The sequence below is a fragment of the Panicum virgatum genome, chromosome 4N, assembly GCF_016808335.1.
Source record: "Panicum virgatum strain AP13 chromosome 4N, P.virgatum_v5, whole genome shotgun sequence".
Taxonomy (NCBI): Eukaryota; Viridiplantae; Streptophyta; class Magnoliopsida; order Poales; family Poaceae; genus Panicum; species Panicum virgatum.
The window spans coordinates 48,580,362-48,833,025 of NC_053148.1; the positions used below are offsets into that span (position 1 = coordinate 48,580,362).

Consider the following 252,664-nt stretch of genomic DNA (forward strand, 5'->3'; position numbering starts at 1 on the left):
CATAGACTGAAAGGGTACCAGTCGAACGGAAGGACCTTTCGACCCTCCAGCTCCACTACTTCCAGCACCACCAGCATTGGAAGCTCCTTCAGTAGCTTCAGGAGTATGGTCAGGTGTTTTAGGGTCTGGCTCGCTTGATTTTACAGCTGTGTCTACATTGGGCAAACTGGCAGCTGGGGTCTCGATTAACCCAATTATGGGTGATTCGGGGGCTGATCGACTAGTTCCCTCCGAACCACTCGACATCCAGTTTCGGAAGTCTTGAACTTGATCTTTTTCATGTGCCGGAAGATATTGGATCCTAGCTAAGCAAGATTCTGAATAAGAAAGCTGAGGTAAACATGATAAAATCAATAGAATATTATATACTTACTGGCCGGTATCAAGACGATGAACTTTTCTCTGCAACAAAGATCCGGGAGTTACCTTCCGTTTCTTGCTGTCATCAGAGTCAGCATCTACAGAGGTCGGAGGCATACAGTACCAGGACTTATAGTTTTTCTGCAGAAAGAAACCAGAAATTTGTCAGATGATCAGGAATGGTTAACTGCAAGTACTCGACATGGTTTTCAAAATACATACCCATGCATTCTCGGGAGGATTTTGTGCCCAGAAGAGCGTTGGAAGCGTCAAAGACTTGTCAAAATTATTGAGTAGTTTGCAGCACCTCTTGACTACTTCAGACAGAGCTAGAGACATCCTAGTAGGGTCCTGTATGCCTTCATATCTAAAGGCAGGATGTTTTCGGAGCTGGAGAGGTTGAACTCGACGACTAACAAATGAGTAGACCACATGATCTCCAGTGACTCCTTTGTCTTTAATAATGGCAATGACACGAATAATGATTTCGACTTGCTTGCCACCAGGTCCTTTACTCGACCAGTTTTCTTGGACTTGGGGGGCGCCAGCAATCCTTTCTGAAAGCGGGGACTCAAAGTTCCCAACATGGAACCAGAACTTCTTCCATTCAGCTCCTTTACCCGCTGGATCATAAGCCAAGTACTCGCCTCGGGTTTCAGGACAGAGTACTAATTCACATCCCCCGACGATGGCAGGATTGGTGGCATTGGGGACAGGAACAAGAAAGAAGAAATGTTGGAAAAGATGGAAATGGGGAAGAATCCCAAGGAAGGCTTCACAGAAATGGGTAAAAATGGAAAGATGCAAGATGGATTGGGGAGTAAGATGATGTAATTGGATTCCCCAAAACTGAAGCAGTCTATAGAAAAACGGGAAGAGCAAGACCACGTTCCACAAAATTGTGGAACATAACGGTCTCAAGGGTACCTTCCATTGGGTAAGCTTCTCCTTCACCGGTGCACCATTGGATCACGCCCTGTGCTTGGAGGAGGCCCATATTCTCCAATTTTTGTACCAATGATTCAGACATCTTGCTTTTACGCCAGCCCGTGGACATATTGGCGACGGTTTCCTCCTCAACCCTGGATTTGTTCTTCTTGGGAGCCATCTCAATGTCACGAGTTTTGGCTCGGGGGCTATGAGAGGGGCTTTTGGAATCTGACTGAAAGGGGGTAAAGGTGAATCTGAAGATGACGGCGGCCAGGAGTTCAAGGGGTAAAACCCTCGGAAGGTTTTTCAACTGGCTTTATATGGTCTTCGGGGGCAATTTCGTGAATATTTGGGATGTCAACGGATTCTTTCCTTTTCAGGGAAGTTTTCATTTTTTGCCATGAGTTTACATTGATTCTTAAATCTAAATGAAGAGATTTAAATTCAAGACTCGGGGGCTGCGGAATATATGTGTCAGAGATTTATTTTTCAATTTTTTTGGAAAATAAAGAAGAAAAAAAGACTGAAGTGACCCTCAGCCTGATTCTGCGATTCAACCTAAGGCTCGGGGGCTACTCCATATGGAGCGTGAGTACGTCGTGCACCATATATGATCAAGATTTTGGGCTTGAGCACCTCACAGCTTTGAAGCAAACGGAAGTAATTAGAGGACTACTCGATGAAGCTGAAGGAGAAATCCAGAAACAACCAGAAGGATGTTTTGACTACTTGAAGTACTCGATGACGCCCTGCCAAGTAATCAACGCCTGCAGGACTCGACTACGAAGAGCTCGGGGGTTTGTCAGACCCGGGGCAGCGGGACTGCTCACAGGCGTAGAATGTTCTAGAGTAAGGGATAGTTCATGGATGTACCTTACCTCTTTTATAACTACCCGAATAGGCGTAGAACTAGCTGCAATACAAGGAAACTACCCGATCATGTTGTAGTAGGACTCCAACTGTACTCATATAGGATTTTTCATGTAACCCTGTCCCTCCCGGATATATAAGGGCGGACAGGGACCCCCTCGAAACACATCAATACCTAAGGCAATACAAACCACCACACATGACGTAGGGTATTACGCAACTCGCGGCCCGAACCCGTCTAAATCTTTGTGTTCCTTGTACCATCGAGTTCCAGAGCAGCCGATCCCTATCCACAAATCTTACTGCTAAGGGTATTCCTGAGCAGGCATGGCGGTAAACACCGACACTTCTCCCTCTTGGTGAGCTACTAAAATTGAAGTCTTTGATCATAAAAATCTTACCAAATGTCAAGGATGTTGGGGAAGATTTTGTTGGGGGGGTAGCAAACCATTTCTGAAGTTAAGGTATCTCAACGTCACCAACATGCCAAACTGATAAAACTTGAGGCGCGATCTTCACGACGTGAGAGAAAATCACCAAGGATAACTAGCTGAAAACACAGCCATGATAACTAACTGCAAGCAGCCGGATAACTAGTGCAATCTGACGACACGCTCAAAGAGCCAAGCACCGTCTCTATACGGCAGCCTGAACCAAGGATTCGTCCAATCACACTCTCAAGGAACCAGCCCATGCAATCTGGAATCAAATGGACTAGGAGCACAAACTGAGTGCCAATGAAGCGGCGGTGCATATAGCCTCACGAAGAAGATGCGACACAAGGGTTGGGTAAGGATCCCTCCATAAACTCACACGCTATGGTGGAGAAGATGCCATGTGGCTGTTCTAAAAATTCTCAAATCAACATTGCATCATATAGAGGAGTACATGGGGTATATATACTAGGAACATCCCTCCTAGTTGGGTGCGAAAGGTCATCTTGGTGGAGAATTCCAAAAGTCTTGTGCAGTTTTTGCGCAGCCACAAAACAGCATGTGCAGCTTCCACTAAATTGACCATAACTCCTTGCTCGGAAGTCGAAAAGGTGCTCTGTTTGTTGCTTAGACTTCCAAAAGCTTCCGACCATGTATACGATGCGCACATATCTATCACAGGTTGGGCCACATAAAAGAGAAGTTACAGCATGTAAATCATCACCTTTTGCACATAAAAGAGAAGTTACTTCTCTGTTGGAGTAGCAACTAATGAATATGTAATTTAATTACGCCCATATATTCTTATCACAAACCTAGAAAGGCGGTTGACAATGTATCATCGAGTGATGAAGTGGAGTGCATGTGTGCATTCCCTAGCCTTCACTACCTGAAGGTGTCACAATGCCAAAGTTGAGATTTGAACCATCTCCTTCGGAGTGCTTCTTGTTGGAAATTTTTACTTGTAATGGGATCTTGCTGGGAAAATTGTACTTCTTGCACCAGCCAACAAGCTTGGTCGGCTTATGTTGCTGCCATCGGGCCAACAATTCTTTTATATACAAAAAAAAAAGAGAGAGAAAGAGGAAGAAACAGGACCTCGCATGTTGATTGAGATCATTGCTTATGACAGATGACATGTAGCAGTAGTCTCTAAATTAGATTACCGGCCTGACCTGATCGGGCTAGATGATGACCGATCATCATCTAGCCCGATCTGATATCCTACGTGGCTACGTGAATCAAATGATCAACTAACTATTTATATCTATCTCACTTTGAGCTCTACCAATCCTAGATTGTACCGTGTACCATTTCTCCCAATCTCTCACGAAGCTTCTCAAGAGATCTCATCCTCCATCCAACATACTCTCTAGCTCCAACTAAACCTCTTTCCGTGTAGTACATGCATGCATTCGTCGTTGCTTATGTCAGGGTCAGTCCAAGTGGTGTGAAAAGAGAAGACATGGACAGATCCTTTTCCCTGTGTTCCCCTTTCCTTGGAGAAGACGCAGCACGCCATCTCTGACCACGCACACCCACTCTAGCTAGTCCAGCTTCCTCAACCACACTTCCCCTATAAATACACCATCAGCAGCTAGCTACCTCGCTCACTCATCAGTTCCGCTCTCGCCAAGCCAACACAAAAAACTCAACGGCGAGTGATCGAGGCAGGAAATCCAGCCGTTCATCAGGATGTCGTCGTCGTCGTCGTCGCAGCAGCAACAGCCAGCAGCAGAGGCGGCGGCGGCGCCGGTGAAGCTCATCACGGCGTTCGGTAGCCCGTTCGCGCACCGCGTGGAGGTGGCGCTCGCGCTCAAGGGGGTGCCGTACGAGCTGGTCGTGGAGGACCTGGCCAGCAAGAGCGAGCTGCTGCTCGCGCACAACCCCGTCCACCGCTCCGTCCCCGTCCTCCTCCACGGCGGCCGCGCCGTCTGCGAGTCCCTCGTCATCGTCGAGTACGTCGACGAGGCGTTCCACCGCGGGGCGGCGCCGCGGATCCTCCCCACCGACCCCTACGACCGCGCCACCGCCCGCTTCTGGGCCCAGTTCATCGCCGACAAGGTACGGCAACAATCATCCCGAATCCTCCTGTCCTCCTGACCAGAACATTTGGGAATCTCTCTCCGCATCGTCGTTGGATTCAGTGCCTGAAGCCGCTGTGGCTGTCGATGTGGACGGACGGCGAGACGCAAGCGCGGTTCGCGAGGGAGACCAAGGAGAGCCTGGCGGTCCTGGACGCGCAGCTCGAGGGCAGGAGGTTCTTCGGCGGCGACGCCCTCGGCTTCGTCGACCTCGCCGCCTGCACGCTAGCGCACTGGCTCGACGTGCTGGAGGAGGTGGCCGGCGTGCGCCTGGCGGGGGACGGCGAGTACCCGGCCCTGCGCCGGTGGGCCAAGGAGTACACCGCCGACGAGACCGTCAGGAGGTTCCTGCCCGACAGGGGCGAGCTCGCCGCCTTCTTCGCCGCCAACAAGGAGAGGTACTCGTCGATGGTCAGGGCAGCGGTGGTGCAGCGGCAGTAGCTCCGACCGTTCCTTCCATCGCAAATTCGCAATGCGCACGGTTATGTATCTTCATGCGTTTTCCTTCTCAGTTTAATAATATTGTTTTACTGATGATCCTATACGAATACGTGTGATGGATCATTTGAAGCTGGAGTACTTTTTCGAAGATGTGAAGTGTATGAGCGTGTAAACATTTGAATTTTACTGTGTTTCAAGCAAGGAAAATATTTATTTTCAAACAAGGCAAATAAATTCGTAATTTGTACATGGAGAATAAATACCTGCTCCGCAGAATTGCAATGGATGTCTGCCGTAATTCCAAGGCATGCTTTCTCTTGTAATTTGCTGGACGACCTATTGGATGACTAGAAATTCAGCATGCTCTCTGTTGGAACTTGGAAGGGAGCAACAGTCGCCGATATGATCGAGTAGGCAGCACATAGCAGTGCATTTAGAGGAGAGTAAACCTGTAACGGATCCCCCAAACTTTCAAAATATGCTTATCGTAGGATGCGTGATCTAAATCACAGTTGTTTATGTTAAATCAAAAGTTATATAATTTGTTCAAATTAAAAGTTATATATGCACACAAATAATTGAAGTATACCAATTAACTTGTGCAAATATTTTTGTCTGTGGAAAAAAATATAAAACAAGAAACTCATATTATCAAATTTGCAAAAAGATAGAAAAAGGACAAATTTTGGAGGAAATATTGGGAAAAAATATTTGGCATATAGTTTTGAAACAACTTTTTGAAAAAAAAATATAAGAGTTGAGCAGAAAATTACAAATAAAAAATTGGACCCACATGTAAGCTGCTTATAAGTTGAACGTTTCCACTCTACTCCCTCCATCCCACAAAGAGTGTAGTTTTAGCATTCAAATTTTGTCCCACAAGAGTGTAGTTTTGGTTTGTAATGAGATCCATTTAATTAAAGTAATACCAAGTACCAAGAAAGCATTGCATAGGAAAACACATAGAATCAATCAAATATTTAGTAGATATTGTTTTTCTAGTTCCAATACATATGCATTCATTGAGGATCCGGAAAACTAAATAAATAACACGGTTTTCAATCATAATTGGTCGAAGTAATTAGGCGCAACAAAGTCATTTCTTTGAATGAGTAATGTGTCTGAAATTTTATAATACTACAATCTTTGTGGGACGGAGGGAGTATGTATTAAAAATGATAATTTGGAGTTCAGGTGACATGATCACCATTTTGGAAGTTTAGTGAACGGAATGACACGCCGAGCTAAGTTTGAGGATCAATGGTGCATTCTACTCTAGAAAATATATCTCACACCCAAAGGGGACTAGGGAGAGCGTGGGCAACTGGGTATATAAATTTAACAACCAGAAAGTGGCAGAAACATTAGTAACAAGTCATAGAAAGTGGCAGAAACATTAGTAAACAAGTCATAGAAACTGGTTATATGAATTTAACACCTATATGAATTTATAGGAGAAAATGTTTTTTTTTTGTAAAAAAGCACTCATAGAAGACTAATTTGGACCAAGTCATAGAAAAAATAGCTTATTAAATAGAAGTTCAAAACAATGGTCATATTTAGGATGCTAAGAGTGATGCTAAACCACGGTATCTTATACCTTGTGGTCACTACACATTGCAGCGTCGACGCCTAGAGATGGTCACATGGGTGCCATTAGACCAACATGAGGCCTATATTTTTGGCCTAGCCCAAACATAACGTGCTTGGGCCAGCATAGCCTATAGGTCATGCTGCTGTGGGTACGATGCGATTAAATGGCACGCCTAGTAGTAAGAGCCCACAACTCTAGTCGTTGGGCGCGTTTAGTTCCGTTTGCAAAAAATTTTGGCTGTCAAATCGATTCTTTGATCAGATGTTGGGAGGATTTTTCGGACACTAATTAAAAAACTAATTTCAGAACTCACTTGGAAACCGCGAGACGAATCTTTTGAGGCCTTTGACCGCATCATTAGCACATGTGGGTTACTGTAGCACTTATGGCTAATCATGCACTAATTAGGCTCAAAAGATTCGTCTCGACGTGTACATCCAAACTGTGTAATTAGTTTTGTTATTCAATTATAGTTAGTGCTTCATACGTGTGTTTAAAGGGGAGGTGAAAATTTTTGGGTGAAAATTTTTGGGAACTAAACGCGCCCTAAGCTTTCTTACACATTCTATCAATACCTACCACCAAACCCTAGTTTATTTCTCCTCACCCGCCGCCTCTCGCTCTTGCTTCTCTCTGTGACACCCCGGCTCAGGACTTAATAGGATTAATATGATACTCATACCAACAAGTTGCAACTTTTTTTCCGGAAGCCGGTCTCCAAAGAACTCCGAGGTTAAGCGTGTTTGGCCCGGAGAAATTTGGGGATGGGTGACCGACCGGGAAGTTCTTCTCCAAAGAACTCTGAGGTTAAACGTGCTTGGCCCGGAGAAATTTGGGGATGGGTGACCGACCTGGAAGTTCTTTCCGGGTGCGCACGAGTGAGGACAAAGTGTGCAGAAAAGACTGGTGTTAGTCTGTGAGGACAGTCTATGTCCTAGAAAGCAGACTGTCCTAGAAAACAGCCAGATGTAAGCGGGCCCGCCCTCGGGGAGGTGGGACGCTACACTCTCTCACCCTCTTCATCTCCATCTCTATCTCTAGTCCATTCTCCCACACAACCGCACACACCACAAGTCGCCTCTGTGCTCTAGCCTCTCGCAGTCTCAGCATCGGATCATGGTAGGGAAAATTTCTCGGTGAAAAAAAAAAGAAAACCGATAAACACGTGGTATCATGGTAGGGAAAATTTCTCGGTGAAAAAAAAAGAAAACCGATAAACACGTGGTGACTGGTTTGTCAAAAATTCTCGGTAATTTTGAATCCATACCCACCCCTTTCCTTCTCGTTCATATATCTTCTCATTTCCGTGCATCACGATATCTTATTTTTCATATTAGATTGTCTGGAGATAATCTAGAACCTTTTGTGTACAGTTTGAGGGATTTTTTCGGACAAATTTTCAAGCAATCTGATAAACATATATATACTATAGCTTGGTAAAATTTAGTGAATGCATACCTCCACTTATGACAAACCATAACTACTTGGCATTGAACTGAATTTATACTATATAAATTCCGTTAAATACTATAGTAATTATGGTTTGTCATTATTACATTCACTAAATTTTACCATAGTTATGGTAAGACCTAAGTGGTAAGCATGCATTTGGTCGGTGGGTTAGGACAGATTCAACCCACTTGGATATAAATTCAGTTCAATGCTATACACACTCTATTCACTTGGCTTGTTTGCCAACCAGCCAGTAGTGTTTTCTCTTAAACCAAATCAGTATCAGTCATCAGTATTTTTTATAACAAATTAGCACCAGCCACCAGCCACAACCAAATGAGTAGTTATGTTTTTTCAAGTTTTCTTAGCCATCTGCATTATGTGTCACACACTTACTTTCTTGAAAAACTATCTCGCAAGCGTGGAGTCCATTTGGAGAAAATAATTACTGAGTTTCTGAATTTGGGGAATTTCTACGGGAAAGTCGTAGATAGGCAGATTTATTACGAATGATCTCATTGCCTTCCAAACAAAAACACTAGTTTAATGTGCCAAAACACACTTGCATCACACCACTGACACATCACGCATACACAACCACACACACACATACACCCGTACTGGCACGGAGCACACTGCAGAAACAGCAAAGCGGGGCAGAGAGCAGCACACACAAGCGCAACCACAGGCGGCACCACCGAGCCCTCGTCGCCTCCACTTCCCCGCTCCGTCGGAGTCTCCGGAGGCCGCACATCCTCGGCGAAATCGCCGTCGCACCGGTCGCCTCTCTCGCCCCCACCATCCCTCCCTCCTCTGCTTTAGTTCTCAGTTTTTTTTCCAAGTTTGATTTCCTCCGTCCGCGACGATCGCGGCGGCTTATTGCGGGAGGGACGGTGTTCTTCCTAGGACGAAGCGGCGGCCCGGCGGGCGATCCCAGCTTCCCTCGCGGCGCTCGAACGATCCCTGTGTTCTGTTGCGCGTGCGCGTTACTTTTTTCCTGCAGATTCGCTTGCCTCCCTTTTGTTTTGCAGAGTGAGGGGTTCTTGCAATGTGGGGTTTGGCCGTTTGGGGGTCGTTGCTTCTCCTCCTCTTGCAGCAAGATCGATTAGTGCCATGAGCTTTTGGCCGTGGTGCTCTCACTTTTTTCCGATACCCCAGCAGCCTTGTCCCAGCTACACCTGCAACATTTTGGTGGAAGTTTGTTAGAGTCCCTACTAGTTGGAGTGTTAGAAGCTTCTGTTTACCTTGGTCCTCTGGTGTTTATTCGAGCTCTGCTGTGATCTGATAGTCTTTATATATGCAGCAATGAGGGGGGCCAGCATGGGTGAGTCTGGTGTCTTGATGTTGGAATCATTTTGTTTTGTTGTCTGGTGGGTTACATGTGGGGCTAGCTGGTGCTCAGGTGCTGCACTAGTTTATTCAGTCTTTGTGGATCAAGAAACCTAACTGGTCCCAAATGTTGTGCTTAACTTTTCTTCAATTGTTGACATTAGAGTTTTGGCACGAATCACCACTCCGGGACCTTAGATTTGGTGCTGGCCTTTTAGTGGTACTGAACACCTTGTTTGGGAAGTTGCATTGGTTCTGTGTTTTTGGCATTGTGCATAGTACACAACTGTGTGCTTAGTTATGTGTATGACGCATTGTTAGTAGAACTGCAATGTGTTGTGTGTTTGTGTTCGTTTGCAGTGTCAATACTTCTGCATTTTAATGTTCGGATTCTTCAAAATGTACTGGTTTCAGACCATTTGTTGAATTTCTAGCAGCCCCCAAATTTCTTATGAGGAATAATAGGGTACAATCCTACTGAATTAATTCTAGTGTTTACCTTGTGTAATCTATGATGCAGGTAAAGACTATTCTGCCATGAGGACTTTTCAAGGTCCAAACCCTGAGAATAGGAGAGTCCATACTTCCAAGTCCTGGCCTTCCAAAAAGAAGCCTTGCAAGGTACCTGAATCCGTTGAAGTGCATATTATTGATGATGACGATGATGACAGCACCAAGGATTACTCTGTGGGAGACGCATCAAAGCAGCTTGTCCTTTACAATCCTGAGATCACACATGACAAGCAATGTGACATAGATCATCATACCTCACTGCGCCAAAGTTCCAAGAAGCCAAGATATGGATATGGCACAGTTCTACCGTCTATTGGTGCTTATACTGTGCAATGTGCTAACTGTTACAAATGGAGGATCGTTCCGACAAAAGAAAAATATGAAGAGCTGCGCGAGAGTATTTCTCAGGAGCTTTTTGTATGCATAAGGGCTAGTGAGTGGAACCGTGAATTATCATGTGATGAACCAGAAGATATATCACAAGATGGAAATAGGGTGTGGGCGCTTGATAAGCCAAACATTGCCCAACCCCCTCCTGGCTGGGACAGGGAGGTCAGAATCAGAGGGGCTTCCACCAAATTTGCAGATGTGTATGTCACACTTAACTACTTTCTTTAACTTGAGTGGCAGTAACACTTGCGGTTTGTCATCTTCAGCTTCTTAGCTTAGCAAACTTGCTAAAGGACTAAACAATATTTATTGTTCATTGCACTTAGCTTATCTATGAAACTTTTAACAGTTTCTACTTAGCACTTAAGCCATAAGTAATAGTAGTCTCTTATAATATGTGAGTTTGAACAACACTAACAGCCATTTGATATTATCAATTGGCACTGATATCCATTGAAATCTAGTTTTATCAAACTTAGTCTCTGGAAGTTTTCATTTCGATATTGCAAACATCAGCAATTAACAAATGCTTGTAGGATGCATGGGATACCTTTCAGAGCATATCACATGCACGATACTTGATGTTAACATATATGTGCATCATTCTTATTGTCAGGTACTACACTTCTCCATCTGGGAAAAGGTTGAGGTCGTTGGTTGAAATTGGGAGGTGTGTTCATCCATTGATACTTTGTTCTAACTACTGTGTATTACTTGTATAATCAACTCACCTAGTTGGTCTAGTACTACAAACAAGAACTATGGCATGATTTTGAAATTTTCCCCTGAAGTGATGCATCATTATTTTGATACTCAGGTACTTGGCAGAGAACCCACACTACATCAGGGAAGGGGTTAACTTATCTCAGTTTTCGTTTGCTATTCCTAAACCCCTGCAAGAAGACTATGTTCGAAAGCGTACACTTACAGATGCTCATGAATTACCAGAGCTTCCTGAGATAGCTCAAGGTGCGTTAATAATTGTCTATATCTGTAATTTTATTGTTTAGTTTCTTGTCATTCCCCACATTTATTTGATAGAGCATGACACTACTCAGGATACTGGTAAGGAGTTTTAAAACTTGATCAAATACTGCAGTCACCATACAGCCGATAGTGTTTGCTAAAACCTTGGCATGATAAAATTGTAGTGCTTCATATGTAATTCATGTAAGACATTGGTATTCAATACCATGGGGGAGCCAGAAATCATCCATTCCCCAGGCTGGGTCCATCCATAATCTCTTCGATGTAGTATGTTCTTAATAGGAGATTAGTGGTCTTTTGGTTCTAGGCTGAGGCCTGAATTTCTGTCTGCACTGGTTTTTATCCACGATTGTAAGTGCGGTACATAAATGCTGAATTCAGCACTGGCAACATGCCTTGATTCATACCCTTCATTGTAAATATCTCTCTCTGCATATTAGAGGTAGCCCTTTGCACTTTAACCTGCCAATAGGCCCCACTAAAACTTGATAAGTTCTTCGGACTAATGTTTAGCTGGGGACAACGGACCTTACAAGCTGCCTTGTTCAATGGACTACAAATATCATCAAGAAATGCAGTCAAATGAGTGGTCAAAAGTCAGCTAGCTGGATTATGCTATAGATTGTGGTTTCAATTTGCTATTTTGGCTTCATAATATCTAATACTTTGTTTACTATTGTTTATTTGCTGTGTATCTTTTCCTTTTTCTAGTTAACAACATTGCTATTCCCCGCTGAACCTAGCTATTTTTGGGGCATACTGTATGATGTTTTCTGATAACTTTCTCGAACACGTAGGAGAGCTGTGTATCAATATATTAAGAAGAGAATGTTTTCTGATAACTGTTTGTTGCTTGTGCAGTTGATCCACTGTTCTGGGCAGCACCCCCTATTCACAGAGAACTGCTCGCTGGACCTGGCTCTTCAACTTCATATCCTGCTTACATCAAGCAGCCTGAGATGCCAGACCATGTCGACCTTCACCAGTCTGAGGTGTCTGAACCACCACCTCAGTCCCGCAAGAAGAGAATCGGGAAGCAGGTGTCGTCAAGGAAGTGCCAAAGCAATTTGCCGGCAACGAGTTGGCCATTCGAAGAGCAATCTGGTGGGCACTTCATCGACATTGACTATGTGCCGCTGTGAACGCCAGATGCAGTAGCCACCTTGTTGTGGGTCTGCTCTTCTTTTGGTATCATTTTTCTGCACCTGTTCCGAAAGAGGGCACTAGTGTAAGCAGTCTAGGATGCTGTTGACACAGATGTGGTAAGCATCGAGTTTTGGTAATGTAGATATGTAGCCATGGCCGTACTGTCCACCAAAGTAGGTAGTAAGCTGGTATCAGAGACCTTTGCAGAATGTTTGGTGTATGGATTTACGTGCTAAATCGGTCTTGTATGGCTACTGGTACCAGTGTAACTTGGAGGCTCGGAGCAGACCAATAGACCATGATAGAGCTCCCAAAGCATATGGCTGATATGATTCTTGTTCTGAATGTATCATGTATAAGTTGCGAATGCTTCTAACATTTCTGGTTGCTGTTCTACAGTGCTCCTACTGGTGCCAAAAGAAACTGTGACAAAGACTTGCATTACTACACACTGATGATATTTTCGCTTACTGATAAGAGAAAACATAATACGAATGTCTAGATTGAGGGAAAAAAAAGCCACTCTTCAGTCTTCAAGATAATACTAAATCTGATAATTATATTCAGTAATCAGTACACTACAGGATCATGTGGTAGGGGTACACATGGGCGGAGCTACCTTGATGCCTGGGTATTCCCAGGAATACCCAACTTTTTTCTTCAAAAATCACTTGTACATTAAGTATACATATATGCATATATTATGTTAAATCTATTTCTTCATTTTCTCAGCCAAAACTCAGCCTAGCGACACCTCTAATACGAGTATGACCCAGGCCAACAGTCCAATCCCCACTCCCACCTCCTGTTGTTGTAAGGCTAGTTCCCTCGCGCGCATTTTGTAGCTCCTGGTTGCTGCGAGGTTGCGAGCAGGCGGCCATGGAAATTAGCAAGCCGGCTAGGTGGCCAACGGCAGCGCACATAAGTACCCAGCAGTTTAGTCCTACTATCCAATACTACCCAGCAGGGGTGCCGCTGTGCTGGCGATGAGCTGAAGGTGCACGGTTCTGCTAATCTGCTTCTCTCTGAATACTAGTAATTATAGGGGCATGTGATGTTTTTACAAAGTGTGTTGCAAAGGAGGTTCGGTTGGCAACATGGTGTGCTTACGAGCGTGGAAATGTGGAATGGATTGCTCGTCCCCCGTGCAAGAATTTGAATTTGTAACTACAAGTGTTTTGTTGCTGATTAAAGAAATTTGAGATTTCATGGCATTACAAATGGAACCATAACCTACCCCATATTATGATGGCATGGCTCAGGGTCCGCATTCTCCGACGAGGGTAGCGGGTGTTGTGCGATTACAGTATAGCTGTACAGCAAAGCTTCTATAGCGGTTATGGGAGAATGATGACCGTGGACTCGTTTAGAAAATAGGAATACCCTACTTCTAAATTCTGGCTCCGCCACTGGGGGTACACTGGGCCGAACCCATCGACGCGCTGTACACCGATACACATGTAACGGACCCAAAAACAGCCCACAAACCACACGCTTATTTTTGCTTGTATCCGCAAACAGAGATACTAGTCATGATGTCGGATAACAGTAGGAGCAGATGAGCCCTACGCAACCAGCCAGCCACTGTCGTGGCTAATACAGATGGACTATGAACCTATAGTCACGTACTCACGTCACGTGCGAATGGCATAAATTTTTTCATTATTTTATCTGGCTCACGTTTCATGTTTAGATGTTGATATTCAACATTATTATATCGTAGGTTCAACATTTCATTTATTTCTTGAAATCATGTTCAACATGTTGAATAAACTATTTCAATATTCTATACGATAATGTTGAAATAATATTTCTAAAATGTTGAAGTAGTACATCTAATACGTTGAACTAGAATATTTGAAACGTTCATACTACTATTAGAAAAAAAATAAAAATATAGACATATTACATCTTATTTTATTAACACAATTCTAAGAAATGTATGTCTGTTTACACAGGATTGAAATCGATCATAATTCCTTAGGCTGTTCAAAGCTGTTTATAAACTATATACGCATAATACATCATGTCATAAAATGAAAGATCCCCCAAAAAGCCCAGACTTTCATGAACAGATATCAATAACAAGAAAAAGGGAAAGTAAAACAAGCCTTCTCCAAGATAATAGTATGTTCCGTACATTGGATTATTTGGCTGGGGTTGCAAATATACTAGGTTGGACCCAATGACGCGCTTCTGTATCGAGTGATGCTGGGAGGACCATCTCAACAGTCCCATCATCTAAGTCATAAGCATAAACATTTGTGATGGACTGTCCTGATGTTCCAGTGAAACAGGTAGTGCTGGTTAGCTCCGTTCCATTTGAGCTCTGTTTGCAGGAATCCATCGAGTCGCTACACTGTTTTGGACCACTGAATGTATAGACTCTCCTCTTACCTGCCTCCTTCACACGGAAGGACTGGCCCTTGCTAAGAAACCAACTGGTGTCGTCCAACTCCCTATCATTCAGACGTGACCACTCCAGTGTTTCAGCATCCAGTCTAAAGAATCTGAAGGCATTCTCCATCGTTCCAGGGCATGATATGAGCACAGCTTCCCCGTGGGACGTGACAAGGAAATGGTGATCTTCTTCACTCCACTCTGGACAAGGCACCATTCTCCCCCAGGTCATTTCAGTGATACTGAAGATCAGGATCTGCCCATTAAGCTCAATGCAGATGACCTGTGTCCCGAGCAAAGCTACATCAGCGATGCAAAGTACACTCAAGTAATTTGCGCATTTTTTTTTGACATGTGGGGAGGCTCAACACCATGCTTGTAGACACTCCAGTTCATGTCTCCAGGGCAGGCGATGTGCACAGTTGGAACAACGCTCCAGATCTCGACACGAGCAACAACTAGAGGTGTTTCTTGAGTACCAACATAGAAAACAAAGAATCCATCGTACCCTTCTTCGGAGCAAGGGAATTCTGGCAGGTCAAGACGTCTGCCAGAGCTTGAGTGAACAAGGAACACAGTCTGTCCTTGGAAGTACCCTTCTTTGTGTTGGATCATGAGGAGCCACCCGCCATTCTCAAATGCGCAAGTAGCATGTGGAAATACGGAGCTAGTAACTCCACGAATCTTTCCACTTGAAACATCGAACAGGAGCCGCTTCTTGCTATTGCATTCGATAGCAAACAAGGCCAAGGGCAGCTTCACCACTTCAGGACAATTGCACTTGTTCCCAGCGTAGGCTTCCATCTCCCTAGTTCAACTTGACTCAAGGATATCTGGGAGAAGCAAAGGGAACTCATTAGCACATCAGTACAGTACATGGTTTCTGATATGAAATTAGGAAGGCAACCTCATATGTAATAGGGAACTCTTATAGTCTTATCATGACAAATTCGATAGGAGATTAAGAGCGAAGGTTGCTAGGAGATGTGGAACCAGGTATACGCTGCCTGGTGTATGGAAGCAATCACCACTCATAACAGTTGATGATGAACTGAATTACCAGGACCAATACCTCCAACAATCTACTAGTAGAAAACAACATTGACTGCATATAAGTAAACAAAAATGACATTTTGGAGTTGAGAGAAGTCTGTGATCGAATTTCGATGTTCTAATTAATTATTATGCAATTTCCGCCAGAGTTAATTTAATGTATGGCTACACTTGCTGCAATAGAAGAGGGTTAAGGGATGTACAAAAAGAATTGGTTTAGGTTACTCGCTTACTTAACCTTGCAAATTGATGGGTAAATAAAGGAAACTGCTAGTGAGTGTGAGAGGCTGGAGAAATAAAAGGTTTTGGATTTGACTGCGCACAACAATTATACAATCTGACAGGAGAAGGAAAAGGGAATCCGTTATTTGCAAGAAATTAGAAAAAAAATAACCATTTAATCAAGTTATTAGGGTTCCCTACCAGTACCAGAGAAGGAATCAATCCAATTCCCTCCACCTCCACGTCGATCCCGTTACGGGAGCAGGGGAGCGGCAGGATGGCAAGTACGAGGTGGCGAGCGAGCAAGCGATGGTGGAAGGAGGAGGGTTCTCGTGTACGTGTAGCGCGTACCGGAAGGAGAAGGCGACGACGATGGACGGAACCAACCTTTGGTTTGGTTGGACTTCAATAAATTATTAGGAGTGGGGTGGGTCACATAGTCTCTGATGGAGTCGGAGTCGGAGTCAGGCCGCGGGCGGGCGGGCGGAGCGTTGCGCGCGGCCGCGAGAGGGAGGAGCAGAGGCGGATCCACGTGCGGAGGCCGGCATCCCGTGCCTCGCGTCCCTGCGACGCCGACGAGGTCCGCCGCCTCCACGAGGCCGGCGAGCTCCGCTGCGTCGTGGCCGGCGCCGTCGCCGCCTCCCTCGCCACCTGCGGCCGGTGCAGCTCGGGAACGGCGGAGGCGGGCCGGGACCTCCCGGCGCAGATCCACAACGATGGCGAGGCGGAGGAGGAGAGGTGGGGCCGGCGCGAGCGTAGCGGATGCCCGCTACTCCGCTCGATTTGAAGGATGCGCGAGCATAGCATACAGGATAGAGGACCCCCTCCTTTCTCTCGCTGGCCGGTGGGCCCGCCGGAACTGGTGGAATATGGCGGTGCGGTGGTCGAGGGCCCACCGTCCAGCGGCTCGTGCCAGCTGCTGCTGCTCCGCGCTGGAATTCTGCTATTTTCTCGCCGGTAGCCCTTGGCCCTGTTTGGATGATTCAGGGTAAATTTACCTCAAAGTAAATGTTTTATGCCTACCATTTACCTCTAATAGTTTTACCCTATAAAGGTGTTTGGATTAGGGGTAAATATGGTTGGGTAAAAGTGTTTGGATGATAGTTTTACCTCTATTTGACACCCAAAGAGGGGTAAAGGAAATTTGGGGGTAAAACATTTGCCTCAACTCTTTTTACCCTCATGTTTGGATGTTAAAAGTAAAAAGTACCTCCTTTTACCCTTTTTACTCTATTTACCCCTCCATCCAAACAGGGCCCTTTTCTCGTTAAATTCTGCTCCTCCCCCTCCAAAGCTGTCTCCATTTCCCTTTTCCTTTTTTTTCACCACTGTCAAAAGGATCCAATTTGAAAGGCAGGTAGAATTTCCAACATTTCATTTTGTATTAATAGTAAATTTTCCAATATTTTATATTGTACTAACACCCTAATAATTTTATTTGTACCACTGGGCAGTGATCACGCTCGATCCCGCTCCCCATCTCTTACTCTTGTTTGGCAGGCGATTGTATGCTTTTCTAAGTGGTTCGATTTGGGAGATTTGTGTTTATTTTGTTATGGAATTCAGGTTCTTCGATCTATTGGTCTTAGGCCTTTGATGCTTTTTGGGAGATTAGGTAGTGGTAAATTGCAGATAGAAAATATATGGTTTCTATTCCATACTAATAATGTTGTGCTTACACGTAATGAATTCAAGTATACTAGATCTATTTTCTTTCGCCCTTGGATAGGAAATATGTGGTTGCTAAGTATAAATAAAAATCTTAAGCAATTTGTACTAGAATTACAATTGGTGTAGCTGTATTTTGTTTGTTATTTCATCTCTTTTTAAAAAAAATACTATACATGACTTGACCAAATCATTCTTCATTTGTTTCTTGTTTGTGTGTGATTAGTGATTACTTTTTCCGTGCACTTACCAATGTAAATATGCAAGCTGCTGTTCTTTTTTTTCACGAGTTATTGTGTTAGGTAACTGTAACTACTGTGCGTGGTAAATGGGAAGATGTTTATAGATGCTTGATTAGAGTAGCTGTAAGCTTATGCCTTTTGTTCTTGTGGGTTTGTTTTGTCTTGCCCGGAAGCCATAGCCACCATCCTTAGCCTCAGTTAATAGCTTGTATCGATTCCATTCTGATGCGTGCTCGCATGCTAGCTGCATGCAGCATGCGGATGATTAACTGATGCATGTCCATGCTCTTCTTATATCTAGCTTTAGTCTATGGTTGTGATGTAGTACCTATTTGTTTCACCCTTTCATAGCATTATGTCATAATCTAGATCACCGTTTGAGATTTCATTGTTCTGAACTTTGATACTCTGAAAATAAGCAATTCTAAATGTTTGCTGCTCAGTAGCATCATTCAATTATATTTTGTAGCACCATATTAAAGTATGAGGTTGCCAACTTAAAACTGTGTATGGCTTTACCAACTCATTTCTTTATTTATTCCTTATACTAGTGTGCTGTATTCTAGATATCGTCTCCATGTTTTGGGGTGCATTGACAGGTTTAGGCCTTGTGCCTTGTGTATCATCTTGTTCCATAATTACTGGGCAACCATGTGAGTCCATGTAAAATTTCATTTTGGCCGTGAGGCTGGATCACCATTTAGCTAATAACATTTTAGTTTTTTTATCCAATTTTTGTTCAATTTCTCTGCCTCTTCCCCCCTTCTAAGTTGGAAGGGCTAAGGGGGCAAGACAGAAGAGAGGAGAGGCCTCTACAATTAGTTTCTTGTTTTTCTCTGTTCATTTAAGTTCATTGTTGGCACCTTGGTGTAGTTGTAGCTAGACATTTTTTGGAGATCAAAATTTAGTTGTAGTAGTACCCACTTGAGGGAGAGGGAACCTGCATACTGTTTTACAATAATAGTGACCTCAGCCCTCTGCAAACAAGTGTTGCTCCTGGATATTGTTTTCTTATCTCAAAAATAAGAACAAGATTGATCATTTGCAAATATGCACTAGTAGGTTCAGTAAAAGAGAGTCAATAGCTTAAGTGGTTTTATTCTATAGCTATGACCTACAATTCATATTATTGCCATGCCAGCATGAAATGCAGTGAGATTCAGTGCAATTTATTTATATATTCTGGATTTTGCTGTCTCTCATGGGAGCCAAATAACAAAGAAGTCAAGGAGAACTATGACCTAAAAGTGTTATGTTATTTTTAACAACTATTTTGTTTGTCAAACTAAAAACCACAAATTATTTTTATTTTAAGTATGCCAAGTCATAGCAGTGTATTTTTTGTTTGGTTACACCTTGTAACATGCATGACCTGGCTAAATGACTGTTTTCAAACTCTAGACAGCCAAACCTCTTGTTGTAACTTTCCATGCTTGCTTCAAGGCCCAAATATCTGACATAGTGTTGTCGGTCGAAACCCACCGGCGAGTAGCGACAGGCAACACGAAGAGCCGGGAGGTCGCCAGGGCGCTGGCAGGCACTGCTCCCTCGTCAACGGCCCGTAATTCCAGCACACGCCGCGGCTTATGAAGGCGCAGGGTGTGCCACCTGACCTATACCCGATCAGGAAGGTGCGAACGTGCTTACAACAATTTGCCTGCATACACAAACACGTGGAAACATAAGTCCGAGTCGTGGTCGGCTCCCTGTGACGACTCTTGCATCGGCTTTAAAGAGCCGATCGAGTCCCAGTGTCAGATTGGATCTGCATCTATCCGGATATTGATAAATAAAGCAAATAAGTGTAAAGCTACTTCAATTAAATCTAACTAATCTAATCCACGACGGTAAAAGCTTCACTGCTAGATCGGAACATCCTACACGTGATTGGGCCTAATGAACATATTAAATAACTAAACTTTAACCAGAATAGAGGCCTAAGAACAAGCCAAAGCCAATTCCCGGATCAATTCCCTGTTAAGACTAAGGCAGAGCATCTAATACATCACCGGATCATCCAATCCGTTTGCAAGGCCTAACCTAGCAGATATCACGCTAACTCTTATGTACAAGAGCAAACCGTAACAGATTGAATCTACTAGATGGAAAAGAAGTAGGGTATTATTTCCGTGCAACTAATTCTACACAACCAGAACTAGCATAGGATTGAAACGTGACTGCACGAAAAACAACATGATATTCGTAGATGATAAGCAACAAAGCACAATAGATCTACTAAAAGCCATACTACGAACATCAGGATAACTAGCATTACTCGCCATCAAAAACGCTTCAGTACGAGTAATACCAAGGTAAAAGCAAGAACAACGCTGCCCTGATCGCAAGAAGCGATCAGGGCAGCATGGCGCTTACTTGGATGAAACCCTAGAATTAGGGGTGGCGGTGCGCCGAGAGTTGTTTGCGAGACGTGATGACGTTCTTTCTTTTACGAATAACATAGGGTACATATTTATAGTCCGGAGACTTGGGAAACAATCTAAACTAATGTGTCCATATCGGACTTTATCTCTAACTAAACCTGAACTAAATCTAAGGATACATGGCCCACATGGCACAAATGCTCACGCAAGAGCCGATTCGTAAGCCTTCTTCAATCTCTTCATTAAGGCCAACTTACTCGCGGCCCATTAATTAGACTAGAGGTAATTGTTTCATCATGTTGCCAATTCAAATTTCTATGCGTTAAATTGCTAGTTAGTGCATGCGTATACGTGTGTTTTTCCATTGAACTCACATGGGATGGTTCATTTCCTTTTCAGATGCTGTAAATGTTGCGGTGATGGTGTTGGGATTCATAATTCAAAAGTTATAAATTGGTGTGTGCAGATAAGAGGGGCACACCAAAACAGACGTGCATCATAGCCTTTTTTTTGTTATCGATCAGCTAATTGTGCTGTCTGGCAAAAAAAATACATATAACTTTTTTTATCTGTTGTTATTTTTTGACTTTTCTATGTATTTTAGTTGGAAAAAGGCTACAAAAAATCACCTATCACTGCTTAAAACAACATTAACTGTGACCTATAAAAAAAACCCTCAGAGGCGGGTACTATTTTGAAGCGCCTCGATTAATACTTGTGATTAACCGACACAATCATTTTTCATCACCCGAGGCGGTTATAAAAAAACAGCCTCGCAAAATCGTTTTTTGGAGGCGGGCAGTATAAGAGGTCCGCCTCAAAAAATGCCTCCATTTTTTAGACGGTTATTTATAAGAAGTCTGCCTCAGTTAAAAGACCAAGCCCGCTTTGATTTAGAAAAGCCCAGCTCGGCCTGATAGATGGCTCCAAGTATATATACTGCACTTAGGCTTGATAGATGGCTCCAAGTATATATACTGCACTTAGGGTCTTCATCCTCACTCACTCCTCAGCCGCATTCTCTCCCATGGTGTCGGCGCTTGACCCTCCCCCTCTCCTTCCCTCCCGTTCTCTCCCATGGCGCGGCGGCCTGGGAGCAGCAGCAGCGTGGGAGTAGTCGCGGCGGCCTCGCCTGTAGGGGCTTGCGAGGAGCGGCGGCGGCGTGGACTCGCAGGGAGCGACAGCTGCGTGGGAGCAGCCGCGGTGGCCTCGCAAGGAGCGGCGGCAGCATGGGAACAGCCACGGAAACCTCGCGTGTAGGGGCTCGCGAGGAGCGGCGGCGGCGCGGGAGCAGCCGCGGCAGCCTCGCGTGCAGGGGCTCGCGAGGAGCGGCACCGGTGGCGCGTGCTAGCAGGGAACGGCGGAGGCGTCGGAGCAGCCATGGCAGACTCACCTGCAGGGACTCGCGAGGAGCGGCGGCGGCGTGGGAGCAGCCATGGCTAATGGCGGCAACGCAGATCCGACGTCCTCTTCGCGGCCAATCCAGCGTGGCGGCGCCCTAGCCGACCCCCAGAGTGTGGCTGCCTCCCCGATGGTGAATCCGCGATGGATCGGGCCCGCCTCGGTGGTCTGGCTGCACGTGCATGGCGGCGGGTGAGCGGTGGCGGATCCGGCCAGGTGGGCCCCCCACAGCCGCAAATCCGGCTAGGAGGGCTCCTGCGGCGGCGGCCAGGATGGCGACGCGAGCGGGACGCGGTGGCGGCAATCGATGGGCTCGACGGGCCCATGATGTGCTCAGCGAGCTTTTCCTCTTTTTTTTGTTTTTCTATTCAATTAACTGAGACGGGCAGGCAACAACCTCAAAAAATACTTGTGAAGTTTTCTCAGAGAGGTTGGGGTTGACCGCCTCTGTTAATGGTTTTTATCGCCTCTGTTAATGTTTATTGTAGTAGTGTATTAAGGGGAACTGAGCTTTTCTTTTATCAATCGAACAGAGCCCTCCTTAACAATACCGCCAACAGAGCAAACGCCAAGCATACACACATGGTCGACACGCACAAACCACAAAATGACAACGCGCTACAACGTAAAAACAGGCCAGATAATGCTGAATTTGATTATTCACGTAGTTGATTGACAGATAACATGATTTTTTTTAACATAATGGCAGGAGTTATGCCGTTCAATTAAGACGAAAGAAATTATGTACAAAAAAGGTTAACCCAACAAGATGCCGAGATGCGTCCGAAGCGCTAACCAACCCACACAACACGGTTGAGTACAAACACGACGCACCGCCATGGGTCATTGTTGCCGAGCATAGAGCAAGCTATGCAGCTCCGACTTCCCATGGTAAGCCACCCACCGACGGGTCCGAAGCAAGCGGCCACAATCGGTTATCGTTGCCAAGCTCGACATCGCGAAGAGCAGCTCCGACTTCCGATCATGAATCCTTGCCTCGCCCCCAGCGAATGTAGACCCCTAGCTCCAGGGAGGATCGCCGCGTGTCATCGTTGCCAAGCCACGCTCCTCATGCAGCACCTCCGACTTCACGTTGCAAGACCCACACCGAAGCACCGGGAAGCAAAACATCTATCCAGAGAGACATCGAAGCCACGATACAATCCAAATGCGATGCCTTCAGGAAGGGAGCAACACCAATGGCGCCACCATCGCACGTCCCCAATGGACTGGGATTTCTCCCTTGGATGCCAACGCCAGGGGAAACACGACGCCCCCAACAGGGAAAGCGGCGCCCTGTGGCGTCGCGTTCGCCGAAGCTTTCGCCCAAGAACCCACAAGCGCAGATACCGGGCCAAGAAGCCGACCCCCACACCATCCAACACCTTCAACGCTGTGTCCCGCGGCCCCACGGAAGCCGCATCAGACGGGCGTCGACGCGACGACTGCAAGCGGCAGTAGCAAAGCTACGTCGGCCGCCACCCCATCCGACAAGGCAACACGCGGAGACGGGCCAGACTCCACCTGTCGCATAACACCGCCGCAGGCCGTCGCCGTCCCCGACGCCCTGCAGCCAGGGCTCCACCGCCGGGAGAGGGGGATGGATCCGGTCCCTAGGACGCCAGATCCGCTGCCCCGGGCCGCCACCAAGCCCGGCACCGCCACGAGCCCGGGGGGGCGCAACGCGTAGACCAGCTCCCGGGGGTGCCGGATCCGGTCCCCAGGACGCCGGATCCGCAGCCCCGGGCCGCCGCCGCCGCCACGCACGGCACCCGGCGCCGCCTGTCGCTCGTCGTGCACGGCCGCGCATGCTCGCTGCACAGGAGAGGCCCCGCCGCCGCCTTCCGTGCAGGTGCACGGGCTTCCGGCGCCCTGCTCTGGCGCCGCCGAGGTGGAGTGGGAGGTCAGGAGGGGGGTACACAGCGGCGGGGGTGGGTGCCGCACGAGTCGCCTCCGAGGGAGACGACTCGGGGGTGGGGGTGGGTGGAGTAAGAGTTAAAGCGCGCTACAGATAACATGATTTCAAACGATTAATGCTCAAGACAAATATTGTCAGTGTTTCGTATCACCGACAAGTAAATTTGTACTGCATGTCACAGGCTCGGATGGTATAATGCAAGGATACGACACAAGATTTATACTGGTTCGGGTCGAATGTCCCTACGTCTAGTTTGAGCTCTCGTATTCTTGCACTCAGTTTGCAGTAAGGGTTACAATCAGACGAGAGAGGGAACAGGCTCCCAGCTCTCTGTGATGAGTCCGTATGTGTGTGCGTGTGAGGGTGAAAAGATGATCGATCGGTCCCTTTCCCAGGGGCACGCCTCCTCCCTTCTATAGTTCAAGGGAGAGAGGGTTGGATACACAAAGGATAAAGGGTGAAAAAGGGAGAAAGCGAGTGGTCGGATGTTACACAACCCCTTTCCCCCGTCTGCTGGTTGTGGTGGGTTCCACAGTCCTCGCTGATGGCGACGGCGGCCGTCTGCCCCCATTCCTGGCCTTGTGCTGATCGTGATGGACGGGGATGGGAGTGACGCACTGTATCAGACGCTCCGTTGGTGACGTCGCTGTTTGCAGGATGGCCGTCCGATCGTGTCTCTGTCCGGACGGTTCGCACGTCCTCGGAGCTGACTTCCGAGTGGTTGAGCGGTGCTCTCCCCCGGAACAGACTTCTCACGTCGTCGCCCATCCCGATCCGTATTGGGGTATGAGGCGCGTAGGCCTCCACTTGACCAGTGCAACCACGCATGTGGGCCCCTGATTGACCAGGTACACTCCCCCTATCCCGGAGTTGGTGGACCGCCACGTGACGGCGTGGGTCCTCTCCCGCGAGGGTCGGGCCAGGCAGAGCCCCCCGCGGGGGTCGGGCGGCTTTAAGTGGGCCGTTTGCCGTTTCGTAAGCTGGGCCATACCTGGGCCGTCCGGTTGGTGTCTTGTACTTGCCGGCCCGGGACATGCAATCCTCTAAGCTCGAATTTTGCTTTCCACGATGATTAGGGGTCACCCATTACTTTTGCCCCCAACAAATATTATTAAGCACCTTGTGAGAACCGCCCAATTTGATACTATTTTAAATGAACAGCCGGTCATTATCATCCAGATGAGAGTTAACACGTGCTGGCCGAAGAGCATGCCACGTGTTATCCCACATCTAGAGACACGAATAACCGACACGTCATCCGTCCAAAATAACATCAAATCCGGTAGTCCCGGTACGTGTTTGCCACATGCCCAGAATTAAGCACACGTACCGTTATACAATCACATACACAGTGCCGATGAACCACAAGAGCAATTTTACACTCTTAAAACTTGCAAGTTCGATATAGGTGGGTTTCAAGCTTCCCTTACAAGCCTTGGGCTCACGAAGGTCATATTAAACATAAACGTAAAGTTTATTGAAGTTACATGCTCTCACGGAATTCAGCTATGATAAAACATACTTAAGATGATGATGCCTTGCTCAAGGACATCACCACAGCCGCAACAACCTACTCCTCCCCCGCATTAGGATCAGCGGGGTAGAAGTGGCCGAACTCCACTTCTGGCTCACCTGCAACAAGGTTTAGAAAGCAACCTGAGTACAAAAGGTACTCGCAAGACTTACGCGATTACATAAACAAGGATCATGCAATGGCTCAAGTAAAAGCTTTAAGGTTAAGTAATTATTGCAAAAGCATTAGCTCTCTACACTATCACCTATCAGAATTAATTAACATTGCCCAAACCCCCAAATAATTTTAGTACATTAAGAGTATACAATATAATGAGTCACAGAGGTGCCATGAACCATTTCCAACATAACCGGAACTTTCTACGAAGAGTTCAACGGACAAAGAGCTTGCTCATAACCGAGAGCGCGGCAATTCGAATTGATTATAACCTTGCAAGGGTGTACTACTTTACCCACACGACGCAAGGACCATGCGACTCACCCAACCGGCCAAAGTTGGATAAGGGGGTACTCACGTCAACCGTTCCCAACATGGCTCGATCATTGAAATCTTCACACCTAGCTTACGCGTAGAGACTTAGTTTCCACCGGGGACATCTCTAAATTTTCCTACACGTAGGTCCACCCGGGGACACCTCTAAGCCTCTCTGCATAGCCCGTAGCCACGTATCTAGGACTGCACATCAATGATCAAGTCAAAGAAGGTAATTGGCTTATCCGTACCATTATATTGGATATGTGGTAGCACGAAAAGGTGCTCAAAGCCGACGTCATCCACGGACTGTCCTTAAACGATCCAAGCGGACTATGCCCATGTGACTCCATTCACTAGGCCCTACCATACTGCTCGAATCTCGATACCACCAAACTCTTAACAACCCAACCGAACCAGTGCGATCAAGGGTAACCGGTAAAAGTGTTCCTCCAAACCATTCCTGTCTAGCGAGCAAAATAAGTATTCTAAGCAGGGCTAAGCATCTAGTCAAGTTAAGTAATTAACTAACTAACTAGTGCCAAGAACAAGGATAATAAATCAAAGGACTATGCATAAAGATAGGTACAAAAGTGCAATACATACATACTATACATATATAGCCCAACAATACCCAAGTGGAATAACTAAATTAAAATAGATTAGACAGGTGCAAGGAATATGCTTAGCTACTTGCCTTGGTTAACTTCGGGCTCGACCACGAACGGGACTCCGGGTTCAGGATCAACGGACTCGGTGGACTCCACGGGTTCGACCTCCGACGGTTCGGTCACTATAATACATGAATGTGATGCAGGAATTAAGAAATGAACTAAACAACAAGCATAAATCATGAAATAATTTGAGCATGCCGAGAACATTGTAAGGAACTCATGAAAATTGGTTTTGCAGCAAAATAATTTTCCTATAATTAATCATAAATATATTATTTTTCAGCCACTCTAAACAAGGTAAATCAGAAAAGGAATGCAAACTTAACTAAACAAATCCAAGAAAATTATCTTAGATACTAGGCATGAAAAAAACTAGTTTTATTATTTTCTCACTTTCCAACAAAAATTTCTATATTAAACCATTTTCAAATAAAGCATAAGAAAACAAGCTAAAAATTTGATAAACATCAATGAAGCATGTGAACAAGTTGCACCACTGAAAACTACACCTCACAAGGAGTCTAATTAAATTTAGTTTCAATTTTTTAGAGCAATACACAAATAAATAAGCATTAAACTCACTTTTACAAGATAAAACTATAGATAAATCTACAGCAAAGTAACATGCAAAAAAATATTTTTCCTAAGTAGATCTAAGCTAGAGAAATCCAACAAATCAAGTTTCATAATTTTTGGAGTTATACACGAATTTCTACACATTTTGCAAGATTGCAGACAAAAACACCTAAGAAAACCATAGCAAAATTGCTAGGTGCAAACGGATCCGCCCACACCCGCCAGACCAGAGGCCGACAGGTGGGCCCCATGGGCAGGCGCCCCACCCAGGCCGGGTCAAGGCAAGGCCAGAGTCCTTGACAGTGGCGTGGGCCCGGCCATGGCACGCGTGGCGCGTCGCGCGCGCGCACGCCGTGCGCGACGACGGCGGCGGCGGCGCAAGGCGGCGCCGGCGAAGCGGAGCCGGAGCGGGGCAAGGGGTAGGGGCATGGCGTGTTCTAGGGCGAGGCATAGCTCACCCCGCAAGCGGACAGCGAGGAAAAGCGACGGGGAGAAGGCGCGATGGCAGCGGGCGGCGGCGGACGGCGAGGTCCGCCGGGGAGGCCCTGCGGAAGGGGAGGGAGCCGGATGAGGAGGGGAATGGGTCGAGGACGACGAGGGGGTTCTCCCCATGCGAGGAATCGATGAAAAGCTCACCAGAACGGGCGAATCAAAGGCGGCCGACGGAGCTCCTCGCGGCGGCGTCAATGGCGGCCGGGCGGCGCGGGCTCGATTTCGGCCGGGAGAACGCGGGAGCGAGCTCGAGGAGGCTGGAGGAGGTGGAGGGTGAGGTGAGGGGGCTGTGGGCGCGTGGAATCGAGGAACGGCGGCCGAGGTTGGTCGGGGCGCCGGCGACGGGGCGGCTCTGGTCGGCTCATGCGCGAGGAAGAAGAGGAGGGAAAGGGGAACACGGCATCGGGGGAGGATAAGGCCGGCGACGGCGGCTGCAGATAAGGACGCGCGCACGCGGAACGAGGATCGCCGACGCGTGTTTCAAGTATGGACGCCGGCGAAGTCGACACGCGGCACGCCGCGATGCGTGCGTTGGCACTCCGCGCGCTCCACGTTCTCGTGCTGTGACAACTCTCTCCCCCTTAAGAAAATCTCGTCCCGAGATTTGGGGTAAGCAAGAGGGGAAGGATAAAATTCAGACTAGGTTGAGGTCATATTCATCTAGACAAGATAAACATCTAAGAGATGATGCACAAAGGCAGGGATGATGTGGTGTGAGACATTTCTAGGGTTTTCTTGATGGTGACTGTGTACACATATAACAGTATCCAGAAAAATAAACTTCATTAAGAAAGTGGGGGTGATAGAGAGAAAACTTACTCATTGGAAAAGAATTCAGGGTATTCTTGACGTAATTGATCTTTACGCTCCCAAGTGGCTTCATCTTCGGTATGATTACTCCATTGAACCTTTACAAACTTTACCATACTACGCTTCACTCTTCTTTCATCACGATCAAGAATGGCAATTGGGTGTTCCTCATAGGTAAGGCCCGGTTGAAGATCAAGTGACTCAAGGTCGACGGCGTCTGCTGGAACACGATGGCATTTCTTCAACTGAGAGATATGTAAGACATTGTGCACGGTGGAGAGTGATTGAGGAAGTTCCAATTGATAAGCCACTGCTCCAACTTTCTTAATAATCCAAAAAGGTCCGACATAGCGTGGCGCTAACTTTCCTCTAACTTGAAAACGGCGAGTGCCCTTAAATGGAGAAACCTTGAGATAAACATAATCACCAATTTTGAGGTGGAGTTCTCGGCGACGACGATCAGCATAAATCTTTTGACGAGATTGAGCAATGCGAAGATTCTCACGGATAATTCTGACTTGATCCTCAGCATCTTTTACCAAATCCAGACCAAAGAAAGGCCTTTCTCCAGATTCGGACCAATTGATCGGAGTTTTGCACCGTCTTCCATAGAGAGCTTCAAAAGGTGACATTTTGATACTTGCTTGATAACTATTGTTATAGGAGAACTCTGCGAACGGCAAGCAAGTAACCCATTTCTTCTCATATATGAGAGCACAAGCTCATAACATATCTTCTAGGATTTGATTGACTCTCTCGGCTTGACCGTCGGTTTGAGGATGATAAGCAGTACTATAGGTGAGATCAGTTCCCATGGCTTCATAAAGACTTCTCCAAAAGTGAGCGACAAACTGAGGACCACGATCAGAGACAATTTTCTTAGGAACACCATAAAGACATACAATCCGAGTGAGATACAACTCCGCATATTGCTTAATTTGATAAGTGGTCTTAACTGGATGGAAATGAGCCGACTTTGTCAAACAATCCACGATTACCCAGATAGAATCATATCCTTGAGAAGACCTGGGTAACCCAGTGATGAAATCCATTCCAATTTCCTCCCATTTCCATGAGGGTATAGGTAGCGGTTGAAGAGTACCAGCCGGCTTGAGATGCTCAGCTTTAACTCTTTGGCAAACATCGCACTCGGTGACATATCGAGCGATTTCTCGCTTCATACGAGTCCACCAAAATCTATGCTTGAGATCTTGATACATTTTGGTACTACCCGGATAAATAGAGAATTGAGAACTATGGGCTTCATCAAGGATAATTCGCCTGAGGTTATGATCCTTAGGCACCACAATATGCTTCCCAAAGAATAGAACTCCTTGATTATCGGTAGAGAAGCATCGAGCTTTGCCCTCCTTCATTAATTCCCGAATTCGAGCCATACCCTTATTTTTCTTTTGAGCTTCCTTAATTTGATCATAAAGGTCAGATTTGGCTGTGAGAGTAGCAAGATAGCCTTCTTTGACTATGGAAATTCCAAGTTTCTGGAGATCATCACACAGAGTATGCACAGGAGGAGTTATGGTCAAGCAATTGCATTGAGCCTTCTGGCTTAGTGCATCAGCGACGACATTGGCCTTACCGGGATGATAGTGCACTTCAAGGTCATAATTCTTAATTAATTCAAGCCATCGACGTTGCCTCATGTTGAGATCAGATTGAGTAAAAATGTACTTGAGGCTCTTGTGGTCAGTATAGATATTGCAATGATTGCCAAGCAGATAATGACGCCATATCTTTAGAGCATGGACAACAGCCGCAATCTCTAAATCATGGGTAGGATAATTTTCTTCATGTCGCTTTAGTTGACGAGAAGCATAGGCCACTACTCAGCCTCCTTGCATAAGAATATAGCCAAGACCGATGCGAGAAGCATCGCAATAAACATCGAAACTCTCGGAAATATCTGGCTGAGCAAGAACTGGAGCCGTAGTGAGACGATCCTTAAGGGTTTGAAAGGCTTCTTCACAGGCTGGGGGCCACTCAAACTTGACCCCATTCTTCAGTAACTCTGTCATAGGCTTCACAATTTTAGAAAAGTTCTCTATGAACCGGCCGTAATATCCCGCAAGTCTGAGAAAACTCCGGATCTCATGGACATTCTGAGGTTGCTTCCAATCAAGAACATCTTGCACCTTGCTAGGATCCACAGCAATACCATCCTTGGAGAGGATATGACCAAGAAAAGATACTTCTTGAAGCCAAAACTCACATTTGCTAAACTTGGCATAAAGACGATGCTCCCTAAATTTTTGGAGGACAACATGGATGTGACGAGCATGATCTTCTTGGGTCTTGGAATAAATGAGAATATCATTGATAAAGATGATAACAAAGACATCAAGTTCCTCCATGAAGATGCTATTCATCAGATACATGAAATAAGTCGGCGCATTGGTGAGACCGAAGGATATGACAGTGAATTCATAGAGACCATATCTAGTAGAGAAAGCCGTTTTAGGAATATCTTCTTTCCGGATCTTGATTTGATGATAACCTAACCTTAGATCAATCTTGGAGAAATAACGAGCTCCCAAGAGTTGATCAAATAAGATATCAATCCGAGGAAGAGGATATTTGTTCTTGACAGTGACTTCGTTTAACGGACGGAAATCAACACACATCCGTAAACTATCATCTTTCTTCTTCACAAAAAGAGCCGGGCATCCCCAAGGAGAGGAGCTCGGATGAATGAAACCCTTATCCAACAGAATCTTGAGTTGCTCCTTCAATTCCCTCAGTTCATTAGGAGGCATTCGATAAGGCCGTTTAGAGATAGGAGCTATTCCGGGCTTGAGCTCTATGACAAATTTAACCTCACGATCAGGAGGCATACCCGATAATTCTTCTGGAAGGACATCCGGATACTCACAAACCACGTGAATATCTTCCAACGCCGTGGCTTTGGTACTCGCCAAGGCATATAAACAAGATTCCACCTTGGCAAGAGACAGAAAAACTCTACTCCCAGAAGGGTGCAAAAGATCAATGGTGCGGGGCCCACATTTGATAACTCCGTCATGCTTACCCAACCAATTCATCCCAAGAATCACATCTAAGCCCATCTTGTCTAGGATAAGAAGATTAGCACGAAAAGTAGCTCCCTCAATGAGAATTGGAACCTCATTAACAAAGTGCCTAGTAACGACTTCCCCACCTGGTGAATCTATATGGTATGGCACTTGTAGATTTTGCATCTCAAGTTTACTATGCAGCATAAACTTCTTGTTGATGAATGAAAGAGTTGCTCTAGAATCGAAAAGAACAATTGCAGGGTGAGAGTTGATTAGGAGCGTACCCATGAGTACTTCAGCATCCTCCAGAACTTCTTCAGCGGTGGTGTAGTTGAGACGACCACGCTTAGGAGCCTATTGTGGCTTGACTTCCTGACGCGATGCTTGAGGCAGAGGATTATTGGGTCTAGGTGCATTGAAGGCACCGCCACGCCTCGGAGTGGGGCAGTCCCTGGAGATGTGGCCTAGGCCACCACAATTGAAGCACAGACCCTTTGCGGCAACACCTGGATTGTTCCAATAGGCATTGACCGGCCTAGGAGCTTGTCCTTGAGGAGGTTGAGGGTGACACACAATCCACATAGGACGTGGAGATTGAGTACCCGGTGCCCGAGGTGGAGGAGAAAGAGGTCCCAGACGTGGACGTGAGGAGCTACCGCCTGCCGAGGTAGGAGCGGGACACTTGTGCTTTGCTTCCAGATTTTTCATCTTATGCTCAGCTCTAATGGCGATATTCACTAAGTCATTGAAGTCTTCAAACTTGGTGGTGGAGAGCTTGTCTTGCAACTCTTCGGAAAGCCCATCATACAGGCGTTCTTGCTTCTTGGCATCAGTGGCCACTTCTTCAGGTGCATATTGGGAGAGAGTGTTGAAGGCATTGACATAGGCCATTACGTCACGACTTCCTTGAGTGAGATTCGGAAATTCTTTCTTCTTGATGTCCATGATACCCTTGGGAATATGAAAGGAGCGAAAAGCTGTGCGAAACTCCTCCCATGTGAAGCGGCGATCAACAGGGTGAGATGCCTTGAAATTCCGCCACCAAGCCCCAGGGGCATCATGAAGTTGATGAGCAGCAAAGAGGACCTTCTCATGTGGCTCACATTCAATAAGACCAAGTTTCTCTTCAATGATATTGAGCCAGAAATCCGCATCCAGAGGATCCTTAGAACCACGAAAGATGGGTGGGTTGGTACGGAAGAATTCTCCGAACCTGTTCACTTGAGGCTCAGCTCTTGGACCATGGTTGCCGGCATTGCCCATCTGATTGACTAGGTGCGCCATGAGTTCAGTTTGTCGGGCCAGGACGTCCATGAGGGTTGGGTGAATGGGAGGGTTAGGAAGGGGGACCTCATTGTTGCGGTTGGTATTGCCACCCGAACCATTAGCACCATCCCTTTCAGTTCCCGAACGCAACACCATCCTGTTAATAAACAAAACGGTTAGCGGTCAGGAATAAAAGTTAGAGGATGATACTCAAAGGCAGGGTGGAAATACAATGTGTAGATAAAGATCTAACACATAACCAACACTAGAATAACATATCTAAGAGAAAGGGTAGATTTGGCCCACTAAGATTAACAAGAACGAGATCAGCGAAAACTAGACCACGGCACATTAGATTAGTTAGGTGCAGATTTGGAAACCAAAAGAAAGTATGCATGCATGCGAGGTATGAATGCAACATGATGTCTCCTCACATCGTGAGCACGCCTTAACGTTCTAGCACTCACGTACGACCCGAAACAACCGCATTGGCCAGCAGCGCTACAACCCTCCTACTAGCACATAGGACAATGGGTGATTTCCCGCCTTCTCAACCTCGGTAAACGGCTCAAAAGGTTTCCAGCAGGTAAAGGGGTTTTCCTACGCTCCTGCTACTCATGAAAGCAAGAGTAGTTAAGCATATCTTAATCAAACAAGTGAAGCAATAAGAATGAATTAGTTCTAAGACCAAGAAAGAAAGGTAGCATTTCACCTTAAGTTTAAATTTTTAATAAAAGTAAATCTTAGTGGAAGTAATCAAATTTTATTTTACTCTCAACCCACTAAGCAAATTTTAGGTTCACTTTATGGAACCTCGGCTCTGATACCCATTGTGAGAACCGCCCAATTTGATACTATTTTAAACGAACTGCCGGTCATTATCATCCAGATGAGAGTTAACACGTGCTGGCCGGAGAGCATGCCACGTGTTATCCCACATCTAGAGACACGAATAACCGACACGTCATCCGTCCAAAATAACATCAAATCCGGTAGTCCCGGTACGTGTTTGCCACATGCCCAGAATTAAGCACACGTACCGTTATACAATCACATACACAGTGCCGATGAACCACAAGAGCAATTTTACACTCTTAAAACTTGCAAGTTCGATATAGGTGGGTTTCAAGCTTCCCTTACAAGCCTTGGGCTCACGAAGGTCATATTAAACATAAACGTAAAGTTTATTGAAGTTACATGCTCTCACGGAGTTCAACTACGATAAAACATACTTAAGATGATGATGCCTTGCTCAAGGACATCACCACAGCCGCAACGATCTACTTCTCTCCCGCATTAGGATCAGTGGGGTAGAAGTGGCCGAACACCACTTCTGGCTCACCTGCAACTAGGTTTAGAAAGCAACCTGAGTACAAAAGGTACTCGCATGACTTACGCGATTACATAAACAAGGATCATGCAATGGCTCAAGTAAAAGCTTTAAGGTTAAGTAATTATTGCAGAAGCATTAGCTCTCTACACTATCACCTATCAGAATTAATTAACATTGTCCAAACCCCCAAATAATTTTAGTACATTAAGAGTATACAATATAATGAGTCACAGAGGTGCCATGAACCATTTCCAACATAACCGGAACTTTCTACGAAGAGTTCAACGGACAAAGAGCTTGCTCATAACCGAGAGCGCGGCAATTCGAATTGATTATAACCTTGCAAGGGTGTACTACTTTACCCACATGACGCAAGGACCATGCGACTCACCCAACCGGCCAAAGTTGGATAAGGGGGTACTCGCGTCAACCGTTCCCAACATGGCTCGATCATTGAAATCTTCACACCTAGCTTACGCGTAGAGACTTAGTTTCCACCGGGGACATCTCTAAATTTTCCTACACGTAGGTCCACCTGGGGACACCTCTAAGCCTCTCTGCATAGCCCGTAGCCACGTATCTAGGACTGCACATCAATGATCAAGTCAAAGAAGGTAATTGGCTTATCCGTACCATTATATTGGATATGTGGTAGCACGGAAAGGTGCTCAAAGCCGACGTCATCCACGGACTATCCTTAAACGATCCAAGCGGACTATGCCCATGTGACTCCATTCACTAGGCCCTACCATACCGCTCGAATCTCGATACCACCAAACTCTTAACAACCCAACCGAACCAGTGCGATCAAGGGTAACAGGTAAAAGTGTTCCTCCAAACCATTCCTGTCTAGCGAGCAAAATAAGTATTCTAAGCAGGGCTAAGCATCTAGTCAAATTAAGTAATTAACTAACTAACTAACTAGTGCCAAGAACAAGGATAACAAATCAAGGAATGACTATGCATAAAGATAGGTACAAAAGTGCAATACATACATACTATACATATATAGCCCAACAATACCCAAGTGGAATAGCTAAATTAAAATAGATTAGACAGGTGCAAGGAATATGCTTAGCTGCTTGCCTTGGTTAACTTCGGGCTCGACCACGAACGGGACTCCGGGTTCAGGATCAACGGACTCGGTGGACTCCACGGGTTCGACCTCCGACGGTTCGGTCACTATAATACATGAATGTGATGCAGGAATTAAGAAATGAACTAAACAACAAGCATAAATCATGAAATAATTTGAGCATGCCGAGAACATTGTAAGGAACCCATGAAAATTGGTTTTGCAGCAAAAGCATTTTCCTATAATTAATCATAAATATATTATTTTTTAGCCACTCTAAACATGGTAAATCAGAAAAGGAATGCAAACTTAACTAAAAAAATCCAAGAAAATTATCTTAGATACTAGGCATGAAAACAAAGCTAACAAAACTAGTTTTACTATTTTCTCACTTTACAGCAAAGAGTTCTATATTAAACCATTTTCTGATAAAGCATAAGAAAACAAGCTAAAACTTTGACAAACAGCAAGGAAGCATGTTAAAAAGTTGCACCACTGAAAACTACACCCCACAAGGAGTCTATCAAAATTTAGTTTGAAATTTTTAGAGCAATACACAAATAAATAAGCATTAAACTCACTTTTGCAAGATAAAACTATAGATAAATCTACACAAAGTAACATTCAAAAAAAATATTTTATTGAGTAGATCTAAGCTAGAGGAATCTAACAAAACAAGTTTCATAATTTTTGGAGTTATACACGAATTTCTACACATTTTGCAAAATTGCAGACAAAAACACAAAAGAAAACCCTAGCAAAATTGCTAGGTGCACCCGGATCCGGCCACACCCGCTAGGCCAGAGGCCGACAGGTGGGCCCCACGGGCAGACGTCCCACCCAGGCCGGGTCAAGGCAAGGCCAGAGGCCTTGACTGCGGTGTGGGCGCGGCCACAGCACGCGTGGCGCGTCACGCGCGCACGCCGTGCGCGACGACTACGGCGCAAGGCGGTGCCGGCGAAGCGGAGCCGGAGTGGGGCAAGGGGCAGGAGCATGGCGTGTTCTAGGGCGAGGCATAGCTCACCCCGCAAGCGGACGTCGAGGAAAAGCGACGGGGATTCGGCGCAACGGCAGCGGGCGGCGGCGGACGGCGAGGTCCTCCGGGGAGGCCCTGCGGAAGGGGAGGGAGCCGGGTGAGGAGGGGAATGGGTCGAGGATGACAAGGGGGTGCTCCCCATGCGAGGAATCGAGGAAAAGCTCACCGGAACGGGCGAATCAATGGCGGCCGATGGAGCTCCTCGCGGCGGCGTCAATGGCGGCCGGGCGGCGCGGGCTCGATTCCGGCCGGGAGAACGCGGGAACGAGCTCGAGGAGGTTGGAGGAGGTGGAGGGCGAGGTGAGGGGGCCGTGGGCGCGCGGAATCGAGGAACGGCGGCCGAGGTTGGTCGGGGCGCCGGCGACGGGGCGGCTCTGCTCGGCTCGTGCACGAGGAAGAAGAGGAGGGAAAGGGGAACACGGCATCTGGGGAGGATAATGCCGGCGACGGCGGCCGTAGATAAGGACGCACGCACGCGGAACGAGGATCGCCGACGCGTGTTTCAAGGATAGACGTCGGCGAAGCCGACACGCGGCACGCCGCGATGCGTGCGTCGGCGCTCCGCGCGCTCCACGTTCTCGGGCTGTGACACACCTAAGGTCTCGTTTGCTTTTTTTCAGTTTAAGTCAAGTCCTGTCTCATCCATGTTTAAACACCAATTAGAAGTACTAAATATAAATTTATTACAAAACTAATTTAATACGTCGTGACTTAATCACAAAATAAATCTATTAATTCTAATTATTCTATAATTTGATCAATAATTGCTACAGTAGCCATTCTCTAATTGTGTATTAATTATACTTAAAAATTCGTTTAGAGCTCTAATTACAACTTATGTAATTAGTTTTATATTAAGTTGGCATCATAATATTTGAATTGATATCCAAACATTCAATGTAACAGTCAATTTATTAACCAAACGAGACCTAATTATTCTACAACTCCGGTTAGCCAACCACTGTTGCCTCCGTCAAAAAAGAAAAAACAACAGACTGACTGAGATGACGATGGGCCTGCAGGAGCAGGACTTCTCCCACCCGTTGTTTCTCTCTGACTAGTGGGGCCGAATGCCCACCTCTACGGCAGCAAAACCCCCTCCCCCTCCCCTTTCCTCTACAGACAGGAAGAGTCGAAGAGACAGTACACGGGTGTGGCGACGCCGGCGGCCGCGGCGGGCAATGCATCCAGACGCGACCACCATGTAACCTCGGTAAGTTTGCCCCTCCTTCTCCTTGGAATCCATGGGTACGGGATACCTCGCTCTCTTCTTGAGGACTGAAAAAAAGACGAAGGTGGATGCAGCAAGCGCCCCTTACCGTTGTTCCATGCAGCAAGCGCCGTCCAGTTGGATCTCGCCGATCGCTCCCAGCTGCGACCCGGGCACCCTTCACACCGTCGGAGTAGGCAAGAAGCGGCGAGGTGAGTCCTATCGCTAGAAACCAGCCACTATTTAGCAAGTATGTTGTTTCGGTGGAAGCTCAAATTGGTGATCGGTATCTTGTCCTCTGATTTGTATGTCCGCATTTCTCCCCTTCTTTATCGCGTCCTGTCCAATTATATTTCTTGCTGAAGATCATGTACCAAAGGCCTATGAATGAAATTCAGGTGGGAATTCTCTCCCCCGGTGACCCTCAGGAAAAAAAAAAACTATTTGATTTGACTCCAAAAATGAGACATTTGAGCACTGATCCACACCATGAATTTGTCCGTGCAGTGGGAAGGAAGCACCGGCCACTCATCTCGCCGCTCGCCGGCCACCACGACCCCGCCGACTTTTACACCACCGGAGCAAGGTGAGTCATATCCGGCGAACTGATCACTACTTTGATTTGGCTTAAAAAATGGAGTCTTTCAGCATTGATGGGTCTGCAGTGTGCGCCGACCACATCTCGCTGCGCCGCCGCAACTGAGCAGACATCTCTTCCTCTAGCTGTCGCCGGCCGACCATCCCCTCTCCTATCCCATGGTACATGCGCATTATTTCTAACCTCCAAAAGACGTATTGTTGAGGGGAAATCTTTTTTTTTCCCCTGCAATTCTTATCAGGCTGGTGTGGATGAATACTTGGTAGGGCTGAAAGAGTTATTTGCTGAGGATCCTTACGATACTTTGTTGCGCAATTTATACCAACCTAGGCAACTCGGCCTCAGTGTAAGTGTTTTTATGTTAACCCACAATCTGTTGAGCTGACTTACATATTATTGCTGTCACATTTATCTTGTTTGCATTATTTACAAATTGCAGGAAGTTCCAGTATATTTGTACGATTTGGCGAAATGTCCTGAGATCGAATTTCCGGCAATGACAAAGGCCCGGCTTGGTCGCTTCCGTTGTTTGGCACTGCTTCTGCTTGGAGACCATCTAGTGCCGGTTCTGCCGCTCCGCAACCCCGATACCGGAATCAGTCATCATATCCTTCGGCTGATTGACTCCAGCAATCCCAGTTTCAAGGTTGATCTTCTCTTTCGGGACAGCGACCTCTACTTCGCCGGCTTCCGCCGTGCCATAGTGTCGCCCGAGGGAGAGGAGCAATGGGGAGAGTGGTTCATCTACGGTGACCTGATCGCGGACGGATCAGCCCCGGAGTTCCTCAATGCTGTGAACATGGGCCTTGGGTCTGCCCATCGCTCTAGGTAAGTTTCTAGTACTTGACTTGTTTAGTTCCTTGCTTGATTGTTTGTACAATTGTACTGCACTCGTTCACTCAGCTTAACTGGACTGGACTCATCTCCCTCTTGTGCAGAGATGTGACAAGGGCCGGTGGCGAAAATGCAATGCAAGATATGTTTTTCACACTCGCTCGCTTTGAGGACCGTGTTCGGATCATCAAAAATGGGGAGCACCCTGCTGAGCCTCAAGCCGACGAAGCCGAAAATGAGCCGACCGGAGAGAACAAGGATGCCAAGAACTACAGAGAGGCGAGGATGACCACAAAACTGAAGAGTGACCTAGAAAGGGCTGTTGCACGGGTGATCGTTGTATTCAGCGAAGCACTGCGGTTCAGGTCTTTGTACAATGAGATTCTCAAGCGGCTGACGGAGCTACGGTGGGATGATGCCCAGACGCTTCACCCCAGGTTGTGGAAGCTAATCAATGGCTGGGGAACACTGTCCAACTTCATGCAGAAGATGCTACATGATGAGGGAACGCTGGACCTGGCAACTGTTCTGCCATCCAAGTTGTCCATGCCGTTTGGATTCGCCACAATGACAATTGGAGATCTCATCGGTCCACAAGGCGAGCTCATGGTAGCTAAGCGTGATCTAGATCACATCAGTCAGGAGGCGTTGCAGAGGCGCAGTGAGGTGGATGGAGCTGCTAATGTTCAAGATCCAGGCTTCCCGTCACCCACGGCCACGGAGGAGGAGCATGAGTTTTGAAGCTCGTTGAGGACTCCTAACCTGATCACCTGAAGCTGCTGTAGAACCCAACTTCTTGTGGATCTCCTCTTGATATCAATTGCTCTGTTTTCCGAGCTCGTCGGTCGCTTAAAATCAACTGTTGTAGCCTCAACTTGTTGCGGTCCTCCTGAAACCAACTTGCTATATGTATGCTTTCCTTTTACCACTGGTGTGCAACTTAGCTCGGCCACGTCTGTCTACGCTTTGGCGTTTAAACCGCTGCTGCTGCTGCTGCTGCTACAATCACTATTTCATCTCACGAGTAAAGCACCTCATTTTGAAGAACGGGGAAAGCGCAAATGCTTGCATGTCCTCCAAAAAAATGCAGGCTGCTGCCTTCCTGCTGGTGCCTCTCTATCTTCGTGGTATATTATTATTTAAGGCCTCGTTTGGTTGCGCGTTCTAAAATTTTTTGAAAAGGCATCTTTCTACATTTGAAGTACTAAACATAGACTAATCATAAAAATAATTACAAAACTCGTCTGTAAAGGTTATTTAATGTAGCATTACTGTAGTAATTTAGTATCTAATTACAACCTAATTAGGTTCATTAGATTCGTCTCGCTATTTACAGACAGCAGTCGCAATACGTTTTTTATTTCGTCTAGATTTAAGTCTCCATACAGATGCCAGATTTTTTTTTTGGAATTTTGGTTTTTGCAACCAAACACGGCGTAAGTTTGATTCGCGTGCGCATATACATGTATGCACGTTATGTCTAGATAGATATTAGAAACTATGTACCTGAAAAAAGATAAAACACAAGCTATAATTTGAAACGAAGGAAGTACTTAGAAACAACAACAAAATGATTAAGCAATGCACAACTTGGGCATTGTACAGGGATATTGCCCCCATTTGCCTTTGGATCCAAGTTTCCCTCATTCCCTGATCATGAAAAATACCCCTTTTACTTGGGATACTATTTTTTTTCAACATAAACGACCATCCGAAATACAGCAAGCATATCCCAATGTAAATGTGATCATTACATGGTAGAGAATCGAAGCACCAACCATAGCTACCAACTCCTACAAGTCTAATTTAATTTAGCACACTAATATTCAGCGGAAAGAAGCGACCAGGCAACAGAAACATCCATTTGGCAGAAGCCGACATCAAGAGTGCCACAACTCCTACCGGCCTTTTTTGGCTTGAAACCACTCTCTCTATGCACAATGACTTCACCACCTTGCAATGCCTTCACAGAAACATTCAGCTCTCCACTCACTTCAACAGATGCTACTCGACGTCCAAGTGTGATAGTGCCGTCACCTGTAACAGGTAGTTTATCATCCCCAGAATCAAGTAAGATGATTTCCTCACAACCTATACTGGCCGTGTGGGCAGCAAACTGGGCACGGAAACCATCTGGCCAAGACCCACCACTAACTCGCACACTAATTGTGGCCTCCAGTGAGTAAATAACAATGCCAAGAGTAAACTTCAGTGTGCTAATCTTGCTGGTGTAAGCTCTTATACGCAGGCATGAATCATGCGGGATCATGTTCAAGAATTGTACAGCTAGAAAGCTCAGGTGTCTATCCTCAGATTCAGTACAGCCCTTAACTTTCAGATCAACCTCGAAGGTCACAGGATCCAACAGCAGAACAGCACGGCTAGGACCTGTCAATTTCAAATTCGGAACCTGCATGTAGCACCATCAAACAAAAACTCAGTACTGACACTGAAGTCAGACTTTAGAGGAAAACATTAGCAGCATATGCAAAAGCAGTACACTAAACACGCTGAACATGTAGCGGACAGCAGAAAACATGCAAGGAAAATATTGGATCGATGCATTCCTGACAAAGCAAAAACAAAAACTCAGTACTGACACTGAAGTCAGACTTTAGAGGAAAACATTAGCAGCATATGCAAAAGCAGTACACTAAACACGCTGAACATGTAGCGGAGCAGAAAACATGTAAGGAAAATATTGGATCGATGCATTCCTGACAAAGCAAAAACAAATTTCATCAGAACACATTCAAGCATGACTTATATGGAATATTTGTTTTTCAGGGCCTAGTAAACAAGGTTGAAATAGTTTGAAGACAGGCCAAAAACTATCTTGCACAGGGGGGAAATCAACACATCTTGCTAGTATACAGCAGAATGAAAGGCAAAATAGACTCAAAGAGGCCTATGCAGTGTGTGTGCGGCGCAGGGGGGGTGCAATTAACTGGCTTGGAGTCTGTTAATGCAGTGTCGAAGTCATGATCAAATTTGCAGGAAAACCTTCCTAGTTGACATTGAGAACTACCTAAATTATGGAAGTGGCAACTAAAATCAAATGTACCAAATCAGTAATTCGTTGAGTCAAGTAAGAGCATCATATCTGAATCAGTCAGAGTGACTTCCATTGAGGTCATTTCCTTGTGCACATGTATGTCTCATAAGATTATACCCGCAGACATGACTGAATGTTAAACCTATCAATTTCTCATGCCACACTTGTGTATGCTGAGCTGTCTGCAAGGCAATATGTATGGTGGTTCGACATATGGGAGCCAAAGGCAATATGTATGGTGGTTCGACGTATGGGAGCCATGGCGATTTCTAAAAGAGTTAAAAGAATAAACCACCATATAATAACATGCTTCCTCTGCAACCTTGTAAAAGCTAGTCACCGATTGAAATTATATTGATTAAACAAAAAGAGTTTGATGCAGAGAACTAAGGATGCTTTATAATGAAAGCATGCCATCATAGCATCGACATGTAGGGCAAACAGTGAAAATTATAATTGCTTCTTAGGCAGCACAGCAGTACACAAACAATTATGTGAATGAAAAGTAAGAAATAACACAAACCTCTTGGGTAAGAATTTGACAGTTGTCTCTTGTGCGGTCAAAGACCATATTGCGATTGTGATCAACTGAGTCGCGCAGGGCAATCTTCCCAAACACATGGAGTGGCCACTGTAAACCCCCGCTTATCGCTGCAACTTTGACTGAAAAGACCTGCAGTGTATCAGTCGGGTGCGCAGAGTGGCACTGCTCAGGCAGCTTCTCTGTAAAACGCATAGGCGGGATCTTTGCTGCAAAGAGTCATGGGATATTGAAACTGAGTTAACATCGAGTCCAGCCGTGGCAGGAATAACACCAACAACGACAACGAAAATGAAATGCGCAAAGATGGGGACTGTAGGTATAATTGTAGTTGATAGTTTATATGTATCTATCTACAGTAGGATGATCTAACAAACATACTGCATCAGAGGGCAAGGGCAGCATTAAAAATATTTTCAAGATAACAGTGCCTAGGCTGCAGGTGCAAGGAAATACCAAATCGAACAAGTACAACAACGGAGAAGCTGGCTTCTCAGCGGAAATTCGTAAGAAGCAGTGGACTTGACTCACTGGTGTCCTCGAAGCGACCGAAGTAGCCGAAATAGAGGCAGTTCCAGGTGTCGCGAAATCGTCCGGCCTCGTAGGCGTTGTAGTCCAACCACATCTCAGGATCTTCCTCGTCCTCCTCCTCCCCGTTTGCCTTCCTCTCCCACGACGCCCTCGCCTCCGCCACCAAACGCGCTTCCGCCTCATAGTCAAAATTGTCCCCGCTGCTCACCGCTGCAGCTTTGACTGGGAGATCACCCTCCGACGCCCTCTGCATCTCGACCTCCATCGCCGCCGACGCTCAGGTGCGAAACCCTAGATCCCGGTTCTGATGTTATCCGGGCCTCTGCCTGGGTCGGGGTCGGGCCGTCATGTAAATAAATAATTATTATTATTATATTTGTCTCGCGATTTATAATCTATCTGTGCAAAAAAAAATTATTAGATTCATCTCGTGATTTACAACCATATGTGCAAAAAATTTGTAAATAGACTTCATTTAGTACTTCAAATTAGTAAGATTTCATCGTAATTTTTTTTACAAAACATCTAAACAAAGCCTAAATACTAATGTAATTCGATACTGCTCACTTTTCCTGGTAAATTATTGGAAGCAAAGATTTCGCATTTGATTAATTAATGCGCGTGATGGGCCACTCGAACTTGAATATTCAGATTCAGTCAACGACTTCAAAAATTATGTTTCGCAAAAATGACTTAAAAATTATATTTTATATAGTGACGTAGCTTCACGAGGATAACAAATTGAAAAGTGGTAGTAGTGACAATCTTGTTGAAATATTCAGATAAGCCAAAGTGTAACTTTAGAGCGGTATTTTCTTTTAAGAACGCAGCTATAAATTTGACTCGCATTATTTGTATCTTATTATCCGCCGTCCTTAGCTAACTGCTTGCCGTTAAAATAAGAAAAAACACTTGTATAGCAGTGCAATTGAACAGAAAGGATTGTTAAAATTCACTAATTTACTCTTATACTCTTATTAGTTGATTGAAATAAGAAAGTCACATAGTTACTTTCATATAAAAACATTGCTTTCAGTTAAAAAAAATACACAATTTTGACCCAAATAAAATTGCAGTGGCCAGGGGGAGTGGTGTGGACCTGTCGTCCCATTTGGATCCCGAGCCAACCCCCCCCCCCCCCCCCCCCCCCCCCCCGTTTCGTCGTCGGCCATGGCATCCGCCGGTGGCGCCGACCCCTCCCCGCCGCCGCGTCCCCTGGTCTTCGCCTTCTACCTCACGGGCCACGGCTTCGGCCACGCCACCCGCGCCGTCGAGGTTAGTCCCGCTCGCCTCGCGCATTCCGGCAACGTCCGTCCCGCTGTTCCGAGCCTCAGGTCCGGCTTGCCCGCCTGCATTTGCGCGGCTCCGCGGATCGCAGGTGGTGCGGCACCTGGTCGCGGCGGGGCACGAGGTGCACGTGGCGACGGCCGTGCCGGAGTTCGTCTTCACCGCCGAGGTGCGGTCCCCGCGCCTCCGCATCCGCAGGGTCCTGCTCGACTGCGGCGCCGTCCAGGCCGACGCGCTCACCGTCGACCCCCTCGCTACCCTGGAGAAGGTCTACCCCGAACCCCCGTTCCGGCATTCCGCGTGCCACCAGCTTTGTCTCGTGCTGGTTGTTGTCTGATACTCTGAGTCTCTGATTGCGGAATGCAGTATCGTGAGGCGGCCGTGGTGCCCCGCGAGTCGATCCTGAGGGCCGAGTCCGAGTGGCTGAGCTCCATCAAGGCGGACCTAGTGGTACGTTCTGTGCTGCCGTGCTGTGATTCAGTCCATGTCGAATCGATGGAGCACTATTATTACAAGGGAATACTAGCTAGTCACCGTGGTTGCAATGCCTGGAGTGAACTGGGTCATGGTGTGCTTCTGGTGCAGGTCTCGGATGTTGTTCCTGTTGTGTGCAGGGTGGCTGCAGATATGGGCGTCCGCTCTGTATGCATTGGGAATTTTAGGTGAGCCTCATAATACTTCCCTCCCAGCAGTTGGTAAGTCTTAGGATTGGAGGATTCTTCTACGTTGCCTTGGCCAATTTGATGTCTTGCCGATTCAGAGGGATTTGAATAGATGATAATAGCACTGATATGTACTTTCATCCCGTCAGAATCACTTAATTTTTCTAGTCTCTTGGCATTGTGATGTCATCTGAATAAATATTAACTTATTTGAAGGAAATCTTACTTGCAGTTTCACTTATGAATAACATATATTTATCAACTAAAAGTTCACTTTTTGTTTGACTGTTTGCATTTTGCAGTTGGGACTTCATATATGCTGAATACATCATGGAGGCTGGATATCATCACCGTTCTATTGTTTGGCAAGTAATGCATTTACTACGTCAGGATAATAATTTATCCTTTTTATAAAAGTTTCCAAATACCTATCTATTGATTATTTGCAAATATGCTCCGATACACCAGAATTTTGTCTTATTTAATACTGAAAAATTATGTCCATATTATGAAATGGACACTTTTACCTGTTCAGTAATCAGTTAGCTCATCTATTTTACAGATAGCAGAGGATTATGCCCATTGTGACATCTTACTTCGATTACCTGGATACGGCCCAAGTATGTTGAACTATATTTATCTTCGCTTTTTTCTTAAAGTTTCTGTTCCCCTTTTCTCAGCTATCATGAAAATAGATTGTTGTTTCATTCCCTAGTGCCGGCTTTCCGCAATGTCATTGATGTGCCTCTCGTCGTAAGAGGATTGCGCAAATCTAGATCTGAGGTTTGTGTTCTGCTGGAGAACGACATTCTGTCTCATTTATTGTTTCCTTATTTACATGCTTCAATTCTGACCTATCAGGTGAGGAAGGAACTTGGACTTGAGGAGAATGCTAAGGTTCTCCTTTTTAATTTTGGGGGACAGGTGGGTCACTTAGGTAACTTGATAAGCTTAGGGCATATGTTCCATTTTTTTTCATGTAGCAATGTTTTATGCGGTTATTTTAAAGTGCTTATGTTCACTAATTCACCATCTGATTCCTCACAATTGAGCTTTCATACCTTCTGCACTGGTACCTGTTGATTATGATTCCTTCGGTAGTCATAGTTTTCTTTGCAGTCTAGGGGCACATTGCCTGTTATGCAAATCAAGAAGCAATACCTTTTCAGTTACCTCTAAACATTATGATTAACTATAACCCAGATACACTATTTTGTAATGAAGCCCCACACGATTGTTTACTCAGCATCACTTTACTTCTTTCTAACTTTTAGCAGAACACATCATAATTAAGTTTTGCATGTATCATGTTTCTTCAAAAGCTTCGATCCATTCTGCTATTCTGTATGCTCAAAGTTTTTATGTGAATTACACAATACTTGTCATGAACATTATGGAATAATTTGTGTGCCATTGCCCCCAGCCAGCAGGATGGAAACTGAAGCAAGAATGGCTCCCTGATGGTTGGATCTGTTTGGTATGTTCATTTCTGTTAGAGTACAGGGATATTATCTATTGAAAAGTGACTAACTGGTATGATTGGCTAAACTTAGCTCCCTCTTCATGAAAGGTATGTGGTGCCGCTGATTCTCAAGATGTTCCACCGAACTTCATTAAGCTTGCGAAAGATGCTTACACACCTGATGTTATAGCCGCATCTGACTGCATGCTTGGTACATCACAATCTTATATGTTGCACTGCTGATTGCCTAGTTACTAGTTTTCTACCTCTTGTGATTTCTTGCTAGCTGCGTATGTTTACTCTCATTGTTTATAGGAAAAATTGGATATGGAGCTGCAAGTGAGGTTTTGGCCTATAAGCTGCCGCTTGTGTTTGTTCGCAGAGATTACTTTAACGAAGAGCCATTTTTGCGAAAGTTGCTTGAGGTTGAACCATATCTTTTCATCAGATTATGGTAGGAGTAACTTATGCCTAGCTGTGTTAAAAATGCCTTCATTCTCTATTCCATCCTGTTCTTTTTCAGCACTACCAAAACAGCATTGAGATGATCAGAAGTGATTTTCTTGCTGGACACTGGAAACCTTACTTGCTTCGTGCTCTAACACTTCGACCATGCTACAATGGCCCGATAAACGGTGGCGAGGTATTTTTTCTACATATACCCAATATCTTATTGATATTTTTATGTCCACAGTAGCTTGCAATCAAACTATTTCTGTAGTCGCTTGTATTACAACATTTACATTATGCAAAATCAGCCACTTAAGCCGACATCAGGATAACATTGTAATACTGGGCTTCCATCGTAATAATGAGCTCTACAACCAAAATCATCTGTATCCTATGGAAGTTATATTATTTTGTGGATAGGCTAAGACTTTGCCCATTCAGGTGGTTGCCCAGATCCTCCAGGACACTGCTATTGGAAAGGAATGTATTTCTGATAAAGTGAGTGATTCTGCATGACCGTTGAGTGGTCAATTTATTTCCATACCTACCATTTCCATCTATGTAACTTTATTTTTGTTTTCATCCTGAAGTTAATAGCTTTTGTGACTTATGCGAAAAAAGAAATCCTAATGGAAGATCTATATTTTCTTTTGCAAATTACCTCTATAAAAATTTCTGATGCTTTGGGCCAAGTAAAATCACCATATATTTAACATGAATGCCCATAGAAAATTAGAGATGGAAGCAATATTTTAAAAATCCTGCTTTAAGGTTAGTAACATGAGCCAACATGGCTCTTTTTAATTACAGTTTAGTGGTGCAAGAAGACTGCAAGATGCCATAGTGTCAGGATATCAACTTCAAAGGGCTCCTGGGAGAGATGTACATGTTCCTGACTGGTACTCTCCATCTGAGACAGAAACTGGTGCTGGTCCGACCTCAAAAAATGTTGCAGTAAAGGGAACTGAAGCATTGTGAGTATCTCTCTTGCCCTTTATCGCACATCTCCAGGTTTCCAAAAAAAATGTTTTGTAACTGAGTTGCAAATTTGATTCAAGCAGATGTTTTGAAGACTTTGAGATACTCCACGGGGACCTGCAAGGATTAACAGATACAATGGACTTCTTGAAGAGCTTATCTGAACTTAATGGAAATAATTTGAAGAGCTCTGAGAAGCATCACCAAGAGAGAACTGCTGCGTCTGTTCTCTTTGACTGGGAGGTAATAATCTGGCAGTTCTTGTATTCATTTTAGTGAACTGTAGGATCCTGTGGAGCAGCATTAATGCTTCTGTTCATGCATCATATCTAGAATTTAGGATAGCAAGGTCTCATAAGTTACAATGATGTACAATGAGATGATACCTTCCTGAATATGTGCAAGTAGACCAACTTTCTTATGCTGTACAGTTTCGTTTTCAACTGCTAATTCCTTTTGAGCACAACCAAAATATAGTAGAACCCCCTTTTCTAGCTGGAGCACATCTTGGCGGGGTGAGCTTGCACGAGGCGGCAGACTATTGAGTTGCATGCACCAAACAGTTCAACCCAAAAGCTTAAGCTGATGGAGAGAGGTGGGCAATTCACTTATATTCCAACAATCCCCCTCACGTGGAGGCTCCCTTAGACCTCAGACGTGGATAGGAGCGAGCAGCAATTATTTTATTTAATTGCGCTAACCAGGATTCGAACTCGAGACCTCTGGCTTTAATACCATATCGAGTTGCATGCACCAACCAGTTCAACCCAAAAGCTTAAGCTGATGGGGAGAAGTGAGCAATTCACTTATATTCCAACACGGACGGCATACGAGCGTCGAGCGTAGGCCAAGGCAACGCGGCACGAGCCGAGGCGGGCCGGTTAGAGCTTGAGCTTGAGCTCTTAGCCTCACGCCATGGATTCCAAGATTCCGGCCATTCTTGGCACTGGTCCACGAAGACAGATGCTCAAATGGATTCGCATGGTAGCAGCTAGCCTTCGATTCCGAGGAATTGAGTAGAGACTCATCAAGAGCGACTAATTTCTCCAGCGAGCATGGAAGAAGTCTCGACCGTGGAGGTCATCTGTGCCCAGGAAGAACAAGACTTACATCAGTGACAAGTGGGCCCCATAGCTAACAGTGCTAACGGTGTTGGAAACATCGTCCGTTCCACTCCAACCCATCCTTCCTACCAAACAAAAAACAGGAATGAACCATCCTTCTTAATCAAACATTCAAACACGAGATAGGTCCACTCCAACCCAGAAATCAGGGACGGGTTCAACCCATCCCAACTACTACCTCCGGTCACGGTCATTTTTAAATGACGTTTCCGACAGCCAAATTGAACTACTCGCAAGCCAAATTTGATGTCCAAAACGACATGTAAAGTTGACCAAAGGGAGTAGTCTCCAAACCAAACACATTGTATGTTATGGGCGGAGTCCCACTAATGGGATCTGGTTGAATTGGGGGAAGCTGTAGGTGTTATTGCAGGTCAATCAATTGGAGAGCCAGGGACTGAACTTACATTAATAACTTTTCATACTGGTAAAGTATTCACACGGGGTACTTCTATTTATCCTCTGATACTTTTAGGGTACAACTAAAGTACTAGAGTTCATTTTCTTGTATTTCGTAGGCCATATGAATTTTCCAATTCACGAGACAATCAGCCATGTTAGGCTTAACATTTATCATAAAATACAGCGTCATGGTATTTTAATAAGATAAGATGCTGCTTAGCTGTTCATGCTACAACTTGTATTACAATTTCTATTACACAAACTTCAGAACCATTTTGTTTTCAAGGAACATGTTCATTTCATCAATCTCTCTTTTGCACGTTCATCTCTGTTTGTTAGTTTTCCATGGATATATGTAACTTCAGTTGTGGTACAGATTGATTTGTTTTGTTAACGTTTTTATGTACATGGATAACTGAAGTAAATCACTCGAAATTCTGAATAAATGGATGGTATGTTATACTGGTTTTCCACTTGGTTCCTTTGCAGAAGGAAATATATATAGCAAGGGCACCTGGACGTTTAGATGTCATGGGTGGCATTGCTGATTATTCAGGGAGTCTTGTTCTGCAGGTATGTTCAATAGCAGGTGAAACAGGTTTCTGTTTCATTGTATTAATATAAGTTCAGCTAATAGTTGGTATTATACTCACAAATATTTTATCATATTTCACATCTTTTGTGACATCAGTATGCCACTGTTAAATGTGTAAGGATGTAGCATGCAAGAACCTGGAATTTCATTGAATCTTTGTCTGTTGTATTTTCTGTAAATCTTTTCCATTTTTGGAATTCTCTTTGATGCCAAAGATAAATAAATAAACTGCTGGAAAGAACTATATATGCAGTGTGTGTATATATTTGTTTGGATCATGTATTGGGCAGTTGTGGTTGAAATTTTGGATGTAATTACTAGATGCCCCTTCGGGAAGCCTGCCATGTTGCTGTTCAGAGAAACCACCCCAGCAAGCAGAAGCTTTGGAAACACACACAAGCAAGACAGCTGGAGAATGCAGACCTGGCACCTGTGATACAAATTGTATGTTCAGTTAAATTACGATATATCGTCTATTTCTCAAAAAAAAATTGCACCTCTGTTTCCCAAGTTATTAGATGCATACGTAGGTACTGCATATTAGATGCATGATAATAGTGCTTATGTTGGCTGATTTGAACTTCGGTATAATTGCATTTTACCAACTGGTTGTTCTTTTGATATCTATGTTTTGCATTAGCATTTGTATTAACTCCCATGATTTGTCAATGCTTAACCTATTATAAACATGATTATGTCACAGGTATCATTTGGTTCTGAGTTAAGTAACCGTGCACCAATTTTCGATATGGACCTGTCAGATTTTATGGATGGTAAAAAACCAATATCCTATGAGAAAGCCAGAGAGTTTTTCTGTCAGAATCCATCCCAAAAGTAAGTCAATAACTTTTATTTCACTACAGAGTTTCAACTACTCAATTATTGCAAGCTCAACTATCCTATCTCAGATGGGCTGCCTATGTTGCTGGAACAATTCTAGTTTTGATGACTGAGCTTGGTGTCCAGTTCACTGACAGCATGAGCATTCTGGTAATCACCTAAGTTTCCATTAGCACGCAATTGCTCATGTCAAATCCTGTAATCATTTAATCAGTCCCTATCTTCTTTCTGCTCAAAAATTCCAGGTTTCGTCCGCAGTACCTGAAGGCAAAGGTGTTTCTTCTTCTGCATCAGTGGAGGTTGCAACAATGTCTGCTATCGCCTCTGCCTATGGTTTGTAGATTGACGATGGCTATTTAGGCTATCATGAACTCTGAGTAACAAGTCGTCTCTAAGTAGCATCTTTAATGTTTTCCTTTTTACTTGTCCATAGGTTTAAACATCACCCCCAGGGATCTTGCTTTGCTTTGCCAGAAGGTATGAAGTTTAACTGAAATCTGGTGGTAGAATGTAATCTACAAGTCTTTTATGGGTCTAATGTTTTTTTTTTCAGGTTGAGAATCATGTTGTTGGAGCTCCTTGTGGGGTAATGGATCAAATGGCATCTGCATGTGGAGAAGCTAACAAACTCCTTGCCATGGTTTGCCAGGTTAGTGTTTTTTATTAGTTCCAGTGTACAGAAACTGATACATCCTAGAATCCTACTTTCCTCCAATCAAAAATAATGCTGATTTTGTATTTGTTTGATCACGCAGCCTGCAGAAGTGAAGGAATTGGTTAGCATACCAAATCATATGCGGTTCTGGGGCCTAGATTCAGGGATACGGCATAGGTAGGAAGCCTTTACTCACTGGCTTGTGTCGTGGAAACATTACTTGGATTACTGGACGAATTGGTTATTTGGATCTAATTGCAGAATTAATCTGTTGAACTATTAGTGTTGGTGGGGGAGATTACGGATCTGTAAGGGTTGGCACTTACATGGGAAGGAAGATGATCAAATGTGCAGCATCAGATTTAGTTTCAGAATCCTTAACTTCAGAGGCCCCTGTTGAGTCTGATTGTCATAAAAAAAATGGTTCGGGTCTACAGAAATCTGAAGCTGCACTGGAGTATTTGTGCAACCTACCGCCTCACAGGTACACTTAGTAAATTCACGAATTATATTTTAGGTTCTGGTATTCCATGGATAGTAATAAAATCCACATTTCAGATATGAAGCTGCTTATGCAAAAGACATTCCAGAGGTGATCAGTGGAGATGCATTTTTAGAGAAATATGGAGATCACAATGACACAGTTACAGTCATTGATCCTAAAAGATTTTACAGTGTGAAGGCTCCTACTAGACATCCCATATATGAAAACTTCCGCGTTGAGGTGAAATCTCCCCACCATATTATTTATTTCTACACTGCCAAATCCATTTTCCAAATCAGAAAAGCGTTTTATGAATGGTACCATTTTAAAGTTTGTGTTCTTTTCCTGAAAAACATGCTATAATGACAGCACTGATATGGTTATCAAAAGTTACAGAACATTCTAAATTACCCCCCAAAACTAGATTCTTGTGACTAATGTCCGTTCATTTAATTCCCCTCTGCTGAAGAATTTACGCTTTACAATATCTTCATTGCTTTTACTCTTGACATTCCTATTATTCTGCTGTGTAGACCTTCAAAACATTGTTAGCAGCAGGTAGTACTGATGAGCAGTTGTCAGCCCTTGGAGAACTTATGTACCAGGTGAATTTGACTTTCTCTTCACATGATGTACCTTTCTCTACTCCTATTGCACAATGAGGTTCACTGTGTAAATATGAAGTTGAGGAAATTGTACGGCAGATTGTTGACATATTTTTTTTCACGTGATTTTGGCAGTGCCACAACAGCTACAGCGCGTGTGGCCTTGGTTCCGATGGGACTGACAGACTGGTTGATCTGGTACAAGAAATGCAACACAGGACGACATCAGAAGGTGGAAGTCCTAGTCTATTTGGCGCAAAGATCACCGGCGGAGGCTCTGGTGGCACAGTTTGTGTTATTGGGAAGAACTGCGCAAGGAGCAGCGAAGAGATCGTAGAGGTACCTCACATACTAATAATAGCCTTTCCACAAGGCTCCTGTGGTTTACCGTTGGAGACTGATGATGGTTCGTTTATTCAGATTCAGCAGAGGTACAAGGCTGCCACAGGGTACCTGCCCATCCTTTTCAACGGATCGTCTCCAGGAGCTGCGAAGTTCGGCTACCTGAAAATCCGGCGGCGGCGTTCCTAGTCGCTGATTTTGACAAACAAAGAATTTTGCTCTGTTGTTGTGTTACTGTCTTATATAGATGGCCTATTGGCTCAATTGTTAAGAACCTCAATCCAGTTGCGGGCTGGTGGCATTCATTGATGTAGAGGTCGGGGTTTTTGTTTTTCTCAGGATACATTTGTCAGTTGCTATGACAATTCAGTGCGAGGGCCCAAAGGAAGGAGTGTCAGTTACAGTTGACATATTGGAAAGTAGGGGTGCAAAAGTGTGACCCTTAGGTGCACCTCCAACCCTCTCTAGTTCAAAATTTTGTATTAGTTTTCCAAATTGAGATATGATTTTGGAGAAATAGTATAAAATTTTGAATTAGAGAGGGTTGGAGGGGCACCTAATGATTATAACTTGACACCCCTATTGGAAAGATACTTGAGCAATAAGTTCTTATATATGGAGGACATTCTGATGAAATTCCAGAGAGTTTCATGACAGGCATGGGTGTCAATCAAACTGTAACTACTAGCGTGCACTATTGCTGCCTCATATTTGTCGGAAGTATATGTGCTACTTCTACTTAAATTTAGTTGCTCGACTGGCATATATTTGGGTTTGAGAGAATTGCATAGCAAGACTTGTTGGAATTGATCTCCACCCGTTGGCCCAACAGCCAACTGGGCCTTTTGACTCGTGCTCTGATCGGGAGCGCCCAGCCCAAGATGAGGCTGGTGGGCCCCCGTCACGCAGCCCTATAAAGATGGGGTGGGAACAGGTGGCTCTAAATACGAGGTTCACCGCGGCGGGAAGCACCACCGGCGCTACAACTTCACTGCGCGTCACCACCGTGTCTCCACTGCACCGGCCGTCGCCGCCCCTGAGTGGATCTTCAGCGAGGAACGCGAGATGGCAGGCGGCTCGAGCACCACTGGAGAAGGTCTTCATCCCTCTTAGTTTCTGTTACTGTCGTAGATCTAGGATTCTCATGTACTCTGAACAGAGAAAGATGAAGGAAATCCACTCGATCTATTATCTCTGCGGTCCTAAAGATTTAACAATAGTATCAGAGCCGATCTAGTGTGTAGATCGAGATGGGGAAAGTGGAAAGTGGATTTGTTCATGACTCAAAGAAACAAAGACAAAGAAAGGAACCGAATCGATCTCGGATCGAAAAGTCGCACACCCTAACCCTAGCAAAGAAAAGGGGCCGCCGGACTTACCTGGTCTGGGCGCCGCCACCGGCGCCGTTGTGCGGCTCAGACCCGCACCGCCACTTGACGTCGCGTGGCACAGACAGGAGCCGCGCTCACCGCCGGGACGCCGGGGTGCGCGCGCTGGCTCGAGCACCGCAACAAAACTGCTCGACGGCGGCACCCTCGCGCAAGGGCGAAGGCGCTCGCCGGCGAGGGGGTCCGCGGCGGCGCTGCCATTCTCTCTGGCCGCCATGGCCGCCATCGCCTCTGCTCTATGGCCGCTGCCGCACTGTGGAGAGAGAAAGGGAAGGGGAAAGAAAGCAGAGAGGAAAAGGGTAGGACCCCGGCCATGTGCCGGCCGTGGCGCTCCTCACCGTCGCCGGCGAGCCGCCGGCGCGGGCAAGGCCGCCCAGTGGCCGCCGCCGCTCAGCGTGCTGAGAGAAGGGAGGAGGAGAAATGAACCTAGGGTTTTGGGGGGCGCCGGCGTCGCCGGGTTTTGTTCCTGCGGAACGCACGGACAGCCGTCCGATCAAAATCGGCGGCCAGGATCGCGCCCCGTTCTTGGGCCGGCATGCGGCCCACGCGGGCGTGGGAGGGAGACGCCGTGGCGGGCCAGTTTTTTCGATATGGGCCGCCTGCATAGTTATGATTTTTATTGTTTTTCTATTTCTCAGAACCTTTTTCAATACAGTTTTGAATGGATTCGGTTATAATTTGATCTCTATTCATATTTGCACCAACGTGTATATTATTTAGAGATAAAATTTCACAGTATTGCTTCTGAAAATAGAAATTCCAATATGTTTCTGCTGCAAAGTTTTAAAGTTGTTTCTCTTAATTTTAATTCAAACCAACGGGAGAATTATTTTTAAGAGCATGATTAAAGAGCTTATTTTGAGTAAGTTTTGTACAGTTTTATCTCTATTCAATTTTGAACCAACGAGATAAATTGTTTAGAGAGAAAATGAGTACAAAATACAATTAAAGAGTACAAAGTACTGTATCTATAAAGAAAAGGTTTTCCGCTGCTACAATGATGTTATCTTTCAATTAAGTCGGAACCAACGAGAAGATTTAATTGGAAGAATAGTTTAAAGGTTTTAAATGAGTTTTCCCTGTGGGTCAAAGACATATTTAAAGATTAAAGTCTCAGAAAAGCTCCTGCTGTCTTAAGTTAAAGTTAAGTTTTGGCATCATTTCGCCAATTGAAGTCTCAAGGTTGAGCATTGGTTTGTCTTTACAACAGGTATCATAAAGAAAATTCTCAAAGAAGAGAAATTTAAAGTTAATTATAGTATTGTTATTTTCTGACCAATGTTGATGATAACAATATTATAATTTTATGAGTCATAGCTTAAAGTTTAAAGTCTTTTGTAAATGTTGCATCAAAGTGATCTTTTTGAGAGAATACATAAAGAACTGCTGTTAAAGTAAAGAAATGTATTTTCTGGTTTCCGCTGCAATAAAGTTAATCATCCTCTAATTAAATTCGAACCATCGGAAGAATTTAATTTTGAGGAACAGATATATGGTTTCAAAGTTAATTGTGTTTTCCATACATTAATTCTGTTTCTGCCCAACAGTGATGCGATTTTAATGTAGAGGAAAGATGTTTTATTCTATTTCTGCCCAACGGTGATATAGAGTAGAACTTAAAGTTTTGATTATTGTCTTTTCAGACAAAGTTTTGCTTGTAGTCCTTCTTGAATGGACAAAAGAAAATGAACTGTGTACTTGTGACTCAGAAAGAAAGAAAGTCATTGCATCGGAAAATATATTCTATGTAAAAGAATGGCTTAAAAGAAAAGGTACTCATGGATATTGATCCAAGAAAAGAAGATAGAGTAATAAGAGTTCAGTTTGAGAAATGTCTCTTATGTACTTTCTATCAAAAAGAATTTATTTTGAGTTCAGTCAGAGATGTAATAAGGCATGCACGGCTAATTTGACCAACGTCAGACTAAGCATGTGTGTCATGAAATATTCGGATGAATTTCTGAGTTAATGATTGAACACGATCTAATCTTGGCATTTATGTCCAGGAAGTGTATGGAATAATACCCGCATTGCGGTTAAAATTGGCATAGTTTTATCCTGCATGGCGGGAGAAAGTTGTGATGACTCATGTGCTTTTGGTGCATCCCATACTGGGAGAGAACTTTTGGAGTAGCTCTTATGCTATTCTAAAATTGATCGGACACTTCTATTGTGTCACAGTGATTAAGCACTTAATGAGTTTAAGAAGAATAGAAAGTTACATACGAACCTCAAGATAAAGATGATACGCGAGCGTGACTCGCTAAATTACTGGTCATAAAGGACTCTGTTGAGTTCTCAAAGTGAAATGTGGAAAAAATACTCCCATACGAATTAAGAAATTACTTTGTCCTGCATGACGTAATCATGTGGATGAAGTAATAAAAGTTCCCTCATTCACAAGAGTTATGAATAGATTTCAAAATTGTGGCAGAAAAGTTCATGCCACATTTCGAGGGGGAGAAATATGAAACAGTTAAGAAAGATACTTCCCTGCACTTTAGATAATGGACAATATGATGCATACTATGCATTGAAAGCAAAAGATGATCTATCAAAGATAAATGTGACCGCCAGGGGGAGTACAACGGTCACTATATTGATACACCTATGTAAAGAAATAGCTAAATTCTAGGACCTTTTTACAGTTCCAAAAGGAAGATAGTGAGTTAGCCAGTATTCATACTGGACAACCCTCAAAGATAGTAAGATAGTGCTTCAGAGCATATATAAAGTCTTTAACAGATGGAACCCAAACAAGAGATTTACTGATATGCCATCTTTACAGAAGATGGAAATAATCTGGGGGAGCATGGTATGTAGAGACCTAAGCCTTGAAGAGAAGTACCAATGCGTGTCCACTTCGATGATTCAGGAGCAATAAGTTTCTCATACTTGTTGATGTTGTATACAACACCTATTGTTAGCTTTTCAAAGAAGATGAATAATGTAAAGAAGGGTCTTGTTATGCAAGAGCCTATAGAGTCCATTGCCTTTTGGCAAAGAGTGACAACAGCCCCATATAGAAAACAATGTGCCAAGAAAAGAAATGGAGGTTGATTCCACCTCATTTGAAGAAGTCACGAGAATTCTATGGGCTAAGTCCATGGAAAAGGAAAATGATTCCTAAAAGAGTCATCACAGTAGGTTGTAATGGACCTACAAAGAGAAATGTGACTCTAGTGGGAATGGTGAAAGATATAACTGATTCCTAAAAGAGTCATCACAGTAGGTTGTAATGGACCTACAAAGAGAAATGTGACTGTAGAGGGAATGGTGAAAGATATAACGCAAGGCTTGTGACAAAAGTTTTACACAAAGAGAAGAAATATTTACATGACACTACTTGACGTTTTGTCATGGAAAAAAAGAATATATGAGATACCACAAGAAGAAACCCATTTAAAGCCTTGAGATGGTGGTATCTAAAGTTCATAGAAATAGTAAGAAAATTTGAGTTTAAAGAGATTGAGGAGGACAATAGTTTTAAGAAAAATTAAAGAATGGGAAATTTTATTTCCACAACTTAAAGATAACACCCTACCCACTAGTGGTGGTGTTAATATGCTATTTCAGATAAAGAATTCTTGTCCTCAAGTTTTTGATCTCGGTGGTGGGTTTTCGTTCTAAGAATTGAAACTCATCGAGATAAAAAGAAAGGGGTATTATGGTTACAACAAAGGCATACTTAGAAAAGATTCTAAAGAGATGAAGTATGCATATGAGTAAACCTACGCCTGTTCCTATCGTCAAGGGTAATAGTTTTGGGAACTTTAGTGTTCCAGGAACCAATGTGAGATGGAAATTGTTCCATAAGCTTCAGCTGTTGGAAGCTTTATGAGCGCGCAAGTAAAGAATTTACCCTGACATATTTCGTGTATCCGGGTCATTTTGATAAAAGTTCATTCCAGATATAGATCACTGGAATGAAATTGAGAATATCGACCTCATGCTAAGAAAGAAATAACTAGTGCTCTCAAAGGGTTGTGAGTACAAAAGTAGAGCTTGTGAAATATGTAGCAAAATCCACAATTGTCGCTAACCTTCACATTTGGAGTTTTTGTGTGGAAAATCTCCAAAATAAAACAATTAACATCAATGTGATGCAAAAACATGGTATAGCATGATAAGAGGCCGAGGGACAGGCAAAATGGTTAAGGGAACTTGTACCCGGAGTTTGAAAATGGTTGACAACAGCGATAACCATTTAAGTATGTTGCTCCTATGACAACGAGTCAAGTGTGGTGCCAAACAAATTGACACAAAGTTATACGTTGTGAAGGAGAAAGTCCGGAATTATGTTGAAATGCATTGAGTAAAAAGAATGACAAACATGTGTTTGTGGATCCACTTATTAAAGGCTTGCCGCCCAGTGTGTACAGAGAACACACAGTCGACATGGGTTTATGGTATAGGCTATATTTTTCGGACAATAAAGGGCCCCAAAGTTAAAGTATCTATTTCAGAACAGAGACATGTATTGTAGCTGTTGAATCTATCGGCAACCGACCGTGATGATGAAACTGCTCTATGCATTAACCTGTGATGAAATATGAAAAGAAGTAAAAGATATAAAAGGTGAAAATATAAGAGGAGATCAAGGGGGAGAATGTTGGAATTGATCTCCACCCGTTGGCCCAACGGCAAACTGGGCCTTTGACTCGCGCTCTGGTCGGGAGCGCCCAGCCCAAGATGAGGCTGGTGGGCCCCTGTCGCGCAGCCCTATAAAGATAGGGTGGGGACTGGTGGCTCTAAATACGAGGTTCACTGCCGTCACTTCCCCACCTCAAAACCCTAATCCGATCAGAGTGGGTGGGCTGCAGCGGCGGGAAGCACCACCGGCGCTGCCACTTCACTGTGCGTCACCACCGCGTCTCCACTGCACCGGCCGTCGCCGCCCCTGAGCGGATCTTCAGCGAGGAACGCGAGATGGCAGGCGGCTCGAGCACCACTGGAGAAGGTCTTCATCCCTCTTAGTTTCTGTTACTGTTGTAGATCTAGGATTCCCATGTACTCTGAACAGAGAAAGATGAAGGAAATCCACTCGATCTATTATCTCTGCGGTCCTAAAGATTTAACAAGACTCTCAACTTGAGCAATTATAGCACTTCGACCCCAAAACTTGCATTTTGCTTCTGCAGGTCTTTGCACTTGGCACCGGTTAGCACTTCGACCCCAAAGTTCACTGATCATCATCTTCTTGGTCTCCGGCCTTTTGCACTTCATCGTGCGGTTAAGGCCAGGCAACGCCACCGTTTTTCAGGGGCAGCTCCAGCAGCTTATCCTCCTCCACGACCACGATTGCCGCTTCGACTAGTACACCATTGACGTGCTTCCGGTGTTCCTCTACGGCACCGCCGTCCCTGCCGCCGAAGGACCCTTCAGGCAATGTACCTCTGCGAGTTCGCAGACGACGACCCTTTTGCCTCCTCCTCACCAACTTTTTCTTCCCCTGTGACTGACGACGGCTGCAGGCCAGCTGTGCAGGTTCTGGTGTGTGTAACGGGTCCACGTTGATCGCTCGCCGTCGCGCGTGAGCGCACGCGGTGGCGGTGCGCGTGTCTGCAGCTGGCGCCGGCGGGGGTAAAAAGAGGCACGCGCCGCTGGAAGCGCACGACGCCAGTGCAAGGGTGCGGCGGCAAGGTATCCAGGCGCAAGTACATGGGAGCCGGCGGCCTCCGGGACTCGCCGGCGCAAGTACATGAGATACCGACCGGGTGGACGGTATTTCAAATACCGTCCAACACCGGGGTGCTTAGAAGTCGTCCGATCGAGAATGTGCGGCCCGGATCGGCGCTTGGCGTGAGAGTCTTTCCTCGCGGGACTCGGAGTTCGATCAGGCTGCGCGCTCCACCGCCGGTCCCCCGGCCGGCCCGGCTCAAGGGGCTCCTCGTTGCTGCACGGCGCCATGTCCTCCGCACACGCGCGCTTCACACCTAAGCACAGAAACGACCACGAACGCCTTATCGTCCTCGGCGCCGGCGGGGAGCGCCTCGCCGTGATGCCGGGCGGCCACGGCACCGTAGAGCCTCCTGGTCTGGAGACGAGGACGTTGAGCGCGTAGGAACCCACTGGACTCTCGCCGCGGCGCTGAGGCTGCACAGCGTGGAGTAGTAGCACCTGAGCCCGAAGCAATGCAACATGCCGACGAGCCGACCTCTTCGCGCCGGCAGCTTGCGGCGGGCCGGCGGCATCGGCATGGCCGGTGGTGAGTGGTGACGGGACATGTCCGAGGAGCGCCGGCCGAAAGGTGCGTGTGCCCATCTAGCCTTCTTCCTGGCGTGGCGTCCACACGGCGACGGGCGCAGACGGGCCGGCGTCGTACGTTGGGAAGCGAGGCAACGCGTGCGCGCGGAGGCCTCCTGCTCCTGTGAGAGCGGAAGCTTAGCGACGAAGGTCAGACGGCAACGGCTGAACGGCATGGCCGGCGGTGACGATGGACGCCGGATCGAGGCTAAGCATGTCTCTTCTCGGCGTCGTCGACCGTCTTGCCGTCCACGGCGGCTCAGCCGGGCCGGCGTCGTTGGGCAGCAAGCTGACGAGCGAGCCCCAGTGCGCTTACAGCGGGACGTCCGACGATTGCTTTGGGACTCATGGCTTCTCCGACGATGTCAGCCGGGTGCCCCGGTGGGCGGTGGCGACTGGCATCCCGACACGGGGGGTGGACGGTAAATGAAATACCGTCCACCCCCGGATTGTCTCTGAGGCGTCGGATGGCACATGTGCGGTCAAGATTGCGTCGAGTATAATAAGAACCGGGACGCTTTTCTTCTTCCTCGAGCTCTCCTCCGCTCGCCGTTCCCCTCGGGCCTCGGCAACTCAGGCGACAGGCGGTCCAGTGACCTGTAAGATCGAGCTCGCAGCGGAGGGGAGGCCGCGGCCCCGGACGCCAAGGTCAGCCACCTCCGCAGTGTCCTGGCCGGTGATTTGGTGAATGGGCAGGATTGGCTGACCAGACCGGCGTGGAGGTGGACGCGCGCGCGACAGACGCCAAGGTGTCGTTGGCCAGTTCAAGTACCTGTGCCCGGTCACCGTCGGCAATGGCGAGTGCCATCGCTGCAGGAGTCGTACGGCAGCTGCGCTGCTGATGCAGAGAGTGCAAAGAGCTGCCGTTCAGTTCCTCTGGTCCTCCAGTCTTACAAGGACTACCTCCGTCTCAAAATATAAATATTTGTTCACTTCTATTGATTATGTCTGACCATTCATGGTATTCAAAAAATTTGTGAAATTATTATTTATTTTATTATGACATGTTTTATCATCGTATATATTTGAAGTATATCTTAATTACTTTATTTTTTCTCAAATTTTTTAAATAAGACGAATGACCAAGCATGATCAGTAGAAGTCAACAAATACTACTTATATTTTAAGACGGAGGTAGTACCTGAACTTGACTGGAATGCCCATGCCAGCTCGATTTTTCAGGTCAGCAGATCAGTCATCAATTCTTGACGCGCGTTGCGTTCAGGAACAAATCTACATGTTTCTGCTCATCTTCCGAAAGCCTGAAACAGCTAGTGCAACGCACTCGAAAGTGTTGAATTTTAGTTCGTGAAAATTTTTGGGTTTTTGTACTGTAGTATATTTTGTTGTTATTTGACAAATAATATCTAATTATGGACTAATTAGACTTAAAAGATTCATCTCGTGCTAATCAGTTAGACTGTAATTAGTTATTTTTTTCAACTATATTTAATGCTCCATGCATGTGTCTAAAAATTCGATGTGACGGATACTGTAAGAAATTTTTTGGGAACTAAACAGGGCATGAATGCGTTCATTTTCCAGCGTTTCAGTCGTGATCCATTCTTTTGTCAGGAAGGTGAAGTCGCTGTTGGACTGAAGTTTCTTCACCTCTTGTGCTTCTGGCAATCTGGCCTTCTTGGCGACCGCGCCGACGGGAGCGACTGGCCGGGCCGGCGGCGTCCTCGCATCGGCCAGCAAACCGGCGAGCGCACGTGACCGTTCGTGCAGCAGCACGTTGGCTGATGGCTTGGGGAGCTCGAGACGGAGGCCAGGATTGCCGACGGGTGGGCGGTGGCGACTGGCAGCCCGACGCCAGGCGCGAACGGCATTTCAAGGACCGTCCGGGGTGGACGGTAAATGAAATACAGCCCACCCCGAGTTGCCTCCGAGGCGTCGGATGGAACATGTGCGGCCAAGATTTTCAACGCATATCGTTTCTTTTCTTTTCGTTTCTTCGTCCTCGCGCCCTTGATCGGTCGCTGTTCCGGTGTCTGTAGCACTCGGCAAACAAGAGAAATCCAGTAGTGCTATGAGGCCCCGCAAGGTCGCCTTCGCGCCGTGCAGACGCAGTCGGCAGTCGCGGTCGCGCGTGACTGAAGGGCCGGTGGGCCATCGATGTCCTGGCGCCTCTCGTCTCCGGCGTCGTCGTCCACCGAGTCAGAACAGGACATGCTGTTTGAGCTCCCAGCATGTCTGTCAATGGCGGACGCAGTGCACGCAGCGTCTAGCATTTCTGCAAGAATTCTCGCACGCACTCGTGCCGAAGAATTTGCACGATATATAAGAACAGCCTGAACATGTCATATCGCCACGCCATGTCCATGATTTTTTTTTAGCTTAATTAGTTTTCCTCCGTATTGTGTGTTCCCCTGTCAGACTTGTTTCTTCTCATTTGTGTGTGTAGAGCTCAGTCTCTGGCAGCCTGCGTGCTGTGCTTTTACCTGTTTGGCTGTAGTCACTTGCTTGTAAGTGATCAAGGCCAGAACTCATCCATATTCTAAATAAAATCTCGCCACCTTCCTCCCTGAATCCAGAGACGGTCCGCGAATGCATGCAACACCAGAACACGACGAATCGGCGAACCCGATCTGTCAGAGCGAGCGTTTATGGGCGGATGATGAGTCATCGGCAACATTGGGCGGCCACCGGCCACCGATAACCACACCTGCAAACACTTGTAGCCATCAAGATCCGGTTCCCGTAGAGCAAATCTCTATCTAGCCAAAACCGTGCGTGCTGTTGCTTTGCTTTGCCAGTGGAACAATGGACACGGCACGCTGGTGCGTGCGAGCGTCGTCAACTCCTACGCAGGCCCGTATCTGGGCACGTGCAGGCCGTGCGACCGCACAGGGCCCCCGAATTCGAAGGGCCCCCAAAATATTAGGTATATATTAGATATAGTCATGCAAATACTTTAATTTAGTTGATTGTTTGACCCAATTTGTGACAAAACATGGCCCAAATTGCTCTTAAAAGATAAATCATCGTAGGCGTATCACTTGCCACTTTTTTTATATGGGTGTTATTTGGGGTCACGTGTGTGATCTCAAGTGTACCTGTCACAGCACCCCAAGCTCTTCAAGATTTCGTGTTTTGGAGATAAAATCGGCCTAATAAACCAAATCCCTCAATGCTTTGTTGCTAGAACAAACTTTTTTCGGAAAAAAAATTTTGTTGCCTAAACAATAACAATTGTTCCAGCAACAAAAAAAATTCCGGAACAAAAAATAGTTATTGGGCCTTATGTGATGATTTAACTATCAATCACACGTGTGACTTCTAACATTTGTGCTTTCACACAGCACATCGCGCTCGTGTGACTTCTAACATTTGTGCTTTCACACAGCATATCGCGCTTGCCGACTGGTATCGCTTGGTATTCATGATCCTTCACTAGGTCACCAGAACCCCAGTCCATTGTTTCGCACAGAGCCCCCGAATTTGCCGGTACGGCCCTGCTCCTACGCTTGGGGCGTGCAGCCCGGCCGTTCCTCGAAAGGTTAGGCCCAAATCGACCACCTCGAGCTTACAAACTCACGAGCTAGCTACCTGGATGCCCACCAGCTGAGTTCGAGTGGATGGACGAGACGAGACCTTGTTCTTATTCTCGCTCGGCAACTCTTGGGACGGATCACAAGCCTCGGCACTCGCGGTCGGTGCACAACGGTGAGATGACATTGCTCATTGCACACATGAGACATTGCCCGTAGTACTCATGTCAATTTACTCGTCTCTCTCTATCTATTTGGACAACGACCGTTCAGTCCTCCGACCCCTTTTTACACCACAGGAGGAATGGGGGATCAGGAACTTTTTTTTTTTTTTTTGCAGAGGGGCAAGGAGGTTGGCGATCATTTTTTGCAGCACAAAATCAATGACACACCTTGCAGTTGCAGGCATGTACTTTGGAGTGATAAGCTCATGTGATGTCTATCAACCAATAGGCCGGCTGGGCCTTCCTATAACAGCCGCAAGGCCCACCCACACATGTGAGCACTGCAAATGAATGCAAGGATTCTTTTCCAAACGAAAAGGGATCAGAGCTGATGGATATGTGGATTGAATAAAGGTAAAGCTCAAGATAAACCCACCACTAATTGAAGTGACTACTAATTGCAGCGGCCACCAGCATGCATGATGAGTCGAGGCCACTCCGGAAAATCAAAGTTAGAATATTCCTTCCGTTTTTTTATTTGCACGCCCCGTTAGGTTTATTCTAAGCCAGATTTGATCAACTTTGATCGAATTTGTATAAAAATAATGACACTTACAATATCAACTTTGTTTCGTTAAATTCACCATGAAATATATTTAGTGCGTACGGTATAGATTTGACCAAAGTTAGCTATGTTTGACTTAGAACAAAGCTAATATATAGATAAAAATGAATGAAGGGGTATATATTCACCATGTCATTACAACCATGCATATTATTGCTGACCTCATAGAAAAATGCTTTACTTTGCGTATTAGTGTGTGTATTAGTGCTCATCATTACTCTATCTCTTACAATAGTAGTTACTCTTTCCGTCCTGTCCTATGAAGAGTATAATTCTAGATTTGAAAAAAAAAATCCATAAAAAGTGCAAAGTTAGAAAATGGATCTAAACTACATGTATAATTAAGTGGTCAGATTTAATTGGCATGTCAAATCTAATTGTATTTTTCAATAAATGAGTGTATATGAGTCTTTTCATGCTACCACTAATCTATCCTAAAGAATTAGGACTGCACTTCTCGTGCGTGGGATGCAGGGAGTAGCTCCGTAAATTAAAAGTGAGGTCGATCAGTAATCGGCAAGCAAGCAACGCAGCATCGTCGAATGCTAAACCTCTCGGTGTCGGCAAGCACCGGAAGAGCAGATAGGTTGGGATAGGAGTCCTTGTGGAGTGCATGCGTAAATGGTGGCAGCGGCTTCCTCTCCCTCTGGGCTCTGGGTCGCTATCGGCTCGTGCGGTTCTACAGCAACGTCGCTGGTGCTCGGGACAGCCATGTCCTATTTTTCGTTCTTTAATTTATTTGCCCGTAGCACGAGCTAGCACAAACATGTTGTTGTCTAATATACATATACTACTACTAGATTACTAGTAACAAAAATTAATTATTGCCGCTCCTAGCTGCTAGCTGCTAGATAGATTGATAGGTAGATTCTTTTTCGCGGTCCCTTTTAAATTCAAATTAATTATTTGTATCGTTCAACTGCTTTAACTTTATAAATCTGACCGCTCGTCATCTATTCTCATCACGTACGTACGTCTTGTCCGGCTCCCTCCGGCTGCACGGCAAGGAGCCACTGCTGCGGCTCCTCTCTCTCGAGTTTGCTTTGCCAAACCTTCCTGGGTGTGTTTAGTTAATCCAAACTTTCTGTCACATCGAAATTACATCGAAATATTAAATATAGCAAATGACACATGCATGGAACATTAAATGTGGGTAAACAAAACAACTTATTGCACAGTTTGGATGGATGAATCTTTTGAGTCTATTTAGCCCATGGTAGGACAATATTTACCACATGCAAACAAAAAGTGCTACAATGATTTTCAACTTCACTTAACTTCACTTTTCGCAAACTTTTGACATAAACACACTCACCATCATCTAATCCCAAACACGTGCTGAGTTGGCAGATCGGGATTCCCACAGCGAGGATGTCCGGAATTATGCCTTTTCCGCAGTTTAGGCTACCCGCACCGGGGGCCTGTAAAACTTACTTCAGTACCCGCTGCAGCGGCAAACGGAAAAGCTTCCGCTATCCGCGCTGGCACTTCCGTTTACGCCACTGCGAGCGAAAGCAGAGGAGCCCGCTATCCGCGCGGGCCCGCGCGCTCCACTCGGTCCGCGCGCCATCCCAACCACCGGGACGGCGGGGAGGTCGACGCCGTGGTGCTGGAGCCACCGTCCGCCATGGCTGCTGGAGGCGGCCCGCGGCCGGCTTGGGGAGGTGGAGGCCGCCGCGGGGAGGAGGCCCGGCGCAGAGGAAGGAGGGCCGCCGCCCGTCGCAGCCGGCGCAAGGAGCCGGATGCGGCCGGGAGCGGCGGTGGGGTCGGCGAGGCCTGCCACGCCGGGTGTGGCTCCTTGGCCCGGCCACCGCAGCTCCGCGCGAGAGGGAACGCCACCGCTTGGATGGCCGCCGCGCCACTGCTTGGACCACCGCTTGGAGGGGGATGGAGGATGCGCGTCGGCGAGGGAGGGGGAGGGAGGACGCGCGCGCCGCGCCACCGAGCTGGATTCGAGGAAGAAGGCCGCCCACGCTCCAGCACGCTCCCGGCATCCACCCACATCTCGGCGTGCGCCCGCGGCCGCGGGCGACGAGGTGGAGACGCGGAGCACGGGGACGGCGGCGGGACGGACCTGGGGAGGGAGGAGCCGCCCAGCTCGCCCCGGAGCCCCCGAGCCGGAGCTCTCCATGCGCCGTTCGTGCAGCCGCCGCTCGTGCTCGCCCTTGCCCGCGGCCGCGCGCGCGAAGGAGGAGGAGGGCCGGCCGCCGCGCGCTGCTCCGGGCCCCGGCGGAGGGCCGGCAAGGGAGGCGAGCCGCCGGCCGCGAGCGCCAGGACCCGGCGGAGATGAGGGAGGGATGAGGGAGAGGGGCGGTGGAGGGAGGGATGAGGGAGAGGGGCGGTGGAGGGGCCGCTCCGCCTAGCCGTTCCGCACGCGCGCGCCGGCCGCTCCCGCTCCGCCTCGCCGTTCCGCCCGCGCGCGCCGGTCGACGCCGCGGCCACGCGCCGTCGCCGCTGCCCGGCCCCGCCCGCGCGCGCGCCCGCCGCCGCTGCCGCCACGAGGACGGCACGGCCGAGCAGGGGAGGGGTGGGGAGCCGCGCGCAGGGTGCAGGGGCGGGGCGGCGGTCGCGCTGGGCGTGGGAGGCGGCGGTCGGGGTGGGGGGGGGGGGGGGGGGGTGGGAGAGGGAGGTGGGGAGGGGTAGATGTGTATGACGTGTGGGCTCCACTGCTGGGTGGTTGTGATAGAGGGTGATATAGAGTATGGACGGCTGCGGAAGAATTAAGTGTAGAGTAAAGAATCTCGATGATTATACGAGAATATTCATTATAAAGGATGATTTTAGAGTATAATGAGTACAGATAGTCTTATACTGCCCTTTCGATATTTCTAATTAAATTATTATTAATCGTTATAACTTTTCTAGTGCTATAAATCTACATACATACAGTATCTATTATATCTAGATGTATAATTAATTTTCTAAATCTAGAAAACTAAAAATAACTAATAATTTAGAACGGAAAGATACCTACTCAATTCTAATACGAGAAAGCTCCCTGCTTTTCGAAAGGCTGATCATGATGGGGGTGGGGGTGGGAAAGCGTGGTCATGCGTCATAAGTCATAACAACTCCACGCCGGAACCAAAAAAAAAAAAAAAATGAGGGCGTCAGAACACTACTGTATTATCGATTCGGCGCCGTAAAGCCTCATCCGCTGGGAGCTCCGCTGGAACCTTCTCCTCTTCTGCTTTATCTTGCCGGCCGCTTTTCTTAGCTTGCTAATCCGACGCCACAAATATATAGGCCTGTAAGGCTTGTTTAGATGCAATTAAAATTCTAAAATTTTACAAAATTTTCCATCACATCGAATCTTTGAACGCATGTATGAAATATTAAATATAGCTAAACAAAATAATTAATTACACAGTTTGACTATAATTTGCGAGACAAATCTTTTGAGTCTAGTTAACCCATAGCGGGACAATAATTACCAAATGCAAACGAAAATGCTACGGTATTTTAAATCCAAAAACTTTTCGCATCTAAACAAGGCCATAATTAAGAGTGATGCTATATATACTCCATCATATTTTTCCCGTTCCCTTTTAATCTCTACAATGAGTCGGTCAATGGTCCTTGCTCCAATGCTCTCTCGCTGTCTTATTGTCAACGTAATAAGGTAGGTCATGGAGCGTGCTCAAATATGGAGCTACCGCATAGTGGAATAATTAATGTCCCTGCCTGCAGCCTTCTCCGTCGTCGTCTACTCCAACGCGTACCGTACAAGTCGGTGCGCGACGGTTCAGCCGTCCCAAGCGGCCAGCCCGGACATGACCTTCAACTTGCAACTTTTGGAAGCACCAAGCAAGCAATCATCGGAAAAATACTATCAGGTGGTGGACCGGAGTAGTGGATCGATACCAGATGGAATGAATAATTAGTAGCGGTTTGGATCCGACGGAATCCCCATGGCTGGACATGGCTTGTTTGCACGGGCCGGGCCCGGCCGGAACAAAAGTCAGACGGCCACATGGCTGGCTCGGCGTATCTACTGGCCCGGCCGGCCTCATGCCATGCCATGCCATCCCATCCGGCTCATCATCTCGGCTGATCATTCTGTTGGGTGGTGGGCTGGTGGCAAGCACCGCATCCTCCACATGACAGCCTCACATGGAATTAAGGATGGATTCGGATGGTTATTCGAATGTCAGATTTTTAGTTATTTTTCTTTGATTATGGACAAATAAGATATAGAATTTACTATGTAAATTCATAGCCTTGTATTTAACATTGATCTTGTAAAGATTCATAAAAACTAAACCTCAAATTTATCATATATATTCTCAAATAATAGATATAAAAATTCGAATACGGATCGGATACGGATTCGAATCTTTTTTCACCTTTTTAATTGTAGGGAGCAAATAATACATAAAAAAATCTATACAAAATTTTATTCTTATGTGTAATAATATGATTGATAATATAAAAAAAGATTAGCATAAAATTTTAAGCATATCTATTTTAAAATATCAAATTTGTTCTACGAATTCGGATGTCTAGATCCATCCTTACATGGAATCACAATGCCCATGCATCTTCGCTATCGATCGCTAGGCAGCCAGCCGGCCACCGTTGGGTCGGCACATACGTACACTGCACCCTAGCTAGCTACATATGTGTGTGTCTATATATATATATATACACACACACACATACTATACTGTATGCTACAAGATGCATGCATGCACAAACAACTACAAGAGGGAAATACTATTTTTTTTCCCAACCACAAATGTATCTGATAGCCATCTGTTGTCGTTTGCAGCATTGGATATAATGGTGCTGGCATTATGCTTTGGCCAATTATGTATCTTGATCCTCATATATATTAATTCTAATTGGTGAAATGAAAGGTGATCGATCTGCATAACTCAATCTGCTAACTTTTTTCTTTTTAGAAAACTCGAGTTCCCTGCAATGACGACTGGAATTAGATAGAGGTAATGTTTTCTTGATGGAATTATTTTTTACGTATTTGGAACATTTTCTTTTTTTTTAGAAGCTGCAGTGTGCATACGGTAGGTGAATACTGTGTACTCCTGCAGCGTAGTGCAGCTGTATACTACAGTGCTTGTAGGTTCTAGGGCACCACGGCCAGTCGGCCACGGGCCCAGTCAGGGTGCTGGCACGAATCTCCACGTAGGAAACGGAAAAAATAAAGAAAAGAAAATTTCGCCGGAGTCCCGTCAGTCCCGACAGAAATCCTCGCGATCCGGGCTACCTGGTCAAACTGTGCGGGCCCACGACGCGCGTTTCCGGGGAGCACGAAAACCGTCACGCCGGGCCCACGACCTCGTGCAACCCCAAACACGCCAAGATTAAAAAATTGGTTTCTACTGTACTGTTCGTGCACAGTATACTAGTGCGTTGCACGGTACCGTTGGCGAGGCACGGACGGGCGTGATGTCGAGAGGGGAGGATCGGACGGCCCGGAATCCGTCCGCTAGCAGACGGCCTCTCGCGAACCGTAGAGGCCAGAAAGCCAGCACGTAGCAGTACTCCAAAAACTGCAGACTCTGCAGAGGCTGCTCGGGCCCTGTTTCGTTTGTACTGGTAGTACTAGTAGCATAAAAATTTTGATAAATAATTAGGGGTATTAAATAAAGTTAATTTACAAAATTAACTCCACAATTTTGCTCTACTTCGCGAGACGAACCTAATGAGCCTTTTGACCTCGAGCTCCTCTGCCTCAGCCTCCCTCGAGCTCCTCTGCCTCAGCCTCCCTCGAGCTCCTCCCAACCCTAACCCTAGGCGCCGCCTCCGCACTGGCGTCGTGCTTGCCGGCCAGATCCATTCCGGAGCCGCCTTCTTCGACCTCGGTATTGGGTGGATCTGCCCCGACGCCACCGCATCCTCCTCCCCAGCCTTGGGCCGGCGCTGCTCCTCCCCGGCCTCGGCGCTGGTGATGCTCCTCCCCGACCTCGGGCCGGTGTGCTCCTCCCCGAGCTCAGGCCGGCGCTGCAGCTCTCTCACCCAAGCCTTCCCCACACGAGCACGACTACACCAAGCCCCCCCCCCCCCCCCGCTTCCACGCTGAGGGCTGCATGGCCGACCTCTCTGGTGCAGGTTTTTGCTAGTTTCCTTTGCGTTATCTGCATTTGCCATTCTAGATTCATTCCTTGATTTAGTTGTATCTGATATTTATGCTAATAATTTAGTTGGATTCAATAAAGTGCAGGCATTCACAAGTTATTTATTTTGCACTGTGACCTTTCCTTACTTGTTCCTAGGCAAAGTTGATTATTGCCATAGATAATTTCATTAGCTGCTAGCTGGTGTGATGCCAATAAACAGACTTGGTTCACAGGTACTCAGCCCTGGCTTTGTTCATCCATACTTCAGTGTGCACACTGCTAATTGCTAAAGTGAATTACTGTTATTTTTCATGTTTTGATTGTATATCATTGGCTGTGTGGCTTGCAGAAAGATTTGAGAAAGTGGAAGCTAGAGCCAAGGAGCTTGAGAAGCTGCACCTAAAGGAAGGTTAGTTTTCATACCAAAACAATGACTTGACTTTTTTCATGCATTCTCATGTCATATGGCAGCAACTTCAGTAAAGTATATCTTCTAAAAATGAGGAAAGCAGAGATATCACAATTACTCACCTATACATGCTTGCAAGATGAACCAGAATGAACTCATGTCCTTTTTGCTGCCTATATGATACTGAATTTCAGTTTGTAACATGCATTATCTGCCTTAAGTTGAAATGTCTTTTTAGTTCAGAACTAGATATAGGCAGCAGGATGAATTGCTAGTCCTATCATTACTAGTCCTTTTCAGTTTTGACAACTTCAACATGGCTGCCATCTGATTGAGTTAATTTGGTTCTTGGTCAGGTACAAAAATACAACGAAACAGACTAACAGAGTTAGCATGAACTGCCATTCTATATATTACTCCAGTTCAACTTCGAGGTGAACTTCAGTTACCTTTTGGTTCACTTAGAGATATAGAATTTTAAACAATCTGTCATATTAAGTTCTCTTTAGATTTGAAAAGATGTATATTTAGTGCATTAGTCATTTTGTGCCAATAACTTGATGGATGATAATGTGATCTGCATGTACAAATTGTAAACGACATGTATACGCACTACCAACCTGTGTGCCACTAACGTGTGTGTCTACTGCTATTAATTTGCATCGCGTGAACCAACCTTTAAACAACTTAATAGCTATTTGTATGCCCGTGATTTGAACCTTGCTCCTGCTGATGTATAATCGAAATTTTGAATGGTTGACATTTACGGCCTTTTTTGTGCATTGGAAATATACCAGTGCTTCTTTACTTTGTTCTGAATCAAACTGGTAAATGTTCAGTTTGATTAGAAATATACCAGTTTCCTTGTGCATTAGAAATATACCAGTGCTTCTGCTCAGATTTTATTTCTTGTTGAGTTCAAGAATTTATAAAGGACAATTGACCTTGATGTTGGCAGCAGACTGAAGTGATACTTGCATCATTACTAATTTTTTTTCTATTTTTACAACTTGAACATTGGCTGCCATCTAATTTATTTAATTTGGTCACTTGGTCAGGTACAAAAATACAATGGGATGGAGCTAGCGGAAAGTGTAATCTTGCATTAGTATCAACTTCAAGGTGAACTTCAGTTGACCTTTAGTTTACTTGACCATAAGTTATATTGAGCTTGTCTACAAGTTCAGGTATCTAGCTGATGAGTCATGTACATAAGGAGTTATAGAATTTAAATCAATCTGTCATATGAAGTTCTCTCTAGATTTGAAAAGATGTATGTTTAGTGGAGTACTCATTTGTTTATTTTGTTGCCATAGCTCAATGGATGTCAATTTGATGTCAATATACAAATAATTTTTGTGGACATGTATATTGAACTATCAGTGGAGCTGAATTGTAATTATGGGTGCAGTGTTCATGTGTATATTATTTTTTTATCTTTATTAGTTGGTTTCCTAATGGTTTGACCATCAGGAATTGGTCACTGATTTATTCGGGTGGAACCCTCAGGCCGACCGTCAGGAATTGCCGTCAGGAATGGATTCAAGTCGGCCAACCGACAGAAGAAGGGTATCATTCCTGACAATGGACTCCTGTCGGCAAAATCCTGTCGGTTCGCCGTCAGGAAAAGTATTCCTGACGGTTTTTAGGTTTTTCCTGACGGTTTTTGGCCGTCAGGAACCTGCTGTTTTTTGGTAGTGCCACCACACCACAATCTGTTACTCTCTCACACACAAAACAAGTGCATTTCGAGCATTTCAAATTGGCTCAGCAAGAAATGGTTTTTAATATCTTTTAGATTAGCTAAAGTAGTGTTAAATTTTAGCACATATTAGCACTTATAGATATGCTAATGTTTTTTAGATTTCAGCTAAACTTTAGTCTTAGCACTCCCGTTTGAATGAGTTAGTATTAAAATTCAGCACTTGCACCCATTAGCATTTGAATTCAAATGAGATTTAAATGTAATTGTATGTGCTGTTAATTATCTTATTTTCCTTTCCAAGGTGTGCATGTGCACCGAATTGCTTGATATTTTTCTTTTTAATTATGTGCATGCGCATTTAATTGCTTGATTTTTTTTAAAAGTACTCAGAAGCATTGGGGAGTCATGTAAAATTTTTGGACACTCACACTGACCAGACTCAACGTAGACGAGACTGTCCAATTAATCTCGAAACGCGTCGTACGGAGAATGCACACCACCACACACACGCACACACACCCAGGCACACCCAGGCACCCAACACACTCGCACACAACCCCGGTACCCACAGGTGCGGACGGGCTCGAACCCCCGCCGGTACCTCCCATCAGCGGGAGTTACCGCTGGCCAGAGGCCCATCCGCTGATATTTTTTCCTATCCAAGGTTTGTAAGCATTTATTGCTGGATATTTGTTACCTGCCCAAGCTTCGATGAATTAATGTGCATGCGACATATTTCTCCATAAGGGCATGGGCAATATATCTTGCCTGACTCAGTAATAAGGTAGGACCAGATCTTAGTAGATAGTAGTCGTCTCACGTAATAAGATGCTTTAGTAGACTAGTGAAGCAAGGATAGTATAAGAGGGAGAGTGATATATTGCCTCTTGCCCGGTAGTAGTGCTACTGCTGGCAGCAACTACTATCTGCTATACTTATACCCTCCATAATGTATCTTGCCGGCAGTAAGCTAATACTACCCCCTGTTATTCTCCCATTGCTGGTGCCCCAACTCAGTACTTATCTTTAAAGGAAGCAATGTTTCCTTGACAGTCGAAATTCTAATTGAAACCAGAATAAATAATTAGAAACCTAACCAGAACCTGGACAAATTAATCAGAACTCTAATCAGATTATTCGTAGCAACGCATGATCACCGTACTAGTTAAAACTTAATTAGTGGCACATAGGTCAATTCTTATGACTACTGGTTTGTCTAAAAGTTTCTTTAAAATACACTTACTTAGATGAGATTGGAACATTGGACGGATAAAACCCGACAAATGAGGCTATTAGTTCCCTCCCCAAAAATTTTACACACGTTACACCAAAAGAAATCTTGCTATTTAGGAATATTAAATAAAATCTGTTTACAAATTTTTTTTACAATGATGCGTTGTAAATCTCGAGACGCATGATGAGTTGTAAATCTCGAAACGAATATAATGAGCCTATTTAATTCATGATTTGCAACAGTGATGTTACAGTAACCATCCACTAATTATGAATTAATTAGGCTCATTAGACTATCTCACGATTTTACAACCCATCCGTGCAAAAAGTTTTGTAAATAAATTTTATTTAATACTTCTAAATAGTAAGATTTCTTTTTAAAAAATGTTTGAAGAGGAACTAAACAAAAAAAAAAAGCTGTTTGTTTGGATTCCATATATAATCCGAGGAGGAACAAAGAGGGTCTTTGTCCAGTCGTTAGTTTTCTGTCAGGTAAGAATGAAAATGGCACAAGCAAAGCGACCTCCGAAAGCTAAGCCTGGGAAAAGTGCCGGCGTTGTTGGGCGCGTGAACGGCTCGAGCAAAACGAGTTCTCCGTGAGGCGGTGAGGGTGAGGCCGTGACTCCTCTCCGTCGACGCCGAGACGCCGAGGCCGTGGTGATGCACGTAGCGTCCACGCCATGGCACCCGCTCGCGCCCGTGCGCGTGCATAGGGCTGGGCACTTTTAAACCGTAAACTGAAAACCGAACCGAACCGAGCCGAACCGAACCGAAGTTTCGGTTTTTCGGTTGTTCGGTTCGGTTTTCGGTTTTTATTTCTGCACAGATCGGTGTTCGGTGGCGGTGTCGGTTTTCAGCATGCATAGAACCGAAATCCCGAACCACCGAAGTCTACGCCAGGCGCAGAGGCTGCTAGTTCCTTCCGTGACTTCTGTGACTCCGTCCCACTTCCAGACCTCAAGCACTAAGCCCACAGCCCACCCTCGGCCCATCAAACTCTAACCAAACCCTAATGTTATTGCCTTGTATCTAGCCACACATCGCAGCCGGCGGCTGCAATCGCTCTAATTCCCCAATCGCTCTTGCTCAGATTGACGCATCGCAGCACAAGCTAGTGGCCGGCGGCCGACGACAGCCTAAACCCAGCAGCACATCTGCAGTCCACGACGATGGACGACAAGGTGGCGAGCAGCTCCATGCCTCAGTCCACCCCAGCGGCTAGCGCCTCCTCCAAACCACGCCGGCGGCCAGCCCTTGGCCTGGCCTGGCCAGCATCTGAGCTTTGTGCCGGCGTAGGCACGAGCAAGACGCCGGCTTCTAGGGCTGCAATCCTGCGACTCCTGCAAGGACGAGAGGATTCCGTGGATCTTCGCCTTGGAGGCCGACGTTGATGCGCGAAGGAAGGTGTTGCTCGTGCGGCACCGCAACAAGCTAGCAGCGGCAAGGTGCCTTGTTTGATTAATTAATTTGTTGTGCCTGTGTTGATTGTATCACGACATTCAAAACAACAAAAACTACTTGTTTTCAAGGATCTTGGTGTGCTAAACTACCGTGTGCCTCCATTTTAATTTGACGCAAAGAAGTTCGGTGTTGTTCGGTAAAAACCGAACTCCGAACCGAAAAACCGATAACCAAAGTTGTCGGTTTTCAGTTTTGCTAAACACCGATCGGCTCTCAGTTTCTAAACACCGAAGTTTTCTAACACCGAACAAACCGAACCGAATACACCGAACAAACCGATTGCCCACCCCTACGCGTGCAGCCCGCAGCCGGTTGGGCCTCCGCCGCGTGCGGCGGGCGGGCGTTCACACGCACGGGGGTCAGCACGACAGAATGATCGCAGGGGATCCCGGCGAACCGGCGACGCGGCGGCCGCCCGTACGAGCTCGCCACGTGCCGTGTTCGCCGCGGGCACGCCGGCCCCGGGATGCTTTGCGGCCGATGATGATGTGGCCCGCGCCCGTGTCTCGCTGTCTCCGCGTGTTTTTGGTTGGTTTCTGCTCGCTGGTTTTTCGTATTTATGGGCCGGTAATTCGGTTAGGCTGAAAATCCTAGTACCTGTACGTGGCCGTACGCGCGCCACAAATATATCAGCCTGGCTTTGCTAAACTTAAAACATGTACCGGTTGTCCTAATAAGAGAGTGAGAACTTAGTTGATTTGATTCTAAAGTATGAAATAGCCTATCTATGTTCAACTGTTTTTCTTTTCCAAAACAATAACTATATTCACTCGTAGTTTCAAGTTTTCCTAGCTTATTTTGTTATGATCAATTACAATATCTAAGCTCTCTAGCTACAAACTGGACACTTATTTCTTTGGCTTGTCTCCTTTTGGCTAATTTCAGTTTGTTACAACTTATTCTCTCTCACAGAATACTACTGAAATAGCCGAAATCAGCCGGCTTTTTTTCTAGCTGAACCAAGTGGCAGATTACATGTAATGTAGCCATATACCACTACTAGTCAAACAATCTGATTAGGCAGTCCAGACACTTTTGCCCAGCAACCTGATGACACCATTAGCGAGCACCTACTACAGGCTAATGATGCTGATTTGCCCTAGGCACAGGTTAGCTTCCTAGGCGAAGGCAATCATGCTCCTAATAATCCTAATAATATTCCCCTCCCATGGCAGATGCAAGATGCCCTTTGTTTTCAAGAAAAGATAGAGATGAGAAAAGATAGAGATGGGCATGGGCCTGGGAGAGAGCTAGCAGGGAGAAGGTGAACTTGTTAATTCCAAGTGGGTGGTTAGTTTAGGGAGGAGCACATGGGGGAGGAGGGGTTGATCTGAGAGGATCAATGATGGAGCTGGTGAGGTGAGGCCACAGCAGATTAGTTGGCCGCTGCAGATGCATGCCCGGAAACCCGGCTTGCTTTGGTTGCCATCTCCAATTATCCAGACCCACGGCCTTTGTGTGTGCCCCACAAACCCATGCATGCATGAATATTCAGCTTAAACTTTGAGCCTAGCTACAAAATTGAGCATAGGTTTGGTGAAAGTGTACTAGTAGTGCTTGTATATTCTCCTCCTCCTCCTACAATTTAAATTGCACTAGTTTTTAAATTGTGGAGTGCTGGAGCCTAGAAAATTGAGTATTTTAAAGGGGTTACTGGAACAAGGCTGCAGATAATATGGAGTGTGTCTCGTGTTTGTTCACTGCAGAACAGGGGTCTGTGTCAGCTTGTGCTGGGGTTGAACTAGTGGCCCTTTTGGTTTTCTTTGGCAGGGCTTACTTTCTCAATTTTTTTTACTCCCTCCGTTCCAAATTATAAATCATTCCAAGATTCTTGGAGAGTCAAGTTTTTCAAGTTTAACCAAATTTATATAATAAGATAATAACATTTATGATACCAATTAAGTATCATTAGATTCTTTGTTAACTATATTTTCATAGTATACCTATTTGATGTCATTAATCTTTGTGTTTTTCTCTATAATTTTGGTCAAACTTTAAGATGGTTTGACACTCCAAAATTCTTGTAATGACTTATAATTTGAAACGGAGGGAGTACTATTTGGAGGAAGAGAAGTTTTACTTTGATCCTTTGGGTTTCCACTTTCCAGGTTGACTTCTCATGTATTATTACTTTCCAGGTATTGCGTATTACTTTCCAGGTATTGAGACTTCTCATATCATGTAAATCCACTTTTACTACATGGATTAAAGCAGTTTTACACTAACATGCTTGCTTGTATTGCGTTCAGGATGTGGTTTTGTTCTACTTTGTGTTAATGCCATCACGCCAGGCACCTCTCACCTAACCTAACCTGCCAACTCATCCAACCAGCAGTGAGGTAAACCTTTCCAGTGGTCAATATTAGCGGCTACGACTATACTCTTACTAGGAGGACGTCTGAGTTTGGAAGGGCTTGTTTGGCATCGCTGGAAGGTGAAACGGATAAGTAAAAGTTAAGTTCACTTTAAGGATCAAAAGGTACTCCTAGTAGCTAGCTACTTGAACAGGAAGGAACAAGTTACTCGATCAAGGTACAACGACAACAAAAGCATCTAGCGAAATCAAGAAAAAAGTCAAAGGACGGCCTGAGGTCAACTAGCCCGTGGAGGTTAAATTCGACCAGTAAAGATTGTTCCAATATTTCCACATTTTATTCAAACGTTTGCTTTACACCAAGCCACATATTTGACTCTATAAAACTTCCATATATTTTCCGGGACACAGAATATACAAGAAAGCTAGGAGTACATAGGATTTTTACAATTACTGTTTTTTAATCTCAAATTGACATACTCCTTCCGTTCAGAAATATAAGGTATTAGAGGGTTTAAAATTTGGACGCAAATGTAAACCATTCTAAAGTTTTTTGAATAAAAAGTCATAATAACCTCCTTGATTTTGGTGCTAATTTTGTAAAAGAATCAATTGCGGTGGGGTAAGAAAGTAAAAAAAAAGCATACTAGTCTCCTTGATTTTGGTGTGTGCACTAAAAACTAAGCAAATGATCAACTAAATAATGCACTAATAAGGGGTAAATGTTAACTCAGGATGTTCTACATTTTCGAATAAAGCATAGCACAAATCTAATTATCACACCATGGACAAGAACAAGAAGTGATCAAGAAAAAAACGAGGGGGGGGGGGGGGATGGAAGGTCCCGCACGCACAAAGAACAAAACGGAAGGATAGTAAAAACCGGGCAGAAAGAAAGGAACGCAGCTGACCTCCCTCCCTTCGTCCTCCCTCGGTCCCTCCTCCTCTCTCTCTCTCCTCAGGCACAAACAATTGGAAAAAGAAAAAAACTTTTACTTCCCCGAGGCCCGCAGAAGCACAACCGCGGAGCAGAGGAAGCAGAGGACAGAGGAGAGTGAAGCATACCGCACCGCAGCATCAGCACAGCGCCCTACGCGGATACCCACGCCTCCCCTCCATCCCTCTCTCTTTCTCTCTCTAGAGCCCTGGCCCTGGCCTAGACAAACAAGTCTTTTGGTCTTCGTGTTGGCCGGTGTTGGCCTTGTCTGCCTTCTTGTGCTCGCTTCCTCCCCCGCCCCGCCTGCTCCCCTGTCCCTCCCGTGTCGGAGGGGACACGCGCACGCGCGCGCGCGGCCGTGTGGGACGGGCCTGCTCCGGCGCCGGCCGCGCCGGCCATGCGTGGGGCCCGCCGAGCTCACTAGCACGCCGGCGAGACTTGCGCTTCGGTTGCGGGCGGGTGGTCGGGGACTAGAAGATGATCAAGCAGCACCAGCAGCAGCAGCCGGCGAGCTCCGTCGGGCCGCAGGCCGCCGCCGTGGCGGCGGCGGCGGCGAGCGGATGTGAAGGTAGGAGCTTTGCTAATGGCGGGGTGGGAACGGAATGGAATAGTGCCGTCTTGGTTTTGCTATTTGGTCCCTGCTTTATCGAGTTATCGCGTGATGGGATTGGAAAGTGCCTTTTGTTTTCCTCCTGGACGTTTGGGCGGCGTTGCTGCTGTAGCAGAGGCGCGATTTTCCAATGCATTTTAAACGTTTGGGTTTTTGTGATTTCTGGATAGTCAAGGGGTACATGTGCAAAAAAGACTTAGCCGGCCCGTCGCGTTCGTCGCCGGCGACCGGCGGAGAACAGTGCGAACGCGGACAAAAGTGCACGATTATCCTGCATTTATTTAAGCCCCTCGGCGTCTCCGAAATCTCAGAAGACCCATCTGGCGAGCTAGGAGTGTTCAAGTTTCTTTCTTTTTAATGCGTTGATCCTTGAGAGGGCAGCCATGGCGGTAGCCGGTTGGCGGCGGCGTCATGGAAGACGCCAAACGACGGTCGTTTGGATCGAATGCATTTGGGTCCGGGTCCCCGTGCTTTCGGCGGAGTTTAGGGGAAAAAGTTCCCCTTTTTTTCTTCGGTTACTGATTCTGCCGTTGGTTTCGTTGGCCGTGTGTGCAGGGGAGAAGAAGCCGCCGGCGATCAACTCGGAGCTGTGGCATGCCTGCGCGGGGCCGCTGGTGTCGCTGCCGCCGGCGGGCAGCCTCGTCGTCTACTTCCCCCAAGGCCACAGCGAGCAGGTGAAGCCCCCCGTGCTTGCTAGTGCTGTGATTCATGGCTCCCTGGTTGCCCACTTCTTTTGTGATTTTTTTTTAGTTTGTCCATGTGGTCGGATTGGTTATGTGGTGCAATGACTTTTTAGATGCTTTCTAGTTAGCAAATTTTGCTTTGATGTATGCGTGAAAACATTTTAGTCCTTGAGGGCCCTCTGAGGTCTTGACAGGTGATGATTTGTGTTTGTCAAATTTTAATTGCTAAAAGTATCAGGGATGTGACTTGGTTTGCTGTTCTCCATTTTGCTGAGTGGTGGTGCCAGTTAAATTGATGGAATCTTTCGCTGTTTATAGTGCTTAACACTATTAGAGTATATGTTTTATACCATAAATTTATTCCTCCGAATATTTCATTAATGATTTTTTAAAGCATATTTGTTCTGTATTTGAGACTCAGGTTCCATCATGTGATTATTTTCTGTTTGTTTGATAAGATTGGTACTACCTTGGTATATTTGTAATAGGAATTCATTGAAATATGGATCGGCTACCTCGCAGAGAGAGAGAGAGAGAGAGAGAGAGAGAGAGAGAGAGAGAGAGAGAGGATATGATTTGGGAATAAGCTGTGTCTGTAATAGCTGTTCAGTTGGTTGCTAGTATTTTTTCTTTGTTTCCTGCCATTTTTTTGGCTTATGGCCAAAGTAGTTGGGAGTAATGGGCCTACTGCCCCCACTCTTTTTATGGGTTTCTGGTGTGCTGCTCCATTCCCTTGCTTCTTCGTTTGGTGGATGAAGGAACCAAGTACGATGGAATTTTTAGCTGTTATAGGCGATGTGTTCAGTAACCTCTGTTGCAACTTTCGTGGATTGGCACCAAAAAAGCTTGTTTTGAGCAAGTTTAGAGGATGGGTCATCACATGTTTGGATGTGGAAAAGATTCTCTGTCTGAATGCAAGTACCGTGACTCTGAGGTGCCAATTTTGTTTTCCCCTTTCCTTTCTGCTCAATGAAAGAAAATAGAGCCTTTTCAGTTATGATTGGTAGATGACTTCATCGCACATGGTGGTTTTAATAGCTAACTGATGCAATGTATCTACTAGTGTTTTGTGCTGCCAAATCCCAACCACTTTCCATCACAACTTTCTCATTTGGCTTGTAGACTCTATCTGTTTTACATTGTACTGGTATTCAGATATTTTCAACCTGGTTAAATGTCTTCACTCAGCTTCTTCTTCTTCTTTTTGTTTTTTTTTCTTGCATACTTATTTCATTCTTGATTGCCCACAATACCTGGTATTCAGAAGGAGATTTTTCTATCTTTTTACCTCAGCAGACTATGCTTGAGTTGTTTTGAGTTTGATATTTATACTTGTTTCTTATTGCAGGTTGCTGCTTCTATGCAAAAGGATGTTGATGGGCATGTTCCGAGCTACCCAAATCTTCCATCAAAGTTGATTTGCCTCCTGCATAACGTCACTTTACATGTAATATGCAGCTATGCCCCATTTTATTGTCTTCTGCCTGATCATTTATGTTAAAAGGATATTTTTGGGTTTCATAGGCGGATCCAGAAACTGATGAAGTATATGCGCAAATGACTCTTCAGCCAGTTACTTCAGTAAGTATCTAGTGCCACGCCTGGTTTTGCCATACAATCCCCCCCCCCCCTCATTTCACTTTTTGTTCATGTATATTGACCAAGGTCTCTGTATTACAAATTGATTGCGAATGATGATCAGTATGGAAAGGAGGCATTGCAACTATCGGAGTTAGCTCTGAAACAGCCAAGGCCTCAAACAGAGTTCTTCTGTAAGACACTGACCGCAAGTGATACTAGCACTCATGGAGGCTTCTCCGTGCCTCGTCGAGCAGCTGAGAAGATATTCCCACCCCTTGTATGCAAAGATTTGAGTCTACATGATTTTGAGCATTTTGTTTATCATTGCAAGCAAAAGTACTCACATCCTTCTTTAGGACTTCTCAATGCAACCGCCCGCACAAGAGATACAAGCTAGGGATCTACATGATAGCACATGGACATTCCGTCACATATATCGAGGTAAAAGGGTGCAGCGTCAAGGAAATCTTTTGGACTGAAATTATATGATCAGTACCTTAATGGAGCTCTACATGTAATTTTTTGATGTCTTTGTTGAATACTTGTGGTTAGATATGTTCTCATTCATTTCTGAATGCATTTAGCAGTCGTCTTCTTGTGCATTGTAGCTCTTGTGCACAACATCAACATCAACAAAGCCTTTTAATCCCAAGCAAGTTGGGGTAGGCAGAAAGAGAGCTCTTGTGCACAAATTTGAAAAATAAATTTTAATACAAATATTTTTACATGATCATATCTTTTCATGCACATAGAAAATTCTCAGGATGTTTAACCATCGCCATCTTTTGGAATGAACAGGTCAGCCAAAAAGGCATCTGCTTACCACTGGCTGGAGTCTTTTTGTGAGTGGCAAGAGATTATTTGCTGGTGATTCTGTCATTTTTGTTAGGTACAGCACAGCTTCTGTATACATACCTTTGAAGTTTGCTCCAAAAAGGATCATCAGAGGTCAAACCTGGTTTTCCCATTCATGGTTTATTCAACACTGACTATTTCTCTTTGATTTTGTTGTTATATTTTTCTTAGGGATGAAAAGCAGCAACTTCTACTAGGAATCAGGCGTGCTAACAGACAGCCAACTAACATATCATCATCTGTCCTTTCAAGTGACAGCATGCATATAGGAATTCTTGCTGCTGCAGCCCATGCTGCCGCGAACAATAGCCCATTTACCATATTTTATAATCCTAGGTGAGCTCTGACTTGACTTAATGTCCAATATTTACTGTACATGAGCTCATTCCTAGTGAATGCTCTATCAAAATCTTAACTTCAAAGCTTGTATTTTTCAGGGCCAGTCCTACAGAGTTTGTTGTACCGTTTGCTAAGTATCAGAAGGCACTCTATCGTAATCAAATATCTTTAGGAATGCGCTTCCGCATGATGTTTGAAACTGAGGAATTAGGCACAAGAAGGTATATGTCATTCGCTTTACTTTTTACTGCTTCAAGTTTCTTGATTACCTTATTTTTCAATTTCCCTTTTTTAACAAATGAAAAATGGTTTTTGTGGTCCTTTATTACTAGGAACCAAATCTAGCTGTTTTTTCAATGATGGGTTCTGAATATTCTTTCATATCTCCAGTGTTTTTCACATTCCTTTATGTTGACATTTTGTAGGTACATGGGTACAATAACTGGCATAAGTGATCTTGATCCAGTAAGATGGAAAAACTCGCAATGGCGCAACCTACAAGTTGGTTTTCTAGCTAATTTGTTGCATCCTATAAATTACGCTTTCCCCTTCGCTGTAGAGATTCGTTTTTGACCTGAGGAGGTTGTGTTTTTTTCATTAGGTTGGCTGGGATGAGTCTGCAGCCGGAGAAAGGCGGAACAGGGTTTCAATCTGGGAAATTGAACCAGTTGCTGCTCCATTTTTCATATGCCCTCCACCATTTTTTGGTTCAAAACGTCCCAGACAGCTAGGTATGCTTTGGTGCTTACATCAGCACTAATTAGTAATTACATAGCAGGATTTCTTTTTTGTTTCTTAGAGAATTTGGTAGATCAGGGACACTATTCGTCAAGCTTCAGTTACTACACCCTTGGGATTATGGACCTTTAGGCTGTAGCCTAGTGATCATATGCCGTAAATTGGTGATACAAGTCTTATGTGCACATCCTTTTTTAATGTAGATCGTATCTAAGTAGCTCAAAGTTTTTAATTCCTCTTATAACAGATAACGTATGAAACTAGCTAGGAGGCATGTACCATATCACGTTCGGTACAGTAAACATTTATAAGTAAACTTAAAAAAGGGCGTACCCAGTGCCGTAGGCTTCCCGCACTGTGCGGGGTCTGGGGAAGGGTTGTCTTTAAGCCCCAAGTCTTACCCACACAAATGTGCAGTGGCTGGGGCTCGAACATTTATAAGTAAACTTATGAGGTTTTAATATAGCTAGACTAGCCAAGTAAATGGAACCAAAATTTGAGGCTGGGTAATCTTATTTCAGTTATAACTGAGCTATTCATGGAATTCTGTATTTATTTTTGTTTCAAGAGTAGTTTTGAGTCCTGACACATGGATGTATTGAAGTTAAAGTCTGCATGTGTAATGAATGATCCCTGCTGTGTACCTGGCAGATGATGAGTCTTCAGAAATGGAGAATCTCTTAAAGAGGGCGATGCCATGGCTTGGTGAGGAGATATGCATAAAGGATCCACAGACACAGAACACCATAATGCCTGGTCTGAGCTTGGTTCAGTGGATGAACATGAATATGCAGCAGAACTCCTCGTTTGCAAATACAGCAATGCAGTCTGAGTACCTACGATCACTAAGCAACCCGAGCATGCAAAATCTTGGTGCAGCCGATCTCTCGAGGCAGTTATGCCTGCAGAACCAGATTCTGCAGCAGAACAGCATTCAATTTAGTTCTCCCAAACTTCCTCAGCAAATGCAGCCGGTCAATGAGTTGTCCAAGGCAACACTCCCTCTAAATCAGCTTGGTGTGAGCACCAAACCGCAAGAACAGACTCAAGATCCCAGCAATCTGCAGAGGCAACAACAGTCCATGAACCAACTACTTCCATTGAGCCAATCTCAAACCAATCTTGTCCAGGCTCAGGTGCTTGTCCAGAATCAAATGCAGCAGCAGCAACCACCATCCACGACTCAAAATCAGCAGTCATCTACCAGCCAGCTGCAGCTCCTACCCCATCAGCAGCAGCATCAACAACAAAAGTTGCTACATCAACAGCAGCAGCTTTTACTTCAGCAGCAGCAATTCCAGCAACAGCAGCAAAATCAGCAACTAAATAAGATGGCTGCACAAGTGCCAAATCTGGCAGCTCAGCAGCTGCAACTGTCTGATCAACAGCTTCAGCTGCAACTGTTACAGAAATTGCAACAGCAGCAGCAGTCGTTGCTATCACAACCAGCTGTTACTCTTGCACAACTACCTCTAATCCAAGAGCAGCAAAAGTTGATTCTTGATATGCAGCAGCAGCTGTCAAACTCTCAATCACTTTCCCAGCAACAAACAATGCCTCAACAAAGTACCAAAGTTCCATCACAGACACCACCACCACCACCACCACCACCACCACCACCACACATGCAACAAGAGCCACAGCAGAAGGTTCCACAGAAGCATGTTGGGTTCCCTGATACATCACACGCTGCCATTCCTCCAGCTACATCAGTTAATGCCATTTCAGTAGCTGGAAGTCCCCTGATGGCAAATGGCGCCACACATTCTGTACTTACCGAGGAAATCCCTTCTTGCTCAACATCACCATCAACAGCTAATGGTAACCATCTTGTTCAACCAATCCTCGGTAGGAACCAACAATGCGGCATGATCAACAATGAGAAGGTGCCACAGTCTACTGCTCCTATGTCAATACCAAGCTCCCTTGATGCTGTTACGGCAGCACCGAGAGCGACTAAGGAATTGCCGAAGTTGAATTCTAATGTCAAGCAAAGTGTGACGGCTTCAAAGTTACCAAATCCAGGGCCTGTACCACAGAATTTTGTTAACAGTGCACCCCCCACGGATTATCTGGAAACAGCTTCATCAGCAACTTCAGTGTGGCTTTCCCAAACGGATGGACTTTTACATCAAGGTTTCCCCATGTCTAACTTCAATCAACAGCAGTTGTTCAAAGATGTGCCTCCTGAGACTGATATTCAGGGTGCAGATCCAAGTAATAATACACTTTTTGGAATAAACAGTGATGGTCACCTGGGTTTTCCCATGGGAGCAGATGGCTTCTTGTCAAATGGAATTGATGCTTCCAAGTATCAGAATCATATTTCAACAGACATTGATGGTAACTACAGGATCCCAAAGGATGGTCAGCAAGAAATATCGTCATCCATGGTTTCACAGTCATTTGGTGCGTCGGATATGGCATTCAATTCAATTGACTCTGCTATGAATGATGGTGGATTCTTGAACAGAACTTCATGGCCGCCTGCTCCTCTAAAGAGGATGAGAACATTTACCAAGGTTGGCACTTTTGTGTTTGTTTTACCTAAATCCAATCTCTTAAATTGAGTATTAAATTTTGAGCAAAACATGCTAGTATTTTCTGCTAGAACTGTTATAAACTGAAGCATATGCTGCTTTTGCATTTTCATGTTGCCTCTTCTGTCTAACTTAGAAATTCATGTTGCCTCTTCTGTCTAACCTAGAAATTCTTGTAGGTGTATAAACGTGGAGCTGTTGGCCGGTCCATCGACATTAGTCAGTATTCTGGATACGATGAGTTGAAGCATGCTCTGGCTCGTATGTTCAGTATTGAGGGGCAACTTGAGGAACGGCAGAGAATTGGCTGGAAACTTGTCTACAAGGATCATGAGGATGACATCCTACTCCTTGGTGATGACCCATGGGAGTAAGTTCAGCTCTGTCTTATTGTAGTTCAATATATTTAAAACAAAAAACCTCATTCCGAAGTATCTAGTTTAGAGTTCATACAAATATGGTACCTCATTCAGATGATCAATTTCTAAAACTGTTGTGTTTGTTCTGCAACTGGTACTGACGATATGGAATATGCTCAATAGAAATGATGAATTATAAATGAAATTGTGACAACCCTAAATGGATTCTTATTATTGACTTTGGCTTGCCAATGTTTTGTCCTAACAAATGCTATTGCCTATCATGCAGGGAATTTGTCAACTGTGTGAGGTGCATTAGGATCCTGTCGCCTCAGGAAGTGCAGCAGATGAGCTTGGATGGTGATCTAGGGAACAACATTCTACCTAATCAGGCCTGCAGCAGCTCAGATGGTGGGAACGTCTGGAGGGCTCGCTGCGATCAGAACTCTGGTAACCCTTCTAATGGTTCATATGACCAGTTTGAATGACCTAACCTGCCGGTCCATACATGTTGTGCTGTGCTGGTCCAAGTAGGCGTCATCTGAATGGTCGTAGGCGAAAGGCGTGCATTGGCAGAATGTTGTGTAGATGTGTTACCAGTTTACATCCTTGAGAGCAAATGGCTCCATGGATTAGTAGTGTTTTTGTTCATATGTGTAGGTTTTCTCACATGGAAGAGAAATAGGGATGGTAAATGAAGCTTACCTTAGGTGAAAGATGTACTATGAGAAAAGGCATATGCTTGTTGTAAACACTGCTGCTTCGGCTATTTAGATGCCACTGTCAAAGATCTCCACGTATCTGAGCGTAGTGGGAATTTCTTCGCTGGCCATGTGCTCCTTCCAAGTGTACATCTTTTTCAGGAATTGAATGAAAGAACTCTTGTATCAGATCAGACAAACACACATTTTCACTGAACTAGAGGGAATTGTGAGATTGTCTTTAAGATGACACAAACTTTACCAAGCCACAGATGGAGCTTCGAAAGTTGATCAATTACCGGTGAATAATCACCAGGTTATAAATTATGCATTCCTTGATTTCTGTCTGCAGAAGATCACTCATATCCAGGACTTTTGTGAAGTTGAGAAGCTTTTCATTTACCCGAATTGCAGTTATATTCCGAAGTCACAGATGGCTTAGCAATACTTGAGATCTCAGACAGTTGACAGTAGTAGGTCACAAACAACATAGTCATTGCAGGCTTAAGCCACAGATTAGCATGAAAACAAACAAATTAGGGAGCACCCAACCATTCCCAGAAGACAGCCAATAATTTGTACAATGCATTAGTACAAGACACATGATCTAAAGAAGAAGATATTTTATTTCATCTGTAACAATTATGATATTTTATATGGTGATCCTATAAAGATCTTATCCGCAAATCATTTAGGCAACTTATTACAGAGTACTGCCCAGTGCTAGCACAGTTCTTCCTGAGAACGACCAGCAGAACTGCAGGTCTCAACCCTCAACCTGGGTCTCCGATGCTGGCTGTTCCTGTTGTTGCATGAATGACTGGTAGGTCTCGACCCGGGTCTTCGCTTCAGGCTGTTCAAGTTCGTGCATGAAACCATTGGTCATCGCGAGAAAATCCTTCAGATGTAGCTTCTTCCACTCCTGCAGAGAAGTCACGGTCTTTGAAATTAGAAAACTGAAGCCTACATGTAATGGCACATTTTGGGCTGTGGGTGTAAATGCAAGTAGATGATAACATGGCAAATGTATTGATAAGTACATGATCCATACCTAGCCAGTTTCATCTTAAAATAGGGGCTAGTAATATTGTTGCTGGGGTTAGGTCTATGTTTTCAGGAGTTGAACATTTTGCTCCATGAAGCTAATCACATGGAGACAGAGTGAGGTTCCACCAGAATTTTAAGGAAAGTGATAGCTGTTCTATTCAGCATTTTGAATATGATGTCCTAGAGGTCCTAAGGATGCTGTAGTTCTCCTATTGCCATAACGTAAGCTACATCAACCTACATTCCTACTGATGAATGCTGCCTCTCGACTGTTGGAAACGGGAATAATATGAATGGAAACATCCTCACCTCAAAATCCCATTCGCCATATAGATTTGGATCCTCTGCATCGCTCCACACATATGTGTCAACCAGCATTTTCTCCGAAGAGTCCTGCAACGCAAAACCACCTTTCTTTTAGCAGAGCACAATCTATATGAGCACAGGTCTAAGGCCCGGCCCCGGTCGTGGTCGTCTCACATGGGCTACGGTGCCGCTGTGTAAGGATGGGGCAGGGGTTCGGGGGTTTTCTTGACCTGCGTGAGAAGGTCTTCTCTTAATGCAATACCCGGGGGCTGTCTTACCCCCCGCAGGTCAAGTTTTTTTTTTTTTTTTATATGAGCAGGCAAACAGTGCAACTATTCCTGGGCAAAACATGAATCGAAACAACGAGAAATGGTTTAGAATTTGGCACGGGGTTTTAGGATTAAGAAATGAGTTACTGCTCCAGGAATCAGGGAAGACTAAAGTAGTAACAACTACACTGGTAATACGGTTTCAGGTCAGCGATCAGGGTTACTGGAAACAGCCAAGTTAGTACTAGGCCAGTGTTTCACATATCAAGAAATTTATTACAAACATGCTATAGTATCTGCCTATATGGCTCGGACATACAACTAATGATATCTCGACTCTTGTCCTCGTGTACTCCACATCTTCAAATGCATCCAGAACTTGGAGCTCTTCGTCAGTAACACCCATGATAACCTGCAGATCAATCAGCATAACTGCATAAGCAAGCAAGAGTTTGGTGTAGGGTCGAAGCTGCGGGTTGAGTGGTGCAGACCAGTCCTGCAACTTTCTTGCTCTCGGCGGGCAGGATCGCCGGATAAATACGGCTCTTGATGCTGAACCGGTGGCTGCCAAAAGTAAAAAATAAAAAATGCCATAGCAATCGCATGTTGAAGACTGAACTTGCAGGGAAAAATTCAGTGTAGTCTAGGGATTTCGGTGTTGGCGTGCGTGGCGTGGCGCCCATATCCACTCCGTGTAGGGGATCGGCGAATCACCGCATGACTGCAGCTTGGAAATAAAATAATCGTAACACTCACTGATCTACTAGTCCTCCTTGGGTCAAGCGAACGCGATGACGGAAGCAGAGAGCATCTTGTGACGGCGGCGGGCACCACAAACAAAGAGAACATGATCGCCACGGCGGCAGCGCAGCAGCGCCGCAGGGAATCTCGGCAGGGAAACGAACAAAGCGATGGCGATGCCCGCGGGGAATCAGGAGCCCCCGTCCACCGAGACGGGGAAAAGCGGAAGGGAGGATGGGGGAGAGGCAGGGGGGGCAGGGGCGTACTAGTTGGGGAGGAGCGGGGGGGCGGCGGGCGGGACGCGCTTGAGGATGGCGCGGACGACCTCGTCCGCCATGAGGCTCCCGTACACGAAGACGCTGTGCGCCCCGGCCTTGGCGGCGGCGGCGGCCGGGGCAGCAGCAGGAGGCGGCGGCGGCGGCGGCGGCGGCGGCGGCGTCATCGCCATGCGGGGCTGGGGGCTCGGGCCTCTGCCTGCCCTGGGTGCCGCCGCTTGTCGAGCTCTTCGGTGGCGTGGGTGATGGCTTGGCCGCTTGGGACGCGTGCGCCGTTTTAATTAGGGGTTGTTTAGTTCGTGAAAAAATTTGTATTTTGATAATATAGTACATTTCGTTGTTATTTAATAATTAATATTTAATTATAGATTAATTAAAATTAAAAGACTCGTCTCGTAAGAATCAGATAAATTATATAATTAATTATTTTTTCAATTACGAAAAATTTGAAAACTAAACACTCCTTAAACGCGTGCCGGGCGGAGGAACCCGCCGTCGCGCATCGAGAGTGGTGCCGTGTGGACGGCGCCGCCCCGATCGGAGATCCGAGCGCGCTGCCCGTCGCCGACTCGTCTCGTCGTCACCCCCTGCTTCTTCCCTCCCAGTCTCATCAAGAGAACTGCTCAAAAAAAAAGTCTCATCAAGAGAAGCACAAGTCTGGTATCTGACGACGCGATTAGACGAATTCGAATGCAGGCCGCGAAAGCTGTTTCAGCATTATTTTCAACTGGAGGAGCAGCGTGAGCATGTACTGCACATGTGTTTCTCACTGATACAATGCACGTCAAAACTCGAGGACTCACCTGACCTCATGACCTGAAAAAGATAAGCTAGTGATCTAGTATAGTGTAGCAAATGAAATTCCGGTCAGGTTCAGGTACTTTTGGGCTACGCATTTCAACCTAGGAGAAGAGAAATGTACGCCACGAGATGCTGCGTTTCTAGTACATCGAATCTGTTGCTTTTCTCACATTGCCTGTGCTTTTTTTTAAGAGATAGAGGGATTTCCAAATTTCTTACTTAGTACTACGGAACTCCTACTGATTACTCAATTGTTTTTTAAAGGAATTAGGCCGTGTTTAGATGCTGTAAAGGCAAAACGCAAAATTTGTGTAAATCGCTTGCATGGTGTACTAAATGTAGTCGAAAAATAAAGCGTATTATAAAAATAGACTGTAAATCGCGAGACGAATCTAATGAGCATAATTAGGACGTGATTAGACACTAAATTGCTACAGTAATGCTGCAGTAACATGCTCTAATGATATATTAATTAGGCTAATTAAATTCGTCTCGTAGTTTACAGACGAGATCCCTTTTCAAAAAAAAAAAGCCCATACGATTCCTACTCGAAAAAAGTCTTTTTTGAATCCCTCAACTTTGAGCTGAATCTACTTTTTCTCCCTGAATCACAAAACCCTGCATTCAGCCTCCTCAGACTCACAAAACCGTTCACATAACCTCCCTGAGCAATTTTAGGGTGAGGTGGCAGCGGGTTTTTTATTTTTATTTTATTTTTTATTTTGACTAAATCTTTGAAAAATAACAGTAAATCACAAAAAAAATTATAAAAGGGAAAATCTAATTTTTTTTAACTCCACGTAAGTAGATATACGCATTGAATATATTATATGATATATTTTAGTACAATTTTTTACTGTAGTTTTAGATATATGATTTTTTGTAATTAATTTATAGTTATAGTCTCCATCATCAAATTACGATGAAAATTTTATGGTGGTATAATCATTATATGATTGATATGTAGTAAAATTTTTATGATTATCGAATCATGTATGACTGAGTTATTGATTTATATAGGTTTAACTATAGATTGATCTAGATTTATCTATGTTTATATAGATAAATCTATAGCTAAGTCAAACATGATCTAATAATTATAAAAATTTTACTATAGCTCAATCATATAATGATTATCCCACCATAAAACTTTCATCGTAATTTGATGATGGAGACTATAACTATAAATTAATTACAGAAACTCATATATCTAAAACTATAGAAAAAAATTTGTACTAAAGTATATCATATAATATATTCAATGTGTAGATCTACTTATGTGGAGTTCAACAAAATTATATTTTCCTTTTTATGATTTTTTTGTGATTTATTGTGATTTTTCAAAGATTTAATCAAAATAAAAACCGCTGCCACCTCACCCTAAAACCGCTCAGGGAGGTTATGTGAATGGTTTTGTGAGTCTGAGGAGGCTGAATAGATGGTTTTGTGATCCAGAAAGAAAAAGTAGATTCGGCTCAAAATTGAGGAGGTAAAAAAGACTTTTTCCTTCCTACTCCGATGACCCCACCTGTAATTAGTTTGGGCGGATATAGGCCCAGGGCCACGGTTTAGCAACCATTTCTGTGGACGGCCCATGTTACCAGCCGACCCAAACGGGCTCACAGCGCAAGCACTCGCGCTTGCGTCCGCCTGGGCCTGGGAGTCCGGGAAAGCTTGGCCGAGTGCTCGTCGCCCTTCCTCTGCCCGACGCGACGGACCCTGCTCTCTTCTCGCCTCGACTCGCCTGAACCCTAGGTGGCAATTAGCGAGCGGGCTAGCGGCGCGTCGGCGCCGGCGGGCCTGGCGCGAGAGCTGCATCCGGCGTCCCTCGTCCATCTCTCCTAGTCTCTCAGATTTTCAACCTCTCGGCTCCCTAGTCCCTAGACGGATTGGCGGGCGGCGGCACCTCCGTGCCTCGACTGTGTGCCCTGTTTCGAGGTGGAGTGGAGGTGGGAGGACCGAGTCATGGGGGCCTCCGCCCAGGAATTGGGTTTGTGGAAGCAAATTGACGACGCGGAGGAGTAAGATTCCTCCTACCTTCTCCTTATTATTGCTTCGGTTCTGTTTACTTTTCTTCAATCCATGTGGTTCCTGTTAATTAGGTTCCCTCTACTACCATATCTGCTTAAATTACTTTATTAACAATCATCGCCTGCCCTGTTACTTTGTTTTTGCCACCTTGTTCCTGTTGCTGTAAGACTACTGTGGGTACCAATCTATTGGTGATGAACTTGGCTGGTTAGGTTTGGAACTCTAGAAGGACGGCAAGTTTACTCTCACTAGCTAACATGGTTATCGGTTCATCACACCGGGGACTTTGTTGGAACTTATTTTCTTTGTATTCTTGATGATTGCATGAGCAGTTAACCGTAATGTGCTACTGTGTTTTCAACTATGCATGTTGGGTTACATTTTTGTTTTATCCAAAAACGAAGTAAGATGGTGGCTTGTTTGCTAACCTTGTTATCAATTGCCATGGCACAGCTATCTACTCAGCGGATTGTTTGAGCAGGCAGTATCGGCGGCTTTATCTGTGTCCGATCAAATACGCACAGTTTCTTTGGAGGCTGAATGTGACCGTGACGAACTCTTAGATATTCTTGAATCAGCTGGAATGGTCCTTGTCCAGGCACTTAAAGAACTCAGGAGGTAAATCCTGTTCATTTACTTTTATTATGGTAATACTTTTCGAAACAAACTTAGGTTGGTATATACATACTGTAATAAGATGAACTGCTGATAAGGAAATTAGTGCCGGCACGATGGTCTAAAAAATAACAAACTATCGGCTATCCCGATGGAATTCTAGATTTGCTGGAGCAAGCATTGTTTGTTTCCCTAAATATAGATTATGACATATTCTTCCTCCACAATGCTTGCAGAGCTGCTAGTTTGTTTTTTATTTCTAGCTTCTTCCATCTTTAACATGCTTTGCTAAATTTCGCAGGACGTCTGAGATGTTTGTTCAGCTTAATTCAATGTTTGGTTCGGTGGCATCGGTACCTGCCAAAGTTTTCCTTACTGGGTAATTTTTCACACAGAAGTCTTTTGCTTAATTCTTACTTGTACTGTATCCCTTTTTTTTTTGTGCGTGTGTCAATGGCTTCTATCTTTCTCTTCATAGAGCTACCATGCAAATGGCAGCACGATCTGGATCAGAGCTTAGAGCAATATTTGATGAGTACCTTGCTAAATGGAGATATACAGATGATGAAGTTTATGTTTTGAATGGAGGACAAGAAATCTCTTTAAATGGTTTTGTTGTTACACCTGTTATGTCAACCAAGCAGTATCTTGAAGTGGCAGAATTGTATACAGTAACATTCCTTTGCATTGTCTCCCAAGATAGTGAAACTGCTATCTCATGGGCGGAAAAAGCAGAGCTGTCTGAGCAAGGCCGTCAGGTACTTTTGTTTTTTGGTCACATATTTTTAATAATTGCTATTAGTGCAAGCCAACCATGGATGTTTAAGATCTCAGATCATTTTTTAGCGCGGAGTGGATTCTTTTTTTTTAAAAAAAAGTTTATGAATCATGTTTTCATGCTGGCTTGGGATTTTACAGCTTCCCAAATAATTTTTATGCTAACTTAATGCAAACTTTGATACTTCTTTCAGAAATCCCACGACATTATTCTGTGTTTTCCGGTAAGATTTGCTGTTGCACTCCTTTTCATCTAGTTGCTTCTTAATATTTCCTTACAGGACCTACTAAAAAAGCTTTATGCACTGCGATCAGCTGCAAATAAGAAGCCATCCACAGTTGAAGGGGTAAAACAAACAGCCGAAAGAAACATTTCCACTTCTACAAATGACTCGGCACCATTGCTACATGAGGATGCTCCAACCACAGCTCCTGTGCACAACAGCCTCAAAAAGGTCCAACTAAAGTCCACTCAATCTTCTACCCAACATTTCACAAATCAATTTGATCCCTTGTTTTGGTGGTTTCATTCGGTTCGCTTGAGGTTTGGTAAAATACATATTGTTCTACCAAGCGGAAAGTTAATGCTTCTATTCTCACTGCTGTTCTCGACAATCTATGTGCTCCGGAGGAAAACTGCTGGCTTGAAGAGGTAAGGAAAACTTTTTCATAAGATCCATTATACCCTGTTTGTTTTTATGATCAAGTGAATGCTTGCGTGTGAATTTCCTTGAACAGGACTGTGTTCCAGCATGCATCATCTCTGCGACGGGCATTCTTTGATGCATTGCAACTTGCATTCTCTGTCCAGATGAACCCTCTGGCTGCTGTTCAACAAGTACCACAAGCCCCTCGAGGAAGCTGGTGATAATGTAGTTATTTACGTCATGATGCATGCAATTCAATTGAAATTTGACTGATGTCATCCTGATTCAGTGTCAGTGACACAAATGTAAAGACAACTGTGCTTAAATGAGCATGGTAATGATCAACTTTTTGTTGGCATGCCCTGCTTTGAGGCTGAGGCTGTAATGGTTGGCTGATTTCTTGTGGCTCCATCAGTGCTGACTGCATCATCCGAAGTCCCAACCATTGTTGCAAAATTATTCTGTGCTGTTTGTTCTTGTGACTTGTGAGTTTAATTTGACCCAAGCTTACCCTAAGATCTCCGATTTTTGTCGATGGGGTTATTTTGCCACTAAAAACCTTTGAGAAATCACTTTGAGAGTGATAAGCAGTCCGCATTGAAATCTAATGTATCACCATAGCATATGATGAGTTCATATGCAATTGTCAATGGCTCCTGTTACCACATTGTATCTTCGGCAATGGCTCCAAGCCTCCAAGTGTTGGAATAACATGTGAATTTGAAAATGCCATCACTAGGGATTCAGTGAATGTGGGAACATTACAATTTTTAGTTATTTATTTCTGTGCAAATCAACACTGAATTTTGTTCCTCAAAAGGAACATATCAGAGTTAAACATCCACAGGCTTAAGCTGTTAAATTCCAGACAGTTTTATTGATTCTCCTTTTGTCATCCAATGGACAATGTGGAGATAATTTTTTGTTAAACAATGGACAATGTCAGAGTTAAACATCCAATGGACAATGTGGAGATTTTTTTTTGTCAGTGCCACAGAACTGAAACTCTGTATCCATAGGCTTTAGAAAGAATTCGGTTATTTGCATTGTTTGCTTACTGAAACTCTGTATTCAAAGTTTGATTTTCAGTTCCCGGTTAGCATCCACCACAGTGGTGATGAGTATTTCATTTACCGACCATGGAGTAAGTAGTATGCAACGTAGGTGCCAAGCTCTGATATGTGGTTTCAAGGTGTTGGACAGAACTGAAAGCGGAGACAATCACTCTATTTGCACGGTTGCACTCTGAACTCTGAAGTATCTTTGGAGCATCCAATTGTTCTGTCTTTAGCATCAGATGGTTGTCATGGGACCGAATGCCATCTCGCAGCGTTTTCCTTGCCTTGATCCGCACAAGATCGAAACAGAGTTACAGACTAGAACTGGAGGTTGGCCTTTCGAACTAAACTCTCTGCACCAGCAACATCTGACCGACGAATTCTGCAAGGACACAAGCTGACGAGCACACCACCCACCGTCCACCATTGACGAATGACGACAGGGACCAAGTACAGAGACTAGATCCTCGCCCATCCGACCTCGGCGGCCGGCGTTCATCCGCATCCCACCGCTCCACGCCGCCGGGCCGGGGAACCCGAAGGCGGTCGCCGGCCAGGGCACAAACAGAGGTGGTTGACCTTGGCATTTGCGGCGCTCTCTCCACCCCATCGCGATCTCTCGCCGGTCGCCGCTGCTACCTGCGCCAGCGCCACCGGAGGACGAAAAGAAAATGAACAACACGGTATGCGCTGAAAATCGTGACCGCACATGTTCCATCCGACGCCTCTCAGGCAATCCGGAGTGGACGGTAATTCATTTACCGTCCTCCCTGGACTCAAGTACCGTCCACCCCAGGATTCGGTCTGGCAGTCACCACGGCGCCACCGGCCGCGGGCGGACTCCGTCGGCGCCACCGCGCCCTCCTGCGGCGTGTGCTTCTGCATGACCGCTCCGCTCGCGTGCTCTCGTCGGTTTTGCTAGCCAATGCCGGCCTAGCTAGCTGCGCCCAGCGGCGCGGACGCAGGACGCTGACAAGTCTCGAAGCTATTGAAGCACCCATCAGCCGTCCCACGCGCACGCGCTTCGTGCTCCTGTTATGCCTACGGCCTCGCCATTGACAACACGGATCAATTTAGAGACTCCCCATCCCACCTTGTCGCTGCGGCGTGCCGGCGTTCATCCGCGCGCGTCAACCGCCACCACGCCCACGGGGGAACGCCAAAGCGCGGTCGATACTCCATTCACCAGCCATGCCACAAATGGAGGTTCCTATCGTTGGATTGTATTTGGGGACATGTCCACTGCTACCTAGCATTGATGATACCGTTCAGCGCGCGGCGTGTCGGTCGGACGGCAACCGCCGCATTCCGGCGCTCGACAGCTCGTCTACCTCTTCTCGCCGGGAACAAGAAGACTGCAGGAGAATGAGCACGAGGATGACGGCTTGGCGCACTCAAAAAAAAAAGAGGATGACGGCTTGGCACGGCCCCTAGTCACCGGACCGCCGGGGTTGCCATTGCCATTGCCATTGCTCGAGGATGAAGGAAGAAGAAAAGCGTCTCTGTTCCTATTCTACTCGGCGCAATCTTAGCCGCACATGTGCCATCCGACGCCTCTGAGACAATCCGGGGGTGGACGGTATTTCATTTACCGTCCACCCCAGACGGTAACTGGGGTACCGTCCGCCCCCGGGTCACTCGGGATGCCACTCGCCAGAATCGGCACCTCCCACCGGGGCACCCGGCTGATATCTTCGGCGCAAACCACGCTCCCCTGGGCGCCACCTGGACTCCCAAAGCCACCGGCGGACGTCCCGCTGTAGGCGTTGAACGACGCCGGCGGCCGGCCCGGCTGAGTCGCCGTGGACGGCAAGACAGTCGACGACGCCGAGAAGAGACATGATGCTTGGCCTCGATCCGTCGTCCATCGTCACCGCCGGCCATGCCCTTGACGTCTGACCTTCGTCGCTAAGCTGCCGCTCTCACAGAAGCAGGAGGCCTGCGCGTGCACTCGCCCGTCGCCGTGGACGCCACTCCAGGAAGGCTAGAAGCGCACCAATCGATCGGCCGGTGCTCCTCTCCTCGGACTTCTCTGGTCACCCCCGGCCATGCCGACGCCGCCGCGCGCGCATCACGCTCCGGTCCTCTCCACGGCCGCCACAGCCCCTCGCACGATCGCACCTCGGCGGCGTCCATACCATGGCCGTGGTCGCGTGGGCCTCCGCCAATCAGGCCCTGTCGCGCAACGCACATGCACTGGTGGGAGGGAGGTGAATGCTTGCTTGGCCTTGGCGTACGGATCTGCTTGACAGCTTTGAGCAGGACTGAATTTCAGGACGCTTCATCACCCTGCTAAGAGCTTCTGTGATGCACTGCAAGTGCAACTCGCGTTCTCTGCCGAGGATTTACATCGACTGACATAGTGACTTTGTGTTACGGGAGCAATGTAATAGCAGTGTTTACTGTAGAAATATGATTTATGCACTCCCAGTCTTGAGGCTGAGGCATGAGTTCTTGGCTGATCTCTTGCTCTCCTCGACTCGTAGTTGCAGAGTAGCAATGCAGCGAGAGCAGATTAGTAGGGTTTCAGTTACCGTCTGCCATCAAAGTGGCTGTAGTTTAGTGGTGAGAAGTCCACGTTGTGGCCGTGGAGACCTGGGCTCGAATCCCAGCAGCCACAGTTTGACTTTTTTTTTTTTTGCCCTTTTCCCATCCAGAATTAGGTTTGGGGTCACAGGACTACAGCAAAGCTAGATATATAGCTATTTCGTGCCACTGGATAGATTTCGGCAAAAGCAATTTTGGGAAAAGTTTCTTTCCATGCCACTGGATAAATACACCACATGATTCGTGTTCCTTTTTATTTTTATGTGTCACATAACCCATGGATCTCCTCTAAGCCTTGAAGGTTAAAAACTCAATCCTACCAGATTCAGACCCAGAAGTAGCTAATCCATCATTTAATTAAAACATATAAAACTTGTGGGAAAAAGTAGGTAAAAGTTTGAAACATATTGAACAATTAAGGTAAGTAGACTGAGTGGCTAGATTATTGAAGGCTAAATTAATGTCCCAAGGTCAAAATAACTTTGTATATTCAAAATCTGTGCCAAAAGTGTTAGGATGTTGGCCATGTGTTTTTGCAAATATGATAATTGATGAGCTTCTTCATCTGCTTGTGAAGGCAAAAACCGGCGACTATTGCAGCGTATAAACTGTAAAATGACAAACATGTATATGACACTAAGATTTTCTCCTAGAAAGAATGCTTGCCAAATAAAAAAGTAGAAGCCATGTGTCTTTATACTGGCAAAAGAAATAGATAGTGCAACTTGCAAGAAATGGAAATAACAAACAAGGTGTAGTAGCAACCATGAGAAGGAGTAATGTAGAACACTATCATGTTTGCAGAGGTCACTGTCAAAAAAGCTCTTTGATATTTTGATCCGAGGAAACAGTAATACATGATAGCATTTGGAAGGAAAATACAAACAACAGGTGACGGCTCACTGGTCAGATAACCGCATTTTGCACTGAAGTATTGTCCTTTTTATTTTTATGTGTCACATAACTCATGGATCTCCTCTAAGCCTTAAAGGTTACAAACTCAATCCTCCCCGGTTCAGACCCAGAAGTAGCTAATCCATCATTTAACCGAAACCTATAAAACTTGTAGGAAAAAGCAGGTAAAAGTTTGAAACATATTGAACAATTAAGGTAAGTAGACTGAGTGATGCTCATCTTATGGTGTCTCTGGAAAGAACGAAATGCTCGTCTCTTTGATAACCTCTCCAATGCTCTTGAGGTCCAGGACCGGATCAAGGTCGACATCAAACTTTGGATAGATGCTGGCGCTACACGCCTTGGTTGTTTGAGACACGAGTAGTTCGCTAATTACTTAGCCCCGATGGGCACTTGTAACTTCATGTCTCATTTGCACCGATGGTGCTTATGGTTGTAACGTGAGCTTCCTAGCTCTGTTGTTGCTGTAAACTCTTCTTCTACTTAATACAATAATGCGCAGGAGAAACTCTTCTTCTACTTAATACAATAATGCGCAGCTCTCCTGCGTACGTATTCGAGAAAAAAAAGTAGACTGAGTGGCTAGATTATTGAAGGCTAAATTAATGTCCCAAGGTCAAAATAAATTTGTATTCAAAATCTGTGCAGGTGTGAATTCTTGGACTATGGCGGATTCCATCATAAGATCAAAGTGCATGGATCTCGGTTTTATACAAACTTAATAATCTCAAATTTCCGCCTGTACTGCTTAATCTCGGTTTTACAATAAACTTCTTTTCTTTTACCCAAGTTAGGTTGCATTGGGGCGCATACACATAGCCCCAAGACTCATCACAATATCTTTAATTTTTTACTTTACAAACTTGGTTTCAGTTGGTCATGGAATATCGATCAAATGATCTTCTTCGGATTATACAGCTGCCATGAGATTAGGATTATGCCAAATATGCCCTTGCGATTATATTATACAGCTAAGAAGCGTACGTCGACCCTACTACCTAAGCCTCGGCGGCGGCGGCCGCGCCTTGTTCCTCTCCTTCGTCCTCGGCGCCGGCGGCGAGGACGGCCTCGAGCGCGATGACGACCCTGGACATGGAGGGCCGGACCTTGGGGTTCTGGCTGAGGCAGTCGTAGGCGAGGCGGGCCACGCGGCCCAGGCCCCGCAGCGGGCCGCCGCCCATCCGCCGGTCCAGGATGCGCTCCAGCTTCTTGGGCCGGATCAGGATGGGCCGCGCCCAGTCCACCAGGCTGCCCTCGCGGCCCCCCGCGCGGGTCGGCTCCACGGCGCGCCGCCCCACCAGCATCTCCAGCAGCACCACGCCGAAGCCGTACACGTCGCTCATCACCGTCAGGTGCCCTGCATCGCCGGCCAGTGAGCCGCAGTCAGTGAGCGGCGCCGGCGGACGGCGGGGGTACGATACCTACCGGTGGCGATGTACTCCGGCGCGGCGTAGCCGTAGGTGCCCATGACCCTGGTGGAGACGTGCGTCGCGCCGCCCATCGGCCCCGCCTTGGCGAGCCCGAAATCCGACAGCTTGGCGTTGAAATCCTGCAGCCAAGAGCAGCGATCAGGCCGGTCGAGCTCGATCTCTCTGCTGATCGATATGGATATGATACCTACCGCGTCGAGCAAGATGTTGGAGGTCTTGAAGTCCCGATAGATGATGGGGCGCTCGGCGCCGTGGAGGAAGGAGAGGCCCCTGGCCACGTCGAGCGCGATGGCCACCCGCATCGTCCATGACAGGCTGCAGGAGCGCCGGAACAGGTGGTGCTCCAGGCTGCCCTTGGCCATGAACTCGTACACCAGCAGCCGGTGGTCGTCCTCGCAGCAGTAGCCGATCAGCTCCACCAGGTTCGGGTGGCTGTACTGCCCGAGGTAGCTCACCTCCGTCTGCATGCCCAAGGTTGAAGAAGATACATGCAAAAAAGAAGAAGAGAAAGAAAAGAAGGAACACTGACGACGATCGACTGACCAGCCACTCCCTGTCTCCCTGGAGGCCCTCCGGGTTGAGCTCCTTGACGGCGACCTCCGTGGGCGCGACCCCCTTGCACACCGCGTCGTCGATAAACCCTCGGTAGACGACGCCGAAGCCGCCCTCGCCGACGATCTGGCCGGGGTCGAAGTCGCCGGTGGCCAGCCTGAGGTCCTCGTACGTGAAGAGCTTGAGGAACCCGTACGCCGACATCGTCCGGAACTCCTCCACGTCCTTGGGCACGGCCAGCGTCCCCTCCGACACCACCTTCCTCAGCTTCGGCGGGGACGGCGGCGGCGCCTCAGCAACTGCACGTGCGAGTGCGATGCGATGATAATAATTAATCCAAGCACATCAAAGTATATACATACATACAAGATCATCAATCCGATCATGGCGCGGCGGCGGCGGTCACCTCGGCGGCGGGACGACGACGGCCGGATGTCGCCGCAGCTGGGGAGGATCCACCGATGCATCTTCCGGATGAGCGGTGGCAGGCTGCTGATCATCCAGCACGCGGATGCGTTCTCTCCGGCCGGGTGGTGGCGGGGGCGGCCGACCGACGGCGGCCTCCGACCACGCGCCGGGGGGAGAGATGGTGGGGTCGACGGAGGAGGCGGGTCCAGAGCTCGATCGGGGAGAGATGAATACGGAGGGAGGCGACGGGAGGGAGGAATGGTCGGAGCAGGGAGCTTGCTTTTGGGTGGCCAGCGCCCCGGCTCACCTGCATGCCTTAATTTGGCGTGCAACGCGCCGCATCACGCAGAGCCACGCGTCACGACAGGCACGCCAAACTGGCTGTTCAAGCTGCAGCTTGTTGCAGGCACCGGGAGCAATGGCCGTGACCGTGAGCCTGTGGCAGGGGAAGCTGTCCTGGCTTCATTTTTTTCAAGTGAAAAGCGGCTAGCTAGGAGAAAGTTCCATTATTGTTTGGTCGCATTATACATGGCAGCTTGTTTCATCGTATTAACGCGAGCCTGATTGGTTGGATGCCAATTTTTTTGCCAAACCAAAATCAAGGCATCTCAATAAAATTTGGCTACCAATTGATTCATATCTAGAAGTTATTACTTCAGTATTTGTGATAAAAACAATGGCAAGTTACTATAAAATTCTTAAATAAATCTTGTAAAAAGGAAAAATATTGGTTGCCATATTTTGGTACTAAACCAAATGAATACCTAAATTTATTGCCAATATTTTGGCATGCTCTGAGCCTCTGGCTTTGGTAAATTAATATCTTGGCTGCCCATAATTTTAGCTTGGCAAAAGTTAGCATCCAAGCAGGCTTTTGTTTCCAAAAACAAACTGCTGCATTTTCCTGCTGGGTTGGGCTGCTCTGGACATTTGTTTGGCTGGGCCTAGGAATCTCTGATCAAGCCCAGAGTAAACTGGAGCAGAGTCCTAACCTGAAATTCTCGACAAAAAAAAAAAAGAAAAAAAAAAGAACCAGCACGTGGTAAGGAAGGTTCCCGAGACATCGGGACGGAAAACTTGAAAGCGTCAAAACAGGGGGAGAGTGGTCGCGGCGGACCGGACGCGAACTGCATTTTCGCCGACCAGACCAACCCAAACCAAACTGCCGGAAGGAGCAAAGGCGGCGAGAGATGGAGGAGACTGCGACGGCGGCGGCGGCGGCGGCGGAACCTGCGGCGGAGAAGGCGACGTCGTACAGGTACTGGGTGCGGGAGGCGACGGGCGACGCGGCGCCGCTGCCCGCGCCCCGCAAGCTCGACGCCGCCGACCTCGCAGCCAACCCTGCGCCGGCCACCCTCGGCTCCGTCTGGAACCAGGTCCGCCTCGTGCCTTCGTCTCGCTTCGACCCTTGTACCGTGGTGTAGCTGATGGAGAAACAGGGGAAAGAAATGTTTTTCTTTTCGTGACCTATAGTGACAGAGAAGCTTGACTTTGGACTTGCCCTGCTTATTAGAAAAGGGGCGGAATCGCTGTAGTAAAGTAATCGTTTCATTGGTAGCAGGGTTAACATTTTCGGTGGAATTTTGCCGAAATTTCGGTATTTTTTTCGTTTTCGCTATACACCGGGAAAAGAAATTTCGGTATTTTTCGGTATATTTCGTTTTAAAATTTAAAAATTCAAAAAAAATTGTAAAAAAATATGTAAAAAATATGATAAAAAACTAGGTGTTTTTCTGAGTGAGTAGCACTTGAAATAATTGAAAAATAAGTTGATTTGGTTGGTTAAAATCACTAAATGGGTTCGGACCCGTTAACGATTAATAATTCTAATGGACTTTGGATGTATTGCGTTGTATGTGTGGACTTTGGACATGAGTTATGTGTTAAATGGTGTATTTGTCATTGTTTTGTGGAGTTATATATATGTTATGCATTATAAACTGTCAATATACACATAATCAGGGGAAACTCTACCAAAATTTTCAAACCATTGTTCAAATGAAAAAGTTCCTAAAACAAAAGTTGTAGATCTCGAAAAACTGAACAAAGTTGGTATTCAAAAGTTTTTCATTTGACCTCGGGAACAGTAGGAAAATCACAAATGACATCATTTTCCGGTCGAAAATCACCGAATTTCGGTCGGAATTCATCGGATTTTCGTTTTTTGAATTTGAATTCTCTTTCCGTTCGGAATTAGCGAATTTCGGCGAAATTTCGTCCAAAATTTCGTTTCCGGCAGTTGGCGGGATTCGAAAAAAAAACGAAAAGGTAAACCCTGATTGGTAGGCAGTAGATCTTTTAGCACCGTGTTTCGTAAAATTTTACACAAAAAGACGAATGTATGTATGGAGTACTAAACGAAGTTTATTTGCAAAAAAATTTCATGGATGGGTGTAACTTTTCGAGATGAATCTAATGAGTCAAGTTCCACCATGATTAACTACAGTGATGTTACAGTAACCTCTCCTAAACATCACCTAATCATACGGTCAAAGACCTCATTAGCTACAGTAACTTCTACAATACCACAGTTGTGGAGTTGATTTTGTAATTAGTGGTCAAAGGGCCGAAAAGTTTTCCTGAAAAATTTTACACCTCCTTCCAAACACGCGCGTAGATAATGGAATTGTTCATATCCCGGCCTCTCCATCCAGTGTGACATATCTGACCAATAGATAGGTTGGTGTACATAATTTTATACCCTTGTGCTAGCTCTTAAATCTCGCAGTCCACCGGAGGGCATGAAAATTATAAATCAATCATCTTGCTGCTTCCTGCACTCTGACAACTCCCATCCCAGTAGTGTAACAAGAAGCTGACTCCCAAGACGATTGCATTGGAGATGTTCAGACGCACAGAACGCCTCGAGATGACACCATATGTAACTTCTCTTCCGTTAGTCCCATTTCGACTTGAGGCGAGAATTCATTTGATAAACGCCCTGTGGCACGATTGGTTTCAGAACATCGTTTCCTCTGTTCAAGTATGAATCAAATTCAATGTTGCATGCTCATCTCTCCTCTTCAGTTCTTATAGCTTTTATGGAATTGCTTGATTTTGGCATTGCCATCAATTTATCTCAAGTTCTCAGCTAAGTTTTGCTGTGCTGCTTGCAGGCTGGCACCTGGGAGGAAAAGAACCTGAATTCATGGGCCAATAGTAGGATAAAGGTGAGATACCTGCGCATATTATTACTTTCTTTTGCCATTTTCATCTGAGCAGTCTTTGATACTACTCAACTGCAGGATTTACTGGGGTCTTTAGATCCTTTGGAATTCTCTACTGGCAAGGCATCTGTTTATGAAGTATCCAGATGCTCAGGCGATGTGAGTATTTAGTACCATCTTTCACAGAATCATTTGATTTTTCATTAAAAAATGTTCAATGGTGGAGAATGATTTTTGTTATTTTGCCAGCTAAGTTTATGTGGTATGCTGATGTTGTTACCTCTTATAATCTTAGTACTCTAGGATTAATATAAGGTAGCACTTTTGTAGACTTTCATGGGATTCTTACAAATCTAAGGTGTCCTTTAATATAAATGAGTAATCTGTCAACTGATAATAAAGTTAATAACCTTCAAAGGATTTGGACAGGAAAAATAGTAATATTATTATATATGTGAGCCACAAGATATTTTTTTTATGATTTCCAAGCTTAATTTTTAGACATGCCTCATGTTCACCCTCTTCATGTTAATTTCCAGAAATCTTTTCCACCATATAACAGCTTTGTTTGTGGATCAACAAGTGTGTGATATTGTCACTAATTTTACTATTAGTTTTTTAGTTGTAAACTTGTAATTGACATATTGCCAATGTGGACGCTGAATATTGCAGATAGAAGTAAGAACTGATGATTACCAAAACATGCGCTAGCTTCCATCAATAGTAGGTCAGCCAAGTAAATAACAAAAAGGTTGACAAGCATTGGATTTTTTATAATTAACAATGTTATTCGTCATTAAGGTTCACAAGCTTTTGGCCCCTTTTCCTGTCCATGAATGGAGAGTTAGGTAGACATTCAACTTAGCTCTATTGGATCTTTTAATTTCTCCCTAGTCAAACAGCAAAAATCTATAGGCTTATGAAGGGCTATTTTCTTTTCTCTATTTTGATGATCGAGCGATGACTTCTATTGTTTTAACCTTTCTTTCATGGGGTTGCATCTTAGTCAGCGGTAAGGAAATTTTTCTCTACTGTCTCTAAATATTGGTAGATGGAGTCAGATGTATGCTGTGGGTCATTTTGTCCATTTAATTGTAGTGCATATGCTAAATAACCACAATCTTGGTTATTTGGCAGGCGTTCTTAGTTACAGTTCGCAATAAGAAGAGAGTGAGCTATACTTATGAACTGAGCTTGAAATTCAAAGGTGATTTTGTTTTTTTAAAAAAAATTCTGAGTTAACATCTTCATCAAGATTACCTTCCTTTACTGAAACATCACTTGTGGCTGTGTTTTTCAGGTGAATGGTTAATTGAGGAAGAAAACAAGAAGGTCAAAGGTCACCTGGAGATTCCTGAATTTTCGTTTGGCGAGCTTGAAGACTTGGAGGTAAAAACACGGTTTTGCATTGAGTTTCTGTCTATTGGCATTGAAGTGTACAACTTGATCCATCCCATGGAAATAACAATTTTAGAAGAAAAAAAAAGACACATTGTTATATATGCTGAACCAGGAAATGCCATCGCTCGGATGCATATTGATTGATTTATTTTATTTTGTTCTCTGCTGCCTCTATCATAGTGGTTCACAATATATCTTTTTTGTGTGTTTTTCTGTCAGGTAAATGTAAGGTTGAGCGATGACAAGGATCTCTCATCTGACATCAAAGCGCAGATTTGCAAGGATATGAAGTCCTTCCTTGCACCTATTCAAGACAAACTGTGCGAGTTCGAAAAGGAGCTGAAAGAAAGATAGCGAGCTGGGTAGAAGGGCAAGTGACGCTTGCGCCGTTTGCCCTTTCAAAATTACGATTCCATTCATGAAACTGTTTGGCCGCATTGGATCTGCAATGTATGGTTCGCATCGTTGATCTGTACACGGACGGTTGTTGTCTGTGCTTGTAATTCTTTTGAGTTTCAGGTCCATGTGGACGTAAAACTCTGTAACCTGTATGTCGGGTTTTGTTCTGAGAGGCAAAGTTTTGTGCGTGGAAGGAAGACTGGAAGTGCTGCTGGACTGAACAACTGCATGTGTCTGTAGGCGGTTTTTTTTATTTTTTATTTTTTATTTTCGTTTTTTCCAAAAATATATTTTCATTTTCGAAATTTACAGAAATATACCCCGGCTGTCCCGCTGCCGGGCGGCCCGGACCTGGTCGCCCCGCTGCGGGGCGGTAGGGGTTTTTTTGCAAAAATTTTCGCTGAGAATTTGGGCTGAGGACCCTAGAGGACCGGTCGCCCGGCAGCGGAGCGACCAGCCCCGGGGCGACCGCCTCCCAGAGGCCGCCGGCCCTCGTTTGCTTCACCAAAAATTCAGAAAAAAATTCTCGGTTTGTCGTAATACTATTCATATAACATATAATGGTCTAACAGTTCATTGGTATTGTAAAAGTGTGCTTGCATTGCAAGGTAGCATAAACGAAGTTTGAGTACAAAATATGAAAACCAAAACAACAGGTCTATAATAACAATAGAGAAACAAGTGGCAACAACTAACCATCCCTACCGTGCCGATCTCTCTTACGTTGTGCGTGTACGTGATCTGTAGGGTAGCTATGACGGTCCGGTGGCCTCACGTCTCTGACGGCGTAACTGAGCCAGAGGTGTATGCAAGCTGGGATCATCGTCCTGTGCAAGCGTAGCAAACAACCGTGTAAAGTCGTCGAAGGAGGCCTCGTCGTTGTCTTGAGACCACCTACGGATCACAAAAAACCTTTTTTTAAATAATGTTAAATAGGTGAATGCAATTCCGTACAAATAATTGTACGTACCGTGTGTTAGAGGTGGTGGTGGTGGATAGGAATAAACTCATTGATATCCTTCTAGTGGCGGCATAGGGTGATATGAAGAAGGCCCCACTCCGGTGAACTGTTGTGATCCTGAGTGTAAATAGTAATGTATGAGCATTCGACCATAAAATATAAGCAAATAAAATTATGCACCATATATTTGCTTAAAGTCCCTGCAGCTGGTGAACTGTTAGACCATTATATGTTATATGAATAGTATTACGATAAATCGAGAATTTTTTTATGAATTTTTGGTGAATCAAATGAGGGCCGGCGGCCTCTGGGAGGCGGTCGCCCCGCTGCCGGGCGGCTTGTGGGGCCGGCCGCCCCGCTGTCGGGCGACCGGTCCTCCAGGGGCTTCTGCGCAAATTCTCCGTAAAAATTTTTGCAGAAAAGCCCCTGCTGCCCTGCAGCGGGGCGACCAGGTCTCGGCCGCCCGGCAGCGGGGCGGCGGTGTATATTTATGTAAATTTTGAAAACGAAAATATATTTTTATAAAAAACGAAAATAAAAAATAAAAAAACGCGTGTCTGTAGTCAGTTATTAAGCCCATGGATCCCTGAATGCATTGGGCTCGGCCCAATCTACCAAGGAACTCAAATTCTTTAAGGTTATGTTTTTGGGGTTTTCAAGTAAACTCCAGCCCTCTAGTTATCGTCGTCAGGCATACAAACTGACAGAAAGAGTGTTTTTTTAAAGAAAAAAAATATAGTAGAGATAATAAGCAGCATTACAAAGATGCTTTGGGGGGGGGGGTGCTGTTCCAAATCCAAGGACATTGGGTGAGGGGGGACGCAGGATCGGATTATAAACATAAAGGCAAAACGGGGAAGCTGATCAGCGTCGTCATCGTCGCCAGCGATTTCCCCCCGTGTCGCCGTCAGCCGCCGAGGCGGGACGGGTGGCTGGCCGCCGCCGGCGCGTCGCCCTCGCCCGCGCGCGGGTCCTCGGCGAAATTGATTCTGCTTGTAGCTGTGACGTCCCGTTCCACGTGAACGGGTGGTGCCTCGATTGGTTGCAGCAAATCTCATTTTTCTTTTTTTAAAAAAAAGAGAGGTGGAGGCGGATTGGATCATCGTGTAACAAATTAGGGCTTCTTTTGGAGCTTTTAGTGAAGGGAAGCTGTGTCAAACGGGTTTTTTTTTTTGGTGAAGCTGAAATTGTAGTACTTGGTGAAGCTGAAATTGTGGTTTCGCCTAATTTCTTCTGCATACCCATGTTTCACTAAACGATTTTAAAAACAGTTTCAGTTTCATTAGACGGAGTTGCTTCACCAAAGAAATTGCTTCAGAAGTTGTTTTAGGAAAAACTGAAGCTATACCAAACGGAGAGGCAGGAGCTTGTTGGTGGTCGCTCTCGCTCTCGGGCTAGCTCCTCCTCCTCCTCCAGTCCACTATAATGAGTGAGCAAGTGGGCGGCGGACGCGACGAACCGGGACGGCGAGGGGCAACGTTTCAGCTCCGCGGGAGGCCGCCCCCAGGGAGGGAGGAGCTCGCCGCCGTCGAAGCCCTGTCTGGCTTCCAATCCAGGCCCGCGACGGGCAACACTGACCGCAACAGGGACGTGCACGTATGCGGCTGCAACGCATCGCGCGTCGTCGCGCCTGGGACCCATGCTGCCGCGCCCCGTCACGTGAGGCGCATAGGATCGTGTGGCTGCTCGGCCGGCTCCTGTGTGGCACCTGCTTTTGGGGGAAAGCGGCCCGACCTGCCTCAGCCAGGCCGAGCACGAGCAGCTCTTCCACGGGCAGGTCTGGTCTGGATCGTCCTCTGTCTCTCGCTTGCATTGCAGTGGCTCGCCTCGCCTTGGGGGCAGCTGAGCTGAGGGCGATCGCGACGTGCTCGCGCGATATGCCGCCGCATATTCCACCTCCCCTCCCGGCGTCCGGCGGACGGCGACACGCCTGAAAGACCCCTGACGTCGACAGGAGATGGCGGCCGGGGCGACGGACGAGATGCGTGTACTCTCACCTCACTGAAATGGCAACTTGCGATGCGCGACCGGGCCTGGTGAAGAAAGAGCAAGGAGCTAGGGTTCTAACGGATCAGGCGACCTTATTACTGCTATGTAATCATGCTGTTCGGATGCAGATCGACAAGAACAAAATAAGAGCGGCAGGTAGTAAACACAAGTAGGGTGCCGGCCGGTTATGCATGCGCACATAGAGTAGCCGCCTTTCTGAAATCTGAATAAAGGGCGCACTTAGTTGCAGATGATAATGGTGGAGCTTAAGCCAAACAATCAATCATTGGTAAGGGAGAGTGGAGGAAAAAAAAAAGAAAGAGGATTCAGGGAGGGAACCATGTCCCTGTCCAACAAAGGCGAGGCCAAAGTTTCACCTACAAGTTGCCAGCGTCACCTGAATCCTCAAGTGGAGCACTAGTCTCTGTTAATCTATGGTGACCTACAAGTTTCACCTGCAGATGATCGGCGACTATGCATGATGCACGGCTTCATTGTTGATATGGCATCTCCCCAGAGGCAGCCAAATCAACAAGACAAGTTGAGCACTAGTCTCTGTTAACCTATGGTGACCAGATTTGGCCTCGTCCCAGTTGCCAATGGGGGAAGGGCACTATTCTCTCTACTCCCCCCCCCCCCCCCCCCCCCCCCACTTTTCTTGTTCTTCAGAGAAAGGCGAGGGCAAAACCGTCACTTGTAGCATTATGCTGAGCTACTTTGTCCTTTTGTTGGATCTGTATCGGCCAATCCTAGGCCGAGGTTTCAGGGAATCTATCGCCAAATCAGTGGAGCCAGCCCTTGCTTGCTTTCTTTTCTGTGAGCAAGTGGATCAATGATGTGATGGGGACAAAAGGTCCAAATAAAATGGAGCAAGCTAACCCTCTTGTCAACCTCTATGGGTATGAAGGGGGTGTATGTGATCATTCACAAATCGCTACAAGTTCTAATCTTTACTAAAAAAAGTAGGCATGATTGTAGTTATCTTCTATACAAATATTGCTTGGAATCTTGGATCTTGATGAGTTCATGGTCGATGCTTCTTCTTTTTTTTTCTCTTTTTGCACTCGGCCTTTTCTTTTGCATGCACTCATCTCACCTTTTGTTTCATTCGTTCTGTACGGCTAGCTGTGTCTGATAGCTGGTGCTGATTTGTTGTTAGAGAAAAATACGGCTGGCTGGCTGCTGATACTGATTTGGTGTGAGAGAAAATCACTGTTAGCTGATTGGCTGACAAATCAGCTGAACAGTTTTCCTTGCGGAACTCACATTTTGTAATGGTGAGCCATCCTAGACTAACACGAACACAAACCTAGTACTTTTGATAGTGTTAGTCATATATGAACTGATTGCTCCACCTTATCCATTTCATTCTGCCTCCAAGTAGCAACTAACCATTGATTATTGAGGGCAAATTTCGTGTCTCATGCATACATACACTACTAGACTAGTCATTAAACAAATTTGCCACCATGCTTGCGAAAACCTGACGATTCCTCAATGTGTCCATGTCTTGGCACGCCTGTCCTCTCGACTGCATCAGAGGCTGGAGAGATTCCGTCCCCCATTTCTTTATCATTCCTTTCTCAATCCAATGCTTATGTCAGGCACACTACCAGGATTAGTTTATAATGTCACTTAACGTGCTTTAAAGTATGCCCTTCATTTTTCTAGAGGAAGATGTTGTCGACCTCTGCATTTGCCCCTCTTTTTTTTTTTGCGAAACATTTGCCCCTCTTAATGCAACAACAAACAGTTCTAATGTGTCAAGTATTTTTGGACACGGAAAACCATACTGATACATACACGGCAAAAAAAAATCTTTGTCATTCGGAAACTAAACAAATGACGAGATCTTTTTCTCTCTCTCCCCCCCCCCTCTTTTTGCCGCACCTGCCATGTATCAGTATGGTTTTCATGCAAGGGATTAACACAGCATGTGGCTTAAGGCAAATCCACCCAGCTTTGTGCTTACCACTCCTGGATTGCCGCACATGGTTTGCAATGTTAGCAGCAAGTTGGCAAACATCCACTCTGTTCGTTGGACTGGAGCTGGAGCTGGTGGCTGGAGTGATGTGAAAGAAAAATACTATTGGCTGGCTGGTGGTTGGAAGCTGGTGCTGGAACGGTGTGAGAGGAAAACACTATTTGGCTGGAGGCTGCTAGAGCTACCGAACATAGTGATCATTTCAAGATGACAACACAATGATTAAAAAAAAACAGAGCAAAACATGTCTGATGACAGCATTGTCACATACCAACACTGAAACAGAAATGGGCTGGTTAGACCACAAACAAATTTGCCGCAAATGGTTCGTGACCTTTTTGTCAACTTACCTTTCTTGCTTCCCATCAGGATTAAAAAAGAAACGAATTCCGGTGATGGAGAGAACAGATATGGACAAATTTCAGAAAATAATAAAAACAGATGAGAAAAAAAACTTGAGAAATGAAGAAGGGCTGCTGCACTGCGCATTATTAACCCCCTCAAAGACCAAAAACAAGACAGCCAACCAACCGGGCAGGCTGTGGAGTAGAGCACACCAAGGGAGTAGCATAGTTGCCGGGCGCCAATGATTTGCAAGAAGAGGGATAGGATTTAGGCAGCTGGTTGGTAGGTTTCTCAGAGAGAGAAAGAGAGAGAGAGAGAGGGGAGCCAGCCAGATTGGGTCTCGGTCTCGGATAGGTCATAGGACAGAGTCGAGAGAGTGGAGTGAGAGAGATTGGCCGCTGCCAGATTCTGAATCTCCTACAATCCGTGCTCCCACAATCCCGGTGTCTCAGGTAAGACTTAATGTTTCAAAGATCCTTTTCTATCTACACTTCATCGCCTCCTGGCATAAGTCTGGCTGTGTAGGAGTACGATTTTCGCTAGATTTAATAGTTTCTTTTGGGCTGGTCTTAATGCTTTTGGGGGCGCAAATAAACCCATTCTTGATTCCCCGTTCTGCCATCTTTGGTTGATGCACATCGTACGCCCTTTGTCAAATTCTCCGTTTTTTATCACCTTCGAGCTCACTTTTTTTATTTGGGTGAGGGAACAATTTAGGTCTTTCAGGGATCAGTTTCGGTGTCGTGCGTAATTTCTTGGGACTGTTCCGAATTCCAACACTGTCTGCCAGGTTTTTCCCCCTTCCTCAATTCCTCTGATGCTGCACCTCGACAGAGTATGGGCATCAGGGCATGCCATACTTTGCTGCCGGTCAGAAAGACGGTGGCATTCTCTCGCCTAGCAAGAAGGAAAATTTTGAACAAAGTGTGTGGAATGTCTTATCTGATCTTTTCAGTGCTAAATTTTGTTCCTTTCTTTGTTGGTTTTGAGAAAATTGAGAAACATTTGGTTACTTTATTTGAAGATGAGAATCTGACCATCGTCAGAGAATCAGGACAGTTATGCATAATTTTTGGAGTTTGTCCTTTTCAGAACGAAATAATTTCCATAAACTGTGTGGATCTCGTACCGAGCCTTTTCTAACGGATGTGCTTGTTTGCATTTATGTGTCAAAGAAATCTACTGTTACGTCCACCGTTTTCATACTGTTAGCACTTGGGAGTTAGCATTGGTTATCTAAATTGGGAGAAATACAGAATGAATTCTTTGTGTTCATAAACAGGCATGTTTGTAATTTTCTTAATATTATTTGTAATATGAACTATACGCTAAGTTTTGTTTTGTCGCACAACATTCTCTATACAATCAACAATTTTCATGTGCAGGCGTGTAGCCTATCTAGTCAGTAATAGAAGAAGCTGGTTTATGAACACATAAAATTACTGACTATGTGTTCATAAACAAGCTTCTTCTATTTTTTATTTTCTTAATATTATTGTTCGAATTATAAATTAGATGCTTATTTAAGTATTGAATTTCATCGCACAACAATCTCCTGACAATCAACAATTTTCTTATACAGGCCAGCCTATCAAGTCAGTAGTCAGCATAAGAAAAATGAGCTCCCAGAGTGTTGCTACTGGGGAGCAGATTATTGCTCCTGACCAAATAGTACACGCCTGCACATCCACACAAACTTCAGTTCATAAGCTGTTTGATGCTAAACTGGACCACGGGTTCTTGATAGATGACACTTTGTCATCCACAAGTCAATCATCAAACATCAAGACTGAATTGATCCGGACATCGAGCTTGTCAAGGAGCCTATCGGTTAACCTTCACAAAAGAAGCCCTGAATCTGATCCAGAAAGCCCGCTGTCTCACGTTTCACATCCCAAATTTTCTGACCCAATATTGTCTAACTCGTCAACGTTCTGCACAAGCTTGTTTTCTTCGTCTTCAAAAAACACAGATCCATGCCGGCAAATGGGCACTTTACCTTTCCTGCCTCACCCTCCTAAGTGTGAGCAGCAGGTTTCAGCTGGGCAGTCATCGAGCTCCTCTCTTCTCTTAAGTGGTGATACTGGCAATGCTTTAGAGGAAGCTGGACAGTCAGATGATCTGAAAGATTTTCTCAATCTTTCTGGAGATGCTTCTGATGGGAGCTTCCATGGAGAAAGCAATACCTTGTCTTTTGATGAACAGATGGAATTTCAGTTTCTGTCTGAGCAGCTGGGAATTGCCATCACTGACAACGAGGAGAGTCCTCATTTAGATGTAAGTGAAGTGAACTGTGTCCCTTACTGAAAGAACCTGCTGCAGCACTTGAGACTCCAGAACCTCCTTTTCAGTTTCTAGATCTTTTCATAGTACTATTTCTCTGACACAATGTTTTTAGGACATATACGGCACACCACCACAACTGTCATCGCTTCCAGAACCATCTTGCTCCAACCAGAGTAAACAGAATCTAGGGTCACCAGTTAAAGTCCAGCTTAGCTCATCTCGGTCATCTTCTGACTCTGCAACAACTAACAAGTCAAGATTGAGGTGGACACTTGAGCTTCATGAGCGTTTTGTGGAGGCTGTGAACAAGCTTGAAGGACCTGAAAGTAAGCTGGTCATTTTGCTTTATGTCCCACTCGTTCTCAAGTTGTCTGTGTTTACTCTCCCACATGTTTCAAGTTCTATATTTGACAGACCATCATTGATGAATGGTTTACTTTCATATCTCTACAGAAGCAACTCCTAAGGCTGTGCTGAAACTAATGAAGGTAGAAGGCCTAACAATTTATCATGTAAAGAGTCATCTGCAGGTAAAAGTATACTCTCTCTCCTCTAAAAATCAAATGTTGCAACTTACTTTTTCCCTACACTTGTCATGTAGAAGTATCGGCTTGCGAAATATCTTCCTGAGCCTAAGGAAGGTAAGCTAAAATTAACTGTAGTGGGTGCTCAATGCGTACTTCTATATAATAATAGTTTTTCTGGAAAAAAATGCCATCCTAAATGCTTATTGTGTGTAGACAAGAAGGCTTCCTCTGAGGATAAGAAAGCACAATTGGGTAGCAGCAGCAGTGATTCCAGCAAAACTAAGTGAGCCCTCTAATTGCTTAAGCACGGAACATGTGTATAAGCATCACAATCTTAGAATCTTACATTTATTTCCTTGTTTTTTCTTTTTAGGAATTTACAAGTGGCAGAAGCTCTAAGGATGCAAATGGAGGTTCAGAAACAGCTTCACGAACAATTAGAGGTGGGTCTCAGAAGATCCAGATTTTAGAGTGCAGGCTATGTTATGACGTCCATGTTGCACGAGTACTACTGTTGGATCATATGCTTGATTAAATAAATTTATCCAAATTCATACTAGGAATCAGTCTGGTTTTCAGTTCTAGATCAGCATGTACTTAGATATATTGGCCACTTGTATTCTGTTCGTCAGACATCACTATCCATTCTTGAACCGGCCAACTTATGTACATCAGTGGATACATACAGTTATACAAAGAACTAATTGTCACTGTGAACTTTGACCGTAATAATTTAAATTTAATAGTTGGAATCGAATATGTTGCAGGTACTCTGTACTTCTGGTTTAATATTATATATATCTCTATTGTCATGCAATATCTGAAACAGTTAGGAAGCATGTAGTGCACTGACAACTCGATGATGAGATATTTCCAGAACTGATAATTTGAATTTCTCACCATCAGGTGCAAAGGCAATTGCAGCTACGGATAGAGGAACATGCAAGGTACTTGCAGAAAATACTGGAAGAGCAACAGAAGGCTGGCAACTTGTCGCTGAAAGCACCAACCAAAGCACAAGCAGAGTCACCTGAGACGACTTCAAAGGAGAGAAGCGAAGCTGAGGGAGGTACCACTTCACCGCGGCCATCCAAGAACAGAAACCCGGACGTAGACGCAGAATGCAAGTCGCCTGTAGGGAGCAAGAGATCAAAGGTTCAGGTTGATCCTGAGAGAGAGACCCCGTGTTTGTAGCCGTGCGGCCGAAGCCAATGACTTTCTGAATGTTTGGCCCCCGGTTCTGTCTTCTTTCAGGAGCTACTTGCTACTGTCTGCAGCTTGCACAACTGTAGTATCTCTAGTTACCTGTTGATATCATGGCATGAATTGTGGAATGATGTTTGGTACGGACTTCAGATCTTAGCCATTGTATCATATATCTCGACTTTGGAATGGAAAATGGAAGTTAATGTAACTATAGGCAAGTGTGTGTAGCAGGACTGCCTTGGAGCAGGATGCGAGTACTAGGATGCAGGTTTAGGATTGTCATCGGAACATTTTCCTGCATTTTATGTTCCTTAGTCGGAAGGAAAAAAAAAGATACTCCATTGAGTTCCTCGGCGTTGAGAATACCTGATCGCTGGGGCATTCGTGATCATGATAGGTTCACCGGGTGGCAGCTTGCAATAGAAGCACGAGTAAGTAATGGCCCACTGGCCATGGAGTACTTGCCAGATGCCTAGGGGCACTTGAGACAACAAATGAAGGCCCTTGAGGTGATGACGACACGGACACGGTAACTTTCACTATTTCGATTACGTAACTCAACACTCACATCGCAAGCACCCTCGTCTCTATAAACGTATGTATGCAAACCCTATCTGTATGAGTATTCTAAACCAAAAAATCTTCAAAATTGATAAAGTCACCATAAACGTCTCGCTAAACCTATGACCTAAAGTGCTACTGAGGTTCTTGTAACCACCAGGCTACAAGCTCTTTTACCTTGACTCTGTGACTCCATGATATCCAAATACCGGAGGTGCGATCACACGACTACACGAGCAAGGGCAACATATGTCGGTCGCTAAAACTAGTGTGCAGGGTGATAGAATATATTAGGCAACTCTGGATATAATTAGTTTAGGATTGATTGTAATCCAGGGGTAACCTTTCTTATCTCTAGAAGAGGCTACTTGCCCTCCAAGCCATATACTCCTATATATACCGCCCAATGGGCTCAATGCAATACATCGACCATATTATACGCATCCTAACTGTCGGGTATCATGATTAGGGGCACCCTAATCAGGGGACTAAAATTGCCCTAAAAACGCAAACGCATGCTGGGCAACCGGGCCCACGAAGCCCTACAACCTCCTTCCAAGCTGGAAGAAAGGAAAGGACTCAAAGAAGGCCAACACGTGGCCCACGTACTCAGTGCGGCCCGTCCGCACCCCCTCGAACCCGCGGGGTGATCTCCGCCTCGCTCGAGGGCTCCCCGCCGAGGCCCTCGACCGCGCCCCGCGCCTCCGTCTCGCTCGAGGGTAGCGAGTCTGCCCTCGAGAAAGCGGATCGTCTACGCCCTAAGGAGCCGAGCAGCCGGACCCCTGGGGTCCGACTCCATCTCACCGGGCCAACGGTCCCGGACCCGCTTCCCGCTCGGGGACGGGTCCGGTGTCACCACGTGTCCCAGAGATGGAAATGCTTAGCACCTGTGGCCGCGGACCCGGACCACCGCAGATGGGTCCGGGACCACCACGTGCCTATCCGGACCCCCATGAGCTCTCGGCTCAGCTAGCTGCTCGGGAGGGGTCCGGAGCCGCCACGCGTCACGCGGACGCGGGCGCGGGCACAAGCCTTCGCTGGAAGCTCCCTCACCCACCCGTGTCAAGTGCGAGTGGATGAGACGTGCTCTTCTGACGCCGGGCAAAGCCACCCCTCGACAGAAAAGGACAAACGGTCCTTCCACTCACCCGCCCGCCGTACGGAGGCATTAATGCCAACCACTCCTCCACAACGCCTGGGTCTGACGGCGCCAGGCTGCCATCCCCCACAGTGGCTGTGACCGGAGTCTTGTCCGCCGACTCCGGTCACTGCTCTGCCATTCCGGACGCTGTGACGACACTGTGGGAACCTGTGACGCAGTGCAAGACGTGCTCGGCACTGCTCCAGCTACTGTGCTACCAACTCCTCATGCCTCTTTCGTACTTTCCCTTCCGCGGAACCCCCGAACGGCATGGGCACGACCCTCGAAAGCGGCTCCGGCCTTGACTAGGACGAGACCCTGGCCTGCAGGACCTTCGGAACGCCGCCACGCCACGCCTGGAGGACGGTACCACCCACAACAACGACCACGCCGCCCGCTGGAGCCGCCAGGACGCTGGCGCGATCCTCTCATGACCAAGGACGAAGCCCAGGATGACTGTCACGCCCGACGCCATACCCCACAGTGTACTTTCCATAGTGCTCGACCACTGCACCCCCGCGATTCGGGGAAAAGACGACGACTTTCATGACCCCTGTGCATGTACACCGTCCCTCCTTGTGTCTATAAAAGGAGAAGGCGGGCGTTCCCTTAGGGGGGGTCGGCCCATTCGGTAGGACACAACGCTTCGCACTACTAGCAGAGCACGTACGCTCTTCTGAACCCCGATATTGGCACTCGGCTCAATCAACTCCTCCTCTAGCAGAGACTTGGGAGCTTCCCTCCCTCTCTCGCCTCGCTTGTACCCCCTACTACAGGCACCCTCGGTGCAAGATAGTACAGTGCTCTCGCACATCTCTTTGCTGGACGTACGGCCCCACGGCCGGAATCAGGATAAATCCGTGTGTTACTGTATTGCTTCTTGCATCAACATCTGGGACGAGGAACACGCAGCATCATCACTGGTTGGGTCCGGACCGCCGGGTCAGGGCACCGACACTAGACCTGGGCATGGGTCACCCGACCCGAACAACCCGACCCAACCCGCCCGAGAAAAACCCGACCCGACCCGACCCGAGCTACGTGGCGGGTGGGCGCGGGCCGTATTTTTTGACCCGCAACAATCAACGGGCCGGGCACGGGCCGTGATTTTTGACCCAAAACCCGACCCAACCCGAAAAAAAACCCGACCCGACACGCCCGCGCAGGGTGCACGGGCCAACCCGACCCGACCCGGTGATAGGTACGGGTCGGGCGCGGGCCGTCCTATGCGACCCGTGACCCGGCCTTGACCCGACCCGAACCCGACCCGACCCGACATTTGCCCAGGTCTAACCGACACTACCTTTCCTACATGGCATCAGACGCCTAGGTTTTAGATCCTGACCTAGCCGCCGCCGCTTCCGCTACCGTCGCGCCGCCCCCGAGGAGATCGATCTCCGCGCGGGGGCAGTGCCCTCCTAGGATGCGCCGCGGATCCCTCTGATCCGCGCCGTCATCGTCGTCAACAAGCAGCAGGGGACTTACCTCTTCCCATCGCCCATTGGATCCATGGCTGCGCCGACGCCGTCCTCGTCGGGCACTGCGTCGCCATGGGCCCGCCGCACGAGCCTGCCCCGCCTCTGCGTCATCGCTCCCTCGGCACCGCATCCGGATCCGTCCGCCCCTCCCGCCCATCAGGCTAGGCGCCCCCGCCTCCTACCAGCGCCGCCGCACCGCTCCTCCAGAGTGCGCGTGCCCTGTGCGGCTACGGAGGACCACCGCGGGGACGCCAGGCCACTGCGCCATCGGGGCCAGCGGGCTGCCGCACCGCTAATTGATGTCAACGCCGGGCCGCAGCGCTGCTGCCGCCCTCCCTCACCGGCTCCATCCTCCGCGCTGTTGGGCGCCGCCCCCTTCACCCTCTGCGCCACTTCCGCCGCTGCCATACGCGCGAGGACGCGACTGTGGGGGCGGCTCATGGGGCCGCTACCGCCGCACAGCTGGAGGAGGACGTCGCTCGGGCTGCACGCCGATTCGCTCACGGGCGGGTCTCACCACTCTGCTTTGCCTCTCCACCATTTGATCGACGGGTGGATGAGGATAAGGTTGGGGGGTAAGGCTCCATGCACCCGAGATTGTACCCGCAGGTTCGTCTTGATGTTGCTGCTGTTTTTCTTTTCCGGTCTAAGATCGGTTTGCGTCGCCCTGCCGTTATTCGCCGTTCATCGTCGACACTCCCGAAGGACGAGATTGTTGCTGTGCCCTCCAGGCTGCAGCGATGACGTTCGTGATCAAGCCACCCTACCGGTATCGTCGCCTTTTCAGGCGGTGGCGCCACTCGACGCCGGTCTTCGTCAAGCAGGCGCTCGATCCGCCTTCGCGCCTCCAGCCGTTCTCGCGCGGACATCGCCGCCGATGTTCCTGAAGGAAGACGTCGTCGCCACCCCTGATCTGAGCGCAACACTTGCTGCAACCTGCGCCATCACCACCCCTGTCCTAAGCGTGACCTAAGTCACAAACCGCGCCGTCTACCATCGTCATCCGCCGCACCGTCCTACTGTTGTCTTCGGCAAGAAGCTGCTGAGTTTGTGAACTCGAGCACCTCGACGATGCTTCGACCCGCGCCTCCTCCACGGTTTCGACCACGTCCACCTCGACTTCGGCTACTACGGCACTAAAGGGCTATCATCTGCATGAGTCTCCAGTCAAAGCTTTCGCACCGGCGTTCTGACTGCAGGGGGATACGTCTCCATTGTTCTCCAGTCTGACCGTTCGTGTTGCTACCACTACGACTGCGGGGGGATGTTAGAGTATATTAGGCAACTCCAGATATGGTTAGTTTAGGATTGATTGTAATCCTGGGATAACCTTTCTTATCTCTAGGAGATGCTACTTGCCCTCCAAGTAATGTACTCCTATATATACCGCCCAATGGACTCAATGCAATACATCGACCATATTATACGCATCCTACCTTTTCCTACATAGGGGAAGTAGCATACACAACTACTCCCTCTATGCCAAATTGTAATTCTAACTTTCTCTCTCATGTACGGAAGAGAACCGCGTATCATTGTATTAAGAAGAAGTAATGATCCGATTATAAAATCCACCTCTCACCTTGGATCAGAACGAGGGTGGGGATAAAAAAGAAATAAACAAGAAAAAGCTGTTACAGAAACTGAACTAAGGTAGAACCTGGCCGGGAACACTTTCTAGTTCCTACAACAAACTCAACTAGTTTGCTTGCCCTAGGCCCAGGGCCTGCCCTTGGCACCCCCAACCATCCGCAAATGAACTTCATCGTTGAAAGCCTGGAGAGCGGTCTGAACACTTGGGGCCGTTCCATTGAACACACATGAATTCTATGTTTCCAGATGATCCAGCCCCAAGTATGACAAAACAATTGAATCTCTTTCTATGTTGTTTCGACACTTTCTTCTAGGAACTTTTCCACCAACACGAAGAAGATGGTTTTTTGGGCGGGTACCAAATGTGAAAGGTTCTAAGGGCCGGAAGATGTTGAATCAGAACTGCCGGGCAAACACACAAGAGGTGAGGATGTGTTGGGCTATTTTATCTTCCTGGTCACAAAGGGGACAGAGATCTAGGTGTGGCAACCCCCGTTTCAGCAAGAGATCTGCTATCCAACAGTAATTATGAATAGCAAGCTAGACGAAAATCTTGCATTTGTTAGAGACCCATGCTTCCCACAGCCACTCAATTTGGATGGCACCATGAAGAAGGCTCTGTAGGCCGTTCTAGAGGAGAAAATACTTGAGCTTTCATGCCTCCAACTGTGTTGGTCTTCAACAGTGTTGAAGCCCAAAGCTCTAAATACTCCATAAGACCATGCCAACTCAGAGCGCGCCTTATATCAGATACCCAAGCTTTATCAGCCACGGTTCTTGATTTTCACACCTGCAAAGGAACAGTTTTGAGAACATTTGGTGCAAGCTCCTCTAAGCTAGTCCAGAGCAGCCAAAGATCGGTCCAAAATAAGGTCTGGTATCTTTAGACCAGCTCATGAGCAATCAGAATTTGTTTTTTCGAACCAAAGCCAGCGCATTTGAAGCGCCCAGTCCATAACTTCGAGATTAAGAATACCTAGCCCTTCTTATATGGGTATCCAAATATGCCCCTAATTTAAGTGGACCAAATCATTCCAAGCGACAAATTAAGCAAGCTAAATTCGATTTTCGATTAATTTGGATGGTACAATTTTATAAACTACTCTTTCGTCCTCAATTATTAGTCGTTTTAATTTTCTAAGCGCATAAATTTAACTATGCGTCTAAATATATATTATGTTTAGATGTATAACAAAATTTATATATTTAGAAAAATGATTTGTAATGTATGATGGAAGGAGTATATTGGTTAATACCATCCTTTTACATCGACAGTGAGAACTGTCGCGCTGCAACCTGCGAGCAAGTGTAACGGTGTCACGGCGATGTTGGAACGAGGAGATCAGCCACGATGGGCCACGCAATGGCACCAACGACGTGTCGCCGGAGCTCTACTCGCCGTTGCTGGCCTCGCCGTCGCCGCCTCTCGTGGTTGTCCGTGGCCAGGGATGTGGCGATGTTGCTGGCCTCGCCGTCGCCGCCGGCCGGCGCTTCGTTTCCCCGGGCCTCGTCTGACAGGAGTCCGCGAGATCGCGACATGCCGGTGAACAGTCAACTGTGGTCAACGTTGACAATGCGGCGACTCACTCAGGCTGGGCCGTCCGATCTCGTTTGACGCGGCGGATTCGGCCCCCGAGGCCCCCGAAGGTATAAATGCCGTGGAAACCTAGGAGAGGAGGGGCCCCTCGGATCTCGCCGTCGCCGACCACGACGCTCCCGCCTCTGCCGCTCCCCTCTTCCTGTCGGCGTCAGATCCCCCCCACCTCACCGCTCTCTCGCTCCCCCGTTCCACCGCGTCCATCTCAGCGCCGCTCCTGATCGGTTCAGTGGAGCGGAGAGCCATCGGAGTGGAGGATCGGTTTCTTCGCTTGTTGGCAAGGTAGTTCCTTGCCTGCTGTGCTCGAGTGGATTCTGTTTCCTTCGTGTCGTCGCCTATCAAGTGCTCACCTTTCTTTCCTGTGTTCAGTGAACTGCGGATTTATCTCAGCGTGGTGGTGGATTGGTTATTTGGTTTCCTCGCTTGCTGGAAAGGTAGTTCCTGCTTGCTATGCTCGGGTCGGGTGGATGTGGATTCGATTTCCCTCGTGCTGTTGCCTATCAAGTGCTAATCTTTCTTTCTTCTGCTTAGTGAACTGCGGATTTGCCTCGCTGTGGTGGCCTCTTGACCGATCCGTGTACCCTGAGTCCATCAGGTTCTTCTTCAGGTAAGGAAACCCTGCTTGCTCCAACTGAATTTTCTAAGTGTATGCTTCAATTTTTTTTCTTAGTGTATCTTTTGTTTTTGGTGCATGTTTCATTATCTGTGAGAAATCGAGTCCATTTCTTTCATTCTCTGGGTACTGTTAGTCCACCAGCAACCAACCATGCATCCAATGGTCTAAGTTAGCTCTTCAAATCACGCTGAGAGCGTCCAGCCCATGGAATCTCAGTCAATCCCATAGTGATGCTGGCCTGGTAGTTTTCTGTATGCAAGGTTTAGGCATTGAAGGAATGGGCATGGTTGAATAATTACACAGCCATGGGAATAGAGACCGGCGAATGTGATAAGATAGGGAACATTGGATGCAGGAGATCCTTTGCTGCCTCCGACAACTTCAATAAGTTTTAGTTGTTCGTTCTCACCTCCACGTGGCAGGTATTAAAAGCCAAAATGTCATGTGCGCATCCCCACACTCCACCACTGGGAAACCATGAGGGACCACGCTGTATACAAAAGAAAGTTCTTTTTGTCCCTTATGTTTATGTACTTAAGGAGCTCAGAGCGTAATGGTAGCCTTTTAAAGTATTTTATGCAAATCAGAGCATGGCCACATAGCGCAGTTTCTTAATTTAAAAGCATAATGATGGCTTTTTAAAAGATGTCATGCCAATTAGAGCATGGTCGCATGGCTCGTTGCTTAGTTTTAAGAACATGCATACAAGGAAGTGTTTTCCCTAGATCCATGCATGTTTACAAAGAGCATGGACGTGTCAAGCACATGACTAGCTACACTGCTGCTATTTTATTGGATGTGTGCCCCTCAGGATTTGAATATGCTAAATGCAGATAGCAGCCGCATTGATCTACAGTATTCAGTCTTATGGACCTTTGAGGCCTTGTTCGGTTGCAAGGGAATTAACCTAGAGTTGACCTAGAGTTGTAGGTGAGAACAAATTCTATTACAGAATTGGTAAAGTATATTTTCCAATTAGAGCATGGACGAAATGCTGCATTTGTAGATTGTATTCCAAGGTGTAAAGGAATGCATGGACATGGGGTATAGCTACCATTATGGTCAGATGGCAATTTTCATTGCGACCAAATTTCTGGATATCACTTACTCTGTCAGCAATTTCATACTGGACTGTGATTGCAAATCCTTGTAGCTTCAAGGTTGTAGAATCAATGTATAGATAATTGTATCCATGATTATATTCTTTCTCATTACAGCGTGGTGAAATGATAAATGGTTGAACTCCCCTGCCACGATTATTGTAATTCATTGTATTGATGCCCAAAGCTTTGTAGCTCCGTAACTATAGGTTTTTTATTTGAAAATGGAATCATGCAACACAAATAGTTATTGTTTTTCTTTCTGAAAAAATCATTTGCTTTTATTGTGACAAGGAAGCACCTTAATTCTAGCAGTTTGTGTATATTACATTTCTGATGTGATGTGTAGAAATAAACACTGTTTTTCCACTAAGGGCTATGCCCGAATTTCATTACTTATCAAAGCAACGAAATTACACAGTACTAGGTTCAAAGTAACGGTGGCAGTGAGCAACGAAAGGTAAAACCAGTTACAACCCAGATTCAGTGCCAAAAGGGGGATGCAACCACCCTAGCTAAAACTGCTAAGTTCATAAAAAAGGAAAAACGTCACGATCTTGAGACTAGGAGCCAGCGCTTTGTTCTCTTCACGATGTAGTTGAACATGTAGGAAGACCATTACTGGAGTAGAACCAGCCCCGCATCAAGAAATAAACACTGTTAGATTAATTTTCCTTAACAGCCTGTCTTTAGTCCTTTTCAGGATTTTGCATCAAGGAGTTTATTTAGCGGACAATATCCTGGGCTTCCTCTGATGAGGAATCTGCCCCCCACCAGGTTAAGTGTGCCAACCACTTTCACAGCTGGCTAGTACATACTACAAAGGAGAAGGGACTTTGTCTTTGTGAAGCGCTTTTTATCAAGTTCACACATAATTTGAACACAATTCGGTACATCCCATGGCAACCACAAGGACAAATGCTGATGGTGTTTATTTGGGTGAAGGTTCTTTTAGGAAGGAATTCTGTGTTCCGAGTAGGCAAGCAGAACTATCAACACCATCATCAGGCCAGAAAACAAACTCATGCAACCTCTACGAGGACAAGTCTGTGTCACATAGGCAGGAATCTGAATCCTCCATGGGAGCAAGTGATAACATTGATTCTCTAGTGGCGAATTCAATAGGAAGGCTCATCTTTGAGGCTGGACTTGAGCCTGATTTTGTTCACTTACCATCTTATAATGGAGTGATTGATTTGCTCACCCGTGGGGTTCGAATTGCAATGCCTTCATATGAATATATTCTTCAGGTGCAACTAAGTGAAGTTCAGCAGCATGAAAGGGCTTTGAGGCAACAGTGGGAAAAAAGTGGCTGCAGTGTGATATTGGATAGATGGAAAAGCCGATGTGGGAAAAGGTTCGTTAGTGTTTTTGTGCATTGTAGAGAAGGCATGATGTTCCTCAGATCTATTGACATATCTGCAATATTTGATGATGTTGATGAGCTTGCAGCAATGGTTTGTCATGTGATTGAAGATATTGGTGTCCGCAGCATCGTTCAGATTATCATAAATGATGTATCGCCACATATGCAAGCTGCAGAACATGCTGTCTTAAAGAAATATGAGCAGTCATTCATATTCACAGTATGTGCCGATCATTGCATCAATCTTCTGCTTGAGAATATAGGAGCACTTGATAATGTGAAGGATGTCCTAATGAAGGCAAGGGATATCACTAGGTTTTTGTATGGTCATGCACTGACAATGGAACTGAAAAGGCTGTATATTGGGAATGCTGATATCATAAGTAACTCTAACCTGAAATTTGTGGCTGTGTTTGATACACTAGAAAATCTAGTGTCTCACAGGGATAATCTGGTGGAGATGTTTAGCTCTGAGGAGTGGGTTTCCTCTGATCTGGCTTCTACAAGCCTGTCCATGCATATCTGTGAGGTAGTACAGACGGAAGATGCATTCTGGAGTGCTGCTGCCAACATTTTGAAGGTGACAGACCCACTTATCAGCGTTTTATATAAACTGGAAGGTGATAAGTGTCCAGTCAGTGTCCTGTATGATGCCATGGATAGCGCAAAAGAAGACATAAAACGGAATCTTGGTGATGAGCATGGCAGTTACTGGCTGATGATTGATCACATCTGGGATGATTACTTGCATTCCCCAGTCCATGCTGCTGCTTATTTTCTGAATCCAACTATTTTTTACAGTGATCGATTCCGCAATGATGCTGAGATCAGCAGTGGCATCACGACCTGCATTCTACGAGCATCCAAGAGTCATTACGATGCATTGCTCACTGCTGAACAGATGGATGTCTATCTGAGAAAGTCAGGGACGTTTGATTCTGATTCAGCCGTTGAGGAAGCCGTGGGAACACCTCAAGGTAAAGGCTAGTCTTCATTGGTAGGATGTATCTCACACGGGCACTCACACACACTGCACACTTCTTTTTTTGCTGGCATAATGCATCGCACAGGCGCACGCACTAGTTGTTGGAACAATCACTCTATCTCCACCAGTTGAATCCTTACCTTGGTTTATTTGGAATTGCAGATCTCTGGTGGGTGAAGCATGGGTCTGGCACGCCGGCGCTCCAATCCTTTGCGAGCTTGATCCTAGGGCAGACGTGTTTCGGCGCTTCCAGGTACAACCTGGACAAGAGCTTGTCCGAGAGGCTGCACACCGAGCGGAGGGCCTACACCGAGCAGGAGAGGTTCCGCAGCATGGAGTACATCTACTACAACCTCCGCCTTGCGAGCTCGGTGCCGCGCGTGGCCGGCCCTCCCGCGGACCAGCACAGTAAGCTCACTACTCATCTGGGCGATTGGCTCTCAGCGTAGCACACCCCAACCCTACTGATGGCGCTCACCGGTGTGGTGGTGACTGGTGAGTGGTGATCGACTGACTTCTGTAGCATTCTTGTCTGTCTGTACATACCGGTGGGCCGGGCCGGACCGGGCCCTTGAAAGAAACCTGTGCCTGCTCCACCCATCCTTATTTGGGCCGGATGAAGTAATTTCCCTTTTTTTTTATACCTGATTCGATGATTTTTCCATCTGTGAAATGGTATGGCTGGCTGACAAATTCGACTCTTTGCTCGTTGACCCCCATGACGAAGACAAGCTTTGCTGTGTGCGTGCTGACCCGTGGCGCTGCAATGCTCATTGCTGACCGACCATTGGCCGTAGTTTTGGTGCCAGTAGGCTCTGCTTTTGGGCGGCCTGCGGCGCGGCCTTCTGCTTCAGCTCCCTGCTCCCCCATTACTCTCGCCGGAACGAATTGAATCGGGGCTGCGCCGGCGCCGGCATGGCAGAGCGGGCACAGCGGCATTGTGCCGGAGCCTGCGCCCGTGCAGAGAGAGTGGAGCGGTTGCATTTGGTGTTCCCCAACCACCCAGGGCTGCTTGTGCTGCTTCCACTGTCTCATGCTTTGTCCATGGCTCCTGGACCCTGATGGTGTTTAGTTTTCTTTAATCAGGTGGGTTCAAGTTTGAACTCGGCTATGGATCCGTGACGGACAGGCAGCACAGGCTCCCTGAACCTGATCCGATCCTTGGGCGCCGGGCGGCGTGCAGGGGGCGGTAGAAGGCTGGCGAGCACTAGCGGCGGTTCGCAGTAAACAACAGGGAAAGCCGCGGCGGTGGTGGGAGTAAAAAGAAGAAAGCGTAGCAAGGCACCAAGCGGGCGCGACAAGGGAGGCGTCTCGGGTCCGGCGGCGTCCCAGCCTTTTGCAGCTCCGGCGAGCTCGGGCTGGCTGGGCTCTTCTGCTTGCGGTCAAGCATGCACGGATCGCGCCGCCATGCCGCTCGCACCCGCGTCAAAACAAACGCCGTCCTAGGCGGCCGGCTCCTGGGAGGGACTGGTGCAGCCCGGTCCGGTCCGTGAAAACCCACGACGAGACCGTGCCCAAACTGGAAGATCACGCTAGCCGAACCGTGTCCTCCTCTTGGTTCGGGTCCTGGTCGTGTCGTGCCGGACGCGAGACCAGGAGCGGCAGCAGGTGGTTCGGTTGGTTGGTTGCGTGTGTTCGCTGCCTCGCATGCGCACTCCGTCTTGTCGCGCTCGCACCGCACCACCACCGCCTCGAGTGGCGAGTTCGGCCACCCACTCCTCCTCAACGCCACCGCCGCCGCCGCCGCCGCCACGCGGCCCTAGCCACCACGTAGCGGCCCCGGCCAATAAGCGGCCGTGCATTTCAAATTTTGAAGACCAGGCGGTCAAATCTCTCCGCCGTTAAGTCCCCTGCTGCCGCCGCTCTCGCCTCGCCTTCTCCTCTCTCTCCACGCCGAGAGCGCGGACCCGGCAGCTGCCCTCGCACCTCTCGCCGTTCCTATCCCGGAGGAGCGAACCGCCGAGGCGGCGGGGAGGAGGGGGAGCTGGGAAACCCGTCAGTCCGGGGGCATGCCGCTGCCGCTGGCCAGGGCGAGGAGGGGGTTCTCCCCGCAGCCGCCGGCCCGCCCTTCCTCGTGCAGGCTGCAGCTCGAGCAGGATGTGAGTCGCCGAGTCCTCTCCGTCTTCTCCTCTCTCTCGGCAGGTGCCCCCCGCGGCCATGCCTTTGTCTCGCCCGACCTGAACTCCCGCCCCCGTCTCTCGTGCGCGCGCGCAGGTGCAGGAGCTGCAGAAGGCGCTGCGGGAGGAGACGGCGCTGCACTCCGTCCTCGAGGGCGCGCTCGAGCGCGCCGCCGTCACCCTCGCCGACATGGCCTACCTCCCCACCACCGTACGCACGCGCCGGGTTGCTGATTCTCCCCCGCCACGGTGTGCGGGTGCTGACGCTAGATGTCTGCTCACCTCCACTCCCACTGTCCGTCTCTGCAGGCGCAGGAGCTGCTCTCCAATATCTGCATCCTGGAGACCGCGGTCACCAAGCTGGAGGAGGAGATGGTCTCCCTGCATTTCCAGCTCATCCAGGAGAGGAACGAGAGGAGGCTCGTCGAGTACCGCCTCAAGCAGCTGCCGCCGCCGGCTTGCTCCTGCCACTCTGGGAAGCTCGAACCGGAGGTACGGATTCCTGTGCTCGTTATGATTCTTGCTTAGCAGAATCACAATCGAGTCTGATTTCACTGAATCGATTTGATTAATGCGCGTTGCCACCACTGAAGTCATTTCTTCTAAATCCGGTGTTGCAATCCAAAGCGTGCAATGTGTTCTATGATAGTCCTGCCAAATAGCTTCACCTCCCATTCTGACCTCAATGCACCATTTCCTTACTATATTAAGGAACTCTGTGTTGGGTATTCACGAAGTCGAGATAGAGCTCTCACTGTTTTGTTTTTGTTGGCTTGGCACTCAACCGTGTAATTCATGTTGCTGACAGGATACCACAAGAACAAAATGTAATCAAGGGGAGAAGGTTTATCCTCATGCTGTCCTGCATGAACAAGTTATGAAGTTACAGAGACAGATCTCTGTTAAAAGCTTAGTGAATCCTAATCAGCTTTCGGAGGACATCGTCCGCTGCATGAGGAACATTTTTATTTCCTTATCAGATTCCTTCAGAGACTCCTCAAGGAATTCCTCCATGGAGAATCAGCAGTCTATTCCATCTCCCAGCGGAAATTATTCAATTTCTGCATTCTGGTCCCTGTCAGAACCATCTTCCATATCTTCTTGGGTACAGAGCCCTCAAGTAGATTTGAACTACAACAATAGTTTATTAGCTTCGGAGACTGTTTTTGACCCTTACAAAGCTCGTGAGAAGCTTAGCTGGGCTGACATAGGAAGCTACAGTGCGGCAGCTGAAGTTTCATGGATGTCAGTTGGGAAAAAGCAACTTGAATATGCTGCGGAGTCACTTCACAAATTCAGGTAATGTGTCAAACAATCTTTGTAATACCCTCAGCTTACTATTTGTTATTAACTTGACAACTGTTGCACCTAATCATAATACTACAATTCACTGGCTTTAACTCTACGATTCAGTACATTTTCTCTTTAGTACTACAAGACCTTTTATTTCAATGCCATTAAAGATGAGCGCCTGTTTCTTCATTCATGATATTTTGGTTAATCCAACAGTTCTAATGATTGCCTATTAGAGTGCAGGTTATTCATTGAACAGTTGGCAGAAATAAACCCTATTCACCTCAATGATGATGCAAGGCTGGCATTTTGGATCAACCTATACAACGCGTTAATGATGCACGTAAGTGATTTTGCAAACTCTAATTCTAATGCTAGTTAAATTTGGGAGAGTATTTCTTTTTTTCTCAATGGACGGGAGAATATTTCATTCTGAACATTAGTGACTTCTTATCACAATTTACAGGCTTATCTTGCTTATGGTGTTCCACGGAGTGACATGAAACTGTTTTCACTGATGCAAAAGGTTTGCTAAAAAAACTTATTATTGTACATTACTTTGTTCATATGTTAGCTGATACTTCAAGTAAATAGGATGTCAGCAATTTAAAATTTCGATTTTCTGATGCATGTTGTCTAACATGCTTTTCTTTCTGGATAATCATCATTTTATATTTGTTGTCCCTGTAGGCTGCATATACAATTGGGGGGCACTCATTCAGTGCTGCGTTTATTGAATATGTAATTCTGAAGATGAAACCACCAAGTCATAGGCCACAGATGGTATGCCACTTACTCAAACCTTGCAGGACAAATAGCTCCAGTGCTACTTATTTTCATTACCTTCTGTTAATCAACGCAAACTGTTGATAATTATTTCTTTCTTTTGTCAAGGCCCTGCTTCTTGCCCTTCAGAAGATGAAGGTACCTGAGGAGCAGAAAAAAATCTGCATTGAGGCACCCGAGCCACTTTTGACGTTTGCTCTCAGCTGTGGAATGCATTCTTCTCCTGCAGTAAGTTCAGATTCCTTCTTTGGCTTCATCTAACACTGAGAACCTTTTTTTTTTGACAATAGGCCTTCATGATTATTTCGAGTGCAGAGATTTTATGGCTTACTAAGGACTAATTGTCACTGTAGGTGAAGATATACACAGCAGATAATGTGAGGGACGAACTTCAAGATGCACAGCGTGATTTCATTAGAGCATCAGTAGGAGTAAGTCGAAAAGGGAAGCTTCTGGTCCCTAAGATGCTACACTGTTTTGCCCGTGGTTTTGTTGATGACAACAGCTTCCCCATTTGGATATCACATTTTCTTCCTCAGCAGCAAGCTACATTTGTTGATCACTGTGTGTCTCAAAGGCGGCAAAGTCTCCTGGGCACCCGTACTTTTGGCATCATCCCATTTGATTCTCGGTTCCGGTACCTCTTCCTGCCAGATACAGGATTGTTAAATTAACTGCCATCAATATTCGGATGCTTCTTTGCCCAGATAACCTAATTGGTAATAAGCTATAATAATAGCCTCTAGTGCTTATTTTTTTCTATCATGGATTTAGGTCCACCATAAAACCATATGTTGTTGCTTCTGCTGATGTGTTTGCATGTTTTCTAACAGCCTAACAGCCAACAGAACATAAACAGCACACATCTCCTGTCCAAGCCTTGGTAGACAGTTGAAACAAGAGAGTATCTGTCTTTGGAGTTGAGTATATCTTGGAAAGTAATTTTATATCCATGGATCATGGGAGTATCAACTTCGAGAAGAAAAAAAATAGGATGCGATCTGTATCATTGGAAGTCAGATGTATATCTTTGTAATGGCTGAATAGTTTCCCTTGCTTCGACACCCTGTCGAGTTTCCTGAAAAATCTGTACATATCTCCTACTTCAAAACAAAAATGAATTCCTCATGGTGCTGTTTACCAAGTATATCTGTTTATCATTGATCTGACAACATTTATATCCACATGCTGCATGAAGAACCCACTGCCAAGAATGTAAAATTAGACTTGGAGAATTTAATCTCTATATATACCTTCTATCGCACTGGGACCAACCAAAATTACTACTATGCTGCAACCCTGCGGTAGTTTCATTGGACTGCAGCTTCTGGGAGCAATCCGCTAGGATTGCTCAGGTTGTTGCATACACAATTCCAGCTACCAAGTCTCCTGAATCCCATGTGTAGGTACCTTTAACGCCTCTGAAATGCAGCCATTGCAGTTGCTTCAGTAACCCCGTACAAATTTACAAATTGCTCAGTTATTCTGTCACGGACGGCTCAGGGTCCATCCTTGCCATCGTTGATGCGATTACAGATATCCGAGCACTCTATCAGGCTAATGAAACACAGCAAAATGATCAGAGTTCAACTCTGGTCAGAAGCAAGAGTATCTTTCAAAGAAGAGAACAGGGAGCAGCAGTTACCAGTACTGCCGGGTCCGGAACCCGTCCTTGAACACCACGAGCGGCCTGCGCACGCCGAAACAATCAGAAACCATCAACACAAAACAGCAGGATGAATCGTCAGGAACCGTCGGCTCTTTGCAGCTTAGGAGTTGACGAGCAGTTGGTCACCTCCTGACGTTGAGGGGGCCCTCGCCGGGCGCGCCGCCGCCGCCGCGGATGCAGGTGCCGACGCACTTGGTCGTGCACTGCAGCGCCTTGGCCGACCTGGGGTGCTTGATCCGCTCCGGCTTGCCGTCGCCCCCTGCCCAGCCCGAGCTCACAGCTCGGGACGCCCTCGTCAGCGAGTGACCTGTGACAACCTGCGTGCCGTGCTCCAAAGTGGAACGCACCGGAGAGCGTGGGCGGGATGTTGGAGAAGGTGTCCGGCTGCGGAGCCGGCGTCGAGAGGACGGCCGCGAGCGCCACCGCCACCACGGCCTGCGCCGGCGACGTCATCCCTCCAGCAGGCGGCTCTCCGGCGACGGCTAGACGCGCCGTGGCCTCCCGGAATCCAGGTAGAGCTGCTTGGTGTGGCCACCGGTCAGCCACTCGGCCTCGCTGCCGTTGCAGATACAGCGAGGCGATACGCGCGCGGCCAGTGGCTGCGAGCCTCCTGCGACTGAGAGGAAGACACGATGGGCCTACCTGCTCCTCCTTTTTTGAGAGGCGGGCCCACCTGCTCCTTTGCTGGGCCGGCTCTTAAATGGTCCTGAAGACCAGCCCAGCTTTAGCGTCGCAGGCCGAGGCTCAAATCACTATTGCTTCGGCCCGCTCACCCTCGTCGTGTCGGTCTGCCTGGACTCCGGCCGGCTTCTCCCCCAGCCGGGCTCCGTCCGCCGCCGAGGAAGGAAGGCTTGGGAGGAGCAGGCGCTTGCAGTCGAACGCGGCGGCGAGCGGGGACGAAACCCTAGAGCCGGCCTCCAGCGCCGCGCCGCTCGCGGATCGATCCCCCCTCTCCGTTCCCAGCGATGAACCGGCGGCAGGAGCTCTGCAGGAACTTCCAGCGCGGCAGGTACGGGATCTCCGTTGTCCCGGCATGTGATTGGTTCCCACTGGGTACTTAACTCAATTGCAATGCTCGCTCTGAATTCCCGTTGCTCGAATGGGGGTCACCTTGTGATTGTAACGCTCGTTCTGGATGGTGCAGCTGCAAATACGGAGCGCAGTGCAGATTCGTGCACGCGTCCTCTCAGCAGCAACAGCAGCAGCAGCAGGCGAAGCCCAACCCGTTTGGGTTCGGCTCCGCGAGCAGGCCGCAGCAGCAGCAGCAGTCGTTCGGTTCGCAGTTTCAGCAGCAGCAGCAGCAACAGCAGAAGCCCAACCCTTTTGGATTCGGGGTGCAAGGTGGGCAGTCCAGAAACGCTCCTGGCCCGGCTAAGGTTTGTGTTTCTAACAGGGAAAGGGAATGGAATCTGTTTCTGTTATTCGTCCTCAGTGGAAGGATTCAGCATGTGTAATGGTCTCTTTTTTGTGTGCGTGACTGATGGATTTTGTCAAATCAGCCATTTCAAAATAAGTGGGTAAGGGACCCTTCAGCTCCAACCAAGCAACCGGAAGCAGCGCAGGCACCAGCAGCAGCCCACACGTGAGTCTGTGATAACTAAATTGATGTACTTTTGATCCTACATGATTTATTGTTGTTGTTGTTATGGTTGAGTAACTAACTTTGTGAGTTGTTTGCCAGATCCTGTATAGATCCTGAGTCCTGCAGACAACAGATTGCTGAGGATTTTAAGAATGAAACTCCACTCTGGAAGCTTACATGTTATGCTCACCTCAGAAGGTAAATATACTCATTGTGCTTCAACCAGTGCCATATGCCTTGCCCCAATGTAGTTGTACTCATCTTTTTGTATTTTTTGCATTTAGTGGCCCTTGTGACATCAAGGGGGATATTAGCTTCGAGGAGCTGAGAGCTAAAGCATATGATGAAAGCCGACAAGGGCATCCTCTGCAGTCAATAGTAAGCCCACTGCCACTCAACTTGTTACTAGAATTTCGTGATTTGAATTTTGCACTTTGAAGTATGTGATAAAACATCACTTGTAATCTCATCCTCTGCAGTTCAACTTCATTATACTGATATATCAAAAGTGGCGTGGAAAAATATATCTATCTATCAGAATTGTTTGAAACCATCTGTACCAATTCTCTAATGTTAGAGGCATGCAAAAACTACCTGCGTGGGCAACATGACCTGTACTCATTAGAAAACTGCAATCTGGGGTCTTGGTCATTTTTAGCAAGGCAATGCCATTTACTTTAGTTTCACTTATATGTTTTGGTCACCATAAATCTGATCGTTTGCTGGATTTACAACAATAGGCTTTCATTCATGGGTTTTGTTTCTTCAGATCGAGGGTGAGAGGAATCTGCAAAATGCAAAGCTGATGGAGTTTACTAATTTCCTGAACAATCCACATGTATCAGTATCACAAACTCCAAGTTTTCCAACTGTGGCTTCCTTCCCTGAAGCGAAGAATAACTCACCATTTGGGGTTCCTCAAACTAATGGACCACCAGTGTTCAGTAGTTTCAGTCAAGTTGGATCAGCAAATAACGTTGGACCTGGGCCCAGGTAATATTTGCGTGATCATCTAAGAGGATAAGCACTCAAAATGATTTGCTGGCATTATTATGCATATGATCCAAGCTATCTCATGCAGAACTGCACCAGGAGTCCCAACCAATAGTCTCTTTGGTCAATCTAGCCAGGCAAGCCATCCAGCATTTCCTGCACCTACTTTTGGCCGTTCTGATATGAAATTTGGAGTTTCAGGTATCATTTTTCATTAATCCATGCAATTACACTGTTACTTCTTTTGCTCAATTAATTTGTGAACAACAGTTTGCATGCTTATGTCTATGATGTCTAGATGGTCTTTAGCTGTTCTGATTCTTGACTCTGTTAATTTTTGGCATACAGTGATAAAGAACTTAACCATCTTGTAAATTGCTAATGTATATGTCTATGTTTGGGGATGATTCTGCATCCATTAGGAATCCCAGACCTGTAATTTAGACTGCTTTAGGATTATAATTGGACTCAACAGGAGCTATCGTGGATTCTGGACACTAGTATGGGCCCAGAATCTCATAAAATCCTACTAGCCACTCACTGCTGAACAGTTCTGCACGTTTCTTTTATTTTCTTAATTTAGGAAGTAGATTCTGCCTATTATTTTGGTTGCAATTTGAACTTATAGGATTTTACAGGTTCATTTGGAAGCCAGATATCACAACAGCCATCTGGGAGTTTGCAAGGCTCAAGCATATCCACTGTTGGCAATTTCCCAAAGCCTCCTGCAGGCTACCAGCAGTCTACCTCCTCTAGCCATCACAGGGACATTGATAGGCAGTCACAAGATTTACTTAGTGGGATCATAGCTCCTACAAGTGCCGTAAACCAAGTCCCTATTGAGTAAGTTCTTCAATAAGATGTAGACAATATACTGAACTTGATAGTATGTAGACAATATACTGACCTTGAGTACATGCTGTTTTTTATGAGAAAAAATGAACATAGCTCCTTTTAGACTGTCTAATGAACGTGTATTAATTCTGTGATACTCTGGAGCTGGAGATTTTGATAAAGACTTCTAGAACAACGTATCTATCTGAAATTCAAAACTTCCTGAATACATTACTACTTGTGTAGATTTAATGGAGAAAAAACTATGCTCCCTGCAGCAAATTTTTTAAAACTAACTAATCAGACTTGAATATTCAGAAACACTATTCTATATATGTTTGCTTTTTTTATTTTGGTTAGTGAACTTTGAAATTATTATATGCAGCATTGTGAATTTATTGTTGCTCATCTCTATTTTCTCATCCAACAGGGAGAATAAAAATGAAAATCAGGATGATAGTATCTGGTTGAAGGAAAAATGGTCAATTGGAGAGGTGTGAAATACTTCTCATGGGCCATCTTGATTGTTTTGTTTCTAAAAAATTGTTTGCCTGCAGACGTTACTACTCCTGATATAGCACAATCACATGTTTTACAAATGACCAGCCAGTTAGTTGACAGTCATTCACATGTACTGCATGCAATTTACATTTGTGTCTGATGTGCAATTACTTGTAGCATTTGAATCAGGCCGTTAGCAAGATTTTGCTTGTCTGGTGTTTTTCAGCGTCAAGTACTTATTGCTTGTATCTTCCAAACTTGTTGCATAGTTTCTTTCCTTATCGAGAATAGTACGATGTATATTTCTCATGTTTGGTTTTGGTTCTTTGGCTATTTTTCTAAATTTGAACTGTTCTGTGAAATAAATTCATGCCAGTAACAATTAGGTAATTAACCCATGTTGCTGTTTTACTCAACTGCCACCCAGAATTAGTTCTACTTATATTGAGTATTGATGGAAACCTGGTTATCTATCTTGTGCTACATTTTTATTGCATTTGTGATTATATTTAGTTGTGACAGATATTCTGTTTTCAGATTCCACTGGGCGAACCACCACAGAGGCACATCAGTCACGTGTTTTAGGAACGCAAGGTATTCTGTGTTGCGGAGCCACTATCAAGTCAGCTTCATTGCCCCCTTACATGCTGTCAAGACGCCATCAATCGGTTAATTTTTTTTCTCCTCCAAGGTAAATGCTTTCTGGTTTGCTCCGTTTCATCTGAAAACAAACTCCTAATTTGTCACATCATGTTCATTCCATGATTCAACTGTGTTGCAGCTTCGGATTGGAATTCTTCAGCAAACTGGAGGAGGTCAAATGTACATGAAAGGCCGATGGCAGTGTAAAACCTTTGCTGTGTCTGGCATCATATTTCATTCTCATTGTCTTGACATGTAGGTGCTGAGCCGTTTTGTGTTTTGGAACTGATGAAACTAGTTCTGATTGCTCCATTCATCAGTTAAGGGGTTGCGACCTTGCAGTGCCTTGTGAATATCCTGCATCGCGTCGCGTCTCGGCCGTCTCATGTGCACTAGTGATTTGCGCGCACCCATGCGCGCGATAAAAGCCAAGGTTTATATCAACAATTTGTAAACATGAAAGATGAAATAGAAAAATCCATTGAAAAATGGCTACACGTATATTACAAAAGCATGATGGTATGCAGTAGAGCAATTTTTCTATTTTTCTGTAAAGGACTAATCCATGAAAACTATAATCCATAACAACAAAGCCATATAACTTCTGCAGATTTAAAACTACTTGAAATGTGCCTTGTTCATAGGCAGTAGCCTCTGTTGATTCCGCGCACGCCCAAAAGAAAAGTTGTCTCGTGCAGAAATAGGTACCATTTAAATCACAGCAAAAAGGTATGCGTACAATTTTTTGTGATCATATTTGGTTTCAAAATGGATAGGAAAATTATATGATGTAAAATGAGAATAGTTGATTTCTACGGGCGTGTAAGTTTTGCAAGTCTATCTGATGCTTGCATTAAATATGGGATGAATGTGTCTTGGTTATGACATGATTATGCATAAAAGGCAGATGTCACAGCCTCACAGCATGTTATACAGGTTGCAGGTAAAAAGTAGGAAATGTCTCGCCATGCCATCATGTCACTAAGTGATCCAGTGGTATGCCAATGGAATGTTTGATTATCAAAAGAAAACATTCCCAATTGAGATTCAGACGTCCAAGAGCAGTAGAAAAAAAAAGATATGCTTTGTGATGCGTCTCATAGCTACCTGGTATTTCTGAACAGCTACAAAAGTTATTCCTGCCTAATGATATCTTTGTATGGTATCTTGCTTTGAATCACGCCTAAATATTGAGGCTATTTGTTCCTCTGTTTTCTTTTCCTTTCCCTTGCTGTTGTTTATGGGGGAACAAACAATCATCCCAGAAGTACACATTAGAACATCTTCATCTGTGGCCAGCTTTTCTAATCATACACCAAAAGGCAAAGGAAAGATGGTTATATGGTTTGATGATTGTTGCTGGTCTCAAGCATTCAAATAGCATCTGAACTTGAACACACTCAAACTCTTCTACCTCCGCTTCATTTCTGAACATCGAAGACAAAGGATGAGCATAGCAAGTAAGGTCTTCAAATGTAGCGCTTCTGTTTTCCTTTTGTTGCTAAACTCCATACTCCATACACAGTAGCTTTTCATAAAGCAAAATCATATCTTACAAATGAAAAAGGTAGAATATATATGCATAAAACAAAAGCACTGCCCCTACAGTCCCTGGTTTGTTGAACTAATAATTCGTCACAAATAAACTAAAATAAAAATAAAAGAAAGGTATTCTTGGGCCAACTCAAAAGAAGCAAAGAGGCCGAGTATATATACTCTTGCACTTTATTTTCAGCCGACAAAGTAGAGTATTTACTTGTATATATAAAATCTTAAAGTAGAATATTTCCTTCTATGTATAACATCCACTATCTACATATTTACTTTCGGTTTTCAAATGAAAAGAGACAGGTCATGAGAATATGTTAATATATAGTGTGGCGTGGGGAGAAAATCGTAAAAGTATATAAGTTCGACCAGATGATGTATTGTGTTGAAATAGCTATAGGTAAGCAGTTTAGAATTATTTATATGAGTACTTTTAACTGACATATATATAGGAGCATCATGGCCAAGGTAATTTCGTATTGCTAAAGTTACTGGTCCATAAATAAAATTTATGTTCTTGAGCTATCATTGTTACCTTAGGCAAGGCATGTAGCCTGAATTTCTCTTCATCAAGTAGGAGTCTATGTCAGCCGCATTTGTAGTCAATTTCATTCTTATTTTTGCAGAAACCTGAGCATCCGTATTTGGCCAGTATTGCAGAGGCAAACCATCAAACACATTGTGTGGCTCCATGGCATGGCATAAGGCCACATCTCATAAGCAAATCATCAAACACATGGTGTGCATCCCCCATAGATGACAGGACGAGTCACTCACTTGTAAGCAACGGGTGATAGAATTGGAGAGGATGCAGCTGCGGACCTGTGCAGGACTGTTGACAGCTGCTGCATCGCATGCCTCGTCAGTGAGACGTGTTGTCCCCGTTCGTGAGCTGCACTGCCGTAGTGTAGCCCCGCCTTCTCCGGTGAGCCATCCCTGGCAGTAAGCTTTGCCTCTGTAATGCAGCATAACCCCGCTGGTGAGCTGCGATGCTACATCAGCTATTGGCTGGCGCAAGGGGCCCATACGAAGCAGAAAATGTGCGAGGCGAGAACGTTGATCTGCAACAACAGAGGCAAGTGCAGAGGGGATGGGCTGTTGGGCACGGTGAATAGAGTAAATGGATTAATGGAGGGGATCCAACAATGTCAGATTGAGATGATGCGGTGAGAAGAAGCACCCCGGAAGCTCTACCATCAAGGGAGAGGTGGCTCGGGCATGGCGGGTGGCGGCAAAGACGACAAACCGTCGGAGCAGAGGCACCGAGGCGGCAAGGTTGGACGGCGCCGCTGCATACGAGGCTGAGGAGCGGTGCGCTGCAAGGAAGGCAGCCAAGAGGGGAGGGGCATGTGAGGGCTGGAGGAGTGACGTGTTTTGGGGCAGCTGAACGGCCCGCGCCTGCTGCGTCGTGATACCGGAGCCGGCACTATCGTCGGTGAGTCGCTTCATCTGAAAGCCGCCGGCTCCCGGAGGAGGTGCCGCATATTGGAGGCCGGCGCAACGCGGAACGCAGCAAATCGCAAAGAGCAAAAAGCAATTCCAACCTCGACGACGATAAGGCAGTCGCGAGCGGCCGCCGCAAAGAGGCACGCTGCAGCGGCGGCATAGCAGCAGCACGGCATGGCGCGACACGCTGGGGACACGTCGGCGAAGAAGCCAGGCAGGCAGCTGCGTGGACGGCGAGGCAGCTTCAGCCGAGCAGCGGAAATCCCAGTGGCCACAGACCGCACGACGAGCATCGCGTGGCCCAACAATTTTCGAGCGACGTGGCCGGGGTGCGCGGGCGCCTCCCCCGCCCCGATTGTTACTTTGGATTTGGGCTGGGCCTTTAACAAAGAAAACCGGCTGTCACTTGCGGCCTGTGGGTTGTAGTCAGTCATCAATCACACTGATGAGGCCCGCTGGGTGTATTTGCCACGACCTTGATCGATCACTGTCTACGTGGTCTCTAAAAGAAGAGAAAAGAAAAGGATCACTCATCCTTCACAGCTGCGTTTCACCTCCACGTCCATGCACCTCCGGCACGTTGGTGGCCAGAAGATGGGCCCAGGCGATGGCAGAAGGTTAATTGCTTTATCCGGCCGTATTGGCAGCACCCATTGAATGCACAGGGCCTGAATGGAAAGAGGATCCACAGCATGTCAGCACAGCACACAAGCGGACACGATGCGTCGTTGCCTTGCCTTGCCCCTCGCAATAGGTTCTACTACAGTCTCTGCCTCTCTGGCTCTCGCCAAAAAGGGAAAAACAAAACACGAGGGTTGTTCACGAGTGACACGTCACGGTTTAGAGGTGAGCAGCCGACGCTGCAGACTGTAGTGGCCTGTTTGGTTTGTGTTGTGCTAGTGAATAGTGACAGTTTAACTACTAATTACGGTGTCAAACAAAATCAGTTTACAAAGCCAACTTCAAAACCCTCGTGCTAGTGATCCTGAAGAATTTAACGAGGTCTTTGACCGCGTAATTTGAGGATGATTACTGTAGTATCAATGTAGCAAATCATCGATTAATTACCGTCATTAAATTCGTCGCGAAAAGTTACACCATCTCTAAAAAAAATTTACAAATAAATTTTATTTGGTCTTTTATGCGGAGACCATAAAAGCGCGGTAGAATGCTATCATCGCGCCAACCAAACGAGGCCAGTGTCGCGGCCGTTGACCGTGGTAACGGTAACGGTAAGTGTGGTGGGAGGTCGAGAGGGAGAAGCTTCCATCCAAAATTCGAAAATGTTTTGAACGACCCGTCCTCCTGCTCCTTGGAGTCGAGGTCAGGTCAGGACGTCAGGTGCGCGTCGTGCCTGGCTGCCTTGAGATTAAAACGAGCGCACGCGGGCGCGGTGCACATCACAAAGCCCCCGCCATTAATTACTTCAGAGAGCACTGTATTTTAGTGTGTCCTGATGGTGATCATCAGCCGCAGGGTTTGGGGAAAATCGGAGGAGTTGGAGCAGACCTCGGTTCTGAAACCTGAACTTGTGACTGGCGATGAAGCTCCACTCCGTATTTCACTAGTAGTAGCTCGTACACAGTGCCACCATCTCCTGTAGTCCTGTGTTGCCGACCGGACGAGCCTACGAGTTCAGATGCCGCTGGTCGATCACTGCGAGCTGCGAGTATTTCAGAGTATTTCCGTAGCCCAAGTACGTAACGTAGTGTAATGCAGCACGGAGGAAGCCACTCCTCCAAACAGAAAAACGCCCTGCTACGACGACTCCTCCAACGTTCGAACACAGGGCGCGCGGTGACCGCCAGGGTTCAACTTTTCGGTCGAATTTTGCCGAAATTTCGGTGTTTTTTTCGTTTTCGTTAGTTACCGGGAAGAGAAATTTCGGTATTTTTCGGTATTTTTCGTTTTCAAATTTAAAAATTCAAAAATATTTATAAAAAATTCGAAAAAAATATGATAAAAAACTAGGTGTTCTTCTAAGCAAATAGGACTAGAACACACTCAAATCTAAGATCTTTTACTAGGCTAAAATTGTATTTTAGTTGAAAAACAAGGTTATTTTTAGTCTAATGAGGTAGAATTTATAGCTTTTTAGTATCCAACGCAGCTTGCCATTTCTCCAGACCCCTCCTCGCTCTATACAAATTACATTTTAGGAATTCTCTATACAAATTGAATCAAAAAAAAATTCAAACACTGTCATATGAATTGATAACCAATTCAAATCATGTTTGTCCTAGATTTAAAACAACTTTCAATTGGATCAACCAATGTCCCTGAAATTTAATAGGCATATCCGCAATAACAAGAATAATAAAAGTCTAGTTGAGACCTAAGAGAGAAAATGGAAGTTGTCACATGAAATGACAAGACTTTTAATTGGTAGTTTTTGAAATAATTAAATAACTTTCAAACCATTGCTCAAATGAAAAAGTTCCTGAAACAAAAGTTGTAGATCTCGAAAAACTGAACAAAGTTGGTATTCAAAAGTTTTTCATTTGACCTCCGAAACAGTACGAAAATCACAACGGACATCATTTTCCGGTCGAAATCACCGAAATTTCGGTCCGAATTCACCGAAATTTCGTTTTTTGAATTTGAATTCTCTTTTCGTTCGGAATTAGCGAAATTCGGCAAAATTTCGGCCGAAATTTCGTTTCCGGGAGTTGGCGGGATTCGGTAGAAAAACGAAAAGGTGAACCCTGGTCACCGCCCGCCGAGCCCAGCCATCTCGCCGCCGCCGCCACCTTTGGGCCGCCGAAAGCACACGAGCCCCGCGCCGCGCCGATCTGTCCGTCTCGTCCCAGCCTCCCAGGCCGTAACCGCTAGCGCGCACGCACGCGGACGAAACGGCAGGGCACACGCCACGCCCCGCCACGCGGCCGTCCCGTCCGGCACCGCCCAGCGCGCCTCCCCGCCGTGCCGCGCCCGGCGGCCCACGCCTCCGCGTTTGGGCTTGTTCGGTTCCGGGACTTTTTTCAAAAGTCCCTATCACATTAAAAGGAATCTTACTATTTTATAGTATTAAATAAAATTTGTTTATAAATGTTTTTTGACAGCTGAGTGCTTTTTCGCGAGACGAATCTAATGAGTCTAATTAATCGATGATTGGCTACAGTGATGCTACAGTAACTATTCGCTAATCATAGCTTAAGGTACCTCATTAGATTCGTCTCGCAGTTTAGCCCCAGAGTTCTGCAGTTAGTTTTATAATTAATATTTATTTAATACTTTTAAATACTAAAAAATCCCTAGAACTTTTTTTTAAAATCCCTGTTTCTAAACACCTTCACCCTCGGCCTTACCATGTGATCCCCCTGACACCGCGAGCTGCTGCCACCCGCCGCCCCGTCTCCTTCACTTCACTCCCCCCACCCCACTCCACCCCACCCCACCCCACCACCACTCTCTTCTCCCCCTCGTCCCCACCTAAAACCTCACGCACCCCGCGCCGCCGCCGCCGCCGCGATGACCGCTCCTCTCGCCCTCGGGGGCGGGCGGGGCCTCCGGTGGCTGCTCCCGCTCCTCCTGCTCCTAATCACCGCGCTCGCACCTCCGGCGGCGTCGCAGCTGCCGGCCACCCCGCGGCTGCAGGAGGCGTACGCGGCGCTGCAGTCGTGGAAGCGCACGGCCATCTTCTCCGACCCCTTCAACTTCACCGCCAACTGGGTCGGCCCCAACGTCTGCGCCTACAACGGCGTCTTCTGCGCGCCGCACCCGGCCGGCGGCGGGCTCACCGTCGCCGGCATCGACCTCAACCACGCCGACATCGCGGGCTACCTCCCCGCCGACCTGCCCCGGGGCCTCCCCGACCTCGCGCTGCTCCACCTCAACTCCAACCGCTTCTGCGGCGTGCTCCCGGACGCCTTCCTCCACCTCCGCCTCCTCCACGAGCTCGACCTCAGCAACAACCGCTTCGTCGGGCCCTTCCCGCGGGTGCTCCTCGCGCTGCCGGCGCTCAGGTACCTCGACCTCCGCTTCAACGACTTCGAGGGGCCCATCCCGCCCGCGCTCTTCGACAGCCCGCTCGACGCCATCATCCTCAACAACAACCGCCTCACGCGCCCCATCCCGCCCAACCTCGGCAACTCGCCCGCCTCCGTCGTCGTGCTCGCGCACAACAGGCTCGGCGGCTGCATCCCGCCGTCCATCGGGAGGATGGCCGCCACGCTCAACGAGATCGTCCTCATCGACGACGAGCTCACCGGCTGCATCCCGCCGCAGGTCGGCCTGCTCAGCCAGGTCACCATTTTCGACGTCAGCGGCAACTACCTCCAGGGCCCGCTCCCGGGAACCGTCGCCGGGATGTCGGCCATCCAGCAGCTCAACGTAGCGGCCAACCTCCTCCGGGGCCCCGTGCCGCCGGCCGTCTGCGGCCTGCAGAGGACCCTAAGGAACTTCACCTACGAGGACAACTTCTTCACCTCGCGCCCCGGGTGCGCCGCCGCCACGGCGGACGGGAGGTGGAACTGCATCCCCGGTGCCCCCGCGCAGCGCCCGCCGCCACAGTGCGCCGCCGCGGGCGTCCCGTTCGACTGCAGCACGGCGCAATGCCAGGCACCGCCGCCGGCGTCCGGCCCCCGTGGTGGCGGCGCGCAACATGGAGGTGGCAGCGGGCCGCCGTCTCCGCCTGGGTCGGGCTCCGGCAGTCCTTCGCAGCCATTGCCGCCGCCAGGCTCCAACACGCCCTCCTATCCGACGCCGCCAGGGAGCTCCACGTCCCCGCCTGGGGGCTCCACCACGCCGTCATATCCGTCGCCGCCAGGGAGGTCCACCACGCCTTCATATCCGTCGCCGCCAGGGAGCTCCACGTCTCCACCAGGAGGCTCTTCGACGACGCCGCCCAGCGGCGGCGGCAGCCCCAACCCGTCAATGCCACCTTCATCCGGGCCATCCCATGGTGGCTCGCCTCCGTCCTCCGGTTACCAGCCGCCGTCGTCCGGGTGGTCGCCGTCCGGTCAACCCGTGGGAGCACCACACACTGAGCACCCCGGTGGCGTCTGGCCGCCGCATTCGCCGTCGGTTCCAGGCGCACCAGGATCGCCATCCACGCCGACAACTCCCGGCACGCCAGGATCAACATACCCGCCGGCAACTCCAGGCAAACCAGGATCGCCATACTCCCCGGCGACTCCCGGCACACCAGGATCAACATACCCGCCGGCAACCCCAGGCACACCAGGATCAACATTTCCACCGACGACTCCCGGCGCACCAGGATCGCCGTCCACCCCGACAACTCCCGGCACGCCAGGATCAACATACCCGCCGGCAACTCCAGGCACACCAGGGTCGCCGTCCACCCCGGCGACTCCCGGATCACCAGGATCAACATTTCCACCGACGACTCCCGGCGCACCAGGATCGCCGTCCACCCCGACGACTCCCGGCACGCCAGGATCAACGTTCCCGCCGACGACCCCCGGCGCACCGGGGTCGCCGTCGACACCAGGATACCACCCTCCGTCCCCAGGAACACCGTCTTCTCCAGGTTCGCGGTCGCCGCCACCCCAAGGCGGAGGTGGCGACCACGGCGGTGACCACGGGAACCAGCACTCCCCACCCTCCACGCCTGGCGGCGGCGGAGGCCTCCCATTCCCGCCGGTCCACGGGGTAGCATACTCCTCGCCGCCGCCGCCGCCGTCCGACCCCGGGAAGCTGCCGTTCCCGCCGGTCCACGGCGTGGCCTACTCCTCGCCGCCGCCGCCCCTCCCGCCGCCCTACGTCCACGGTGTGTCCTACGCGTCCCCGCCGCCGCCAACGACGCCGTACAAGAGCAACAACTAGCCGTAGCAGCCGAGCCGAGCCGGCCGGCCGGTCGCCCCCTCCGCGCCCGGGCGTTCGGCGCACCCGCCAGGGACAACAGAGTCGTCGTCACCAGTACATCTTGCCCTGTAGCTGCTCCTCTCTTCCCCCATTTCTTCCTTCTTCCTCCTGCTCCTCTTTTTTCCACTGTAGCTTTAAGTTTCTCTCTTTTGAGGTTTGTTCGATCGGATTGGATTCAGAGGCTCTGCGGATTCTTTGTTCTTACTCTCTACTTACTAGTAGTTCTTTACTCCTACAGTAGCTTCCTCACTCCATGATCGTCATGCTCCCTTGTGCTTTTGTGCTGCTGCAAGTGTCGTTGGTTGCTCTTCGATCGATTTGTGAGGGCGAGGCGTCAGATCAGAGATGAGCAGATTAGTTGGTGGCAATTTGATTGATTTTGATTTTTTGAGACGCGGCAAACAGCGTGCTCCGATCAATCGGAAGCATGATGAAAAGTGAAGCGAAAAGCTCCGAGCGAGCGTCCATGGACCACGCGTGGTGCCGGGTCTCGACGAAGAGGAGGAAGTACGGTGGACTCCACACCAGTCACCAGTGGCAATCTGGCAACAGCATTTCAGGATATGTGGCTTGTTCGGATCTAGCACCACTTACCGAAAAAAGAATCTCGCATCGCATGCATGAAGCATTAAATCAAATCTATTTGCAAAACTTTTTTTTAGAAATGAGTATAATTTTTCGTGACGAATCTAATGACGGTAATTAATTGATGATTTGCTACATTGATGCTACAGTCATTATTCTCTAATTGTGTGGTCAAAGACTTCATTAGATTCTTTAGAGTCACTAGCGTGGAGTTCTAAAGTTAGTTTTGTAAATTGACTTTGTTTCACATTGTATTTAGTGATCAAAATTATTACTATTCACTAGCGCTGTACAACCAAACAAGACCTGTATGACCAGAGACCAGTGGCGCCCCTGGCCACCGCCCCCGACAAGGTCACATGCGAGGCCGGCCGGCGAGCTCCAGGCGCGGCTACCGGGGAGGCCGGAGCCGGACGGAGGCCACACCATCACCACCTCGATCGGCCCTCCCCATGGACGGTTGAGGAGGCTTCTTCCTTCCTCGTTCTCGACCATTTACTGCAGCCATATCGATGGGGAGGACGGAGGACGACGATGGCTGGCGCCATGGGAGGCCGTAAACTACTCCTACTCCACTACCAGCAGTTGTAGCTGCTGGAACAGGAACAGTTGGGCAAGTGCAGCGCATCGAATTAACTAGCGCTAGTGGCGGCACTGTCTTGGGAGCTAGAGCTGGAGTCCGTGCGCGTTTCACGTGACACTGTTCCTCGCCTCGACTCTCGCCTGCTCCATCTCCATCTCTCCAGCTCAGGGCCTCAGGCTCAGAGGAGCAGCCCAGCTGTAGCCTGTAGGTGGTGTGGTGCTTGTGCTTCCCTTCCGTTTGGGGAAGCAAGCAGCTGGCGGGCGTAGGGGTTGGTCTGCTTCGTTGCCGGTGCAGGCAGGCGACTCGAGATCCGATCAGTGCCTGCTATTACTGTGCTGCTGCTGCTGACACATCCATATGCATGCGATCGATCCGCCGTCGGGGCCTGCGGCCGCGCTGGATCGATCGGCCACCGTTTCCTCTTGCGGCAACCGAGGGCGATGAGCCCCTCGGAGGCCGGAGCTGATGATATGATGGGGTCAATATTAAGGATGGATCTGTATGGCTCAACATCCGAATTATTCGTATTCGTATCTGTTTAAAATATAAATATGGATATCCATATTCGTATTCGATTTTAATATGGATGTCATATAGATGCATCCGAATTCGATTTTGAGAAATTTTCTCTATCCGATTCCATATTCGTATGCAAGGAATATCCGATCACATCCGTATCCGTAAAGAAAAAAGTAATTAGTGAGACAATTTTAAACTTATCTTTATACCAAATTACTTAATGATGTACACTATTTAAATTATTTAGAAAGCTAGATAATTAATAATATATTTATTAAAATTAGTAATGATACAAAAAATAACTTTAACTATTTAATATATTTTTTTACATGATTAAAATTATTTTATATGAGTCAAATTAATTATTTATTTAATGATAACATCTTTTTATATATCTTATATATTTATTTATTTGAATATTTATTTAATGATAAAATTAGTATTATCTATTAAATATAAAAGCTATACATAGATAATTATATTCTTTTTTATTAGCTATATTCTAATCCTTTACTTCCTACTTGTATAATGATTTTGATCTACTATTAAATTGTTGACAAAATAAATTGATACTCGTGATAGCTCTATGTTTCAAATCGAGAAGGTATCCGGATTCGAATCCGGGTTTGAACTATCCGTTATCCGTTTTTGTCGGCGTTCCGACCCGTGGGGCCTGAATCCCAACTAGTAAATACTGCGTGTTTCCTCGTCCCAGATGATGATGCAAGAGGCAATCACAGTAACGCACGGTTTTATCCTGGTTCCGGCCGCGGGGCCGTACGTCCAGCAAAGGGGGTGTGCGAGGGCACTGTATTATCTTGCACCCGAAGTGCTCGTAGTAGGGGATACAAGCGAGGCGAGAGAGGGAGAGAAGCTCCCAAGTTTCTGCTAGAGGTGGAGTTGGTTGAGATGAGTGCTCAGTCGTGCTGAGAGTCCTCTGAGGGGGAGTTCAGAGAACTTACTTCCAACCTTTGATTGGAGAGAGTCGATCAGCCCCTCCAAAAGGAAGCCCACCCTCTCCTTTTATAGTTGTAAGAAGGGGCGGCGTACATGAGTGTACGGGCGCAGAAGTCGTCGTTTTCCCCTGAATCGCGGGTACAGTGGTCGAGCACTGTTGGAAGTGTACTGTGGGAAGGCGACGCACGTCGCCGTCATCCTGGGCTCCGTCCTTGGTCTCGTGGAGATGGCGGCGGCCGTCCTGCAGAGTCCCAGCGGTAGTAATGGCGTGGGACGGTCCCGGACCCCCTGGTCGGGGTGTGAGCGTGCGCACTAGAAGGTCCGGGGGCGCGTGGAAGTCCCGGACCCCACAAGAGGGAGGTCCGGGACCGTCCGCGCATGCGGAGTGCCCCTCCCGGAAGGGCACGTGACATCGCCAGACCCCTTCCCCAGGGGGAGGTGTGTTCGGATGGTTGATGTCGGCGTGACAGTAACGGGGGCGGCGCCAACTTGTCTTGTACCGCGTTGAATGCTCCACAGTGCTGCTATAGCGGCTGGGGTGGCAGAGCGGTGACCGGGGTCAGTGGACGGGACGCCGGTCACATCCACTGCGGGAGTGGCAGTCTGACGCCGCCCGTCCTTTGAGCCGTGGCGGAGTAGCTGGCCTTTAATGCCTTTGTACGGCGGTCGGTTGGGCGGCGGGGCCACTTGTCCCTTGTGCCGAGAGATGGCCTCGAGCGAGGCGGAGATTGGCCACCCGCTCGAGGGCAGGTCCGCTGTCCTCGAGCGAGGCGGAGACTGGCCACCCGCTCGAGGGCAGGTCCGCTGTCCTCGAGCGAGGCGGAAATGCGATTGCGCGGTCGAGGGTTCGAGGGGAGCCCTCGAGCGAGGCGGAGATGAGTGACCCGCCCGAGGGTAGATTCGCTACCCTCGAGCGGGGCGGAGATTGTTCGGTGGGCCTGAGAGGGGTGCGAATGGGCCACATGCTGGGCTTCTTTGAGTCCTTTCCTCTCTTCCAGATTTGGAAGGAGGCCGGGGGCCTTTGTGGGCCCAGTTGCCTTAACATGTGTTTGTGTTTTCGAAAGTGGTTTTAGTACTCCAATTAGGGTGTCCCTAATTGTGGCACCCGACAGTAGCCCCTGAGGCTTTGGTCGAGTCATGGGATTCGTCCAAAGGGTAATTTGGCGGTTTCTCTCTCGACGTGTTTAGTCAAAGTCGCGCACCTGCTGGGCGCGCCTGAGCGCGGGCCCGGCGGGTGCGACAACACGCCGGTCGGGATAGTACGCCCGTGGGGGGTGTACTTCGAGGCGCGCGCCTCTTTGTTTGTTTGTTTGAAGGACAAGACGTGTCCGCGCACTGAGGGGGGCCAGGGCGACGGTGGCACCCGCTGCTTGGCAGCTGGTGCTCCCATCGTGCTGTCCCGTATGTAGGGCCTTGGCCCCAGCGTTCCTGGTTGCTTTACGGCGCGCCGTTCGAGGGCATCCGGCCAGGGCCGATGCTGCACCGCTTAGCATCCGGGGACTCAGCTCCGCTTTATTTCGTTCGGTCGTGTCTCGGCGCAGGGACCGAGGACATCCTTTGCTCGTGGAGCGCCACTTTGTCACGGGCGATACAAGCCTCCGCTCTTCGGAAAGCTCGAAGCTTTGTGCCTGGCACAGCTATAAATAGGGGTCGTGGGATTTCCCTTCTTCTCCAGCCTTCCGACTCTTTCTTCCAGCATTGCCTAAATCTTGTAATGTTTCCATTGCCTTTTTGCGACCGGCCCCCAGATGGGGTGGCCTGGCTTTTTTAAGCTTTTGGCGCTAGAAGAATGCTTGCGAGCGGTTGGGGAAGACCGGAGTGGGCGTGCGCACCATTCCTCAGCTTCAGTGGGATCAGCGGAAGAGCATTGGGCCCGTGGGCTCCTGCTCCTGCGATGTCCCCTAGCCTGAAGGGGGATGGAGACGCCTGACCGGGGCGCTGGCGCCAGGTCCGGCGGCTGTTTTTCGCATCGTCCCCCCCGGCGACAAGGTTGCTCTCGGGGAGACGGTGCGGAGGGCGCTGTCCGCCAGCTTGACCCCCCGCGCGGTCTTCGGTGGAGGAGACGCTAGAAGAAGGCTTGCGAGGAGAGCGTCCCGCGGGACCCGTGAGGTCTGGGGGCCGCTTCTCGCATCCCTAGCAGCCCCGCCGCTACGTCAGCTAGGGGCTTGGTGCCTTTCTTCGTCGCTCGCTCCTCCCCAAGACAGGGAAAATTGCCACGTAGGTGGTAATGTATTTGTATCTTTCGATGGCTTCGCGCCGGTGATCCTTTGTAATCTTTACTTGCTTTTGAGCAATAAAGTTCCCTTTCTCCTCTGCGGGGAGGATTACCGAGGGTATAGGGGTGTATAGAGAGTCACGACCCTCGAATATGTGTGAAGTCACCTTCGCGGGGGCGCGTCAGCGCACCCGCGGGTGTAGCCCCCGAGGCCTTGGAGGAGAGTTTGTGCTCGTCCAAGGGCTATAAACATTGTCCCGCTGGGTAGCTCTACTGGGATGGCCGTCCAGCGTCTTTTTCAGCCGGCATCGGCACTTTTTCAGCCGGCCTCGGCACTCTTAGTGCTGGTACGGCGATCTGGCGTTCAGCTTTAGCCGTTAGGGGGACGTACGCTAATAGCGGTGGGTTCGGTTTACGCGTGGAGCTTCATAAGTGATGGTTGTCGATTTATTCGAGGGTGTGGTTTTGAACCGTGGTGTGCGAGGAGCCCCCGAGCCTAGGCCCGTGTGAAGGCGTTCAGGGGAAACCCTCGACTTTAATTACGACCCTCGTCGCCCTTCCGCAGGGAGGAGGGGTGAAGCGCACCATGCTACCCATGCCCGGGCCGCGAGCTATGGCTGCTTCAGTGAGCTATTAGCGGGTTGTTCAAGTGGACGTCCGTGCCCCGTTCGATAGGGGTCGGCTCGTGGTCCATAGACACGTCTCATAAAGCGCTTGCGAGGGTTCACTAGGCGGGGCTCGGACCCATTCGATAGGGTCCGAGGGCTCGACGCTCTCCCTCGATGGGATCCCCCTTCTAGGCACCCTCGACTGGCCTTGAACACTGCGTAGGATGTCTCGAACTCCGCATTCGAGGGTAGCTTGTATGGCACATCCCTGCAGTCCCTGACTCCGGTGATCTGGGGCGCCTGTCGAACCCCCTGAAGGGCCAGGCTTCGATCCCTTGATCAGTAAGGCCTCGAAATGCGATTCCTTCGAGGGTAAAGAGACCCCTGAAGGAATATTCCGTCTTAGTTTGAAACGACGCAGAGTCGCAAGTCGTGCGCGCGGGTCTTCCGCTGGTGGTGGGCGAACGTGGCCCGATTCGTGCGGTGCGGCGTGGGCGCGCCTTTTCAGGCGTCGGCCTCGGGCAGACGGAGCGGCGTGGGCGGCGGCTGACGGATGGGATAACACAACAGTCGCGTCGCGCCCGCCGGTTACCGTGCCGCATTTATCGCCGCGTGCGCGCGTGGGGAACTCCGCGGTCGTGGGGCCCACCCGTCAGTGATAGCAAAATCTACCGCATTGAATGAGGTAGATTTGGGCCGTGGCTGTGGGTGCGCCCCCCGTGGTACATAAATATGGAGAAGAAGGGGATGTTTTGGGTTCACCTGGCCATTTGCCTTCATCCTGTTTCGCCTTCTCCGCCTCCGTCGCCTCCTGAGCCCATAGCCTAGAGCGAGAAGGAGAAAAGGAGAAAGAGAAAGAGAGAGGAAGAGACTTAGCCATTTCGGAGCCTTCCTTTTTCCATCCCCCCTCGACTCTCGGAGATGTCGGATATCCAGGAGCCCTTGCCATGGGGGAAGTCCTCCGCCACCGTCGCAGTGCTGGAGCAGCTGGTCGCCGATCGGCTGCTGCCGCGGAACCCCGACGCGGGGGCGCCGGCGTGGATTTCCCCGCGCCCGGACGAGTCTGAGCCGGAGCCCCCGCAGGGCTATGTCGTGAGCTTCGTGCGCCTCCACGAACGGGGCTTCGGCGTCCCCGCCAGCAAGTTTATGAGGGCGCTGTGCAAGTACTACGGAGTGGAGCTGCACAATTTCAGCCCCAACTCCATCTCGCAGGCGGCGGTCTTCGTCGCCGTCTGCGAGGGGTACCTCGGCATCGACGTCCACTGGGATCTCTGGATCCACCTGTTACGCGGCGAGCTCTTCGTCGAGAACGCGCGGAACCAGCCAAGGCAGTTCGCGCGCACCGGTGGCTTGACGCTCCACGTCCGCCCGAACCGGCGGAACCTTTACATCACAAGCAAGATGACGACAAACAACTCCGGGTGGAGCCGAGGGTGGTTCTACCTTCGAAACTTCAGCGGCGCGCTCCCGGCGTTTACTAACAAGGTTCTTCGGGAGCGTCCGGCGAAGTGGGACTGGGGGGTGTCGCCCCCAGCCCAACAAGCCAGGCTCGAGGGCCTTACCGACGCGCTGGCGCGTTTGGCGAGGAAGGGATTGACAGCGGCGGACGTCATCGCGAACTTTCACCGGCAGAGGGTGATCCCTCTTGTGGAGAGGGCCCTGCCGATTTACCGGCTCATCCCCGGGAGCAAGGTCGAGGGCTCGAGGACGTCGAGCAAGCTTCTCTCCCACACCAACGCCGCCCAAAGGGCGAAGTATGCGGTGGATGAGTTTCCCCAAGATCCCGCGGATCTTTGGAGGATCAAGATGCGTCCCGAGCCGGGGTATATTTCCCTGGTGAGTTTTGGCTTCGAACTCGTCGTGCATCGTGTAGTTCCCCTTTCCTGACCCCATCTGTGTGTATTGTACAGGGTTTGAGATGCGGCACCTCGAGGCCTCCGGTCTGAGAACAGCGCCTGATCAATCGCCTCCACGCGGAGAAGATGAAGAGGCGGAAGGACGCGGTGGAGGCCAAGGCCGAGAGGAAGAGGAAAAGGAAGGCGGCGCACAACAAGGCGCGCCAGCTCGCTCGTGCGGAGGGGAAGCCGCGACCCGCCACACCTGAGTCCTCGGAGGAGGACGAGGAGGAGGACTCGGAGGAGGCCTCGGATGCCGAGGACCGCGCGCCGAGGGGGGACGGGGAGGGCGCGAGCCCCCTACCGTTCTACCTGTGGGACGAGGAAGAGGGAGCAACCGTGGCGCCAGAGGAGCCGGGGGCCGTAGCGGGGTCATCGGCGAATCCCACCCTCGAGGGTGCGATACGGGGGTCATCCTCGCCGGCGACCGGCGAGGGGCCGCCTGCGCCCCAGGTGCTGATCCGCGGCCACGAGGCCGCGGCGGGAGAGGAGTCGTCCGTGCTGGCAGCCTCGAGCCATCGGGCTGACACGAGGGGGGGGGGCGCCCTCGGGGCAGTCTTCGAGGGACAGCCCGATGCCCCAGACTCGAAAGAGCGCCACGAGGAAGAGGAGCATGAGTGCTCGATCTGGGTAAGCATTTTGGATTTTGTTTTTTGTTATGTACTTGGTAAATTTCTCGATCCCGCTCAACTCGTGCCTCTTGACTTCCAGCCCCGGGGCCGTTCCCAAGGATGCAGTGCGGCTTGCCCCGGCCAAGGCTCTCAAGACCGGGGCTCGCAGCACTCCGCACACGGCGCCGCAGCCCCCGCCCGCCTTGGATCTCGAGGCGGCGGCCGCTAGGCTACAGGAGGCAGTGGCCCGAGGGGCCCAGGCGGCGCAGCAAGCCCGGGAGAAGGAGGGTGACGCTGGTCAAAGTGACGCCGGCCACCGTGGCGCCGAGGCGGCTGCTCAAGCGGCCGACGCCGAGGAGACCGGCCAGGGCGGTGCCGGTGGCGCCGCCCAAGCGGTCATTGATGTTGAGGCCGGTCAGGGCGACGCAGATATCGCCGCCCGGCCGGACATAGGAGGAGAAACTGCCGGGGGCGCGGAGGAGCACCCTGCCGGCCAAACTGCGGAGGAGACCCCCGTCTTCGAGCCTTTGAGGGCCGAGGGCGAGGGTCTCGCAGAAGAAATGGCGCAAGAGGCGCCAGCGGTAGAAGGAGCCCCCATCTCGGAGCCCACCGAGGCCCGAGACGAGGGTACCGCCGCGATAGTGCCCGTGCCCACGGCGCAGGGGGGCGCAACGGCGGTGGTGGAGCTGCCAGACAGCAGCGAGGAGTACGGGGACTCGATGGATATCGACCCCGCTGCTGCGGCGAGCGCCGCCGCACATATTGCCGAGTTCGCGTCGGCCAGCGCGGGCGTGCTCGAAGCGGGGGCGTCGGAGGGGAGCCACCTCGGGGTTATCGTCCCGTCCGGTGTCCCCTCAGAGTTCCTTCGCAAGGAGCAGGAGGAGGAGGAGGCCTGGAACAAGCAGATGGGCGTTGGGCGCGAGATCTTGCAGGCCCTCGACCACGCTTATCAGCTTCATCAGAACGCGGATTACCAGGTCAGCCAGGTAAATATTTCCCCCCGAAAATTGCTCGGATTCGGTTTTAGCTTTTACGCGTCCTCGCCCACACCCTCCCCCTTTGCAGCAGCTGAGGGAAATCTCGCGCCAAAAGAGCGTCGAGATGAACCGGCTGTACTCCCAGATGAGCCAGCTCGGGCAACACAACGCCGAGCTAGTGCTCAAAAACATCGACGCCAACACCAAAATGGCCGATCTGGGAGCGCGTCAGCGGGCGCTGGAGGAGGAGCTGGCGCGGGTTGCTGGTGAGCGGGACGTCCAGAGGGCGGCAGCGGAGGAGAAGGCCCAGGAGGCCGAGGCACAAGCTGCCGAGCTGCAGCGCCTTCGGACGGCGCTCGAGGAGAGAGCTCGGGAGGCGGAGGCGCAGAGCGCCGAGCTGCAACGCCTCGGCGCCACTCTTGAGCAGCAGAAAGCCGAGCTCCTCCACAAAGAGGTGGCCGTGGTTGCGCTCGCCGGGACCCTTCAGGAACAGGGTGTGGCCCTCGAAGAGAGGGAGGTGGCCCTCCAGAACATGGGGGCTAGCCTTAAGGAAAAGGAAGCCTCCATTTCCTCGCTCGAGGAGGCCGCTCGTACCCAGAGGGAGGAGGCGCAAAAGAACATGGCGGGTGAGTACCTTCGATTTTCCGTCGTTTTGCTTTCTTTCGTGGCTAATGTTGATTTCCTTTGCTCAGAGCTGAGGCAAAAGGTGGCGGATGAGACCGCGGCGAAGGAAGCGGTCCACACCGCGCTCACGGCGGCACAGATGGAGTTTGCTGAGCTGGAGCAGACCGCCGTGAGCGTGTGTCAAGAGCTCGAGGGGGAGGGCGCCGTCTCGGGCAGTTCGGTGATCAGCCGCCTGCGCGCGCTAGGCGGCCGGATTGCCGAACACGCCAAGAGTACCTTCCGCCTCGGTGTCTTGCGGGCTCTCGCCGTGGCCTCGACGCATTACCTCATGGATCTCCAGAGGGTGTCGTCGGGGTACGTCGTTCCCGATGATGCCGATGCGGACGCCGCGTCGGTCATCATGGATGAAGCTGACGCAGCCGCAGAGGAATTCGCCACCGTCCTCGCCGAGAAGCTCGAGGCAGACATCCCTCCCATCGCTGAATTCGACGCCCCTGAAGACCCGCAGGGGGGGGGGATGGATGCCTGTAGGAAAGTTGGGCCTCGAAGCCCATTGTAAATAGATTAGTGTTTATCATAGTCGCGCCTTGTAATCGCACTTTATGAATATAAGAGATTTGTTTTTGTAATTTGAATGTGTGGCCCGTCGAGGCCTTGTGTGTTCGAGCCTGTGTTTCTTTACTTTACTTCCGTGTTCTTCGTATGCGACTTAGATAAACATCTGCGAGGAAGTTCGCGTTCATAAGCAACGTAGGCGTAGGGTGGTGAGGGGGGTGCCGTATCCCGGAGGCGTAGGCGGCCCCACGACTCGGCCAGCCCCGTACCGTAGTTGCTTATGCCTCGCGTCCGTTTTTTCCAAGGATACGAGAAGCTTAGGGTCGAGACGGAGATATTTCGAAAAAACATTGGCGACTTTTTGGGGACGTTCGGGGGTTCCCCCCGTAGTAGCCCCCGAGGGAGGCTCGGTTTTGCCGAGGGTAAAGCCGAGCATACCTCGATGTTCGTGCGCGCCCGAGCCCTCGAGGGTCGGGAATGTTCCCAAAAAGCAATAAGTAAAGCGTACTTCCTTATTATTTCGGGAAATTGAAAATGCGAGTACGAACAATATACAAATAGCTTGAAATGCTAAGGATAAAAGCGACGTAGCTGTTGTATATTCCAAGCGTTGGTGAGGACTTCGCCTTTTTCGTTGGCCAGCTTGTACGTGCTGGGCTTGAGCACCTTGGCGATTATGTACGGTCCTTCCCATGGAGGTGAGAGCTTGTGGCGGCCCCTGTTGTCTTGTCGAAGCCTTAGCACCAAGTCCCCTTCGTTGAGGTCTCGGCGCCGGACCCTCTGCGCTTGATACCTTCGCAAGGACTGCTGGTAGCGCGCAGAGTGGAGGAGCGCCATGTCTCGAGCCTCGTCCACTTGGTCCAGCGAGTCTTCGCGAGCTCGCTGGTTTCGTTGCTCTTGATATGCCTTGAGCCTCGGCGATCCGTACTCCAAGTCAGTGGGGAGGATAGCCTCGGCACCATGGACCAGGAAGAACGGAGAAAAGCCCGTGGCTCTGCTCGGGGTCGTCCTCAGGCTCCAGATGACCGAGGGTAGCTCCGTGAGCCACCTCCGGCCGAACTTGTTCAGCTTGTTGAAGATTCTTGGCTTTAGTCCTTGGAGGATCATGCCGTTGGCACGCTCCACTTGCCCGTTCGTCTGTGGGTGTGCCACAGCCGACCAGTCCACACGTATGTGGAAGCTGTCACAGAACGCCAAGAACTTCTTGCCTGTGAACTGGGTGCCGTTGTCGGTGATGATCGAGTTCGGGACCCCGAACCTGAAGACGATGTCGGTGAAGAATTGGACTGCTTGCTCCTATTTGATCTTGCCGATGGGTCGAGCCTCGATCCATTTGGAGAACTTGTCGACCGCCACCAGCAAGTGGGTGAAGCCCCCGGGCGCCTTCTTCAGCGGACCGACGAGGTCCAGCCCCCACACGGCGAACGGCCACGTGATGGGGATGGTCTGCAGAGCATGGGCCGGAAGATGTGTTTTTCGAGCATAGAACTGGCAACCCTCGCAGGTCCGCACGACGTCGGTGGCGTCGGCGACCGCGGTGGGCCAGTAAAATCCTTGCCGAAACGCGTTGCCCACGAGGGTACGTGGCGCGGCGTGATGGCCGCAGATGCCAGCGTGGATATCGCGGATCAGCTCCTTGCCCTCGGGGAGGGGGATGCATCGCTGCAAGACGCCCGAGGGACTGCGCTTGTGTAGCTCATTGTCGATTAGAGCGAAGGACTTGGCCCTCCTGGCGAGGCGCCGTGCCTGAGCACGGTTCGAGGGTAAGATCCCTCGAATCATCCAGTCAAGGTACTGGACGCGCCAGTCTCGCGAGGTGGGGGCCTCGTCGACTTCCATTGCTTCGGCCTCGTCCGCGGAGGTGGTCCCAAAGTCAATGTCCATGGGCTCGACCCCGTCCGCCGGGGGGTTCCCGCCGGGGGACCCGGTGGACGAGGGGCCCGGCTCTGGCGGGTCCTTGAATTCGGCGGAGGGCTTGGCGATGTCGCGGGCGAAGATATTCGGGGGGACAGTGGTCCGCCCCGAGGCTATCTTGGCCAGTTCGTCGGCATCCTCGTTGTACTTGCGCAGGACATGATTGAGCTCGAGACCGTCGAATTTGTCTTCGAGGCGGCGCACCGCGTTGCAGTATGCCTCCATCTTCGGGTCGTGACAGCTGGAATCTTTCATTACTTGGTCGACGACAAGCTGAGAGTCACCGCGCGCGTCGAGGCGTTTGACGCCGAGCTCGATGGCGATGCGGAGGCCACCGAGGAGGGCCTCATACTCCGCCATATTGTTCGAAGCAGGGAAATGCAAGCGGATCACGTACCGTATGTGTTCTCCGAGGGGTGAGATGAATAGGAGGCCGGCACCGGCGCCAGTTTTCATCACCGACCCGTCGAAGTACATAATCCAGCATTCGCCCTGGATTTGTGCCGGGGGTAGCTGAGTGTCCGTCCACTCAGCCATGAAGTCAGCCAAGATTTGGGACTTGATCGCTCTGCGGGGGGCGTAAGCGAGGGTCTCTCCCATCAGCTCCACAGACCATTTGGCAATTCTACCCTCGGCTTCCCGGTTGCGGGCTATCTCTCCCAAGGGGAAAGACGAGACAACGGTGACGGGGTGAGCCTCGAAGTAGTGGCGCAACTTGCGTCGAGCTAGCACTACTGTGTAGAGCAGCTTCTGAATCTGCGGATAGCGTGTCTTGGTTTCGGACAACACCTCGCTGATATAGTACACCGGCCGCTGGACGGGCAGAGCCTGACCCTCCTCTTGTCTTTCAACCACGATCACCGCGCTGACCACTTGGGTCGTCGCAGCTACGTACAGATAGAGGGGCTCGCCGTCCGTAGGTGGCGTAAGAATGGGAGCATAAGTGAGCGATGCCTTCAGCCTTTCGAGGGCTTCTTGAGCTTCGGGGGTTCACGTGAAGTGCTCGGTTTTCCTCAAGAGTCGATACAGGGGTAAGCCTTTCTCGCCGAGACGCGAGATGAAACGGCTAAGGGACTCTAGGCATCCTATGACCCTCTGTACCCCCTTCAAGTCTCGGATCGGTCCCATCCGAGTGATGGCCGAGACTTTGTCAGGGTTGGGTTCGATGCCCCACTGGGAGACAATGAAACCCAAGAGCATGCCTCGAGGCACCCCGAATACGCACTTCTCGGGGTTAAGTTTTACCCCTTTGGCCCGTAGGCAATCGAATGCGATCCTGAGATCGGCAACCAGGTCATCCGCCTTCCTGGATTTTACAACGATGTCATCGACATATGCCTCTACGCTCCGCCCGAGATGGTCTCCGAAAACGTGGAGCATACACCGTTGATAGGTAGCTCCGGCGTTTCTGAGGCCAAAGGGCATCGTAAAGTAGCAGTACATGCCAAAAGGTGTGATAAAAGAAGTCGCGAGCTGGTCGGACTCTTTCATCTTGATTTGGTGGTAACCGGAGTAAGCATCAAGAAAGGATAAGAGCTCACATCCCGCAGTAGTATCTACAATCTGATCAATTCGTGGCAAGGGAAAGGGAACCTTCGGACATGTCTTATTTAGACTAGTGTAGTCCACACACATCCTCCAGTTTTCACTCTTTTTCTTCACTAATACTGGATTAGCTAGCCACTCGGGATGGAATACCTCTTTGATGAATCCGGCCGCCAGAAGTTTCTGCAACTCCTCGCCGATCGCCCGGCGCTTGAGCTCGTCGAAGCGTCTTAGGCGCTGCTTCACCGGCTTGGAGTTGGGTCGGACATCAAGAGAGTGCTCGGCGACCTCCCTCGGTATGCCAGGCATGTCCGAGGGGCTCCACTCAAAGATATCTGCGTTGGCGCGGAGGAAATCGACGAGCACCACTTCCTATTTGTCGTCGAGGGTGGCGCTGATCTGCAACACCTTGTCGTCGGAGTGGCTTGGGTCGAGGGGTACTTTCTTGATACCCTCGGCGGGCTCGAAGCTCCCGGCGTGTCGGTGCGTGGAGTCTAAGGCCTCGCTCGCCATTTTGTTGAGGGTGGCTGCGAGGACCTCGTCCTCCGCTTGAGCTTCCGCACGCTCAACGCACTCGACGTCGCACTCGTAGGCGTGCTCGAACGAAGAGCCGATGGTGATGACGCCCTTCGGACCCGACATTTTGAGCTTGAGGTAGGTGTAGTTGGGGACAGCCATAAACTTGGCGTAGCAAGGACGACCAAGGATGGCATGATAGGACCCTCGAAATCCCACCACCTCGAAAGTAAGAACCTCCTTGCGGAAGTTGGCGGCTGTGCCGAAGCATACAGGCAGATCGATCTGGCCGAGGGGTTGGACTCGCTTCCCCAGCGCAACGCCATGGAATGGCGACTTGCTGGGGCGAAGCTTGTCCAGTCCGATCCCCATGAGCTCCAAGGTAGGGGCGTACATGATGTTGAGGCTGCTGCCTCCGTCCATGAGCACCTTGGAGAAGCGAGTGTTGCCGATGATGGGATCGACAACGAGCGGATACCGTCCCGGATGCGGGACGTAGTCGGGGTGGTCCTCGCGGCCAAAGGCGATGGTATCCTTCGACCAGTCGAGGTAGGATGGCGTGGCTTTGGTAACGGAAAAGACTTCGCGGCGCTCACGCTTGCGCTGCCAAGAAGTCATATTCGTCGTTGTTCCTCCAAAGATGAAGAAGGCGTTCTCCACTGGGGGGAACTCGTCATCTCCACCTTTGTCACCAGCATCCTTCTTCTTGTCCTCGTCGCGATGCGCGATGCGGTTGTAGTATTTCTTGAGCATCTCGCACTGCTCGAGGGTATGGTTGACCGGGCCCTTGTGGTAAGGACACGGCTTCTTAAGCATGTCGTCGAACTGGCCACCACCGCCTCGAGGGGGGCCTCGAGGTCCCTTGCGGTCTGGGGCAGCTGCAAAGGCCTCCTCGGAGTCCCCTGCCTGTCTTGACCCGCGCTGGCTTGGTGGGACCGGCTTCTTTCCCTTCTTCCCCCGCTTCAGTTTCTTGGCGGGGGCATTGGGTTTGACGCTGCCGCCCTCCGCAGGCGCATCGTCTTTGCGCTTGCTCGATTTGTCGTCGAAGATGGCACCAACCGCTTCCTCGCCGGCGGCGTAGTTGGTGGCAGCGTCGAACAACTCATTGGTGTTAACGGGTCGGCTTCTCGCAAGCTCATGCACCAAGTTCCTGCACGTCGTACCCTCGAGGAAAGCGTTAATGACCTCGACGTGGGTGACGCTGGGGAGCTCGGTGCACTGCTTGGAGAAGCGTCGCACGTAGTCACGCAGGGACTCGCGGGGCTTTTGGCGACACCCTTTGAGGTCCCAAGAGTTCCCAGGGCGAACATACGTGCCCTGGAAATTGCCCACGAAGATGTGGACAAAATCGACCCAGTTGTGGATCTGATCCGCGGGCAGGTGCTCGAGCCACGTTCGTGTGGCGTCAGCAAGATGGAGAGGAAGGTTGCGGATGATGGCCGCGTCCTCCGTCGCGCCGCCTAGCTGGCATGCTAGGCGGTAGTCGTTAAGCCAGACTGCAGGATCAGTCTCGCCCGAGTATTTGACGAGGGTGTTGGGTTGTCGGAAGCGCGGGGGAAAAGGCGCGGTTCGAATCTCCCGGCTGAACACCCGGGTGCCCGGAGGCTCTGGTGACTCACCCCTGTCGTGCTCGGGGTCGAAGCGTCCACCCCGTCGAGGGGTGTACCTCCTGCCGTCGATGACGTTGCGGGCGTCGCCGTCGCCAGCGTGCCCGCGAGTGTCACGGATTCGCTCCCTTACGGGAACTCTCCCGATGCGCTCGTGCACCGAGGGTGTCCTCGCGCCGGGCGCTACGGCTGCTTTGCCCTTCGCCGCTGGGGGTGTGTGCACGGAGACCTCACGGTCCTGGTGCGCAGTCCCGTCACACTGCTCCGGGGCCTTCGAGCGCATGCGAGACGAAGAACTCTCGGCCTGCTGCACGGCAGCTTGCTCGATGAGCTCCTGTGCCTCGCGGCGCAGGTTGCGGCCCGAAGGTGTCGATGGCTCGGGCATAGCTTGGAGTAGGTAAGCCGCAGCGACGAGCTTCTCGCCCGCCGTCTTCAGTTACGGAGATTTGTCGACGTTGTCGTCGGCCAGGATGCGCTCCCGGGCAACACGTCCCGCCGCCTGGGCGTGTGCACCAGGCACGGCACGCTGCTGCTCGAGTGCGGCGCGTAGCTCCTGGGTTTGTTGACGCTGCTCGTCGAGCTTGGCTTGAAGCTCTTTGAGCTGCGCCAGCTGGGCCTGTCGCGCCGCCGAGCTTGACGAGGAAGGCGCTTCAGGCGGGTTCGCTGGTTGCTTTGCCCGCGCGTCCGCCCCGGCTTCCCCGTCGTTGCCTGGGGCGTTGTCATTTTGCTCGTCCGCAAGGTCCACCATGAAGCACTCCCGGGAAGGATCGAAATCCCCCTCGCTGGAGTCTTCGGAGCAGGTGAGGCAGTAGGCCGTCGCCAGCTGGAACGCGCGGAGAGCGTCGGGGTCGCGGGCCCCGGAGTAGTCCTCGGCCTCCTTGGCTACAAAGTTGGTCATGAAGAAGTCGATGTCGTCGGCGATCGAGCTCGCCGTCTCGGGGTAGGATTCGTCAGGAGATGACGCGATGGGGCTGCGAATCGACCGAAGATGATAACCCGGCAGATCCCCACGCTCGTTGAAGTCAGCGATGGTTGACGAGGCGTGGGCGGCAGCGTTGCGCATCCCGAAGGGGAATGGCGACGCCGAAGTCGAGTCCCCCCTGGGAGGCACTAGTGTTGCCGCAGGCGATGGTGCCGGCGCAGATGACGCCGAGGCACGCGATGGCGAAACGGTTGCCCCATTGGTCGTGATGCTGAGTTGCGACACGCCAGCCTCGACCCACGTGGGGGAGCTGTGGCGTGCCGCACGACGCCGCTCCGCGCGTGCTTGTCGCGAACGCTGACCCGAGCGCCTGTTGCGCCGGGCTGGCGAAGTCGGAGTGATGAGGTTGCGTTCGGAGGAGAGGAGCTGCATGAGGTAACCGTTGCCGGTTGTCCTGAACTCGAGACTCCCGAACGAGATCGCGCGTCCCGCTGGAAACGGATCCGAAACACCCATAGGGTATGGGTTCGATCTGCTCGCCATTCCTGGAGATCAAGTGGGAAAAAGAGAGAAAAAGTCACGCAGCGCCCCTACCTGGCGCGCCAACTATCGGCGTTCTGACCCGTGGGGCCTGAATCCCAACTAGTAAATGCTGCGTGTTTCCTCGTCCCAGATGATGATGCAAGAGGCAATCACAGTAACGCACGGTTTTATCCTGGTTCCGGCCGCGGGGCCGTACGTCCAGCAAAGGGGGTGTGCGAGGGCACTGTATTATCTTGCACCCGAAGTGCTCGTAGTAGGGGATACAAGCAAGGCGAGAGAGGGAGAGAAGCTCCCAAGTCTCTGCTAGAGGTGGAGTTGGTTGAGATGAGTGCTCAGTCGTGCTGAGAGTCCTCTGAGGGGGAGTTCAGAGAACTTACTTCCAACCTTTGATTGGAGAGAGTCGATCAGCCCCTCCAAAAGGAAGCCCACCCTCTCCTTTTATAGTTGTAAGAAGGGGCGGCGTACATGAGTGTAGGGGCGCGGAAGTCGTCGTTTTCCCCTGAATCGCGGGTACAGTGGTCGAGCACTGTAGGAAGTGTACTGTGGGAAGGCGACGCACGTCGCTGTCATCCTGGGCTCCGTCCTTGGTCTCGTGGAGATGGCGGCGGCCGTCCTGCAGAGTCCCAGCGGTAGTAATGGCGTGGGACGGTCCCGGACCCCCTGGTCGGGGTGCGAGCGTGCGCACTAGAAGGTCCGGGGGCGCGTGGAAGTCCCGGACCCCACAAGAGGGAGGTCCGGGACCGTCCGCGCATGCGGAGTGCCCCTCCCGGAAGGGCACGTGACATCGCCAGACCCCTTCCCCAGGGGGAGGTGTGTTCGGATGGTTGATGTCGGCGTGACAGTAACGGGGGCGGCGCCAACTTGTCTTGTACCGCGTTGAATGCTCCACAGTGCTGCTATAGCGGCTGGGGTGGCAGAGCGGTGACCGGGGTCAGTGGACGGGACGCCGGTCACATCCACTGCGGGAGTGGCAGTCTGACGCCGCCCGTCCTTTGAGCCGTGGCGGAGTAGCTGGCCTTTAATGCCTTTGTACGGCGGTCGGTTGGGCGGCGGGGCCACTTGTCCCTTGTGCCGAGAGATGGCCTCGAGCGAGGCGGAGATTGGCCACCCGCTCGAGGGCAGGTCCGCTGTCCTCGAGCGAGGCGGAGACTGGCCACCCGCTCGAGGGCAGGTCCGCTGTCCTCGAGCGAGGCGGAAATGCGATTGCGCGGTCGAGGGTCCGAGGGGAGCCCTCGAGCGAGGCGGAGATGAGTGACCCGCCCGGGGGTAGATTCGCTACCCTCGAGCGGGGCGGAGATTGTTCGGTGGGCCTGAGAGGGGTGCGAATGGGCCACATGCTGGGCTTCTTTGAGTCCTTTCCTCTCTTCCAGATTTGGAAGGAGGTCGGGGGCCTTTGTGGGCCCAGTTGCCTTAACATGTGTTTGTGTTTTCGAAAGTGGTTTTAGTACTCCAATTAGGGTGTCCCTAATTGTGGCACCCGACAGTTTTGTATTCGTATCCGATGAGATCCGTATCCGCATTCGTATCCGGATTAAAATATAGTAAAAAATGACATTCGGATCCAATTTCATCCGTATCCGATCTGAATCCATCCTTGGGGGTCACGTGGGACGCCATGAATGTGCGCTCGTTCTTGTTCAACCTACATGGACCTACATGGTTGCCTGATCCACAAACACCAATTTTTCAAAACGAAAACATGCACCATTTAACCCAATGGAGTGTTGCGTACTAGATCCTCAGTTCTGATAGTCTCTGTTTAGTTTCCAAAAAAATTTCTACAGTACCCATCACATCGAATCTTTGGACAATTGCATGGAGCATTAAATGTAGTTGAAAAATATAACTAATTACAAAGTTTAGCTATAAATGACGAGACGAATCTTTTAAGCCTAATTTTTTTTAGAGAAGAGGGTTTCCCTGTTTTAATCCATAGGAGAAAAAAGTAACCAGGTGTAAGTTTAGGCGTATTCGAGGCGCGCCCGCCAAAGAAAAAAAAACAAAGGCGCTCAGGCCACTGAACCAGTAACTAAGGCAGGTAAATGACGATCAAGCAACTGAAGATCAGACTGAAGAGCGCTAGAACTTGATGAAATTTAAGTTTCCAGCTGCGGCTCCTAGCTCGTTGTAGGCGGAGCAGTACTTGACCACCGCGACTCCCGTATGATCCTTAATGGTTCTTTGGTTTTTGCCTCCAGTTGTGCGACGACTTCCTCCAGCTGGCAAACGTTTTCTTCCTTGCATAGCCCTGCCATCTTCTCAGCGCAGCCATAGTTTTGTGCATCAGCTTCCTCACATCTGACCACTTCTCCCCTTAAAAACAAAAAGCATTCCTTAATTTCCAAATACACCATAGAATGGCAGAAGTGCAAATATTTAACACAGCATGTTTCTTCCTACTTAACCACCACTTGGCTACATTTTCAAACCCTCCAGTCAACTGGATACCAAAGATAGAAGAACACCACTCCCACATAGAATTGGCTACACAACAATCAAAGAACAAATGGAAGATACTCTCAGATTCAGTGCAAAAGACAGGTTTTATCACCCACTTCCCTCCTCTGCAACAGGTTATCCCTAGTAAGAAGCTTATTGTTGCTTAGCAGCCACAAAAAAACCTGCGCTCTAGGAGGAATGCACAAATCCCAAATAGCTGGGGGTACAATGGTTTAACACCTCTAAAACTAACCACTGCATACAAAGATTGCACAGAGTAAACACCATTGGAAGTGAACTCCCACACAACTGAATCAGGTTCATTTGAAAAAGAAATGTCTTCAGCAATAAATAAAATATCATTCCACATCTCCATCAAATAAAGGTGAGACAGTCCTCCTGAAGGAGGACTTTAAAGTTTCACCATCCCAGGCTTCAACAATAGTTTTACCTTGCTAATTGATTAACACATATAGCGGCCAAAATTGAATAGCGAGGCTAGAATTACCGAACCAATGATCCTCCCAATACCTGATCCTTCTACCATCACCCACAGACCACTTGAACCCCATTTGGGCTGCTTGTTTAGCCCAGAGCACACCCTTCCAAAAAGGAGAAGCCCCAAGATCAGACCCACAAAAAAGGTTTGGGTTGTCAAGTTTATATTTATAATCTACGATCTTTTTCCACATGGGGTATTTTAAGGCTAATTAGTTCATGATTGAATATTAATTTCTAAATAACAATGAAAGTGTTACAGTACCCAAACTCAAAAAATTTCGCGAACTAAACAGTGCCTTATTCTGTTATTCTGTATTGCCAAAATGCAACTCTGATTTTTTAAAAAAAAAACAAAAGAGAAGAACTTGACAGTGTTTGCACGACTATTTCTGACGCAGATCATTCACGTGTGTACCCTACTTGTTCGAGGCCTCAGGTAATCCGAGTACAAAGCATCCTCAGCACGATATTTGCGGGCTAATACTAGCAACCAGTTGGGGGGTACAGGACGAGCTTCAGCTCAACTCAAAACTCATCATGTCGCGTGACACTCCGCAGCCTTTCTCCAGGGTTGACCTACTTGGATCCCATGCCGCACAGGACGCCCGCGGCCTGACGGGCGAAGTAGGTCAGGATGACGTCAGCGCCGGCACGCCGAAGGCACATGAGCGACTCCATCATCACCTTCTGCTCGTCGATCATGCCCAGCGCCCCGCCGGCTTTGATCATCGAGTACTCGCCCGAGACCTGAACAAGGGCCGGGAGATTAGTAAGTAGGCTCGTGCATACGTCGGTGTCAGCAAAACATTTCAGTTGAGTTAAATGCAACTGTAAGCACGGAACTGAACAAAATTCATGGGAAGTAAAACAAAATAAGGATCAGGCATAGGCAGGGCCACAACATAGCAAGCCGCAATGATCAAGAAGTGACCATGCTCCAAGTAAAACTGATTGTGCTTAAAGTATTGTTTTGAGCTACTGATGGTGCTAAAAGTAAGCATCGAATAATTTATGAATAATGTGATCTGGACAAAAAAAGAAAGCTTCTTCGGAAATGAAGATAGGATGAACCAGCAAGACTTTTTTTATTTTAAAAAAAAGGTTAACCACTGAGGTGTCCAGCAAATGGAAACGCTGCATTCTTATATGTAGTACTAGTAGAGCGTCGATGCAACAGGCAATTGAATATAGACCAGTGGAATTGGCACTGCTGGTTGACTCCAAACAAGGAACGTGAACTTTTTGTTCAAATAGAAGGGAAAATTGCACAGTAGACTTAGTTACACAATGAACTAACCTGGTAAGCAGCAATGGGCAGCGCTGAATTATCCCGAAGAAGTCGGATGATATCCAAGTATGGTAATCCTGGTTTTACCTGTCAAATGAGGACCGTGGTTTTAGACCAACACATAAACATTCCATCTTCATAACAAGCCACTGTTTTATATAGAGGAGCATTACTAGAAGAATGTCAGCTCCTTCTGCCTCATCTGCTGCAGTTTCTATGAGGGCTTCTCTGTAGTTGGCTGGGTTCATCTGATAACTTCACAATGAAGAGAAAGCAGACATTTAGATATCAAGCCAATAGATTGTTAATTAGATGGAAATAGTATCTTTGGTGTCAGTTTCATACGTTTTCTTATCTCCAAATCTTGGATTTGAATCTAAAGCTTCTCTGAATGGGCCATAAAATGAACTGGAATACCTGCAAAAACAGACATTACAGATGTAGCAGGATGGCAATATGGGGCATGGAATTGATATGGCGATATGAACACCATAGATACAAACTTTGCTGTGTAGGACATAATGGAGACATCATGGAAACCCTCAGCATCAAGAGCAGCACGAAGTGCTCCAACACGGCCATCCATCATGTCACTAGGGCTGACAACATCAGCACCAGCACGAGCCTATTTATTTAGGGAAGCAATTTTTTAGAAAAAAAAATAATGCAGTTAGGCCATTATCAGAATATCGAGAGACGAGTTTGACCTGTGAAACAGCTTGCTTGCACAACTGATAAACTGTTTCATCATTCATAATTACTCCTGATGCAAGACAGAAACAAGTCAATGATTAGCAGGAACAAAGAAGTTATTTTTGGAGATTCTTATGACTGCTATCTGGTCCAGATAAAAAAAAACAGATTACTTCTTTAAAGTGCTTAATTAAAAATAAAATCAAGCATCATCGTCCAACATAGTGTAAAAGCCAAATTGACATCTTGACTAATGTGCTTCTCAGCCGTTACTCCATGAAAGGGAAACATTGAACTCACTGATTGAACACTAAGAGCAGTGATGAGCAGTTTAGCTAGGGAAACAGAGCAAAAAAAAAATGGTTCAAACTAACTTCTAGCCAACCAAAATTATAAACACTGTATTTTTTAGGACTCCCAGATAGAAGGTAACTCTGCCAGAATGCTTACTGTGGACAATTTATGAAGAAATGGAAATTATTTGTTTACATCATCTTTAGGAAAAGGTGAACAGTTGTAATCATCTGAGTTTTCAGTCCAAATCTGTGAAACTACTTTTGGCCTTACAGTTTTTTTCTTGGGAATAGCAAGATCGATATGCAGAGAATGGATGAAAATGGTCATATATCATATATCGCTTCATTCTCTGATGTGTGCAAGATAAAAAAAAAGGATGACCATCTTTCATACCATCTTCCCTCACAATACCATCATGGCCATCAGATGAATAAGGATCCAATGCAACATCAGTGTAGATAACCTAAATCAGTAAAATTATTTAGAGGAAAGATACTAAGAACAATGATGCAAGCTTTGGACATTGAATGAGGGGGCACAAAACTTACAATATCAGGGAATTTGTCTTTAAGCAAGCGGATTGTACGTGGAACCAGTCCATTATCATTGTATGCTTCATCACCTGTTGGAGTCTAGAGGAAAAGAAGAGTGAGCCACACCAAGACAAAAAAAGATGATTTGTTATACTAGTTAACATACCTTCAATGCATCGGGAACTTTTGGAAATAGCACGAAACTGTTAACACCAACATCACGTGCCTTGTAAACCTGCATAGAACATCAGTTTGAACAGTTAATACTAAGGATCCAAGAAAATATATTTCTCTGTCTCCAATCTAAAATAACACTACAATATACACTCATGATGTGATATAATCACTAAGACTCCCAATACCTCATCAAGAAGCCCATGTCTCCACCCAAGCCTATAGCACCCTGGCATTGCTCCGATAGGAGCATCATCTTCTCCTGCAGATCATCACCGAGCAAACTACATATATCAAAATATCTCGTGCCCAACACTCTTGTCAGCGCATTCCACTACCAACCTTCATGGATAAACAATGGGAGCACAAAATTGGCAGGTGAGATGCTCGTCTCCTGGAATGCAGCCCTAAGAGCAGGCGACTTCCGGTTGCGACGTGGGCGCTTTGTCATGTCCTGAGAAATTCGTGGGAAAGGAACTCTACAATTCAGAATTTTGCAATTACACTTAAAAGCATATAAATGCATAATTGACACCGGATATCCAGTGAGTGCATACAAGGGGCCTGATCTCCGGTGTTCCTTCAGGAGCCTTTGGTCTAACCAAGGGCGGAGGAGCAGGGAATTTCCCAGCGACGGCGTCGGCCTCGCACTCCTCGATAGTCCTCCCTGACGGGGCCCTTACGGCCGCCGCAGCCTCCTGCTCGCTGCTGACCCTGACGGCCGTGGAACGCAGCCTTGGCCCGGCTCTTGGAACAGCGAAGCAGCTCCCGAATGCTGAGTGACCGTGGCAGCTCCTACCCTGGAACATCTGCACGTTGGAAGGGGAGAAGGAGACGGTGGACGCCATGGCCTAACTGCAACGTCAACGCCAATAAGATGGATTCCGCAGACATGGTCAGCAATTGGGAACTATCTTATCTTCTAATCCTGCATAATTCGACTAAAATTTGGGATCTTGATAAGAACAGTAGGTGGAGCTGTTGGATTGAACTGATGTTGGGATTGGAAGTGGAAATTCTCAGAGAAAACGAATCAGAGGATTGCTGTTGTGCAGTCAAGGACCTTCCAAATCTTGGAGAAGAAGAAGATGCGGAGGAAGAGATGGCGGCAGGCTTACCTGGACGCTGGAGAAGAAGATGAGGGGGGAGGAGACGCAGCAGCACGAGAGGGATTTCGTAGAAGGCTGCTAATCCTGTGGCCTCGGTTTGCCCTTAGGGCCCTGTTTGGTTCCCTTAACATATCATAGCACACCATTCCCGAAAAAAGAATCTCGCATGCATGGAGTACTAAACGAAGTTTATTTGCAAAACCTTTTCACGGATGGGTGTAACTTTTCACGACGAATCTAATGACAGTAATTAATCAATGATTGGCTACAGTGATGCTACAGTAACCAACCTCTAATCGCGCGGTCAAAGGCCTCATTAGGTTCGTCTCGTGAAGTAGAACAGGGCTGTGGAGTTAATTTTGCGAATTGACTTTATTTAGTACCCCTAATTATTAGTCAAATTTTTTGTGCTACTAGTACTACTACCAACCAAACAGGGCCTAGGCTGACTCCAACAGCGCAGCTAAACAAGAAGGCAAAAGGCAAAATAGCTCCCGCACAGCACTGTAGCAGCATTTAACCTTGTCCAACAAAGCGGGCAAAAGGGACCGGCATTTTGCAGGCGAGGAGAGAGAAGCCAAAATGCGTGCTCTATCCGCGAGAGCCATCCACGGCGCGCGCAACGGTAAGTTTCTAGGGAGAGAGAAAGCCGTGCGGCAGGGGAGAACTCGCCGGTTTGGGGTCGTACAGCGGCGGCGGACAACGAGCTCCTCGGCGGCGCGGTCACCTCCAGGGACTCCGACAACGAGGTCCGTCCCCCTTCCGCTCTTCCCCTTGCCCTCCACCCCTCCCTGTTATCGAATCGATCGATTTGTTGAAGCGGCCCGTTGTTAGCTTATCCGTACAATGGTGGTTTGTATGCAGATCCATGCTCACAGCGGCCGGATCTTGCGCGAGTAGGTTGGCGTTGTTGGCCTCGTGGTTGCAAAGCTGAGTTCTTCGCTGTAGCTAATTTTTTTAATCGATCTAGATGAGCAAGGCCGAGGATGTCGCGGAAACAGCTATTCACAAAATGCAACAGATCTCCAAGCAGCTCGTTGATCTGTTCACGAACAAGCTCATGTATCGCGTGCTTAGTTTCAACAATTGTGCTGGCACTTTCTAGAGTATTTGTGTTATGTTCCCAATTGTTGCCGAGCATGCAAGTTTAGTTTCACGAACTAGCAATGTTTCTACCAAATAAATGGCATGCATGATTCAGTTGTGACTCAATTTATGTTTGCTTGTATCAATGAATTATCCTAATTATTATAGCCTTATTGTATATGGAACAGTTTGTCATGAATGAAGCGTGTTTTGCTTATAAAGTTAAACTCCTGCAGGATGGAACACAACTTGAATTATGGATTCACTGGTGCTACCAGTCAGGCATACCCTGACTCCCAAGAATGGGAGTTCCCTTTGTCTGCATCATTGGCTGAGATTGAGCAAGCTACAACTCATCAAGTAAGTTGATGATGATTTGAACAACGCAATTTGGCAGGGCCGGACTAAATACTTTTATTGGACTTTTGACTGTTAAACGCAATAGTTGCAGGAAGCCATGCGGCATCAAATGTCATTTGAACCTCCCAGACCTGAAGCTGTAGCTGTACCTGTGGACGCCAGCAATGAAAATGCCGAGGTAATTGTACAAGCAGTAGCAGTAAACATTCCTGGTCAGTCCAAAAGAGGAGGGAAAGGTAATAAGACTGCCAGAGGAAATGACAAGAGGGTATCACAAAGAGGTAAATCATTTAGCAAAGAGGAAGATAGAATTATTTGTTCGGCCTTCCTGAATGTGAGCAAAGACCCAATTACTGGTGTGTCCCCTTCACTTGATAAATTTTAAAGATTTGATAGTTGTGATGTTAGTAAACTTATTACGTTTACATATGTAGGAACCAATCAATCTAGTGGAGGTTATTATCAAAGATTGCATGAATATTTTGTGGAGAACATTGATTTCCCTACTTCAAGAAGTTAGATTGCGATATCTAACCGGTGGCTCACCATACAAAAGGCTGTTAATAAATTCTGTGGTTTTTTTTTCTATTGTTGAAAGGAGGAATGAGAGTGGAAAAACAGAACAGTACTCATCACCATATACATCATTGACAGTGTTGACAAAGTGCATGAGGGTCTCGAGAACGGTTGTCTCTGCCATTTTGTATGTGTCATCTAATGCATCTGCAGCGCCGCCATACGCTAACATTCTCATTGCAATTAAGCACTTGTGAATTGGAGTGAAACCTAACTTCTTTGCTGCATTTCGTTTTTGCTTGAAATACTTGTTTTCTTCTTGTGACATCATCAACAATGCATAGAAACAAAGACTTCCGCATTTTGAACCTACAAAGTGTACATGTGCAATGCTTTAGGAAACCTATGCCGACATGTTGAACCAACATTTTCACATAGTAAAATGAATTCATATGTGATGGTTGATGATACATGCGCCTGAAATCTTCCTCGCCGAACAATGCATTCTCATTGAAGTAATCTCGCATGATTTGTTCGTTCACCTCTTCTCTTTTTCGATTCTTCACAGCATGACAAAAAAAGATCGTCCCCACCGCCGTTTATTGCCTACTCCCAATGCCACTGCAACAGCGGTGGCTTTGAGTTCTTCCTCTTCCCGACGGTTTGCGGTAGACGTACCACACATCCCCATCTTGATGTATCTCCAAGCCATGTTCAAGAGTGAAGAGGTGAGCGTGCTGCAATAAAAAATGTTGAAGAGTCAGTACCTTCCTCCACCTTCGATTCAATAGCAACCATGGCTACCGGAATCGCCACCTTCCTCCACCTTCGATTCAATAGCAACCATGGCTACCGGAATCGCCACCTGGAATCACCGGATCCAGTGACAGGCAGGCGGCGCGCGGCGGACTTCCACCAGAGCCCGCGAGCCAACTGCCAGGGGAATGGAGGTGCCTCTTTGCCTGTGCTGTTGGAGCGAGGCCAAAATGCCTACGGTAGCCATTTCCCAACCGGTAGCTATATCCTCCATTTGCATTCTCTGTATGCCTATCCTTGTTGGAGTTAGCCTTAGTAGACTACTAGAGGCTTGCGTTTCTTTGTCGCCATCCTCTCCCTGTTTGTCTGTCACCTACTCCTCGTTCAGGTTCGAGTTCAGACTTCACTTTAGACCATCACATACCCCAATTTTCACTGGCCAAATACATGAAAAGGAAAAAAAAGAAAAGAGGGGAAATACACCGAATGACAGAACAATCAAGATGTTATGTTGGAGTCCTATTTCTACAATATCAATGTTACAAATGATAAAATTGCGAAGCGCGTTGTTTCGAGTTCTAATATTGCAAATTTTATTTTTTTTTTGAAAAGCACATACCCCAATTCACAAGGTACAATCTGTTCTGCTTTGCATACACGCTCTCAATTTTTAGACCTCTGTCAACAAACTCGGCAAAAATGGAAACTCTTTCCTAAAAAAATCCTACTTTGCAAAATTGCTCCAATTATGTTGTCTCAAAATTTAAATAAACTCATTTCAAATTAAAGTAACGTTTAGGCTAGGCTCACTTGATTACTCAAATGGTAAACACCATTTATAGGAGATGATACGAAAGAGAAGCAAACACAGTTTAACTTGATAGCCCGCCCTATCTACCGTGACAGAACCAACAATCATCTACTCATGACAAATTTGCTGGAAGAGACAAACCAAGTGAACCTTTTTTTTTTGTGAGGGCATCATCTGTAGAGTTATGACATGGTGAATGTAGCAAGAAAATGCAATGTACACTTAGAAGCGGGCAAGGTTTTCTGAACTTGCGGCCACAAGTTTATGACCTTCAAGATAAGTATACACATATAAATAACTTTGCAAACAAATCATATCACCATTTTATAAGGGGCATTGCTTCCCATGTTCCGAAAGTTGGTCTCTTCTATTTTCTTTTCTGCTGTCAAAATGCGAATGGTTACGTTTTTAAAAGAAGAGTAGGAAAGGAGAACTTATATAATTACAAGAAGTCATCGTATTGGTTTCCTGAAGTCAATCTGTGTGACGATCTTTACAAAAAGTGCCGAAACGGCCTACCATGTGAATTGCACAAGGCATGTATACAAAAGCAAAATGTATGGCTTCACAAGAGGAGAAAATATACACATTACATGACCCACATATCTGAGTCTCCAGGCACATCAATCAGGTGTTCTTCTCTAGAACAGATAATGCAGGTGTAAGATAGTTGTTAGCCTTGTCTGGTAGATGAGCCACCTGAAAAACATTCACAGCGCATTACAAAACATGAAAACGAACAAGAAACACCAATTTATGGCCTTCATTGGAATACGAAGATCCATCAATTTTGGATTTCAGTTATAAACTTACAAGTTCATATAGCTCGTTCCCTTGGTCAGCAACGTACTCGTAACATACCTAATTGAGTGCATATCAATAAGTTAGTCATTGCATAACTACGTATTATCGTCAGTTTGAAAATCATTGCCATACATGAAAGAGAGAAGAAGATGAAATCTTACATCAAAACTTTTGTTTCTTGCAGTGGAATCATGCAATGCTTTGACACAAATATCTGCTACATCAGCACAGCTAATACCCTACATATGGAAGTTAAAAGATATACTGTTCAATTTAGCATATGATCCGTATAATATGGCATCACGCAAGCAACTAACGGTTCATGGTATATCACCTGAGAGATTCTGTTCCCTTGATCAAAGATCAGGGCACGCTGACCACCAGGTTCTTCCTGAAACAATATAAAAAGGATCGTCATGGTCATCATGCAACCAGGTCAAATGAAACACAGGCAACAAAATGAAATTAACTGCCACGTTGGCTCATAAGATAGAAATAGATTGCTTCTGGGTTAACCATATGTCTACCATATGTCTATATCTGCACACTGCTAATATCAAGAGCCCAAAGTGAATTGCTAGAAACTTCACTTCACAAATATCAGAAGTTTTTTAGTAGATACCTGCAGCGGGCCCGGGCGCACAATTGTATATCCAAGGCCTGACCTCCTCAATGCATCTTCTCCAGCCTATAAGAGTATCAAGATCCTTAAATATTTGAATTAGATAGACATACAGGTGTGAGGTGTCGTTATGCAAAGTAGAACCTTCTTGGCTTTCAGAACTTGTTCTCTTCTGTTAGGTTCAATTCCTGAACCTGCACATGACACCAATATGAAGTCTGTTTCTTGTCCGGTCTGCACAAAAACAAGGAGACTATGCTTACAAGTTCATGAGACAGAGAGGTAATATTTCCTGGTAAATAATCAGATGGAAATGTTGAAGAAATTTCAACGAAGAATACTTGTGTTTCAAGTTTTCAAAGTAACTAGGGGAGGGAAAAGGAAACAAGTAGCCAAAGTCATGTGAAAGTAAATCAATGTAGGGACAACTTACAGGTAAAGCTTTGATGTATTCCAATTTTAGCTCAAAGTTTCGGGGGTCAGTAGAATTTTGAGATCCATCACCAGGTCTCTGCAGAAAGCATTAGGTGCTAAGCCACCCTTTTGATGTCATAGCCAAAGCTGCATTTACTGTCTTATGGTGACAACGGAAGTTAATACAACATATATCACTAACCTGCCTTTTTGGCTCAAACCTAATGGTCAGTGTATGCACAAGAAAAGGGTCCAGGGGAGGATCTTGTGGGTTTACTGGCCGAAAAGATGAAAATGGCACTCTTACCTGCAGCAAACAAACACAAAAAGATCAAATTCTACATGCTTTAATTGCCTAGCATTCATCTTTCTCGTATAGATAAGATATCAAGCACTACCTAGTACTTACCCTGCAAAAGCCAATTTTTGTAGTCATCCGAGCAAAATACTTCTTGCTCTGGGACGTGTCTGCCAGTGGACCAGTCTCAAGAATAACAACATATGATCTTCCATTTCCTCCCACTGAAAAAATTAAACCATCGTACCTATGCATAGAGCGACAGAAGTGAAATGTCGCACTCACATAATACATTATGATGCATATTTTCACACAAAGATTTGCAACATCAGAGAATAAGCAAAACTTAATAGCTCCTAATACCTGTCTAGGGTGGAACCTAGAGGAAGAGAGAGCCTTTTTGATATCTCAACGTATCCACCTCTCGTGAAAACAAATCCTGAAAATAAGGAAGTTCCATAAGAAACCTAAGGCATGCATAATAAACCAGAAAAAACAGGTATTCTCAAAAAACCAGAAAAAACAGGTAAATCAGAGTAATTTATTCACTGAAAAATCATGTCCTGAAACTGGCAAAAAAACAATATGCTACCTGAGAAAATGGCCATCTGGTCTTCTGAAAATTCAAATGCTGCATCGATACCTTCATCAAATCGAGAAGCAAAGGTATTAGGGAAGTAAGATCCCTGGCACACCTCCCAACCATTCAAGGACTTTGCTGACTTGAATTTTGCTATCCGTAGTTTGCTCTTGCTGCTTTTACCAGCCCTGATCTGGGCCAATTCATTGTAGTAGTCCTGCAGCACAAAGCTGAGCTCCATGACATGCTTCATTTAGGAGTGGTGGTTCGCAGTAACATTAATACAAATAGATGTTGACATGAGAAAAATTAAGTTAGAAGGAATACCTGGAAAGCCTTGCTAGCATTCCTTACCCCTTGGTTATCAACCCTATTTAGGTCTCCTGTAATAGTTGAGCGTGCAGTTGCACAATATATTATCTTGCTGCAGCCTGATACAGCTGCTTTGACAGTTGCAGGATCACCAACATCACCAACAACAATGTCCACAGACCTTGGGAGCATATCTATCACTTCGGGATCGTTTCTTCTTACTAAAGCCTGTCATGATAGGAGAAACTTAGGTTCAGTTTTTCCTTTATCTATTGGAAAAAACACAGATAAGAAGTCTTTAAATAAAGTAAAACACTACAATAGCACCAGTTGCAGGAGAAACAGCTCAGATGTTGGAGGAGAGAAAATCTTTCAGATTCTTTTCAAACCGAAATCAAGGGAGGTGGTTGGTTTCTGTAATATTAATGTGCATCGTTCATTTTGTACTGTAGATTGTTTCAAGGGTGTTCATATTACACAGTGGAACACTCAAACTCTAGAATTCCAGCATGTAATGATGGAAGGGACAAGTTAATGAGCCATGACCTAAGCTCAGCTAAATTAGGACGGCAATGACTATCACATTGGCAGTTTGAGCACGTCAGCAGTTTTAGAAGCTGCAGGCGAGGATGAAAAATCCAGAGAGACATTAGTAGCAGGAAGCATAAAAATTCTTACGATGACAGGCTGCGAAAATTGAAATGCTAAATTAGAATCATTTATCCATAATTATTCACAGCCTATGCAATAATTAAGGTTGCATGTTGATCTATACTACTCCAATGTTGTAAGTTTTAACAGAAGAATCGAAAGCCGTTACCGTTTCAGCCAAATCACCGAACACCGTTTCAGGAGCAGATACCAACAAGCAGAGTGGCGCGCGTATGCTGACCTTGACATTGTAGCCTCGGAGCATGAGCTTGCGCACGACGATGCGTCCGATGCGGCTGGTGGCGCCGACGACGAGGACGGTGGTGTCCTGCGCCCCCGGCACGGTGAACTCGCACATGGGCCCGCCGCGGATGAGCACGGCCTGCTCCTCCTCCGCCAGCGCCGTGGACGAGGCGCTGGAAATCTGCCCGAGCCGCGAGAATTTGCGCCACACCTCGTCGAACACCTGCCGCGACCGCCGGCCCAGCCCCACGGGGTTGACGATCACGTCGTCGAGGCCAGCCACCAACGCCCGGGCATTCTCCTCGGCGCCGCCCTCCTTCTTCCTTTTCTTAGCCTCGTCTTCTGCCGCCGCCGCCGAAGGCTTGTCCGTCCCCTCGTCCTTCTCTTCGAGCTTGGCGGTGGCCGACTTCTTAGCCTTCCGGGACCGGCGTTTCTTGCGCGGCTTCGCGGCCTCCTGCGTGGAGGCGGCGCTGGCCGTCGCCGGCTCGGACCAGTCCTCGTCCACGAGCTCGGCCGCCACAGGCGTGGTGGGCTTGGCGGCGAAGCAGCACGCGGAGCCGTGTTGGTACCGCCTGGTGGCGCCGATGGAGGAGGAGGAGGAGGCGGCGGCGGCGGCCACGGCGTGCGGGAGCGCGCGGGAAGGGGACGCGTGGCTGTGAAACGCCGCGATGGTGCTCACGGCCGCCCCGCCGGGCGGAGGCGCCCGCGCCGCCACGATGGCCGCCATGCCTCTGTCGCTGCTGCTGATGGACAGATGATTAATCCTCTGGCGGAATCCCGGCGTGCTCGCCGCAAATATTCTGGGTGAATCTCGCTGCCGCCGCTGATAAATCCGGGGGCCGGGGGGCGCGGCCTGAGTGGCTGCCGTGCCGGGCTCCAGTTGTGGCTGCGGTTGCTGCGCGGCTGGGGCACACTTGGCGCACAGGCCAGCTCGCTGGCGGGGTCCCCGGCGCAGGGAGACGAGGCGGGCGGGCACGACACGCAGGGTGGGGGGTTGCCGGGTGTCGGCGTGTCGCCGTCAGGAACTCGCTGCCATTTCCCGAAACGGATAAAGGGAGGGCGTGGGGCAGGGGAGGAGGGGAGGAGAGCAGAGGCCGGAGGCGTGGCCGCGCGGCGCGGCGACGTGGTCGTGCCGGGTTCATTCGGCGTGGTTGCTTTGCTTGGACCCATACCAGCAGGCAGGCAGTAAGCAAGGCGAGACTACCACACATTTGGGACGCGTGGAAACGCGGCAAAATTTCCAACTCAACCTGTTGTTTATAAAAAAAAATTAACACGTCACATACATAATCAATAGACATACACACCAATAAAATTGGATCGGCAGATGTGGAGATTTACAAGATCTGTTCGGCTCCAACCAATTAACGGTGTTTTTCTCTCACACCGAATCAACACCAGCCACTGGTCAGATAGTAATACTTTTCTCAGCAAGCCGAACAGAGCCATAGGCAAGCAAAAAATGAGAGCACTTTCGTGCTGAGTAGACTCGAATCCAAGTGGACATATTCCAGTATGGCAACCTAACCAACTGAAGTTTACTGCAATCTGCTTTACAAGATTTATATTGGAAGCAAATGGTATGAGTTTCATTATTAGTATTATGTTAACCATAATTATGAGCCTCATTATTAGTATTATGTTAACCGTAATCCTTTTGGTTGTGACGGTGTTGTCCATACAGATCGTAGCTTATTTTTAAGGGAAGAAACAACATTAGGAAGACATTAAAATTCGATTTCATTTCTTTCTGTGAGATAAAAGAAATTCTGGACTTAAAAGATTGATGCTCAAGTTTCAATTCGTGATATATTTGCAGACCTGGCAAGCAAAACTACAGAGGACACTTGCAAATGGGTTGTGTGACGGCAGTTGAATATGCAAAGATGAGGCGATTTTATGTTCTTTATATAAATTCACAAAATGTGAGGACGGAAATCAATGAATAAAAAAGAATTGGCCAAAGAAAAAGGCGTACCCAGTGCCGTAGGTTTCCCGCACTGTGCGGGGTCTGGGGAAGAATTGGCCAAAGAAAAAGCTACAACAAAAATTTCTCATCAATTGACACTTGCCTAGAAACCTATCTATCATACATGAGCGACAGAGATAAAAGACCGGGTCTAAACATCATGAACAAAAGCATGTCAGGATGAAGCACCAGCTGCAGTGCCACTTCCAGGCAGGTGAACTGAGAAAGAAGGTTAAAATGGAAGACATTTCGTCTCCAGTATGCATTGACCCTGTTACTATGCAGGTCCTCTTAATCTGCCTTACACATTCACACCATTTCCTGCAGCCCGGTTACTGGACTCCAACTGCCGTTGCATCATCATTTGGTTGACGGCAGCACGCCTCCGGGACTCAGACTGCCATTGCATCAGTTGCAGCTTTCTCCAAAGCTCTTTCTGATCCCTGTTCCCAATCACAGTTCAGTTTGACCGCTCAAGAACGAACAATGCATGATGCACATGTGTGCTGGTGCGGGTGCATTGTGATTGTGTTGTTACAGAGAGATGAGAAAAGGATCGGACCATACCTGCATCTTGGCATATTGCATTGTGATTCTTTGCACACTCTGGCATGGAGTTGAATAAAGCTCCACACTTTCTTACACAGACGACAGCCTCCTGATGAACGTATCTTGCACTGTGCTCCATGATGGAAGAGTGACTTCAATTTTCGACAGTTGGGATAATGGCAACCACCACGAGCTGGGCAAGATCCCGCGTGCGCCAAAAGTTGAAGCAATATCTCTGTCTGCAGCATAAAAAAATCATAATGTAGTCAAGACAAATTCGTTCTGGGATTAAGGGCTTCTCCAGTGATTGACTCATGGTCGACTCAAGACAAATCATAATGTGGCAGCTTGATGAATCGATGCAACTACTGGAGAAAGCGGACTCTAGATGAGAGAGAAGAATCAACCCATATTTCGGAGTCAACTCATGAGCAATAAAATAAGTAGTAGGATGCATTGCCACTCTGCTTGTGAGGGGAAAACTGTGAGCAAAACTAAGGAGGATATTGATTTTTATATGAGACTAGGTTCATTAATGATGGTTTGTACTGGAGAGAGAAAATGAATTGCTCCCGTGGAGCGTATGATCGATTCATATGGAAAGGTCACTGCGGATGCTCTAATCAAGAGGTGGATAGCTAACATAGTTAAAGATTTGTACAAAATAAAAAGGCATAGACTGGCTACCCGCTAGCCCCAGCTATGGCATTTTATCATAACCTGGGAAGCTCCAATCGGGACCTAAGTTAGATCCCATTGGTTAAAGTTTATTGACAACAGAAAAGGAACCTCAACGTAAGAAACAAGAAACGCTATCAGTTATGTCATGTACAAATGATGACATATGCTGAAGTTATTACTTATTACCATGATGTGTGGCTCAATAGCATGATGAATTGGTCACTATCAAATAGATCTTAGAAATGTGAATGACGGTATGGAAGTGATCAAGTCTATAGGTCAGCAATGCTAAAATGGTCACTAAAAACAGATGAATTATGATAATGTAAGAAATAGAATACCGTTTCAACACTCTTCTTTTGTTGAGCATCCATGTCTGATCCTGCTGGATGCTTAGTTAACTTGTGGACATGATTGGCCCCTTCATTGTGTTTGTAGCAAGCAGCACACTCATCATAATCGCATTCTTTGCACCGCCATCCTTGACCAGTTCTGATATCGTTCTTGCAGATATCACATGTGGTAACGAAAGCGGGTTCAGTTGGATTATGAAGATGGTATAGCACCATCATTGAGGAATGCTTTGCACCGCGAAGGGTATCATATTGATAATGGTTTCCTTGACAGAGACTCAGGAATGCCTGCCTGGTGTCAAAAAATTCACTTTCTAAGATGCCATCTCTGTCCTTGGTATCTTTAGGCACCCCATCAATTTCAACCTAAATGATGATATCAAGTAAAATTGTTAGTATTGTCGGCATTTTTTTTCTTTACATTTGTCTAATTAGTTAACAGCTTTCGAGATAACTTACAGGATGCAATATATGGAAGTCAGTACTATTACTCGGGTGCCTCTCCTTCTCTTCATGCTGTTCTTCTACATTATAACACCTGTCGCAGAAGACTCGTGAGTCTCAAAGGTTAACATTAGCTGTAACAAATTAAAAGAAGAATAAAGCCATGCAATAAATTATGTTGACATTTGAACTTATGCCATGGACAGATGATGATCATGCACATCTATCGTATAGAAGTACTCAAATAATCGTACCACGTTATGACTTATGACTTGCGAAACAGATCAACTTACTTGTCACAGATATAAAAGCTTTTGCATTGATTGCAGACCCAACGTCTTCCGGACACCATAGGGATACAGCAGTGATGGCAAGAATATTGCAAATGGACCGTGATGAGATCTTCTTTCATTGGGTAAATGGCTTCTCCGAGCTGCACAGTATAAGTTGATGGTTATGAGAGGACTGAAATAAAACTCAGTGGAAATAACATATCTTGGAGAAGTTTAGGAGAAAAATACACCTTTTGCATGAGCATAGCATCCTTCGAAGCATTCCCACTTAAATCAGTAATACCAGCAAGTTTCAAAGATCTTTTTGTGATAGTCTTCTTTAACTTTCCCTTCTTCTGCAGATTTCTGTCATCTTCTGGAAGGCAAATTTGGTTGATTATATCTTCTGCAGCTCCAGGCCAATAATCACCATCAAAATATGGCAAGCGAGCTGCGGTCACTTTAGCCTTGCAATCTGTCTTGGGGTTAAAAAAGTGCTCGTATAGATTGGTCAGCTCAACAACTATACCCTCATTAGTAGCTTTCCGAAGCATAGATAAGTACCTGCATGCAGAATGATAAATCATACCCCAAGAAGCTAAGACTTACAGTTACAGATGTTATATTCATTAATCTATACTTATGGCATCAAATGGTCATACCATTCTCGCAGTTTGTCGGACTTTGGTGTCTTCTGAATCTCTGGATGGCAATACATAATGTAATCTTCACCTTTGAAAGGTGGGCACGCCCATATGTAACAACTGGTGAACCCCCGCTGCTTACAATACTGGAGATAACCTATCTGTAACATATACACATGGAAAATTATAGTTAAACTAAAAAATGGGGTTGTAATCTGAGTACCATCCCCCCTCCCCCTACTCTCGTTGGTTGAACATACTTGTCATAGTGAATTACCAGAATTTCATGGTAGACAAACGTCCGTAAAGCTTCACCAGAAACAGTTTCAATCTCAGGTCTAAAGTATTTGACAGAATCAAGGTACGACAAATAAACCCAGCGTTGGTTTGGGAATGCACATTCTGCTCCGAATTCTTGCACATACATGCCAAATAGGCATACTTCCACACCTTCTATTCTCTGAAATAAAAGAATGGCCTGCACGAAAAATGGCAAAAACCAGATTAAGAGTTTTTGTTAACAAAAGTTTTCTTCCCCCAAAAGGTGAAAAAGGAATAAACTGTAGTCATATGTGATTTTTCACTTCACATAACCAGAGAACTCTTTTACCTTGGACCTGTAAGGAAACTCTGCTGGGTAATTCTCTTCTCGAAAAATCTCCAAAAAATGTGGTTTAACTTCCAGTTTCTTGTCCACTGATGAAACAACTCTGACAACAAGCCCTTCTGCTCCAGGAACCTAATAAGTAAGGGAAACATAAGTACAACAAACTAATTCTAGAATTTGTAGACCGAGAAACACGTGATTGATGCAAATTTCTTGAAGCTTTTTAGCAGCACACTTAACTGTCTACTTGCATATAAAAGGAATACACATGATTAGCCTCAACAGGAAATGCTATGGTGCATAGTAGGAGGTTCTGAATGATGTGCAAAACAAAGTCATGAGATAAATCTACAAACTTTGATGTTGGCTATGTTACCCCAGTAAACCAAGGAAACCTATACTCAAAAGTTGCACCTGAGGTGCATAAGAATATAACAAAACGAGTAATGCCAAAAAAGCTCAAATGAAGTAAATAAGAACCTAGCAGAACAAAAAAAAACTCAGAAAGTATAGGTACAGCTGCACATAAAAAATGGCCTCACAAATCCTTAGTACTTTAAGAAGATGAGATTCCAAATTGTAACCATATTGTAAAGCTTGAAAAGATAGTTTTGTAGGCTTTACAAATTTGTGAAGTACTTTGAAGTGCAAAACAGGAAGGAGTTATGTTAGTGATCGCCCGAATCAGCTTTTATTACCAACCTCATCGAATTTTTTCCCATATTTGTTGGCCCTGTTCTGTCTCTCCTCTTTGAGGCGTTGAAAAAGGCGCTCTTCAATATGATCGCTAAGTACTGTCCTCTGCAGATCTTTTGCCCCAGGAATGGTATTCTGTGGTAAAGGTGTGCGCATGCCATTTTCTATCTCTTGAATATAACAACTATGGCAAATATATTCAGCATCTTTTTCTTCATCATTCCTTTTGGCATTAAAAAGAGCACAAATCTGGTGCTGCCAGCGTTTACATTTGTCACATGCAACCCACTGTGGAACCAATTGATGTAAATTAGTATGCAAGGAAAGAATGCATAAACTATGAGGATACATCCAGGAAAGAGGGAAACTGAAATGCTTACTGCTTCTTCAAGCTCATCATCGTTTCTTTTTTTTGCAAGTTTTGTCTTGAGCAGTTGAATGTTGTTCACTAAAATCGATTCACTGCGAGACTCACTGTAACATGGTACACAAAAATAGTAGGAACCACTTTCAGTGATAGAACCACTATAATATGGTGCATTCCGTTTTATCCGAGCACCACAAGAAGAACAATATTTAGGTGGAGGTTCAAAGAAAAGCTTTTCTACTTTGCAAAGCTGGCATGAGTTCAAGTTCTCGGAATGTCCTATTACTTGATTCTTTTCAGCTTTAGCCTTACTCTGTCAAAAATGAAGAAATTATTACAAATAGTTCATACCTCATAGTGACATAAACACATACTCCTGCATATGCCTAAATTATGTATACAATGAGAACAGTAAACATGCATCCAACCAAAAGATTTCTTAATAAATCATTAAATATATAGATTTTACAAATCCCAATGGTAACTAACCATGGATCAGGGTAAAAACTTTTGGCAGTGACCAACTGGGTACTGAGGTAATAAAACATGCTAGTTTAAAAAAATACTCAGGGCAAGAATGTTAAGACCAACCTAAGCTTTCTAGATTCAAAATTAACTTTTCTAGAACATGGAATTTCTTATCATTAGACCCACTTGCAAGCAATTTACAAATTTCATTGTTTCTTTTGGGTTTCATCTCTAGTCTACCCCAACTTGCTTGGGAAAAAAAGGCTATGTTGTTGTTGTTGTTGTTGATAGCTGCTAACAATCAACATCTAGAGGTTTTCATTTTGCAGTTTTGCTAATGCAATTGCATGTTCAGCATCCTTCCCAAAAGACCTGATGCATGGTCCTCAAAATAGTAAAATGCTTCAGATTTTGTTTGTCTGCAGAAAATTAGTACATCGACTGCTTATTGTTTCCATATTCAAATTGTATTTTGAATTTGACAATTCAACCATCTGATTAAAAAACTATTTATGGCTCAGTAGAGGAAATTCTGGAAATGTTTTTTTTATAATAACAATCTGGTACACATGAAATTAGTAGAGAAATCTTGAATATTTATTATTTTCCAATTTTGAAAAATTAAAATAAGAAATCAAGGGAGAATGAATCTGAGCATTAACTAAGGAAAAAAATAATAGAGTATGTGATACCCCTTTTATAGTCAAGAAGCATACCTGACCAACCCACTGTCTTAGACTACGGACATGTTCATATATTTGATCTGGAGTGAACAATTCCATGAGTGAAATACCTTTTCTCTTTGTTTTCTCTATGTTGGGCATCATGGCATTTGTAGAGCCATTTGCACTATCCTTAATATCTAGAGCACTTTCATTTGTATCTTTATTGGGCAACCAATTTTCTTTCTTGATATGAGAATCTAGCTCATTTGAAACACCATTTGAAACACCAGGAATCTCATAACTTTGAATTGCACTTGTTTTACCAATAGTACCAGATCCAATTATCTCTACCCTTTGCGGTGGCTGTATATCAATCTCAATGTTTTGCTCTTGTTTCGGGAATATCCTTCTATCCTGCCCAAGATGCTTAGGATGAGCTTGCTGCGACACAAAATTTGGGCATGCTTGAGGAACATAGGCATCATCACAATCAAACACATTAGGAGGCATAGGTTGCAACCTTAACCTCTTTGATATAGGTGGTTGATCATCAAAGGTTTCAGCTGCCACCATGTTGATGCCCATTCTGTCACCATGTGCCCCATTGATACTCCTTTCAATTGTATTCTGCTTGCTTGTTTGATCACAATAGTGGCTCAGACTTTCAAATGCTTCCCTACATATAAGACAATGCTTATTGACACAATTATTGTAGTGATAAATAGCCTCTTTTGATTGTTTACATTGACCATACAAGCAATCTCTTACTTGACAGTCATTAGAATGCTTCAATATCTCCTGCGCATGAGCACAATCTTGTGATTTACAACTACCTCTAAAAGGACCTGGACAAAAATTTGCATGAATGAACATGATCGGCCACCGTGATTGTAGATAGCATTTATTTGTTGCCTGTTCAGATCCTTTTGATGGAAGCTTGGATAGTTTGTGATCAATTGGAGTCATAGCACAACCAGTATTGAGCCAATCAGGTGAAAAATGTTGTTCTGCTGCATCTTGTGACATGGTTCTCTGAAACATACTATTCATCAGTTCAGTATCTTTCACATGTGAAGATAATAACTGCTGAGAATCCATAGTGACCTGAATGTTATTATCAGAAACGTATTGTCGATACGTCTGGTTGCTTTTGTCTGAATACATTAATTCATCATATGGTAAAATTTCTTGATTAAATAGTTGCTCATCACGACAAGAACCAAGCTCCGATTCCTTCACAAACTGGGAACAACGATGATTAGGCTCGAAATAATTTTGCTGCTGATGTTGGTACGGGAAGTGTGATTTCCTAATGTTCACATTTTCTGTTTGATCCAATACCTCAGATTTTATAACAGATTTTGGTTGAAGCGGTTGCTGGGTTGTCTGACTTGTAAGCAAAGCAAACTCCATTCTTGAAGTGGATAATATTTGTGCAGCATTCATGTTCTGGTTACCTGTAGGTGTTGAACTTGAAGAAACGGTGCCATAAAAATTCCCAGAAACACAAGAAGATGCTGGGAAGAAAATAGCAAATTTAATTGTTTTGTAATGCTAAATGCCTACACTTGAGCACTAGTTTGCTAACTGATCATAAAATGTAACGAGGTCATGTGGAACTCATATAAACTGTATCAAAACATGTAGCAGGATCTCCAAGACTTCAGATAAAATTATTAACAACAAGATGAGTCTAGTGCAGATCAAATAGAAGCTAAAGATATATTTGGAAAAGTCAGAAACATTTTTTCATTTTGCTCCTTAAATATGGAAAACACTGCAAAGAATATCCTCCAGACATGGATATAATATAGATCGAGAATAAAATCTAAAGAATCTGCATTCTGCAGGACTTGCTTCTAACAATTAGTCCTGTAATTACTAACCTATACATATTATAATGGGGCAAATGATTAAACATTACAGCATAAGGGAGATATTGCATATGTAAAAAATATAGCACACATACTTGGTGTTCCCCGTGGGAGATGACAAATGAATTCTTGCTGCAGCGGTTTTTCCGGTGAATTGCCATAAGGAGGTAAATTCATAAATTCTTTTGCTCCTACAGTTCTGTATGGTAGCTGCATATTCGGGCCAGGCAAACCCATATCACCATTGATTTGTGGATCTGACAAACCATATGGGGAGGAATCCTCCAATATTCTTGAATGTACTCCAGAACCGACATGGGTACCTAGATGCTGCATTGAATAGCTACTTTGGTTGATAGAAAATGGCACCGGTTTCTGCTCGTGCACTTGTTGTATGTCATTCGACTCCCCATTGAGGTATCCAGCTCCATTTGAGTAAGCAGGATTGGGAGATAAAAGCTGATGATGGCTAAATCCTGGAGTTGGAATCATATGAGCTACCTGTCGTTGCATACCCACTGGACACATCACTGACGAGTCACTAATAGCCATGGAATTTTGTAGTACATTGATGGATGGATCCTGGTATCCATCGGACATGGAACCTACAAGGAAAATATAGTAAGTAGTTGCATATGAAGAAACCAACAAAAGGAGGGAGAACACAATTATAAATGTTAGCCATTTTATTTGTACTTTGAGAGATACCAGGTGTTGGAACCATTGTGCCACAGCGGGAGGAAGTTGGTGTCTGATGCGACATTTGTTGACGCTGATGACCACCATGGTTCGAGAAGGCCCTAACAGCAACTTGCAAATGTGGGTCGATTGGTTCTTTCAGCATTGCATAGTAGTCAGCCTGCTCGTAGAATGTTTTATTTTAAAAAATAAGGAAATAAGCGCACGACAGCAAAAAAAAAATGGACACAGTATACTTAGAGCTGCTAATAATGAAAATGAAATATGGAATATGGACGTTTTACCTTTGTTGGATGCTGTCTGTACAAAAATTTCTCTAACCTATCTGCAATTTTCTCAAGGCTCTGGTTCTCAGCAAAATTCTGTGTCTTCATAAGCCGATCAACTCTGGCAATGATAATTTGGCAGTAATTAGCATCGTTCTGGTTAAACACAACGCCTACCGGTTAGTAGACCTTCCGTTACGTCAGTATGCCCTTCGACAACTAACATAAATTACTACATATAGCCAGTTGGGATTTGACAAGGATGTAAAACTTACATATTCCGGTGCATGATGCTGCGCATTTTTAAGAACTGAGGATCCATGTCAAGGTGGCACGAAGCAACTTGCAGAGGTTGGTGCTGCTGCAGCCCCCTGCCGCCACCTAAGTTCATCTGAGCTGGCTGCCCCGACATCTGCCCAGGCACGTTCATCTTGCCACCAGACTGGAGTCAATGTATCGCCATCATCATCAGTGATCAGACAGTCAAACGCGGCTGATTGCAATGCATCAACCAAAACAAGAATAAAGCACGATCAGATTTAATTAACAGTAACACAAAGGAGAAAGGACCACAACTATAAAATCAATAATTTTGTGAGATCAGAAGACCAAAACAAAGCACACCCAAGACCCAACTGATCAACAGCACCCCTAACCACAACCCGACCGTGGACGACTTGCATGTGGCGTGACATAGTAGTACGGGGCATGGGTGTACACATGGACGTACACCCAATAAAATTCGCAGAAGCTATAGAAGTCTATATTAGGGTTTGGGGTGCCCGGTTTCGCACAGCAGGAAGGGAAGACAAATGTCAGGCATACCTGGCTAAGGGCGGCGGGGCGGCGCTCGCCCAGACGACGTCGCCGCAAGCGAAGGAAGGCGAGGGAGGGAGAGGGGGTGAGCGGAACGGGGTCGGAGGCGGGGTGAACGGCTGAACGCAACGCCGTGGCGGCGGGAGCGCCGTCGCTGGATGCGCGGCGCCGTCGGACGAGGCGGCGCGCGGGCAAGTCGTGATCAAGGCCGCTTTCACCTGGTGCGATCGGTCTCGATCCAACGTTGGGGGCTTGGGGATTGGGATTTGGGATTTGGGAATTTGGGATTGGATCCCAGGTGGATCGGTCGGCTCGGCTCCCTCACGGGTCGGGAGTACTAGAATGGAAAGCGTTTTAATTTTATATTCTGAACCAGTCAATTTTTTAAATTCTTAGTTTGGACAGTGTTTTAATAAAAAAAATATACTACCACTTTGATCTTTGTTTACACCACCGCTTAAACGCTACACAATGGTACACCATTTCTATTTAATCGGTTGTTCTAACCATTTATTAAATGGTTGTTTTACCCGTTTAAATACTCACTTTGTCCTAATAATAAGCTAATTGGCAGGTGAACGACTGTTTACCGTTTAACATTTATGATAACACTGTATAATACTACTCGAGCATAATTTTTAAGATTACATGGTACAACTCAGATATTCGCAATGCACGCACACTCGTCTCTATGAACATATGTACGCAAATCCTATCTCTATGATCATCTTCGAAGATCAAACCGACAAATCTTCGAGATTGACGAAGTCATCACATGTGCCTCGCTGTCGAAGAGAGCATCGCTTATCACTGAAAGTACAATCCACTACTAACTCAAAATTAATACACCATTATTAATTTAAAGGAGTAATATGTTTGAACTAGTTTCATTAAATCCACATGAGATGTATTATTGATAGCGTATGTATTGGAGCCCAAACCTCGCCACCCTTGGATCCAGGGCCCACTCCGGGGAAAGCTCCTGCGGGCCGAAGATGTATTAGGCAGTTTAATTACCACCTCAGCCCACGGCCCAGAACATAGAACTCCCGTCCTCCTTCCTCCGTCACCGCTCCGCCGCCGCCCCTTCCTGCTCGCGGTCCGCCTCGTCGCCGCCATGGGCAAGTCCTCCAAGGACAAGAGGGTACGGCTCCTTAGACTCTTCGCCCTGCTCCTCCCCATCCGCTTTGCCTCTCGGCTTCTCACCGGGCTGCGCGCCGGCTGCTCAGGACATCTACTACCGGAAGGCCAAGGAGGAAGGATGGAGAGCTCGCAGCGCCTTCAAGCTCCTCCAGATAGACCAGGAGTTCAACATCTTCCAAGGTATCAGATTGGACTACCTGCTTGCTTGCTCACCCTGTTGATGTTGTAGTAGCCATATCTCGCACCATGAACGAACAGTAGGGAGCTGATGAAAAACACTTTCCTTTGGGGCTTATTATTAGGAGTGAAACGTGTGGTTGATCTGTGTGCTGCTCCTGGAAGCTGGAGCCAGGTATCCTTCCTTGTGCCGTGCCCAGTAGCCCATCCGTACCAAAGTTTATTTATCTGGTTGCTTTATTTGCTATTGGCACTTGTAGGTTTTGAGCCGGAACCTGTATGTACCAGCAAAACAGTCCCCTGATTTCAAGTAAGTATATGTGCCACTCTCTGTTTGTGCGTAATTTGGTTGTGGGTATCTGATTGCTTTTTGCTCTCCTTGTTTCGGATGTGTTATGCTACTAGGGAAGGCGACCTTCCTCTCATTGTTGCAATCGACTTGCAACCGATGGCCCCCATAGAAGGTGTTATACAAGTGCAGGGAGACATCACTAATGCTCGGACGGCTGAAGTGGTGTGTTAGACGGGGGGGGGGGGGGCATAAATTTCTTTGCTCCGAGCTTAGCTCATGTGATTGCTGAAAACTTCGCTCATGTGAATGTTTTGCTAGGTTATTAGACATTTTGATGGATGCAAAGCAGATTTGGTTGTTTGCGATGGTGCTCCTGATGGTATGATACGAGCTCAAGAGAGCTGATTCTTAACTATAATCTGTTTGATTTGGATTTAACATTACATACTTATGGTTCTTTGGATGGTTGTAGTTACTGGCCTTCATGATATGGACGAATTTGTTCAGTCCCAGCTTATACTTGCGGTTAGTTCTCATTTGTTTCTCTGTCTACATCCAGCACATTTTTTTATCAACAAATTGCAATATTCATATGATGAATATCAGATAAAAGTATTGACTTCAGGTTTATTAGATTCTGTAGCATGTTCAGCAATCGAATTTCTTTACTCAGCTTGTGGAGAAAACCTTGCTCTTTATGTTGCCCCACGCTGATTTCAGTTGTGTTATGCTATGTCTTCAGTTCAAGTTTCTCTATTTTTTTCTTGAACCACCTTTCATTTAGGCACTTACAATCGTGACTCATGTACTCAAAGTTGGTGGAAAATTTGTTGCGAAGATCTTCCGGGGTAAAGATACAAGTCTCTTGTACTGCCAGGTGATTTGCACTTCTATTTAGCTATATAATTCACTAATGTACTGCAAAACTCTCTCTGTTTTCTACTGATGCTTCTGTCATGTACTTGTCACTATCTGTGCTTTATGCAGCTAAAATTGTTCTTCTCACAAGTTACATTTGCGAAGCCGAAAAGTAGCCGGAACTCAAGCATTGGTAAGTCTTTGTACACATGAGCTGCTTGTATGCTTATCTAGCTTCGATGGTTCATATAGTTTATGGTTCTCAATTCTGAAATTGTTGTTGGTTGTGGGACATTTGGGAGATTACCATTAGACAACCTATACCCAATGTAGTAAGGTTGCATATTCTTTCTGTTTCTTACAACAACAACAACAACAACATAGCCTTTTTTCCCAAGCAAGTTGGGGTAGGCTAGAGATGAAACCCGAAAGAAATAAGTTCAAATTTCAGGCACATTGATAGCTAGTCTCCAAGCGCTCCTATCCAAAGCTATCTCTTTAGAGATATTCCAATCTTTAAGGTCTCTCTTAACCGACTCATCCCATGTCAGTTTAGGTCTACCTCTACCCCTCTTTACATTATCGACCCGCTCAAGAACCCCATTACGCACCGGCGCCTCAAGAGGCCTTCGTTGGACATGTCCAAACCATCTCAGCCGATACTGGATAAGTTTCTCCTCAATTGGTGCCACCCTGACCCTATCCCGAATAACTTCGTTCCGGACTCTATCCCTCCTTGTGTGCCCGCAAAACCACCGCAACATCCGCATCTCTGCAACATGTCGCCTTTTTGTAGGCCAACATTCAGCACCGTATAACATCGCCGGACGAATTGCTGTCCTATAGAATTTGCCTTTTAGCTTTTGTGGCACCCTCTTGTCACAAAGGATGCTAGAAGCTTGCCGCCATTTCAACCAGACAGTTGAAATTCTTTCTGTTTCTTGTTGATGGAAAATGTTTGTGTGGTCTTATACATTTATGTATCCTTGTCATTTGTCAAACAGAGGCGTTTGCAGTTTGTGAGAATTATTCACCTCCTGAAGGGTTTAAGGAGGAAGATCTTTACCACCTGCTAGAAAAAGTGGGGACTCCTTCAGGAGCTGACGATTTAGGTAAGGGCTACAAATTGTTATGCAACACTCTTCTCCCCCAACTGGTTCAGGACATGATACAGAGGCATACTCAATCCTTATGCCATTTCTCATGTGCAGATTGCAGAAGCGGATGGCTCGAGGGACCTAACAAGGTCTACATTCCATTTCTGGCCTGCGGGGATCTCAGCGGTTACGACTCAGACCGATCATACCCGCTCCCGAGCACAGAAGGGGGCTCCTACAGGAGCTTGGATCCGGTCCAGCCTCCCATCGCCCCGCCTTACAAAACCGCCCTGGAGATGAAGAAGGCTTCCAGCCACGGTGCTAGTGTAGATACCATCAGACCATCTGCAGACTCTTGAATTTTGATATGCATGCAGGAATTGAGATACCATCAGCCCATTTGTTTTCTTGCAACCACCGTGTTAAATGCTGTAGGAATTGAGACATTATCTGGCTATGATATGCTGCCCAACACTGCTAGTATAGAAAATGATGAGGTGAAACTTGCGCTGGATCTTGGATTTTGGCTCCTCCGAACCTCATGTGAGAAAATTTAGAATCCAAATGCTTACAAGTAATTTTGACCTGTGGCAAATTTAGAATCCAAATGCTTACAAGTAATTTTGACCTGTGGCTCTGTGCAATATGTACCTGATCAGAATATCAATTATCTTGATGTCGTACTTGTGTCCTTGTTTACCTCTGCTGCTGCTCTGTTGGAGGGAACCGTGTTCTGTTTCTTTATTAGGGTTGACAAAACTGCTTATAGTAGTATTTCAACAAAAAAAAAAAACTGTTTATAGTAGTAGTAAGTTGGCGACTTGGAGGTGGCCAGGTGGGTCTCAAGGAAAACCTTGCAGGCAAGCGCCATCCCGCTGCGGCTGCGCAGTCCTCTGTTGATGGCAGCAATCCAAATGAACTGAGGTCTTGTTGATAGCACATTGTTACGGAGAAACTAAAGACTGCTAACAACCAGTATGTGATGGGTCTGCTATCTATGATAATGAAAAGGGACACCTGTCAGTTTCGTTAAAAAAACGGAAGAGGTGTTTTTCCGACCATTTTTCACGAGAAAATTTCTATATGCAATTGAAAAACTCATGAGGGAACACCTCCTTTACATAAGGGCAAATATGTCTTTTTCCAACTCCGTTAGCCTCCGTTAGTGCTCATTCCGTCCAGAAGGGTGTAGGGGTAAACTAAACTAAACGCGATGGTATAGAGGCGCGAATTTCTTTTTCAGGGTACAGAGGTAAGTGGTATTTAACATAAGGGTATTTAGGTAAAAGACCATTTTTTCTCACTCTAGTCGCTGCCCTGGTCGCTGTGTTTGAGTCGGACCAAATGATGAGCACATTCGGTGCTAGGTAACTAGGTAAGGGAAAGGGACAACCACATGTGGGCTGTTTCGTTTCCACATGTCTAAATTTAACCCTATCACATTTAAGAGAATTTTACTATTTAGAAATATTAAATAAAGTTTAATTATAAAATTTTTTTACAGATAGGTGTTAATTAATGAGACGAATCTAAGGAGCTTAATTAGTTTTTAATTTGATACAGTGATGCTACAGTAAACATCCGCTAATTATGGATTAATTACTCTCGTTAGATTCGTCTCACGAATTAACCTAAGAGTTCTGCAATTAGGTTTATAATTAGAATTTATTTAATACTTCATCCATCCCAGATCATTAGTCGTTATGGCTTTTCTAGATTCATAGACTTTACTATTGGTCTCGGCATAATGCATATGTAGATGCATAGTAAAGTTTATGAATCTAAAAAAGCTAAAATTACTAATAATTTAGGATGAAGAAAGTACTTCTAAATAGTAGGATTCTCTGTATAGTGATCCATTTCAAACACTGCGTTCGGCAGGCTGGAGCTGGAGGCTGGAGCTGGAGTGGTGTGAGAAAAAAATACTGTTACCTGGCTGGTGGCTGGGGGCTGGAGCTGGAGGAATGTGAGAGGGAAATACTATAGCGCTGGAGGGCTGGAGACCAGCCGAATACAGTGAAAATATATGTATGTTTTTAACTTTTGAAGAGTATGTTTGATGTTCGTTCTATTTATTTCTAAAAAGATAAAAGTAAAACATTCACGTTTAATATATAAATATAAAAAATTTATAATAAAATAAGTAATATTTTTATAAATATTTTAAATAACGTATACAATCAAACGTGATGTCTAGAAAAATAAAAATACTTATAATTTTGGAATATCCCACGAACCGGTTTTCTAACGGATGTGCTCACAACGTGGTGGGGTAGTGTGTGGTTGGCAGTGAAAAGCGACAGCGACAAGTCAGCACCCAGCGATGAACTTGGCCATGGTTCGGCTAGGTGTGAAAAGAAGGCATCCCACAAAAAGTTAAGGAAAAAAAGATGCCAAGACTAATCATTTGTAAACAAGCGGGCAGGAAGGAAATAAGAGTGAGTAATCATTTATAATTAAATTTCTGCTCAACAACTCTTTATCAAACATGTTAGTTCTTTCACAATATTATTATTCAATTTACCAAAACTCATTGGAGGTCTAGATTCACTTTCAGGAAGTCCATAAAAGTAGCCGAGTTTGGCTGGTGGCCCCTCCGCCAGCTATGTGCATTCTTCCGATAGTGTCGGTAGTGTCTGGGAGCTTAGAAATAGAGATAAACATGTCTATGTGTATCAGTGTATGTACTAGATCTAATCATCCGTCGGATCGGGTCAAATAAAATCCAATTCTTCATGTATAATTTTTTAGATCAGGTTAAGTTGGGTCGGATTTTTTAAGTTTCGGGTAAAAAATTTTGCTCGAGCCTGACCCATACACTCGTCGGGTCGGATTTCAGATGGGTTGGATTGGGTGGCTCATGATGAGATATGGTATGAATGTATAATATAAATTGTATATTTAGGTAGAAGTACATAAGTTCCGAGTAGCTTACTTCTTCATTTCTCACTATCCAAGTCTTTTCATGAGTTTGAGCTTGAGTTAACTTGTGTGTCACACTAACTTATTTAATCATATAGTATTATCTTACTCCTATTTATACAATTGAATACTCAATTAAGCATTAATCACAACATACTATTCATTAACCGCCATCTTCCCTGCGGAAAAAATAGAATACTTCTAGATAATACTATAGTGGTATTTCATGCTCTTACAGATTTATCCCTGATATAAAAATACTAATAAGTTCTATCTAGTTAATAAAAGGGGAAATATGTCAGTTTCGTTAAAAAATGAAGGAAAAAGTTTATTTTTGATCATCCAACTATCGCCCGAGTTTGATTTTGGCTATGCAACTCCAAAACCGGATATCCTTGACCATCGAACTATCAAACCCGTTCATATTTGATCATTCGGCTATTTTGAAAGGTGGTTTCGCTGACATGGATCACACGTGACAGTGGGACCCACGTGCCCGTCCATTTTCATCTCTTCTCTCTCATCTCTCTGTTTCTTCTCTCCCTCCTCTCTCTCTCATGCCTGCCTGCACTTGGTCGCCGAGGGGAGTGCTGCTGCCCGTGTCGTCCGCTGCGATCGAGCTCCGGTGATGGCCAAGGCTGACCGGATGCGCCTGCGCGCCGTGGCGCTCGCGCTCCACGACAACGAGGGCGTCGGGGACAAGCCAGACCGGAAGGCGGACGTCTTCGTGGATCTCGGCTCGCCGGTCTCGCCGCTGCGCCTATGCCCGGCCGCGGCGACACCGTCGTCCTCGTCCTCGTCGACCGGGTCCGCCAAGTTGCCGGCGCCGGGCAATGCGGTTGCGGCGGCCGTGGGGAGAGGCGGCAGCCGGGGGAACCACTCGGGCGAGCTGGACGGCAGCAACCCGCTACACCCGCCCGGCCACCACCGCTCCGGCTCTGGCACGCTGATTTTCTCCGGCGGCAGCAGCAGCACGGGGAGCGTCGGGGGATGCGACAGTGGCGGTGGGAGCACCGCGAGCTTGCTACTCACCAATGCGCTCCCCATCGGCAACATCTGCACGTCAGGCCGCGTCGCGGGGGCGGCGGCCGCGCCGCAGCCGCCGCGTGCTCGCCCGGTCGTGCTCGGATCCGAAACAGGGCACTTTTGCCACGACAGCATCATGCGCAGCGGCGGTGGAAGTGCCGGAGGAGCGTCTCCCGCGAGAACCAGCATTGACGCGACTCCGCTCCACAGCAGCTCGTCGAGGTCTCTAGCGAGCTGCCCGAGCCCGACGCCGCCACCGGCTAGCAGTGCTGGTCTTTAAGAAATCACTCGCACCGGCAACGAGTGGTACAAGAAGGGCCGCTACGGGGAGGCGCTGAGGCACTCCGACCGTGCCCGTGTCTCTATGCCAGGACAGTGCCGCCTGCCGCGCTCATCGGGCTCGGCCGCCTAGCAGAAGCGTTCCACGAGTGTGAGGAGGCCGTCCGGCTCGCCTTGAGAGAGGAGGGAGAGAGGAACAGAGAGACGAGATAGAAAAGAGGAAAATGGGTTGACATGTGGGCTCATTATCACATGTCATCTATGTCAGCGAAATCACCTTTCAAAACAGTCGAATGGTCAAATATGAACGGTTTTGATAGTGCGATGGTTAATGATACCTGGTTTTGGAGTTGCATGACCAAAACTAAACTCAAGCGATAGTTGGATAGTCAAAAATGGACTTTTCCAAAAACAAAAAAGGTGTTTTTCCAACCATTTTTTCACCCCTAGCTCATCGCTGCCCTGGTCACTGTGTAAGTCGGACCAAATGCTACCAGCCAATTTAGCGGGAAGGTCCACCACATGGTAAACCCATCACACGAATCAATTTCCCATCGGATTCCTCTTTGGACAATGAAAAACAACAACAACTACCCGACTACTCAACAGTGGGTCGGTTTTGGATCCATGGGTTAGAGTTAGTTTGAGCTATTTGAGGCTCATCTAATCTTAAAATATTCAAACAGCTGGGTTAGATTGGGTTTATTTGCATCTAACCCACCCCAAAAATTATCCCTCCAAAAAGTGTTTATTGGAGTTAGATGAGGTGGGCCCCATCTTTTCCTGTCTCTATCTCTCTCCCTTTGTGGGATCTTTCTGTGCTCGACTTCCCTCTCCGCGACTCCCTTCTCGGCGACCCCGATCTAGGATGGCGCCACCAGTTTTCTCGTCGCTGACCCCTCCCATCGCCGCCAACCGCTGCGACGCCGCCTTCCAATAGCGCCACCGCCCTCGAGTCCGCCGCCATCCACCCTCCGCCGCTGACCCAGATCCAGGGTGCGCCGCCGCGCCACCTCTATTCGTCGTCATCCTCCGCAGTCGCTGAGGGACCGAAAGGCGACCAGAGGGGGTGAATGGGAGCCAATTAAAAATTCTTGCAAACAGAAGCTTCGGCTTTGTCCCAAGTGTACACCCAACCCTAGAGTCCTAGGCACAGCGTGGAGTAGCTATGGAGGAGCTACACCAACGCAAAACACCCCTAGGAACAAGCGAGAATAAGTGCGAAAGAAAACACAAGGAAACAGCGCACGAACCAGCACGGTATATGAGCACCGGTTAAGCCGACGCGTGAAGAAGGTCTTCACCGGTTTAACTGATCTCACAGAGCCGGCAGCAAAGAAGAGGCACACACCGGTTAAACCGCTGCAGTCAAAATTGTACCCGTCGGTTGATCCGACAAGCACCGGTTAAACCGACGCAATCACAACCAAAGCGCCGGTGCAGTTCATCCGAGAGAACCCCACAACAGAAAACCACGTACCGGTTAAACCGACGGTGGAGCACCGGTGCAATGGAGAAGCACCGGTGTAGTTGTCCAGAGAGGTGGCAGAGTGGCCTGGGCAAGAACACTTGACACCGGTTAAACCGACGCGCAACAAGTTCTAAGCGTCGGTATAACGAGCCAAACGCCAAAATCCCTAACACAGAACGACCTACTCATCGGTTGATCCGACGCTTAGAACTTCAAAGCGTCGGTTCATCCGGTGCTAGGAAGAACAGAGTCCAGAAACTTTTTCCAGCCCGCGCCTTGTCAAAAACTTGAAGTTCGAGGGAACAAATCAAGTCCAAACCTTACCAAATTTTGTAGGCATGATCACAAAGGACTTGTGAACATGTCCACGGAAGGAATCGACAAATCACTCCATGGTTTGGGAGGAATCGAAGAATTCCCGAGCAAAACCGGGGGTTTCTCTAGAACGCGAAAGGCACAAGAACTTCGGTCCTAAAGAGCTCGTGATTCCTAGGGGTTTTGCACTAGGCAAGAGGGATTAGAATCACTTCAAAGAGCTCAAAGAACCATCACGATCTCGTGCTCAAGAATCGACCAAGGAAAATCGAAATTCGTCCAAAACAAAGAACAAAACATACGAGATTGACACGAATTCAAAACCCCGGAGGGCACAAGGAGGATTGGGCCTCCTTTCCCACACAATCTCAGTACAAAGTCTTCAAAAATCCATACCTCTAATCTCTAGAGAGGAGAGGGAGGAAGAGATGAGAGGGAGAGAGGGGGCACCAGGGAGAGGTGGCGTGCTGCCTGGGCGTCTGTTTTGGCTGGCGCACCAGGAGAGAGAGAGGGGTGGGGAGGGTATTTGTGGTGCCACGCAGGGGTCCAAAATACCCCTAGACTCAACTAGAGACTAAAACGCCAGTAGCAGCAAAACCGGAAATATATACACGATCTCATCCGACGACGGAGTTTCTTTCTTCGACTCGAAGCCTTGTCCGCGATGCCGCCATGTCGATGAAGATCCGGTTCGCGGTTTTGGGGGGTCCGCGAAATCCGGGTAGGTGGCCGGTTTTTGAGAAAACCACCAAAATTCCACGCGCGGGAAGATTTCCGCCTCCACACCGTGGCCCTATATGCCGTTCCCGCCTCGGCCTTCTGATGGCCCTAGACGCCGTCCGACGCCCGTCACCTCCTCGCGCCGCAGCGAGGCCCTAGACGCCGTCGACGCCCGTTCCTCCGCCAGTCCCGAGACCGACTGCTTGGTTTTGTGGCGTAAACCAAGAAACCCGCCTTCCGTTCCAGGAGTGGACGCCACAGCTGCCGCCCGGCCAGAGCTCCGGTCCCGGCTGCCCTTCACCGCCGCCCACCGCACGGTCCATCGGCCACAGCACCTCCACGGCAGCTCTCCGTCGACACTCGACGCTCGTGTACCTGCAATCAAAGACCAAGCGTACGATCACACCGCACGGTTGACAATTCACTCATCACAAGCAGAATAGAGTACTCCACATTCCTCAGTCGCCGCCGGCCCCTCCGAGCGCTACTGCCCCTCCAAGCGCTGCCAGCCCCTTCAAGCGTCGTCGTCCCTCCAATTGCCGCCGGCCCCTCCGAGCACCACCACCCTTCCAAGCGCCTCGGGCCCCTCCGAGCGCCGCCACGACCTCCAAGTGTCGCGACCCCTCCGAGTGCCGCCGTCACCTCCGAGCGCCGCCGCCCCTCCAAGCGCCCCTCGGCACCTCCTAGAGCCACCGGCCTCTCCAAGCGCCGCACCAGAGCTGGCCATACCAGATCCAGCTGGAAAGAGGATTTAAAAGAGCCAAATGATTGGAAAAGTGTATTTATTGTCAATCTAACCTTTACATCCAAACACCTGCTTGATTAGTGTTAGTTCAGGGTTAGTCATAAGTTAGAAACTAACTCTTATCTCTAACTCAACTAGTGTATCCAAACAGAACCAGTGTAGTGCTCCGTTTCAAAATATAAGTATACTTTTAATTTTTAAAGAGTATGTCTTATATTCGTTCTATATTTTTATAAATGTTTTTAATATGATAAATAATAAAAAATTTTGGAACATCCCAAGAACCGGTTTTCTGACGGAATGTGCAGGAAGCTAGGTGTGAAAAGTAGACATCCCTAAAAAAAAAAAAAGCCAAGACTAGGCAGGAAGGGAGCAGGACCCAGGAGGAATGAGTAATCATTGATGGCCGTTGTTAACTAGGCACTCTTGTTAGCCTGCCACTGCCCAATCTAGCTAGGTAGCCGAGCGAGAAAGGTGAGCAAGCAAGGGCCGGGTAGCGATGGCGGAGCTCACATCCGGCGCCGTGACAACGCTGCTGGGCATCATCCGCGACGAGACGCTGCTGCTGAGCAGTGTCCGGGGCGACGTGCAGTTCATCAAGCAGGAGATGGAGAGCATGAAGAGCTTCCTGGCTCACCTCGGGAGGACGGCGCCTCCCGGCGGCGAGCACGACGAGCAGGTCCGCGCTTGGATGAACCAGGTCCGGCTCCTGGCGCAGGACTGCAACAACTGCATCACCACCTACCGGTACTACGGCGACTCCGACATCCACCGCGCCCGGGACGGCCTCCGGCGCTACATCTGGTGGCTTCCCTGGTTCGTGAGGAAGATAGCCGCGCAGCACGACGCGGCAATCCGGCTGCGTGAGCTCAAGGACCAGGCGCGCGACATTGGCGAGCGGCGCCAGAGGTACGGGGTGGAGGTCCCGGCCAAGGCGCTGATGGGGCTGTCGATTTCAGCGGCTGGGTCTGGGTCGCCGCCGTTCACTGCCCCTGCCCCTGTCCCGTTCGACGACGTCGACGACGAAGCCGAGCAAGCGGTGTCGTCATCAGAGGAGGCCGTTCATGGCGCCCGTAGAGCCGTTTTGGAGGCTCGCTCTCTGGATGACTACTTCAGGGGGAAGCTTGACGACTGGATGCAGGACGCTAAAAAAGACAAGAACAAAACCATGTCTGTCGCCATTATGGCTCCTAAAAAACTTGAGAAGGATGTTCTTGACGTCGCGAGTGCCCATTTCAAGCGCATCCTGGTGGTCGACATAACCAAAATCAGGGAAATTTTCGGCTTCACCGGGCTTCTGAAACCCTTCGACATCCTCTACGACGTACTACACAAGCTCCAGAGGCAGGAAGGCACATCAGCAGGAGGTCAATCCGAAGTGGAGAGTTCTGAAGGCAGGTCGAGAAGAACAAGACAACAAACGGTGAAAAATAATATCAACTCGGGAAAACTAAATGTGAAACTTGAAATCATGACAACAGTGAGACTTATGAAGGTTGAGGAACAGTTTGAGGAAATCAAGTCCGCTATTGAACAAACTAAGTGGGAGGAACTGGAGCAGGAGCTGGATCATATGAAGCAGTATGGCGGCGACGCGCTGGGAATCCAAAGCTTCGATGTACTCCGGCACGCTCTGTGTCAACTCGAGCACAAGTCAGGTGCCGCTGCGAGTAAACAAGACCAATCAAAGGGCGGCGGCGACATCTTCAACCAGACAGTTACGATGCTTAAACAGCATACGGAGAGGGGTGGCACAGAGCAGCCGCCATCAATTACACTCGATGAGAGCAAATATGCAGACATTCTGAAGAGTGTGTTCCCGAAGCGCTCCAAGGACGATCAAGCCAAGGACCAAGCAATATCAGCGACGACAAAGCAAGCCGCAAAGGCCACCACCATCGGTACTAGCACTTCATTGGGCGATGATCAGATAAGAGAAATCATTGACAAGGTTAAATTAGAAATCCGACAGGAGCAGCAGCAGGAATACAGACCTCTTAAGGAACAACCGGAAGGAATACGCGGTGATGATATTGATAGGGGTAAAAAAATCAAGGAAGAAACCAAGATGAAGCTAAAAGAAATCCAGCGGCGGGTTATACATCAGCTGTTGATCAGATGGATGGTTGACAAGATTACATATCATTTCATTGTTGACAAGATTAAATATCATTTCAACGATGATGAGACCCTGATTCTCATGAAAAAATTCCACCACCAACCTGTGATCCAATGGGAGGAGACCATTGCTGCCTTGAACCTGGTTGGTTGCATCGCTGGCGTAATGGTGATGACCCGCGCAACGAATGAAGAGAGGAACTATCTATTAGGTAAAAGTTACAGCTATTGCTATCCACCACGGGAGTCACAGTCACCTCAGGAGCCTATAGACTATTCTGATGTTGGACAATACTATGATAAGGTGCTCCAGCTTGCCAGCCAGCACAAGGAGGAGGAGGACAACTACAATCCCCTAATTTTTCGCGATATCTTGGTACAATGTCAGCCATATGATGAGAAGTTCTGGATGGAGATCTTTGCTCATGCTTTGTACTCTAACCCTATGATGAGCAATGGAGAACTGCGCAAGTTGCACAGCAGCCTGAAGGCTTCACCAAAATCGTCGGCTAGTGTTGCTATGCAGATGTTAAAGTTCGCTTACAACGATCTACCTAAAGAATCCAGGTCCTGCTTATTGTACCTAGCTATCTTCCCTTCAGAAATCAAGATCAGGCGATCAACCTTGATAGGACGGTGGGTTGTAGAAGGGCTGATAACAAAGGAAGACTGGCCTACTTCTGTGCGTGAAGCCAATAGATGTTTTGATATGCTCATTGACCAGTACCTTGTTTATCCTGATGATACTGGTTTAACGGGGAAGGCCAAGAGCTGCAGAGTCGGTGTTCAAGTTCATCAGTTCATTACCAAGGTCGCCAAGAGTCAACACATTGTGGAGACACGCCTGTCACATCACTTGGCTCGTCACTTCTCCATTTTCAATGATCTCCGTCTCCGTGGTTCGGATACTATCGACAATTTCTTTAAGCAACTGATGAAGTCTGAAAAATCTCAACTGTCTACGCTCAAGGTGCTAGATCTCGATGGTTGCCGCATCTTCGACAAAAACCCACGCTACCTCAAGGTCGTATGCAACAAGTTATTATTGCTCAAGTACCTGAGCCTAAGGGGAACAGATATCACCAAGCTGCCTAAGGAAATAAACAAGCTCCATGAGCTTGAGGTATTGGATATCCGGCAGACAAAGTTGCATGCGTCTGCAACAAAACGCATCGTGCTTCTTAAGCTGAGGCGTCTTCTTGCTGGTGACAAAGGAACTATCACCAACAGTAATGTGGGGGCTGAGGATTTCTCCAGTGCCTGGATTCCTGACAAGATTGGAAAAATGGAAAACATGGAGGTACTTTCCAATGTTAAGGCACGAGATAATGGTGAAGATTTGAAAGACATTGGGAGCTTATGGCAGCTGCGGAAGTTTGGTGTGGTTATCGAAGACAAGGAGACTCATCTTAATAGTTTGCTTGAGGTGATCAGTAACCTGCAGGAGTGCCTTCAATCTCTATCAATTACTCTTCTTCACACAACCAAAAGCGAGCTGCATGATCTGCGGGAGTGCCTCCGATCAGTTGCATCATTCATTATTGATCTCGCAGACAAACACAGTGGCAGCGAGAAAAAATTTGAACCTCCAAAGCATCTAAAGAGTTTAAGCATTAGTGGAACCGCACGAACTGAACGACTTCTTCCTTTGTTGGCCAGAGGTGCCAATCCACCAAATGCCGATGTGAAGCTGGAGCAACTCAACAAGGTAACTCTAAATAACACCTTGTTGATTGAGGACGACTGGGACGTCCTCGCCAAGCTGAAAATGTTAGGTTGGCTCAAGCTCCGAGACATTGGATGCACCGATGGTAGCCTAACCTTTAAGAAGAATGAATTCCTAAATCTCAGTTACTTTCATGTTGAGGGCACTTACAAGCAGAGTGATAGCTCCAAGCTGACCAAAATCACCTTTGACGATGGAGCCTCTCTTAATCTCAAGAAGATTGTTATATCACAAACCAGCATAGAGTCTATTTGTGGAATGGACAAACTTCCACAACTGAGGGAGTTCAATGGTGACATTGATTCTAATGGGCTGCAAGAAGTCATCGATACACTGAAGAACAAAAGACGTGATTTTGTTTCCAAACCCTATAACGCAGGAAGAAATCAGAGTCAAACAATGGGGGAGTAAACAGAAACGGACGACGATGCTGCAAGGTTCCCCCCTTCTGCTGGAAGGCCTGAGGCTGGGCTCGATCGAGGTGATTCTCGTTCCATCCATTCATCATCAGTACCTGCCACGGTTTGTGCTTTTATGTGGTCGTGGGATGTAAGACGATTGTGTGATTGTGTGTTTCTGTTAGGTGCGCGTGCGCAAGAGTTAAACTCTATATGTATGTGTGTTTGTATGTATGTATGTATGTATGTATGTATCGACTTTGTGTCGGAGTGCGTGGTTACTTATTCTGCATACATGTGTCGATGTATGCCAAACTTAGTGTCAATAACGGTTTGATCTGTGCTCACTGCCCGTTGGCCAGCTTTATGTATTTGTATGGTATGGCTTTCCACTAGACAATCATGCTGCATCCATGGTTTCATGTCATAAATGTGATGCTTTCATATTTCAGACCTTGTTTAGTTTGTGAAAATTTTTGGGTTTTGGTATTGTAGCATTTTCATTGTTATTTGGCACTTAATGTCTAATTATGAGCTAATTAGGTTTAAAAGATTCATCTCGTCGTTTATTGTTAAATTGTATAATTCGTTATTTTTTAACTGCATTTAACGCTCCATACATGTTTCTGTAGATTCGATGTGATAGGTACCGTTAAAATTTTTTTGGAAACTAAATATGACCTCAGTACATCCAGTTTATCCAGACCAGACAACAAGAGCAGTAACTTCCTGCCAGCTACTCTGTGTTTCTGCTTATACCTGCTGCGCTGCTCTGTTGTCGCTTCTGCTATACTCATCTCGGCTACAAAACAGAGCAATTCCTCCGTATTTTGATTGAGGGCTGGCTGAAATGTGACTCAGCTGGCCGAGTTGTTGCTTATTAGAGTGGCAGATTGATCCTCATCCATACTAAACAGCTCATTATAATTGCAGTTACAAACGACAAAATCATTCAGCCTGATTGGTGGACATTGAGGCAAAACGTGTTTTCAGAAGGATTCTGAAGATAAGAGAAGGGGCAGGTCCAGTAGTGTATTGTTACACAAACTATACTATGCTCTAAAGCTTTCAGTAGTTCGGTCTAAGAACCTACTATTGGTTGTTTAGCGGTATCTTTTAAAGTTGATACAAACCGTAGCAATGAGAGAACCGTAACTAAAGCAAGGTGCTAGTATACAGAAAACTCCACATGCTATTCCAGCCTGCAGAAAGTTCAGATTCAGGCTTCAGTTCAGGTTCAAGTTCAAGAAGTTACTATGTGTAGTTTAGCAACACCTTTTTAAAGTTGATACAAAACCGTAACAATGACGGAGCAATGTATAAGTTTTTAGCTTTTACCTGAACTGATGCAAGGTGCTACTACAACGATATACTCCATTCTAGCCCTCGGAAAATTTAGGTTCAGCCTTCACTTGCAGAGCGGGAGCATTGACAGCAGCAAACTTGCGAAGGTACTAGTATTAATTTGAAGAAATTTGTCGCCGCAAGAGCGGAGAGCAACACTGATGAACATCGCGGAAGCGAAATCGAACTTCTGAACTTCTGTCAGAACAGTAGTCTGAACTTCTGAAGCTGTCCGTATTTCCAACCGTAGCAAATGCATCGCACAAGTCAAGGAGCCTTGACTTGTGCGATTATTGGCGGGTGCACCTCTAATTTGGATCGCGATAAATCACCGGAATATTGCACACGATTCAAATCAGGGGTGCGAAAGCCGCGGCCTCCCGCTGATCTGCGTCTCCCGCAGCCGCGACCAGGATCCGGAGGCGCGAGCTGTTCGCCGTCTTCGAAGCCACGTAGCCAAGCTCGCGAGGCCGAGCATGCCGCGGGTGACGGCGCTGGCCGCTAGACGGCGACGAGGCCTCGCCCTGCGTTCCCGTGAGGCCGGTTTAAACCAGTATTAGTAGGAGTGTTATCGATATATTTATTAAAATTATAACATTCCTCTCATATTTCATGACACTTTCTATCCTCTCTTTTTATAAAAACTTTGTTAAATCAGCAAATTTAATGCTCATGACACTACTATGACACTCCGCTGAGACTGGCCTTAGAGGGGAGGACAGCCAGGGTGACGACTCAGGGTCCATAGAGTAGTGGGGCCTAAGATCTGGTATGTAGTAGATAGTAATACTTGGTCCAACTCGAAGTATACGAGCATGCAATCAGGCACGTTGCCAGACGTGTAGATCTTCCAAACTTTCGCATGAATTACTTATATTGTTAGAATTTCTATATTTCTTTTAATTACCGTCTTAAATGAAAAATAGATAGCCTAAGACCCTCCATAATGTGAGGCTTGAGTGGAAAAAAGAAAAGAGAGGATTGAGGTATTACTCTACACAAAGGCGATGCTCGTTTCAAGTGATGCCAAGAAAATGTGGAGTGGGGTAAGAATTTGTGCCAGTGCCAATTCTATTAAAAAATATTTTATTGTTCTTGTCAGCTCTCATCGCCAATTTGTTTCAGATCTGAGAAGAGAAAAACTAAAAATAATGTTATTTTATGTGATGTGGGTTTCAAGCATATTTGATAGTTTCGTTGTCCATTCATCTATACACTGCAGCTCTGGAAGATCGATTTCTATTCATTCACTTCGAGACTTTTTTTTTCCAAATCATTACAATATTATGGAGGACCTAAAAAAGCTTATAGTGTCTGGCTCGCCCTATGATCCTTGAAAACCACGAGCCGGCGCTGCGTTCCCGGCCAAGCAGACCTTGTTCGAGGCCTCCGCGCGTCGTTCCGCAGGCCCTGCTGCCTCCGTGTTACTATTTTTTTAGATTAAGAAAAAGTTACACCCTTGAAAATTCAAGACGAACATCTACAGTCCAGGTCTTACAATACAAATCCAGCATTTAAGCTGTTAGTACACACTCAACAACGAAAAGAACACCGACTCCAGACACAGCACACGCTGCCAGATACGGTTCAACTTCTATGTTGCTGCTGCTCTGTTGGATGGAACCGTGTTCTGTTTCTGCATTGGGGTTGACAAACTGTTTATAGTAGTTGTTGAGCGTGGCAGCTGCTCTGTTTCTGCAATGAGGTTGGAGGTGGCCAGGTGGGTCTCAAGGAAAACCTTGAAGATGGCAGGCAGCGCCATCCCGCTGGGGCTGCGCAGTTGCTGTCTCTCTTGAAGTCTTGATGGCAGCCATCCGAGTCAACAGGCTCTAGGGGTCCTGTTGATAGCACGGCGTTCTGGAGAAACGGAAGACTGCTACTACCAGCAAGTGATGACAGTTCACCGGCGTGTCGCCGTAGAGTGAGGAGATGGGCTGCTGCGGGGAAATTGCGCTTCGTCATTGATGATGAGATGGAGAGTCCTGGCTTCCAGACGGCCGGTGTCCCGAAACCTTGTCTTGCTTTGGACAGTGATTGTTGTGGGATATTTCGAGTCAGGAATGCTCAGCTTGTTCGGTTGCACTGAATCCAGCAGGCTGCTGGCTGATTCCCAGCCGCTCGGCCGGCTGAATAGGTTCTGCTTGGCACGGGATGCCATGGCGCCGGTCACCAGAGAAACAGTTGAGCTGAGTGGAAACAGGCGGCCGCGGCTGGCGATGGCTGGAGCTGGCTGGCCAGCCAGCTGCCAGCCAATGTTTCTAGAAATAATGGTCGTGTAAACCCAGCCAGCTGCCTGCTGGCGGCTGCAGGGATGCCTCTCCTGCAGCCCCTCCAGCACACAAGCAGCCGAACGGTTTCTCATCTACTACAGTGTCATTCAGAGTCCAGAGACCCAGCCATTGGTTCAAGACTTGCAGTCCTTCTAGAATCTGGACTAGGCTTTCAGACCCACAGGCCACAGGCCGCAGGACAGGACCGGGCATAGAGAGTTGGCCTTACCTTAGCAACTGTAACCGTGTGCCCGCTGCTTTCGCCCACTACCAAGGACCAAGGCGCCTTTTTTTCCCCCCTTAAATAAAACAAACTAAAATTTTCTTCCGCTTTTGGCGGCGGTTGCCATTGCAAAAGTAGAGTGTCAAATGATGGTGGTTCAGCTAAACTTTTGGTCATGTTGCTCAAAGTCATAGAGCGAGCTGCCAGTGCTCTCAATCATAAGCATCTCTTCTCTTGACAGTCGCTATATCTCTTGACAATCTATACCTTCCGTTAATAATATGTGCCTGACGCCGCCCTGCGTGCTCATACTGTCATATTAATTCATTCTATAACAAAAATACATTATCCGATCTCATTAATAATATGTTCTCAGGTAATTCTAAAAATTACCTAAGAACAAAATTCACTATTTTAGCCTTACTATGTATAAAAATAAAGGGAGGACAACAGTTGTCTGACGATAAGTGATCTTATGGTTCGTCTTGGAAAAAAATCAATTATCTTTTCATTTAGTCTACACATGCAAATTAATAGGATCACATATTCTTGATCTGTATGCCATTTACGCAAAAAAAAAAATACAAGACACATCGATATGTGGATGAGAAATCGGAAAGATGCTAATCACACCGGGCTCGCTTGTCAGAGACCGAGTGAGCGATGCTAATCACACCGATTTAATTATCTTAGAGTTCTAGTTTTTATGTAATAACTTTAAACTGCTTCTCCTTAAATGATATGGCAGCGCTCCAACTTTTTATTTAAAATAAAATAAAAAGGGTGGGTGAGAAAAGATTTCAGGGAGGATTTTTAATGAATCTTTTTGGAAAAATAAGTTAAATCATCCGTTAAATTGTAAAATACATGTGAAATCATAGAAACCATGATAAAAATGTATTTCAGAGATTGTTCGGTCTGAATTAAGATGCATGCCAAAGTCAAGTGCCCAATCTAAAGACTCCCCGTATGAATCCGATTGGCACCAAATGTGTGAAGCTCAGAAGAGAGGGCGACTTCGTGGTGATCGTCAGAGGCAGGCCCCGTCCAAGACGCAGCAATCTTTACCGTGTCCATCGGAGACTGTTCAGTACCTGTCACCGTTCCAAAGAAACATCTGCAGGCTGCAGCTCACTGCCCGTACGGTACCTCCCATCCAGCAGCCACGCTCCAGCCCCAGGCGGGCTGGAGGCATATCCGGTGCAATCACCGAATTGGTGAAAGCACCGTGAAAGCAAACTAAAAAGATCTTCAAAAAATTCTGAAAAAAATCATGAATGTACATCTCGGTCTACCCCATCTGCATATAAAATTTCATGATCAAATTCATCTTACTCTAACAGTTACAAAAAAGACAAATTTGGACTGCATTTGAACGTTAGACAAATTTGGACTGCATTTGAACGTTAATGATTGTCAGAAAATTTGTCGGCTTCCCAGTCGCCACCGGGCTGGCTAGTCGGCTTCCCAGTCGCCACCGGGCCGGAGCAGTGGAGCACCACCGCGCATCCGCCACCGGGCCGGCCGGAGCACCGCGCCAAGATAAAGACTGAGGTTTCTTTTCCTCTCCCCCGGTTCCATTCAAAAGGCAGCCCCTTGCTTGGCTGGTGCCTTCTCGCTGCCCGCCGCCAACCTCCACCTCCACCTCCACTTCCAGAAGCAGAGAGGGCCACCGCGAGAGATCTCACGATCCCCACCCACCACCTCGTCCTCGTTATAGCGGCTCGTACCCGCGTACGGACTCCCACTCGAACCCGAAGGCCGAGACCCGTAGCTAGCCGCGCCACCCCCGCACCGCACCGGACGGACCCAATCCGGGGACGCCACGCTCGCCGCGCGCCGCCACCTCGAATCAGTTGCTGCGTGCGAGGTGTGTTAGCCCATGCCCCGGATGACCAAGTTGCTGCTCCAGCTTCAGGCGGCGGCGGACAGGAGGCACGGCCACGGCGGCATCGGCCTCGGCCCGGGGCGCGGCCGCCGCCACACTCCCGCCGCCGGGAGATTCTCCCCGGCATGCCTTGCCCTCTGCCTCCTCGCCGTCGCCGCGGCGGCCACCACGCTCGCGGTCGCGCTCACGCTGGACCGCCAAAGCCCCGTCCCCGCCGCCGCCGGCCCCGGCGCCTCGCCGCGGTAAGCGTCCATTCCCGACCGCCGACCATTCCCCTGCTGCTCCCCACGCTTGCCACTCACGCCCTCCAACGCGGCTGCCCGCAGCGGCTTCTCGGTGGTGATCAACACGTGGCGGCGCCACGCGCTCCTGCAGAGGTCCGTCGCGCACTACGCCGCCTGCGCGGGCGTCGAGGCCGTCCACGTCGTGTGGAGCGAGCCGCGGCCGCCGCCGGAGCGCCTGCGCCGGGGCGTCCTCATCAACGGCACCCGCCGCGGCACCGTGCGGTTCGAGATCAACGAGGCCGACAGCCTCAACAACAGGTTCAGGCCCATCCGGGGGCTCCCCACGGACGCCGTCTTCTCCGTCGACGACGACCTCATCGTCCCGTGCTCCACGCTGCGCTTCGCCTTCGACGTGTGGCAGAGCGCGCCATCTGCCATGGTGGGCTTTGTGCCCCGGATGCACTGGCTTGCTGACCCGGTAATAATCATGCAATTCGTAACAATCATACTGGATTTGTTTGATTGGATTGGGTCATTGGGAGTAGGAGTGCTCTACATTCGAAATTGATTTTTTTTGTTTCACGCATAATTAAATATATTTGAATTTTGCATTCAAAATTAGGAGTAGGAGTATGTTGAATTTCTTATTTGGAGCTGTTGCTTGTGCAGAGAGGCAGTACAAAGGAATACCGATATGGAAGCTGGTGGTCAGTTTGGTGGACAGGGACATACAGCATGGTTCTTTCCAAAGCGAGTTTCTTCCACAGGCAGTACTTGGATCTGTATACAAACAGAATGCTACCGTCAATTCGCAAATATGTGACTGAAAATAGGTGCACTTCCTATCTTACAGCTTCATCATTTTTGATAAAAAAATTGCTTTCAGCTACATTATGGTGTTGTCTATGATTGGATTATGTACTACTCAATGGATCTAATCTTTTTGGTACGCTAACACTTGGCAGGAATTGTGAGGATATTGCAATGTCTTTTCTTATTGCAAATCATACTGGAGCTCCACCAATATGGGTACAAGGTGAGTGAGCACCCTTCTGGATAAGTGAAGTTCTTGCGCATCATCTGTCCTATTTTGAGAAACTCATACACACTAATTTAGTTCAATTAGTTCACTTGCTGCATCGAGAAATTTCATGTTTTGGGTATGGGTTTCACTCAATGGCAGCATGACGACTTCTGATAGCACCAATAGTCAAAATATCTATAGATAGTCTGTGTTCGTCTTTTTGTTTGCCCCTGCAGCTTGGGACCTTGTCCCTTGTTTAGACGCATAGGGTGATAGGGATCATAACCTTCCATGCTCTTGCACTTACAACTAGGAGAGCTATGCAATTTTTATGTCGTTTGGCCACATGGGTCGTTACCTGGCTGTGTTGAAACCTAACAATGGATCAAACCACTTTCAGTTTAATAATTTCCTGAACCACCTAGCCTTCTAGCGTGGACTGGTAAAGCAGCAAGTTGCTGTAACTTGTCTGAAACTTTCACTGGAGTCTTTCTGCTCGGCCGTTACTCATAGTGTTACTTGAACTGGGAAGAACTTTGCATAATAATCTGTTGAAAGAAACCGAAAAGGATTGGTTTGGCATCAATATAGAAACACAAAGTAGCTAGCCACAGAAACATAAGAGGACATGTGCATACTGAGATGGCTCATATGCTATCCTGCCTGTTATTGGTCTCATCAGGACTCAGGAGCCTCTTGCTCACATTCGTGCCCTTGTTATTACGACAGGAAGGATATTTGAGATTGGATCGAGCGGCATCAGCAGTTTGAAGGGCCATGGTTTGCAGAGATCCAGATGCCTCAACACATTTGCTGCCATGTATGGCCATATGCCTCTTGTAGCCACCACAGTCAAGGCTGTCGACAGCCGCAGGAGCTGGTTCTGGTGACATGCCTCTTGTTTGACCCTGTTATCTCCTTTTTGTTTCATTTTTAATTTTCCTTAGGTGCTGCCTAGCAATATTACAAGGCTAGCGTGTTTGTGCATAATTCATCAGCACCTAAGAACACAGGTTGGAATGTTGGATTGTACACATTGAATGTAAATCATAGTGACCATATTCAAATTCACATTATCAGTTACTAATATCTAGTAATCTTTGTGAAAGGAAGGAGATTGTTCATGGTCATGGATGTGACAGTAATTAGTTTACTGCTTTTTTTTTCTGGAGGTGTTCAGTTCGATTATGTTGTGCCGCGGGCAACTGGCAAGAGCCTGTTCCTCTGTTCAGTGCTTACCACAAGACTAACCAAGTAACCAAGCTAACTCATGTGTGGTTGTGACGGCCGAAGGAAGATAGCGAGGATAAGGGCACTCTTCCATTGGGCCAGCGTTGCATGTTTCCTTCGTGTTCTGTCCCCAACCTCTAGTACCTGCTTCTTCCTTTCCTCTTCCTCTTGCTGCTGCTGCTTCCTGGGGGAGAACAAGAAGAGGTTCTCTTGACACGATCGCCAATGGTGGCCATTGCTACCGAGGCATGGTCGCTCGCCGGATGTGGCGCGGCGTCGAAGGCGGCGGCGGCGCAGGAGTTGCCGGTGCAGCAGCTCCCTCCTGCGGCAGCAAACAGGACCAAGAAAGCCGTGTCGCTCAGAGGCGTCAGCAGCGGCGGCGGAGGCCAGGACCGGCGTGAGGCCGTCGTCGTCGGCCGGCGGAGCGGCCTGGCGTCGTGCGTGCTCGCCGCCCTCGCGGCCTCGTTCTCCCCGCTCGCCGCCGACCGCCCCGCGCGGGCCATGGTTCTTGAGGCCGACGAAGACATCGAGCTGCTGGAGCGCGTGAAGGAGGACAGGAAGAAGCGGCTGCAGAAGCAAGGGGTCATCAGCTCCTCAGGCACCGAGACTGGTCTGTCACTGAGACTACTTGCCCTTGTCTCATGAAGTCGAACTAAACTTTTTGTTCCTGAAAAAGAGAGAACAATTCTCCGGATCTTTGCAGTAGCAGTAATGCTGTAGTTTGACTAGAAACCACAGGGTATTTGCAGGACCTCATCTACAAGTTGAGCAAAGTTGGGCAGGCCATTGACAAGGACGATCTCCCAGCCGCAAGCAGTTTCCTGGGTCCAAGCCCAGATACCCAGTGGGTGCAGAACAGCAATGCAGCTTTCTCCAAGGTTACTCAGCCCATCCATCCTGATCCTGATTTGCTTCTCTCTTAATGGAGATTGCTGTTTCATTCTCTTCTCAACCTCTACATTTTCTTCACCTGTTTCGGTCGCTGTTTATCATACAGTTCAGCTCAAGCCCGGAGGAGAGAAGCATGGTTGATAGCTTCAACTCCTCCTTGGCCTCACTGTTTACATCAGGTACATGAATTGCCGTATGATCTGTAGGTCTACTGCTAGATCTTTATCTGAACTTTTATTTCCTGAAACATACTTGAACAATCAGCTTCAAGGGATCCATGTTTTTTTGTGGCGGCATGATTCTTAAATGTAAAACCTTGAAATGAATCTGAAATGTCCCATGTATCCTCTCGTTGCAGTGAACAAGCTTGACGCTGAATCCTCCAAGTCGGCGTTTGTGTCGTCTGCGACAGCGTTGGAGAAATGGATAGCGTTAGCCGGACTGAGTGGCCAGCTCAAAGGCTTCTGATATGCGAGTGAAGTGGCTTCCTGACGAATACCTGGATGCTGCTCCTGGCTGTAATCGCAAGACGTATTGATTCGGCACGTGTGAATCTTCTAAAGAGGGTACCGTAAATCCGTAACCGAGAACTGAGTTCATTCAGACAAGCATGCGAGAAGAATGGCTACTGCTTATGTTCGTATCCACTTGGAGAACGGCAACATTCTCATCATGAAATTGGAATTGTTTGCGAATTGCGATTTATTGTCACAGTAATAGGAAATGAAGCAGAAGTTGCTTTTGTTTGGTTGTCTAGTCTTTGTTTTACAAATTTCAAGCAGCTGATGGGCAGTTTTTATCCTCGAAATTGGGGCGTGTCAAGAGAGATTGAGGTGTTTTCATACTGATACTCACTGTATGAAACATCAAGCAGTATTCTTTTTTTTTTTTCAGTTTTCACCAATCACCCCATGCCAAATCAGATAGTCAGGGAACCTTGCACATAGCTAGCTATCACAAAACACAGGCTAAACCCTGATTTTAAATAACAATTTTTCTGTGCAAGACAAACAAGACCATTCCCAATAAAATGCAGATGCAGACACCGCTGCGCCTAACCATTATATTACAGAAAGCAGAACAGTGTACACAGCAGTACAGCACCACAACGACACCATCACAAAGCGTACTGGAAGACCGACTCAGTATGCCCTATGATGAGGGAAACAGTCAATCCTATCACAATATAAGATGAGATTATGAGAAACTAGAAAAACGACAGCTAACTCAAAAGATCCTCAAGTTCTCCGTCAATGCAGATTTGCCTGCCCATAACAGTATGTACAAATGGTCGGCGCACTGTGCATGACTGATCAACCTGCTGAGGAAAAAAAAACAGTAAACACCAGAATGTATGTTGCCCCCCCAAGAAAAAAGAAAAGTGTGTTTGTCCACAACAGAAGAAACCACTAAGAGAGAAAGCAACTCAAATTAAGGAAAGTTTCCTTAATATACCAGATCAACTAAATTATTGCCGCAACAACTCCCGCTCAAGCAGACACTAATACACATAAACTAACTATATTTACTAGTCCAATAAATGCATGAAAACCATTTTCTATTGGGACAGTAAACAGCAGAGACAACAGTACATCTATCCATGGGGTGGTTATGAAAAAAAAAGGAGGATTCAACAATCACCTGTATGATCTCCCCCTGTTGAATCAGAGAAGTTATTTGTTTCAGAAGTGAGGAATGTTGTCATTTCTGCAGAAAAGAAATCCAAAACATGATAAAGCCAAAGATAGAGGTTGAAGACAAAAAAGTAGGTACTGAGAATTAGGAAGAAATCAGCAATATTACTGGAAGGTACCTGCACTTTGGCTGAAATCCTCTGCCAAGTCTGAAAAGATGAAACTTTGGGGAATCTGGTTCAAGAAGCTAAATGATGACGATTCCATATCCAAAATCGAATCGCTCAGTGGCTGCCCATTCAACTCTGAGCTACTGAAGGATCCACCACCAGATGCATCACCTATTGACTGGCATGATTCCAGGAAAGTATTCCCGCAGAAAGCAAAATCAGCATTACTTGAATAGCCAGACTCTGTCTTAATTGTCGCATTCGTCCCATTGTCTACACCAAACAGCACAGCAGTTGCATTCTGATCTGACTGCAGGATAGTTGAAGCATCTATTCCACTTTGAAGACCATGCATGTCTTTACCGGCATTGAGTAATTGATCACCAGAAGGTGTGCCATTTATTATGCTACTTGAGCTTCCATTGTGCATTATACCATCTGGCATTGCAGATCCCGGAGCAGTCTCAGGCAAAAAGCATGAATTTTGCTTTACTGAAACAAGTAAAGAAAGTAGCCATGTTAAAATGCCAGGCAGTAGGAAGCTAGCAAAAGGAATTTATCAGCAAGTGAAAGAAGAGCAGAAACTGGAAGGTGGCAATAGTAAGATATAGATACCATAAGCAAAAATGGAACATCAAATTAATGAATGATAGATTTGTTGAGCTTATAAAATGGTTAAATTACTTAGCAAAAAAAACATGTATTGCTTGGGGTTTTTCAAAGATCGATGAGCAATTGCTGATAAGAAGCTCAAAAGCTGCAAATAGAGGTCTTACATGGGTCGGAAATAGAACCATTAGGAAGAGACATGGAAGGGATCCCTGAAGGAAACTCTTTACTCATAATCTGCAGCTGACCCTCAAGAAGCTTGTTGAAGACCATTATTTGATTCTTAAGCATTAGCCTCATATAGTATGCCTTGAAAAACAGAGGATTCTGTTGCTCAAGTTGTCGCCAAACTGAAAAGATGACAGAAGAAAGCACCAATTAGCTAGCAATCAGAAATAAATTTCTTTAAGAACAAAACTAAAAAAAATGCTGGGATAGAGGTAAGCATACCGGAAACTCTGAGAGAACCAGTGAAACAAATGGAATTCTGTAAGTTAATTTCACTACCATGCTATTTGTTGGTATCTTAATGGAGGTGCAGTTTAGCTGAAGCACAGATTCAATTTCAATAGAGTAAATTGCAAAAGAAATTTCCAGAAAAGGGGGGTGCTGTAGAACTAGAACTTGGTGGCCATTAAGGTAGGACAATGGATCTAAATTTTTTTTGACACATGATATTTATTTTACATTAAGGGTGTAATGATTTTAAGCAGGGATGGATGGTTTTCATTATCATAATATAAGAATATTAGAAGGCACCAATCAAGATTCCAATAATAAATGGTTTCCCATTGATGTTTCAATTCTATTGGATGGCAACTGGCAATGCTGTTGCTTATAATAGGTCCACTTTCCAACAAAACCATGTAAAAATTAGTAGATTTGGGGAGCAGACAACAATCAATCAAGATTCAAGAGAAGAGAATCAGAACAAAGATTGCTGTTATCGTTGTTGTTGTTGGTGGTGTTTTCAAGCATCATTTGTGTAATATGAACTATCATATGTCCATGGTTCAGAATGACAGTTTAATATTGGACTAAGTTTGAGCCAGGTAACTTTGGACCAACTTGCAAGTAAGAGAAAGGAGTCCTTTTACTGTAAAAGATAACAAAGAGCATTACCAAGCTCAGTAATGCCAGGATCTATCTTTGCCTGTTGAGAAACGGCATCAATTACTTCTTTCTGGTTCATATATGCCTGAAGGCAGTGCTCTATAAGAGCCTGGACCTGAACACCAGTGGTCAGCAACAGGAGTTAATGAGTTATCTTATGATCTGTCCAAGTAAATACATACAAACTGTTTCAAATATGTGTTACGTCAAATAAGATTGGAAACTATGGAGAGACAGCTATTGAGCACAATTTCACTGGATACAAACATTCACGGCATCCGCAAACCAACATTAGTTGCCTGTAGGAACTAGAAGTGCAAAATGAATGCTGAAAAACGCATGAGATTACCCTAGACACTAGACGGCTAGACCCTTGGTGTTCATCTGAAACCCTAGATTACCAAATTCAATATGAGTGCAGAAACCAGCCTGTTCTCCGAGAGGAAAGGCACGAGTAGGGGTATCAAGTCTCAACAATCAGCAAAGCCCCGGGGAGCAAATCACAAAGGAAATAACTAAATCCTCGTGAAGCAACGAGCTGACGAGCAAAAAGCGCACAGACAAGGAAAGCAACAAACAAAGCCACTGACGAGCAGCAAGTCCTCGCGACAGACCTTGTGCAGTAGTTCCTCAATCGCCATGGATGCTGCCTCCCGCTTCCCGCTCCTGCCCTAGCTCCCCCTTGTTCCCAGCCGAAGCTCCTCCCCCGGCCCTACGCAGCAGAATCGGGATGAGCGACACCAATTACCCCACGGAAGCCGAGGGATTAGGGGGGATTCGATTCGAAGGAATTCAACGGACGGATCGGTCGCACCTGCCCTGCTTCGCCGCCGCCGCGGAGTCTGCTCCGCGTAGAGACCAGAGAGAGCGGGGGAAGGGGAGGCGGAGGAGGAACCGCGGCCACCACCAGCAGCAGCGGCTGCAGCAGCCCGGTTCACTTGTGCCTCGTGATCAATCAATCAATCCACTAGCGAGGTGAGGAGGAGGAAGCCGAGCGCCCGGAGCCACCCCACCACTGTGGCTGCGAGTTGGGTTGGGGGAAAAGGAGGGAGGGGAGGTGTGCTGCGATGGTGGAGTCCCTGTTCTGGAATCTGGGGCGCCCGGAGCCCTCATATTGGCTGGGGGAATATTTGATACTGCAGCCAGTAGTGAATCTTTTTGCAATGGATTTCTTTTATCACTTTATTTATCAGTTCCTTCAGACCACCTCCCTCTTTCTCAAAAAAAAAAAACAACAACAACAACAGTTCAGACCAAACTCTAATCAGGCCAATAAGGTTAACTAACTAAAGTGTGTGTGTATCACAACATAGTATTTGGATGTAACTGGTATATATTTATGCTGCATGCTTACTGGAACTTTTAAATAAGATATGATGTTGGGAATGTGAAATGGAGGCACCAGACAGAGGAGGCCTGCCAGATCTGAAACCGGGAGCACCATACCCACTTCAATCTGCAATGCTCCGGTCCAGTGCTCCCTCCATCCGTTCCATTTGCATTTTTTTTTCTTCACTTTTGCATCGCCTTGTACTGCGCTCAAAACAACTCCCCTTTTGCCTTTTTTACCTTTTAGGAAACTGCACATTTGCATTTGTGTCTACACGGGCATCATCCTGTGGTTGCTGCTGCAAACTGCAAACGTTCAGTGTGGCTGTGAGTGAGAACAGTGCCTGAATAAACGTAAGAAACCAACTGAATAAACATGCGACTGTGGAAGCATTGCTCAAGATTCAGATCTGATCATCTGAATGTGAGGAAGGATGACCTGTAGGTTGGCAGAATGGCAATAGGAACTTCTTGCGATGTGCAGACTATCAGCTCATGGAAGTGAAACAAACAAGTAATCAGGCAATCGGCCCCAACAGGTGTGATTCTCATAAGTCTAAACGTTGGGATCCACCACCTAGGGGATGGGTTATGGTGAATGTAGACGCAACAATCTTTCACAAAACTAATCGAATGGGGTTGGGCATTGTGATCAGAGACCACAAAGGGGACTTCCTGGCGGCGTGCAGGCAGGGCATCGATAGGATTATAAACCCGGAATTAGCGGAGGCTATTGCTTTCAGGCGGGCGATTCTCTTTGCTTCTGAGCTCTCATATAACCGGGCTATTGTAGCAACAGATTGCCTCTCCTTGATCCGGAAGCTCCAGTCACAGGACATGGACCGATCCCATACAGGAATCATTACCCAAGATATCAAGAAAGCGGCACATGTTTCCTCTGTTGTCTTCTCTTTTATCCATGTTAGTAGATGTTGTAATGAGGTAGCTCATGTACTTGCTAGGTCAACCGATCAAATCTCTGAATCGGTCTGGCTTCATGTTGCTCCAGAGTTTCTCTGGCCTTCTTTGTGTAACGATCGGTTAAATGAATAAAAGGCTACCGTTTCAAAAAAACAAGTAATCGGCTATGGAATTAAGTTGTTCATACCGTTGTGTACACAGATGCTAGATTCCGTGACTGATCTCAACCGAGCTGTGACCACTCTCCTTCACTTCTTGCCCACTTGCCATCGCTTTAACCCTTGAAGCATTTTCGTTGTCCCCAATCTCGTAAAAGTATTTTGATACCTGCAAGTTGGTGGCTGGATCCTTTTGGCCCACATTTATCAGCATATTTGCAGCTCTCTTTCCCAGCACATTTTCACCATGCGCCCTGCAACTCTGTAGGAGCGAGCTCCATGCCTTGGTGTAGTGTCGCAGTGGAGAGTGCTCCATCATTTTCATTGCATCCTCCACAAAACCATCTCGACTCAGAAGGTTAACTATGCAAGCAAAGTGCCTTTCATCAGGATCCAGCTCACGATTTGCTCTCATAAGTTCCATCACCAGCCTTCCTTCTTCAAACAATCCTGCCTGATCACAACCAGCAATCGCGCATAGGAAGGTAACATCGTCAGGCTTGAGGCCCCTAGAAACCATCTTATTGAACAGCTCCACTGCTTGTGTGCCATCTCCATATCGAGCACATGCAGATATTATTGAAGTGAAGCAAATGACATTCGGATACTGCAAGCTTTCAAATATCAAGTGGGAACTGTTCATTTGACCAGCTCGAGCATATGCGCTGATCAAGGACGAGCACACAGCCATGTCTGTTTCAAAGCCCAATTTGAAGACCCAAGAGTGCAGCATTTTGCAACTGATTAAACTTGAAGAAGCCGACAAAGATATGGCCTTCATGGTTGCAGAGAGAGTCACATTATCAGGCACAATTCCCTCTACAATCATACAGTGCAATACTTCCAATGCGGAGTCAAAAACCTTGCAGCGAATTGATGATGTGATGGTTGAGTTATAGCACTCCAGTGCAAGGTTTGGGATCTCATTAAAGATTGCCAAGGAACAATCAAAAGACCAACACTTTCCATACATGTCAATGAGTGCAGTTTGCACATGCACGCTACTCCAACTGAATCCAAGCTTAAGAGCAACTCCATGCATCTGAACCCCGAATTGAAGATCTCCAGTCTGACCAGATAAAGCAAAGAGCCCAACAAAGGAGCGAACTGAGGGCAGCTTGCCGTGCCAAAGCATCTGTCTCAAGTAATCAGTTGCGTCCTTCATACGTCCTTTGCTTGCATAAACAGAAACAATGGAGTTCCATGAGATGACATCCTCAGAAGGGATATCATCAAGTGAATTCTTAGCATCCACCAAATCCCCAGTCGCTGAGTAAAGATCCACAAGTGAGTTTGACAAGAAAATGTTTGAAGGAACCCACCCTGCCTTCAGAACTACTCCATGAAGTTGCCTTCCTTGTTCCAGCCATTCTTCATCTAGATAGCATCCTCTCATAGCATAACAGTAGGAAAGACCATTCAACTCCAAACCCTGTCTTCTCATGTCAAGTAGGGAACAAAGGAGGTCCTCAGTCAGCTTCAGATTGCACAAGCCACCCAGAACCACATTGGACATGACTGTGCTTCGCAATGCAGTTTCATCGTATAGCAAGAGGGCAGCACAAGGCATTCCAATGCGCATATAGAGATTGACCAACGCAGACCCAGTAAACGGGTTGGAGCACAAGCCCAACGCCAGCACCCGGCCATGCAGTTGCATTCCCTCACAGCTGTTGCACGCACTGAGGATTGCAGCGAAGGTATGAGGGGTCTCTCTGAAGCCTGAAGAAACCATCCACCTGTAGACTGCACGAGCTCGATCGCCGAGGCCATCCCGAATGAAACCAGTGATCATACGGTTCAAAGAAATAACATCCCGCATTGCCATCACCAGTTCACCACAAATAGCCTGACTACAGACTGTGATGGATCCACCGGAGACAGCAAGATGATGCTTGGAACTCTGGTTTTCCTTGCTGGTATGTGCAACTTGCAGGAGAGAGGTCACTCAGGTCAGTATGCAGCTTTGCGGAATTGTCAGGTTGGTGGGGGACTTGTCCAAGTAGCAAGGATCTCTCCGATTTCCATCAGTCCATAGCAAGTCCCCCAGAGAAGAAAAACAATGGAGAATCTTCTTGTCAAGCATACTGTTGTCATCTTAACCTGGTCCGTCACTTTGGCGCTCGTTGGCCATTATCACATACTGACTGGATGACTGGCATAAAATCAGGTGAACAAGTGTATGGAAACTTCAGAACAGTTTGCTTAGAGTCACAAAAAACAAAATCAAAACTAGGATATGGCAATCTAAGCACCACCAGTTAGTGTCATGTAACCTAGTAAAGAGTAGACTTTGGTACAACTCACATTCTCTACTGAAGATCTGAATGACAGACTGTGACCGCCATCATCACTAAGTAGTTTAGTATACAAGGACTACTTTAAAGTTGTACCATCATGATAGAAGCCCATACGTCGTATTACATAAAAAAGACTGCCACAGGTCCAAAACTCACCGTTAGATGAACATATCTACAGTCAGACTGAAACCAAAACTTAGGGCTATCTGTGAACATTTCTACATGTGGTTGAATTGCAATTCAGTTATTGACACTATGAGCTGATCGTATTCGAGTTTGTCAAGCTTCAATAGTCAATACCAATCAGTACTGCATGCAACAATTCCCCAATCCACCTAAAAAGAATGCGATTTAGACCATGATACAATATTGGTACAAATATATGGAAAATCTCACACTTTCTCACTCTAAGCTTCAAAGCTGATAATAGATTTTCCATATACACCGAATAGATTACACTCTAAAGGCTTTGAATTAATCAGAACCAATAAGACTTCTCACCTCGGTAGGCAACAAGCCACGCAGGCAGGGGCCGCTGCGACTCCGTCTCCGTGCTTGGCTGGTAACGTCTGTCCAGCCTCCAGCGTCGGGCGCACGGCTGCTGCAAACCGCACAAGTGCGGAGGCCGGAGAGCGAATACCGTAGGGCGGAAGGAGCACGCCAGCAAGCGGCAGGTCGCAGGGGAGGTTTGGACCGGCGGTCGCCGGAGCGGGCGAGCAGCAGGGGGCGGCTACGATTCGGCCGTTCGGCTTTCCCCCCTGAACTGCCCCACAAAGAAGAAGCCCCAGCTGTCCGATCGACTGGGCTGGCCCGTTAAGCAGTTTACACGGCCCACCCACCCCATTATCTCTCGTTGTGGCCTCTTTTATCTCTGTAACTGGGCAAATCTCACAAGCCAGAGACATTCAGTATCATCGCTTTGAAACCCACCGGAACCAGCCACGAGTGGAGTGTGCTTCCGTGTGAAGACGAGTACAGTTCCAATGGGGCAACTGACATTCAGCGGAGACAGCCGACTTCGCATCCCTGGTAAAAGACACAAGAGAGCTTTGTGTTATCTGTTATCACTCATCAGAAGGCTGACAATCTCCTTTCATTTATTAGATCGCATGAAGAAATGGGAAGAAATAGTACCTTAGGCATTTATAAATTCAAAACTGGATGTCAATTGTGACATGAAGCACTTATGTTAATGCATTGGTGTATTCTTGCCTTTTTTTTTTTGAACGAACACATTCTTGCCTTTCTGAGCTCTAGAACAAGAACAACATATTGCAGAATGAAAATCACCAAAAATCATTGCAAGAGCATGTTCCATCTCGAAAATGGTGGAACCTACTCCGGTCTCTAACAATGATTTCCCGTTTCCAAAGCTTTGAGATTAACTTGATTGCAGAGTGGCAGTCCTCACAGACCCTCAGGTTTTTCATGATATGAATAGGCAAGTTCGGTGGAAGGCTAATGAGACCAAAAGCAATGGCCATCTTCTCACTGTGTGCTAAAAGTGCTTGTTCTTTCTCTTCCTCATCAACATCCACTGTTATCTTTGACGTGATCGGAGAATAACCCACAGACTTTAGCCTGTGTGCAATTTCCTCCATCATTGTGATGATCTCAAATGTCCAAGGATGTGATTGGTCATTAACAACAAACTTGTGCACCTGCCCAGCCACAGTAATGGAACTGTAACCTGCCGTCTTCTTAACTCCCCGTTCTTCCATCAACATCCTTATCCTTGATGCATCTACCCATTTTCTAGAGTCTATGTATATGTTATACAACTGAACATAGACAGCATCCTCGTCAGGCTCCAACTTCAGAAGATGCTCCGCAGCATGTCGAGCTAGGTCAATTTTTTTGTGGACTCTGCAAGCACTCAAGATGGAGCCCCATATGACAGCATTTGGTTGCATTGGCATCGTCTGAACAAGATCCATAGCTTCATCCAAGAGGCCACTTCGAGCAAGCAAATCTACCATGCAGCCATAGTGCTCAATCTGAGGGTGTATACCATGCGACGATCTCATTTCTTTGAAATGCAGACGACCTTCATTAAGCAGGCATGAGTGGCTGCATGCAGTAAGAACAGCAATGTAGGTAACTGAGTTGGGCTGAAAACCATTGCGTTTCATCTGGCAGAAATACTCCAGAGCAACCTTACCCATCCCATTGAAAGCAAGACCTGCGATCATGGCACTCCAAGTGTGAACATCTCTTTCACCCATCCGCTGGAACACAATGGTTGCCTCATCCACCCTCCCACATTTCATATACATGTCCACAAGTGCAGTTGCAAGATAAACATCATCTTCCACCAGCCTCTGCTCGATTGAAGCATGCAAAGCCCTGCCCTGAGGCAGTGCACCTAAGCTTGCACAAGCAGTGAGAAGGCTCACCACTGTAAAATTATCAGCACGCAGGCTATGTCTCCTCATCTGCATGAACAACAGTAATGCGTCTCTAAGCCGGCCACTGTGGATGTATCCAGTGATCATCGAGTTGAATGTGATGACATCAGGGGTGTCCATTTGATCAAACAGAGACCTAGCAATATCAACATGGCCAAGTTTGCAGTACCCGTCAATGATAGCATTCCATGGCTGGGGTTTTTGGCCTCTTCCCACTGCGTCAAAGATCCCCTGTGCACAGGCAATGTCACCACACTTGGCATACATGTCGATAAGCGCAACAACAAGATTGTCACTCATCTTGATCCTCTTCTCCCCAATAAGAAAGTGCAGTGAACGTCCAAGGTCCAAATCCTTGAGCTGCGAACATGCTGAGAGCACACCGATCACCGCAACCTCATCAGGGGCGACACCATCTGAAAGCATGCTGTTGAAGCAATTCACGGCCTCAGCAGCCCGACCTGCACGAGAGTACCCGGCAATCAAGCTAGTCCACGAGACCACGTTCCTCTCCGGTGCCTGCACAAGGAGCCTCCGCGCTTCATCGAGTAGCCCCATCTTGGCCAGCCCACCGATCATCGTCGTCCACGCAACCGCGTCCTTGACAGGCATCTCGTCGAACGCCCGGCGCGCGTCGTCCGTGAGCCCGAGCACAGCATACATGTGGATGAGGGGGTTCGTGACGAGCGTCCCGGCGGAGGGGAGCATGGTCCGGAGACACGCGGCGTGCAGCATCCGGCAGAGCCCGGCGCGGGCGCGGGCTAGGGAGCAGCACCTGAAGAGGAAGTGGAACGTGAAAGCGTCCGCACGGACGCCCCCGCGGCGCATACGGCGGAAGAGGAGGACCGGATGGTCTGCGCCGGCCGACGCGCGGAGGCAGGCGCGCAGGGCGGTGTCGAAGAGAAACGTGGAGTGCAGCGGCAATCGGTCGAACAGGCTGAGCGCGTAGCTGAGATGGAGCGGCGCCGAGAGGCAGTTGGTGAGGGAGCTGAGGAGGTGCCCAGCGGAGGGTGGGTGGACAATCTTTCCGGATGTGGTGAGGACGGCGTGGAGCTGGGATGCTTGCCGCACGGAGCGAGGGGTCGGCCATGGCGACGCCGGCATGGCACATTGGCACGGTCGCCGCTCGCAGCTGAGGAAGAGCATGTACGGTTGTGTGCCGGCGCGGGGAAACGAGCTCGAGCCCGAGTTCTTTTGGGCTGTTTTGATTGAGAAATTGCAGGCGGCCATGACCAAGCCCAAGTACACTGAAAGGAAGTCTTGTGGCCCATCTTTCCAGGTGAAGCCCTACCAGCCCAATATCGGCCTGATTTATTCATGAAAGTATTTTTCTTGAAAAATCTAGCCCAATATGATTCTTTTGAAATGAAATCAATATTATTTCATAGATAATGATAGTAATAAAGTTTAAAATGTTCGACCAATAAATAACATTTTGCGAACTAAACAAGGTACAATACTTTGTATTACTTCTTATACATCAAGCATTGGCGCACAAGGTAAATCCTTTCTTCCTAGCTATGGAGCATCAGAGCAGGAAAAAAGACACGTGTCACGATCCTAGGATAGCTAGAGGGGTTCACCGGCATCACGCGCAATGGATTGGCTCGGCGGCGCCAGCACAGAAGAAGAACAGAGGAAGGAGATGAGGTTTTGGAAATGATTTAGTTCATTGATGATTCATGCCCTCCTCTAGGTTCAGGGAGGTATACATACTGCCCAACATGGGCTAGTTACATGGGCTCCTTTGGTCCAACATTCATCGCTTGTAGGCCCAACTTATACCAACTCCCATTTCTATTACAGGGCCCAAGGCCTGATCATGACATTCTCCCTTCCTTAAACCACACCTTGCCCTCAAGCTGTTAAAGTTGTATAATCATTCCTTCTCCATTGTATGGCTGCAAATCTTCAAGGGTCTTCAAGAACTAAGTTATAGAATTGAAACTCCAGAATACGAGAACCATATAATGTCTTATAGATGATCTCAATAATGCTTGAACTTTGATTTTTATATGCTCTTAGGTGAACGATAGTGACCCTGGTAGTGTAAATGGAGTGCAAGATGACTCACCATGGAAGGCTTGGAAGTTTGATGGTAATGGTACCATAGAATGTTTCCATTTCGGTACTACTTCAGCACACCGTTCAATGTTGTTATTCAAAGAGTTGGAGGCAACAGGAGTATGTGTTGAGATTAATATGTGCTTCCCACTGCATCCAGCCATATAAAACACTTTATGGAGGTCAATTAGTTGTGCCAGAAGAAGTACATCAGTACTAATCTGGTATATCTCTGAAACTTGTACACTATGCCCATGAGTGTAAGTGTGTAACTTGACGTGCCCATTTCTTTACATATGTTGCTATCAGAGATTCTTGAACTGTCAACTGTTTGTTCTGAAATCTCGAGATGGTCACACTAGGTATTTGTTTCTGGAAAGTCACCGTTGGAGGAGTGATGACTAATGGAGCAGTACCATCACGCTTCAGCTGCCTAATATTTTCAGCAATTGTCAAAATGTTGACAGTAGGGAATGTTGACAGTAGGGAATGTTGACAGTATGTAGCTTGCCATTTTGTGCAGTGTTAGATAACAGATGCTTCTCCCAAGTACAGAAGGCACAATTATGACCGTCATTCTTGAAGTGACATACTGATTGTCTATCAAGTATTGATTTACCTTTTCGGATACATGAACTGTAGCATTGTACACTGAACCAAGATATCATAATATGCTGCAGGATATCATGACATGCCACTATCCATACTAGCAACCTTGTCTTTCTCTGAATTTTGTCAGTATCAATGAACAATACACAAGCTAGCCACTCATGTACATTGACTAGTGACACTCTCAAGGTGATGGAACTGAAGGAATGTAGATTAACAGGCACTATGCAGTAAGAGGATATGTCAGCACCGATTATTGTTATAGCCATCTGGACAGTCTGGTTTCCACAAGATAATAATAGTGATATAGAGAATTCACTGATGCACTACTGACTGTAGCTTAGCCGAACACCACTTGTGTTGCCATTCCAAACCTTTGCAGGTAGCCAATTTGTGGAACATGTAGAAACAGTATGATATTGTGCTTGACTCTTTGCAGCTTGGGCCAAGATAAATAATAATATGCAAACAACATGTTAGGCCTTTTCTCAGTCCATTGTCCCAATAATTCTTCCTTGGAATAGTGCACTTCAAGTTGCCTACTGAAGGACATTGTTGCTCCAGCAATATCATTGTCGGCCATGCATACTAATAGTAGGATAGGTGACTGATTCCAGCAAGTTGATATCAAATTTGACATGTATTTGAATCATTCTACCCCCTAATTTTTGGTGGCCTAGGGACTTTGCCAAGCACGAGAGTATGCCATGGCTCTAGCAGCACCTTCTGACTAATTATCTCTCCAAATATCCTATACGCCCCACACACCTTGGTGTCCGGACACAACAGAACACCACCAATGGAGTATGCAGGAATGGACTTGGTCATGTATCTGTCCTATTTGTATTTGAATAAATAGCCCCATGATGAATCAGCAGAGAGATGGTTGTATTCATAACAACTTATATGTTTAAAATTTCTGCACCTAAATTTTTCAGCTTACTACTATCAGTAACTCCGTTTATCTTCCGTTGGCTTTATGGGAGTTGGATTGTCACACGACAAATAGTCCCTGCAAAAGGAGTGTTTTGGGGTTTTATGTCATCTGCAACTATATACATGATCGTTGAGATGTATATGGAAAAAAAATTATGACAGCCAAGATGCACTAATGGTGAACTGCCTCACCATGGGAATGAATGTGGTCACTTTATTTGTCTACTTCTTGCATGGAAGAGAAATCAAAATGGTAGACTCACTTGGAGCTCCTTTGTGTTCATAGAAGGAAAATTGTTTGCCTTATTTATTTACAAACTTTTGTATTCTTTCAGTTATGGGTTTCTTTACTGGTCTTCATGTCGATGCCAGTGGGCGGCATAGCACGGCTAGTTTGACACCCAAATATTATTTACTCTCATGTAACAAAGACTATTTTAGAGGATGGGAGTAACATATTTGGTGTCATTAGGTTGGTCCCGTTTGCAGTCATGAATGCTATTCCTTTTCTTGATGATGAAAATTAATTGTACTAGTCTTGTATTACTACTTAGCATGAACCTCAATCCATCATGTCTTCTTATCGGAAGTAATTCATGCTACCATTCTTAATTGCCTGCAGATTGTGTTAGTTCACGACATTCTTATATATTTTTTCCTCTTTATTTTAGTTATTTCATTGTTCCCTTTGGGGATAGTTGTATTTGTTCTAGGAAACTATATATGGTGCTACAATAGACTTTTAACAGCTAGCCTGATCAAAATTCTGTTAAAAGGCTTGGTTACTATGTGTTTTTAGCAATTGATAATCTCTGATTTGCTGAAATAAAAATAACTTCATAAGAAAATGGTTTTGTGTATTCCTCCAGAATTTCTGTTATTAAAGACAACCTCCAGTACCATTAGCACTGTTAGGCACAACGTGGCCTATACTCTCAACAACATTGTTAAGTGTCAAAAACACTCAAACCTAGTCTTGCTAAAATTCCATAAAATTTGATTAGGTAATATTTTTACTAACACAAACACACCCAAAAGTCTTAAAATGACCGAATAATGATGCTGCATTTAACCAATCAGCCTCAGACATCATAATCAATTGCACTATTTTATTTATTCCCATCATTGTTTTTTGTGAATGCACATATTATGGTATTTTATAAATTCTTTAAGCATCTTTTTCTTTACTAATTAGAACTAAACTTCTCACACAACTGGTGCCTTTTCATTTATCATTGTGACATCAACATATCTCCCTCCTTCCTCTTTTCAGTGGAATATGACTAAGAGTGACATGAATGACTTCTTGCTACCACCAATGACGCTTAATATTATTCTCAGTTTTGTAGAGGATTTTCTCTGCGGATATTTTGCTAAGATGTTTGTACAACAAGATCCCAACTATTTCATGGTCAGTAATAACCTACCTCCACTAGGATGCATGTATATTGTTACAATTTCTACCTATTTTTGTTAATGACTCTATTTTGTTCAAAGTATTAATTTTTCTTTGTTTTTAAATTGCATTGCAGCATGCAAATCCAAGCAATATGGCTAGTGATTCTGACTCTAAACAAGAAAGTGGAAGGGAAACTGCTTGAAGTTGAGAGCTTGAGATGTGTCTTTCTTGATATCTCAAAGTCCTTGAATAGATTAGGAGCAGCTCCCCCCACAAGAATCAGTACTCCGGCAGAGGAAAAGTGATCTCACTAACAGGAGAGTCTGATATTTGTAGGTCAGTCATTATTGCTGGTGGAAGTTACTTTCTGTCAACTCAACGTTGAACTAGTGGAGAAGAGTTATGATACTGCCATTGCAAGAGAAAACTTGGAGTTGGTTGTCAAAACTAGTGCAGAAGAGTTATGCTGCTGCCATTGCAAGAGAAAACTTGGTGTTGGTGGTTGCTGCTGCCGAAGCAACTATTGGCCAGTGTGAAGCAGCTTCAAACACTGCAGCTGCTGAGGCATGTGTAAAGGCCACGCTCACACAATGTCAGAGTTTGTTAGCAACATGCAGGGAAAGCATAGCCGCTGTTGAAGCTATCAAGAGGGCAGTAAGCCACAAATTGTCAGGTGCTGAAGGAGAAAGAGGGCTGTAAGTCATAAATTGTCAGGTGCTGAAGGAGAAGCTGGTCTACAAGTTGTCATCACGAATGCAGCAACAGTTGTTGTTTAGAAATCGGTGCCTCTAACCTTGCCACTGACTTTCAAGAAAACGGTACTAAAATAGTGTGATATCACTTCTTTTGCAGAGCCAATACCCACACTACGTACTTACACTATGTAATAAAATAGTGTGATACCACTTCTTCTGTGGACCCTATACCCACACTACACCAAGGAGACCTTCATCCAGACACTAGTATGAAAGACCAACTCTATATAGGGACTCAACTCTTTATTCACTATAATTTAGTAAAACACAGGATTCTTACACTCTTTATGTGGCTACCCTACCATGCTACTACTACACTACATGGCAATTTTGCCATCTCCTACTTGGGACCTCTTATGTCATGGTATGGCAAGAGGGGAGGGGAGCACCCTATATATAGGTGCTCGTGGGTGTTATGGTGCTGCCATGTGGCCACACTCTTCCTCGCAAATATCTATCTCTAAAGTTTTCCTCATTCTTATCCAACTATGCAAAATATCTAATTCTAGAAAATTCTTGTCTTGCCATGAAGCATGGCACCTCATCTCTCTTGCACTTTCCAAATTATTTTAGAAGATTATAAAGTATGCATTGTTATTTTCAACAGTTGTGAATATGTTTAATTTGTTGTTTGAGGTCTGCCATGCAGATCATCAATGCATCAGAAGCGATGCCATCGACTTTTCCAATTGCATTCGACTTCTATCTTGAGCATATGTGGCCCATCAAGGCGGCGGCAGACTCTCAGTTCTTGATCCCTCCTGGCAATCATGCTCTCAATATCATCTAGAAGCTTCTAAAAAAGGGGATGGCACAAACTGACTGGTGCTCAGTGGCTTGGAGCGCTTGCTCACGAAGGTTAGCTTTGGGTAGCCATTCCTGTTCATTGGAACCTTATGTTGTTTGCTAGGTTGTACACCAATTGCTTTCGAAACTGTTAACTAGCTAGTACACAGTAGTCGTTGTCTTTTGGGGATTTGTCGGCTCAACAGTACTGCAATCTGTGATGCACTCACAGCAGTTCGTGTTATGGTGATGTATTCTGTTCATTAGTCCAGTTGTTGCAATGCACTCGGATTATTGATCAATAGGGTTGTTGTTGTAATGCTGTAAGGATCGATGGACCAAGAGGGGGGGTGAATTGGGCCTTTTTCAATTTCTAAAATAAAGTAACGCAACCTTAACCTATGCAAAGCTAGTAGGGCACCAATTCACCAACCGGATAACTAAGCTACCTACACAAGCTAAGAGAGATAAAAACAAAGTAAAGCCTAGTAAGGTAGAGCTAAGTTATGATCTCTAAGTCAAGCACATGAGTAAATTGCAAGAAGGAAAATGCTTGAATAAAGAGAGTGGACAAGAGACGACCGGATTTTTTTCCCGTGGTATCGATGTGTTGGCACACACCCCTAATCCACGTTGTGACACTCTCAAAGAGTCTTGTCACCTCCCAAGTCACCGAGACGAGGGCGCTCACTAAGAGTCTCCGTTCACCATCCCGGCGTGGTGGAGATCAAGCCACGTACAATCTTCTTCTCCGGGCTCCCACAATCCTTGGCAAGCTCCGCGAGAAAACACCTCGATCACCAAGATCGCCTAGGTGATGCCAATCACCAAGAGTAACAAGCTAAGGCCTTCACTTGAGCAAGAACCGATCACCAAGAACGGATGCACACTAGCTTCTCTCTACTCAAGTCCTTAATCTTGCTTCTTGATTGATTGAATGCACAAGTATGTGAATGATGAAGCTCAAGGTGGCTCTTGACTATGGTATGAGTGTTTGGATGTTGCCTGGTGTCAAGAGTGGGCGAAATGACCCATTGGAGGGGTATATATAGGCAGCTCACATAAATAGAGCCGTTGGAGAAAAGCTGCCAGAAAACTGCGTAGCGCCGGTTAATCCGACGTCCCTCCATTTGTCATCATCGGTTTAACCGGTGAATGTAAACTGCCTCTTCTGAAAACTAGCCGTTACAACTTGGGCAGATTGACCGACGTACCATCGGTTTAACCGGTGAGTGTAGTTGTCCACTGATCCACTGAAAAACCAAGTCTCTGGACAACTGCACCGACGTTAACTCAAACCTATCGTCGGTTTAACCGGTGAGTACAACTTTTGACTTCCTCTGAAAAACCATCTCACTGGTCAATTGCACCGACGTCTTGATTTAAACAGCGTCGGTTTAACCGGTGTATAGAACTTGAAATAACCTGGAAAAACCAACTCTGGACCAATGCACCGACGTTAATTTCAAACACGTCGGTTTAACCGGTGTATTGAATTTGTCCAGACTCTGCTGACTTCGTTTAACCGACGTATAGAAAATTGAGAGCGTCGGTTAAACCGGTGTATAGACTTTTTCTGATTTTGTCTTTTCTGATTTGAGTCTTGAATGAAATCCAAATATTCTTGAGATATAGTTTGAGAACCACTTATTTGAACTTCTAGAAACCTGAGTGACCATAGTGTGCATCCATTTTCAAATGATCATGTCCATGCTCAAGTTACTTAGCCTTAACCCCTCTTAATAGTGCGATCACTACAAAACTATAAAACCTATACTAACCTAAGTGTCCTTCTCAACCTTATGACACTTAGGACTAGAAAGATCCTTAGTCTTGACATAAAATTGAGTTGAATACCGAGATCGCCTTTTTGAATAATGAAATTGAGGGGCCTCTTTTGACATATGACCAAATGAGCGATAATGATCTATTAAGCTGCACAAACTCATTAGTCACAATAATGGTTGTCATTAATCACCGAAACATACCTTGAGGGCCTAGATGCTTACAATCTCCCCCTTTTTGGTGATTGATGACAACACAAACATAAATGACGAGAGAGCGAGAAAGATAAAGCAGGATAAACACAAGCGAACTCGAAAAGAAGGACCAAAGAGCTCAACGGCTCAAACGAAATTCATAGATATGTCTCAAAGCACGGCATACTCAAGCGACAAAAGTACATATCCATGAACTAACACCAAATGTGATACAAAGAATCAAAGTCCTGATAACTACGAGCTCTCTCTAGCTCTACCCTCCCCCTAACTCTGTGGCTCCCCCTAACACCTCTCCCCCTTTGGCATCAAAGCACCAAAAAGGCGAGCTACTGGTCCGGCTGTCATGGTACTGCAAGGAAGCGGTCCGGGTCATCGTCGTCGTCGTCGTCGGACGGTGTACCCTCGGTGACAGACGGGAGCTGCTGGTCAGAACTGCCTGCTGGATCTGAAGTGACTGGGGGTGTAGCTGTGGTAGAGGCTCGCGTGCTGGCACTGCCTGGAAGAGGGTCCGTAGAAGTAGTAACCGGCTCAGCAGAAGATGTGTCAACATCTGAAGTAGTGAGTGCTGAAGCTGCCGGCTGTGACGACTGCTGAAGCAAGGAACCCTCTCCTCCTCCCCCTGAAAGTAGTGACTGTGGTACGACGGGGAGGGCGACTGACTGGACTGCTGAAGGAGACTCCTGGAAGAGTGAAGTCGCTGGCAGTGGTGAGAACAGTGGACGACCGGCAGACCCAAGTAATGCGGACATCGAGAACGTGGTCTCCGGTGTCGCTGAGGTGGCTGGAGCTGCAGTAGGGGCTGGAGCTGGTGTAACGGCAAGCTGAGGTGCTCCAACACCCTGAAGGCCTGGCTGTCCTGGCTGCTGCGGGGCGAGTCCGGTGTGAGAGTAAAGCTGTGAGATCATCCCGAACATCGCCATCATCCCCTGCTGCATCTGCTGAAACTGAGCGTCTGTCCTCTGTGAAACTCTGTCGATAAGCCCGACAAAACGCTCCTCGGTCGCAGCCCGCTCTCGGGCGGCCTCTCTCTGTATAGCAGCAAGCTGAGCCTCATGGGCTCTCCTGGCCTCCTCCTGAGCAAGTCGGTCCTCCCTCTGCTGAGTCACGAGCTGCTGTAGTAGTGCAGTGAGCTCGGACGGCTGAGTCACCTGAGACTCAGAGACTGTAGCAGCTGCTGAAGTCGGAGGAGCTGGCTCTCCGGACCCTCCTGCCTCGTGGTCGTGACTGGCTGGGGCAGCTGAAGGAAAGTACTCAACGTCGTCGGAGGAGTCTGACTCAAGCTCAGACCAGTGAATCTCATCATCTCCCCCGGGAAGCTGTGCCTCTGCTGCTAGGAGTGCCTCATCCTCCTCTGCCACTCGTGCCTGAACCTCCGGTGACAGTCGAGCCATCGCTGCTCTATCTGCATGTCTGCCCCTCCTCCTGTCCTGTGGAGCTATGGGTCGGTAGACAGGGAACCTGGGAGCCTCGTCGTGACGGTAAGGGGCACTGATGGGTGACTCTGCTGGCACTATCATAGAGCATATGTAACTGATCCAGTGCGCATAGGGAAACTGTCGCACCACACCCATCCCATCAGTGATCACATCCTCGATCTCAGCCAAAATAAAGTCAACTATATCAAATGGCTCGTGAGTGAGGATGTGTAGGAGCAAGAGCTGCTGCAAACCTGTGAACCCCTCTGGGTAGCCACTCCTCGGTAACAGAGTCCTCCGGAGTGCCATGTGAACAGCGTAAGCCTCTGGGGTCAGCAAGCTCGGCACTCTGGCGTAAGAGGCTGGGAACGGCTGGCGGAAGCACTGAGTGATCGCCTCGTGAGAAGGAGCAATCCCATCAACCATCGCCCTGCGGGGTGGATCTGAGTCCCCGTAAACCCTCTCGTGCAGCGAGACGTCGACCAGGTCAACTCCAAGAATACCAGCAATGGTCGCCCTCGACAAACCAAAGTCCTGCCCTCCAAACATGAAGTGCACGGCTCTGCGCTCGGGGGCTATCCAAGCTGTAGCGTAGAACACTCTGACCCAGTCCTCGATATAACGGTTCTGCTCCATCTCTAGCAGTCTGGGCAGACCTCTGAAGTGAGCAAAGTGTGCTCTCACATCTGCTCCCCCTGCGGCTGTCCTCAGTGAGACCCAGTCAAGAACCCTGTGCTGAAAGATCCGGTGTCCCCTCCGCTGGAAAGTCTCGTAGAAGCTGGCCTGTAGCAAAGTCCAGAACCTCCTGTCGACTCTGCTGTCTCGGGTCACTGGGAACCAGACCTCCTCGTCAACACTCCACCTGAGCCTCTTGACCTTGGCCGCATTGGCTCGGGTCAAGTTCTGGAGCATCACACCTGGCTCCAGACGCACAACAGTGTCCATACGGAACACTGCGCGCTCGGCCTCTAGGGCCTCGGCTCTGCGAGCTGCTGCTGCTGCTGCTGCTGACCTGCGGGGCTCCTGTGGCTGGTGTCCTCCCCGAGTCCTCGGTCCAGTGCGACGCTCTGTCGCTGCCGGGGAACCTCTCTCAGACGACTGCTGTGGAGAACTCTGCCCCTCTGACTGTGCTGCCTCTGAGTCAGAATCTGCAGCTGTATCTGACAGATCTGACTCTGCTGCTGCTGCTGCCATCGCGGCTCTGGTGGCCCTGGCACCTCTCACTCTACCCATGCCCCTGCCTCTGCCTCTGCCTCTGCCTCTGGGGTCCTCCCTGATCTGGAACGGACGAGCACGGCCTGATGCCTGCTCCTCGGCGGCCTTGGCCACCATCTCGGCCCTCTCGGCCTCCTTCTCTGCACGAGTCCGCTTCCGAGCGGGCTTCTCGACCACAACTTCCTTCCCCTTCCTCTTCTCGCGACCCATCTCGACTGACGGTGTGTGGAACACGAACGCGGCGCGAAAGAAGCAGCTCAGGCAAATCGTCGAGCACCTGGCGAGCGCCTGGCGAGAAGATGCTGCGGGTGCGGCTGCGGCGTGGGGCTGCGGCTGCGTCGTGGGGCTGCGGCGTGGAGCACGGCGGCGCTTTGGCGATGGAGGCTCGTGCGGGCGGCGCTGGGGAGAAAAGCAAGCGGCGGCGGCGGCGAGCGCAGGCGGCGGCACAGAGCGTTTGCGCGGGCGGCGCAGGCGCGCACGGGCGGCGCTGGGCGAGCGCGAGGGCGCGGCGGCGGCGGCTCGACGTGCAGGCGAGCGGCGGCGAGTGGTGGCGGCGCGGAGGCGAGAGGCGGCGCGAGAACGAGGTCGGCGGCGGCTGGAGTCGGGCGAAACAGAGAGGAAGATGTCCGCGGGCAAGACACATATATGACAGGTGGGCCCGCGATTTTCTTTAACACCGGTTGATCCGACGCGTAGGGTTTGAACGCCGGTTGATTGCGTCGGTGTAGTTCACCCGAGACTTCTGCAGATCTGTTTTTGAACGCCGGTTGAACCGATGATGCCAAAAGTGTACTCGTCGGTTGATTGATCAAAACACCGGTTGATTGCTAGGTCTGATTTGCATTTACTATCACCGGTTGATCCGATGCTCTGACTTTTGTATACGCCGGTTGAACGCCTGAAACTTGACTGAGCTGAGACAAACTTTAGTAACGCCGGTTAATCCGATGGGTATAGATTCTTTGAACGTCGGTTTAACCGGTGAAGCCAAAAACCCCACACTCAGCTCACTCTTCTATGCTAAGTCCAATAAACTTATAAGATTCAAATAAACTCAAGTTAATGGACTTGCATAGGCGACTTTACCCCTCAAAATAAATAGGATAGCACACTTGCTTAAATAAATTTCTTTTCAAACACAAGGAAAAGCCGCAAGAGAGACAAAGCGCCAAATGAAATGTTTGAGCCATGTCATAGGAATATTGAAGATAGAAAGCTTCAAACTCATCATGACATTGCTCACTAGGCAATAACGCACCTAACACTTTGCTCTTTTCACTTTTCATGAATTAAGATCTTGTATATGAAAACAAGTCTCATTTTCATCAAGTGATCTCCTTTGTGACCCTTACGCATGCAATGATGATGCAAACTACAACCACATGCGAAAGTAAAATAAACATGAAGTGCACATCTATATGACAAGAAATGCATAATAAGAAATTAAGATCTACTTGTCAAGTTTGAACCCACGGGAAGCTTCTTCATGATGAGCCTTTCTACAAGCCTAGAGGAAAACATGTGGACCACCACCTCTAGCTAAACCCTTGCTCATCACTATCTTACCATGGTTAGACAAGTGTCCTATATGTATGCATTTTTTTATATGACATGGCAACTTACATGACGTTTGCCGCATCTAACACATTAAGCTCATTCCTTAGCCTAACAAAGGTACTCTCGTCTAATGGTTTTGTGAAGATATCCGCCAATTGCTCCTCAGATCTCACACCTTGAAGAGATATGTCTCCTTTGGCTTCGTGATCACGCAAGAAGTGATGGCGAATATCAATGTGCTTTGTGCGAGAGTGTTGAACCGGATTCTTGGCAATTTTTACGGCACTTTCATTGTCACAAAGGAGCGGGATCCTGTCTAGTTTCACACCAAAGTCCAAAAGGGTTTGCTTCATATATAGGATTTGGGCACAACATGCACCGGCCGCTATATATTCCGCTTCCGCGGTGGACAAAGCCACGGAATTTTGCTTCTTACTCGACCAAGAAACTAGAGAACGCCCAAGTAAGTGGCAACCCCCGGAGGTACTCTTGCGATCCACACGGCTTCCGGCAAAATCTGAATCCGAGTATCCCAAGAGATCTAAACTAGCGCCTTTGGGGTACCACAAGCCTATGCTAGGGGTGTGCTTGAGATACCGAAGGATCCTATTCACAGCCGAAAGGTGTGACTCCTTTGGGTTAGCTTGAAAGCGGGCACACAAGCACACACTAAACATTATATCGGGCCTAGATGCGGTAAGGTAAAGCAAAGACCCTATCATAGAATGATAGAGGGATTGATCAACCGGTTTACCGTCCACATCCAAGTCGAGATGCCCATTGGTTGCCATGGGTGTCTTGATTGGCTTGCACTCATCCATCTTGAACTTCTTCAAGATATCTTTGGTATATTTTTCTTGATGGATGAATGTCCCTTCCTTCATTTGTTTGACTTGAAAACCAAGGAAGAAGGTCAATTCGCCAATTATGGACATCTCGAATTCCCTAGACATCATGGTAGCAAACTCATGGCTTAGTAAATCATTAGTTGAGCCAAAGATAATATCGTCAACATAAATTTGACAAATGAAAAGATCCCCGTTGACGTCTTTTGTGAACAACGTGGTGTCCACCCTCCCGATCTTGAAGCCTTGCATGATTAGGAAGTCACGAAGCCTCTCATACCAAGCCCTTGGAGCTTGTTTGAGCCCATAGAGTGCCTTGTGCAACCTATAAACATGGTTAGGATTCCTCGGATCTTCAAACCCGGGAGGTTGCTCAACATAAACAAGTTCATTAATAACGCCATTTAAGAAAGCACTTTTCACATCCATTTGATACAACTTAATGTTATGATGTAAAGAGTAAGCAAGAAGGATACGGATAGCTTCAAGTCTTGCGACCGGAGCAAAAGTTTCACCAAAATCCAAACCTTCGACTTGAGAAAACCCTTTTGCCACAAGTCTTGCTTTGTTGCGTATCACCACCCCATGTTCATCTTGCTTGTTTCGAAAGACCCACTTGGTGCCGATGATGTTCTTGTCTTTCGGAGGAGCTTCGAGGACCCAAACTTCATTGCGGGTGAAGTTGTTCAATTCTTCTTGCATGGCCATCACCCAATCCGAGTCCTCAAGCGCTTCCTCTATGCTAGTGGGTTCAATACAAGAAACAAACGAGTGATGTTCACAAAATGAAGCATGCTTAGAGCGAGTTCTTACTCCCTTTGAAGGACTACCAATGATTTGACCAATTGGATGATCCTTGGAGATGCGACCATGCTTCACTAGCGGTATTTGCGTGGATGCTTGTTGGGGTGGATCTTGTGTGACTTGTGCTTGTTGTGGAACACTTTGCTCTTCTTGTTCTTGGACTTGGGGTGTTGGTGTTGGCACATCTTCTTGAGGTAGTGGATCATCTTTTTCTTGATCTTCATCCATTTGGGGCGCCGTGGAGGTGCTTGGTGTAGATGAGGAAGGTCCTCCCCCTTGATCATTGCCTTCATGCACCTCTTCCGGCTTGATATCCCCAATGGACATATTCTTCAAAGCTTCATCAATCTCTTCATCACCTACATTTTCATAGCCAACAACCTCCTCTTGGGAGCCATTAGATTCATCAAACTCCACATCACATGTTTCTTCAACTAACCCGGAGGTTTGATTGAATACTCTATATGCTTTGGAGTTTGATGCATAACCAAGAAAGAAACCTTCATCACATCTACTCTCAAACTTACCGAGCCTTTTCTTCTTGTAGATGAAGCATTTGCAACCAAAGACTCGAAAGTATGATATATTTGGTTTCCTCCCGGTGATGAGCTCATATGGAGTTTTCTTGAGGAGTCGGTGGGGATACACTCGGTTGGATGCATGACACGCCGTGTTGATTGCTTCCGCCCAAAACTTCTCGGACGTGCCATAATCATCCAACATTGCTCTAGCTAGGGTGATGAGTGTCTTGTTCTTTCTTTCCACCACTCCATTTTGTTGAGGAGTGTAGGTGGCGGAAAACTCATGCTTGATGCCCTCTTCATCGCACCATTCTTCAATCTTCATATTTTTAAACTCGGTGCCGTTGTCACTCCGGATCTTCACAATTGGGGAGTTGTACTCCCTTTGAGCTCTTCTTGCAAAAGTCTTGAAGATTTCCGGAGTTTCACCCTTATCGCCTAGAAACATAACCCAAGTGTAACGTGAAAAATCATCAACAATTACTAGGCAATAGAGGTTACCACCAATGCTCTTGTATGTAGTTGGACCAAAGAGATCCATGTGAAGTAGCTCGAGCGGCTTGGAGGTAGACAACATCGTCTTGATGGGATGATGTGTTGCAACTTGCTTCCCGGCTTGACATGCTTTACATAGCTTGTTCTTGTCAAACGTGACATCCTTCAAGCCGGTGATCATCCCTCTCTTGTGGGCTTTCTTGAGGTTGCTCATGCCAATATGAGCAATTCTTCTATGCCAAAGCCACCCAAGAGAAGACTTGGTGAAGAGGCATGTCATGGTACTTGTTTGCTTTGAAGAGAAGTCCACTAAGTAGATGTTGCCATGCCTAAACCCCGTGAATACCATTGACTTGTCTTCTTCAAGAGTTACTACAACACCATTCTTGTCAAAGGTACACGTTAGTCCAAGATCACACAATTGAGCAATAGAAATAAGATTAAAACTAAGTGCTTCTACAAACAAGGCATTAGAAATGGATAAATCTTTAGAGATAGCTATTCTACCCAAACCTAAAACTTTTCCCCTTGAGTTATCACCATAGGTGACATGTTCATGATCGCCGGGGTCTTCAAGGGAGGTGAACATGCTATCATTGCCGGTCATATGTTGAGAGCAACCGCTATCTAGTACCCAATGTTTTCCACCGGCTTTGTAGTTCACCTACACACATGAGAATTCACTTTTGAGTTTTAGGAACCCAAACAAGCTTTGGGCCTTGCACATGTGTGACAAGAGCTTTTGGGACCCAAAGTTGCTTGGGGAGCTTTTTCTTTGACTCCTTAGTGAGTTTGCCAATGAATTTGGCCTTCACCTTGCCCTTCACTTTACTCAAGAGAAAATGGTTATTTTGAAACATTGAAGAATAATTCTTGGGTAATTTAGGAAGAGGACGTGATGGTAAAGTGCACTCCCTAGTGTGGTGCCCGGTGACTTGGCAATGTTGGCAATATGATCCAACTTCCTTGATGAAGCTAATCTTTATCTCCGGAGAAGGAGTAGTGGCTATGTTTGGCTCCGGAAATGAACCAAGACCTCTTTTGCCATAGTCACGAGCATTGTTGAAGAGAATCTCTTTGTGGATGTATTCTCCTCTTGAGAGCTTCTCCACACTACTCTTGAGGCTTGCAACTTGATCCATCAATTCCTTTTCCCTAGAAGGTGCAAGCTCGGGCAAAACATTAGTAGCATTTGCATTAATGAGTAGGTCATCACATGAAGTAGAAGCATTGACCTTCTCAATAGTTTCATGAGCAAAGTTCTCAAGACTTGGGTCAATTGCTTCATAGGCAAATTCAAGTTCTTGATACTTGTGAGCCAACTCCCTATGCTCTTGTTTAAGCTTTTTGTGGCTCTCTTCAACTTGCTTAGCAAGTACAAGTGACTCATTGTGCTTTTTAAGCAAGTCATTGTACTTGCCAAGCAAATCGGAGTGGGCAAGCTCTAACTTGGCACGAGTGCTCTCAAGAACCTTGACTTTGCCCTTTTCCCTCTTGATAACGGATGTATACTCATTAATGAGGTTAGCAAACTCATTAGGGTCAAGCTCATCATCGCTATCATCTTCACTCTCACATACCTTAGAGTTACCTTTGGCCATGAGGCACATTGGAGGTGGAGGTAGTGATGGTTCTTCATTTGTGAGGGCGATTGTGACTATGTCTTCTTCATCACTTGAATCTTCGCTTGATGAGACATCCATCACCCACTCTTGTTTTTCCACCAAGAAGCTTCTCTTGGTGTGCCCTTTCTTCTTTGGGAAGAGCTTGGTCTTCTTGTCATGGCTCTTTTTCTTCCCAAGTCTCTTGTTTTTGTTCTTCCTTTCTTCTTCTTCATCATCGCTTGAATCATGGCGATGCTTGCTCTTGTGATCCTTGTTTCTTTTGTCCGGCTTGGGGCAATTTGGACGGATGTGACCTTTTTCTCCACAATTGTAGCAAATTTTGTTCTTGACATCCATTGGCCGGAACATTCCCTTTTTAGAGTCAAAGTTGAACCCCTTCTTGTTGATCTTGTCATTCAAGCGGGTGAACTTTCTCATCATAAGAGCGAGCTCTCCATCATCTTCAACATCGGATGAGCTTTCATGATGATCATCTTCTTCATTGCTTGAGCTTGAATCTTGCTTGATCATCTTGAGCTTGCGGGCTTTGTTTGCCTTGGTCTTTAGAGCAATTGATTTGCTTGAAGTTGGCTCTTCGGACATACCAAGGATACTCATCTCATGAGCACGAATTTCGCCCACAAGTTCTCCTACTTCCATTGTGTCAAGATTCTCCTTTTGAAGCATAGCATTGATGATGTTATACTTGGGCTTTGGGAGGAGCATGAGAATCTTGCGATTGATGGAGGCACTGTCAATTTTGGATATTTCAAGTGCATTAATGTCCTTGACAATGACATTCAAGCGAGAGTACATATCATTGCAATTTTCATGAGCTAGCATTTTAAAAAAATCATACTTAGCTCTAAACAAGTGATATTTTTGCTCACGAAATTTAGTGGAGCCTTCATGAATTTCAATGAGTTCCTTCCAAATATCACTTGCTAAGTCCATGCCATTAACTCTAGCAAAGACTTCCTCACTAATGGCTTCGAAAATTGCATTTCTAGCCTTGGCATTCCATTTTAATTGTTCGGTGGTGGGAGTTCCGGTGAACCCGGTCTTAGTAGCCAACCACACTTCGGGGGCAATCGCATCAAGATATGCGGCCATGCGAACTTTCCAATAAGCAAAGTTCTTGCCCTCGAAGTGAGGTGGCGAACCACCCATCTTGGCCATAGCTCTAGGCGGTGAAGCCTAATGATCCAAATGAGCAACGAGGCTCTGATACCAATTGTAAGGATCGATGGACCAAGAGGGGGGGTGAATTGGGCCTTTTTCAATTTCTAAAACAAAGTAACGCAACCTTAACCTATGCAAAGCTAGTAGGGCACCAATTCACCAACCGGATAACTAAGCTACCTACACAAGCTAAGAGAGATAAAAACAAAGTAAAGCCTAGCAAGGTAGAGCTAAGTTATGATCTCTAAGTCAAGCACATGAGTAAATTGCAAGAAGGAAAATGCTTGAATAAAGAGAGTGGACAAGAGACGACCGGATTTTTTTCCCGTGGTATCGATGTGTTGGCACACACCCCTAATCCACGTTGTGACACTCTCAAAGAGTCTTGTCACCTCCCAAGTCACCGAGACGAGGGCGCTCACTAAGAGTCTCCGTTCACCATCCCGGCGTGGTGGAGATCAAGCCACGTACAATCTTCTTCTCCGGGCTCCCACAATCCTTGGCAAGCTCCGCGAGAAAACACCTCGATCACCAAGATCGCCTAGGTGATGCCAATCACCAAGAGTAACAAGCTAAGGCCTTCACTTGAGCAAGAACCGATCACCAAGAACGGATGCACACTAGCTTCTCTCTACTCAAGTCCTTAATCTTGCTTCTTGATTGATTGAATGCACAAGTATGTGAATGATGAAGCTCAAGGTGGCTCTTGACTATGGTATGAGTGTTTGGATGTTGCCTGGTGTCAAGAGTGGGCGAAATGACCCATTGGAGGGGTATATATAGGCAGCTCACACAAATAGAGCCGTTGGAGAAAAGCTGCCAGAAAACTGCGTAGCGCCGGTTAATCCGACGTCCCTCCATTTGTCATCATCGGTTTAACCGGTGAATGTAAACTGCCTCTTCTGAAAACTAGCCGTTACAACTTGGGCAGATTGACCGACGTACCATCGGTTTAACCGGTGATTGTAGTTGTCCACTGATCCACTGAAAAACCAAGTCTCTGGACAACTGCACCGACGTTAACTCAAACCTATCGTCGGTTTAACCGGTGAGTACAACTTTTGACTTCCTCTGAAAAACCATCTCACTGGTCAATTGCACCGACGTCTTGATTTAAACAGCGTCGGTTTAACCGGTGTATAGAACTTGAAATAACCTGGAAAAACCAACTCTGGACCAATGCACCGACGTTAATTTCAAACACGTCGGTTTAACCGGTGTATTGAATTTGTCCAGACTCTGCTGACTTCGTTTAACCGACGTATAGAAAATTGAGAGCGTCGGTTAAACCGGTGTATAGACTTTTTCTGATTTTGTCTTTTCTGATTTGAGTCTTGAATGAAATCCAAATATTCTTGAGATATAGTTTGAGAACCACTTATTTGAACTTCTAGAAACCTGAGTGACCATAGTGTGCATCCATTTTCAAATGATCATGTCCATGCTCAAGTTACTTAGCCTTAACCCCTCTTAATAGTGCGATCACTACAAAACTATAAAACCTATACTAACCTAAGTGTCCTTCTCAACCTTATGACACTTAGGACTAGAAAGATCCTTAGTCTTGACATAAAATTGAGTTGAATACCGAGATCGCCTTTTTGAATAATGAAATTGAGGGGCCTCTTTTGACATATGACCAAATGAGCGATAATGATCTATTAAGCTGCACAAACTCATTAGTCACAATAATGGTTGTCATTAATCACCGAAACATACCTTGAGGGCCTAGATGCTTACAAATGCACTAGCAGTTGATCAATATGGTTGTTATTGTAATGCACTGGCATTGATCATTAGGGTTATTGTAATGCACTGGCAGTTGATCATTAGGGTTATTGTAATGCACTGGCAGTTGATCATTAGGGTTATTGTAATGCAGTCGCAATTACCTATGGCTTTGTCTTTTCTACTTTTTTTTTCTTGGAAGCTCTCTTTGCTTGCATAAGATTTGTTTTTTTCTAGCTATTTCCTTGTTCGTGCTTCCTCTTCAAGTAACAATATCGTGAACCAATCAGCTTTACAAAGAGTAGAGCAAAATTTTACTAACAATCCTTTTTCCGTCCATTGTATGAACATGGAATTTTTTGGCAATAATAATATTTGATGGAAAATTGTGAAAATAAATGCTAAAAAAATTACAAATCTAGTAGCATGCCGGCTGCTCAAAAGCTAACAGGGGACCTATCGGCCGCTGGGTGGCCGACAGCCTTCATGGCAGCCCACGTGGAACTGCGACCACAACCACTTGATGCTGACTGGGTCTATCGGCGCCGACCAGACTTATTGATTGTTGAATAGTCAATAGACCTATTGGCTCTTGGCTGGCCAATAGGCCTGTCGGCTACTCCACAGCCGACAACTTTGCTTTTGTCACCAGGCTTTTCAAAAGGCTGCGATGCAGAGTGTAAGGCCGTACTCCCTCCATCTCAGATTAACTACACTTCTACGATTCAAAAAATGTCCAATTTAATTGCTCTTCTCAGCGTCATACATGGGCACGTGGATGATGTGGTCACCATTTGTTAAAAAAATTAAAGCACCTCTGCCTACCCGGCCTGTAAAAGCTGAACTCCCCTCTAACAAAAAAAAGAGCTAAACTGCTTTGGTGGGTTTCTTCTGCCCCTCTCGATTCTTCCAGTCCTGAGCACCACACCGTCTCCCACATGTTGTGGATCGCATCGCTACTTGCTTCTAGTGCTCCGCATCCAGCGCTCAGCCCCCGGCCCCAGGCCACACCGCAGCGCCCCATCCCCTCTCCTTCTGTGTGCGATTCAGATCCATTCTCACCCATCAGCACCCCCATTTGCGTGCATTCCAGATTTCATCCTCACACCCTCAGCACCTCCATCTACGAGCGTCCTTGTGCCACATCGCCATCAAGTGCTCCTCCATCGATCATTCATGGCCGGAGCCAGCAGGGGTCCACGCCGTCGCAGCCAGATCTGTCGGCATTGTGGGGGATCAAAGCTAGGCGGCCGCGGTGAAGGGAACGGCGACATCGTCATTAGGCTGGGCATGCGCCGTTGTGATGAGGGGATCTACATCCGCGGGCACCGCATCAGGCTGCTGGGTCGCATGAGAGTGGACGCCAACGGCGACGTGTATGCCCCTGATTCCGACGAAGAAGAGTCTGGCATGGAGGTGAAGGCGAGCGGCGTGGAGATGGTCGATTTGGGGGGAGCCTCGGGGCCCGTGAATGGCATTCAGATGGCATTTGTTGGGGTCCCCACTGATGCCATTGAGGTTGACGCCGACGGGATTGCCGGGGATGGCTCCGATGTGGTGGCTGAGGGCGTCCCCATGGATGCCGTCGAGCTTCCAGCCGGCGGGGGCGCCGCAGATGGCGTCAAGGTTGCAGCTGATGTGGCTGGTACCAGCAAGGAGATGCACCCAGTGGTGGCTGCCCGCCTGAAGATGTTGCTTACCCACATGGATCCTACCTTCCATGACGTCTTTGTGAGTATGTACAAGGTTATGGTGCCTGCTTTTTTCAAACCTTAGTTCATTTGCTGATGCTTGATGTGTGATGATAAAATGATAATGATGTGGGATCAGAGATGTCTACTATGTGCCAGCTGACTATGTGGTGGTGGTGGTGAATGTTTATGTGTTATAATGACTGTATATACTCCTATGTGCTAATGAATGTCTATGTTTATGTTATGATGATTGTCTAATGAAGTGGTGTTAGTCGAACCATTATGTGACCCTTAAATATGAATTTTATAAATTTGTGTATCCCTGCTAGAAGCATGCTCTTGGTTTATAAATAAAGTTGCAATGTTAAGTTAAAATTGAAATTTAAGTAGGAGGAGATGTTATAAATAAAGCTACAATGTTATAAATTTTGGTTGGGAAAATTTTCACAGGGAGTACATATTTGAAATATTGTGCAGGTTGTATACCTTGTATGTACTAATTATTTGATATATCATGTATCAGACCACTAAGATATTGAGAGGGCATGCTACTGCATGAAAGCAATGGACTACAAGAGGTTATTACTTGGTCTTATCCAGATTTTTCTATGTCCTGTTTAATATTTTCTATATATGAATAACCAGTTAGTTAAAGGCAACAACAGTGGCCTATCAACACTGAGACTTTTAGGTAGCATACCAAGTCAGACATGTTTCTACAAATGCAAACATGTGCTCATATACAACATTATCCATAGAGTCAGTTGCTTCAAGCAAAGTTTTATACAACTGTGCCTAATTCTTAATTACAAAAGTTGTGGTTTATATAACATTATCCATACAGTTAGTTACATAAAGACTGCATCACATTCTCATATAGCTGGCGGTCCACAGTAAGGCTTTTAGGCAGCATACCTAGTGCCTCAAGCCTATCTTTGTCCATGTGAGGAATCTTATATCTATTTCCACCACCATCTTTCATTACCTCAATCAAACAGCCTTGTAGTGTGAGAAAAACCCTATTCAAAGTAGATGGATCGTATTCATTGAATTTTTTTTCCACATTCGCAATCAGCTCATCCATGTTTTTAGAGGTCGTACCGTAGGCTAAGGATTGAAGAGAATTAAAGAATCCTAGGTCTAGTACATTCATATCCGGGGAATTGGGAGGTTGGTTGATGATCCGTATGTCCATCCCTGTCTGTGCTACAGCCGCAGCAAATTATTCATCATTCACTGGCACGTGAGAAAGGGGCATTATCTTGCTGGATCCAAATGGTCATTCCTGCATCTTCTCGAGGCCATCGTGCAACAATAACTGGCAGAACTTTAGCAATCATATACGACCTCATAATATCTCGATCTACCTTGATAGACTTGGTGACTAGGGTTCCCCTTCCTCTATTATGGCTTCTTCGTTTTGCTGGTTCCTGTATGAAATGAATTGGAAGTAAGGATCACAAATTAGAACCGAAAAATAATGTAAGAAGGTGAAACAAGTGTGGTACCTTTCTGATAAACGCCCACCCTCCTATCTTTCCATCAAAAGTACAATTACCTGCATCATCATATCTAGGTCTGGCCACTGCCGTCAAGAACATAACTTTGCCAATAGAATTTTTATTTTGCACAGTCCTGTATGGGTCCTCCTCTTCCGGCAGTGTTGTACCACTTCTCGTCTAGGTGGACGATGTTTTCCATTTCGATGAACTTTGGTTCATTTGGCAAGGTTCGGTGATCTAACATGCAAATACACCATCGTAGTCTCTCTTTCTTGTTTTCTTCCTTCAATAGAGGCTTTAGTGTGTTAGTGGCGTCGTAGTTTCCCTTCCTTGAACAACCTGTGTAGAGCGCTCTTCGTTACACCAATGGCTTTAGCTAGAGATCGTATAGAAGTCCTCCTGCGCAAGGGAACTCTAAGAACCTCAGATAGATCAACTTGTATTTTTTTTTGCGTCCACAATTCATTGGCTTCCTTGATCTAACATCCACCGGTATTCCTTGTGCACGACAATCCTTCACTCTCCGCCAAACACGTTGCACTTGATACCTACTAACCTGTAACATTTGAGCAACTCTAGTTGTTGTATTCTTCTTTAATCTTCCAAGCATACTCCTCTCAGGCAATGTTGCATAAATTGCTTGCCTTTCTGTTTCAGTCAAGTTCTTGGATCGATGTGCAGTGTTTTCATTTGCATGGTCATGTTCAAAATCCAAGTCCTCGAATTCATCTTCATGAAAGGCAATGTCCATAGCATCCACGTACCCCGTGTCTACGAAGAAAAAATAGTATATGGTCAGTCCTTCTACCTAATACTAAAGACCAAAGCTTGAAGGTATCATAGTTCTAGTAGGCATCAATAAGGAAGCTCCTTATACGACCAAAATGCATGTACTAGAAAGCAGATGGGCATTCTGTTTGGTCTATGAGTAGACGGGTAGTATATTTTGTTGTGATAGAAAGCGGGCTGGAAGTACATTTCTGGTAAGCATGTGGGCACTAAAAAAAGGTTACTACTTCCTTCTCATGAGCTGATAATTTGTTTTGTTGTATAATGAATGTGCATCATTTATTAATGCACATGAGAAAAAGATTCTTGTTGGTGGCATCCTATGATAAGAGCACGAACAAGACTTGATGGACTGATGTAATTAAAAGAAGACATTACCTTCATTTGATTGTTGCAGCTCAAAAGGATCAACATTGAGATCAGGTAAGGGATGTCCATGCATAGTAACCTGTTCATCTTCCTGGAGAACATGGGATTGAGCTTCTTGGAGCCAATGGACAGCATCATCCACTTGTACATGGACCTCATCTTGTTGGAGATGATGGATTTCTTACTCATCTAGTGGTGGTTCATTTAGATCAGGTATGAGACCTCCATCTCCTTCTAGTATTGTATTAAGATTAATGGCCATGTGTAAGCATCTAGGCCCTCAAGGTTTGTTTCGTTGATTAATGACAACCATTATTGTGACTAATGAGTTTGTGCAGCTTAATGAATCATTACCGCTCATTTGGTCATATGTCAAAAGAGGCCCCTCAATTTCGTTATTCAAAAAGGCGATCTCGGTATTCAACTCAAATATATAACAAGACTAAGGATCTTTCTAGTCCTAAGTGTCGTAAGGTTGAGAAGGACACTTAGGTTAATATAGGTTTTATAGTTTTGTAGTGATCGCACTATTAAGAGGGGTTAAGGTCAAGTAACTTGAGCATGGACATGATCAATCAAAAATGGATGCACACTATGGTCACTCAGGTTCTAAAGAAGTTCAAATAAGTGGTTTTCAACTTATATCTCAAGAATATTTGGATTTCACTCAAGACTCAAATCAGAAAAGGCAAAATCAGAAAAAGTCTATACACCGGTTTAACCGACGTTTCCATTTTTCTATACGTCGGTTAAACGCAGTTATCAGAGTCTGGACAGGTTCTATACACCGGTTAAACCGACGATGTTTGAATTAACGTCGGTGCATTAGTCCAGAGTTGGTTTTTCCAGGGTATTTCAAGTTCTATACACCGGTTAAACCGACGATGTTTGAAATGAAACGTCGGTGCAATTGACCAGTGAGATGGTTTTTCCAGGGATTTCAGAAGTTGTACTCACCGGTTAAACCGACGAAGGATTTGAGTTAACGTCGGTGCAGTTGTCCAGAGACTTGATTTTTCAGTTGATCAGTGGACAACTACACTCACCGGTTAAACCGATGATACGTCGGTTAATCTGCCCAAGTTGTAACGGCTAGTTTTCAGAATGGGTAGTTTACATTCATCGGTTAAACCGACGCTGGCTATTGGAGGTACGTCGGATTAACCGGCGCTAAGCAGTTTTCTGGCAGCTTTTCTCCAACGGCTCTATTCGTGTGAGCTGCCTATATATACCCCTCCAATGGGTCATTTTGCACTCTCTTGAGACCAGGAAACATTCATACACTATACTATTGTTGAGAGCCACCTTGAGCTTCATCTTTCACACATTTGTTCATACAATCATTCAAGAAGCAAGACTAAGGACTTGAGTAGAGAGAAGCTTGTGTGCATCTGTTCTTAGTGATCGGTTCTTGCTCAAGTGAAGGCCCTAGCTTGTTACTCTTGGTGATTGGCAGCACCTAGGCGATCTTGGTGATTGAAGGTGTTTCTTCCGGAGCTTGCCAAGGATTGTGGGAGCCCGAAGAAGTTTGTACGTGGCTTGAGCTCCACCATGCCGGGACGGTTAACGGAGACACTTAGTGAGCGCCCTCGTCTCGGTGACTTGGGAGGTGACAAGACTCTTAGTGAGTGTCACAATGTGGATTAGGGGTGTGTGCCAACACATCGACACCACGGGAAAAAATCCGGTTGTCTCTTGCCCACTCTTTACTTTCAAGCACTTACTTTCATGCAATTATTCATGTGCTTGACCTTAGAGATCATAACTTAGCTCTACCTTGCTTAGTTTCTTATCTTGTTATATCCTTTATAGCTTGTGTAGTTTGCTTAGTTAGCCGGTTGGTGAATCCAGCCTTACTAGTATTGCATAGGTTAAGGTTGCTTTACTTTGTTTTGGAAATTTGAAAAAGGCCCGATTCACCCCCCCTCTTGGTCCATCGATCCTTACAATTGGTATCAGAGCCTCGTTGCTCATTTGGATCATTAGGCTTCACCGCCTAGAGCTATGGCCAAGATGGGTGGTTCGCCGCCTCACTTCGAGGGCAAGAACTTTGCTTATTTGAAAGTTTGGATGGCCGCATACCTTGATGCAATTGCCCCCGAAGTGTGGTTAGCGACTAAGACCGGATTCACCGGAACTCCCACGTCGGAGCAATTAAAATGGAATTCTAAGGCTAGAAATGCAATTTTTGAAGCCATCAGTGAGGAAGTCTTTGCTAGAGTAAATGGCATGGACTTAGCAAGTGATATATGGAAAGAGCTAATTGAAATTCATGAAGGCTCTACAAAAGTTTGTGAACAAAAATATCACTTGTTTAGAGCTAAGTATGAAAATTGCAATGATATGTATTCTCGCTTGAATGTCATTGTCAAGGACATTAATGCTCTTGAAGTTTCTAAAATTGACAGTGGCTCCATCAACCGCAAGATTCGCATGCTCCTTCCGAAGCCCAAATACAACATTATCAATGTTATGCTTCAAAAGGAGAATCTTGATACGATGGAAGTGGGAGAGCTTGTGGGCGAAATTCGCGCTCATGAAATGAGTATCCTTGGTATGACCGAAGAGCCAACTACAAGCAAAACAAACGCTCTCAAAACCAAGACCAACAAGCACCGCAAGCTCAAGATGATCAAGCAAGAATCAAGCTCAAGCAATGAAGAAGAAGATCATCATGAAAGCTCATCCGATGAAGAAGATGATGGAGAGCTTGCTCTCATGATGAGAAAGTTCACACGCTTAAATGACAAGATCAACAAGAAGGGTTTCAACTTTGACCCTAAAAGAAGAATGTTCCGGCCAAGGGGAGATGTCAAGAACAAAAATTGCTACAATTGTGGAGAAAAAGGTCACATTGCTCCAAATTGTCCCAAGCCGGACAAGAGAAAGAAGGACAACAAGAGTAACCATCGCCATGATTCAAGCGATGATGAAGAAGATGAAAAGAAGAACAAAAATAAGAAACTTGGGAAGAAGAAGAGCCATGACAAGAAGACCAAGCTCTTCCCAAAGAAAAAGGGCAACACCAAGAGAAGCTTCTTGGTAGAAAAACAAGAATGGGTGACCGATGTCTCATAAAGCGAAGAGTCAAGTGATGAGGAAGAAGATATCGTCACCATCGCCATCACCAATGAAGAATCATCGCTACCTCCACCTCCCATGTGACTCATGGCAAAAGGTAAAACAAAGGTATGTGAGGAGGAAAGTGATAGTGATAATGATAGTGATGAAGAGCTTGACCCTTATGAGTTTACTAACCTCATTAATGAGTATACATCCGTTATCAAGAGGGAAAAAGGGCAGAGTCAAGATTCTTGAGAGCACGCATGCCAAGATACAGCTTGCCCACTCCGATTTGCTTGGCAAGTACAATGACTTGCTCAAAAAGCACAATGAGTCAATTGTACTTGCTAAGCAAGTTGAAGAGAGCCACAAAAAGCTTAAACAAGAGCATAGGGAGTTGGCTCACAAATATCAAGAACTTGAATTTGCCTATGAAGCAATTGACCTAAGTCTTGAGAACTTTGTCAATGAAACTATTGAAAAAGTCAATGCTTCTACTTCTTGTGATGACCTACTCATTAATGCAAATGCCACTAATATTGTGCCCGAGCTTGCTCCATCTAGGGAAAAGGAATTGATGGATCAAGTGGCAAGCCTCAAGAGTAGTGTGGAGAAGCTCTCAAGAGGAGAATACATCCACAAGGAAATTCTCTTCAACAATGCCCGTGACTATGGTGTTGACGCTCCTTAGCGCCCCGATTTATATACCGCAAGCGCACGGTTCGTGTAGCTTTTCCCTTAGAGTATTCCCCCCAAGGTTTATCAATCCATGGATCGACAAAGAACCACCTAAGGTTTTCCATCTAATCTAACGGATCTATCCTAACATGAAGCATTGATTGCATATAAAGGGTAAACCTTTGATAGATATGAGTGATATGTAAAGGTTGATCTCATCCATGAATATAGGCTTAATCATAGCAAAACCAAAGATATGACTAGGCCTATCGTCATCTAGTTGTAGTTCAAGCTAACGAGCGGATAAATCATGCATCTCAATCAAAAGCATCTTTAAACTCAAAATCTCCAATCCGATCCCTCGATACCCCACCTACTAAGTGGCAACGGCCTGTCACGACGCCACCCCTTTCAACAAGATACCCTGAAGCAAGTCGAACCCCCTTTGGTAGTTCCGCCATGAACCTCTAGCCACCATGACTACAAGATCATGCTAAGCGATCTATCTCAATAATAGATCTAAGATGAAGCAAACCCAAAGAGAAGAACGAAATCGAAAGAGAGAACATGATCGCTGATAGATTCGGAAGACATGATTATCATTACTCACATAATAGATTCGTTTGGATCATCACCGCCATGTGCACACCATCGATGAATCCAACTAGCTCATGAACTCTGCCATGGCACAACCATGCAGGGAGGCCACGGCGGCTAGGGTCGGCCTAAGCCATCTCCTAGACAACTTCGAAGACTTGCGGCGGCCGTCGTCTCCCTCCGGTCTTCACCCTAGGTTTTCGTCGAGTTCTGGGTGGATGGATCTTCGAGTTGAATAAGGTGCGAGCTATTTATAAGCCGAGGAAGCCACCGGTCGAAGGGGAGGTCGAACCGACCTAAAAAAGGGCTGGGCCGGCCGGCCCAACGGGCCTAGGCCGGCCGGCCTGGCTCATTCCTTCGCCGTCTCGTGTCCTCCTTTCGCGTGCAGACTCCTCGCATCTTCTAGAGTTTA

General features: G+C 46.9%; 25 protein-coding genes, 2 long non-coding RNA genes, 1 other non-coding gene and 2 pseudogenes across 61 annotated transcripts; 20 read left to right on the forward strand and 10 right to left on the reverse strand.

Annotated features, from left to right (window-relative positions):
- Window positions 1-4,200: 4,200 nt before the first annotated feature.
- On the forward strand, window positions 4,201-5,368 carry LOC120668702 (glutathione transferase GST 23-like). The gene is made up of 2 exons (XM_039948455.1): window positions 4,201-4,658; window positions 4,742-5,368. The coding sequence occupies exons 1-2, from the start codon at window positions 4,290-4,292 to the stop codon at window positions 5,117-5,119; spliced, it is 747 nt and encodes a 248-aa protein (XP_039804389.1). The 5' UTR covers window positions 4,201-4,289; the 3' UTR covers window positions 5,120-5,368.
- Window positions 5,369-8,771: 3,403 nt separating this feature from the next.
- LOC120668703 (methyl-CpG-binding domain-containing protein 2-like) lies at window positions 8,772-12,963 on the forward strand. Its single transcript, XM_039948456.1, has 5 exons — window positions 8,772-8,944; window positions 10,015-10,597; window positions 11,014-11,067; window positions 11,215-11,366; window positions 12,246-12,963. The coding sequence occupies exons 2-5, from the start codon at window positions 10,032-10,034 to the stop codon at window positions 12,524-12,526; spliced, it is 1,053 nt and encodes a 350-aa protein (XP_039804390.1). The 5' UTR covers window positions 8,772-8,944; window positions 10,015-10,031; the 3' UTR covers window positions 12,527-12,963.
- Window positions 12,964-14,433: 1,470 nt separating this feature from the next.
- Window positions 14,434-16,978, reverse strand: LOC120668704 (annotated as a pseudogene).
- A 20,152-nt stretch (window positions 16,979-37,130) lies between these two features.
- Window positions 37,131-39,736, forward strand: LOC120668960. The gene is made up of 7 exons (XM_039948788.1): window positions 37,131-37,324; window positions 37,446-37,533; window positions 37,829-37,907; window positions 37,987-38,080; window positions 38,186-38,265; window positions 38,359-38,747; window positions 38,858-39,736. Exons 6-7 carry the CDS (start codon window positions 38,416-38,418, stop codon window positions 39,492-39,494), a joined length of 969 nt encoding a protein of 322 aa, XP_039804722.1. The 5' UTR covers window positions 37,131-37,324; window positions 37,446-37,533; window positions 37,829-37,907; window positions 37,987-38,080; window positions 38,186-38,265; window positions 38,359-38,415; the 3' UTR covers window positions 39,495-39,736.
- Window positions 39,737-40,404: 668 nt separating this feature from the next.
- LOC120668707 lies at window positions 40,405-43,237 on the reverse strand. Of its 3 annotated transcripts, none has more exons than XM_039948459.1 (4): window positions 43,220-43,237; window positions 42,881-43,178; window positions 42,332-42,558; window positions 40,405-41,163 (listed from the first exon to the last, which is right to left on the reverse strand). In XM_039948459.1, the coding sequence occupies exons 2-4, from the start codon at window positions 43,143-43,145 to the stop codon at window positions 40,573-40,575; spliced, it is 1,083 nt and encodes a 360-aa protein (XP_039804393.1). In that variant the 5' UTR covers window positions 43,146-43,178; window positions 43,220-43,237; the 3' UTR covers window positions 40,405-40,572. The 3 variants fall into 3 exon arrangements, with proteins under 3 accessions (XP_039804393.1, XP_039804394.1, XP_039804392.1); XM_039948460.1 differs by having other exon boundaries at window positions 42,881-43,171; window positions 43,207-43,223; XM_039948458.1 differs by lacking the exon at window positions 43,220-43,237 and having other exon boundaries at window positions 42,881-43,200.
- A 793-nt stretch (window positions 43,238-44,030) lies between these two features.
- On the forward strand, window positions 44,031-53,422 carry LOC120668708 (L-arabinokinase-like). 2 transcript variants are annotated; one of them, XM_039948461.1, is made up of 28 exons: window positions 44,031-44,155; window positions 44,259-44,435; window positions 44,534-44,617; window positions 44,753-44,829; window positions 45,132-45,198; window positions 45,392-45,449; window positions 45,545-45,612; window positions 45,691-45,753; window positions 46,253-46,306; window positions 46,400-46,502; window positions 46,607-46,716; window positions 46,815-46,934; window positions 47,183-47,239; window positions 47,552-47,715; window positions 47,800-47,962; window positions 49,735-49,818; window positions 50,162-50,284; window positions 50,544-50,674; window positions 50,749-50,830; window positions 50,926-51,013; window positions 51,114-51,157; window positions 51,234-51,329; window positions 51,436-51,512; window positions 51,619-51,819; window positions 51,894-52,059; window positions 52,353-52,424; window positions 52,560-52,763; window positions 52,845-53,422. In XM_039948461.1, the coding sequence occupies exons 1-28, from the start codon at window positions 44,051-44,053 to the stop codon at window positions 52,953-52,955; spliced, it is 2,949 nt and encodes a 982-aa protein (XP_039804395.1). In that variant the 5' UTR covers window positions 44,031-44,050; the 3' UTR covers window positions 52,956-53,422. The 2 variants fall into 2 exon arrangements, with proteins under 2 accessions (XP_039804395.1, XP_039804396.1); XM_039948462.1 differs by having other exon boundaries at window positions 47,803-47,962; window positions 52,845-53,402.
- Window positions 53,423-70,707: 17,285 nt separating this feature from the next.
- Window positions 70,708-72,582, forward strand: LOC120668710. 5 transcript variants are annotated; one of them, XR_005672542.1, is made up of 3 exons: window positions 70,708-70,755; window positions 71,113-71,606; window positions 72,231-72,582. It is a non-coding gene; the product is annotated as an uncharacterized LOC120668710 (long non-coding RNA). The 5 variants fall into 5 exon arrangements; XR_005672543.1 differs by having other exon boundaries at window positions 70,708-70,749; XR_005672540.1 differs by lacking the exon at window positions 70,708-70,755 and adding an exon at window positions 70,920-70,996.
- Window positions 72,583-78,818: 6,236 nt separating this feature from the next.
- LOC120668712 (auxin response factor 19-like) lies at window positions 78,819-87,473 on the forward strand. Of its 3 annotated transcripts, none has more exons than XM_039948464.1 (14): window positions 78,819-79,390; window positions 79,988-80,106; window positions 81,464-81,562; window positions 81,640-81,696; window positions 81,818-81,973; window positions 82,053-82,137; window positions 82,495-82,585; window positions 82,723-82,887; window positions 82,989-83,111; window positions 83,316-83,391; window positions 83,492-83,621; window positions 84,280-86,150; window positions 86,348-86,538; window positions 86,817-87,473. In XM_039948464.1, exons 1-14 carry the CDS (start codon window positions 79,300-79,302, stop codon window positions 87,013-87,015), a joined length of 3,453 nt encoding a protein of 1,150 aa, XP_039804398.1. In that variant the 5' UTR covers window positions 78,819-79,299; the 3' UTR covers window positions 87,016-87,473. The 3 variants fall into 3 exon arrangements, with proteins under 3 accessions (XP_039804398.1, XP_039804399.1, XP_039804400.1); XM_039948465.1 differs by lacking the exon at window positions 78,819-79,390 and adding an exon at window positions 79,863-79,887; XM_039948466.1 differs by lacking the exons at window positions 78,819-79,390; window positions 79,988-80,106 and adding an exon at window positions 80,752-81,049.
- Window positions 87,474-87,764: 291 nt separating this feature from the next.
- LOC120668713 (AIG2-like protein D) lies at window positions 87,765-90,116 on the reverse strand. The gene is made up of 5 exons (XM_039948467.1): window positions 89,858-90,116; window positions 89,342-89,414; window positions 89,170-89,262; window positions 88,585-88,668; window positions 87,765-88,150 (listed from the first exon to the last, which is right to left on the reverse strand). Exons 1-5 carry the CDS (start codon window positions 90,037-90,039, stop codon window positions 87,995-87,997), a joined length of 588 nt encoding a protein of 195 aa, XP_039804401.1. The 5' UTR covers window positions 90,040-90,116; the 3' UTR covers window positions 87,765-87,994.
- A 2,177-nt stretch (window positions 90,117-92,293) lies between these two features.
- LOC120668714 (protein APEM9-like) lies at window positions 92,294-95,199 on the forward strand. Its single transcript, XM_039948469.1, has 6 exons — window positions 92,294-92,688; window positions 93,152-93,316; window positions 93,615-93,692; window positions 93,792-94,071; window positions 94,372-94,742; window positions 94,829-95,199. The coding sequence occupies exons 1-6, from the start codon at window positions 92,633-92,635 to the stop codon at window positions 94,956-94,958; spliced, it is 1,080 nt and encodes a 359-aa protein (XP_039804403.1). The 5' UTR covers window positions 92,294-92,632; the 3' UTR covers window positions 94,959-95,199.
- A 3,144-nt stretch (window positions 95,200-98,343) lies between these two features.
- Window positions 98,344-98,415, forward strand: TRNAH-GUG. The gene has a single exon. It is a non-coding gene; the product is annotated as a tRNA-His (tRNA).
- A 1,658-nt stretch (window positions 98,416-100,073) lies between these two features.
- On the reverse strand, window positions 100,074-101,863 carry LOC120668716 (probable serine/threonine-protein kinase PBL17). Its single transcript, XM_039948471.1, has 5 exons — window positions 101,646-101,863; window positions 101,231-101,571; window positions 100,879-101,148; window positions 100,683-100,806; window positions 100,074-100,614 (listed from the first exon to the last, which is right to left on the reverse strand). The coding sequence occupies exons 1-5, from the start codon at window positions 101,737-101,739 to the stop codon at window positions 100,256-100,258; spliced, it is 1,188 nt and encodes a 395-aa protein (XP_039804405.1). The 5' UTR covers window positions 101,740-101,863; the 3' UTR covers window positions 100,074-100,255.
- An 884-nt stretch (window positions 101,864-102,747) lies between these two features.
- Window positions 102,748-106,838, forward strand: LOC120668715. Its single transcript, XM_039948470.1, has 6 exons — window positions 102,748-103,023; window positions 104,764-104,817; window positions 104,893-104,973; window positions 105,952-106,021; window positions 106,115-106,203; window positions 106,435-106,838. Exons 1-6 carry the CDS (start codon window positions 102,838-102,840, stop codon window positions 106,567-106,569), a joined length of 615 nt encoding a protein of 204 aa, XP_039804404.1. The 5' UTR covers window positions 102,748-102,837; the 3' UTR covers window positions 106,570-106,838.
- Window positions 106,839-112,012: 5,174 nt separating this feature from the next.
- LOC120668717 (protein PHOSPHATE STARVATION RESPONSE 3-like) lies at window positions 112,013-116,123 on the forward strand. The gene is made up of 8 exons (XM_039948472.1): window positions 112,013-112,345; window positions 113,476-114,170; window positions 114,292-114,505; window positions 114,633-114,709; window positions 114,781-114,820; window positions 114,920-114,989; window positions 115,080-115,149; window positions 115,613-116,123. The coding sequence occupies exons 2-8, from the start codon at window positions 113,511-113,513 to the stop codon at window positions 115,898-115,900; spliced, it is 1,419 nt and encodes a 472-aa protein (XP_039804406.1). The 5' UTR covers window positions 112,013-112,345; window positions 113,476-113,510; the 3' UTR covers window positions 115,901-116,123.
- A 6,221-nt stretch (window positions 116,124-122,344) lies between these two features.
- Window positions 122,345-127,042, forward strand: LOC120668720. Of its 4 annotated transcripts, none has more exons than XM_039948477.1 (6): window positions 122,345-122,564; window positions 122,652-122,716; window positions 122,814-122,889; window positions 123,732-123,828; window positions 124,692-126,341; window positions 126,512-127,042. In XM_039948477.1, the coding sequence occupies exons 5-6, from the start codon at window positions 124,898-124,900 to the stop codon at window positions 126,796-126,798; spliced, it is 1,731 nt and encodes a 576-aa protein (XP_039804411.1). In that variant the 5' UTR covers window positions 122,345-122,564; window positions 122,652-122,716; window positions 122,814-122,889; window positions 123,732-123,828; window positions 124,692-124,897; the 3' UTR covers window positions 126,799-127,042. The 4 variants fall into 4 exon arrangements, with proteins under 4 accessions (XP_039804411.1, XP_039804412.1, XP_039804408.1 ...); XM_039948478.1 differs by having other exon boundaries at window positions 124,702-126,341; XM_039948474.1 differs by lacking the exon at window positions 123,732-123,828.
- A 919-nt stretch (window positions 127,043-127,961) lies between these two features.
- LOC120668721 lies at window positions 127,962-131,689 on the forward strand. 3 transcript variants are annotated; one of them, XM_039948481.1, is made up of 10 exons: window positions 127,962-128,448; window positions 128,564-128,677; window positions 128,776-128,958; window positions 129,275-129,765; window positions 130,003-130,102; window positions 130,226-130,285; window positions 130,450-130,542; window positions 130,654-130,773; window positions 130,899-131,264; window positions 131,387-131,689. In XM_039948481.1, exons 1-9 carry the CDS (start codon window positions 128,359-128,361, stop codon window positions 131,217-131,219), a joined length of 1,572 nt encoding a protein of 523 aa, XP_039804415.1. In that variant the 5' UTR covers window positions 127,962-128,358; the 3' UTR covers window positions 131,220-131,264; window positions 131,387-131,689. The 3 variants fall into 3 exon arrangements, with proteins under 3 accessions (XP_039804415.1, XP_039804414.1, XP_039804413.1); XM_039948479.1 differs by having other exon boundaries at window positions 128,184-128,448; window positions 131,379-131,689; XM_039948480.1 differs by having other exon boundaries at window positions 130,899-131,689.
- LOC120668724 lies at window positions 130,392-132,826 on the reverse strand. Its single transcript, XM_039948483.1, has 4 exons — window positions 132,562-132,826; window positions 132,341-132,473; window positions 132,191-132,235; window positions 130,392-132,102 (listed from the first exon to the last, which is right to left on the reverse strand). The coding sequence occupies exons 1-4, from the start codon at window positions 132,665-132,667 to the stop codon at window positions 132,045-132,047; spliced, it is 342 nt and encodes a 113-aa protein (XP_039804417.1). The 5' UTR covers window positions 132,668-132,826; the 3' UTR covers window positions 130,392-132,044.
- A 121-nt stretch (window positions 132,827-132,947) lies between these two features.
- On the forward strand, window positions 132,948-137,277 carry LOC120668723 (zinc finger CCCH domain-containing protein 46-like). Its single transcript, XM_039948482.1, has 11 exons — window positions 132,948-133,223; window positions 133,359-133,590; window positions 133,714-133,796; window positions 133,896-133,994; window positions 134,081-134,174; window positions 134,566-134,789; window positions 134,878-134,990; window positions 135,428-135,632; window positions 136,054-136,117; window positions 136,662-136,815; window positions 136,906-137,277. Exons 1-10 carry the CDS (start codon window positions 133,180-133,182, stop codon window positions 136,707-136,709), a joined length of 1,206 nt encoding a protein of 401 aa, XP_039804416.1. The 5' UTR covers window positions 132,948-133,179; the 3' UTR covers window positions 136,710-136,815; window positions 136,906-137,277.
- A 557-nt stretch (window positions 137,278-137,834) lies between these two features.
- Window positions 137,835-139,976, reverse strand: LOC120668725. 2 transcript variants are annotated; one of them, XR_005672546.1, is made up of 3 exons: window positions 139,495-139,976; window positions 138,850-139,375; window positions 137,835-138,193 (listed from the first exon to the last, which is right to left on the reverse strand). It is a non-coding gene; the product is annotated as an uncharacterized LOC120668725 (long non-coding RNA). The 2 variants fall into 2 exon arrangements; XR_005672545.1 differs by having other exon boundaries at window positions 139,509-139,975.
- A 3,190-nt stretch (window positions 139,977-143,166) lies between these two features.
- LOC120668719 (leucine-rich repeat extensin-like protein 6) lies at window positions 143,167-145,838 on the forward strand. The gene has a single exon (XM_039948473.1). It carries the CDS (start codon window positions 143,232-143,234, stop codon window positions 145,548-145,550), a length of 2,319 nt encoding a protein of 772 aa, XP_039804407.1. The 5' UTR covers window positions 143,167-143,231; the 3' UTR covers window positions 145,551-145,838.
- Window positions 145,839-165,981: 20,143 nt separating this feature from the next.
- LOC120668728 (delta-aminolevulinic acid dehydratase, chloroplastic) lies at window positions 165,982-169,917 on the reverse strand. 2 transcript variants are annotated; one of them, XM_039948485.1, is made up of 13 exons: window positions 169,809-169,917; window positions 169,248-169,545; window positions 169,033-169,144; window positions 168,879-168,952; window positions 168,683-168,751; window positions 168,532-168,615; window positions 168,377-168,446; window positions 167,701-167,756; window positions 167,497-167,618; window positions 167,339-167,410; window positions 167,167-167,248; window positions 167,003-167,080; window positions 165,982-166,452 (listed from the first exon to the last, which is right to left on the reverse strand). In XM_039948485.1, the coding sequence occupies exons 2-13, from the start codon at window positions 169,536-169,538 to the stop codon at window positions 166,282-166,284; spliced, it is 1,281 nt and encodes a 426-aa protein (XP_039804419.1). In that variant the 5' UTR covers window positions 169,539-169,545; window positions 169,809-169,917; the 3' UTR covers window positions 165,982-166,281. The 2 variants fall into 2 exon arrangements, with proteins under 2 accessions (XP_039804419.1, XP_039804420.1); XM_039948486.1 differs by lacking the exon at window positions 169,809-169,917 and having other exon boundaries at window positions 169,248-169,802.
- A 753-nt stretch (window positions 169,918-170,670) lies between these two features.
- On the forward strand, window positions 170,671-172,068 carry LOC120671179. The gene is made up of 2 exons (XM_039951457.1): window positions 170,671-171,245; window positions 171,331-172,068. The coding sequence occupies exons 1-2, from the start codon at window positions 171,084-171,086 to the stop codon at window positions 171,628-171,630; spliced, it is 462 nt and encodes a 153-aa protein (XP_039807391.1). The 5' UTR covers window positions 170,671-171,083; the 3' UTR covers window positions 171,631-172,068.
- A 1,608-nt stretch (window positions 172,069-173,676) lies between these two features.
- Window positions 173,677-178,267, reverse strand: LOC120668729 (protein HIGH CHLOROPHYLL FLUORESCENCE PHENOTYPE 173, chloroplastic-like). Its single transcript, XM_039948488.1, has 13 exons — window positions 177,251-178,267; window positions 176,374-176,586; window positions 176,059-176,263; window positions 175,830-175,905; window positions 175,578-175,713; window positions 175,371-175,475; window positions 175,188-175,265; window positions 174,899-174,988; window positions 174,755-174,820; window positions 174,467-174,523; window positions 174,294-174,371; window positions 174,142-174,189; window positions 173,677-174,027 (listed from the first exon to the last, which is right to left on the reverse strand). The coding sequence occupies exons 1-13, from the start codon at window positions 177,977-177,979 to the stop codon at window positions 173,956-173,958; spliced, it is 1,953 nt and encodes a 650-aa protein (XP_039804422.1). The 5' UTR covers window positions 177,980-178,267; the 3' UTR covers window positions 173,677-173,955.
- Window positions 178,268-179,125: 858 nt separating this feature from the next.
- LOC120668730 (probable histone acetyltransferase HAC-like 1) lies at window positions 179,126-188,926 on the reverse strand. 9 transcript variants are annotated; one of them, XM_039948497.1, is made up of 19 exons: window positions 188,632-188,926; window positions 188,082-188,299; window positions 187,825-187,927; window positions 187,538-187,700; window positions 186,937-187,446; window positions 186,309-186,484; window positions 186,072-186,209; window positions 185,019-185,999; window positions 183,848-184,147; window positions 183,474-183,755; window positions 182,775-182,903; window positions 182,442-182,642; window positions 182,183-182,325; window positions 181,772-182,084; window positions 181,542-181,681; window positions 181,264-181,342; window positions 180,793-181,170; window positions 179,789-180,009; window positions 179,126-179,664 (listed from the first exon to the last, which is right to left on the reverse strand). In XM_039948497.1, exons 2-19 carry the CDS (start codon window positions 188,234-188,236, stop codon window positions 179,523-179,525), a joined length of 4,554 nt encoding a protein of 1,517 aa, XP_039804431.1. In that variant the 5' UTR covers window positions 188,237-188,299; window positions 188,632-188,926; the 3' UTR covers window positions 179,126-179,522. The 9 variants fall into 9 exon arrangements, with proteins under 9 accessions (XP_039804431.1, XP_039804430.1, XP_039804429.1 ...); XM_039948496.1 differs by having other exon boundaries at window positions 185,019-186,209; window positions 186,309-186,424; XM_039948495.1 differs by having other exon boundaries at window positions 185,019-186,209.
- A 679-nt stretch (window positions 188,927-189,605) lies between these two features.
- Window positions 189,606-192,784, forward strand: LOC120668732 (putative tRNA (cytidine(32)/guanosine(34)-2'-O)-methyltransferase). 2 transcript variants are annotated; one of them, XM_039948498.1, is made up of 11 exons: window positions 189,607-189,766; window positions 189,852-189,945; window positions 190,068-190,117; window positions 190,203-190,252; window positions 190,348-190,456; window positions 190,553-190,613; window positions 190,707-190,759; window positions 191,019-191,111; window positions 191,222-191,285; window positions 192,097-192,204; window positions 192,304-192,784. In XM_039948498.1, exons 1-11 carry the CDS (start codon window positions 189,740-189,742, stop codon window positions 192,546-192,548), a joined length of 954 nt encoding a protein of 317 aa, XP_039804432.1. In that variant the 5' UTR covers window positions 189,607-189,739; the 3' UTR covers window positions 192,549-192,784. The 2 variants fall into 2 exon arrangements, with proteins under 2 accessions (XP_039804433.1, XP_039804432.1); XM_039948499.1 differs by lacking the exons at window positions 191,222-191,285; window positions 192,304-192,784 and having other exon boundaries at window positions 189,606-189,766; window positions 192,097-192,168.
- Window positions 192,785-195,663: 2,879 nt separating this feature from the next.
- On the forward strand, window positions 195,664-196,693 carry LOC120671030 (annotated as a pseudogene).
- Window positions 196,694-200,061: 3,368 nt separating this feature from the next.
- On the forward strand, window positions 200,062-204,301 carry LOC120668734. Its single transcript, XM_039948502.1, has one exon. It carries the CDS (start codon window positions 200,167-200,169, stop codon window positions 203,920-203,922), a length of 3,756 nt encoding a protein of 1,251 aa, XP_039804436.1. The 5' UTR covers window positions 200,062-200,166; the 3' UTR covers window positions 203,923-204,301.
- Window positions 204,302-209,201: 4,900 nt separating this feature from the next.
- Window positions 209,202-213,879, forward strand: LOC120668736 (glycosylinositol phosphorylceramide mannosyl transferase 1-like). 4 transcript variants are annotated; one of them, XM_039948509.1, is made up of 7 exons: window positions 209,202-209,876; window positions 209,961-210,336; window positions 210,528-210,691; window positions 210,824-210,894; window positions 211,565-212,722; window positions 212,851-213,182; window positions 213,362-213,879. In XM_039948509.1, exons 1-5 carry the CDS (start codon window positions 209,629-209,631, stop codon window positions 211,651-211,653), a joined length of 948 nt encoding a protein of 315 aa, XP_039804443.1. In that variant the 5' UTR covers window positions 209,202-209,628; the 3' UTR covers window positions 211,654-212,722; window positions 212,851-213,182; window positions 213,362-213,879. The 4 variants fall into 4 exon arrangements, with proteins under 4 accessions (XP_039804443.1, XP_039804441.1, XP_039804442.1 ...); XM_039948507.1 differs by having other exon boundaries at window positions 209,206-209,876; window positions 211,612-212,722; window positions 213,362-213,811; XM_039948508.1 differs by having other exon boundaries at window positions 209,206-209,876; window positions 211,612-212,722; window positions 212,862-212,990; window positions 213,362-213,811.
- A 76-nt stretch (window positions 213,880-213,955) lies between these two features.
- Window positions 213,956-224,824, reverse strand: LOC120668735 (pentatricopeptide repeat-containing protein At3g03580-like). 6 transcript variants are annotated; one of them, XM_039948506.1, is made up of 8 exons: window positions 221,739-221,984; window positions 217,344-221,092; window positions 217,144-217,241; window positions 216,539-216,644; window positions 215,584-215,766; window positions 214,817-215,299; window positions 214,645-214,710; window positions 213,956-214,321 (listed from the first exon to the last, which is right to left on the reverse strand). In XM_039948506.1, the coding sequence occupies exons 3-8, from the start codon at window positions 217,168-217,170 to the stop codon at window positions 214,317-214,319; spliced, it is 870 nt and encodes a 289-aa protein (XP_039804440.1). In that variant the 5' UTR covers window positions 217,171-217,241; window positions 217,344-221,092; window positions 221,739-221,984; the 3' UTR covers window positions 213,956-214,316. The 6 variants fall into 6 exon arrangements, 4 of the variants coding, with proteins under 4 accessions (XP_039804440.1, XP_039804439.1, XP_039804438.1 ...); XM_039948505.1 differs by having other exon boundaries at window positions 214,023-214,324; XM_039948504.1 differs by lacking the exons at window positions 213,956-214,321; window positions 214,645-214,710; window positions 214,817-215,299; ... (1 more) ...; window positions 216,539-216,644; window positions 217,144-217,241 and adding an exon at window positions 222,372-222,526 and having other exon boundaries at window positions 217,345-218,164; window positions 218,967-221,572; window positions 221,739-222,263.
- Window positions 224,825-227,429: 2,605 nt separating this feature from the next.
- LOC120669496 lies at window positions 227,430-228,958 on the forward strand. Its single transcript, XM_039949237.1, has 3 exons — window positions 227,430-227,507; window positions 227,590-227,642; window positions 228,787-228,958. The coding sequence occupies exons 1-3, from the start codon at window positions 227,430-227,432 to the stop codon at window positions 228,956-228,958; spliced, it is 303 nt and encodes a 100-aa protein (XP_039805171.1).
- The last annotated feature ends 23,706 nt before the right edge of the window (window positions 228,959-252,664 follow it).

What these genes read in the sequence shown, in the direction of transcription:
- LOC120668707 (XM_039948459.1), bottom strand. Translation starts at nt 43,145, where the DNA reads ATGGAGGTCGAGATGCAGAGGGCGTCGGAGGGTGATCTCCCAGTCAAA. An exon ending in CGGTCGCTTCGAGGACACCA is followed by an intron (nt 42,559 to 42,880) that starts GTGAGTCAAGTC and finishes GACTCTTTGCAG; the next exon opens with CAAAGATCCCGCCTATGCGT. An exon ending in GTCAAATTCTTACCCAAGAG is followed by an intron (nt 41,164 to 42,331) that starts GTTTGTGTTATT and finishes TGCTACATGCAG; the next exon opens with GTTCCGAATTTGAAATTGAC.
- LOC120668735 (XM_039948503.1), bottom strand. Translation starts at nt 220,765, where the DNA reads ATGGCAATGCGGGATGTTATTTCTTTGAACCGTATGATCACTGGTTTC.
- LOC120668716 (XM_039948471.1), bottom strand. Translation starts at nt 101,739, where the DNA reads ATGATCAGCAGCCTGCCACCGCTCATCCGGAAGATGCATCGGTGGATC. An exon ending in GTCGTCGTCCCGCCGCCGAG is followed by an intron (nt 101,572 to 101,645) that starts GTGACCGCCGCC and finishes GTGCTTGGATTA; the next exon opens with ATTATTATCATCGCATCGCA. An exon ending in AGGGAGACAGGGAGTGGCTG is followed by an intron (nt 101,149 to 101,230) that starts GTCAGTCGATCG and finishes TTGGGCATGCAG; the next exon opens with ACGGAGGTGAGCTACCTCGG.
- LOC120668724 (XM_039948483.1), bottom strand. Translation starts at nt 132,667, where the DNA reads ATGACGTCGCCGGCGCAGGCCGTGGTGGCGGTGGCGCTCGCGGCCGTC. An exon ending in CATCCCGCCCACGCTCTCCG is followed by an intron (nt 132,474 to 132,561) that starts GTGCGTTCCACT and finishes CGGGCTGGGCAG; the next exon opens with GGGGCGACGGCAAGCCGGAG. An exon ending in GGCCCCCTCAACGTCAGGAG is followed by an intron (nt 132,236 to 132,340) that starts GTGACCAACTGC and finishes CGGCGTGCGCAG; the next exon opens with GCCGCTCGTGGTGTTCAAGG.
- LOC120668708 (XM_039948461.1), top strand. Translation starts at nt 44,051, where the DNA reads ATGGCATCCGCCGGTGGCGCCGACCCCTCCCCGCCGCCGCGTCCCCTG. An exon ending in CTGATGGTTGGATCTGTTTG is followed by an intron (nt 46,307 to 46,399) that starts GTATGTTCATTT and finishes TCTTCATGAAAG; the next exon opens with GTATGTGGTGCCGCTGATTC. An exon ending in TCCTTGCCATGGTTTGCCAG is followed by an intron (nt 51,330 to 51,435) that starts GTTAGTGTTTTT and finishes TTGATCACGCAG; the next exon opens with CCTGCAGAAGTGAAGGAATT.
- LOC120668717 (XM_039948472.1), top strand. Translation starts at nt 113,511, where the DNA reads ATGAGCTCCCAGAGTGTTGCTACTGGGGAGCAGATTATTGCTCCTGAC. An exon ending in ATGTAAAGAGTCATCTGCAG is followed by an intron (nt 114,710 to 114,780) that starts GTAAAAGTATAC and finishes CTTGTCATGTAG; the next exon opens with AAGTATCGGCTTGCGAAATA. An exon ending in AGTGATTCCAGCAAAACTAA is followed by an intron (nt 114,990 to 115,079) that starts GTGAGCCCTCTA and finishes TTTTCTTTTTAG; the next exon opens with GAATTTACAAGTGGCAGAAG.
- LOC120668715 (XM_039948470.1), top strand. Translation starts at nt 102,838, where the DNA reads ATGGAGGAGACTGCGACGGCGGCGGCGGCGGCGGCGGAACCTGCGGCG. An exon ending in GGGCCAATAGTAGGATAAAG is followed by an intron (nt 104,818 to 104,892) that starts GTGAGATACCTG and finishes ACTCAACTGCAG; the next exon opens with GATTTACTGGGGTCTTTAGA. An exon ending in TATCCAGATGCTCAGGCGAT is followed by an intron (nt 104,974 to 105,951) that starts GTGAGTATTTAG and finishes GTTATTTGGCAG; the next exon opens with GCGTTCTTAGTTACAGTTCG.
- LOC120668734 (XM_039948502.1), top strand. Translation starts at nt 200,167, where the DNA reads ATGGCGGAGCTCACATCCGGCGCCGTGACAACGCTGCTGGGCATCATC.
- LOC120668736 (XM_039948507.1), top strand. Translation starts at nt 209,629, where the DNA reads ATGCCCCGGATGACCAAGTTGCTGCTCCAGCTTCAGGCGGCGGCGGAC. An exon ending in GGCCCCGGCGCCTCGCCGCG is followed by an intron (nt 209,877 to 209,960) that starts GTAAGCGTCCAT and finishes GGCTGCCCGCAG; the next exon opens with CGGCTTCTCGGTGGTGATCA. An exon ending in TCCACCAATATGGGTACAAG is followed by an intron (nt 210,895 to 211,611) that starts GTGAGTGAGCAC and finishes TTATTACGACAG; the next exon opens with GAAGGATATTTGAGATTGGA.
- LOC120668719 (XM_039948473.1), top strand. Translation starts at nt 143,232, where the DNA reads ATGACCGCTCCTCTCGCCCTCGGGGGCGGGCGGGGCCTCCGGTGGCTG.
- LOC120668960 (XM_039948788.1), top strand. Translation starts at nt 38,416, where the DNA reads ATGACAAAGGCCCGGCTTGGTCGCTTCCGTTGTTTGGCACTGCTTCTG. An exon ending in GGGTCTGCCCATCGCTCTAG is followed by an intron (nt 38,748 to 38,857) that starts GTAAGTTTCTAG and finishes CCTCTTGTGCAG; the next exon opens with AGATGTGACAAGGGCCGGTG.
- LOC120668728 (XM_039948485.1), bottom strand. Translation starts at nt 169,538, where the DNA reads ATGGCGTCCACCGTCTCCTTCTCCCCTTCCAACGTGCAGATGTTCCAG. An exon ending in GACATGGGCTTCTTGATGAG is followed by an intron (nt 168,752 to 168,878) that starts GTATTGGGAGTC and finishes TGTTCTATGCAG; the next exon opens with GTTTACAAGGCACGTGATGT. An exon ending in AAGACAAATTCCCTGATATT is followed by an intron (nt 168,447 to 168,531) that starts GTAAGTTTTGTG and finishes TTACTGATTTAG; the next exon opens with GTTATCTACACTGATGTTGC.
- LOC120668712 (XM_039948464.1), top strand. Translation starts at nt 79,300, where the DNA reads ATGATCAAGCAGCACCAGCAGCAGCAGCCGGCGAGCTCCGTCGGGCCG. An exon ending in GATTCTGTCATTTTTGTTAG is followed by an intron (nt 82,586 to 82,722) that starts GTACAGCACAGC and finishes TATTTTTCTTAG; the next exon opens with GGATGAAAAGCAGCAACTTC. An exon ending in ACCATATTTTATAATCCTAG is followed by an intron (nt 82,888 to 82,988) that starts GTGAGCTCTGAC and finishes TGTATTTTTCAG; the next exon opens with GGCCAGTCCTACAGAGTTTG.
- LOC120668732 (XM_039948498.1), top strand. Translation starts at nt 189,740, where the DNA reads ATGGGCAAGTCCTCCAAGGACAAGAGG. An exon ending in AGTCCTCCAAGGACAAGAGG is followed by an intron (nt 189,767 to 189,851) that starts GTACGGCTCCTT and finishes CCGGCTGCTCAG; the next exon opens with GACATCTACTACCGGAAGGC. An exon ending in AGTCCCAGCTTATACTTGCG is followed by an intron (nt 190,760 to 191,018) that starts GTTAGTTCTCAT and finishes CCTTTCATTTAG; the next exon opens with GCACTTACAATCGTGACTCA.
- LOC120668723 (XM_039948482.1), top strand. Translation starts at nt 133,180, where the DNA reads ATGAACCGGCGGCAGGAGCTCTGCAGGAACTTCCAGCGCGGCAG. An exon ending in TGTTATGCTCACCTCAGAAG is followed by an intron (nt 133,995 to 134,080) that starts GTAAATATACTC and finishes TTTTGCATTTAG; the next exon opens with TGGCCCTTGTGACATCAAGG. An exon ending in GTAAACCAAGTCCCTATTGA is followed by an intron (nt 135,633 to 136,053) that starts GTAAGTTCTTCA and finishes CTCATCCAACAG; the next exon opens with GGAGAATAAAAATGAAAATC.
- LOC120668702 (XM_039948455.1), top strand. Translation starts at nt 4,290, where the DNA reads ATGTCGTCGTCGTCGTCGTCGCAGCAGCAACAGCCAGCAGCAGAGGCG. An exon ending in CCCAGTTCATCGCCGACAAG is followed by an intron (nt 4,659 to 4,741) that starts GTACGGCAACAA and finishes CGTTGGATTCAG; the next exon opens with TGCCTGAAGCCGCTGTGGCT.
- LOC120668721 (XM_039948480.1), top strand. Translation starts at nt 128,359, where the DNA reads ATGCCGCTGCCGCTGGCCAGGGCGAGGAGGGGGTTCTCCCCGCAGCCG. An exon ending in GGCTGCAGCTCGAGCAGGAT is followed by an intron (nt 128,449 to 128,563) that starts GTGAGTCGCCGA and finishes GCGCGCGCGCAG; the next exon opens with GTGCAGGAGCTGCAGAAGGC. An exon ending in GAATGCATTCTTCTCCTGCA is followed by an intron (nt 130,774 to 130,898) that starts GTAAGTTCAGAT and finishes TTGTCACTGTAG; the next exon opens with GTGAAGATATACACAGCAGA.
- LOC120668703 (XM_039948456.1), top strand. Translation starts at nt 10,032, where the DNA reads ATGAGGACTTTTCAAGGTCCAAACCCTGAGAATAGGAGAGTCCATACT. An exon ending in TCGTTGGTTGAAATTGGGAG is followed by an intron (nt 11,068 to 11,214) that starts GTGTGTTCATCC and finishes TTTGATACTCAG; the next exon opens with GTACTTGGCAGAGAACCCAC. An exon ending in GCTTCCTGAGATAGCTCAAG is followed by an intron (nt 11,367 to 12,245) that starts GTGCGTTAATAA and finishes TTGCTTGTGCAG; the next exon opens with TTGATCCACTGTTCTGGGCA.
- LOC120668729 (XM_039948488.1), bottom strand. Translation starts at nt 177,979, where the DNA reads ATGGCGGCCATCGTGGCGGCGCGGGCGCCTCCGCCCGGCGGGGCGGCC. An exon ending in GGTTTGAGCCAAAAAGGCAG is followed by an intron (nt 175,266 to 175,370) that starts GTTAGTGATATA and finishes TGCTTTCTGCAG; the next exon opens with AGACCTGGTGATGGATCTCA. An exon ending in AAGGGAACAGAATCTCTCAG is followed by an intron (nt 174,372 to 174,466) that starts GTGATATACCAT and finishes TTCCATATGTAG; the next exon opens with GGTATTAGCTGTGCTGATGT.
- LOC120668714 (XM_039948469.1), top strand. Translation starts at nt 92,633, where the DNA reads ATGGGGGCCTCCGCCCAGGAATTGGGTTTGTGGAAGCAAATTGACGAC. An exon ending in GCACTTAAAGAACTCAGGAG is followed by an intron (nt 93,317 to 93,614) that starts GTAAATCCTGTT and finishes TAAATTTCGCAG; the next exon opens with GACGTCTGAGATGTTTGTTC. An exon ending in AAAACTGCTGGCTTGAAGAG is followed by an intron (nt 94,743 to 94,828) that starts GTAAGGAAAACT and finishes TTCCTTGAACAG; the next exon opens with GACTGTGTTCCAGCATGCAT.
- LOC120671179 (XM_039951457.1), top strand. Translation starts at nt 171,084, where the DNA reads ATGAAGCGTGTTTTGCTTATAAAGTTAAACTCCTGCAGGATGGAACAC. An exon ending in AGCAAGCTACAACTCATCAA is followed by an intron (nt 171,246 to 171,330) that starts GTAAGTTGATGA and finishes TAAACGCAATAG; the next exon opens with TTGCAGGAAGCCATGCGGCA.
- LOC120668720 (XM_039948477.1), top strand. Translation starts at nt 124,898, where the DNA reads ATGGCAACCACAAGGACAAATGCTGATGGTGTTTATTTGGGTGAAGGT. An exon ending in AGCCGTGGGAACACCTCAAG is followed by an intron (nt 126,342 to 126,511) that starts GTAAAGGCTAGT and finishes TTGGAATTGCAG; the next exon opens with ATCTCTGGTGGGTGAAGCAT.
- LOC120668713 (XM_039948467.1), bottom strand. Translation starts at nt 90,039, where the DNA reads ATGGCGATGACGCCGCCGCCGCCGCCGCCGCCGCCGCCGCCTCCTGCT. An exon ending in GCAAGAAAGTTGCAGGACTG is followed by an intron (nt 89,263 to 89,341) that starts GTCTGCACCACT and finishes ATTGATCTGCAG; the next exon opens with GTTATCATGGGTGTTACTGA. An exon ending in ATGGCGAATGGGATTTTGAG is followed by an intron (nt 88,151 to 88,584) that starts GTGAGGATGTTT and finishes ACTTCTCTGCAG; the next exon opens with GAGTGGAAGAAGCTACATCT.
- LOC120668730 (XM_039948490.1), bottom strand. Translation starts at nt 188,236, where the DNA reads ATGAACGTGCCTGGGCAGATGTCGGGGCAGCCAGCTCAGATGAACTTA. An exon ending in TAAGACAGTGGGTTGGTCAG is followed by an intron (nt 184,148 to 185,018) that starts GTATGCTTCTTG and finishes CATTTTTGACAG; the next exon opens with AGTAAGGCTAAAGCTGAAAA. An exon ending in ACTTCCATATATTGCATCCT is followed by an intron (nt 181,171 to 181,263) that starts GTAAGTTATCTC and finishes ATCATCATTTAG; the next exon opens with GTTGAAATTGATGGGGTGCC.
- LOC120669496 (XM_039949237.1), top strand. Translation starts at nt 227,430, where the DNA reads ATGGTGAACTGCCTCACCATGGGAATGAATGTGGTCACTTTATTTGTC. An exon ending in ATGGAAGAGAAATCAAAATG is followed by an intron (nt 227,508 to 227,589) that starts GTAGACTCACTT and finishes GTATTCTTTCAG; the next exon opens with TTATGGGTTTCTTTACTGGT. An exon ending in CCAGTGGGCGGCATAGCACG is followed by an intron (nt 227,643 to 228,786) that starts GCTAGTTTGACA and finishes ATTGCATTGCAG; the next exon opens with CATGCAAATCCAAGCAATAT.